At 40.9% G+C, this 284,564-nt stretch overlaps 29 protein-coding genes across 46 annotated transcripts in view; 19 read left to right on the forward strand and 10 right to left on the reverse strand.

The window, feature by feature from the left end:
• The window catches only part of LOC108600995, an 11,217-nt gene extending 4,772 nt beyond the window's left edge, over positions 1-6,445 (forward strand). The window contains exons 2-6 of the mRNA XM_033293721.1: positions 2,943-3,174; positions 3,242-3,386; positions 3,465-3,590; positions 5,182-5,532; positions 5,590-6,445. Coding sequence (XP_033149612.1) covers positions 2,943-3,174; positions 3,242-3,386; positions 3,465-3,590; positions 5,182-5,532; positions 5,590-6,110 — 1,375 coding nt within the window. The 3' untranslated portion in view covers positions 6,111-6,445. The remainder of the gene's footprint in view (positions 1-2,942; positions 3,175-3,241; positions 3,387-3,464; positions 3,591-5,181; positions 5,533-5,589) is intronic.
• A 4,694-nt stretch (positions 6,446-11,139) lies between these two features.
• LOC108598547 (heat shock protein 27) lies at positions 11,140-12,205 on the reverse strand. Its single transcript, XM_017985231.2, has one exon. The coding sequence runs from the start codon at positions 12,083-12,085 to the stop codon at positions 11,432-11,434; it is 654 nt and encodes a 217-aa protein (XP_017840720.1). The 5' UTR covers positions 12,086-12,205; the 3' UTR covers positions 11,140-11,431.
• Positions 12,206-13,133: 928 nt separating this feature from the next.
• Positions 13,134-13,935, reverse strand: LOC108598795 (heat shock protein 23). The gene has a single exon (XM_017985539.2). The coding sequence runs from the start codon at positions 13,806-13,808 to the stop codon at positions 13,257-13,259; it is 552 nt and encodes a 183-aa protein (XP_017841028.2). The 5' UTR covers positions 13,809-13,935; the 3' UTR covers positions 13,134-13,256.
• Positions 13,936-17,351: 3,416 nt separating this feature from the next.
• Positions 17,352-19,313, forward strand: LOC108598567 (heat shock protein 67B1). The gene has a single exon (XM_017985251.2). The coding sequence runs from the start codon at positions 17,454-17,456 to the stop codon at positions 18,954-18,956; it is 1,503 nt and encodes a 500-aa protein (XP_017840740.2). The 5' UTR covers positions 17,352-17,453; the 3' UTR covers positions 18,957-19,313.
• A 532-nt stretch (positions 19,314-19,845) lies between these two features.
• LOC108598429 (CCR4-NOT transcription complex subunit 7) lies at positions 19,846-23,957 on the forward strand. Of its 3 annotated transcripts, XM_017985059.2 has the most exons (5): positions 19,846-20,162; positions 20,527-20,717; positions 21,045-21,391; positions 21,447-21,864; positions 23,370-23,956. In XM_017985059.2, exons 3-5 carry the CDS (start codon positions 21,048-21,050, stop codon positions 23,493-23,495), a joined length of 888 nt encoding a protein of 295 aa, XP_017840548.1. In that variant the 5' UTR covers positions 19,846-20,162; positions 20,527-20,717; positions 21,045-21,047; the 3' UTR covers positions 23,496-23,956. The 3 variants fall into 3 exon arrangements, with proteins under 3 accessions (XP_017840548.1, XP_017840546.1, XP_017840547.1); XM_017985057.2 differs by lacking the exon at positions 20,527-20,717; XM_017985058.2 differs by lacking the exons at positions 19,846-20,162; positions 20,527-20,717 and adding an exon at positions 20,953-20,970 and having other exon boundaries at positions 23,370-23,957.
• A 356-nt stretch (positions 23,958-24,313) lies between these two features.
• Positions 24,314-32,284, forward strand: LOC108598355 (PAX-interacting protein 1). Its single transcript, XM_033293569.1, is given in 11 exon segments — positions 24,314-24,636; positions 25,004-26,961; positions 26,999-27,329; positions 27,395-28,024; positions 28,092-28,508; positions 28,593-29,416; positions 29,418-29,580; positions 29,582-30,107; positions 30,110-30,991; positions 31,061-31,283; positions 31,350-32,284. Coding segments are annotated over 11 exon segments (6,633 nt in total). The 5' UTR covers positions 24,314-24,561; the 3' UTR covers positions 31,954-32,284.
• A 986-nt stretch (positions 32,285-33,270) lies between these two features.
• On the reverse strand, positions 33,271-35,387 carry LOC108598359 (GATOR complex protein NPRL3). Its single transcript, XM_017984979.2, has one exon. It carries the CDS (start codon positions 35,184-35,186, stop codon positions 33,342-33,344), a length of 1,845 nt encoding a protein of 614 aa, XP_017840468.2. The 5' UTR covers positions 35,187-35,387; the 3' UTR covers positions 33,271-33,341.
• A 171-nt stretch (positions 35,388-35,558) lies between these two features.
• On the forward strand, positions 35,559-51,514 carry LOC108598378. 5 transcript variants are annotated; one of them, XM_033293568.1, is made up of 9 exons: positions 35,559-35,766; positions 36,442-36,681; positions 40,188-42,843; positions 43,301-43,776; positions 43,842-44,034; positions 44,099-49,159; positions 49,194-50,716; positions 50,775-50,988; positions 51,046-51,514. In XM_033293568.1, the coding sequence occupies exons 3-8, from the start codon at positions 40,886-40,888 to the stop codon at positions 50,954-50,956; spliced, it is 9,393 nt and encodes a 3,130-aa protein (XP_033149459.1). In that variant the 5' UTR covers positions 35,559-35,766; positions 36,442-36,681; positions 40,188-40,885; the 3' UTR covers positions 50,957-50,988; positions 51,046-51,514. The 5 variants fall into 5 exon arrangements, with proteins under 5 accessions (XP_033149459.1, XP_033149456.1, XP_033149455.1 ...); XM_033293565.1 differs by lacking the exons at positions 50,775-50,988; positions 51,046-51,514 and having other exon boundaries at positions 35,559-35,812; positions 36,445-36,681; positions 44,099-49,414; XM_033293564.1 differs by lacking the exons at positions 50,775-50,988; positions 51,046-51,514 and having other exon boundaries at positions 36,427-36,681; positions 44,099-49,414.
• Positions 51,515-53,556: 2,042 nt separating this feature from the next.
• Positions 53,557-55,596, reverse strand: LOC108598361 (digestive cysteine proteinase 1). Its single transcript, XM_017984982.2, has 3 exons — positions 55,486-55,596; positions 54,299-55,291; positions 53,557-54,236 (listed from the first exon to the last, which is right to left on the reverse strand). Exons 1-3 carry the CDS (start codon positions 55,532-55,534, stop codon positions 53,626-53,628), a joined length of 1,653 nt encoding a protein of 550 aa, XP_017840471.2. The 5' UTR covers positions 55,535-55,596; the 3' UTR covers positions 53,557-53,625.
• A 909-nt stretch (positions 55,597-56,505) lies between these two features.
• On the forward strand, positions 56,506-65,217 carry LOC108598358 (sulfate anion transporter 1). Of its 3 annotated transcripts, none has more exons than XM_017984976.2 (5): positions 56,506-56,927; positions 61,994-62,295; positions 62,359-63,040; positions 63,110-63,853; positions 63,919-65,217. In XM_017984976.2, the coding sequence occupies exons 2-5, from the start codon at positions 62,270-62,272 to the stop codon at positions 64,645-64,647; spliced, it is 2,181 nt and encodes a 726-aa protein (XP_017840465.1). In that variant the 5' UTR covers positions 56,506-56,927; positions 61,994-62,269; the 3' UTR covers positions 64,648-65,217. The 3 variants fall into 3 exon arrangements, with proteins under 3 accessions (XP_017840465.1, XP_017840466.1, XP_017840467.1); XM_017984977.2 differs by having other exon boundaries at positions 56,506-56,764; XM_017984978.2 differs by lacking the exon at positions 56,506-56,927 and adding an exon at positions 61,654-61,737.
• A 3,600-nt stretch (positions 65,218-68,817) lies between these two features.
• LOC108598372 (CD151 antigen) lies at positions 68,818-72,226 on the forward strand. Its single transcript, XM_017984994.1, has 7 exons — positions 68,818-68,956; positions 69,457-69,679; positions 70,798-70,884; positions 70,949-71,140; positions 71,204-71,299; positions 71,365-71,661; positions 71,732-72,226. Exons 3-7 carry the CDS (start codon positions 70,807-70,809, stop codon positions 71,777-71,779), a joined length of 711 nt encoding a protein of 236 aa, XP_017840483.1. The 5' UTR covers positions 68,818-68,956; positions 69,457-69,679; positions 70,798-70,806; the 3' UTR covers positions 71,780-72,226.
• On the reverse strand, positions 72,220-76,140 carry LOC108598360 (arylsulfatase B). 2 transcript variants are annotated; one of them, XM_017984980.2, is made up of 6 exons: positions 76,069-76,140; positions 75,239-75,465; positions 73,880-74,039; positions 73,342-73,827; positions 73,113-73,270; positions 72,220-73,055 (listed from the first exon to the last, which is right to left on the reverse strand). In XM_017984980.2, exons 2-6 carry the CDS (start codon positions 75,353-75,355, stop codon positions 72,234-72,236), a joined length of 1,743 nt encoding a protein of 580 aa, XP_017840469.2. In that variant the 5' UTR covers positions 75,356-75,465; positions 76,069-76,140; the 3' UTR covers positions 72,220-72,233. The 2 variants fall into 2 exon arrangements, with proteins under 2 accessions (XP_017840469.2, XP_017840470.2); XM_017984981.2 differs by having other exon boundaries at positions 76,065-76,113.
• Positions 76,141-77,262: 1,122 nt separating this feature from the next.
• Positions 77,263-77,834, forward strand: LOC108598019. The gene is given in 2 exon segments (XM_017984633.2): positions 77,263-77,310; positions 77,312-77,834. Coding segments are annotated over 2 exon segments (546 nt in total). The 3' UTR covers positions 77,810-77,834.
• Positions 77,835-79,831: 1,997 nt separating this feature from the next.
• On the forward strand, positions 79,832-80,541 carry LOC108598376. Its single transcript, XM_033293740.1, is given in 3 exon segments — positions 79,832-79,901; positions 79,961-80,011; positions 80,014-80,541. Coding segments are annotated over 3 exon segments (543 nt in total). The 3' UTR covers positions 80,436-80,541.
• Positions 80,542-80,860: 319 nt separating this feature from the next.
• LOC108598020 (gustatory receptor for sugar taste 64a) lies at positions 80,861-88,063 on the reverse strand. The gene is made up of 7 exons (XM_033293722.1): positions 87,901-88,063; positions 87,645-87,839; positions 87,412-87,587; positions 86,703-86,983; positions 86,478-86,640; positions 81,139-81,228; positions 80,861-81,079 (listed from the first exon to the last, which is right to left on the reverse strand). Exons 1-7 carry the CDS (start codon positions 88,061-88,063, stop codon positions 80,996-80,998), a joined length of 1,152 nt encoding a protein of 383 aa, XP_033149613.1. The 3' UTR covers positions 80,861-80,995.
• Positions 82,942-84,417, reverse strand: LOC108598366 (gustatory receptor for sugar taste 64c). The gene is made up of 5 exons (XM_017984987.1): positions 84,369-84,417; positions 84,121-84,315; positions 83,429-84,065; positions 83,115-83,367; positions 82,942-83,058 (listed from the first exon to the last, which is right to left on the reverse strand). Exons 1-5 carry the CDS (start codon positions 84,415-84,417, stop codon positions 82,942-82,944), a joined length of 1,251 nt encoding a protein of 416 aa, XP_017840476.1.
• LOC108598367 (gustatory receptor for sugar taste 64b) lies at positions 84,435-86,114 on the reverse strand. The gene is made up of 7 exons (XM_017984988.1): positions 86,075-86,114; positions 85,624-86,013; positions 85,403-85,563; positions 85,071-85,348; positions 84,844-85,009; positions 84,700-84,789; positions 84,435-84,643 (listed from the first exon to the last, which is right to left on the reverse strand). The coding sequence occupies exons 1-7, from the start codon at positions 86,112-86,114 to the stop codon at positions 84,557-84,559; spliced, it is 1,212 nt and encodes a 403-aa protein (XP_017840477.1). The 3' UTR covers positions 84,435-84,556.
• Positions 88,064-88,460: 397 nt separating the features above from the next.
• On the forward strand, positions 88,461-91,338 carry LOC108598021 (gustatory receptor for sugar taste 61a). Its single transcript, XM_017984636.2, is given in 9 exon segments — positions 88,461-88,629; positions 88,690-88,881; positions 90,076-90,270; positions 90,329-90,495; positions 90,548-90,670; positions 90,732-90,886; positions 90,944-91,073; positions 91,075-91,197; positions 91,249-91,338. Coding segments are annotated over 9 exon segments (1,344 nt in total).
• A 1,764-nt stretch (positions 91,339-93,102) lies between these two features.
• On the forward strand, positions 93,103-101,285 carry LOC108598356 (centrosomal protein cep290). Its single transcript, XM_017984973.2, has 11 exons — positions 93,103-93,529; positions 93,593-94,171; positions 94,230-94,816; positions 95,797-96,047; positions 96,661-97,852; positions 97,909-98,556; positions 98,631-99,203; positions 99,264-99,405; positions 99,532-100,532; positions 100,589-100,862; positions 100,927-101,285. Exons 1-11 carry the CDS (start codon positions 93,260-93,262, stop codon positions 101,107-101,109), a joined length of 5,700 nt encoding a protein of 1,899 aa, XP_017840462.2. The 5' UTR covers positions 93,103-93,259; the 3' UTR covers positions 101,110-101,285.
• A 69-nt stretch (positions 101,286-101,354) lies between these two features.
• On the forward strand, positions 101,355-102,342 carry LOC108598370 (enoyl-CoA delta isomerase 2, mitochondrial). Its single transcript, XM_017984992.2, has 2 exons — positions 101,355-101,825; positions 101,891-102,342. The coding sequence occupies exons 1-2, from the start codon at positions 101,433-101,435 to the stop codon at positions 102,278-102,280; spliced, it is 783 nt and encodes a 260-aa protein (XP_017840481.1). The 5' UTR covers positions 101,355-101,432; the 3' UTR covers positions 102,281-102,342.
• A 288-nt stretch (positions 102,343-102,630) lies between these two features.
• Positions 102,631-123,376, forward strand: LOC108598022 (putative uncharacterized protein DDB_G0271606). Its single transcript, XM_033293819.1, has 10 exons — positions 102,631-102,997; positions 103,688-104,323; positions 104,444-105,298; positions 105,355-105,601; positions 118,907-120,908; positions 121,232-121,487; positions 121,554-121,637; positions 121,703-121,870; positions 121,935-122,160; positions 122,229-123,376. The coding sequence occupies exons 2-10, from the start codon at positions 103,829-103,831 to the stop codon at positions 122,609-122,611; spliced, it is 4,716 nt and encodes a 1,571-aa protein (XP_033149710.1). The 5' UTR covers positions 102,631-102,997; positions 103,688-103,828; the 3' UTR covers positions 122,612-123,376.
• On the reverse strand, positions 108,230-112,791 carry LOC108598357 (monocarboxylate transporter 12). Its single transcript, XM_017984975.2, has one exon. It carries the CDS (start codon positions 111,298-111,300, stop codon positions 108,853-108,855), a length of 2,448 nt encoding a protein of 815 aa, XP_017840464.1. The 5' UTR covers positions 111,301-112,791; the 3' UTR covers positions 108,230-108,852.
• A 2,537-nt stretch (positions 123,377-125,913) lies between the features above and the next one.
• Positions 125,914-127,255, forward strand: LOC108598368 (glycoprotein-N-acetylgalactosamine 3-beta-galactosyltransferase 1). The gene is made up of 3 exons (XM_017984989.2): positions 125,914-126,373; positions 126,434-126,803; positions 126,868-127,255. Exons 1-3 carry the CDS (start codon positions 125,961-125,963, stop codon positions 127,081-127,083), a joined length of 999 nt encoding a protein of 332 aa, XP_017840478.1. The 5' UTR covers positions 125,914-125,960; the 3' UTR covers positions 127,084-127,255.
• Positions 127,256-132,512: 5,257 nt separating this feature from the next.
• Positions 132,513-133,338, forward strand: LOC108598371. Its single transcript, XM_017984993.2, is given in 2 exon segments — positions 132,513-133,144; positions 133,146-133,338. Coding segments are annotated over 2 exon segments (717 nt in total). The 5' UTR covers positions 132,513-132,529; the 3' UTR covers positions 133,248-133,338.
• Positions 133,339-140,107: 6,769 nt separating this feature from the next.
• Positions 140,108-142,001, forward strand: LOC108598363 (insulinoma-associated protein 1). Its single transcript, XM_017984983.2, has one exon. The coding sequence runs from the start codon at positions 140,414-140,416 to the stop codon at positions 141,911-141,913; it is 1,500 nt and encodes a 499-aa protein (XP_017840472.2). The 5' UTR covers positions 140,108-140,413; the 3' UTR covers positions 141,914-142,001.
• Positions 142,002-148,086: 6,085 nt separating this feature from the next.
• Positions 148,087-222,993, forward strand: LOC108598023 (glucose transporter type 1). Of its 9 annotated transcripts, XM_033293561.1 has the most exons (17): positions 189,098-189,363; positions 197,047-197,700; positions 202,320-202,481; positions 203,790-203,909; positions 203,979-204,141; positions 209,318-209,483; positions 209,566-209,703; positions 210,674-210,930; positions 210,997-211,121; positions 211,179-211,457; positions 211,537-211,814; positions 211,873-211,995; positions 214,056-214,280; positions 214,345-214,484; positions 216,585-216,688; positions 217,819-218,076; positions 222,524-222,993. In XM_033293561.1, the coding sequence occupies exons 2-17, from the start codon at positions 197,691-197,693 to the stop codon at positions 222,619-222,621; spliced, it is 2,646 nt and encodes an 881-aa protein (XP_033149452.1). In that variant the 5' UTR covers positions 189,098-189,363; positions 197,047-197,690; the 3' UTR covers positions 222,622-222,993. The 9 variants fall into 9 exon arrangements, with proteins under 9 accessions (XP_033149445.1, XP_033149452.1, XP_033149444.1 ...); XM_033293554.1 differs by lacking the exons at positions 189,098-189,363; positions 202,320-202,481; positions 203,790-203,909; ... (1 more) ...; positions 209,318-209,483; positions 209,566-209,703 and adding exons at positions 148,087-148,180; positions 179,420-179,535 and having other exon boundaries at positions 222,524-222,988; XM_033293553.1 differs by lacking the exons at positions 202,320-202,481; positions 203,790-203,909; positions 203,979-204,141; positions 209,318-209,483; positions 209,566-209,703 and having other exon boundaries at positions 222,524-222,988.
• A 2,855-nt stretch (positions 222,994-225,848) lies between these two features.
• Positions 225,849-227,539, forward strand: LOC108598365 (divergent protein kinase domain 1C). Its single transcript, XM_017984985.2, has 5 exons — positions 225,849-226,089; positions 226,158-226,310; positions 226,365-226,502; positions 226,563-226,771; positions 226,838-227,539. Exons 1-5 carry the CDS (start codon positions 225,940-225,942, stop codon positions 227,433-227,435), a joined length of 1,248 nt encoding a protein of 415 aa, XP_017840474.1. The 5' UTR covers positions 225,849-225,939; the 3' UTR covers positions 227,436-227,539.
• A 701-nt stretch (positions 227,540-228,240) lies between these two features.
• On the reverse strand, positions 228,241-230,838 carry LOC108598377 (diphosphoinositol polyphosphate phosphohydrolase 1). Its single transcript, XM_017984998.2, has 5 exons — positions 230,379-230,838; positions 229,841-230,220; positions 229,397-229,495; positions 229,184-229,339; positions 228,241-229,126 (listed from the first exon to the last, which is right to left on the reverse strand). Exons 3-5 carry the CDS (start codon positions 229,493-229,495, stop codon positions 228,839-228,841), a joined length of 543 nt encoding a protein of 180 aa, XP_017840487.1. The 5' UTR covers positions 229,841-230,220; positions 230,379-230,838; the 3' UTR covers positions 228,241-228,838.
• Positions 230,839-260,117: 29,279 nt separating this feature from the next.
• On the forward strand, positions 260,118-261,133 carry LOC108599282 (polyserase-2-like). Its single transcript, XM_017986080.2, has 2 exons — positions 260,118-260,382; positions 260,459-261,133. Exons 1-2 carry the CDS (start codon positions 260,144-260,146, stop codon positions 261,024-261,026), a joined length of 807 nt encoding a protein of 268 aa, XP_017841569.1. The 5' UTR covers positions 260,118-260,143; the 3' UTR covers positions 261,027-261,133.
• Positions 261,134-284,564: the final 23,431 nt, after the last annotated feature.

A 284,564-nucleotide genomic window follows, 5' to 3' on the forward strand; every position in this document is an offset into this window, starting at 1 on the left:
TACCATTGAAGAAGAACATAAAATATCATAAATTTAAAAGCACGCTTTGAAGTTAGTCGCAGAAAAGACTGAATCCATTTACTTTGTCTTACTGAGGAAGAATATGTATCTATACCTTTTAGGGTCTACCACCCCTCTTTCTCCCTGTTAACTCAATTTGTATAGACCTGACTTTTTTTAGGTGGATTATAGGCGGGTTAAAAATTTCAGTGAATTCGTTAGAATTCATTTGCTTAGAGCCGGTAAGTTTTTTATATCATTGCAACTTATTTGTAGTGTAAGGCTTTATATTTTATGCGTTCATTATAGAGATTGAGGGAAATTCTGGTTTGCCTTAAGGGAACTGTCGCCAAAGCCAGACAAAGTGCGTCGACCGGCGTCTGCTAGCGTACTCTATTATCTAATGAAGTCATTAAATTGACAGCTAAGCTACACTTAGGGTTAGGTTAAGGGTACATATGTGTCTAGATAGATTAGTGCTCGTATAAAAATATATACAAAGTATAGACAAGCCAAATGTGGCAACAGTAATGTATATTATGGCTATATGTATATGCATGGGCTTGTATATAATTTTTCAAATGCGTTTTATTGATCCGCACAACAACAGCTTTGTGGCCCTGAGACCTACGTGCCCCACACCGTTGACAAGTATTGCTACAAATGTTAAACGGGCAAACATTTGGGTTGTCCTGCAATGTCCTTCGGCACAATCACGCACTAGCTGTCGCTGAACTCTAAAAACACAAACATTCCAAAGCGCTAACTGAAACTGTGGGCGTGCCTGAAAGTAAAAGTGCTTCAACAACTTTACTTATTTCTATTTCTTTTTTCGTGTAGTGCTTATGTGGCCGCTTATATATAGTACTATATACATATGTATGCCCCATATGTGCTTGTGGCTTAATTATAGCATGCTGCAGATAATTTGCACTCGCCCTGAACTTGGCCAAGCCGATTGTACTATATATCGCTAATATATACACACATATTACAGCTTGCTGAGTTGTTTAATTGGTTTGAAAGCTGGCATTGCATATTTAATGCAGCTGGGACACTTGCTATGGGCGTACAAAGTGTCCACTCCATTTTAGACACATGACATTTATGGCCAACTATGCAAGTAAAACTAATCACCATACTTTCAAAATATATCTCAGTCTGATTTAAATGAATAAATCTAATTGAAGACAAATTTTGATTCAAACGATAAATCTGAAAAATGTTCTAAGCCCCTTATACACTGTAACATTTTCATAAAAAAATGCAAGAAGATATGAAGTTTCACACATTTATGTAACATGAAGAAGGAGGAAAGTACATACTATACATATTTTTGATGAGCAAGGCAATCTGAGTCTTTTGAGCACAGTCCGTCTGTATGAGCAACAAAAATCGACAGTCTAAAAGAAATACTGACACCAAATTTGGTTAGTAGATATATTTATCTGCACTATTCAAAGTGTATCAAAAATATGTCTACGGCCAACTTCAATGCCTTCTTATTTGTCAATCGCATTGTTGTTTTATATAGAAATAAATATGTACATACATACTACATACTCATACAATATGAAGGTACTTCACAATTTCAAGTTCTAAGAAAAGTATAAAAATGTATTGTATTAGATTATGTTCGTGGAAATTTAATTTGAGCTTAGCATAAGCAAATACATAACAATAATTGTTCATACATTTATGTATTTGTTACTGCGATGAGGAATTTGATTTTGAAAACTATTTAAATTTTTATATATAAAAGAGTTTTTTCTGACTGATGGGTGATAATGACGGGTGATCAATGTACAGCAGACCTTATAAATCATATAAAGCTGAAATTTTCACCAAAATTCTATTAACAATATTAGAGGTGCTTCACGATGTAATATTTACGAGTTTCTGCCTTGAAAAAACCAATTTTTCTTAATAAAAATCATGACAGATATAATTTACGTAGCAAGCCAATATAAATTTATAAGATTTTAAGAATTCTGAATTAAATAAAATTGAATATTTTCAATACAAAAACATATTTAAGTTTCCAGTTAATAAATAAAAATTATGTCCTCACACTTATCATTGCTGTAAGGCAATAATAATAATTATGCTAAATATCATTGCAAATAATTCAATTGCTTGTAAATAGTATATATTATTGAATAAATCAATTATCTAAAGCCCATTTTGCAAACACACAAATTATATGCATTAAATAAACTCAGCACAGGTGCTAAGCGATTTGAGCGCTGCGAGTAGACAGTAAATAACAGTGTAAATAATATATCTACATATATACTTTCAGCATATAAAACGTGATTCTATTTCTATAGATTTCAGATTCTATAGATTACAGCGGGTTAGTCTAACTTTGGCAACAGTTTTTTGTCGCATAAATTTTAAATTAAGTGGACGCATTTAAGTTGGGCGCAACCAATTTTATCTACACTTTGACTAGGGCATCACAGCAAACACACGCACGCACTCACAAACACATACGCACAAAACAGCTAACGCGTCCCAGCTCGCTTTCGCTGTAGCGTCAGCAGAGGCGTTTGTATGGCGCACTTATACAGACGGACGGATAGACGGACATGGCTATATCGACTCAGTTTGTCTTGCTGATCTAGAATATATATACTTTATGGGCTCTGACACGCCTCCTTCTCTCTGTTACATACATATCCACAACTTCATGATATCCTTTTTCCATTTTTTACAAAAATGTCAAATTGTATAAAAACTTGCTAAAAATATTTAGTTATTAAAGCAACTGTGCAATTGATAAAACAAAGCTAATTAGAAAGGAAACACAATATTGTTAGTATGATTGCCATCTAGTCATAATGCATGAGTAACTAAAATTAATTGAATAAATCATCACATACATATATGTATATATACATTGATGGGTATTAATGAGGTAATTTTAATTCGCTTTACAGATTCGGGTCGGGCAGCAGTCAGGCGTCACAGAATAGCGGCGACATCTGTCGCATTTGCCACTGTGAAAGCGATCCACAGAATCCATTGCTCACACCCTGCTATTGCTCAGGCAGTTTGAAGTATGTTCATCAGGCCTGTTTGCAACAATGGCTGACTGCCTCGGCTACCAACTCCTGCGAGCTATGCAAATTTCCATTTATCATGCATACCAAAATCAAGCCCTTCAATGAGGTGAGTCTTTTATTCTTATTCATGTTTTATGGCAATAACTTAAATTTGTTTTTATTTTCACTTGCAGTGGCGCAGCCTTGGCATCTCTAGCATTGAGCGTCGGCGTCTGTGCTGCACTGTGCTTTTCCATTGTGCGGCTGCTGTGTGCGTCATTTGGTCGCTCTGTGTGCTTATCGAACGTGCTGCGGATGATGTCAAGCGTGGTTTGATTGGTTTGTTATAGCCCCACAACGCTCAACTCAGTGCGCTTGATAAATTGCAATAATTGAATTGTATTTGCTTTTAAGCAGATTGGCCATTCTGGACAAAGCTGGCGGTGGTTACTGTGGGCCTTACTGGTGGTATTGTGTTCATGTATATACAATGCAAGCCTACTTTCATTATCAACGCGAAAGCACGCAACAGTTGTGTGGGGTGTGTGTGTGTGGTCGGGCGTCTACTAACAACTTGAATCTTACTATCTCGTATATATATCACATCCAACACATATATATATCATAAATGAAGTTTATATATATGTAAAAAGATAGCTGTAAGTTGTCTTAAACACATTATATATTTTGTTTCCTTTCTAAATTAACTTACTCATAAACAGCGACGTTTGTATGGCGCGTCAGCACGTGCACCCCGCGTCTACATTAAAAATGAAATGCATAATATCCGATCGTTCTGGAAATTCACAATCGGTCAACAAACAGACTAGTGCAATTTGTGTTATTTCAGATGTTAAAAGAGTTGACTGCCTGAATATATCGTTTTCTCGATTGCGGGGAGGGCAGAAATAAAAAAAAATAAAATAAAAGCGAGTGTCCTGGATAGGACACCTTACATACCAAATTGTTGCTGCAGCTCTTATAGTGCGAGAACAACGCACCATACAGACGGACGGAGGACGGACGGACTGACGGACAAGACGGACAGACGGACCTGGCTCTATCGACTCCAGCTCGTCGAAGCTGATCAAGAATAATATACTTTATAGGGTCTTGCCACCCTCTTCCCCTGTACATAACATTGACACCTCATAATACCTTCCCATTTTACAAAAAGGTCAAAGTGTACAAAACCAAATACCTTAAATTTTGCAGTCAGAACAAAAACAAAAATTGCATATCGAATTCAAAAAAAGCAAACAGATCGAAATATTGTTACATCTAAGACAGCTACAAAAGCAAATGTCAATGTCTGAACGCTGTTTGTTAATATATACGTCAAGGTATATAATGCTATTTATGGCACGTCTTCATGCAGTCTGCAAAGCTGCAATAACGATTTTCATTGCCACCACAGCCAAAATACATCATCATGTTGCAAGTAGCTCTTTCCACATCATAGTACCACATATTCAAATTTACACGATTCTGGCACCAAGGCAAGCGATCATGACCCATGCTTTAGGCGCTCGCTGCAACTTGTTTCAACTAACAATACACACACATATGTTATGTCTGTTGACATTTGTTTAGATATTGTGCAACTTACAAGGCCTGTCCCTTACACGATTTAGTTCTAGCCTGTGTATAGGCCACATAGATCGCCTAGCAACACTAATAAATAGACTAGTTTCATTTTAAGTCTGAAACAAACGTAAGCTACCCAAGGTGCGTACAGGTTATATAGAAGCAAATCAATTAGCCACTAATTCATCATACGAAGCAAACGAGTTTGAATTTAGAGAGCACTGTGGATCGAATTTAATAGCTAACAAAAAAAAAATCAAAAACAAAAGACTTGCTAAAACTATTGTCAACGAAGTGCAGAGTTCATTAAACTAAATTTTATTTATTTCCCAGAATTGCCTACAGAATGCCCAAGAGAAAAACATCCACTAGCCCGTCTTCACCTGTGACTCAACATCACAGCATCATAAGTGAAAGTGCACAATTCCTAGCACATGCAAGCGCTAACGAGAAGAGTCAAAATGCTCTGTTTCTCCACTGAGGCAACTGTGGCACTGCAGATCAATGTAACCCCCATCATTGCATCAACAACACTTGCCAGTTGCAGTGCAGCAACGATGTGAAATCCCCACCGCAACATGCGCTCAACAAGTTGGACATCAAGTGGGTCAAGTGGCAGTGGCGGCGAATATAGAATGCTCACAATCGCAACATAATTACGAACGTGATTGGGCATTAGATGATGTGGTATCACAGATCTCATCGTTCCGTCCATGTCCACAGGGCTCGGGCAGCATGACACCCTTTCATGACTCCATACACAATGTGCTGGAGCATTCGGAGAGCTCCAGTCGCGGCTCAGCGAATGATTTATGCGCGGGTTCGCGTCAAGATCTCAGCGCCAGCGGCATAAGCACAGATACGGGCAGAGATAATGCGATGCAGGGGAGCTATAGCGGTGAGTATGAGTCCTTAGTTCTGGTATACAGCTTCTACTATGTTTTTTCACTTACAGGCAGCGGTGAGCACAAGGCGCCCTCCATAAGCTCTGGTGTCTCGCATGCAGTGGCAAATGGTCTTGGGGGTTTTGTATACAAGCCACATCAGTCCAAGCGATACTCCAATTCGTCCATCTTTATGGAGAACCGTGATATACTCAACGACTCACCGTTATGCGTGGGACTGGCCACGCCTTCAACCTATGACTACAGCACACCACCAAAGATTGATTATCGGCTGGAGCAGCTAGACTGTTGTGCCCCCTTCACTAGGGATACGGAACTGCGTCGCTATTCCTCAGATAGCAAACAGCATAAAGTAGATACTGTGTTGGATATGGAGCTGCCTGCTTCACCACTGGCACCGCCTACAGCATATGCCAGTCAACAACAGCAGCAACATCAACACTTGCTACGTCGCTCCTTTGAGCAGAGCGTTGGTGATGGAACAGCTGAGTTGCAAATGCAGCGCAGGCATCTTTGTTTTAAATCTTTGCCAAATTTAAGCAGCAGCTGCGAAAGTCTCCTACAAAAGTGATTGCAAGCAATCGAAATACTTGCTCTCCCTTCTCTCTATTTTCTGATATACAAACACTTCTCTCTCGCTCTCTCTGTCTCTCTTTTATTTTAAAGTAGTATTTCTTTTATTATTGAGCTGCTCTTTGCAAATAATTTAAAACACAGCCGATGAAAACAATTTTGAGACTGCAAAAAATGAAAATAAACTTTAAAGAGAGTTTACTGGCGCTGAACAAAACTTTGCATACTATGATTATATACATATTTATAAACAATTATTTCACAAACACACACTCCACTAAGCTGCCTAAGCCAAATTCATTTATGTTAAAAAAAAAATACATATATATAAACAATAACTGATCGAAGTAAACTTAATTTTTGTTTGTTTTTTTGTGTATTTTGTTTTCTTAACTTCTAAGTCAATGAAATTTTCTAAAAAATTGATCTGTGATTAAGCGTCATTGAATATATACATAACATACTTACAACTATAAAAATTAATAATAAATTCAGCAGCAGCAGCATTAACAACTGACAAACAACATCAATGCAAAATGTAATAATTAAATGAGCATATATAATATTTTTTAAAGCATTTCGATACGAAAACATTTGTAATCAAGTACTTGCACTGCGTAGCTTTGACAGCTCTCTTTCTCCCTGTATAAGATATACATATATTAAAAATGGTCCTCAGCTTGTGGTAAATTACAGCCGACTTAGTTGTATACATTATAAAATTAGAAATTAGCCTAATACTATAACGGTATATACTTATGAACGCAACAAAACATTCATAAAAAGGACAATTTCAACAACAAATGAAGAAACATTTTTTACTATATATACATTAAAAGCAAAATTATTGAAATCAAATGCATGTGTGAAAAATAAATTATTAAACTAAATTCAAGTGTTTGTAACTTAAAGACAAAGTTGTTCACCCATTTTTTTAGACCCGTTTGATAACCATTTCTTAGATGTAAATTATGAAATTTGTAGTTATTACGTATTAACATAGTTAGTTGTTTAACATCTTCCTTCGGCACGGTACGTCCCGTGTTCCACTGCCAATCGTGCGGCAGTGGCACACTCTGTCGCAAGGGTGGCTCAAGTACCCGATCAAAAATGGAGTTTCAAAACTCAGTAAGCTAGCGGGAAACAAGCAAGCCAATCGCTCAGCAAACGAACCGCCAGCCAGTTCACGGATATTACCTGTGTTTGACGGGTGTTTTGCAGCCTCCACTGTCAAAGATGACTGTCGTGCATCTCGTAGCCCAAGCTACCAAGATACTTTTGTTGTGTGGGAGACTAAGGGATTTCGCTTGCTTTTTAACAGGCCTTGTTCGGGTGCTTAAAATTACCACATTAGGCGGTCTCGGATATGTACTTTCGCTCTCCAAAGAACTGTTCACTTTTAAGACTGATATGTCATATTATGCTCTCTTATCTGTTTTTATTTTTATATTAAATCATATTTATTCTATTTTATTTAGAAAACAAAATATCTGCAGTGTAGCTCCCATGGGTTCTGCTATAAAGTTACCACCCATTGTTATATTTATTTATATTAAATATAATTCGAAGCTTAAGTCCTCTTAACTACAAACAGATATCGAAAAACACTTCAAAATTATTTATGATATGATTTTTTATTTTACACGAATTAATACAATATATAAAGTGTTAAATAATTCAAATCATAGCTAGTACCTGTTGAAATGATATCTTCAATATTAAACAAATTTTTGGAATATTACTTTGTAAAGTTTTTGTAAAGGGTGAACAGCCACACTAAATAATTCGTTTGTTTCAAATAGATTATTTATTTATGGGATGATTGACAAGTGTGCAATTTTAATTTCAGTTTTATACACTTTGAGATTTTTATAAAAAATTGATAAGGGTATTATGAAGTTAAGCAAATGTATGTAACAGGAAAAAGGAGGCAGTGTCGGCAGCTTCGCAACGGCAACTGCACCACTCATCGCCGCAGGACATCCCAAAGCTCTGTAAGATGGAGAGCACTAGCGAGGCGCAGGTCAAACTGCATCATGCGAGGGTAGCCTTGGCTGTCATCGCCAGGTTGACGACCAGGAGCCACTGCTTGTCCAGGAGCCATAGACCGTTGTTGTTTCATATTTTAATGGAATGCTTCCTCTTTGCATTCCCATCAAAATGTTGCGATTTTATATATGTTAAACTATTAAATAAATATTAATTAGAGTGCAGCAAAAACTACAACAACAGCTCCTTTGTTTACGCTTGCTCTGTTTCTCTATCTCAGTCAAAACCAAAGAGTAACCGACAAGTCTCTTAGGTTGCTTATTTTGCTCTGGCAACGCTGCGAGCGACTGAAAATGAAAACTTTTTTTTCAAAAAAGAGAATTTTTCCGTCTCGTTTAGTAGTCAAATTTCATGTATGACTAATTTTTCCTTCTTTTCACACAAAACTTTTCTGAAGTTATTCTATTAAAAAAACGGAAAAATTTATTAGTAAAATGATTATTGAACATTTTTTGTTCAATTACTATTACCTTTCCATTGATACCAATATGTCAATAACAAATGTTCAATTGGTGAGTACCTTCAACTTTACTTGCTACTTGTGTATATGATAAAAATATCTTAAGCTTTTTTTGTTAGTGGCTTAATTATGTATGTATATCTATTTATTCATAGTTTTGAAATTGGAAATAACTAGTCAACTATTGTGTAAGTATAATTTTAAATAATTCATTTATTATTATTTTTATTATTGTTACCCTCATAATTTATTAGTTGTGGATCCAGCGGAAAAGCTGTCGGAGGCGAAAGTAGATGAGAAGATTGCATTCGAGGCATATAGGTAAGTACAATAATAATAATAAATAAGGCTACCGATCTACATTTTTTGTGTGCGCCGTTCTCTGATAACAGCTGACTTGACAATTGAATATTTTATAAACTGCTTTACATAACATTGATTTTGTGGATTATTTTTACGATTTTTGTCAAACATAAAAAATTGCCGCTTAGATTTTTTTAATTTGCATCCTTTGAAATTGTTAACACTCTCCACAACCGCCCACATGCAAATATTTAAATGGATGTGTCCGATATGACATTCCAAGTGTTGCTAGTCAATTGGCTTACGTATACATATATACATATATTTACCAAACAATATTTATGCAACATTTTATATAAATTTTGTTTAATTTAATTAAAAGTTTTTAGATTTAGTATAGCATAATCCCAACAATTTCAATAAGTGTATAAAATTATCCATGATAATTGGCTTACAAACGAAGCAGTTCGAGTGACGAGTTGGTAAACTGAGCGCTTAAAATTTGCCACCTTATCTATAATTGCCGGCGGGGGCGGCAAAACCACCTGATCTATAATTTGCGTTGGCGGGCCGCAAAACCACATCCTGTAGTATGATTGTCGCCGGCGGGGGCGCAAAAACCACATTCTCTGCGTACTGCGCTTCCTTTATTTCCGATATGTCTATTTGTTTCGCCAGCTCTCCTTTTAGTTGTGTATTCTCGTCTCGCAGCTGCTCATTTTCGATAATCAATTCTCTTAAATTTTATAAGTATTTGTTTTTATCATTATTACTTAATTTTATATTAATCTAATATAAAACCAACTTGCTTCAAATCCATTTGTCACTTCTAAACAAACCGGATAATAAGAAAAAAAAAAAGGGTTGGAAAATGTTTGGAATCCAATTGGAAATTCGGTGTCGACTGTTCACATGGCTTTTAATAAGTTTTAGTTGGATATGGCTAATAAGACCAGCGTCTAACTTGCATTTAATGTTGGCGATGATTTACATATTCATTTTGCTCCATTATATAATGTTCATAAATAAATGAACGACGAATGGTAAACTTGTGGATTAATATTCATTCCCTGACTAAATTTGGTAAAAACTATAACGATTGCAAAGTTCCAATATTCATACACTCTCATGAACCCTATAAATATGAGCAATCACATTCTAACGACTATATTCAAAAGGATGTATCCAAATTTCAATCTGGCATAGAAGAACCCAATGGTAACGAAAATCGTCTTAAGTGGATCACAAATAAACTTGTCCGTCAACTGCAGTTTGCCTGCATCTTTGCTTGCTAACGTCTCGAAAGCTCCCATACGAAGCCGGAGCGACTGTCTGCGACTGCGCTGTCAAGAATATCAAGTTTGTTTCCAATAAGAAGATATTTTAGGTAAATATACATATATAACAATAGCTTATGCACATATATCAAATAATGCAATTTTAACATGGTTAACATCCTCTGATTTCTTATGCACCCTAGCGTCAGTAGCGCGCTTAAGTAAGTAATTAAACTTAACTATCATTAGCCACATGCGTCCTTGGCTAATGCGGCTATTTCTCTTTCACTTTTCAGTAAGCCCGGGATGATAACGGGTGATGTAATATCACTTGCTCCACTTTGGCAATGTAGTATCTACCTAAGGTTTTGGGAATGGAGCCGGAGCCACTTGGACACTAGTGCCCTTGGGACTGTGCGCCCTAAATCATGTCTAGAGGTATGCTTGGCGGGGAACAATAAAACGCTATGTGGTGGTTCCTCATATAAATATAAGCAACCAAACCCAAGCCAGAGTGTCGTACAACCCGTGCTCATTGGCTAGTTTGCAGTAGAGGTTTACGCCGGTTGAGATGACTTCGGCGGCGGCGCCATATGGAGTTATTAAATCAAATTTTCTCCATTAAACTAAAAAAAAATACTATTTCATTTCATCATTCTTCATAGACTAATCAAAGTGTACTTAAAAGTTGGTTGGGCCCAATTTTAATGCGTCCACTTGTTTATTTTTGTCGTACCTCGCAAATACAATCGACGTAAACCTCCAATGTATGCAGCTGCTAACTATTTGTAAGCTCAGTTGCCAAAAGTCTTCATTCATCATATGTCAAAACTCTTTTACTTAATTTATTTCTACAAACATAGTTTTATTTATTAGCTTACTCACATATTGAATACAAATTAAAGTTCGAGTGTTACAAACGTCCATTACAAATTAAAGGGTTTTATATCAAGAGATTTTCTTTTTAAAATACTTTTTTTTTTATTAACGCTCAATGTGGGCATACATAGCATTCGTAGTACTATGTAAAACAAATTGAACAATATTACATTAAATGTGGGCTCTTAAAATGTCTCTTATTTGCTAAATGTTGATGAATGTGTAGTTGTGTGATGTTTTCGTGTTTAAATGCATATATGTATATGTATGTCTGCTTAGTCTTGCACTCTCCGAGCAACGCTGAAACACTCATCTCTGCGGCAGTGAATTCTCTTTTGATTTTGTTTTTTTTTACTTGCCGGTCTCCATCTTTTCGCCGGCACCGTTTTCGCTTTTGTTCTTGGCATCAGCAATGGTGCTGCCGTCTGGAGCTTTGACACTCAAATGGGCAGGACCAGTATGCTGTATCTGAACGATGCGTTCCTTCTGTGGTTGTTCTTTGTTTGGTGGCGGTGGCGCTTTAAGAGTGAGCACGCCGTCCGACGAGACAGTGGACACAACATCATTGCCATCGTAGTCCTTAGGGAGCGTGTACTTGCGAACAAAGTGACGCTGCACCAGGCCATGCCCATCCTCGCGCTCCTCGTGCTTGCCCTCCACGACGATAGTATTATCCACCACTTTGACTGTTAGTTCACTGGGCTTAAATTGGGCCACATCCATGCACACCTGGAAGCCATCTTTACCTACGGCTGGCAGCAGTGAACTTTGACCCAAAGTGCCGCGACGACGCGCCGGCACCAACTGATGATGGTGATGATTACGCTCATAAGGCGCAAATGAATGACGACGACGATGCATTAGCTGCGGCATCATTATGCGTGGCCGATGAAACAGTTCCTGAGCATGTACACCAAAGCCAAAGTCGTCATCCAATAAATGATCCCAATCATTATAGGCGTAATCAAGCTCGCGAGCCAAGTTTAATAATGGTACAATCGACATTTTTGCTGATTTTCTCGTTAGATACTGTTTTTTCTTGAAAAAATAACACCTTTTAATTTTCTTTGTCTGACGTTTTTACGTTTTCTTCTTGCTCAACAACTACTTTACGTTCGACGCTTCAATTTATACTGTCGCGCTACTGCCGATTCAGCTGCCTTTTATACCAACGCCGAGGCTCTCTCGATAAATTCAGCTCTTTCTCGCTCTTTCTAGAAGTTACACAGTGGCGCACATCTGAATGTGAACCGGTGAAAAAATGCATGACATCTGCGGAAATGTAATGGTTTACCTTTGCTATTGCTCAAATTGTAATCAGATTTTACAAGTCAGTTGCATCCATTTTTACTTTTTGCGTTACGAGTAATCCAGATATTTAGCACGATGGTATTGAGACTTCTGAGTATTTATGGGTTTTTGTTGTTCGCTGCATTTAAAAATTTAAAGATTCTGAACTTCCTTATCGGAAAATTGTTGCTTCTTTATACGATTGTTTTTTATAAATGTTTAAATTCAGCGAAGCAAACAATCTTAAAAAAAAGCGAGGTGGAGTACTAAGTCATTGAACTGTTGCTATCTCTGTTTGTCAGAGAGAATGTTTGGTTCTCTTATATAGCGCGCGCGCGGACTCACACACACACGGGCTGATATGTACATACTTATGTATGTAGATAAGCCGCAGTAAATACGTTAGCCGCTCTTCACGCTGCAATTCTCATATGAAAAGTACTTTAGTTAACAAGGTCAATAAAAAAAAGTTAAACTAAGCTTGTTTTAGAGAATTTTAAAAGTTTTGGTAAATATGTATTTTGGATACACAAATCTTACAATTTCATAAGCGTCAACTGTTGTTGTGTACCACACAGCTATGATGTACATAGGCATGGGTGTACATAAATACATCTGTATATCAAAATGTAATGGCAACATTTGGATGAGAATACAAGGGGGAAGAAATTAATAAGGAGGAAGGAATTAATTAAGCCCACCCATATTTAAGAATTTCCAATAAAGTTACTTTATATGGTTAAGTTCATTTATTATTGAAAGTCTATATGTGTATAGTATGGTTATTAATATCAAGTGCTTTCGATTATTATATGCATATATATAAAACAGTTGATTTTGAGAGTTAAAACTAAAGACTAAAAGTTGAGATGAAGCGATGCGACAGTTACTTTGAGTTTTCCTGCTCCAATTGCTCTTTGGCGTTCTCCTTGACATTAAGGTGAGCTGGTCCCACCTGTTGTATTTGAACGATACGCTCATTGCCCTTATCCTCAATAGCTGCCGGTTTGGGCACGCTTACAGTCAATACTCCATCCGAGGAGAGTGTGGAGGCAACCTTCTCTGCCTCATACCCCGGGGGCATAGCATAGCGACGCACAAAGTGACGTGTGATGTAGCCATGATCATCCTCGCGCTCCTCATGCTTGCCCTCAACCACAATTGAGTTATCCACGACCTTGACATTGAGTTCACTGGGCTTGAACTGGGCCACATCCATGCAGACTTGAAAACCATCTTTACCCATCTTGGAATCTGGTCCATTAGATGCGACTTGCTTCTCTAGCTGGCGTAGTTGTTTCGCTAGCGGCGCACAGCATAGCGCCATACAAGGATTGCGATGCTGTCTCTGCCAGTAGTAAGGAGTCTCCCAGTAGGGCGCCACAGACATGCGGTCTAAGTCGTCCGCTAGACTGAGTAACATTGGTAGGCTGGCCATATTGTCACAAGTAATTTCTTATTCTTATATTTAAATATATGTGTTTGTCCTTTTTAGATTTAAATTTTTGCTTTTTGCACGAGTTGATTTTGGGAGACTCTAGCTTGTTGCTTGTCCGTTTGCACAATTTATACTGATGCCGCAGACGTACTGCGTCGCACTTTTTATAGCTGTCGCCGGCTTGCCATCGGCTTTGTGTGTATGCGTGCATGAATTTGTGTGTGTATGGGGATGTTCTGCCGTCGTTTAAAGAATGTCGGCAAAGTTTTCTCTCCTCTCTATAAAAAAATTACTTTCGCAAATGTTCTGGAAAACTCTGGAAATTGTTTTTATATATGCACATATACATATGTATGTATGTATGTACCTTTATTTATCATAAATCGAGCAATGAAAGTAAGAGTGATACGATTATGTTCTATGTGATAACAGCAGCAAATAAAACTTGGCACTAAGCATAAAAATCAAAAGTGGGGAAAATTGTAGAAAGTTCTGGAAAGTTCCCTTTAGTACGGCAGGTAACAATTGGTGATTGGATGATTGCTACAATGATAGGTGAACTATGAAGAAAAGATTAAATTAAGTACGTCTACTTTTTTATTATTATAAAATAATAATCTGGATTTCGAATGTTTCAAGTAGTACTTACTTATAAGTAGCATATTCAAAATGCCAATGGCATTTTCATTGGCACTTCCCTGCCCAGAACCAGGCAGCGAAGTGTGTAAGGGGCCGAATCCGCTTTCAGGACTGGCCGAACTTCTGAATATCATCATGGAAAAGACAAAATGAAACGAAACATTTGAAGAAGTTGCAATTTTGAGATTATTACGTTTGGTTAAGCATTGTCCAATATGAATATAATGTTGTTTTTGAGTGTTATATAATGTTTTTAAAAATAGGCGTTTTTAACACACTTTGCACTTTCATGCGCTCAAGAACCGTTTCAAAAAGACCAACGAGAAAAGAAGCTGTTTTGCCGCGACAATGGTCGATTTATTAGTGCAAGACAACAGCTTGATAATCACATTTCAAGCCCCTGGATGATCAATATTCGATTGCTTTACATTTTTTTTATTGTAATTTTAGTAATCATATTTAGAGAAGATTTATCAGTCATTTTGGAGTCATTTTTCAATCTTTTTTAAATCATTTCAACGACTCCAAAAAAGACTCATTAAGGTGATTTTTGTAAAATTAAACTTCCAAATGATGGCAGGGTAGTTAGTGCATACGTATGTATGTATACATAAATGTATCTAACACAAAATTGTTATTTTGAATATCCCGCTGTTTCGAAAAATGTCACTTTTAAGGCTTTAATTTGTACATATTTGGAAATGGCGCGAAAATTAATTAAATTAATTAAAACTCACTTTAAAAATGGTAAAAATTTTGGCAAAGAGAAGCTGGCCGGCAAGCGCTAGCGCTTCATAGAATCTGACAGGTTGGGTGCGCCATCAAGCAAACGCCGAAAACTGCCAGCTCTCAAGAAAAGACCCAGGAAGGTGACTGCCAGTAGGGTGGCCAACCGTGGCCCCGATTGGCAGGAGTGACCCAAAGGAAAATATGTAGATTCTGGACGCTAAGGCGGGATGCCTTAGAGGAGTTAAAATAGCTCAGCTGTAAGGATGCCAGCCCATAGGAAGGTGGCAAGCTGGAGGTAGTGGACAGAACATAGCAAAGACGTCCGTAGCAAAGGCGGAGGTACTCTTCCCTAGAGCCATGCCGACGGAACAGGCGATGAAGTTCCTGAAATGACAGAGTATTAACGTGCCCACTGCAATTCTGCATGGATTATTCAGATAAGTAAGGAACCCAAGGACATGCTATACAATTAGTTCGGAAAAATGGCGAAAAATCGAAAATCTCGATATGCACGACACGACATCCTCTGTTGCCGAGTCGGACCATGAAGATGAGGAAGAAGATTATGCTGACCAAACCATAATAGAGGTCGCACCGGAGCTGGAGTTTCCTGACGGTGTTGGAGCTAATTCAGCTCAACCTACATAAGAGTTAGCTGGCGTCGGCGGATCTCCCTTTTACCTTAAAGGAAGTACCCGCCGATGGAGTCCTAGTTCAGGAGTTTTGGATAGCGGCGGGCAACAAGGAGTGGACTAAAATTCACTAACAATAACTCATACTACCCGATACTGGAAATCAAATGCCACCGTTGCACGCTACAAATTACAAGGAATGTTACGTAGCACATGAGGCGGCTCGCCCCGACTTATGCATTGGATCTACATTTCAGTAGTGACACGAATACTGCACCACGGAATACTAGTCTAGAAAAGCCTACCAGAAGATAACATTCCTAAGGCAAATGGAAAAGGTACAGCGGCAGCCACTGAAGCGACCCATCAGCAGTTACTGTCGAGACGGTGAACAAAAAACTTATTTGTGGACAGTCAAGCAGCCATCAAGTTACTCCAATCATCACACATCTGCTATCGAAATGTTTTGGAATGTAAGGATGCTATAGATAGACTACACACCTCAAAGAATGTATATATCTATTGGATAACAAGCCAAAACGGCAACTCGTGGACCGACAGACTATTCAAATTTCTAATACAACTCCAAAGAAAGGAGTCTAGGCTTTTGATGGGGCTACTAACGGTACACTGCCAATCAGCGTCCCACTCTAACCTAAATGTCTGCCTCTTGGCTGGGTCATTGCCAAGTGGGCTTTGCGAGCTTCGTCGACCACCAGTTTGTTCGCATTAAAAAGTCGGCCCGCTGGTCTTCTCTCTTTTTTCCATCTTATATCAGTTTAAGTTATTGTATTAAATCATTTTAGTTAAAAAATAATTTCAATTTACCGATTTTACGAAATGTGTACATGTACATCAACCTCATACACATACAAATAATTTCCGAGCAAGAGATATATTTTGCACACACGCCCACACTTGCGCTCCTCTACTCTTTGGTTTTGACTGAAGCTCATGCTCTTTTTTACTGTTGTCGACTGAGAAAGAGAGTGAGAGCGGTCGTACACAAAGCAGCTGTTGTTGTAGTTTTTGTTGCACTCCAATTGTGCCGGTTCAACAAGACAACTTTTTCCAAGTGCCCTCTCAGCTGTTTGCCGGCTGTGTGGCTGGAAATTCAGCTGCAACATGACCCTTTAATGTATTCCTATATAGAATGCCTACAAACAGTCTAAAGATACATTTGTAAAAAAAAAATTACGAGTGCAAAAGGGGGAAGAGCAGGTTTTTTTGTTTTACTTTCTGGTTTTGCTGGCTGCCTGGAAATTTTTTTGTTCTCGTAAAAAGAAATGGGCAAACTAAAATATAATTTTGATACTTTTATATGTTTATTATGTATTTGAGTTCTTCTACTGTATTGCTATTGATTTTTCGCCAAAAAATGCATTGCCAATAACCAAAGCTTGCATATAGGAAAGCTTTGAGCCCAGCCTCAGTTAGAGAGCCCAACAGTGCATTCCAGTCCAGACATGCGTTTTCCATTCAGCGCTGCAAAGTCATTTAAAAGGTTGCGCATTCAGCCATAAGGCATCAAACGCCAGACAGCCAGAAGCCGGAACGGTTCTGTATCAGACGGTTGTTGCCCAGTCGATCTCATAGAGAAAATCGCCACGAGTCTCATAAAAAATTGAAATTATTAAAAAAAAATATGTCGCTAATACCATTCATTATTGATTTGGCCGAGGAGCTGCATGATTTTAACCGCAGCATAAGCATTGGTATGAGCATGGATATGAATGATGGATATGGATATCCATTAGAGCAACTGGCCACCACACAGTCGTCGCCTCAAGCGCAGCAACACCGGGGTTCACGTCTAAGCCACGCCCACTCGCCGCCAAGCACATCTTCGTTGCTGTGGGTGCCTATTAAGGGAGCGGGTGGGTCTGCACAGGTGCAGCATCGTATTCATCCGTATAATCGTGTGGCCGGTGCTAAGACGGTCTGCTGCAATAAGCCGTTGCTTGAGCTTGAAAAGGAATTGGGAGACAAGGGTAACAGCGTTACGGCTAACTCCACTTCACCCACAAGCTCCAATGCTAGTGCCAAATCTGCCTGTGCCTATTCAGTGGTCAATCGTAATGGTTTCCAGGTGAGCATGAACGTTAAGCAGTTTGCTCCAAATGAGCTGAGCGTTAAAACTATTGACAATTGCATTGTGGTCGAGGGACAACATGATGAGAAGGAGGATGGACATGGTGTCATTTCGCGTCATTTTATACGCAAATATATGCTCCCTAAGGGCTATGATGCGGCCGAAGTGCATTCGACGCTCTCATCGGATGGCATACTCACTGTTAAGGCGCCATCCCCACCGCCGCCCGTTTTAAAAGTTGGCCAAGAGCGGCCAATCGAGCGAATTGTCGATATACAGCAGCACTCGCAGCCGCTGCAGCCGACTCAGCAAGCAACGTTAGTCAAGGATGCGCAGCCGTTGACAAAAACTGCAGTCGTTAACGAAGTTGCTGCAGCAAACTCACCCGTCCTTGCACAGCGAGAGAGCGAACGCGAGCGCAATAGCAATGGAGAGACTTTGACTGACAAGAACGCCAGCGCCAGCTCCAACGCTGACGCCAGCGTCTCTGCAGAGAAAGCTGCAAATGCAAAATCAAAAGAGCAAGAGACTGAGCCAATTGTGCAAACTTCCAATTCCAGTTCCAGTACCAACAATGGCGAGGAAAAGTCCATGGATATGGAGGATGTTGTCGTCGTCGTTGCCGCTGCTGCTGAAGCTATTACAATCGCAGTCGCTGAGAGCGGAAGCGTTAGTGAGGAACGCAGTAAAGATACCACGGATTCCAATGCTGTTAGCAGCAGCGATAATGTCTCTGATGCTATAGAAACTGCTGCCGAAGCAAAAGCTGAGGCACTGCCCAATGCCAATCCTAATGGCAATTCGTCGGAAATTGTTGAAAAGTGCGTCGTGGATGACGAGGCAGAAGCAGTAGAAATGCCGAAGGCCAAAAAGGCCAAAATTGAGAATACCGAGCCACCGTTGCTGTTGGTGAAAGTGGACAAGCACACAAAGGGCGCAGAGGAGCTAGCCGCTGCAGATGCGGCCATACTTTTGGCCAAGAATCAGGCCAGCGAGAATGGCGGTACTGTCGCCGCCGTCAAGTCTGAGGAACCAACACTGGCAGTGGCCAAGTGAGCAACTGAAGAGACTGACTATGACAGCTGAAGCTTTTGCGCCAACAATAACAGCAAGAGAACTAAGATTAAAATCCGTTAGACGGATGCATTTTATTCCAATAAATGTATTTTGTGTTTTCCTTTAAAACACACCAGGAACACCCAACACTTAATGTAAGAGCATGAGGGAGACAGCGTACGCTGATTAGCAGCAGCAGCAAAGAGCCAACAATTAACTATGATATGAGAATGATATGATTTCCTAAAACAGTGTGAAAAAATTACGACTACAAGTATTCAGTAAAATTAAGCACATTAATGTACTAAACCATAAATATAAATAAAGAATTCCATTCTATGTGTCTGCATATGGCTTTGTGCACTTTGTTTTTAGCTTTTCTCCTTAATATTGCTTTCGTTTCTTAAGCAACCAAAAATTAGCTTAAGTGTGTTGCTAAAAACTCATCCATTTCTCAATTTAGACAGGTTCTTTTGCCTGACTTAACGTAGTAAGCATCGGTAAAAACTATTTCCTAACATTAATTGACTTATTTTTCAAGTAAACATTTCTGAATTTCAACATATGGCTTAAGTAACGGCATCTACATACATTTAACATCATTTTGGATCGATAAATGTACATACATTTGTTGCTATACAAAAGCATTTATGTTTTAAAGATTTTTTTATAATAATCACACCGAAAATTAATTTAATCTTTTCAAAAAAAAAATTTTATGAATATTTATAATAATGATTAGTAATCTTTATTCAACAGGTAAAGCTAAACACACAGTTGCACATAAAAACGTAGCATGTCGACTGATGAAAATACATTTGTAATATTTACATATTTTAATACACATTGATACCAAAACACAAAAACTAGCAAAATTCAAAAAAAAATTAATAAAAATAAAAAAACAATTATATTGCGCAGCCCTCGTTTTGCCTATAATTTTCACGTTGTACAACACTATATCACAGTGAAATTGTTAGCACTGATGCAGATTCACGTATTTCGTTATGGCATTTTAATATAAACAAAATAGTTGCCAATTATTTATAAAAAAAAAACTCAGCACGCAGAGTTAAACCAAACGGTGACATAACCCACTGTCGTTTTTGGGCCAAACACAATAAGCTTAAAAGTGCAACACAAAGTTAAGGAGCAGAACATTTTGACAGCAGGCGGAAAATTTTCACAAAAGTTAATATGAAATGGGTAAGTGGGCCTATGCAACTCCGTAAGAATCAAAGTGAACCAATATGCATGGACTGCTAATGGTATACGCTCTCAAGTCTTACCAAAATACAGTTAAATAAAGAATAAAATTCGCACTGAAAAAGTTTGTATACGCGAATGTGCGTGCGTTTGTGTGTGTGGAGTCTCAAATACGCATACATGCGCACATGATGCATTGCAGATTTTAGAAGTACATATTTTATGCCGCCAAATAAACTTGGTTGTCAATAATGGTTAGTTGTATTTTGAAACAAGTGCACGTTTATATTTATAATGTTCAGCCATTCTATTTAAGATATATTCTCCCATGACTTCACTACGTTTCCATTTTATTATTATATAGTCATAAAGTCAACGTTACGCCAACGTTCTCTTGCAGACAGTTCTATAAGCTTGCGCAGCACAGAGCATTAATTTACACAAAAGAAAAGTTTAAGATTTACAAATTTAGCTTAAGCCCTAAGTTAGTCCAAAATTGCGAAGGTGGCTGAAGCGGCTCTGCAACGGCAGCAACAGGCAGCGGCTGGCGACGATGTAAGTAGCGTCTGCAACACCCATAAAAATCATAAAAATGCTCTGTTATTATATTTTTTTTTATTAAATGTATTTGATTATTCTTTATGCAGTGCGGCGGCAAGCAAAATTGTTAGCACATTCTTAACCACCAAATTGGCAAATTTTTGCTTTCTCAATATATATGTATGGCATTTCCTTATTGTTAGTAAATTAATTAAACCAATTGGCCTGGCTACTTTGTATTTCCTTTAATTTGCTAACACATCTAATGGCAAGTTAATGTACCTCTAAAACTTATGTATATAGAATTTTATTTCGATTCTTAATGCCTTGCATATTCAACAGACAATGCCCTCGGCCATTAGTGGCGGTGCGCATGGCCAGGTGCACATACCAAGCAATGAAGAATGCGGTATACGGGATGTGTGGAAGCATAATCTTGAGGAGGAATTTCGCACGATACGCAAGGTTGTGCAAAAGTATCATTATGTTGCCATGGATACAGAATTTCCCGGCGTTGTGGCGCGACCTGTGGGTGAATTTCGTTCAACTGCGGATTATCATTATCAATTACTACGCTGCAATGTGGATCTGCTCAGAATCATACAACTGGGATTAACGTTCATGGACGATGATGGCAAAACACCTCCCGGTTACTCAACGTGGCAGTTCAATTTTAAGTTCAATTTAAGGTATGTCGTATACATCTTGTTTACAAATTGTGTTAATTTATAATCTAACTTTCAGTGAGGATATGTATGCGCAGGACTCCATTGATTTGCTGCAGAATTCGGGTATACAGTTCAAGAAGCATGAGGAGGATGGCATTGATCCCATTGAGTTTGCTGAGCTACTTATGAGTTCCGGCATTGTTCTGATGGATAACATCAAATGGCTTTGCTTTCACTCTGGCTATGACTTTGGCTATCTGTTGAAACTGCTCACGGATCAGAATCTACCCGCAGACGAAGGCGATTTCTTTGAGCTGCTGCACATCTATTTTCCAAATATCTTTGACATCAAATATCTAATGAAGTCCTGCAAGAACCTCAAGGGCGGCCTGCAGGAGGTGGCCGATCAGCTGGAGCTGAGACGGGTGGGTCCACAGCATCAGGCCGGCTCGGATGCGCTGCTCACTGGCATGGCCTTCTTCAAAATGCGTGAGGTACAACACACACTTGATATTAACTTTGACATTGAAGAGCCAGCTGTATTTTTTCCCTATGTTCTTGAGCACAACATGTTTCTTAAATCAATTGTACTCACCTCGCTGCTTTCCGAAAGAAATACCCACAACACTAATGCCAGAGCGTATACGCTTGCTATTGCTAAAACCAAAGTGAATGCCAATGCTAGTGCAAGAACTAACATAAAACGCAATGGCAACATTCATGACAACGACAACAGCAAAAGCAATGACAGTGCAGCAACAACTGATAGCGACAGCAATGAAACACCAAATGTCATGACTCGTCCCCTTGATCCAAACAAAGCACTGGGCTTTACCATCACCGTATTTACCCGCACTGTTTCGCCCACATCCACATCAACCACATCACGCACCATTCTAAATACTGGTGATGCCAGTATCAGCACAGAGCATGATTAATCTTAGCTTGTCGACATTGTTGAGTTTCTTGCTGCTGTGCAAATCAAATTTCAATTGGCTCGCTTCATTCACCATAATCCAATACACACACAATATCTATTATTCATCTTTATCATTCAGCTTTAAGGTTTAATGTGACACTGACTCTCACAGCTCATCTTATAACTACATCATCACATTGTGTATATAGTTTCACTTTTTTAATGTAAATTTGTTTAAATTATTACCTTTTATACACCGCTGTATACATACGAAATGTATATTCAGCCTATTTTCATCAACTAATCAAACAACCAAGCATATTTTGTTAAAATGAAAAGAACTATTGGTTTTTCAAGTTGCCTTAAATCATGTTACACATGTTTATTATTTTAAAACGTAAAAAAAAATTTAAAACAACAAAATCAAAAAAAAAAACAATTCTGAACAAAAACAGTGAATATGGTTGGAGTTCCTGAATTTGAATTAAATGTATTGAAATTATCTTTTTATATTTTTCATTTCTCTTGCACATTTTTTGTTTGCTGGGCTTTTTGCAAATATAATTTCATTATATATATTTTAAGTATTTAATCATGTTTAATTTTAACTTTCATACATTACTTTTAACCTGCACTAACTTTGAATGAGTTGACAAACTATTGATTAAAACTGATTAGTTTTAATCAGCGTTGCTTTTGGTAGTGAAAGAATTTCTGTTTGTAAATGCAGATTTCACTTGAGTGTTTAAAAATTAAAAATATTATAGTGAGATGCCATATTAATTATTATACAAACCCATACAAAATTGGTAAACGGTATGTAACTCACGGTCTATTTTTAAACTAATGTATAATTTGAACTGAGTACTAATATTTATAATTGTTTTTAGTTATTCTTGTATGTTACATTATCCCTATCGCTTTGCCTGCTTTTTGTACTCATTAATATAGTTCCAACTTCGTAGATGCTGAGCTTCTTTGCGAAATGTCTATAAGAAATGTGTTTGTCCTCCCCAAACAATTTTCATTGCTATTTTAATATTGCAAACTAAATTATTTATTTTTTTTCTTTTCTTACAGATGTTTTTTGAGGATAACATTGATCATGCGAAGTACTCTGGTCATTTATATGGATTGGGCACGTCTTTTATCGTGAATGGCACCAACTTTCACGAAAGCAATGGTGAGGCGAATAGCGCTTCCTGATTTACATTGATGAAAAATACAGTCGTTCAAAATAAGAAATTCGAACAAGTGACAGATGCAATTTAATGTGTTTCTGCCTCAACTTCAGTCAATAAAGGAAGAATTCACATTCAGCATCAACTAGAAACTTCAACACAATTACGCAATACATTATGATAATTGAGCAGAAGAAACTCTCTATACTTTTTAATTGAGATTTCTATCAGCCCTTTATCGGTAATCCATAAATGTCTACAATAAATTAAAATCCAAAAAATAAATTAGAATGTACTCTAAATATTATATACACAAAATATTGCAAATTTAGAAACATAGCAAAAACAAACTGTAGCAGAAACGTATGTATTTCAAAATATGAATGTCTAATTGTGTTACAAGTATGCTAAAAGTAGTAAGCAACTATATATATACATATAAGTTAATCTGTAATTGTACTATACCAATCCAATACACCTAAAGCATTTTTAACTAAGTTAAAAGTTGTTAATTTTATTAAAAGAAAATTAGATCGTACTTTGATTAAAAACATCTAAAATATTTGCGCCCTGTTATCTGATTATTCGATAGCTCTATACAAAATACTAAAAATACATGCACTACATAAATAAAGAAACATAAAATACAGAATAATATTGTGTTAATTGCGATGAATGAATATTTCCGATATAAATAAGCAAAAATGCTAAATACTAAAAAAAAAAAAACTAAAAATCCCGCAAGCCATAGCTTCTCTAACAGAGCAGATCTGACGGGAAAAAAACGAATTTGGCAGCACTGAGATCACAGCGCTGGTAAATAGAGAGAGCTAACGTTTATAAAAACAAGGAATACGCGAATAAAAGCATTAATTCAATGAATTTATGTAATTCAAGTGTTTTTTGTGTTTCTTGTTGCATTAGTTATAGGTACGCGGCATGCGCGCAAAATGAAAATACTGTGAAAGTGGCGTTAGATGTACTTCCGACACTTCCATGTCCGTGGCGGTCACAACAACAACAAAAGCAAAGCAGAAGAAAAGTGAAATTTCAGAAAAGAACTTGCCGCTCGACAGTCACATGCCAAAACAATGGAAAATTTAAAGATTAGCGAAAAGCTTTTTGAAGATGTAATTTATTTTGTACTTGGCGGCTTGGATGATGAGGTAAATAAATGTTGAGACTACTGAAACGCGTTAGCTGCATAATATTGTGTGTGTGTGTGTTAGTGTTTGTGGACGCATACGTGCGGCGTGTACATGTGTGTATGTATTGTTTCTAGATCGACTGTACAGCGCAATGCAATGTAGATTTAATGTTTTAGATTCTAGTGAGAGCATAGCTTTTGTAAAAAATTTGTTTCATATCTACAACAATGCTATATTGTTAACACAGGGTGCTTCAGGTGTAGCGAAGATTGCGCGCCCAAAACATGGTACCGGTAATTTCGCATCTTTCCATTTGCATGTGTGTGTGTGTGTGTATGCTTATAGCTATGTCTTACTGATTAATATTTTGTTTTGTATATGTCAGAGCGAGAGATTTCTAAAGAATGGTGGTGCACAATCAAAGTTATTCCTGTCCGATCAGATAACGCATCTAATATGTGCCACCAACTATTCCGACGAGGAGCTTTCAATGAACTTGGATCTATACAACGTAATACCCGTTACTGAGCAATGGATTCAGCACAGCGCCAAATTGGGTCGCATGGCCGCCACACGAGCCTTTGATCCCAGCCAGCCACGCTTCCTACGTGGCATACGCGCTGCCATTACCAATGTGGTGGCCAGCGATCGTAGACGTCTCTATGCCATGCTGACTTTTCACGGGGCCGTTGTTACTCACAGCTTTGGTGCCACCAATACGCATCTGGTAAGTGGCGCTGCCACCGGCAGCATTTACAACAAAGCGCTGGCGCTCCCGAAAAACGCTATAAACATTGTCACGCCAGATTGGGTGACCGACTGCCTGAAATGTAAAAACTGCCTACCATGTGAGCCTTATCATCCACGTTTGCTGAAACCCATTGAAAAACAACGCACACAGAAGCAGCAGCAACAAAATCTGCAACAGCAGCAGATGCAACAGCAGTTAGTACAGCAGCAACAATTAGTGCAACAGCAATTGGCACAGCATCAGCAACCGCAACAAACATCGCCTTCACAACTTCCAGATATGTTGAGCTATGGGGATGACAACGCTGCCAAGAGCATTGCTAACATCAAGTCGCAGCTACAAGCGTCTGCAGAACGTGCTGCTGCTGAGCAGCAACAACAGCAGCAGCAAATGCAAATACAACAACAACTCCCACAACCTGCGCAACAACAAGTTGTGTTTGTTCGTCCCCGAAACATGCAGCAACAACAGCAGCCGCAATTGCAGCAAGGTGCTCCGCTGCAAGTCCCACCACCGCCCCCTCCACAACAGCAGCAACAGCAAATTATAATACAGCAGCAGAAAATCATACCAGCCAACATGCAGCAGCAACAACAGCAACAAATTAAAAATATTTTGCAGCATCAGCGACAAATGAAAAACTCACAGCAGCAACAACAACAGCAGCAGCAGCAAATACAATTTATGCAACAAACAGAGCAGCAGCAGCTACAACAGCAGCAAATGTTGCTTCAACAACAGCAACAACAGTCACCGCGTCTGCCCACCACGCCTACCATGACACAGCCGCCTACGCCACCTGGTCGACAAACTCCGCGTACGCCACTACCTGCAACAACAGCACAACCCATACAATCACCCCAACAACAAATACCGCAACAGTCGCAGCCCGTACCTGTGTCGCCGCAAATGTTGCATCAGCAGATTATGCGCCAGCAGCAAATATTGCAACAACAACTGATGCAGTTGCAGCACATTCAAAATGGTCAGAGCCTGACACCGCAACAACAGGCGCAGCAGCGACAAATCCAACAGCAACAGCAACAATTGCTTCATCAACAGCAGCAATTACAAATGCAAATGCAACAGCAACAGCAGCAACCGCTACAGCAGCAACAACAGTCACCACGTCTTGTACAAAATCGTTCACCAGTTATGCCTCCCAGTACGCCATCTCCTTCATTGCAGCAGCAACAACATATTGGCGGAGTAATCAGCAACATGCTACCACCGCAATCGCCACGACAGCTTCAATCACCAGCTCCGCAGATGACGCCGCCTCCACCGCCATCACCCCAAAGTGCACAGCAACATATGCGACAACAGCAGCAGCAGCAACAACAACAACAATTGCAACAGAGTCGTCAGCAACAGCATATGCTGGGCTCACCGCAACAACAGCCAACGTCAACGAATATGATGTCACCACAACAACAGCCTTTTCAACAGCCTGTGCATCAGCAACAACGTATGCAACTGCAGCAGCAACAGCAATTGGCACAGCAGCAACAACAACAGCAGAGCCCGCAACATGTTTCCGCACCACAATCGCCGCAGATATCTCAGACGCCGCCAATGCCAACTAAACCACAACAAACAACAACATCAGCAGCAGCAGCAGCAACAGATTCCACCACAGCAAACTCCGCAACAGGCGCAGCAGCAACAGCAATCGTTTGCTCAGCCTATCGATCCTACGGATCCAGTGCAAGTGGCACAAGTGCTTAGCCGTTCCACCCTGAGTAGTAATCAAGACTCACTTATAATGCGTCAACAGCAGCTGAAGCAGCAGCAGATGCAACAACAACAATTGCAGCAGCAGCAACAACAGCAACATATACAACAACAACAGCAGCAGCAATCAATGACACCACAGCAACACACACCGTCACCGCGCCAATCACCATTGCATCCACAGCAACAACAGGCTACACCACCAACACAGCAACCAGCCGAGCGTGTAAATATAAATTGTTTATTACAGTATTAATTATACTCTATTATATATTGAATTTTTTATTGAAGCCCATGCAACAACAGCATCTGCAATCTCCACAGCAGCAAGCACAGGTTCAACAGCAATTGCCAGGTGGACAAACACAGCTGCAGCAGCAACTACCAGGTGGAGCGCCACAACTGCAGCAGCAATTACCAGGTGGAGCGCCACAGCTGCAGCAGCAATTGCCTGGTGGTCAACAACAGCAACAGGTCATCACACAGCGACATGTGATCAACACGTCAACGGCACAGGGGCAGCAAATAATACAAAGTCACATGATGAGTATACAGCAACAAAAGCAACAGCAAATGCTGCAGCTACAACAGCAGCAACAACAACAACAGCAGCAGCAGTTGCCACAACACCAGCAGCAGCAGCAATTGATGCCACAGCAGCAGCAGCAACAATTGCCACAACAACAGCAATTACCACAACAACAAATACAGCAACAGCAGATGCCGCCGCAACAATTACCTCAACAACAGCAGCAAGTACAGTTTACACAGCAACAGAATATTGCACTTGGTACTGGTGGACAAGTACGCATTATACAGCAAACTATACAACTGCCACAGCAACAACAGCAGCTGCTAGGCCAACAGTTTGCACAACAACAGCCACAACAGCAACAAATTTTAAATCAGCAGACACAACACGTATGTATAGAATTCATGTCTTTTTTCCATATATGTATATGCCCATTAAAACATTTGTTTTTTTTAGGCACTCCCTCAACAGCCGCAAGCAATGCAAACCAAAAAATTTATCATAAGTCAGCAGCAATTCAGTCAACTAAGTGTACAACAGCAGCAGCAAATTCTTGCACAAAATCAACAAAACCAAAATGTGTTTATTGTCAATCAGACAAATTTATCGCAGCAGCAACAGCAGCAGCAGAAGCAACTAGCACAGCAAAGGCAAATGCTGCAACAGCAACAACAGCAGCAGCAACAACAACAGCAACCGCAGCAAATTCCACAAAATCAAATTATCATGCAACAGCAACAATCACCCCAACAACAGGGATCACAAATGCAACAACAGCTGTTGACACAGCAGCAGCAACAACAACGTTTACAAATTCAGCAACAACAGCAACAGGCGCCACCACAACAGCAGCAAATTGTTATAAACCAACAAGTGATAAGCGATCCGCAACGCTTGCAATACTTACAGCAACAACAAATTATGCAACAGAAACAGCAACTTGTTGGACCGCCACAGCAGCAACAAATACTTATTCAACAACAACAACAGCAGCAGGCAGTACCACAGCAGCAGCAGCAACAACAACAGCCCACGCAGCAAATAATGCAACAAGTACTCATCAAACAACAGCACTTGCAACAACGCACACCACCGCCTCAATCGCCACAACAACAGTTGATGTTGCAACAGCAATCACCACAGCATCACACTCAGCTGCAACAGCAACAACATTGGTCTCCCCAGAGTCCTGGACCAAATCAGCTACCGCCAACTACCCCAGGCACACCAACAACCACAATGGGCATGCAGTCACCGTTGCCAGGCACACCAACAACACCACAGCAGCAACAGGCGACACAGCCACAATTTGCATCACGCGGATTGCGGCCACAAACACCTTGGCCAGCACAGCAGCAACAGCCACAATCACAACAGCCGCAACAGCAGCAGCAGCTTGTGTTGCCGCCGCCACAGCAACAACAACGCCAGCTTATACAATTGGACGAGCAGACGCATGCACAATATATATCCTTAGAGCCGAGCAAGCGTGCGGAGTATATCACTAAGCTACAGCAGAGCAAGCCACGTATGATGCTGCGCCAACAGGTAGCCTATCAACCACGTCCGGGCGCGCCCGGCAGCGTGGTAGCAACACGCGGACCAGGACCAACGGGGACGCCGGTGCCCATAATTGTGCAAAGCCAAATGCCAGCTGGACTGACACAGCAGGAGCAACTGATTTGGCAGCAGCAGAGCACACGTCAGTTGGTGGTGCGTGCAGGTGGGGCGCCTGGCTTGAGCCCAATTACTCAACAACAGCAGCAGCAACAACAACAAACAACAGCAGCAGCCATTTAATCCCAATGATGCCAATCAACAAATGTTGATGCAACGACAACAGCTACGCGTGCAACAAATTCCCATACAACAGGCAGCAGCCAAACAGACAGTTCAGCTAATCAGCGGTCCCAATGGCCAGCTTATTGAACAGCAGACCATTCTCCCAGCAGCCACAGCAACAACAACAGGCACCGCAAACGCCTGGCACTCCCACGACGCCAGGTGCCACACCAATGGCAGGTGCAGCACCAGGTGCTGGCGGAATTATGACACAAACCTTAGTTATGTCCACAACGCCTGACGGTCAGCAACAGCAGACGCCCCAGCAGATGAATCTAAAAACTAAAACTGCTTTGGCCAACATGCTGAGCAATCGTTTGGGCAACAATACTGCACAGTCGCCGCAACAGCAGCTGTTAGCCATGGGCGATCCACAGCAACAGCAGATTGTGCAACAAGTTGTTGTAAGCGGCGCAACTCCACAGCAGCAGCAGCAACAGTTGCTTTTACAACAACAACAACAACAGCAGCAACAGTTGGTGGTTGCACAGCAACAACAGCAGCTGGTCCCACAACAACATGTGGAGCCACCTTCAGCTGCTGGCGCCTTACGTATGATGGGACAACAGCACAATCAGGCTGTGGGCGTGGCTGGTGCACCTCGTACGCAACAGGAGCTGATATTTGTGCATTGCAGCAGCAGCAGCAACAGCAGCAAATACGACGTGTTGTTGGCGTGTCACAACAGCAACAACAACTGCCACAAGGACATTTAGTGCAGCAGCAAATTGTAGTGGCTCCACCTCAACAACAACTGCCAGTTGGTGCCGTGCAAATAGCTGGACCACCGCCACATGCCTACATGCAGACACGGCCGGGTCAGCCGCCAATACCGTTGCCAGCCCGTCCACAGTTCTACGGTCATAATCCAAATCTGAAATTGCCACAGGATCTGTTTCTAGTCGGATGTACCTTTTTCATTGTGGAATACGACGAAACCGATGGCGATGAGCTCCCCATTTGGCTGGACACCATACGTCAATTTGGCGGCGACATTGAACGTGTATATTGTCCGCGTGTGACGCATGTGATCTGCCGCACGCAGCGGCATGGCATGGTGATGCAGGCATTGCGCGATGCTAAACGCTGCGTGACTGCTTATTGGCTAAGCGATATTTGTTTGAAGCGTCAACTAATGCCGCCTTGGCAGCCACTACACTTGCCCTTCCCCAGTCAGTTTGGCTATCGGAAACCGTTGGAGCGTTACATCATAACATCGGAAGGTTTTGAGGGTGAGGAGGTGATACGCTTGCAACAAATGGCGGAGGAATGCGGCGCCATTTACACATCATATCTGTCCAAAGTGAATACGTTGGTCATTTGCAAGCAGCTGGAGGGCAACAAGTTCAATGCGGCCAAAGAATGGAATATACCTATGGTGAATGCGCATTGGCTTAGCGATGTCTGTATTGGCAATCTAAGCGGTCTGACGCAGTACGAGAATCCCAAATATCAACATTATAATGTGGTAGTGCCATTCCGCATTGAATGCAATCTCGTGCCACATTTGTTGGGTAAGTAAAAAACACAGCTCATGTAGTCGATTTTATTAATTTATATAAATGTTCTTTTTTTTTGTTAAGCTGCCTGGAAAGCGCCGATTAATCTAACACAGGAGGCGCACGAGCGCGTTAAGCGTCATCTATCCGACCCCAGCGAACAAAAACTCAAGCGTCAAAAGCTAAGCATCTATCAGGAGCAGCTGCCCGAGCAAATTGTCTGCATTGAATATCCACAGGCGACCAAACCACCCAAGGTTATATTCTCGCAAGTGGCAGATGCAGAGGCACTTAAAAAGGCTGTCCTGTAAGTTGTCGCAATTAACAGCTAAAACATGCCAAAAATTATTCATTTGCATATTGTTTCTTGTAGCATCTTGGGTGGCATTGTTGTGGACAGTCCCGTGGATGCCACGCATTTGGTTATGACGCGAGAGAGTCGCACGTGCAAGCTGATACAAGCCTGCTGTCATGTGGACTATGTGCTCAAGTCCAGCTGGCTGGTCGACAGCGCCAAGGCGGGCAAATTTGTCCCACCCGATGAGTATCGCATACAGCATATACCGGTCGATGAGAATCTGCAGTTTGATCTAGCCGCTGTGCTGTGTGCACCAACGCGTAGCACATTGTTTGCTGAAAAATATTTCTATGTAACTCCGGATGTGTTTCCGGCCCGTGATGAAATTTTGCGCATGATTGAATCGTCTGGTGGCAAAGTGGAAGCCAAGCGACGCAGCGGTGCCGATGTGGCCGAGGCGCATGTGCGGGCGCCTGACTCATACTTTATTGTCACCTGTCCAACGGACATGCATATCTGTGCAGATTTAACGCGTCATGGCAATCCCAAATGCCATATTGTGTCCACAGAGTTTGTGATGAGTTCAATACTCAGACAGCAACTTGAAATTGAGCCGAATCTAATACCCTACCTGTACAACAATAACATTTCCAATAGCAACAACAACAACAAATCCTAGCGAACGGCGTTGTTGTTGTTGGTTAACACCCAAGTCTGTACAAAAGAATTTATTATATAGTTGTTAAAACTTGATGCTTGATTAATCAGCTTAAGCTCGAAAGTCGAAAATTGTTATGACAACTGCACGCAAATTGTGAGCTGTGAGTGCAAGTCTAGTCTAAGCATACAAAATGATCATGTTTAGGAAAACCATAACGCTTATATGTAGGCTAACAGTTGGATCATTATCAAGCTTTTTGATAAAGCCAGATTTATTGTACTATAAAACTAATATTTCATATGCAAGGGTTTCCACAAAAAACAACTATAATGGCCCAAAACAAAGTCATATTGATCAATCAAATTACTATATATATATATATAATATTATTATATATATATATATATATATATATATATATACATGTATGTATACATACACTAGTTAGCTATTAAGTGCAAAGAACTTATATATTTATACAAAATTCATAAATTTTATATATATGTAGGTATATTTTTGTAAGCTAATTAGATTCAAACAATCGATTAGAGTATACGAAATGTTTCACAGAAATTTTATGTGCTGGTGATTAGCAATTTTAAGTTGAGTTTGCACCCAGCCCCCAATAAAAATTAATGTTAATTCCATATATATTTCTCATAAGCTCACATAATAAAGTTTATGTTAATGCATATTTCTATAAAAAAAAAAAAAAACGGAAAACTCAAATTAATTTTAATTAATTGCGCCAACCTCCTCCATTTCCTAGGTCAGCTCAAAAATAAACATATTTTATGAAATATGTATACGTATTTTTCATAAAAGAAGTAGCAGGGAACAGGGAAAAAATAAATATCATTTTTAAAATAAAATAACTTCTTTTTATAGATCTATAAAAAAAATTAATTACACTAAAACCATTTTATCTATGCACTCCCGCCATGATTTGTAACTTTCTGATTTTGTACCTTCTTTTTCAATGATAATTAATTTTATAAATCTGAATTCCTGATTAAAATCTATCTATATATAAGAGATTTTTCCTGACTGACAGGAGGGGATGAAATGGAATTCGAGCTAGAGAGCTACATTTTTCACTATCATAAATATATAAGGTGCTTCAAATTATTGAATTTCCACCGGGATATCCGTGAACCTCTATTTTCTCCCCTCTGTTCTTGCAAAATACAGTTTTGGAGCGAAAAATACAATTTTTTCGAATTTCTCATCGATATTTTTCAAATATACTTTTGTAAATCACATCTAATATTTTTGATATATTTTTTGTGAAAATGATTGTTATCGCCAATTTTTTTTTCTCAATCAGTCAGGACAAACTCTTTTATATGTATATATTTTATATGTGTACAGATAGAAGACAACAATACGTACTAAATAAATTTTAACTATTTTGTTTTATACATGGAAGCTACAGCGGGATCTTCGGTTTCGTAAATAATTAAGACATTTCGAAATTTATCCAGCAGCTGCAGTAGTTGTGAGCGACGCAAGTTTTCAAAATACATAATCTCCTCTAAATGATGCTCGCTTTTAAAGTAGCCCATCTGATAAAGTTTACAGAGCAGCGACAAGTCGTCCACATTGGAGGATGCGGGTATGCGGCGTATGGCAGCACGATCTCCATCGTTAAACACTAGCAGCAACTCCTTTAGCTTCTGCTCATCTTCTATTGAATTGAGGCTGCCGCAGTTGTCTGTGCTCAGAGAGGCAGTCATGCTAAAGTTTGACTTGTGACTGGATGAGGGCTGTACGGCAATGTTATCCGAGGTCAGTGAATAGTGATCTTCAGAAATAGTGCGTCGTAGCGCATTAGCAGGCATGGGCAGCGGTTGACTGGACATGCTTAGCAATGAGCCTCCATGTAGTCTATCGTGCTCATCCTCTGTTAAGTTGCCACAGCTTCCAGGCAATTCTGCCTGCGCGCAGGAGGCAGAGTCAGCGAACTCATCATCAGCATCGCTAGGCATAAACTGCACATAGGTGTGAAGCTGCATGAGCAGATGATGCTGCAGCATCCAGAGCACCATCTGGGCGAGAATGCCTTGACGTGCAGGCTGTTGCAGAGGGGTTGTAAGATGCCCAATGGAGGTAGGCAGTGAAAAGTCGGATATAACCTCAAACAGCGACATGCCCGCAAATCGCGTAGAAAACTTCCCCACCAGATGCGACTTGGTATACAGTGGCGCATCTGGTGCTATGACATAAACATTTGTCTCGCAAAGCGGATAAATTATGGTTGCTTTAGCCCAGTAGACTAGATGTGATACCAACTTGTATACATGCTCAATGCTCAAATCCGCATTGGAAGCCATGCTCTGCAGGCTGATCAACGGATTGTAGGCATCAACGAGCTGCCAGAGCATGCGGGCACCCGTCGGCGGCACACAGTCCAATAGCTCGGCAAAGTCCACCAGCAGCAACATGCCATGATATGGCTTAAGTGCACGCAGGCAACGGTCAATGGTCTCCGGATCCACCATACTGCCTTTCTTGTGCAACTGATGCGCTTTGGCAGGCAGACAAAAGGTCAACGTCAAATTCTGATTGAGTGTGGTGCTGAGCAGTCCCGTTGTGCACAGATCATTGAATATCGACTTTAGCGCCTGCGCCAAGCTGCAGCGTTCCTCAATAAGCTCGAATGTACGCTCTAGCGGCGTCTGCAATTGCTGCTGTTCATCATGTGTGCGTGCCATGCAGGCAGTTTGCTCGGTTATGTATCCACGCTGCTCTTCAAACTTTAGCGCCAGGCCCAGGCGTTTGCTGAGCTCATGGTAACACTTTACAATGGAATAACTGGCTTGCGCGTTGAGCGCAAAAACAATGTTAATAAGCATTTGCTGTTTTTTGGGAGCACCCGCCCCCACAGTAGAGGCCGCACCCATACCGGTGGACGAGGTGCTGGTAGCGCTGGCGGCGGGTACCAGTGTAGGATGGCTAACAAAACGCACATCGTTGAGCTTCAGTTCGAACTTTTGGTTGCACAGCTGTGGCTTAACAGCAAACAACGCCGAGAACACATCATCCGTAAATCCTTGTAAATGTCCATGAGCATGACTTTGGTGCGTGGTCGCCTGCAACAAGTCGTCTGTGTTTGAAATTGCGAAGGGATTGCGTTTTTTGTTGGTGCATTCCTCGGGCTCTTCCTCACCCAATGTCTGATATGGATAGCGATACAGTAGACGATCACCCTTGCTGTCCAGATACACCAATATAACAGCCAGTGGCAGCATTATATTAACTTAAATCATGAATCGTGATTTTTTTCTTTGAATAATCCAAAACAAATGTTCGACTTAGAGATGAGCATAAGTCGGTCGGGCCATAAAAACATCCCCTATTTCTTTTTTTTTTTGGTAATTTGGTCTCACTTTGGCCACAGTTGCCAACTAAAAAAATTTTTAAGTTAACCCAATCATGATTTCGTTAAAGTTGACTTTTTCAGAATGTTATGTTATTTTATACAAAGTTATATTTGACAAAAGTTTATTGAGCGTAAATTGAATTCTTGAATTAAAATATTTTAGCTGCTTATCGAACATGGGCAACTCTAGTCTATCGATGTTGTATCAACATCTGTACCACCTTTAGTAAGAAGAAGAGTCGATTGTAACGCGGAGCGTGTAACGCGTTTAGAGGTGTAAAATCAACAAATAAAATATAAAAAATATTTCCGCGCACTGTGCTTAAGTGCAGTTAACGCAACATTATAAAATGTAATAGTAAAACGTGTTAGTTTTCCCGTTTAAGATAGCTGAAAAGTATATCTTATTAGCGTGTTGGGAAAAGTGGAAAAAACACAGGACACGAAAGGTAAAATACGTGCAAAGCGTAAGTGGGAGCGAGATGCCATAATAGTGTGCGTGTGTAGAAAACGAAGCTAGGCACAAAATGTAATCAAAAATTGTTCAAATGTCCGAAGTTATATTTTTATCGTACATCACACATAACTGTCTTGTTTTTTTTTATCAGGTCTGAGATATAATACTAACATTTGCAAAGTAATGATTCTAAGAATAGCATGCTAGTATACTTTCATGAATTATAGCTAGTTATATTGTTATTAACTTGAGTCTTAACCTGCTTAAAGTGTGATGAAAAATCAAATGTAAATTTTTTGTGTATATGAGCGGCATATCCGTGTATAGGATTTACATTTTTGGATACATAGGTACATATTTCGGTGGCGCCGTATACATATCTATATGTATCGGAGAGACGGAAAGACAAAACGGAACGTACAGCACTAAAAAGTACACACACTACGGAAGAGGTTTAAAAGAAAAATAGATGTGTAAGAAGAAGAGTAACGAACAAAAAATAACAGAACGGCTAAGCTATATTTTACTACAGACGGTGCAGTCAGTTGTCTCGCTCCTGCATATGCCAAGTATGTGTTTTTCTTCCTCTTCCACTTTCCGTTGTGTTTCTTATGCCATACGTATTAATAATAAAATTGATTAATCAAAGTAGAAACGTTTATTTTAGCAGGTAGCAAACGTAAAGACAACAACGCTGTTCACATTAAATACAAACCTATAAACCATTTTCAAGTGAGTGTGCCTTAAAATGGCTAAATTGTGAGAAAAAAAACATAAACAAGTGCATACCGATAATATTATTGTTTGAAATAAAGTCAAATCAAGCATTGAAACCCAAATTTTGAATTTGCCATTTATAAACATGTGTTGTGCATTATCAAGTGAGATTATAACATAAACATAAACGGTGAGTAAATAAAGCTAAGTCCTGTAGGGGGGGAAAAAACAACGCGCGCGTAATTCCTATAACTCCAATTGACAATACCCTAATGCTGAGGCGTTCTTGGTCTTTTAGCACATAATCTACATAAATCTATTTAGTGTTAATTAATGATAAAATTATATGCCAAATGTTTATAACTTTTGTGCTATATCGTTTTTGGTCAATTTTTTCACGTTGAGTGGGCGCCATATTTAATTTCGTACTTTTCCCAAAGCTTACACTATACCTTGCTCGCTCAAACTTACGCCTTCGTGGTATACCTTGCGCGTTCATTTGTTTTGCTCGCTATTCTCTTTTGTGCAACGTGAAGTTAGATGTGCGTAATTGGGTTCTGCTAGAGTTGCCAGATAGGCAAAGTGTTTCAGAAATACATACATATTTATATTATAAACTTATTGGCAAATAAAAAACGACAAGCGGTTTATTTTCCATTTGTATTTATGTACAAAACGAAAAAGTTTCATTAACAAATCCATATGTATAAATGTACATATACCATGTAATACATTCAAAAGCATGTATCTATGTACACTTGAGTTTCTAGTTGGACATGCGCAAAAGCTAAAGATTATTTAAAAAAAATAAAACGTATTTGATAAATAATTACATACGAATGTATGTATTTATTTCATATATTGTGCACGTTTTGACATAAAGCATAATGCGACATTCCCGCCATGTTGGAATCTCGTATCATATAGATTTTTAGAATGTTAAAACAGCACCGCCGTCAATTAGATTTTTTTTCCTATTTTCTTCTTTACTTTACTATTTCTGCTGTACACTCCAAGCGTGTGTTATGTTTTCGTCAAACGCTTTATTCACATTTCTACGTTATCCTACTTATACGCCTTGAAGTTGGCCGCTGTATCATATAGTTGTCTCGCTTGTGTGTACACTGCAACCCATTTACCGCCAATTGCTTTGCTTATGCATACGTGATTTTCTTTTTCCATTGCCTGCTTCTTATGATATGATAGTTGCTTGTCAATTTTTGTGCAAAAATGAAAGCAAAAGTTGATGGACAAGTTATAAGTTACTTCAGATTTTCTGTATATATGTATATTGCATTCGGACAATACATAAACACTGAAAAGTTCTCGAAAATTCTTCGTTGCCATCACCCCCGCCAAAAATTTGTGCATACACATTTATGTATACTAAATTCATACATATGTATGCATTAATAACTACATATGTACATATATACATAATGTATGTATAATCAAACACATGCATTGATTTATGTGTAATTCTAATGGGAAGTGGAGGATGTGTATGAAGTTTCTTAACACTGAGCTTTTACTTCGGCAACAAATGCATGCATACATATGTATGTATGAATGTACATACATATGTCTATATGCACACAAAAACATTTGAAATTGTTAGGCTGTACAAAAATTGTTTGACTGCGAAAACTTACATGTATGTATGTACATATGTATGTATGTACATATTACCCGCTATGTACAAACATTTGATATTTGCGCAACAACAATAGAAAAATACGACGCAATTAGTTGACACTAGTAGCATTAACAATCTACATTTATATTTTCGTATCTAAATACCATTGTATGTATGTGTGTATATATGTACATATATGTATCTAAATGTGGATGTAAAATATACTGTAGATTGATGGCTAGGTTGTGAGAGCTGTCCAAGTGTGTGTGTATGCATTTTTTGACGTAAAGCTCAAACAATAGGGGCCACTGACATTCCGAGCAAGAAAGAGAGAAGACACAAAGAAGCAAATGTAAATGGATCTCGGGCAAGGACTGACTGTGCTCTTATTGTGAATGAATTGTGAATATCTTTCTCTCTTACGTACACAAGCTTTGTGTTACATTTTTGATTGTATTTGTTTATGGCGCGCTTTTCAAATAATAATTGGGGTAGGGCTTCAGTATATTTATTTATTTGTTGCATGTTATTTGTTTCGACTCAAGTATTTATGTTAGTTGCATGTTTGTGTGCTTGTGTTAAAAAATAAGTGACACGAGGTTACTGCAAACACACACGAATAAAATCAATCTACAGCAGCCCATCCCAAATTGTTTGTGGCTTCTGTTATCTATGCTAGGGGCTCGTGCTATCAAGGGGCTGTTAGTTTTTGTCACTCAAATTGTGAAATTAAATCAAAAGCAAACAAATGGATTACACAATTCAATTACAATACATATATCTATATCTATCTATCTGCATATATAAACTATATATAAGTGGGTGTAAAAAATAAATCTTGTATAACTAAAACGAATGCATGAATATTTATAACACACCGTGAGGGTTGGGGTCTCAGGTTACATAAGCTCATTGACTGTTACAATTAGCAATTCCCTGCAATGCAAATTGATTGTACGTATGAGTAAGAGGAGAGAATGAGACGTACAATTTAATTGCAACTAGAAATAGTATGAGTATAATCTTAAATGAATTTACAATAGGCGCAAAATGCTTGTCAAATGAAATGGACGAAAAAGAGAGATATACTGACAACAAAAAGCAGTATATACAACAGAAAGATATATATATATACATATACATATATATATATGTATATATGTATGTACATAGCATAGATAGTTAATGCGGCAAATGCTACGATGTCGTCGACTCACCGCTGCTTTGGCTATGAATGCCGAGCCGCTGCTACTGGCGGATGCCAAGGCAAAATTAGTGCATTCACTTTTTCTACTTTGGCTTTGGTAAGCAGCACACTCACATATGCATATGTACGTGCATAGGTATCACCGTAGACATTTGTAGCTTTGTAAACACGAATGTCGAGCTAAAAAGCAAAATTGCAGTGAATTGTATTAAAATTAATATAACTTGTAGGTGGCAAAAGAAACTCAAAATAACCAAATAGCTTAGCTCAAAGATCAAAAAAATAACTGTCAAAGCTACTGTCTTAAAGCTTTTAAGATACATAGAAAAATATATATGTATGTATGTACACATCTGATGCATAATGGAATTGCTCGAGAACGCACTTTACACTGCACCTTAGTTGTGATTAGCTATATTGGCATAGAGAATGATGAGCTACAACAAATAACAGAACAGGTTTTATTTTTGCTATTGTAAAACAAAAGTGCTACATATACTAGTTCATATGCATGGGCTGGGTAAAGAGTGGCAAACGGGAGAGCTAATAAGCTTCACTATACTCACAAACTTATATACAAACGTAAACAAGCCAAGTTCATGATACATATATCACTTGGCTCTCACTTTAGGTTTAGTTTGCTATTTGTTTGATGCTATTCGCTCGCCTCATATTCGTTACAGCCGCGAAGAGCAATGCAAAAAGCACGGCGCAAAACAATCTGTGATGCGCATGCGTTACGTTTTCATTACATAAACTTGCACCTGTAAACCAACACTGAACGATAGCGTATAATCGATAACAATTTATTTACGATTTACTTATTTAAAATCCTATTTTTGTTTAATTTCAGTAAATGGACAATACAACGAAAGGACGTTTGTTAAAGTATAAAAGAAAATAAAAATTGAAATTCAGTTTCGTTGTATTGGCTACATATAAGAAGAACAATAACAACGAGTTATAATTTAAGAATAACAACATCGAGAATATTTGAACACAACTATAAGCCTTCAAAAGCCAAAGCGATCGACAAAGAAATTAATAGAGCGAGAGAGTGAGGAACGCTAAAAAAATACTACTATCTGGATACCGTTATGTTTGTAATGGCTGACAATGTAATGTGGCACAGTGTTGAAAATCGTATTTGCAATTTGAATGTGCGCCGCCTACAATTAGCAGCAGCCGCCACCAGCAGCAGCGGTCAGGCAACCGCCAACAAAGAAAGCATTTCTGGTTATGTCTTAGGCCCCCATACATTTGTTGGGGGCATTAGCAGAAGCAACAGCAACGATACAAGTAGTAACACCTCCAGCAGTTTAGCGCGGCAAAAATTATTACGGCGACAGCATAGGCAAAAGCAACATCTAGATCGGAGCATGCTCACTATGACTGTTGTGAGAAATGACTAGTAAAACAGCTAAAGGATACGCGGCAAATTTAGCACCAGTTTAAACAAGCGAAAGCCTTTCAAAGCTCCCCTCAAAACTTTTCTAATAAAGCAAAGCATATTTTAGTTTATAAGCGTGTGTCCAATTAATTTTCGTCAAGATGCCCTTGTCTACACATGATACTGTGTTCGTGGAACCCGTAGGTAACAGTAACAGCAGCGGCACTAACAACACCAGCAGCAGCCGCATTACTGTTGCTACTTCACAACAACAGCAACAGCAGCAGCAGCCGCCACACATTGTCATCGATGGCAGCAGCATCTCAACGCAAGCGCAACTTAAACGCATCATGCAGCGTCGAATGTCCATACAGCCGCAGTCGACGCAAAAGTACGCCGTGCGTACAACAACAGCAGCAGCAGCGCAACAGCAACACGAGTTGCTGAATCCACAAATCTATAAAATTGTCACTACCGATGGCAGCACCAGCAATGTTATTATCGATACCTCTGCAACAGCGCCACCGCACAGTTCTAAGTTACTGCTCAGCAATCTCACGGTGCTCTCCAAGCAGGCACCAACAAATCAACCAAACCAACAGCAGGTCAATTATCTAGGCGCTAAGAGCTTGCCATATGTTACAGCCACACCTGCTGTCAAACACCAGCAGCAACAGCAGCAGCAACAGAAGTTCACCAGCATTAGCGCCTACAAGGCAACAGGCGCAAAGCAGTTGCAAGGCTATCAAGCACAGCCGCCATCAACGACTGCGAACACAACGCCACTTATGCAAAAAGTAACTCTGGGCTCACGTGTTGTTACACGGTTGCAATCGTATGTGCCGCCACAGCATCAGCACACGCCACAGATACTTGTGCAACCGGCAGCAATGCAGCAAAAGTATGTAAATGCTGGTGTCAATAGGCCGGCCATAACAACAACAGCGGGTAGCGCGGCTACGGCATTGCTTAAGCGAGGTAATCAGAAGATCACAGTCAAAAGTGTTGGCAACATGTTGCAGCAGCAACAACAACAACAGCAGCAGCAACAACAGCAACAGTTGCAACAGCAGCAACTTAAAGCTTTCATATCTGCACAGCAGCCAACGCACAAAACGACCGTCAAAGCAAAGTTAGTCAAGCAAGGCACCAACACTGTGGCGAACACCTTGTCACAGGGGCAACAGCTACAACAACAACAGACCAACACTTATGCCAAGCAGCAATTGACTGTTAACAAGAATGGCGCCAAGTTAACAGCATCGAGCAACAATAACAACAATAAGTATATGCTGCAACAGCAACCGCTGCAGCAATACACCGCCAATTTGCCACAAGGCACGCAGTTGCAACAAAAGACAACAAGTGCTGGCAGTTACACGTTGCAGCAAACAGGCGGCACCATCAAGTTTGTCAATTCGCACGGCACCATCATTCAGCAACAGCAGCAGCAAAAGCAACCTCAGCTGTCCAAACGCATACATTACAACAGCAACAGCAGCTGTGATAGCAACAACGAGCAGCAGCAACAACAGCAGCAGCAGCAGCAATCAAGGTCTTCAGCAGCATCATCACTTATCACCGACGATGTGATGATTGTTAATGGCACCCAGATGACCGACGAGCTTTCAGCGCGCATTTTGCAGAGCATGGCGCAAAAATCCTTTAGCCAGCAGCAGCAGCGTTTTCAGCAGCAAACGAGTAGTACAACAACAACCGCAACAAGCACGGCAACAATTTCAAGTATGCCACCGCCGCAGCCCACACAAATAGTTTACGGAAGCAATGGTACAGCTGTCCCAACATCCACAAATCTGTTGCTTACACACTATCAGGCTATGTCGCCCAGTTCCACAGCGACGCCCTCAACAACATCCACTTATCTTACAATCAATGCCAGTGGCAGTACTCCTTCGGTGAGCATACTGCCGCATGGTTTTGCCAGCGGCAGTGCCGCCATATCCTCCTATATGTCAGCCACAGCTGCACGGCGGCAATCGGTGAGCGCGCCCAGCAGTCGGGCGGGCTCGCTGGAGCGCAAGCAACTGCAGCATGAAGCGCTAAACGCACCTGTGATACGCAAGACAACGCCAAGTGTTGTAGAATATTACAAGCAAAGGTAAATAAGCTTAATATTTTATTTATTTAATTTAAATTGGTTAATTAGAAATTATAATATTTTATAAATTTATAAATATCATAAAATCTGAGACCAAACTTATTGCTTATAATTTTTAAAAAGATTGCTACATCCGAGGAAACAATTAAAATTATGTCAAACTTTTTGACTTTGAACTAGTGACTTTGAGTCAATTGTCAAACTCTAGATTTTACCGACAAATATTGGTTGTGTTTTGAATTTGTGTGACTTTTGTAAAGTAAATTTTGTTTCGAATTCTTTGTTGGGGACAATGCAGCCTCATACAGTTTGTAATTTTATCTATGGCTATCCACATCGAGCGGTGCTACATAGTATACAACGAAATATTTTATAATTCAATAATATTCGTCGGAGCAAGCAAACAAAATATTTAATTACACGCCTGGTGTGCGCTACCTTTCTTATTTCGCTGCAGCTTGAACAGCAATCCCAACAACCACAATAATAGCAACAGTACCGGGGGCAACGTCAGCGTTGTGACCGCTGGCTTAAGCAGCTTGCGTAGCAGTGGCAATAGTCTTAGTCTGCCACAATTGGCGCCAGTCCATATTGCAGATATGCCGTTGATGATGAAACAACAGCAGTTGCAGCAGCAGCAACAGCAACAACAACAGCAGCAGCTATCTGCCAATGAAGAGGAATTGTACATTGAAGAAGTGCGTCCAGTGCCAGTCCAAACGCAGGATCTGCGTTTACAGCAGTTGCATGCCATGATGCAAGATCATACCTATGCCTCACAGCAGCAAAATCAACAGTCCAATGTACACCAACAACCGCAGCTGCAGCAGCAGCAGCAGCAGGCCCAACAATGGTCACTTGGTGGCGTTGGTGTTACTGTACCTGTCGCTGTTACGCCCACCACACCAGTTGGCAGTTACTATGGACAGCAATGTGAGTAAAATAATGGTTTTCAATTTAACAATTACTTATTATATTGTTTTGAACTGTTATTGCAGTTGCACGGCATGTGAATGATGACGATGCACACTCGGCCATCAGCGGCAGCTCCCGTTTAGCTGGCGTCGATATTGATCCCGGCGAGGAGACGGAAACTGCACCTGAAGCCGAAGCCGAGGATGATTCAGTAACTCGTTGTATTTGTGAGCTGACCCATGATGATGGTTACATGATTTGCTGCGACAAGTGCTCGTAAGTAGCTGCATTTATAGCGGACTTTAACCCCTAACCAACATAATTCGAATTCTCGTAACAGCGCCTGGCAGCACGTCGACTGCATGGGTATTGACCGTCTAAACATACCGGAGGAGTATCAATGTGAGTTGTGTCAACCCAGAGCCGTGGATAAGGCACGCGCACGCGCGTTGCAACGTCAGAAGCGCAAGGAACACATGTTGCTGGTGGCTACACAGGCGGCTAATGGTGTTGCAACCGCTGCGGCGAATGCTGCTGCTGCTGCTGCTAACGCTGCCGCCGCCGCTGCAGCAGCGGCTAATGGTGGTGCAGTAGGTAGTAGCATGCCCATTGGGCAAACAGGCGGAGCCACTTACAATCAAGAACTGCAGCATCTGTGCGGCGGTTCTGCTAGCTTAAATGGCAGCTTTGCCAAGAAAACAAAGAAAACCAAAGATGCTGCTGCGGCAGCTACGCTTAAGAAAAGTAAGAAAGCTGGCGATAAGCTATCTAACAGCGGCGTCGGCACGGCAAGCGGCGCAGCTAGCAATAAGACCACCAAGAAAAACAGTAAGCGCAAGACTAAATCCAGCGGCGATGGCAGTGGTGGCGGAAGTGGCAACAGCACTGCGCTAACCGCCGCCGAGAAACATGCCGCGAATTTACGCCTATGGATTGAGCACTATGAGTACGCTGTGACCAATCATTACTCACCCGAACTGCGTGCGCGTCTGCATGCCATACAAAAGCAGCCCAGTCTGCTGCAGAGCATACAGAATACGGAGAATAAAGCATTGCGTTTGATTGCTAGCGGGAGCGGTGGCGGCGAACTGGAGAAACGTGCTCAGCTTATACCTTATGCTGGCGCTAAGGTGCTCATCAGTAGCGTCGATCTGGCACCCAATGCGCCTATTCATGAGCTGCGGGGCAAGTATATGCTCACCACACAGTTTCGCACACAGAACCCCACGGTCAACATGAATACGCCGCCGCCAAGCAATTATCTTAATAGCTTCAAAGTGCATAAGACGCCAGGACAGTTTGTCTTCTTCTATCAGTTGCCGGGCGTGGAGACGCCGATGCAAACGCTGGCGCAGCAGGGCAACCAACAGCCCACACCACCATTGCCCGCTTATTTGAAAGGGCCAGAAGTCTGCGTGGATACCCGCACCTATGGCAACAATGCGCGCTTTGTGCGTCGCTCGTGTCGACCCAATGCGGAGTTGCAGCATTACTTTGAAAAGGGCACATTGCATCTGTATATTGTGGCACTGACGCACATACGCGCCCAGACCGAGATTACCGTGCGACACGAACCTCATGATTTGGCTGCAGTCGAGCACAAGAAATCCCACTCTGCTGTCATACAGCCAACAAGCACACGCTGCGCTTGTGATCTGGGTGGCGATTGTCTCTTCGCTTTGCCGTTGGCTGTACAGCAGCAACTGCAGGCGCCACCCACGCAACCGCGTAGCAGTCATCGCAACAAGACTTCAGCAGCAGCAGCAGCCGCAGCGGCAGCCAATAGCGCTGCTGCTATACAGCTTACTATGGGCGGCTTGGCTAACAGCAACAATGCGGCGGTAGCAGCAGCAGCTGCAGCAGCGGCAGCCACAGCACGCAATCGATCAACATCCTCGAGTGGTGAGAGTAGCAGCCAAATGGGCATTAATAGTCCGCAGCTGAGTCAACTGAATTTGGGTTTTAAGTCTCATGGAGGTCCAGTTGCTGCTGGTGCGACAACAGCTGCAGCAGCCGCTGCTCTGCTTTGCAACAACAACAGCAACAACTCATGCTCTGTATCAATGTCCAGTGTGTTGCATGACTCGGGCATATGCACATCCTCGTCATCGCCATCAGTATCGATACCTTCGCCTACGCCCACCCAACTGCAATCGCCAACATTACAACAACAACATCAACAGCAGACTTTGTTACTACAGCGCAGTCCAACGCAACAGCAACAACAGATATTGGCGGCATTGCCTACGCCTATGCTGCTGTCACCGTTACCTAAGCCCACTGTTATAACGCAAATACAACCATCGTTGTTACAGCAGCAGCAACAAAAGCAACAACAACAGCAGCAGCAGCAACAGTCGCAGGAGCCGCTGGCGGTCATTGCAGCTGTAGCAGCCGCGCAGTCCCCAATAACGTACTATGTGCAGCCACAACAAAAACTGCTTCAGCAACCACAACAACAACTGCTTCAGCAACCACAACAACAACCGCAGGAGCAGCCTCAACAACAACAGCAGCAGCAGCAACAGCAGCAGCAGCAACAGCAGCAGCAGCAGCAACAACAGCAGCAACAGCAGCAGCAGCAACAACAGCAGCAGCAACAAAAGTTCGTACAGCAACAGTTGCAGCAACAGCAACAATTGCCGGAAGATGCACGTCTAGCAGTTAGTGCATTACAATCTTTGCATGTAGCGCCTACTACTCATGTTATTACGCCTATCAAGCCACAGCCACAATTGCAACAACAACCACAACAACAGCAACCATTGCAACAACAGCAGCACCAGCAGCCGCCACCAATGCAACAGCAGCAACAAGCAAAGAAAATTGTTTATCAGCAGGTAGTGGTTACGCCCACTAAAACTCCTACCAAACTGACACTTACAGCAAATAACAACAACAATGCGACACCAACAGCGCGAAAAACGCCAGCCAAGAATTCAGCAACAACAGCAGCAATAACAACCGCACTTGTCGCCAAGCAGGATGATGCAAAAATAACAACCACAACTGCGACGACGCCAACGGCAGGCAGTGTCAACAATACTTCAACACCAGTTGCTACCAAGAAGGATAAACCGAAGTCACGCGAGGAACGCAAGCTGGAGGCCATACTGCGTGCCATTGACAAAATGGAAAAGCAAGAGGCGCGTGGCAAGAAAGCAGCGGACAGCAGCCGGCAGGGTGGCAATAATAGTGTCAGCGGTGGCAAGCAGCGGTCAAGCAATTCGCCAGCCTCACCGCGCAAACGTAATACAAGCAGCAATTCCATAAGCGAATCGACAGATGGCTCCAGTGTGACTCCAGGCACACCTACAACCAGTAACAACAACAGCAACAATAGTTTAACAGCGCGTCGCAATAAAAAGAAGCGCAAAGTAAGTCGCAGCAACAATAACAATAATAATAATAATAACAACAATAAGCGACGCAAGAGCTATAACGAATCCGATGCTGAGTCGCACAACGAAGCCGAACTTATCTCAACTGGGCAGCATCAATTACAACAACTGGATAGCAACACAGCCCAGCAACAGCAATCAGCTGATCAAGCAGCTGGTTTATTGCTGGCGCTGGCGCACAACAATTGCGACTTGAGCAATGTCGGCTTCAAATCGCCAGCAAGAGCGGCACCACAGTCTTCGGTGAGCAGCGCTTGTCTGTTGATTGAGGCTGCCATGGGGCCGTTAGAGCAGCAACCACAGCAAACTGAGTTTAAGTATCCACCAGGTGGCACCAAAACCAAAAAGGCGCTCATGTCCAGCTGGTTTTTGCAGTCGGAGCAATGTGAGCAACAGCAGCCGTCGGGCCTAGATAGTCTGGTACAAGCAGCAATGAGCGAGATTAATGGCTCACGTGAGCAGCTTGTTGAGCCCGCTTCGGAATCAGCTGTTTTTAAGGTTGAGCATTTTATACACCAGGCTGAAGGCACGGAACGCTCGCAATTGCAGTTGCCGTTAAACAACTCGTCGGTGAAGAAGCGCTGGCTGCGCCAGGCCATCAGCGAAGAGACCACGGACGAGGGGCAATCGCAGACGCTCACGCCCGTAACGACGCCCACCACAAGCGTATCGCCCTTGCAGCAGCAGCAGCAGCAGCAGCAACAACAACAAACACCACCGTTGCTGTCGAACGGCTTTAGCACGCCGCTAAAGAAGCGACGGCTTGTGGTCATCAGCAATGGCGAGATGGAGTTGGAGTCGACTGCCGATGAGCCACATATCGATGTCATTGGCAGCGCTGGCGAGGAGGAGCACAAATTGGAGAAGCAGCAGTTGAAGATTGAGACACAGTCAGAGCAGCAGTTGCAGCACTTGGAGCAAGATGATGATGTGGATATATTGCGCTCGCCTAGTCCAGGAGCACAGCAAATTATGGCCGAGGATAATTTGGTGAAAATTGAGCCTGAGGATACAAGCGCTGCTGCGGAGGATGTCAAAATCGATGTAGAGCGCGAGGAAAGTCAGGCATGCGATAAGTTTGAGGAAATGCTCAAGGTGAAGCGCGAGACAGAGGAACAGCAGCAACAGGAGCAGCAACAACAACAGCAACTTAAGCCAGAGCAAGCGCCCGATCAAAATGTGCAAGTGGAGCATAAAGAGGAGCCAAAGCCGCTGGTTAAACCAGAAATACTACCAGCCAAGATGGAGCCGTTGCCAGAGCCGAAGCCAGGTGAATCGCTGCTGCGTTCAACAGCAACTGTTAATATAACAAGTGCAGCAGCAACTGTAACAAGTGCAGTAGCCGCAGCAACAACAATGGCCACAATGACGCTAGGGGATTCAGTTAAAGCAGCTATAAAGGCACGTGCACCAGTGCTTAAAGAGGAGGAGATGCCAGCCAAGAAGAAAGCAAAACTCGAAGCAGCGACAACTATTGCTGTGAGCACGACAGCAATTGGCGTTGCAGCAAGCACAGCGTCAGTAACTACAACTGCTGCAATTTCGCCAACAGCAACTACGACAATAGCAGCACCTGCAGCAGCAACAATGACAACAATAACAGCCAGCAGCAACAATCTAACTGAGCTCGATATACGAGAACGTTTATTGTCCTTCCACGCAGCCAATATTTCGTACCTGCAATCCCGCAATAAAAAGCCCACCAGTGCCAACTCTAGCAAAACCAATAGCAATAGCAACAATAATGACAGTATGAATGTTGCTAAAAAGCCTAGCAAGGCGAAGGATGAAAAGCGCGAGCGTGAGAAGCAACTGAAGAAGTCGAAAAAGGATAAAAAGAAATCCAAGGATAAGGATAAGCAAAAGGCAGCAACAATTGCGGCACTGGTATTGCCAGAGCTGAAAAAGAAAGCATCCAAGGAGAGCAAACAACCATTAGCAGCAATACCAACAGTTGCCACACCCACCGCCAATGGCAAGGCCAAGCACATGAGCAATCTGCACGAGCAAATGCATCAGCAGCAGCAGCAGCAGCAAACAGCAACAACAATCTACGCTGCGTCGTCGCACAATGTCAATGTGTGTTACGCCTGCCGCACCAACTGTGGCAACAACAATTCCAACAACGCCCATAGCAGCAGCAAAGAAGCGGCAAACCAACTTTGAGCAAGAGCTAACCAAGCCCAACAATCAGATACTTAGCAGCAGTTTGTTGTTAAATAGCACCAAGGCAACACAACAGCAGCAGCAACTGCCGGCTGTATCAGCTACTGCAGCGGCGACTGCTATGCCACAGCAACAGCATCGCAAAGAGAATCATCATCATCACCATCATCAGCAGGAGACAGCGGTGGGGACAGGTACAGCAGCAACCATGACCTTGGCTCAGGCCATTGCCAGCGGCAAGTTGACGGCTATTAGCCGACGGCGCGAGTCCATGTGCGGCAGTCGCCAGCAAGCAGCGTTGATAGCTGCTGCGCTCAAGAAGGAAAAGAAGGAGAAAAAGAAGAGCAAGAAAAAGGAGCGCGAAAAGAAGGATAAGCAAAAGAGCAAAGAGAAAACAAAGGACAAAGATGCCAAAACAAAGAATAGCTGTCAGCCCAAGCAGCAGCTGACGACAGCAACACCAACACCAGCCACAGCAATAGCGGTAGCAACTATTGCTAAGCCTGTTTTGCCAGCAAAACCGATTTCAACACCTGCATCGATAGTTGCGGAACCCATTCCCGTGCTTATCACACAACCCACAACAATTCTGACGGCTGCCACGCCCAACGTGCCCATGGGGAACAGCGTTATTAAGCCCTTGCCATACTATAATACCATCTATGGAAAGCTGCAGGAGCCACCTAGCGCTGCGGTGGTCACAACACCGCCGACCAAAATGAATGCCACTAACAATATGCCCAGTTTAGCGGAATATCTAGAGGCAACCAAAACAAAAACAGCTGTAACTGCAACTGCAGCGTCGCCAGTGCCAGTTGCTGCCATTGCCGCTGCCGCTGCTGCTGCTGCTGCAGCAGCTGTGGAAATTATGCCCCCGCCAGCAACAACGCCGCTGAAGCTTTACACGCGTACTGCCAGCCATGATCCACGCTTGAATCCCATGCTGACAGTGCCTGAGCCGGCGCCCATGCCCAAGCGTAAGCTGTCCATTAGTGAATATCGCATGCGACATCGTCCATCAGTCGATACCGCGCCCACAACTCCAACCACGCCGCCTACGGAGCGCGGCTTTGCCAAGCCACAGACGATTAACAAGTGTTCGCTGCAATCGCCGGAGCGCTACCAAGCGGCTATGCGCGAACGACGTAACTCTATAAGCGTGCACCAACTCAACAACAATAACAACAATAACAATAACAATAATAACAACAAGAAGAACAATCATCATCAGCAGCAGCAGCAGCAACCCTTGAAACATGCACATCCGCCTGTAACAGAGTCCACAACGCTGAAGAAAACTGCGCTAAGCTCACCAGCGGACACATTAAGCACTGTGAACAATCTTCTAAGCACTGCACACAGGCTGCATATGTTCGATGACAAGCCCAAAAGTAAGTCAAATGCAATTTAGCAAATTTGAAATAATAATAAATTACTGTAAAAAAATAGCTGGACACTTCAATGCCGCGCCCACATTGCTGGAACAGCAGCAGGAGAAGATGAGCGAGCGTTCCCGTTGTCTCCAGCGCACCATATCATGTGATTCTCGTGTCATTGAGCGTCTTGGCACTGTCGCCACACCTGCTGTGGACAAGTCAGCGGCTTCAGTAGCACGGCGAGATGCTGTGTAAAGAACTAAACTCAATACATGTTGATTGTGGCTGTAAGTGTTGCAATTAGCTGCAGTTGACTAGAAACCCTAATTTTGCTTTTCTTGCAGACTACGCATTTAATCTGATCCCAAGAAAGCTCTATCCCAGTACATTACACTCGAAACACACGGCAGAAACAAACAGTCATAACAATAGCAGCATCTTAACTAAAAATAACAATCGAATGTGCTAGCGTGTCTTATTTATGACATAAACTACACGATTTCCTTATTTACATAACAAAAAATGTTAGAGCAAGCCGTCAGTGAGAAAACAAATCGAAAAACAGAAAGAAAGAAGTAAACCTTATTTGTGTTGTAAGCGCTATTATTATTAACCCTATAAGAGAAAATTATTGCATACAGCTATACTAAATAATTAAACGTTTGCGAAGGATGAAGCCAAGAGAAAGAAAACCAACAGAAGCGAACAATGTAATTTTTCATAAATACACTTAAGAAAACCTTCTGCTAAACTATTTAGTTATTTAATAGTCGCGTTTTTTTCTTAACGAATCGAGTAACTCATACTTACCAAGAAATCTACTATATATACATTAATTTATATATACCTACGATAGATATATTACTATAAAATATAATATATATTATATATACAGAGAACCGTAAAAACAAAAACAAAAAATAAACAAGCGTTGAAATTTAGCAAGCTCTGTTAGTCAAACATTTTTATTTATTTTGTGTTTCGAATTACAGGCATAAGGTATTTCTTTTCTTGCTAATTTTAAGTGTCGTTTAAACTTTCCAATCTGCAAATTACTAAACAAAGAAAACTGTAAATCCTTTATTTGTATTGTAACGTAATACAGAGCTGGAACCTTAAGAGCAGAACTACATATGAATATAGTAATAAACACAAATCACAAATAACGAATGCAATACTATAAGCCAAAATGCAAATATCTTCGGCTACATCAGCAGCAACAACAGGAACCCAAAACCTTGTTTTAAATGCAATCGATTAACTGTATACATTTAAGAAAATCTAAACAATACACAACTGTAAATGGCATAGAATAGAAAAAATAATGTTAAATAACTTGTACATAGCTCTAAATATTTAGTTAGCTTTAAGTGAGAATACGCAACTAAAATGTAGGTTCAACATTGAAAAAGAGTACAAAACGCGAGTTAATTGAACGTAATCGAGAATTAAGCAGACATTAACAAAAACTAAAATATATTTACAAAAGTAAAAAGAAATGTACATACATATTAATTAGGCTATTAACGAGGCCGTCACGTATTTAGTATTAAGTTTATTAAAAGAAACCCTAAAATACATTTTTCCCTTTTTGCTTTTTACAAGATTAAATGTAATTAGCAACTAACTATCAACTATGCTTCCTTTTTACACTTGCTTTTGTTCAAGTAATCGAAATTCTTTTTTTTTTATTAAAAATTTTGTAAAAAGCAGTAAGACATGAAAAAAAAAACAACAATTTTGTGACCCTGTGAATATATATTTGTATATGTATTTAAATATTTAAAAGGAAAAACTAAAACAGTTTATAATGTTAGTTTTATTTTTTAAATATTAATTTACAAACATATATATAAATTCCTTACACCTTAAATAATTTACATAACATCATGTGTACATAACATAAACAACATTTATTAAAAAAAAATTTAAAAATTACAAAAACAACATTTTTTCCCGGGAGAGCGTGAATTTTTTAGTGTATTACTTCAAACTTTTGAGTTAATTATTATCTTTTCTACAAATGTATGTACATACTATTAAACGAGTTTTTAAATCATATAAGTGTAAAATACAAAAAGGCGATTTTATAAGAATATATATTGTTAATTTATTTAAGAACTGTATGATACTAATATTAACTAAAGTGATAAGAAACTTAAACTGACTTCTAATGAAAGAAAAAACATTGAAATGAGAAAAATATCCCAGAAATAAAAGAGTAAAACGTAAAATTGCATAAGCGATAATAATAGTGAATCCAGAAAACAAAGAATATCTTTATTGATTTGAAGTAAATTTATATGTAATCATTTTTATCGTGTAAGTAATTACATAATTTTTAAATGAAAATTTTTCATAGTAAGAGTAGAGTTTTTAGCCTTAACTTTGGTTTAACTAATGTACATTAAATATGTTAATTATTTACTAACAACAACCAACATACACACGCAGAAGTTTATAACAGATGCGTTTGTAACATAAATTAAAATGGTATGATTCTTTAACAACAAAACCACAAACAAAATTAACAAATAAAACTGAAAAAAAATTACAAAATAAAATGACAAATTATAAACAATTTAATGAAAGTCTTTACATTCATTGCTCTCGAAAATGTATATAGTTCTATATATAAACTCCAAGTCCATTTCTAGCATTTCCTCATCTGCAATAACCAGGCAGATAAAGCACAATGGAGCAAAGTGCAATCGATTGCTGCTGGTCGTTGCCATTCAAACTTATCTCTTTGTGCGTGTCTGCGCATTAGTTCAGCTTCAGATACATGCATAGCTATCTATAAAGAATACAACTTTTCCGTAAGAAATTTATTGATTACAAAGAAAAATTGCATATTGTCTTTATTGCATATATATATGTAGAGACCTTAGGGCTTGAGTATATACAAATTAAAATATTTGAAATTACATTTCCACATAAGTAGGCATGGTCATGACGCCGCAATTGTTCTTACGTGCAGACATTAAAATATAACCATCATTGCCCCAGTAGGTAGACCAGGAGTTTTTCACCAGCCAGTAATCTTCGCCATTAATAGTGCCATAACCAACTGCCAGCACCGCATGATCCAGACCATCCACATCGTTCTTGCACTCTGGCTCATAGTATACACCATGCGAGTAGAAGCTAAATGTCTTAGGTGAGGCATCAATGGCCACAGAAATTGGGCCATGCTTAAGCAGAGCCAGCTTAAAGGCATTTGGATCGTTGGAAGTGACATTTACAAAGCCTTTGATGGGCGCCACAAGCGTTACATTATTGACATGACACATGCCATCTTGACCTAGGTATGGACCATATTCCTCTTCGGTGGGCACGCCGCCTACTTGCATCATCCATTGATAGACACGGAAGTCTTCTCCGCCATCGCAGCCATTGTTGCCGTAACCCCAGGAGCAATCAATTAGTGCCTGCTGGGAAAGACGCACTAAATTGCCGCCGTTCTTAAGGAAGAAGGCACCCTCCAGATGACCAATTGTGCCAAACGACCAGCAAGAGCCGCAAACCGATTGATCTGTCGTCGAGCATTTGAATTGTTTATAAAATGGTCATATTATATGAAATGGAAGAGTTTACCCTTAACTGGCGTCACAGCGCCGTACAAGCGCCAGTCGTACTGCGATGGAATTTCGTCCTTGTGTTTGTTCACATCATAAGGAAAAGCTTTGCCGCCATTATATTTTGTAAGTGAGGGCTTGTAGCCGCGTCGTGCCTTGAGTTCATCCTCAGTTTTATCGGCCAAATGATTAACGGTTAGAGTATAGGTCAGTTTGGCACGATTTTTGGAGTGTATATACCGCAGATTTTGACGGAATATGTTCTTGCGGTATTCATGCTCGTTGTCGCTGGGATAATCCTTGCCGTGCTTGCGCTTAAAGTGATGGAATTCCTTGTCTACATGTTCATCGCTTCCCGAAATGAACTCCTTCATGGGATTAAAAGTGGCAAAATGTCCGCTACCAGGGCCAGGGAAGCCCATGCAGGTTAGATTTTCATCAATTTCAAATACTTCATTGGGTATATCGTCGTGCTCATAACTATCATAATCCAAATAATAATGATCGTAATGTGAACCCAACAGCGTATTGTAACCGCGCATCTCATAGCGCACAGGAATAGGCATACGACTTGCAGGATAGTGCGGAGACTTCTTATAACGCACCCACATTGTATAAACGTTTTTCTTTTGGCCATTGGTCTGCTCCAAACGGAATTTATCGCAGGTAAACCCCAAAAAGCTTTCGGTGCCAATTAGCTCAAAATCTTTAACATTGGGCAAGATGCTCTGTATCTCTACAGAATCTTGTTCGGTGCCGTTCACCTGCAGGCAGGTTAGCTTGTTCAGCTCATCCTTGCTTGTGACTGGCGCCAATTTAAGCGAAGTACCGTATTGACCTTCGCCCGCCAACTGATAGGTCTTCACCATGCCGCCATAGTAATCAATACGCGATCGCTTGGTACCTTTGTCGTACCAAGCATAGAAAGGCTCCGCAATCTCAGCATATGGTATGTATAGCGTACCCTTTACTATATAGTTGGGATCCCAGCGAGGTGGCTTTGTTGCATGAGCTGCAAATAAAATAATAAGATCCGTTCTTTCAGTAGCTGTAACCGGTAGCCATTGTGATTGTTATCACGCCATCTTTTCAATATATGTATGTATGTATGCATATATTCGCATATTTTTTAAAATACCGCTTGGTCTAATGTCCAGTGATTTTAGCTGTCCACAAACAGTTTTTACAATTATCTTTGCAACTTACCGCTCAGCGCTATGCCTGCTAATAGTGCCAAACACAAAAATATTCTCATTGCTATTGTGCTCAGTCTTTGTTCATAGGTAAATGCGTCTATACTTATCGAAAGTTTAAAACCAATTGAAAAGCTTTATTGAAAAACTAAGCCACGAAAGCTCGCTTCAGAACATAAAAATACTGAGTGTGGCCAGTGGGAGTAAATCTTTAATCATGTTAACCATATGCAAAGCATACAAATTACCTTTCCGTTTGCTATTGCAAATTGCAATTTGTTATTGCAAATATTGCAAATTTAGCTGCTATGTATTAAACAATGTTTAAATTACAAGTTTTTGTCCACTGTTCTCAGCTGTTTGTAAATGGAGCTGCCAGCGTGGGAAGCTTTAGCGTAGTGGCAACGCCAGACTGCTTAGAATCCAGCTGAGAAATTCTATTTGACAAATATTAAATTAAATGCATAAAAATATGCAAATAACTCAGTGTAAACAAAATAAGATAGCCGTGATAAACAGTTTACTAAGGTATTACAATAAAAAATATGCTGGAATTATCAATTAACTGTGCTACTTTGAAAGCAATAACAAAACAGCCGAGTGATGTACAGTGGCTCACAGCTTTATTCGTCCATTCGTAAAAAATGTACTTTAGTGCTGCATTAAGTAAACGTTTGATTTTACTTATTATTATAAGAAACAGTAGGTAAACATATCACTAATATCTCTATAATGATCTACAGTTCAGAAACAAAAAGAATTAAACATTTCTTTAGATCTATATATACATAGATCGCATTTTCAAACGGTCAAATCTAAAATTTAAATAAATCTCCAATTATTTCAATAAAGTCTCGCGATGCAACAGAAGACAATGGAAGAGGTCCGCGGCCTGTATATTTGTTGGCTTTTGTTTCGTCAATTTGGCAGTATAAAACATTTTTCAGCGGCTGAGCGCCACTGTAGCTGGGGGACTTTGTGCTGGGCGCTGCTAAGTTGGCGTTAAAGCTGCAAGTGTTAAAAGCTTTCAGTTTCAGTGGGTCATTGGTTGTCGCTGGCTGTGTTTGATTCGCCCGCTCGTTCGCGTGTCTGTTTGCTTTTGGCGCGAGCGTTTTTATTTTGGCAACAAACAACAACAATAATTTCAACTACAAACACGGGGTAGCGTGACAGTGTCGCAAGCATCGAAAGAAGCAGTGGCTGGCGATTGAATAACAAACAAAGAACCAAATAAACGAAACACAACGGAATGCCTAAAAAGACTTAAAGTTATTATTTGTTAGCATTCAATTGTAAGCTATAAAAGTAAATCCACAAATATTTAGTTAAAGTTCAATTTGTTCAATGCACGCGTACAGAAAGTGTTAATCAGTATTTTTATTGGCAACAAGTGCGACGATAACAGCAGTCAAAGCAAGAAATAAATAACTAAGTTGGCGCTATCAAAAGTTGAAGGTGACAATTGTCTACAAATTACAAACAACAATAATAACAAAAACAACTGTAGTTGCCAACAACAAATGACATTAGGTGGCTAAAGCTTAATTATTTATAGTAATTTTATATTTTATGCTTGTCGATCACGGGTTATACATACACATGCAAACATTCATATGTATACATATATGAATAAAAAAAGATATTGCTTTAATATTGATTCTATTGCGACGCTTTTCATTGTCAATTTGGGCCAATCAAATTAATTGTCAATTATTTTTTCTTGCACTTTTGCTTTGTTTTGCTTTCTATGTAGCCACACAAATTCTGAGCTCTCAGTCGCTCTTTCCGCCTTGACCCTGTCCCCCAAAGCAACTGAGTGCAAATGCACTTACAAATATTTATAGACTACAAGTGTATGTGTGTGTGTGTGTGAGAGTTTGCATTTCTTTGCTGTTTTTTTTTTTTGTTTTTAACCTGTCGCATCACAAATACCCTGTTGACATCTATCTCACATTGTATTATGAGCCTAAACGAATGCTCTTGTGTTTAAAGCTTAATTAATTGATAAAGAAATACTTGTGTTAATATAATCAAAGGTGTATATGCATACATATAGAGTTAAGTTCAGGTGGTATATTGGTAGTCGAGCTGTGGGGCCAGTACTCAGTAGACTGATTTTATTGTGCGTTTTACTCATTTAGTCTGGTCAATTACCTTGCGTGTTGAGACACATTTGGCTGGGGGCTTTCCGGTGTATATAGGATACGTAATTATATACATACTTATTACCCGTGTACACAAGTACGCTTGAGATTGATTATCAGTCAGTTATTAACTTTAACAGCAAAGCGTTTTTAAAATATGTTAGTAAACCCCCAGCTGGCAATACAATATCGCAAATTTCACTTAAGCAAACAGTAGCGGCAGCTGCGGAATTCCAACAAAGGAAACTTAAGCCTGGTTTTATGTGCTAAAATGGGCGCGATATCTTCGTTGAGTAATGTTTTTCGTTAGAAAATCAATTTCTTAGCAATAATTAAGTAAACTCATATAATTTTGAATAGAGCAGACACATAGTATTTGCTTAAACCTAATCCACAGTATAAAAAGCTTGTACTTGAAATAGAAATGTCGTAAACATTACTTTATACCAGATATTTACATATACTGTTTACAATTGGCTTGCGCCATTTGCTCAGTATAAAAATGGCAATAAACTCGAAAAGCAAAGTGCTTTGTAACAAGTTTTAAAACGAAGAGCGTACATCACGTACAGAGTGAGAGAGAGAGAGAAAGGGACCCTGGGTCGTTGGATGTTTGTTGGGTGGAGTTGCTCTCGAATCCGTTGCCCTAATTGACTTATTTACTTCGTTTCTATGACGTTTGTCATAACTTTACTACGTAAGCAACCGAGAACGAGTTTCTCTGTACATTCGAAACAAATATAAAAAAAACTGCACAATCGACAATTCTTCTGATAGCTCAGCAAAGCAAACACACAATGTAAATCTCGCCTATTCACACACATTGTGTATGTATGCTATACTAGATAAAATGGCATAGTTTTCTATAATACTAGCATGCCGCATTTACCTGATACCGTTGCACAGCTAACACATGCAACTGTTGCATGCGCACGAGAATACAATACCTCACTGATAAGCCCTTCATAGTCCCCAAACCCATTAATCTCATTTGTAATACATATAATACAAAAGCTACTGTAAATTTGCTTCTGCTCTTCATTTAAATGGGTTTCGACATTATCAAGTTCAATTATTGTTGCCCCGTTGATTAGTCATTTTTTTGTTTGAATGACCTTAAGCCTTTATGAGTGAGCGCTTTAATTATTGATAGTGGAATATTTTTAGGCATTGGGCTCTGTTATTTTGCTGATCGTTAAATGTTTGAGGCCGTTATTAGTGTGCAAATATTAGTTTTTTAGTTCTTGATTTTATTTTGTTCACACAAGCTTAAATTATATAGCTTTATCTCTAATAAACTTAAATAAATATTAACTTGATGTATATGTATGTTTATAAGATTATCAGCTGAACGTTCATCAACTTCATTATTAGCTTTAGTTTTCTTTATCACTTTAATATATAGCTCAATGCAGTCAAATTATTTAAGATGCTGCTGTGACTAAATTATTTTCAACTTTAGTTTTATTTAATAGTGCAACAAAGTTGGTGCAGTTTCGTGAAATGTTACAAGTACGCTCTAAGTAAAAAACATGCGATGGAAAATTCTTAAAAATAAGAATGAACTTCGCTAAATTTTTGACTTATTAATTTTATTTCCATGGGGCTTTTGATAAGCAAGAGCTGAATTTGTTTTTGATAAAGCAGCTAACGCTAATTGTCACATGAAGCTCTTAGGTGCCCCTTCAGTTCCTAACGGCAGCATCCAAAATTCAATTCGACTTTTTTACTATACTTGTATTAATTTGTCATGTCACATTTATACCCAAATAAAATAGACTATGTAACGTTTGTATATGAATGTCAAGTACATTTATTTATACACTTTGACATTTTTGTAAAAAATGGAAAAAGGGTATTATGAAGTTCTCAAATGTATGTAACAGGGAGAAGAAGGCGTCGCAGACCCCTTAAAGTATATATATTCTTGATCAGCTCGACGAGCTGAGGCGATATAGCCATGTCCGCCTGTCCGTTCGTCCGTCTGTATGATTGCGTGTTTCTCAGCAACTATAAGAGCTAGAGCAACAAATTTGGTATACAGGCGCCTCTATCCAGGACACTACGCTTTATTTTATTTTTTTATTTCCTCCCCCCCCCCCCCCCCCCCTTCGCCCCCCCCCCAAACGATATTAGGCAGTACAAAAATCTTTAAATCTGAATAAATCACAAATTGCCTAATCATTTTCGAACCGATAGTGAACGAATCGACAAATAACTTGAGAGAATTATTTACTTTTCAATTTTCAATATAGACAGCGGGGTGCACGTGTTGACGCGCCATACAAACGTCGCTGCCGACGCTACCGATGAACAGCTGTGACGCGTCCGCTGTTTTGTGTGTATGTGTTTGTGATAGCATGCGTGTGTTTGCTGCGATGCTCTAGTTAAAGTGTATTTAAAAGTTGGTGGCGTCCAACTTTAATTTGTCCACTTGTTATATATAGAAAAGAGTTGTTGAATATGTAACAGACAGACCGCATAAGGTATATATGTTTTTGATGAGCAAAGCAAACTGAGTCGATTGAGCCATGCCCAGCTTTCCTGTCTGTATGAGCAACAATAATTCAGAGACTATAAGAGCTAGAGAAATTTGTTACAAGGATACTCAATTTTATTTCCCTTATTTTTGTTATTCTCCAGTATTTCGATACCCTAGTTAAAGAGTATAAAAAAATTGGCTTCCTAATTTTAATCCGTTCTTGTTTAATTTAAAATACATTTTTTTTATGTAAAGCTTTTAATCTTTAAGAAGATTATACATTTGGAATAAATCGCTTTCTGCTTAAAATGTTAAAAATATAAAGCTAAAAAAAAAACAGTTTAAATTGTAACTAAAAAATTCTGTTGAAAAATTAACAAATTAATTCTAATTTAAAAAAAAAAATTGTTTTTACAATAGTTATATACATACAAACGTCAAATATAATGTAACTGTTATTATCCTAAATTAAGAATTGCTAGTGGAACTAATAAGCTTACGGTTTTTGGCTTAGTAGAAACTAAACCTGTTTAGGTTGTATCTAAAATTTATTTATACATATTATTTAATTTGTTTGCTGTATTGATGTCAAGGTAAATTATTGTTTTTGCTAGTTCAATTTCTCTTTTTGAAGTACTTGCTGTGCTCTCTCTCATTTTAATTTAAAATAATAATAATTTAATTTTTATTAAATTTCGTTGAATTTACATTTCGAATCTTGTCAATTGAACCACTTGATCTCAGGTTGAGCTTGCATTGAAGGCAATGTTCCCATGGATCTTTATATCATAAAGATGTGTATGCCGGCAATACTTAACCTAGTGATCCGTAGCGTAGCGTTGAACTTGACCTTGCACTTCTCGGACATTAAGCAATGCATGTGGCTGCAAGTCAATGTTTTATATATCAATTTTGTAAGCGTTTAGTGAAGTGGCTTAACCGGTTAAACGTCTTTTAGTTATTTTACATTTGTAAATTCGAATTTTAGCGTTAACTGTGTCTAACAGTCGTGAGGGTAAAATACATTTTGGGAATTGACTCACCCATTCGTGTTAATGTGCCAAACAAATTATGTGGTCTTTAAAACTATTTGGTGCTGCAATTAGCATGTCTTTCACCGGAAAATATGAAATATCAAAATATGAATTTACTACTAATACAGGTTTGCTCAGGGTCTAGCGCCATATGTTCAAGTGCGTGATAACAAAAGCAAGCAAAGTACAAATGATATTTAACACGACTAGACGTCAATAGACAATTTGTAGGCAACGCTGCGTATGCGTAATCAGGCTGACAGATAAGCGTTTAGCAAGTGCTTGCTACTCGAAAGATATTTTCTACTCTGTTTTTTTTTGTCTAAGTTCGATTACTCTGGGCATGTGAATACCATGATATGTACAATTAGCTGTTGGTGTTAATTTGACCAAAATTAACCGATTGCCACCACAATCTGTAAATACGAATATAAATATATACATATGTATATAGTTGCTGTGTTTGTATTTGTAATTATACTCGCGCTAACTGAGAAATTGCCAAGTGATGTTTTAGTCGTGTTTTGTGTGTCAACGAAGTTGTGTGCAAAATTATAGAATCAAAAAGGAAAAATGTGTTGATAATTTGCATTATAATCTAACAGGTGATAGCAAACTGATAATTATAGTTAAGTTAGCAACGTGCCCGGCTAGCATTACATATTTAATTGACTTTGTCAATGAAATATTGAATTGTTATTGATGGAAAAATTTTTATATATTTTAAACAGCGTTCGGTAATCGGTAGTTAAAGATACTGTAGCTGAAGTGTTTTGCAAAGATTTCATCTAGCAAGTCACATTGTGACTGTTTCTCTATATCTTATCATTATAATATGCTGTTCCTTTCTGTTTTTTGTAGCAAAATCACAAATATTTTAAATGTGCGTGGCAGCATATAAAAGACTTACAACAGCGACGGTCAGCAGATACTGAAGCTGGTACTTTATTAATACCCCTACGGTGTGAGGCTAACAGGGAACAGTTGAGTAATAATCAGGAGCAATTGCTACCAATAACTGAACTGAGGGACGCGCTATATCAAAGAGATCTACAAAGACATTGCTACACCGACGCAGATGTGGCAAGGAGCGAGAAGCAGAACTTAACAGAAGAGCGAGTAGCTGCAGCAGACAACATGCCCAACGAAAAAGAGAGTCCAGAGTAAGTGAAGTTCAACCCCATATTGAAAATATTAAAATAAATACGTTTTTTTCTCTTTTTTAGAAGTAAGCCCCTGAATGGCAACAACAACAATAACAATTGCAAAATCGTAGCCCAAAGTAAACCCAAATTTCAGCCAAAGTACAGTATACATCGGGATGTGCTCACACATGAGGTGGTCATAAAGGATACAGGCTATGGGGCGCGCGACAAGAGCATACCCTCCTCATTGCGTCGCTGCTGGCAGGGATGGAGTTTCTTCTCGCTCTTCACGGGCATTATACCCATCCTGCAATGGTTACCACAATACTCGCTGCGTCGTGACTTGGTCGGTGATATTATAGCGGGTTTTACGGTGGCCATTATGAATATACCTCATGGCATGGCCTATGGCTTGCTTGCTGGCGTTTCGGCTGGCAATGGCCTTTATATGGCTGTGTTTCCAGTGCTAGTTTATATGTTCCTTGGCACCTCCAAACATATATCCATTGGGACATTTGCCGTAGCCAGCATGATGACGCGCAAAGTGGTCTACACCTATGCAAATGTGGAGGATCATCCTGTAGATACAACACTCACTACGCTGGCACCAGCGTCAGCAGATTTGCTGGGAGCAACAACAGCAACGACAATGTTGCTGCTGCAGAATGCAACAACAACAACGGCATTGCCCCTGCTGCCTGACAATCCCATAACGCATGTGGAAGTGGTCACAGCCCTAGCGCTAACAGTGGGCATTGTTAATGTGAGTCTTAGTTGATGGCTAATTCCATTCCGTCCGTTCTAAGTATTAACAAATTCTCTTTATTTGCAGCTACTTATGTCCTTTTTCCGACTGGGCACGTTAGCCTCGCTGCTGAGTGAACCACTGGTGAATGGTTTCACCACCGCCGCCGCCTGTCATGTGGTTAGCGCTCAGCTAAAGGATGTGCTGGGCATTGAAGTTAGTCGCCATAAGGGCGCCTTCAAGATCATTTACACACTGATCGATGTGGTGAAGAATGTGCCACAGACAAATCTGGTCAGCTTTGGCATTTGCATGGGTGTCATCACATTCATGATCATTTGCAATGAATGTCTGAAGCCTTGTCTAAGCAAACGGTGCCGCTTTCCGTTTCCGGGCGAGCTATTCGCTGTCATTGGTGGCACTTTAATCTCCAAGTACTGTCAGCTAAAGCCAAACTTTGATGTAAATTTGGTGGGCACGATACCAAATGGCTTGCCTGCGCTTGCGTTGCCGCGCTTGGATCTGGTGCCTATGGTGGCCATGGACTCAATAGCCATAGCAATAGTTACTTACTCGATTATTATGTCCATGGGTCTAACATTTGCCAAGAAACATGGCTATGAGGTGCGCGCCAATCAGGAGCTATTTGCAATGGGCGTGGGCAATATTGTGGGTGGTTGCTTCTCCTGCTTGCCCATGGCCTGTTCGCTCTCACGTTCTGTCATACAGGAGCAGACTGGTGGTGTTTCCCAAATTGCTTCCTTGGTCTCGGCTTCGCTGGTGGTGGCAACACTCGTGTGGATTGGACCCTTCTTCAACTCACTGCCCAGAGTAGGGATTAATCTGAAATTCAATATATTTTTGTTTAATCTATTATTTTACTTCCGCTCTTGCAGTGCGTTTTGGCCGGCGTTATCATAGTCGCACTGAAGCCAATGTTTATGCAGGTTAAGCAACTGAAGAAATTCTCCAAGCAGGGCAAGCTGGAAATGTTCACCTGGATATCCACATTTTTGTGCGTGGTGCTCATCGACATTGATATTGGTCTGCTGATTGGTGTCTGCATATCGCTGCTGGCTTTATATATTAAAGGTCTCAAGCCCTACTCCTGTCTGCTGGGCTATATGCCTGAGGCGCCTGGCATCTATATGGATATGAATCAGCATCGGAATGTCATGCAGCTGCCAGAGACACATATTTTTCGTTATTGCGGCTCGCTCAACTTTGCCACCAGTATGTTCTTCCGTCGCGCGCTCTACGATGCAATTGGCCTCGATGGGAGCAACAAGAAAAGGATCAGCGTGGCCAAAGACAAGGATACTTATATGCCTGTGTCTCAGAATGGCAAGAACGTTAACGGGCAGCTGGTGGAGTCAACGAATGGGTTCCGATTTCTCATACTTGATTTTTCCATGCTGGGTCACATTGATGTTGCCGGTTGCAGCACTTTGACCGACATTAGCAAGGAGCTTAAGGCACGTGGTGGACGCCTACTTCTGGCTAGTCCTGTAGATCGCGTATACGATACGTTGGTGCATAGCATGGCGCTGAGCGAGGGCCCTTTTGAGATCTTTCCTACGCTGCACGATACCGTAGAATATGCAAATGCCTGCCGCACTGCGTGAGTTACTCCCAATGCGATTTGTGATGTCACAGTGATAGCTACATATACTACATAAATGTGAATTGTAGCAGCAACTTTAGACCGTTATGAGCTAAGTTTCCTTTTAAAGGTTGTTGCCGTCTTAACAATCGTAGAGATTTAGGCTAAGTATTGCTTAAGTATCCTACCAAAATGTCAGAAACAATAACTATTTTGTACTTAAAGTAACAAATTGCCAACGCCCCAACATTATTGGGGCATTGGGTATCTACAACTGTGCACCGCCGAGCAACTGTAATTGTAAATATATATATACCATAATACATAAATATATGTAGAATGTACACAGATATTTTGTGCAACTTGAACTGAAATGATGACAACCAAAATAGACGAAGACGGAGATGAGAAAGAAATATATTCAACTAGACGGCTTTGCCCCCGAATGGAGATAAGAAAGTATTATTTTTAACTAGAGGGCTTTGCCCATACTCCGCCCGCCTCGCGAGCTCCGTCAACGACCAGTTTTTACATATTAAAAAGTCGGTTCGCTGTTAAAGTCTTCTCTAAAATAAAATCTGTTTCCGTCTTATATCAGTTTAAGTGTTTGCATTAAATCCTTCTAGTTAAAAAAAATAATAAGTGCTAAATGTCATTTAAATTGTTTAGGAAATGTGTACATATGTATTTTATAGATAATGTAAGAAAGCGATACAAAGTGCATACAAACACAAACAGTTTTACAAAATTCGATCTTTTCTTTTCGGTAATTTTTGAAACATAATCTGACATTTTTCGATAGCTTCTCATATTTCGATTTTAGGGAAATATTTACTATATAGGAAATTTTCCAGAATGGTCAATCGCAGCCAGAAAATTGAAAGTCTAAAATAATTTTTTTTCATAGTTTTATATCTATTATATTTAACTTATATATGCATATTTTACATTTATTTATAACACATATTGATATATTTCAATGCAAAGTCAGAAACGTGTTAAAGAAAGACATTTTGCGTTGATATTCGCTCTTTTAAATCGCAGTTGATATTCCAAGAATATAAAACAAATGTAAACGAAACGATGCGATAGTTAATAACGGCAAGGTTTTTATCAGCTCATCAGTTTCTATCACTGTCGTGTGCGACATTGAAAAAGATCATTTGTAATCGGTGCATTCAAAGTTTTGGTCTAATGACCATCCAATATTGTGTCCAAACATATTTAATACATATATGCCCTTCTAATTTACTTAAAAAGTACAAAAACAACTTAAGAACTGTAATGGAAAAAAATGTTAAACATTATTAAGAGCTATTACTACATAACACTTTAAATTTAATTGCCTTAAAATCTTTCATCACGCTTCGCTGAAATCAGTGCTTGAACTGGTTTTCAAAAAAGCGACTTTGGTTTTTGTCGTGTGCAAATGTCTAACATTTTTGAGATTGTCTTGAAAACAAAGAATTTTCCAAAATCGGTCGTAGCACCAATTATAGAGCTAACCAAGATCTATAAGTTTCTTATTTTGTAAAAATAAAATAATGTCTTGGCACATGGCTTTTTATCGGTTTGAGTGCGTACAAATGTCGCATTCGACATCAGAGAATTTCCCATATTATCTTTAACACTTTTCGATAATTGTTTAAAACTTTTATATTTATCAATAACTTTTGAATTTATCAATATTTATTGACCTGCCTCTACATGGGTGATTTTTAGAAAAATTTGAGATTTGAACTCTTGCCGTTCGTGACATTTCTTCTATTAAGAAAAATTTAAGTTAATTTGAACGTGGCTGAACGTACTCAATATACTCAAAAGCAATATTTATTTAGAGAAAATTGAAAATTTCAATTGTCAATAGACAATTTGAAGGCAACGCTGCGTATGCGTAATCATGCTGACAGATAAGCGTTTAGTAAGTGGTTGCTACTCGAAAGTTATTTTGTACAGTATTTTTTGGTCTAAGTTCGATTACCGGTGAAATTTACAAAAATTGCTCAGCTCAGAAAGTTTAACTCCTGTAAATTCGACTGTACAGCGACCACCCGTTTCCTGTCACCCATCAGTACAAATTCCTTACGACATATGGTGTTTTTAATGTATGCATTTAATATCAAAGTAGATTTTTGCATTGCTTTTCAGGAATTCAAATAATTTTGATTTTGGATTACTACTTTGTACATGTAAAATATTTAGGTTTCGCCTAAAAGAATGCCTTAAAATATTGACTTTAATCAGTCTGTCTTCAGGGCCCATCACTACTGAACGGAAATGACGACTCAGCCTCAACGTCAGTGCGAGCGGCTCTCTCATTCCAGCTGCGTTCCCTTTGTGTGCAATTCAACTGCGAGTCGGTAAAACTTCGTCTTGGCTCATCGTCACGTATAATCAACAAAGCTGACACCGAGCAATTAGCAAGCACATGACTAAGACTTAGTATTTTCGGCTGTTAGCGCGCTTAATTTGTTTGCCTGAAACGCTCTTCAAATATGTGGGAGGAAGCCACTGCTGGTAAACAATTACTTTAAACAATTGTAACATTTTTGTAGGGCTAATTTGTTATCGAATAGTAAATATCCAGTGTAATAAAAGTAAGGTCAAGCATTGCACTTGGGAAATACTGAACATTGGTCATAAGTGTTGACTATTGAGAATCAGATAAGCAGGACTGGCTTGCGTACTTGTGGTTTAGTTTTAAGCTTAGGTTTCAAAATTCCTTTACTTTTAGTTTACAAGGTGACAAATGATTGAGGGCAGGCATATAAGATAGCGCTGGTAAAAAATTAATAATAAAGGCAAATTTATATTTATAATTGACTGAAATTATATCAATCAAAACACACAGCCCTAACATATCTATTGTATCTTGCATCCATATACATGTTTTAAGCTTTAAATTCTTACAACTTCCCTTTCATTGTTCAATTGGTTTTAACATTGAGCTGCGTACTCTTGGCACTGCAATTGTTGTAGAACCTTGAACAATTAGCGGTTTCATTAAGTTGGACAAACAAATTGGTTACCCAAATACTCACTTACTTGAGTGAAGCAATTTCGGTTTCAACAACTATTTACATGCTAAGGTCAAAGTTGGCAAAGGCCGCTAGTGGAAGTTTACTCCACCCCCAAGCCAGCCAGACGAAATGCCTAATTTGCTGAGTGTTGTCTCTATGAAATTGCTGACTTGGTTAGCACTTTTATGGCTGTGTTAACACCAACTGCTACTCTCCTCCTCCCTCTCAGCTCTCAGTGTGGTATAAATAGAAAAACAATTACTGTGCCTGTTAATAATGTTGTTGCTGTTGTCAACCATTTTGCATCAAGCACACGCTGTGGGAACTTTTTGCGTTTTATAGACACTATAAAAGTTTATAGCTGTAAAAATGCACATATATTTTTGAGTCAGCTCACAAAATATTTCATGAAGCTGCCAAGCAATCGAAGCCATGAAGAGCATTTGCATTTTTAATAAAGTTTTTAATTTATTGTTTGACTGAATGATATAGAATTTCGTGTATTTATGTGATTAATCATTAATGTGAGTGCAAATCTATTTAAGTATTTTGAAGGTGACAAGCGTTAAATTGTTGCACTTAAATAAATTAAGATGTTAAGAATTTGTAGAATTGGGCAGGAAATTACGCATACGGAGTTTCTTAATAACTCACACGACAATTCTTATCTTATATGTACATATTCGTTTTTTGGAAAAAGGTTTTGAAATCGATGAGCAAGTAAAACACATTTCTAATTTTTCAAGTGCGTACCCGTACTTAGAAAAAATTGCATAAACTTAAACAAAGGTTGTCGCTATGGAAAAAAAGCTTCGCGCTCAAAACATGTTTTGTTTACTCAATATATTTTCACATGCTGAGCCACAGACACACAACTACAAAAATAACAACAAAAGCAAAAGTAAAAACTGAGACACTCAGAAGTATTTGCGCTTTGTAAGCATAAAGCCGACTCTCAAACTCACGAGCGAGCGAGCGCGTGCTCTCTTTCTTCACGAGAGTGAACTCTGCCTCTCTCATCGCCCGTCTCTTACGCGCGCATTTGGCGTAAGCTGAGCTTTGGCGACTGTCGAAGACAACATTATTGTAATTTAGCTGAGAGCCAGCAAACAACAAAGCTCTTTGTAAGCGAAACTTATAAAAAACCGCACACTTGTTCCCACAACCAGTTCCAGGCGATCGCTCGTGCGGTGGATACGGTGAAAATAAATACGACTAGTACGATTATTATTTTGGACAGACTGCTGCCGTCGCCAAAAAGTGTTAGAAAAACTTTGTAAAAACAGCAAATAATAATATATTTGAGTTAAAGTGAGTTGAATTTTAACATAGAATGGAGATTGGGTCTGTGTGCAGCAGCAAAAAGACTATGACAAAAGGATAAGTGCTAAAGGCTGACATAACGGGCAGCGTGCATAAAAGCAATTTGATAAAGTTGCTTGCCGTGGAATAAAACAACAACCTGCACATTACGCATATGAATAAAAACTCATTAACAATTAAGCGCTGACAAAGGCCAATGAAATTGAGTGTAAAATATTATAAAGCCAAAGAATTAATATTATTCGCAGCCTACGGAACTCGCAAAAATTTGTTTATAAACAAACCATTATGTAAATTAGCAAAGCAAAATCGTCGAGTGTGTGAAATAAAACTGTAAAATAAGCATAACAGACATGTGATAAGCAAATGAGACAATACTAATTAACATTTAATATGAAAGCCCAAAACAGGGACAAATAATTATGGAAACTCAATAAAGTTCAATAGCAAATATAATTTAAAAGCGTTTTCCATACTTTTCTTTGTAGCCACCGTCGCACCGCCGCAACTCTTGCCAGTTTGCCGTCCCGCCTTAAAACTTATACCATTTGCAGCGCTTTGGGTAACCAAGTGTAACCAAACAAAATAAAACACCAACAACAACAGCAACAACAACAACAAAAAAATTGTTTATTATTGAATTTGCAACGAAAAGCCGTCAAAATTGGTTACCTAACGAAAACTTCGTTTGTACTACGGGAAGGCAATAGAGTAAGTCATTATAATAAATTCAATACAGTACACTTAGAAAAATCATTAATTGACATCAAAAAGAATAGAACAAAATTGATAATTAGCATGCTGAGACTAAATAAATATTCATTTTCTTCGAGTAATGGTTTCGTAAATTATAATAAGAATAGCTATACTCAGCAGTTTCGAAAGGGTCATCGATCCAGGTAAAACTTTTAAGAAATTTAAAACATTATCGAAATATGAACATTAAATTAAGTAATAATACGAATTTGCATTTGTCAGTTAGTCATACACTTTGTACTCTCAGCAACCCCCATTTTAATGCGACTCAGATACTACTGTCATCTACACGAGTGTTCCACACCGTCGTAGTAGTTAATAAGTACACGAAATTGAAACAACAACAAATTAAATCATCTCGACAGTGTGAGAATATTGTTATGTTTTTGTTTTATTTTTTTTAATAACCGCAATTAACTGACGAACTTCTAGGGGCTCATTTAAATTTCAAAAGTACAGCTTATAGCTGAGATGTCATTTAGATAGGTTACGAATAGTAAGAAGTATATTAAGCTTACTCATCAGCGTGTGTGGGGCGTGCTATGTAATTACATTTAATTTATATGCACACAGCATAAGAGCTGTTTAAAAAATGATTGAATGTGTATGCACATAATTAATCAACCCAATTACTTAGAAACAACAAGTATTTAAATGAGCACTGTCACTATTTTGACTTATAAGTAGCTCAAATGCATTAGGCTCGCACAGTGGTTTCAACTAGCTAAATTCCCAAGCAGCTGAGCACATACATACATATGTACATATATGTATGTATATATGTAGATAAATAACAACAGCAGCAACTACAATGTGAGCTTCGCCTCAGTTACGTGTAAAGTTTGACGTCGACGTCGACGTCGACGCTGGCGTTGGCGCTGACGTCTCAAAGTGGGTCATGGTTAAGTGTACTTTAGTCTCAGCTGCTACGCTGCGCATGCGCCGTTCCATTCGCTAGCGTTACGCATTGCTCGCATAGCTGTCGTTTGAACAACGTCTCTAACAGCTGTGAAGCTTACGTTCAACCGTTAATCCATCTCGTTGCTCTCTCTCTCTCTCCATCTCGCCTACAGGACGACGACATGGGCTTCAGTTCGCGCATGGACTGCTGCGGGCAGTTCGTCAAATACAGTTTGTTTATAGCAAACTTTGTGATGTTTGTGAGTAGTTCTTGCTGCTGCGTGAAGCTTCCGTTATACCATAATTGCGTTTTGTGTTCCATAGGTGGGCGGCGCAATTGTATTCTGTTTGACTTTGTGGACGCTAGTGGATCGCAGTTTCGTTAATGAGCTGTTGGGCACGAACCTTTTCTCTGGAGCTGTCTATGTGCTGCTGGTCACGTCAGTTATTATTTGCTTGGTTTCCTTCTTAGGCTGTGTGGGTGCTGGCAAGGAAGTCAAGTGCTTGTTATTAACGGTATGTAAACTTAACTTTTAGCTTCTAAATATTTAACACTAACTCACACATTTGTTTTCGCAGTATTTCATAATTGTGGCTTTGGTTTTCGTCACCATGCTAATCGGCGGCGTTTTGGGCTATGTTTTTCGTGAGCGAGTGCAGCAAACTATGCGACAGGTAGGTTGAGCTAAATCTGAGCTCAAAGTGTAAGAGACATGAACATTTCGAATGTTGACTTTTAGGAAATGCGCTCCACCATGGCCTTGTACGGCAGCCGTAGAGAGATTACACAAGCTTGGGATTTGACGCAGGAGCGTTTGCAGTGCTGTGGCGTGGACACCTGGCACGACTGGAATCGTTATGGTCCTGTGCCAGAGTCCTGCTGTCAGGAGCTGTTTGGTGGCCAGCGCAAGGAGTGCACACTCTTTCCCACCATAACAAATCTGTACAATCAGGGCTGTCTATATACGGCGACCAATTTCATTCGTGATCATGCGGCAGTTATAGGCGGCACATCCATAGCGGTAGCCATACTCATGGTTAGTATCTACAACTAAGCCTGCGCGGCCTTAACTAAGACATACAAAAATATTGTTTTTTTTTCAATAGATCTTTGGCATGATATTCTCCTGTTTGCTATTCAATATGATTGAATAGCGCCACATTGGAGTAGCTGCCGCTACTGCTGCTGCTGCCTCAATAAACACAAAGGAGACCCATTTATAAATAAATCCCAAGGTATTGTCTTAGTGTGAGCACAGAGCTGCGTCTGTCTGTGCTCTGTATTATGTTTATAGAATTATGTACCTTAATTGTATACTAATAGTATATACCTACATATATATATGTATTTACAACGTTATAAATGATTGATAATTGTTAGCAACGGTTGAACTAATTTTGTATTATCCTTTTATATGTTTTGCTGTAATCTAAGTACCAAAAAAGAAATGAAATTTAAATGTTTGTTATATAATAAGTATTTTTGCTACTACTTACTGTTTATAAAGAATCTAAGAGCCAAAAAAATAATTTGCATCAAGCAAACAAGATCTAAATTATGACAATAAACCACTGTCGTTAAAATTTAGACTCCCACACTAATTTATATTTAAAAATAAGTTTGTACAAGAGTTTTTACACATTGCCAAGACCAGCTAAAGATATTTGATTTCGAGGGTTGAGCGCCACTTGAAGTGGGCGCTGTTTCATTCCACCATTCCCAGTGGCCGCCATGCAATGCGGGATTGGCACGATCATCGGCTCGGGGGACACGTGCGCTTGATTTAGCGCCACGCCGATACTCATCCACCTCCTGTGCCAGCAGTTGCAGCTGCAATGGATATACTTCGGCTAGATTGTAATGCTCACAGGGATCTTTGGCCAGATTGAAGTAACAGGCTGCCAGGAGTGGATTGCACTGATAAGCCGTTTGCGTCTTGTTCTCTGCATTGTTGGGACAACGTTGAGTAGCTGCAGCACGTAGCAGCTGTATGTGCTTCTCATTGAGTGCTTTGGAGCCTAGTTGCTGGTTCACTTCAGAGGCAAGCACGAGCTGCGCATAAAACTCACTTTGCGGATCAGTTTCATGCTCAGGCAGCTCACCCAGCCAGTTATCAAAGCGACCCTCAAAGCGACTGCCATTTACATACTTGAGATTATCGCGCATATAGGAAGCATAGCCAAAAACATCATCTAAAACATGTAGCAGCCGCCTAGATTGCGGCTCCAAGTTGCCACTTAGCACATCCCAAACATTAACGCCATCCAGTTGCAGCTCAGCGGGCAGCGAGATTCCCGCCGCTGCACTCAGCGTGGGTAGCCAGTCAATGGCATGTATAGGCTGATTGGACACATAGCGCTGCTGCTGCAGCAAAGGACTCCAGATGGCGCCTGCTGAGCGTATGCCGCCCTCCCAGGGTGATTCCTTTTGCTATAAAATAACATAACTGTAGCTGTTGCCTATAAGGTGTATTTGCTGTATGCTTACGCCACGATACGGATAGTTGGATCCCGAATTGGAGTGTATGCCCAGCGTAGGAGCACCATTGTCCGAATATAGCAGCACTATGCTATGCTCTAGCATGCCCTTGTCCGCCAATGCGCTGATGGTCTGACCCACGCTCTTGTCCAGACTAGACACCATGCCTACAACCAGGGGCCGTATAAGAAACAAGCAAAAACTCTTTAGCCTATCCTGGATAACTGAGCATACTCACCCGCATAGATGCGTCGCTTTGGATCGCTTATGTGCGCAAACTTGGCCACTTCCTCTGGCGGCGCCTGCATGGGCTTATCCTCATTGCCTGTGTGCACTGCTAGATGACTGAGCACCATAAACAAAGGACGACTTTGATCATGTTGCTCTATGATATGACGTGCCTGCGATGTAAAAGCTTCCGTGGCATAAGTCCCATTGTCCTTGGGCCAGCGCTGCAAATCCTGTCGAAAATCTACGCCCACTGTGTAGTTTTTATATAGCATATTATGAGTGTGATCGTAATAGTCTATATAGCCATTATAGTAGCCATAGTGATGATCAAAGCCGCGCATGGTGGGCGTTTGATCCTTGCGCCAAAAGCCCAAGTGCCATTTGCCTATCAAATGTGTGGCATAGCCTGCTTCACGAAAGAATTGTGGCATGAGGCGTTCAGTTAGAGGCAGGCCCCAGGGCTCATCAGGCACAGCCACAAAGTGCTGCATGCCTGTGAAAAAATTGGTGTTAATTGGAGTAGCATACTGAATTAATGGACTAACCTGTGTGTATGGGATATTTGCCAGTGAGTAGTGTTGCTCTGGACGGCGTGCATAGATTGGGCACATAGTATTTGTTGAGAATAATGCCGTTATAGGCCAAAGCGTCTATGTTTGGTGTTACGATTTGATTGGAGCCATGAAAACTAACGTCATTGATGCCCTATAAACATTCAAATATAGATGCTGAGACTATTTAAACAAAATTCAAGTTGGGCGCAACCAACTTTTATATACACTTTGACTAGAGCATCGCAACAAACACACGCATAAACACATACAACACAAACAGCCAACGCGTCAGCAGCAACGCCGCCGCCTGCGTCGGCAGCGACGTTTGTATGACGCGTCAGCAAGCACACCCCGCTGTCTATATTGAAAATTAGAATGTGAATAGCTTCTAAGTTATTAGCCCGCACTTTCTAAAATTCGGTATCGGTCGAAAACATGACCAGGCGATTTTGTGGTTTATTTCAGAATTTTAAATACTTTTTAATGGCTTAAAATCGTTTTTTCCGTTTTGCGGAGGTTTGGATATAGGAGCACCTATACACAAATTTGGTTGCTCTAGCTCTTATAGTTGCTGAGAAACAGTTGCTCAAACATTCAGACGGACAGACGGACATGGCTATATCGACTCAGTTTGTCTTGCTGATCAAGAATATATATACTTTGTGGGGTCTGCCACGCCTCCTCCCTGTTACATACATTTCCACAACTTCATGATACCTTTTTTCCATTTTTTACAAAAATGTCAAAGTGTATAAAAAAAATGCTGATTACGGTCTCATTATTTAACCTTAATGTTAAGAATTTTAAGTCATTTTATTTAATATAAAATTTCTAGGTCTTTATTTTATTTTATTTTATTAAAATATGTTTTAAAATTTTTACACATATTATTGAAAGTTATAGTATTTAATATGAAAAATTACTACACTTTATGGATACTAATATTGTTTAATAAACAAGAATGTATTAAAGTTTTAAGCATTTGATCTAGGGGATCGTAGCAACACACACCCAAATACTCACATAAATTTTATGAGTTTATGTGTATGTATACATATATACATAAACACAGTAGCTTACATCTATATATCAAATTTAATATCTAGATCTTATTGCTCATGCAGGCATATAGGGCTTGATCGCTCTAGTTTGTCTTGATACCCTTATTCAACTTTTTCCGAGACTTTTACCGATCAGGTATATAAATAAAATTATTAAGCTTATGAAAACAATTTTGAATCTTTAGGGTACATACATTTTAATATTTGACAAATAAAAATGAATGTGTCTGAATTTCTTTGACCGCTATTGTATAATTTACGAAGCTATATAAACATTGCTTGCACTTACCATATCATCTATTAATATTATAATTATATTTGGCTTTTTTGTGTTAGCTGTGGCTTTATTCAAATAGAGCAGCAGCATAAGCCCCAGTATATTAAGAAATTGCCTTGATTTAGCCATGTTGCTTGTTTTTGTTTATTGTGCCAGGTAATTATGCGAACACTTTAAAGTCTTATTTTATTGCACTTTCGTAATTTCTTTGCATTAACTTTTTGCAGCTGTTGTATGACCTGAATTTTCATATAACAAATATTAACCAACATGTGTCGAAGTTATTTATAAAATTATTATTTTTATATGCAACAACTAAACAAGGAAAGCGTTTTAGATAAATCATACACTAAACTAAGTGAATAGTACAATAACAGAATCGTAAAGTGTGGTTCTAGATTATTGCTTCAACGTCTAAGGCAGTTAACAACTAAACGATTTTAATTAAAATTTCTTGAATTGCTGCAATTTGGTTGTGAAATAGATAAAAGTATCATAAAACTGTTGTAGCGGTTAAGTACATCGACTGGACTGATAACGTAAACTGGTCTGAGAGGTAGCCTTGGTAAACAGATGTCAGACCACATAGTTCTCAAGCTGTGCAAACTCTGCTCTAATTCACTTTCAATGTAAATTAAGACTGGTTTAGCTATGCAAGTCGCAATTTAATACGCAATTGTCAATGGCAATTTACAATTTTTGCTTAAATTGACATATGTGGTAATATCATGTCGTAAGTCTTTGTCAATTGTAAGGTTTTTCCGTTGATTAGACATTGCATCACTTGAATTAACACTTGGCAAATATTTGCATCTCACTTGCCACAAGTTTCACCCACATACACTTTCCACACCACACAATATTTTTATTGTGGTTGCTTTTACAGCACAGCTGATCCTTACAGTTGTGTCGGCTAACCGCGACTAAGCCCGCTAGTCGCTGTCAGATCTTGTTTTAAGACACCGCACTTGTGACTTTGACTGTGACGTCACGACACGAATGCAAAATGTTAAGCAGTACGAGTTGTGATTCGTGCTCTACGAAAATAAAAATAAAACAATAACAATAAAATACACTGTCGAAAATTTTCATTTATCCACGCTTTTAAGTTGGCATTGGTCAGGGTCTAAACGAAAAGCGTTTGCTGCCATTGATAAGCTGCTCAGTTTGATTAGCAGACGACATCTTAATGTTGATAACAATTAAACTGGTTGTGTGACATGTGCGCGTGTGAATCATAAATTTGAATTGGCCATGCTTCGGCTTAGACAGTAGTCAAACAAAAAGATTGACAAATAAATGTGCGCTTGTCAAATTATATTAATAAGATATTAGATGACACTTTTATGTTTGGCTTTATGTATTAAATGAGATTTATAATATGGTAAAGTGCTTACAATATTATGAGCAAATGTTATATTAAAGTAATTCGAATTTAAATTTAACAGCAATTTAATTGAAAGAGTTTGACTTTCATTATAAACGTTAGAGCTTCAGCTATTGAAATATGAACATAAATATAACTTAAGCTAGCTATTAATAAAAGTGTCGAAGTAAGTTCCATTATATCAAAGCGAATATCTAATCAGTTCAATGAAGAGCAAGAACGCCTTAAATTTAGGTGAAACCAACTTTTTCATACTCTTTGACAAAGCAATCACATACACATACACATACATATACACATAAAAATTTCAGCTTACGTGTCAGAGCAGGATTTCCCCGCTGTCCACATGGAAAATTGAAACTTGAATGGCGAATATGAAAATGAAAAGCGTACTGCTTTGGAGATGAGAGTATGTAACTAAATTTTGTATATCAATACTCTTTAGATCTGCCTGGCCTTTTTCGCCTTATTAAATAAATTTGCACAACTTCATGATACCTAGGGTATATGTAAAACATATATATACAAATGTCAAAAAAGATAAAGAACCCCTCCATAATAACGAAAGCCGAGTCAACAGAGCTATAAAGGCCGTTGGGAAAACAAAAAAATATATTATTCTGAAATTAACTATTGAATAATAATCAACATGAATTCCGTAAGGCATCTGAAAGTTGTTGCGCTCATTTTGGCACAAAATTTTGGTTGCCACAGAATGTGGTGTGTACGACGATACGGATAAGTGGATTATCTCTGGAAAGGCATTGGAATTTCCCAACGATGCTGTGCTGGGTGGCTTTGATGCTGACGGCTTTGACAACTATGTGGGGCGCGTTTACTACAGTAGCAGTAGCGCGGTTTTGCCAGCTCGAGTTGTGCCCGAGAAAGGATACGCCAATTACAACACTGAGTCCGTCGCTAACAAGATTGCATCCTATGAAGTTTTGGTGGCCAACCAAACTGTCAGTTATCACTGGGTGCGCAGCTACGATGGCTACAGGGAGAGGAACGCTGTTTGCGTGGGCACCAATGGCTACAACGATCGTGTCTACGTTTGCCGAGCTCTAACCGATAATGGCCTCTTCATTGGCACACTGTTCTTGGCGGACAGACGCTGCTATATTCGTCTTGAGAACATGCCTCTGAGAACGTTTGACAAATACGAGATGCTAGTCAGAAAGATAAAGTTGGCTTAACGGCAACCTTATGTGATTGAATGTAGCTCGGCTTATAAAATTACAAAGTTATTGCAAAAAATAAAATATTATTGTTTAAAACCAAGCTTAAGAATTTGTTATCTAACATACAATCGATTTCCCCTAAGCTTTCGGATAGAGAAGTATTGGGAGATTTATTTTTCCTGATGAGTCTTGGCAGCGGATAATTTAGTTGTTCCTACTAGATGTCATAAACTTGTAAAAAAATAATTTTTTTTTCCTGTTAAATTTTAGAAAGTTTTTTATTAGAAAAAAATGTCAAAGTGTATTAAAAGGAATTGGTTTTATAATACGATCATTTTAACCAAATCACCAAATGAATTTGTCAAATTTCTATTTCAGCTATAACAGTCGAAATATCCATTTGATTTACAATGCAAAAGCACCGTCGAGTCGAATTATATTATTATCTTAACAGGAGATCTCAGGTGAAATACAAATATGTGTCCAAATCATATCCAAATATATCCTATTAATAATATATAAGTATTTACATGTATGTTCGGGAAAATTTAAGAAACAACTTTAATTTTAACTTTAAGTCCATGGATAAATAATAATATATTATTCTTCAGTTAGGAGTATCATCTGTATGTTAAGAATTAAAAGCAAACAAATTACCTCTAGGATAAACAATTTTTATTGGCTAATATGTTAATTACCGACAACAACTAGGAAGAAACATTGTTCTTTAACTGATACTTTGGGATCTAAACAAAGTTTCAATCAAGTAACCATCGATGGGTTTATACAAGACGTTTATTTATTTATCTTATGTTTAAAATATTATTATTATATTGAAAAACAATCTGGTGTAATCCTAGCAAGCTAGCGTGTATCCTTATTGTGTAGAATCTGGTGTAATCCTGGCAATTGATTATTTAAATCGAAGCAGCGTGTATGACCTACAAGCGTACAAGCCTTATTTATATGGCGTAATCCTTGTTGGTCAGCAATTCTGCGTTATCCTGTGGAGAATTTATCTCACACAAAACTAGTTAAGTCACTTTGCAAGGCCCTTCCGGCCATAAACTAGAGCAACTAATCAAATTGTATTAAACAAGTACAATCAAGAGCCTTGAAGCAATAATACACAGATTAATAAAATCTATAAAACCAAGCGTTATCTTTAGTTATTGCAGGCATCAACAATTTTGTTGAACCGAGCCCACAGCATCCGACTGAGCTGCCCTATAGAACAGTCGAGCCAAAACGGTGCGTTGCAAAATTATAGTATTATTATATATATTTTAGGCACGCTAAGCTAATATAGGAATTAAAATATAATTTTTATAATTAATAATATTCCAAATTCATATCAAGTCGGTTTTGAATTGTTCTCTTGTAACTGCTAACACTTAAAGCTTGTAAATATTTAATAAGAGAATAATAGAAAATCTGCAGATCAACTCTACTGTCAAAATTTTTGTAGTTCCCAAGGCACAATCATAAGAACCATATTTTTAATAATATTCGATGCGTAATACCTACAAATAGATTACATTCTGGTGAATTTGATGTTTGATGCCTTGCAAGCGTCATTTTTAGTTACTTATCTTCGTGCTTCCCAAATAAAACGGCTGTAAATTAATATTTTCTTATACACTTTGACATTTTTATAAGAAATGCAAAGGCCATGATGAAGATTGGAGGACTGGAGTGGACTGAAGACAAGAATTTTTTCACATGCTCTAGCATGTTCTCGAACCTAAATTCATAATTCAATATAGGCAATATAGACAGTATATAGACACCAGAGCGAAAACGTGCTGTGACACGTGCGCTTTTATGGGTGGAGGTATATGTGAGTGCGTGCGTGTCCGTAGTTAAAGTGTATAACAAAGTTGGTTGCGCTCAACTTTAATGCGTGTTTATTTTACTTAAATCTACTTGTGCCTTATCAATTTAATCAGTCCTGATAATTATTGATAATTTTTACTATAAAAGTAGTTAACATTTGTAAGGTAACTTCATTAAGTAGCTAATACCAAGAAGTATAACATGTGCAAAGCTGCCTGTCTAGTGATCCTTGGATTGTTTGCAGTGGGTACGGCCGTGCCTTCGGCTTATGGTAAGAGTTACAGTTTAATGCTAACGAACTCAAACTAACACCTGTTAATCTTATTTTAGATACTAGGCATGTTTGGGTGAATGGCAATCTTTCTTATCCTTTTCCAAGCAACTCGTTGGCGGCTTCGATCCCTATGGCTATAAAATCTACATAGGCCGTGTAATTTACGCAGCCAGTGTGCTGCCTGCACGCATTGTGGCTGAGACTGGTACCGCTCACTTCAACACCGAGAGAATTAGCAATAAAGCAGTGATCGGCTATCAATTGCTTAGCACCCAGCCTGATATGGATTACTATTGGGTGCGTAGTTTCGATGGCTTCCTGGAGGATAGTGCCATTTCGGTTGGCACTACACAGTACAATGAGCCCGTTTACATCTGCCGTGCCAAGGCTGATGGTGGTCTGATCTTTGGTACCCTGCTGCTAAATAGAAAGATGTGCATAATCAAGAACGATGACTTGCCTTTGCGCCAGTATGACAAGTACGAAGTGCTGGTTGCCAAGACAAAGATTAGCAGAGCTATCTTTAATTAGCTTACAATTCAATTAACTTTAATTTATATGAACTGAGAGAGAATACAAAAGCTGATATCGACGCATTTCCGCAAAAGTATGTTATGTCTGAAAACCAAATTTTACAGCACAACGTTTTTTCAGGTTTTGTCCTCCATAATATCTTTGTAAATATAGGCAATATTATTATAATATTTAAAAAGAAGTGAGAGAACAACTTAGGATCGATTTCCAATGAGCGTACGGTACTTTCGCGGAAATGCGTCGATGTGCTATTACTAGCTTTACTTACGTAAAGAATTAGCGATTTAAAACTGATTAGATTTTATAAGTTTTATTAACTTTATTATTAGGGTGTTGAAATGACAATTACAAATTTTAATAGGAATTTTAAAATTATCATAAATCTCTAAACATATTTCAAAAAAGGGGTGAGCTAAGTTGTAAATTGACAAATGATATGCCAAAATATATTTAAGAAAAATAATTGTCAACTAAGTAAGTTAGACGCCTGTATATCCTGTCTTCAATTAAAGCAACTCACAAGGCAAGAAAGTAATACAAATGCTTTTGACGTGTTCTTAGTGTTCATAACAGTCATTTACTTTGTCCGCCTTATTAAATTGCAACAAAATCAGCTCATAGGTAACAATGGTGCCAGCAACCTAAAAATGCAAAAAGAAAAATTAATTTAATTTTTTAAAAATGTTGATATAATTCATACAGATATAACAACGCTACGAGTGAGACGAAAGAACTTCATGCCAGTTAAGGCGACTTGATCCATGTGAACTTCCTCGGAGAAACGTTTGAGCTATAGTAATTTTTTTATTTTAAAAATGTATCAAAATCATTATTTAGCACATCACACCTCTGCAGACCAATAGCGTCTAGGCACAAGTTGAAATATAACCAGGGGACGCTTGGATTCATCATTCACACTTGCGCTAAAGAGTGAGAGTATCAAAGTACGTGCCAGTAAATAGGCCAGAGAGAACCAAAAGTAGGCGGTGTGAGAGGCAGAAGGTTTTTTTCTAAATAAATAAAATTAATTTAACATTTCTGTTTGTTATATTAAAACCAATACCCACTGCAAGCTCTTTAAAATTTTTCCGCAAATAAAATACAAATTATTGCTAAAGCAAAGTAGCGTAATCAAGGATATAGCATCATCAACCACAGTACAGAGTTTGCAGAGATTGCGAAAATTAATGCGACTTTGTATCCAGTAATCAACGCTAGTGGGCTGCATAGAATAGTTCAATTTAAATCTTATTGTATAATCAATAGTTTAGTTTAGCTTAGTTTACCAATCTGGCCTCACGTAGCATGGAATCATTTAACTGTCTAAAGCGTGATGCTAGTGACACGCTTACAGCCATCACAAATATATCATTGAAACTCCAGGCAAAGGTAGCCAGGACATTAATTATTTTGCCTATAATGCCGTAGAATGCGGTGTAGTCGACGAAATAGAAAAACATGGAAAAGTTTAAAAATAAATAGCTATCAATTGGCTGATTTGGCATCACAGGACACGCGTTCACATAGTAAATGCTAGACAGCATGCTCAGCAGGTGTTCCGCTGTAAGCAGCAAATAGTCAATAGGAGCCAACAAAGATTATATATCAACTTACCTGCGGAACAACCTATGGCTATCATGATAATCATGCGTATCTGATATGCCAACTTAGCACGTTCGGCTTCACTACGCAGCTTTGGAAGCTTGGACTCCACTGCCTGCCATTCTAGCAATACTGCTGGCCACTTTCTTGCCAATTGAAAGAATGCTGCCGAGATGAAGAATATCGAACAATAAAACACAAAAGTTTCAACAGAATCAAAGTCGAAAGTCACGCGCATTATGAATGCGGCCATAAAGCAGGAGTTCACGCCAAAAAGTATGCTAACAACAAGCGCATAGCAGGTGCGTAAGCTAAACCAGCGAAAATTCAAGTCCTCCGCATACTTGGAACTAATGCCACGCACGGGCATTAAAGCAAAGATTTGTGCAATGATTAAAACTGCAAAAATAGGCAAATGAAAATAATTTTAATATTTTTCAAAAAGGTGCAGTTTACCTGGCCTTATAGCTTCCTGAAAGGAGCCGTTGTGTGCATAGTCTGCGCCATCAGCTCGCTGCAGCAAAGCTTTAACTTAATAAGTATTTATTATTATCTAATAACTGCCGCTGACTATTCAAGTTTTTAGACTTACGTTTGGGCCAACGCACGCGCAACTTTGACTTTAAATTACGCTTGGCGCTAACACTAAAAAGGTTTCCAACGAATTATTTACAACATTTTTGAAAATTTTATTTGCAACTCACTCGCTGTCTATTCGCGGTGCACGCCAAAAATTTATGCGCGCCGCCTGCTTGCGTCGCCTGGTCGACTCGCTTATAGTTCTAGCCATGTTCTGTGCACAAAACTTTAACCAAATTACACTGCTGCCATAGCTATGGCTGCCTATCAGTGTTTACAAATCTGTGTGCAAATTGCTAACTTATTAAAAATGCAGGCAGCACTAATAGAAAATGCTCTTGGACGAGCCAATTCCGCGACTACAAATGCTTTTCTGCAGCTCGTTGCCGTCCATTTGATTGATTAGCACCAGCTCATAGACCAGCAAGGTGGCAGCCATCTAAACATAATGTACATATGTATAATTCAATAAAAAGTTGATGTATATTATGTTACCGCAAACATAAGCCGTCTGGTTAGGAAGAAATAACCCTTGCCACTTAAGGCAAAGTTATTGCTCAACATAACCTCATTTATGCGCTTAAGCTCCAAACACCAAAAAGCTGTGGGCACCTCAAACACCGAGTAGCTTATTTCCTTGGCCACTTGTGGTATGGAGGCAGCGGCAAACATCATGCTGGAGAGACGCATGATGACATAAAATAAACAAAACCAAAAGTAAAGTTCGTCCATAAAGCTGCCGCGTGCTCTGAAAAAGACAAACCGTGATGAAAAATTAGCGTTTCAATAAATATTTTAGGGCTGCATACTTGAAGCTGTGATAGATTTGCACACAAACAAAATACATATTATGCGCACAGGCCAATATTAACAGGCCCGATAGCTCCTTGTCGTAGAGCTTTAGCAAATCTATAAGCTCTAATAGATCATAGCGTAGCTGTTCCCAAAACTCATTTGGCATTTGCTGGAGCGCATGTCTTCGGATGCGCCAGTGCATTTGCTGAAAACGCAGCTGCAAGCTGCGACAAACTAATATAAGAAATATATCTACAAAATTCCAGACAAAAGTCATGGCCAAAGTGGTCCATTCTATAAAGAGCGCCTGGACCACATTGAAGTGGAATACTGAGAACAACTCGGGACGCTCGCGTTGAAAATAGTTTAACCAAAAGTCTACATCCAGATTGCATTCGTGTATTTGCTGATAATTACTGTAGATGGCACTGCCCACATAGGTAGAGTGCTCCGCCAACGCAGCGAGCAGTAGCAGAACGCCCCAGCGACGTAAGTTGCGGCTAAAATTACGGCCCAGGTGGCAATTGTAGGCTGGTTGCAGGAACAATCGTTCACAGCGTGCAGTTTGCCGCATCAGATGCGGCCAGCGGTGTGAGAGAGATAGAAATACGGTGAAGCAAGTTATGCAGATGACGCTAAAGCTAAGCGAGCCTGTTAATGAACACGAAATTTATTTTAAATAGCCTTAAACTTTAGTAGAACTTGCCTATTGTATAAATTTTAAGTCCTTGCTCTAGGACTATATTGAACGATAGCCCCAGATCGAGTAAGGCAAACAGCAAGATGACCAAGCAGACAAGGAAAGCTGGGGATATCCAACGGAAGCGCAACTGCTCTACCGGAGTGCTCGGCCAAATGCCTGATACAGGCAACACGCCCATAAATTGCGCCAGCACCAAAACTTAAAGACCATAAAATATTGTATATAATTACTTAATATATTTTAATGCTTACAAGGCCCTATGGCGTGCTGTAGTGTGTTTTCGTTAACAGTTTGCTTCATTTAGAGTTGGCGGTCTGTGGGCAAATGTGCATGCTGCTTTCAATTTGTTTAGCTCAAAAGCGATGGCAATCAGTGTGTGTACAACAGGGCGTATGATAGTAAATTTATTCTGTGTGTACTTTTGACAAGTGGACATACTTTAGCAGTAGACAGTTCTTTGCCTGATAGTGGCCTGGTTAATGACATCAGATATCATCAGCTCATATGTGATTATGGTGGTGCCCATCTGCAAAGCGTGAGCGAGTTAGAGCCACTTGAGATACTTTCGTCGGAGCTACTTACAGCGAGCACAAGTTGACGCGTAATAAAAAAGAAACCGCTGCCTGACAGTGCAGTTATATCATTTCCCAGCTGTTCACTAAAGCGCTGCACCTGAAAATCAAAATACAAAGCATCTAGATACAGCTCTGAAAGCCACTTACATACTTCTGTAGTCCAAGCCTTGGCCGGCACATCTCGCAATAAACTTATAATCTTGAGCTCATAATCATTCATAGAAGAGGTCACAAAAATGGTTAAAGAAGTGCGCAGCACAGCAAATATAAGCGAATACCAAAAGGCTAGCATAACTATGAGGTCCACGCCTATGTTTCTACATTGAAAAGAAAACGTATTAAAATAATAAAGTTTTAGGTACGGCACTTAGTACTTACTTGAAACTATTAAACAGTTGAAAGCAAATGAACGACATATTGTTGCCAAAAGCCAAAAGTATAAGCGGTGCTATGGCATTATCTAGCACACGCACCAAACGCTTTAAGGCCAAATAATGTTCACGCACCTCGGTCCAAAATACAGCAGGCATAAGCTTATGATGCACTGCAGCAATGCGTCCATGCAGTTGATGAAAGCGAGCGGCCAAGCCAATGCCAATGCACATAATGAAGCAGTCGGTAAAGGCGCGTGGATAGGCAATGGTTTCATTAATCCACTGAAAAATAAATATTGTACACTCATTGCTATACAAAAGTTGGTTCACATCCACCTCCAGCAGCGGCATAAACCAAATACTGTAGGGAAGTATATAATGCAGATGTGGTCGCTCCCATTTGTAAACACTTTCTAGATAGCTCACATTGATATGGCACTGCGTGCGCTCCAAGTTGCTCAGGTGAAGGGAGTTGGAGAGCAGTAAAAAGTGTTCCACTTTAAGATATGGCAAACTGAATAAATTATATAATTTTTACCTCATTTTACAAAACTCACCCAAGGCCGACAACATAACTGTGGCCACCACAATGTTAATGCGTCTTTTCATCCTATACTCATCGCAGAATCGATAGGGCACGCTTAGAAACAGCTGCTCCACATGATACCAATGGCTCATTATACTCTGCCAATTGTAGGCCAATCTCCAGAAGAAGACATGCTCGAGCAGACAAACTATATAAAGCGCTATAGTGCTAGAGTTGTGAAAATTAATGCCCGTGTGTGATATATAATACAAGACGGCAATAAATTCGCCAAAATTAAGCAACATTATAAGCGCAGAGTAAAAAACACGCACACTTAACCATTTAAATTTGATTTGATTTATATCTGCGGAGCGCACATTGCAAACAGGCAGTAGCGCATACAACTGTGATATAAAAAGCACTGCAAATAGGTAACTAAAATTAGTTCAAGATTTATTGCATTTTTATAGCTCTGTGTTTACCTAGCGAGCAAGCGCGATAGAATGTTTCGCCCTGCGGCATGTTCCACAATAAACTGCAGCCAAGTAGCCAAAGCGCTAAGCAAATGTGGGCGTGTTGTTAATTAGTTGTTTACCAACTAGTTGTTGGCATATGAAAGCTAATTGCCTTGGCTAGACAAACTGCAAATTCAGTCGCATAGTGGCAGCAAGCCTTTGCGCCGATTTGGTTCATCAAATTGCAGCAATACTAGCTCGTAGGTAACAATAGTGCCAGCCATCTATAGAAAGGACTTGACAATTAGTTGAAGGACATATAAACTTAATGCCAACTCACGCCAAATAGTAAACGACGAGTTAGATAGTAAAACTTCTTGCCAGACAATGCTATAGTTTGTGTGGACATTTGAAATATTAGGCGCTCCACTTCCACGCACCAATTTTTGCTGGAAACACGACGCAGCACACCCAGCGCGCTCTTGGATTGGTCGTTAATGGTGGCAGCAGTGAGAAAAACACAAGCAGTGCGTCCCACCAAATACAGCATGGAATACCAAAAGTAGATATAGTTGATGGGCCAGCGCAGTTTGCTTCAAGTGAAAGATACACATTTCTTAAGCTTGAAGTAGTTTAAGCTCAAGCTGCAGCTTACTTGAATATGTTGAGCAGCTGACAGCAGACAAAGTATAAATTATTTATGCACGATAATAGGATAATGCTGGATAGGGCGTTATCTACTTTTTCCAGCAGCTCACACATGCGCACAAAATGCTCACGTATCTCTATAAAGGTCGACTCCTTCACCTGCTCTTCATGCTCCAGTTTGCGTATGCGAGCGGATATTTGTTCAAAGCGATAGGCTAAGCCCTTGCTTATCATCATGATAAAGAGATCCATGTAGTTCCAAACAAAAGTACAAGCACCATTTGCTATCTGCAAGAAAAAGAATCGTAGGGTTAAAATTTTATGCAGCTGACATCGAAATAGACTTTGACATCCGTCGCGCTGAGTCAACCCACACAGCTTGATATCCTAAACTAAAATATTTAAGATTACCTTGCAGTTCTTATACCCCTTAACATGTTTATAAAAAATGGAAAAGGGTATTATGAAGTTGTGCAAATGTATATATTCTTATTCAGAAATACAAGCTGAGTCGATATAGCCACATTCGTCTGTCTGTCCATATTCCTCTTTTCCGAACTACTTTCGGTTTGAAAATGGAACAGACAAATTTCAAATTGCGTGTGCAAGCTTTATCATATTTTTGTAAATAAGTTTGGAAATATTGAATGCTTGAATGCGTGCGTCTGTTTTTTGCGATGTAAAGTGCATTTAAAAGTTGGCTGCGCCTTGCTTACCAGTATAAATATAGCTATCGTTTTGGTATAAGGCAGTATTTGAAACACATAGTCATAGTTTTGCATAATATAATTATCAAAAGACACTGCAGATGTAGAATTGTGTGTTTCAATGCAGTAATAAGCTCGTCTTCTGTAGCTCAACACAGCCGAGGCTACATACAAGCCATGTTCAACTGAAAGTAGAGGCATATAAGGCATGTAGAAAACGTTTCCTTCAGATCAAAACTTACTTAATGACAAGCCCACTATGATAATAGCAGGTCTACGCACACGCTGTGTCAGATTACGCTTGAGCATCTCATAGGGTGGTCTGTTGAATATCAACTCCACACGTGTCCAGTAGCGTATGAGCGCTGGCCAATGCCGTGCTAGATCTATAAACAATATGCAAGCGCATTGCACGCAGGCAAAAAAGACCTGACCCACTGTGCAAGCAAAGCGATAAGTTGCATGTGTAATTAACATTAGGCCGTGACTTGAACTCACCCAGATTCTTAGCAGTTAGACTAATTTTGATCAAGTGCTTCAACATGCAAAGGAACAGCACTGAGCTGGATAGCATAAAAACTAATGTAACAACAGCAGGCAGAGACTTAAAGCTGAACTGTATGCGTCGCACATTTAGCTGCCAAATGCCTGTGAGCGGCATTAAGCCAAAGCATTGACCTAACAATATAACTGCAAGCAGTGAATAAATGTTACTGCGTTTATTATACATTTATGCATAGTCTACTTACTGGGATAAACCGCACGATAAAATAACTCCAGCTGAGCGTAGTCTATGGGTTTGTAATTTTTGCTTAAATTCAACTCCAATTGTTCATTGGTGGTCTGTTTGACTGGAGAAACTTGCGGCGATTTGAGTTTTCTATGAAATATACGTGCTGCCATGTCGCTGTACAATTTCGCACTAAACGCAGCTGAGAGGCCGATTGCGGGTCTAGAGCGAAATTATAGCTAAAATTGTAGGCTATCATGCGCTGCTTGTAAACAATAATTAGCTTTGAGCTTTGGGCAGCAAACGAACAAAATGCTGCACATTCAAAATGCCAGAGTCAACGCATAAACGTTTTTTAAAACGTGTGCCCAGTATTTTGAGAAAATTGCGAAAGAAACGCAGACAACAACGCGCTTTGCTGCTGCGTAAAGTGCGTGTGGCAGAGGATTTTAAGCAGCTGGAGCTGCTCGATACATTTCATCGTGCTATACGTCCTTGTGGGTTAAGTGCCAAGTGAAAAAAGTAAGCAATGCCTAAGTTTTCTTCTTTTTTTTAAGATTTATGTTTGGCGCAAATCTTTGGCATGATGCCGCTAACAAATGTTTGGAGCAAGAATCCACAAGCAGTTCACTTTCAGCTGCGCTCCTTTAGCATGTGCTTTGCAGTTATATTTCTTATGCTGGGCGGCATTAAAACGACGCGCATTGGCATTAAAGTCTTTCAAGGCGGTCTTAATGCTAAAAATATGGGTAAGCATAGTCATTGGTATTAAATTAGAATTAGGATTGCTAATCAATTGGAAAATAATATAATATAAAATAATTGAAATTGATTACGATTACAAATCGTCAACAATAATCAGATGTTAATTAATAATAATAAAAAAAATATTCTTCTAAATTAGTCGAACCCTCTATTTTGGATTATTTTCGTTGACTGTAGGTTATTTTTTTATAACCATTATTATATTATTTAAAGCCAATCGAACTGACAGCGCAATATTTTTGTAGCTACACACGAACTTATATGAAAAGCTTTCTCTGTCCCATAAAGTTTTATTAATAATTGGAAATAATCTAAATAAAAATCTTTGTTTTATTTAAAAAATATTGCAAGTCTTGAAATCTTTTTTTCATATTTTTAAATATATTAAAATTTATATAGTGAACAAATGCACTTTATTCATGTTTTACTTCAAATTCTGCAAGCAGTTCTCTTGACTTGTGAAGAATATTTCTTGACGGCAGTCAGCTCAAATGTTATTTTTATCCCAATTTAGCGACTTCGTTCAGTTACTGCTGATATGTCGGTATTTTTACCTACCTTCTTATACACTGTGACATTTTTTTATAAAAAAAATTAAAAAGCGTATTTTGAAGTTGTGAAAATATATGTAACAGGGAGCGTTAGGCGTGGCACGACAAACTAAGTCGATATAACCGTGCCCCTCTTCCTTCCGTCTGTCTGTCTGTCAACAAGATCTCTGAGACTATAAGAGCTAGATCTACAAAACTTAGCTATGAGGTGCTCGTCTACTTCTCCCGCAAGTCGAAATAGGCGACTTACCCCCACAACATTTAACGGAAACATTTTGACAATACTGTAAGAATTTTACCAAAATATTAAGTAAAATCCTGAGGCCGGGAAGTTAGAAAAGTAACGATATATTTATAAATTTTTCATATTTATTGAAAAAGTAAAAAGAAAAGTGATAATCATTTAAAAAAGGATTTGTGTATTTATATCGGCCGGGCTATTAAATATTTAATAGGGTAGGGTAGAAAAAGGGCCGTGCAGATCTCTAGTCGGCAGAAACTGAAAATAATCATTATTTAATCTTTCATGGAAAAATATTCGATTTGCCTATGATTATGATTACAAAGTATTACTTATAATGTGGATAATTAATTTGACTATTAGATTCATTTTACTATTTTGTGCAGTTAGCTTGGTTTTCTTTAGCAGCGGTATTTGTATCTGCATTGGTTTTATCCTCTTTGCTCGCAATTGGTCGCGTTTGATAGTGCCTTGGAGCAGCATAGATATTATCATGCTATATCCGCCATATGCACCTACCAAACGCAGTCTACATCGTCAGCTGCTTATGGCAGGTGGCATGCTGGGTGCAGTTGCTTTGGGTAAGCTCATTAGAATTCATTCGAACCTTTTTTTGATTATATTCTTCTTATTTTTTAGTGGAACATTTTCTATATTATGCTTCAAGTTATTATAGTTATCAAATGCACGTGGTCCAGTGTGATAAGAATCTAACAAACACAGTATTTGTCAGCTATATGGAGCATGAATTTTCGGATATATTTGATTTCCTGCCTTATAACGAACTCGTTATATTCTATGCATTTGTACGTCAAAGTCTAACTAGGCATTGCATTGATACTGATATTTTATTTTTAGTTTCTCAACAGCACCTTTACTTTTATATGGAACTTTATGGACACATTTATTATATTAATCAGCATTGGCTTGGCTCAGCGTTTTCAACAGTTTGCCACGCGTGTCCTGACTTTGGAACATTGCGTAACATTGTCTTGCAAATATTTTGAGCTTACTTTTAAACTTCTCTTTGCTCTTTGTACAGTTTGTGCCTGAAACCTTGTGGTTCAATTTGCGACAACATCATATACTTTTATGTGAACTGGTGGAGCTAGTCGATGCTCATTTATCACACATTATTTTGTTCTCTTGCTTGAACAACATTTATTTTATTTGCAACAAAATATTAGCAATATTCACGTAAGTTTCTTATAAAATTAACCTTTGGACACTATGGTATTCTAGTCATACTTGTAGAAAACTTCGTTATGGCATCAATCATGCTTACTTTTGGTATAGCCTGATTTTTCTGCTCGGTCGCACTTGTGCGGTCTTTCTGTGCGCCTCCAAAATACATGACGCCTCTTTGCTGCCGCTCCAAGTAGTCTTATGCGGTGCCCAGCAACAGTTGGTCGGAGGAGGTGCAACGTTTTACGCATCAGTTGCACAATCAGCAAGTAGGATTGTCCGGATGTCGTCTTTATTATTTAACACGCATGAGTCTCTTTGGAGTAAGTTAACAAATGAATATTAAGTTAATATTATATATTTTTCTTTGCTAGATGGTGGCTACTTTGGTTTATTATGAGTTTATGCTGTTGCAACTGGATGCTAAAGGGCATAAGCAGGAATTGCCAAATTTGTGTGATTAATATTTACAAAATGGGGTAAATTATTAAGCAAGCAGTTAAATTTCAGAGATTTAAATATCAGCGACCAATAAACATGCCTAAGGTCAATATGAAATCTGTTACATAATGTTTGGTAATCATAAATGAAGGTAATTCTATCATTTTTTGTTTGTTTTAAAGATTAATTAATGGTCAATTTACGTTTATTTTTGATTCTACATAATGATTTGGTCATTTTTAAAAATACGAAAGTTAAATCAAAAATAATATAAAATAAAAAATGTATCTTGATTATTAAAAAATAAAAAATATTTTAAGAGAAAGTGCGTATTTTAGTCTTCGTATTTTTATGCGATCGATTACTATCAAAAATTTTCTAATTTGTCATATATGAACCTTTTTTTGTCCCCTAAAAAGACAAATGACCGAAATATTCGCTCGCTCACGCTTTTGTCCCGTTACTTTGCTTAAACATTGTTGTGTCGCATATCGGCAATGAAGGACCCTAACGTATTTTTATTTGATTTTTAGTTTTATAGACTTTTAGAGCAGTATCAATATCTGGAACACTTTAAGTCAACTTTTTATGTGGTAAGTAAGTAAATAGGTAATTAAGAAAACAGACCGTACAATACCGCACATACTCGTATACCTTTACCCAAGCGAAACTGTGTTAAGAACGAATTGGCCGAAACTATGGGTGTACCACAGGTTAGGTTATGCAAGAAACGACTGTAACAAAATTCACCACTGTAAGCGGTGTACGCCTCAGCCTTAGATCGGTCCAGACTCCTTGCCACTTGCTTCGCTCAAGCAACCTCGCATATTTACCTCGCCGTTTCTCGTCGGTGTTAACCTCTTTCACTCAAACATATTCATTCATTCATTAACTAAAAAAATGCGTTCCAAAATGCGCATAGTGGACTCTCCTTTGGCTTATGCTTCTTTATAATTATATCAATTATTTTTAAATTATTATATAAGGGTGCTGGGAAGGGATGGTAGGTAATATGCATACTATATTATGAGAGTTGCGTCGTGTAATAATTGAATTGATTCAGGATAATCGTCGCAGAACTTTTAGCGATTGCCAAAACAGTAACTAAATTGGTTTGTTTCAAACCTAATTGGCCACGTGAACTGCATAATATATCAATTTTCAACAAATTTTCGGCGAGCAATATGCAATGGTTCCCAAAAAGGGGCACAACGAATAAATCCACAAATTGGGGGGTAACCAAAGTCGTTTGCCATTAGTTTCAATTATTTGGACATAGGTAAAGCTGACAACTGTACAACGATTGTTACGGCAACTCAACGAGCTGTCAAAGAAGTCGGAGAAGTTAGGCAGCAAAAGGATGCGCGTTTTTATTTCGACTCATACACATGCATGGAATTCGCAAGAAATTTCGTGCAACGACACTGACATTGACACTTTGCCAATTAACACTTTCCTGGTTACCTGGTGTTGTTTATTTATAGTGCAACTTACTACAGGGCATTGGCTTCGTATATACATATGTACATATGTATGTGTTGTTGTGTGTATGTGTTGTGTTGGGGTGCAGTGGTGGGTGCAATTATCCTGTCAAAAGGATTACACACGAAGTTGGTAGCAAAACAAAATGCCAACAAAAACAAAGGCATTTTCATTACAAGCCGCCGGCAGCAACATTTCCGTTGCAGCACGTGAGTCACCCCAATCATAAAATGAAAAATAAAATTACAACTGAGAGACGGACTTTGTTTTGACCCAGCTGTCATGACAACAAACCGTAAAACGAATACAAAAGCGCAGACGAAAAAGTGTTTTGTGTAAAAATCGAGTGCAAGCACTAAATTTTCGACGCTCAGAACGCAACGAACGCTCGTTAGGTAAGCAAAGCCGCTGGCAAAGAGATCTCCGGAGAGACAGGATAGGAGAGGACATGCGACAGACAGCATGGATATACCAGAGACTGTATCTGTGCGCAAGTTTCGCGAGTTTAGTGCGCGACAAAAGCACGAATTGTACGAAACGCTGCTGGAGTTGGCCGAAACGCTAGAGGAGCTGCCCAAAAAGTCCTTGCGAAAGACGCTGGAATTAACACTAGCTGTGCTGCAGTACAATGGCGAGCAGGCGCAACGACTGCAGGATGAGAGTGAAAAGTTGAAGCGTATGATACAAAAGCTGGAAGATGACCGTGATGGGGTAAAACTTAAAAATAAAGAGGTATATCCTAGTTTGTGTACCATAAAATAATAATTTTAATATAGCTCTAAAACTGCACAACAGCTAAGCGAGGAGTTGAAGCAGCAGCAGCTGCAGCTGAGATTGGCCACACAGGAAGCGGAGGGCAGCGATAAGGACTCTTCCGACCCACTCTCCGAGTTGGACAAGCAGGAGCAATTGCTTCATAATATAGACGCTAAAAATAAGCACATCAAGCGTTTGCTGCGCGAGATTGAGTCCCTGCAAAACCAAAACATAACGCAATCCAAGACTATAGTGCTGCATGAACAGGAGCTGCAACAGATAAAAGCCAATCTTCTGCAGCTAAGTCAGGATATAACGAAAGTGGAAAAAGAGCGCCAGTTGCTGCAGCAACGTGAGCAGCAACAAAGTCTTGAAATTGCGCGTCTTGAGGGTAATATTACCTTCCTTGAGGATGAGCGCGATAAACAAGAACAGGAAATGCGTGAGTTTTTGCAAAAATATGAAAGCCAAGCCTTGAGCTGGAAGCTCCAGCTGGAACAGAAAGATAAAGAGCTGTCGCGACTGTCAAAGCAGCCTGAGCACAAGCAATCGACGGTCTTAAGCTCTTCAAGCAGCGGTCGCAATCTGCAGGATGAAGAGCATACAAAGCTCAGACATGTAAGTAATAGCGACTAACAGATATTTCGAAAGAGAAGTAAAACATTTGTTTCGCCAGCTCCTCGAGCTGCGGGAAAAGCGCATTGAAGCTTTGGAAGCTCGCCTTAAGACCATGGCTGATGAAATGATAAACTCCACCAAGGTTATGAATCGACTGCGTACCCAGCGCGAGCACACACAAGATCCACAAAAGCCCAGCGCTTGCTGTCAGCTTATTGAAGAGAGACTACGTGTGGCGCAAGAGCGTGCTCAACAGCTTGCCGATCTCTTGGATAGCACAGAGCAAGATAATGTGATTAAGTCGAAGCAAGCGCTGCACGCGTTAAATGCACTCGAATCTTATAAGAGAGGCGAAGATGGCTTGGTGCCTGCGTTGCGTCGCTGTTCAACTTTAGAGCAGAAGCTGGCAGAGCGTGATAAGCAGCTGCGCTGTTACGTGCAAGAGCTGAATGCTATGCATGAGTTGGGACAAGAGAATGAGGTGCTGCGTCGTCGACTCAACATACCTGATGATGCGGTAGTACTCTCAAAGCAGGTGAGAGCCAAGCAACGCAATAAGGAAAAGCAAATTGAGAGACTGACATTGAAACTGAGGACTTCCGAAGAGCTAAGACTGCAGTTGAAATTGGATAAAAGCGAGTTGAGGTGAGCGCCTACTGTATTTATTTATAATTTGTTAAGATATATCTGCCTAATAAAGAAAGTAAACATACCAAATTAATATGAAGTGGCCAAGAAAAAATCAAATCTATAGAATAACTTTTATATATGCCATAGGTTACAAGTTGTCCAAGGTGCATTTCCAATACCTTATGATTAGTCTACAAAAGCAATTTAATTTTGACATATTAAGGCTAGAAAATATCCAATAAAACGTAATTCAGTGTCATATGAAAATACGACGTTAAATAATGCACAGGTATTTGCTTAGTTTTTTAAAACCAACTCATTTAGTTAATTGCGATTCTCCCATTACATCCTGCCCCTATAAAGTAAAATGTCTAAATTTGCTTAGGAGCCTAAGATTGCCGACAACAATCCTGTTTTCTCTACAGGACCCGATGAAGTCCCGGGTTGCGTCTTGCGCTGGTTTCGTGTATTTACTTTCTATCTGTAACGAATCATTTATTATTATATTACAGAGGAATGGCCTTGAAAGTTACGTAAATAGGTTTTTCAAAATTGTCTCCACATAAACTTTTAAAAAACATGATAAATGAATTTTTATTTTCTATTTACCAACACTGATACTTAAGTTTGCTTCAATGGTAAAAGAATTTCAAATTAAAATGCTGATTGAGATTGAGAAATAATTTCCTGTAATTTTCATACATATATCATAAACTGTCCTACTGTTTGTCGCTTAATAAAAAAAAGCTTTCTAGTAAATAATTAGCATTGTCAGGCTTAACATTATCTCCGGCATTCTTGTATATGGATGACCATCAAGTCAATAGTCATAGAGTGTTCAGAAAACCAAATGATACGTAATTTGTAAGATTTCTTCTAGATATGCAGAAAATATAGGTTGAAACTTCACCCCGAAAAGACATACATATTTTACCAAATGATAATAAGTTCGAAGTAATTAAAATTTAACTATCGGATTTTAATAATATTTGTAGGCGTAATCTACTGGAATTGCAAGGTGCACAGGCTAGTTTGGCCCACAATCAGCTAGAGACATCACTGCAGCAGCCAAGCGAAGTGGGTGAAGTGCCAGCAAGCGCCCCGATAGAGGATTCACCGCGTCGAGGTCAAGGCGATGGTGCAGCCACCTCGGAGCTACAAACCAAGTACGAGGATTTGCTGGCAGAAAATGAAACGCTTCGAATAGGAATGTATGAGATACTGGAGAAGCTCAGAGAATACGATGGTGAGTCTCAAGAGCAACAAAAATATTTAATATTATTTACATTTTACATAAACAAGTTATATACACATTCTATTGTATAAGCATCTTTTGATTCAGAAATCATTTTACAATCTAGAGATGGGTATGGTTCTGTTTGGGCTTATGTCCCGCGTGAAAATCCTCATTTGGAAATTAGAAGAAAATACAGTTGTAAAACGGTTTAATTAGTTAATTATAAACTAATAAAACGCATTTGGAAGATAATTTTAATCTGCATCTCAAAACTGATTTATTTTACAACTATGGATGGAAAAGGGTTTCATGATGTTGTGTTAGTGTATGTAATAGGTAGAAGGAGGTGTGGCAGTCCGCATAACTTTATGCTTATACTTATATATATTCTTGATCAGCAAGACAAGCTGAGTTCATATAGCCATGTCCGTCTGCCTGTCTGAATGTATGAGTAACAAGCCGCTTGTGTTTGGTACGATGCCATAGTAAAAGTCTATCAAATAATTGGCTACGCCCTTTAATGTTGGGCGCTTTTGTTTATATTATAGAAAAATTTGAGATTAGTGGCTTAAAAAGAATAACTACTGCATATTTATTAAAGTTTACTTTTTCTTTATCAAAGCGACTTCGGAGCTTATAAACATAGATTCGGAACTGCTGCGTCGTCTGCTGGAAGTTCTGCCAAATCAACAGGCCACACCACAGCGACTGCATGGTGAGCTTTTGGAGCTGAAGGCACGCGAGCAGGCTCTGCGGCAGCTGTTGCAACAAAACGGCAGCGAGTCGGAAACCGGCGAGCTCTCCTCAGTGCATAGCATGCGTGATGTGTCCGATCTGCAAGAGGAAGTCATTGCTGTAGACACGGCTACGCGTCCTACAACACCCACCGTAGAGCAGCCACTGCCCGTTATAGAGGAGACCTCTAGACCAGGCAGTGCCGAGCTGTTGGAACTACAAAGTCTGCGCAAACACTATGAGGAACTGCGTGTGCATATGTCGGCGGATGGCAATGAGTTAATACGTTACAATCAGCAGCTGCACGAGCAGGTTCTTAGCTTGGAGCGTGAGCTGAAAGCGGAGCGCAGTAGCTATGCGCATATGCGCCAGGATTATGATGTGGCCTTGACGCAACTCAAACAACAGGAGCTGCGTTTTATAGAGCAAACAGCCAGTTGGGGTAGAGAGCAGGCGCAGCAGAAGGCGGCGCTGGCCGCACAGTCCACGCAGCTGGAGCAACTGCAAGCAGCACAAGTATTTACCACAGAACAAACCGAGGAGCTGCAGCAGCGGAATGCGTTGTTAAGTCAGCATTTAGCATCAGCGTTGGCACAGCTGCTGGGCGAGTTGAAGCTGCCAGACCTAAGCGCAGACTATGGCATTATAGATGAGAACTATCAGCTGGATTATGTGCCAGCAGCTGAGTTTGCGCAACAGCGTCTGGAGCTGGCCAACTGGCGCAGTCAACAGGCGGAGCTACAGCGTGAGAACAAACAGTTGGCGCAACTGCTCCAGGTCGCCAATCAGCAAATAAGCTCGCAGCAGCAACTGCTCAATGAGCTAACCGACAATCATATTAACTTGCGTCATATGGTGGCTGATCTGCAAAGCGATGGTGATGATAAACTGCTGCTGGCCAAGATGCAGCGTGATTTAGATCAGGCCAAGTCGGAGTGCCTCCAACTGGAGCAGCGACGCAAGCAGTCGCAACTACAGGTGGATAGCTTGGAGACCCAGTTGCACAAGGCGATCTTAGAGGCAGAGCAGCATACACAGCGGCATCAACAGCAGTGCAGCAATTATGAAACGAAACTTAAGTAAGTGTTCCAGTTTAACAACAGACAATTTTTATATTAATGATGGTTACTTACAGCTTTTTGCAGCGCGCCCTGCTGCAGCTGAAGGAGAAATACGCCAAGTTTACGCCGTTAATCTTTCTAAGCAACTTTGCCTACAGCTATCAACGCAACCAGCAGCCCAGTTTAGAATTCGGGAATCGTTCAGAGCTCATAGCGGAGCTTCTGCAATCCGTGCAGCAACAGCTTAATACGCTTGAGCCGCCAGCTGAGCAGTTGGTTAAGCTTATAAAGGCGGAGACGCAGTCAAAATTGCTGGAACACTACTGTGAGCAGCTGGATGGCAAACAGGCGGCATTGTTAAAGGAGCTGCATGAGCTACGCCTGCAACAGGCTACAGATGCCACTCACTGGCAGACCATAGAAGCACTTTTTGGCGAACCTAAGAAACAGCCCAAGACTGTAGCTACGCAACATGTGGAAACCAATACTGAGGCAATAGCAGCGCCAGTGGCTGCTAAGAGGCGCAGCACACAACTTGTTGACAAACAATGCTCACCCATAGGCTCACCCAGCAAACGCAGCGCCAAGTTACAAAGCAGCGCCACACAAACTGAGAAAATCTCGTTGCAGCTTTTGGAGACGGGAGTGCAGACTAATGGGATGAAGCACCATCAGGAAGTACAAACGGAACAGGATGCAAAGTTGGAGCAGCTGAAAGCAACGTAAGTTTAAATAAAAAAAATTAATAACATAATTTATATATAAATAATACACGACCTAAATGTTATTTAAACAGTTTGCAGGCAGCCAATCTACGCATTGAGCAGTTGCAGTCAACTGCCAGTCAGTCCAGCAGCGAGTCCGACAGTCAGCATAGCGGTGTTGTTGAAAAAACCATTTTATCCTTTCATTCCTTGCTGCTTGAGAAGGATCAGTCCATACAGAAATATCAGGATTTGCTGCAATCAGAGCGGGAACAAAGTCAACAATTGATTAGCAAACAGTTATCGGAGAACGAAAGTCTAAAAGCGACAGTAAACAATCTTAACTTTAATATTAAGACCAAAGATTCGGAGTTGCTGCACCTGAAGAGGAAGTTGGAGCAACAAACCTTGGCGCCTGCAGTTGTCACAGGCTTGCCAGAGATAACAGATGAACACATTGAAGAGCTGTTTGAGTGCACATCCCAAGAAGAGCCCACGCCCGCGCATTCATTGGAGGATACAGGCGAGCAGGAGAAGCAAGACACGGAAGAACTAAAGGAGCTGCCTACGCTGCACAAACAAATCAAGGAGCTTAAGGACAAGCTGAGCTTCCATGAGCAAAACTTATTAACCAGAGAGGAGGAAATTGAGCTTTTAAAAGAGAAGTGTGCAGCTTTAATATGTAGTTTAGAAATCAGTTTTATTTGTTTTTTTTTTTTTAACAGATTAAAGTTGTGTCAAGAGCGTGAGGAGCGGGAGAAAAGCATGGAGCAAGCCAATCAGCCAGAGGTAGAGCAGCTACGGGTCTTCCTAGAGGAAAAGGATAAACACATACGGGACTTAATGGACACTTTGAAGAACTTCCATGTGAGCTTAGCATTCAAGGAGGATTGTATTCCATTCCTCCCTTTTTATTACCTTTTTCATTTTATATTTTGGTTAATTATTGTCATTTCTAATCACCAAAATAATACTAATTTTTGTTTTGTGCAGGACGACCAGCAGCGTTATATTAACGATACTTCCAATTACTCAGCGGATCAGATAGCTAAGCTGGCTGCTGATCTCAATCGCAGTGAGGCCACCACTAAAATTTATCACACACAAATGGAGGCACTGCGTCGTCAGCTAACAAACCTTACACAGCGTGAGAAGCAGGCACGCGAGCTTAGTCAATCACTCAGACAGCAGTTGCTAAAGCGTCCTGTGGTGTCCATCAAAACCGAACTGAACGCACGTGTCAAGCATGAGCAGCAACAAAAGCGCATACAACAGCTAGAACTGGAACTGGACGAGTCACGAGCCCAACTGCAACGTCAGCAGACGCTATTGGATGCCAAGCGCACGCGCAGCGCTAACGAGGTGGGTCTCTGGGAGAAGCAAAAGCGCTGGCAACAGCAGGCGGATAAGTTCAAAGCCAAGCTGGATGAGACAGAGCTTGCGCTGGAGAAGACACGCACTTTATTGCAAGCGGCACGCACTACTATTGTCAGGTTAGAGAAGGATAAGCAACTGCTGGAGTCGAAGGTGGGACGTGGCGTTGGTGTGGCCAGCAATAGTGTCAGTCAAGGAAGCTTGAAATGTTGCCGCGCGCCTTCATGTCCCAACTTGCAACATGTGGGCGGCAGTAAGTTTACACCCTCACCTTCTGAAAGCCCAGAGACGTATACGGGTGCCAGCAGTGAGTGCAGCTCGCCGGCACATCGTCAGTCACAGCCATCAAACTACTATGAGCAAGGTCAAACTGAGCTGCTTGAAGCGCTGAAGGCACGCATTGAACTACAGCAGCGCAAGATTATGGCTATGGAACTTGAGGGACGTGGAAGCAATGCGTTAACCACCGAGCTAGAAAAGCTGCAGGAGCGTTTGCAGTCGTTAGAGGCACAGAATATCCGATTGGAGGCACGTAATTTGCAACTGCAGTTGGATACAGATTTGCTGCGTCAAGGCGACAGCAGTGAACGTCTGCAAAAACGTATTAAGCATCTTGAGGAGTGAGTTACACAGTTAGCCACAATTTGCATAAGACTTATCTGTGTTTTATTCATAGCTACATACTAGCACTTAAAGAGGAAATGGCGCGCAACGACTCTAGACGGGAGCTGTGCAAGTGCAGCGGATTAAAGCTCAACACACAGCAGGGCCAATCGGCGGAGCATACCATACTATCGCTGCGTAATCTCGTCGAAAAGTTGCGCACGGAGAACAAGTTTCTTAAAGATGGCAGGCGTTCAACGGATTCACGCAGCTCCACAGATTCGGCGCCGCCGATAACAGAGCTTTCGCGTTTGCAACTATCAAAGCAGCGCAGCTCAGGCAGCAAGGTAATTAACATTGCTATTCGTAAAATAGTCTGTAATGCTTACCCTTAACACACTTGATTTGCAGGACGATGAGCTTAAATACATAAAAGATCAGCTTGTGAAGAAAACGCAATTATTACAAAAGGCCAAGGTTTTGTTGACGCGCGCAGCAGCCAAAGAGAAAGTTTTGCGAGAGCAGATCGCGGTCTGGAAACGCAAGTGCTCGGAGCTGCAAAATGTGCCCGTGATTGATGAAATTAGCGAGTAGCCTTAGTTTTAAGTTTAATGTTGTGCAGTATTAGTAAAAAAAAATCAAAAATATAAAGGCGCTAAATGCTACCATTCAAAATCTTAGTTTGCACAGCGTTGCCAATTGTCAAAAAAAAACATGTGCTACTGACGTCACAAGTGCTCATATGTGCTCTTTGCGTTACTTCCGCATGGTTTCTATGTATTGTTTGTGCTTGTTATTGTCCACCGGTTAGTTAGATTAGGCTTTATTCAGTCAATTTAATTGGACTTCGCTCATAGTTCATTCAAGAAGTGCATAAAATATATTCTAAATTTCGTTAGGAAAAGACCCAAAAAAATATGTTATATTCAGGTTACGAGCAGCTGTTAGTTGAGAAACAGCAAAAGGTGCTTATTATAAAGTTTAATAATGCCAGAAAGAAGAATTGTTTAAATCAACCAGCTTACAAAGAAATAACTCGAGCTTTAGAGTCAGTCAACGAGGATGCAGAAGTAACAGTGGTTGTGTTTATCGGCGAAGGTGAATATTTCAGCGCTGGTAATGATTTGTCCCAACGTGATAATGTAACTGACATTGATGCCTACCTCATCGAGGCCAACAGAGTACTCAAGGCTTTGATATATAGTTTTATTAACTGCCAAAAGCTTATAATTGCATTGGTTAATGGACCGGCTATCGGCATTGGTTGCACTTTGGTCGCACTCAGCGATGTTGCCTGGTGCTCGGAGCAGGTGAATGCGTCAGGTTTTGTTTCTCATTTTTAAGAATAACAAATAAAATACTCTTATCTTTGTAGGCTTATTTCCTAACGCCCTTCAGCTCCTTGGGTTTGGTACCTGAGGCTTGTTCCAGCTACTTGTTTCCAATCATTTTGGGCAAGTCAAAGGCCAACGAAATGCTTGTACTAAATGAAAAACTTACTGCTCAGGAGGCTTATCAGTTCAGTTTTGTATCGCGCATCTTTAAGTCAAGCGAACTCCATTCTGTTGTCTGGGCTAAGATACATCAGTATTCTGAGCTGCCACCAAATTCACTGAAGGAGTGCAAACGCCTTATCCAATTGCCTCTAAAAGAGCAACTTAATCGTGCCTGCGAGGTGGAGTGCGAAACGCTGCTGAAGCGATTTTACGATGAGGAATTCATGCAAGCGATTGTTAACTTTGCAATGCGCAAATCAAAGTTATAACCTTATCATAATTTGTTGTTTGTCAATTTTAAAATAAATGTATATTCTTTTAGTCCATGATGGTACATATAACAACTAACGCAAGTATGTAGTTTTATTGCTGCGCTCTTAGTTTAACTGGGCGATTAATCACAAGTCAGCGATATATCGATATAAAAGTAAAGATAACAGATTCTTCTAAAATATTTATTTAAACGTTTTTATTAAAAAATTTCACAATAATTAAAACATGGCTTTCATATTGAAGTATTTGTTTGTTATGGCTTATTTCAATAATCGAAATATCGGCATAGTATCGAGTACTTTACCTATCGATACTTGAGACTCATCTCTATATCACACTGTCACCACGAGTAGGAGATTTTTCGGCTGAAACAAGGAACAATCCGACTTTTTTTTTGTTGCACATGCAAATATAGTTAAGCGCTAACAATTAATTCATTTTATTTTCATAATTGTGCGTGTGCGGGTGGCGCAAGCAGACAGCAACAGTGATAAATAGAGCAGACGACAACATAGTTGCTGGCAAACTGCGAATACGTCGTGTCATTCCGAAAAAAAGAAGAGCACAGCGGCGAGTGAAATACAAATAAATATTTATTGGGGCAGCAGCCGCCCCACAACGCACTGTTCAGAGGCCGCCCGCACCCAAAAAAAAAACATGTTAAATTTGCTGAAAACAAACTGAAATTGGTCTTTGGCATATCCCATTTATAGGTAAGTTTTTACTGCGGTGCATTCCCCGTCCTTTTCTAGCAGCGCTGACAAACGGCCGACTCACATTCCGCCGCGCGTTCTCTTTGGCCGTCAACGTGGTGTTGATGAGTCTCTCTTTGGTCGGGTCGGTCGCCTCTGCCGCCGCCATTGAACATTGGAATGCGTACATTTAACATGCTTAAGTAACGCAGTCTTTGCGAATTAGCTTGAATTTCAATTTCAACACCTATTGAGAGCGTTGAGCACAGGCTGAAACTTTACTGTTTTCTGCCTACATTATTTCCAGTTGAGTGACGTAGTGCTGGGCGATTTTTGTACAGGTGTGTGCATATATTATTTCTTTCTTGTCGTCTACAATTGTAGGCTTGCGTTAATTGTATTGTTTAGAAACACACAAATATGTTTGTTACTTGAACGCAACTTGTGGGTGCTTTGAAGTGTTGGGAGGAGTGGGACAGGGACCGCAAAGTTGTTACTCCACCCGGTTTAGCATAGCCGCTCTCTCGCTCTCACTTGTAGTGCCCAGCGACGCACTCTCTCTGTTTGTTTGCCTTTTTGTATGACACAAGTAATAAGTTTTTTTTGCGGTCGGCCCCACAGCTGTGAAGCGTTGCCAGATCGTGAGGCAAGTGCCTCGGCTTAACCTCAAATTTGGTTTTTAACTTACGTTTATACTTTTTTGTTTTGCAGCAAAAATTCAATGAGTGAAGCTTATTGTGCTCATGTGCTGTGCATATCCTGAGATACGTTCAGAAACGCTAAGGAACCAAGTGCAGCGACAGTCGTCAGCATTGCCAACTGCGTTGCAAGTGTAGCGCAGTCGTTACAATTATGGCGCAGCAAACACAGCCGGTTGCTCAGCAGCAGCAGCAACAGCAACAGCAACAACAACAACTGCAGCAGCAGCCGCCGCAGCAACAGACAGCGCCGCCGCCAGCACCAGGAACACCAGTGTCGGCACCATCAACGCCGCAACCGCCGCTGCTTAACAATAACAATAACAACAGCAACATTGTTTCTCCCAACCATAACAACAACAACAATAATAATAATAATAATAATAACAACAACAATAATGCGCCGCCGCCTGTTGCCTTCTATAATCAGACGCAACAGCCAATCTATATACCACATGCTGCACAACATGCGCATATGCAACAAGCAGCGCATAGCTCCATGTACCATCCTCAAGTCATACAAACGCCAGTGCCCAGCAATGTGTATGTAAACAATGTGACAGCTAATGTGAATGTTGCCTGGCCGCATTATGTGGGTGGTGCTGCACCGCCGCACTATGCTACACACCCTGAAATACAGCCGGATCAGGTGAGCAGCCCATTAAATTAAAAACAATAAATATGACAGGGCCAAAACAGCTGTAGCCAAAGAAAGCAACATTTGCTATATTTCTATGTACTTAAATACTAATCCTTTATTGTCTTGCAGGGTAATCCAGTGATGCAACAACTGCCTCCCATGCAGATACATCAAGGCAATCCCAATGGCCACATGACAACACCTTCTATGGGCGGACGCGGACGTGGTCGTGCACGTGGACGAGGGGGTGGCTTGCGTCGCAATGATTTTCATGCTGCACGCCATATGCAGCAACAACAGCAGCAGCATATGCAGCAGCTGCAGGCGCCACCAGAAAGCGCTAGTCAAGCGCCCAATGCTATGCAACTGCAGCAGGAGCAATTGGCTCCACAGCCGCTACCGCATGAAGCGCAACTACAGCCACAGCTGCAATACTATCCACCTCAGTACGCCTTTGGCGCCTATCCGGCTGCTTACTTTACCTCGCATCACGGCCCCATTCAGGCGGCGCCAAACGCAGCAGCAGCTGCTGCCGCACAGCAGGCCACTGGGGCGCCGATCTACATTTCCACCGTGCCCCTCTATGCAAATAGCCCTTATAGTTATATGGGTAACTACTTTTATTCTATGCCTATGCCTCAAGAGTATCCGTTTATGCCCGAGGATGGCGCCCAGTTGGTGGGCCAAGGTGGCGCGGTCGATGAACGGCAGGCGCAAGAGTTGCCGCTGTGGCAGCCAGCGCCTAACTATGCTGCTGAGGAATATCAGGAAGGTGTGCATGTCAATGGCGATGAGCTAAACCACAATAGCTCCTCGCTGGCCTCCTCCGAAACATCCAGCATGATTAGCCCAAATTACCACATATATTATGATTCGCTGCAGCTGCACGAGATGCAGCAACAAATGGGCGTCATGCAGATATACGACGATGGTCAGCTGGCCTCGCTGCAAGAGATGCATCCAGTTGCTGGCAATGTGCCACAGGTAAGTGACAAAAGTGTTCAATGAAGTGTTGCATTATAACTTGATTGTCTTTGTAGTACGAGGAGGAGCTGTCAGAGTGCGGTGCTGCACCGGTTGCCGCCATACCTGTAAATTGGACAATACCTGGTAAGGCGCAGGAAGCCCTGACACCGCCGGCACCAGCTATGTTGCATGTTCCCACTACGCATATCATACAAGCGCAGCCCCCGATCTGCATTGAACCACAGCAGCACCAACAGTTGTCGCCGCCACCACATGCCGCTCCATCGCAGGCACAGGCACCCACGCCACAAGATACGTTGGGTAAGTGAGAAATTTATGTATAAAATAATATTTTTTTATTGCTGTTATGCTTCCTTAAAGATAAAAGCATTTTTATACCATATTATTTGCCTAGGTTTCGAGCACAGTCGGTTAAGTTGTCTATGATGTTTGAGATTTTTCAGTTTTAGTCTCTAGAAATGAATGGTAACAAATTTGCACCTGTTAAAAGAACATTTATTTTTATCTTCAACTGTTGTGCTTAGCACAATATTGACGTTAACTATATATTTCTTAAATACTTAAAATAATTAAGTACTCACTCTCTTCTCTCTGTCTCGAAGTATTTTCATGTGCAATATTATTGCTGACTTTTTAAAACGCTCCATTTACAGTTTGTCGTGTTATTCTGCTTCGATGTTCGTGTGTGTGTGTGTGTGTGTGTGTGTGTGTGTGCGTGTGTGTTAGGTGTAGGTACATTGAACAACAAACGTCACATGATACGCGCATGGATAGCGTATTCAATACATACACATCTCACACACATACATACTCGCGTATGTGCATATCTATACTTTGCTATAGGTTTTAATTTTTGTTGCTTAATTGTTGCCTCTCTCTGGTTCTGTTGCTAAGGCGTTTTCGTCTCAGTTCGAATGAGTGAGTGAGTGCAGTCAGGCACTTTAACTTTAGATGCAGTATGTGGAGTGTTGTCTGCAGTTTGTGCTGGCAATTGCATCTTTTAACAGGTGTTTGATTTGTTGTTTAACGTCTAATTGTTGGCTGTTGTTTGGTCAGTTGTCTTTGATCGCTAATCAGCTGTGCGCTTCTGACGAATGGCTGCCTTTGTTTTTATTATGCTTTGTGTATTTTCCGCTTATCACTAGACGGACATACCAAAGACGTCAAACGTCTTGCCCCACTTCAAGCGACCGGATTTGTGACCAACTACTTCTATATATACATATATGCATTATATGGAGCACTATATGGAACAACAGCTCATTGCAGTTTATGGTTCAGTTTTTGTTGAACTGCCTTGGCATTTAGGCATTTTCTAATCAATTTGCGTAATATTTCATGCGCTTGTTATTACAATGGGAGAAGCTGCTATAAACGGATTGCTTTTATATAGAAATCAATAGTTTTTTGATTTAAATGTGTTAATAATTTTGTTATATTGAAAATGTAACAAGACAAGCTAATTTGAAATTCGGTGTTGTCTTAACCAATAGACTTTGTAAACAATTTTTGTAATGCGTTAGGGTTGCCTGTGCCTTAGTCTTGTCGGAGAACGTTCAGTCATTGACATTTTCGTTGGCCACTGAGGAAAGTAGAAAAAGTTAAGGAAAACAGAGCAAAAGCAAAAGCGTTTTCTCGATCGTAGCCATAAGCATACGCAGTCCGAGCGAAATTGATAGCTTGGCCAATTGTGTGCGTGTGTGTGTGTGTGTGTTTCTGTTTGTATGTTTGTGTGTTTACCCTATTGAATGTCTGAAATGTCTCGTTGTAGATATTCATTGGTGTTTTCGCAGCACTTGGCGCTGGTCTACACGCTGTCAATACTTCAATACATAAATGTTGTAGATTGTTATATGCGCTACACTTATCTTAACATTCTTTTATTTCATTTTTTTTTGCTAATGCTTATTTAAACGTTGGCCATTGATTAGGCTAATCTTGTTGGCTCCATTGCGACAGTATGGGTTTTATAATCAGATTTTTGTTCCTGTACTGATTCAAGTGGCGCACGACCACATTCTAAGTTTCCATATCTTTTGCCTGCACAAGGTAATACTACGGGGGCTACGATAAGGCACCCAGTGTGCGCTATCCCAGCGTTATTTTGTATTATCTGCACTTTGATCGATCAGTTTTAGAGCTGTTGAGATATAGTTAGCTGTTATACAATAAAATATACTTACGCTGCATGTTTTAATGAATTAAAACTCGAGCAAAATTATGGCAAAAATTATTTGGTTTTGTTTATTCGCTGGCTAACATTTATTGTTCTGCTTTGCTTTATATATTTGTGTGTATTGGCTTCTTGAATATAGATTTCAATTTAGTTTTGGAGCATTGCGTGAGCGTGTAAATATGTAAAACTGCAATTTATTGCTCTTAATCTAGTTTAGTTTTTCTGCTTTTTTTCCTATTAAAAAAGTATAATCTGTGTATATTTTAATTTGTAGTTATATTTGCACACAAGCCTTTAATTGTTAAGTGGACTTGGTGAAGTATTCGTACAAAATCTGACAATGAGCCATAAAATGTAACTATTTGTTTGTTTTTAAATTAGTATGAAAATTGAAAACAATTTCAGCGTAAATTTGTTTGTTTTTTTCTTTTTCTTATTAAACTTTAAATTTAAAATATAAAATTTACTATGTTTAGTATTGTTTGAATTCTTGTCGTAACAATTCGCTTAAAAATATATACGAAGAAAGTTTAACTAATTGGCAAAAATGATATTAAAAAATAATGAAGTTTACACACTACTACATGCTATATATTGGGTATGACACATTAATAACACTTTTATGCCGTATAACAACAATTTGTATGCACAACAACAGTTAGAGTAATTATATAGTTACGAGCTCTAACCATAATACAAATATGCAATAATTAATAGTATAATAATGATAAACGTTAAATTTTTTTGCTTTTCTGTTTTTTTGACAAACAAGCCAAATCATAAAATGAAATTATTTTACAATCTTTAAGTTGTTTGTTGCTGTTGTAACAATTGGAAACTATAATCAATCAGTAATTGTTATTTTATGAGCGTGTAATTTATCTTTACATAATATTATTTGTGTTTTTTAATCTTATCAAAGCTAAGCCAAGCTTACTTAGTTTTCTTTCGACGCAAAATCTTTAATATATATATATGTAAATTTATTTCTTTTTGTGTATATTTAGTTATAGCTTAGGCATAGTTTCGGCATTGGTATTATTTTATATAATAATATATGTATGCGCTTTGTATATAGTTTTCATTTTTGTGGTTTAGTGCTCTTCAACTGCTGCTGTTGCTGCCGCCTGGAAAAGCTTGGGCCCTGCCCCCTCGCCTCGCTCTTAGCTCTTACAATTTTCGTACATAATTTTGGTTTTTGTTTTTGCTTTGTATAAGTTGCTAGAAAAATAATGCGCTCTTTATACCCTAAATTAGCTGTGATCAGCTTCAGCTCCAACTCCTCAGGCCCCTGACATGACTCTCTGCTCTCTGTCTCTACTTAAGTTTCTTTTTGTTTTTTATTCAATTTGTTGTTTGTGTAAATTCTTGTTGATTAGAGCTTTGATTCCGAGGTTTGTGATTTTTCGTTTGCGGCTGGAAACTGATGCATTGCCTGCTCATTTTGTGGACTGGGCAGCGTTTTAATAATCTTCGGCACAATGGTGATGGGTTGATCCTCCTCCTCCTCCTCTTCGGCATCCTCGCCCTGCTCCTCGTCGATGGGCGTTAGCGTCTCGGCGTGCACAGGAGTATCATTGTTGCTGCCGAAGCGCTTCATGTAGGGCGCCATAAAGCTGGTTACAGTGGCCACTGCAAACATGCCACCTGCCATATAGAAGGGCAAATCAAATGTATGCGTTATATCATAGATGGCGCCCGCCAGCGGTGTGCCCAGCAATGCGGCAAAGCCTCTGAACAGGATGAGCAGACCAAATGCATTGGTTAGCTTGTCCAGGCCAAGCAGGTCGACGAGTATAATTGACGTTAGCGAAATGTAACCGGAGATGGCAATACCAAAGGCAATCGACATTGCTATATAGGCGCTATAGCTATAGCACAGTGGCGTCAATGTTACCGCCACCGTCGAGATCAGCAAGCAGATGTTGTTGAGCAGCAGTGAATTGACTTGTGGCAAATCAGCCACCCACCCGCAGACCACACGACCCACGGTGTTGGTGATGCCAATGACCGACAGCAGCATGGCCGCATCATTCTTGGCAATGCCATGCTCCTTGGCCGCATCCACCAGATAGACGAAGGGTACATAGAGTCCAGCCATGCCGAAGATGTTGGACACGCCCATGAGCATAAAGACGGGATCCCTGAGCAGGCTTACATCCAGCATGGTGTTGACCACAGACTTGACGGAGTCGGGTATGCACAGGCACGGACATAAATCATATTCCTCACGATGCTTCTCCGCCTCAGCCAGCGGATCCAGACGCATGCTTTGCATGCTCTTCTCATACTTGGTGAGCGACAACACCGAGTTGCGATAGTTTGTTAGCGATTTCTGGGACTGATACTGCGGCAAATTGGTAACCGAACCGGAGTAGAATATATCCTTGCGTGACATGGGACGCACCATACGTCCACCGCTGCCGCTGGAGCTTCCTTGACGCTGTGACAGCGACAGCTTGGAGCCAGTACCGGCACCGCCTGCTTCGAGGTCACCTCGCGAAGATGCCCGTATAGCTGCCAATGAAGGTTGATACCGCTCACTGGCGCTGGTCTTTCGCACGCGACTGAAGGACGGCACGGAACCGTTTTTGGGAAGACTCTGATGATCGGCGGCCAGGAAGGCGGGCTGCGAAGCATTTCGTATCATGGCATCCTGCGACTGATAAGGACTATGCTCCGTCTCCGAGTTGCGCTGCGAGCGGCGTCCTGAGCGTGTGGACAGCTGACCATTGCTATCGTTATTACCATTGGGCGGCTGTGCTTTCGTTTGAGCATTGAGCTCGACCACCTTGGACTCGGTAATGGTGGGGAGCGTGGAGACTGGATGTAGACCACCGGACTGTTGAGCCAGCAGCTCCAGGTTGAGACTCGAGTGCACGCCTGGATCTGCATTGAGCGGCATTTTGAGCTTGCGCTCCATAGTGCCATCGGGCAGCTGTACCATAAAATGGGAGCCCGCAAACGAGCCGCGCTCCAGCTGCATCTGTTTCTCCTCATACATGCGCTGCATCAGCGGCTTGACCTTCTTCTTCTTGGGGTACGTCAATGGACGCATCATAGCGCCAAATATAGCGCAGTTGAGTATAAGACCTGCGAAGATTAGCAGTGCATTTTTCCAGCCATACTCCTCCAGCAGATACGTGGCCAGCGGCGCGAAGGCAAACGTGCCAAATCCGGAACCGCAGACGGCGATGCCCGTGGCCAGCGAACGTTTGGTCTCAAAGTAATAGCCCACAGCTACCACGGCCGGCAAATAGATCATGCCAAAGCCAAAGCCGCCCATGAAGCCATATGTGGCCATAAGCATGCTAACCGTGCCGCTGAATGTGCTCAGCACAAAGGCAATGCAGGCGATAATGCTGCCAGCAATGCAGACAGCGCGACAGCCATATCTATTGGCCAGGGCGGAGACAATGGGTCCGGCGCTGAGATAGACGCCGGACAGAAGACTGCCCACCCAAGCGACAGTGCCTTTGCCTTCGTGAAAGTAGTCCACAAATGCCTCGAGAAATATGCCAAAGGTGTAGGCGATGCCGTCCACAATCATGTTGCACATGAAGCTAGCGAAGCAGATGACCCAGCCGTAGCCACCGTCCGGCGGTGGCGGTAATTCGCCATATACGCTAACCTCATCATCATCATCCTCGCCCTCCTCATCGTCCTGCTCATCTTCGTTGTCATCTTCATTTTGTTCGGCCGTAAGACGCGCTGCCTCCTCACAGGCCAATTCGCTGTCGGTGCGCTCAAATTTGCGCAGGCGTGCCGCCGAATTGCCAGCAGCTGCTGCTGCTGTCGTTCCATTACTATTAGTGTCCACCATTATTGTGTGTTGACTGTAGTATGCAGAGATTTGCCGTTAATTTGCTTGCTTTGCTAGTGCACTTTATACTTTTAATTTCGTTTTATTTCACTTGCACATCCCGCGCACTGCACACGCATACACACATGCAGGCACACGCACACGCACTCACACCGTCAACCACGCTTCTTTTGGATAATGTGAGTTATATAGAGAGTCAGACAGACAGACGCACGTCGTCGTTTAGTCTGCGATTCGCGTGGCCCAAGTGTCGCGCTCTACGTTATTTTCAGTTATGGCGAGCCTTAGCACGACCGCTGTTGACGTTGACTGCGCTGCTGCCGCGCCTGCCGCTGCCACTGCTGTTCTTGTTGCTACTGTGTTTTTTATCTTTGCCTTTGCGCGCGCTCAGCAAATTTAATACTCTTTCTCTCTCTCTCTTAACACACTCCCACTAAGCAAAGTTCTTATTGTAGCTTTGTCACACTCTTAAAGTTTTTATATTTTGTTACGCGCGCACTCTCTGGTACTGACAGCCGCCGTTATATAGAATATACATACGTATGTATGTATAATACGTTATGCGCTTTGTATGTGCGTGTGTTGCTTGTTGTTGTTAAATATTTTGTTGCTGCTTAAAGTTCTTATGCATTATCGACAACTAGCGTGCGAGAAAAAGAGAGTGCAAATGCGCGAGCGTTATATTGCACTGCAATCCAAGCATGTTTATTATAATTTTTATTTAGCTTTTTCGTGCGGTTATAAGAATTTGTAAAATGTTTAACTATTTGTCACGTTTTGTTGTTGCGCATTTATTACTTGCATACACTTGCCACAGCTGACTGACCAAAACAAAACAATAAGTATGGATGTATGTGTGTGGTGTTGTTGCTGCTGCTGCTGCTGCTGTTGAACTTTGTATTTGCCTTTGACTTTCCACAATTGCTTTTCTTTATATTTTATTTTTGACTTTGCTTTACTTTGCGGCTAATACATGCTGAGTTTTTGCTCTGCTGTTGGCGCTGCTGTTGCCGCTGCCGCTGCCTCTGCTATTTGGGGGTGCTGTACGTACTCGCTTGTTGGCAATGCAATTGTATAATTTGTATAAAGTAATGAAATTTGATTATAAATTTATTTTGCATCAGCAGCAAATATAACAGCAACAGTAAGCTTCTGCTTCTCGCTGTGTGTGTGTGTGTGTATGTGAGTGATCGATAAAATGTGGAACAAACACCACTGAGCCAGCAATAACAATAACAGCAACAACTACTAAGCGCACACCGAACTGGGCTTACGTGTGTGTGTGTGTGTGTGTATATTTCTTTTAGCCTCTTTAACTGTTCATATAGTTGTTGCATTTATTTCAATTTTGTTTTATAACTATTTATTTGTTTGACTGCTTTTTTATGCTTTGTGCGCCGCGAGAGATACTAACAAAAAGCACCAAGCACACACACACGGACACGGACGTTAAAATTCGTCTCGTCGTCACTGCTGCTCTGTTCGATATAAAATGAAAATTCTTCTCAACCAGCAAACGACTGAAACCGACAACGACGACGACAACAGCGACTACTACTGTATAGAACTGTTATACACGACACTGCCATACACACATACACATGCACACACAAACACTCAGCGACAAAGACACCAAAATTGTTTAAAAGCAAAAGCTGCAACAACAAGTTCAGTTACAATAACACAAAAATAAAAGTTCTCACCATGTGGCGACTGCTCTGACATTGCCAATTGCCTCGCTGTCTATTTTGTTGTTGTTGTTGTTGTTGTTGCTGCTGTACTCATATGCAATGCATTTGAAGTTCAAGCGCGCAAAGCTCTCGATAAATATGCAAAGCTTCCACTCTCGCTCTCATTTGACGTGACCGCGTGTTTGTGAGCTCTTTCTCTCTCTCTCTCTTTGACTTTGCGTTCTCCCTCGCTGCTGGCATTAAACGTTTGCTGCTGTTGAGGCGAAGGCATGCGACGCCAAGGGTTGCGTTTTTGGCAAAAACAGCTGATTTGCACATAGCTGAAGGTAACATAATTTTTCACACGCACACACACACACATGAAATCAAAACTTAGCGCCTAGCAACCCCATTGTGTACACCAACCCTGTATTTATGACGCACTTTCTCAGGGGTTGTGTCTCCTTTTGTTAAAATGCGTCTTTGATTGTATTACTTGGTCAAAAAAACCGGCACGACGCGTATAACACTTTGTATCTAGTATAACAGTTTCGGAAACAAAAGAGCGTAAACTGTTGCTTTCTCTTTAGTTGTGATTTAGGTTAAAGGTTAAGCTTTGCAGCTAACTTTTACTTTTCCTTACTTTATACGCACACACTCACACACACACAAGTACGAGTGAATGTGTGTTGAAATTTTTTGGTGTGCCGCCTTTTAGGCGCCGTCGCCACGAGTCAAAGCAATTTGACCTGCAATTTTAGATTATTTCTAGCTTTATCTTAAAGCCCATGAGCCCCCACAATACTGATAAGCTCGCAAGCATGTGCTAAATATAACAAAAATTAATTCTTTTAAAGCCATTTTAATAAAGATAAAGCAAATGCTTTACAAACGTCGAAAATTAAGAGAACACGCTGAGTTAGTGTTTTGCTCTTTGCAGGATGTGGCATTTAGCCAAAGTGTTTTTCTTTTATGTTTGCCACTGTGTGGGGGCTCAATGTCATTCATAAAATTCTAACACGCACACACACACAGTGACTTAACGCCTCCACATATAGACAGATTATGGGTTGCAAGTGTCCAGCAGTGGGTCAACGACAGAGGGCGCTTGCTCTTGACGGTTTGCTTTGTGCGCTTGTTAGTTGATCTGCTATATGATTAGCGCATTAGCCTGCATTTTATTCGTAGCCATTATGGCCGGGAAACCGCCAGTTAGTTTGAGCATACTATTATTTCATAAGAGTGAAATTTAATATACGACGAGTACGCACATGCTACGGACTAAACTGTTATACCGCAAAGGCGGCAGCATGCACGTGTGTATGTGAGTTCATTACGAATGCACAAAGCTCTTGACTGGAAATGCAAAACCGACCGACCGACCGATCGACCGACCGACCAGGTTGACACGTGGCAGTAATGCAAGAAGGGGATTTGAAAAGAGCACGTTGTTATGTCCAACATACGCCCACACAAACATACACACATACACACATACAATTATACAAAGCGCACTTGTGCCAGTGCCATGCAGCAGGTGTTTGAATTAGCTGCAAGCAAACAAGCGGAAGTAGCTAACAAAAGACTTTAAGCAAGAGCACGAGCCAAAGCAAGAGCATAGAAATTTTTTGGGCGACGGGCCAGCAAAGTCTTTATTTTTATTATTTATTGTATTTTGTTTTGGGCTTCGGTTTTTGGGATGTCAGGCAGCGAGGTACGAGCGTAAAATTGTAAAATAAATAATTAAAATTTAATGCAGCAAATAATTTACAGTCTTTTTATTTTTGCCACAAAGAAAATTGAGCGCAATTGTCCGCTGCTGCATATTGCAAGTATCTTTGCTTTATCTGTGCGAAAGAGTTGAATGCGCTTTTATAGATACAACGTATCGCAATGCCAACGGTTCAATAATATCTTGACAACCTTCGGAGTGAACATGCGTTTGTCTGCTCACTTTCTTTGTTTCCTGTTTTACTTTTTCGTAGGAAAAGATGAAATGAAAATTGAAATTGCGCATACGCCGTGTGCTCAGTCTTTTGTTTATGGTCGCTTTGTCTTTTTTTTACACACGGTACTCAGTTTTTCACGTCTATGTACTATATAGATTCGTAGCTGTAGCTATATGCCAATAGATATTTACAAAATGACGCAGTTCTGTCGCTGCCTATGCAAGTTGTTGCTTTTGTGTTTTACTTGTTGCTTTGGTATGCACTGTTCGTAGCCTGTTGTCCCCCAGCTAGAATATTTTTTTTTGTTTTTTTATTGTTTTTGTTGTTGGCGGCCTCTGTTCTACCTGCTAGATACATTTGTATCTATTAGTTGTTGGCATTGGCTGCTGCCTGATTGCCTGCCCACGCGCGCTTGCTATCTACGCATTTATATGTTAATGCGCACAGGATAGACACATGTCCTTGTAGTCCTTGTGCCATTGATACTTTACCATTGGATTGTCATCAGACTGTCGTTTTCGCTTCACCAATCAACCAATTTGCTCTGGGGGCATATGTACAATAAATATAATCAACGCCCACACTCTTCAGTTCAGTTTGAACGTTTTGCAGTCGTAAATTATTTTGTTGGCTAGTGCCGCTGCCGCTGCCGCCAGCTCATTGATAAGAAAACGGTTTACGGTAACTTAGCCACTTGTTTGTTTTTGTTTTTGTTTTCTACTCTTGCTCACTCACAGGTGGAAGAGAGAGAGAGATTGAGAGGTGAGGCGTAGAAAGATTGCAGATTTGTATAGACGAAGGTCGCGTGCCGCCGTTTGTCGTCTTTGGCTAACTGGGGGAAAGAATTATGCAATTTTCTTTGGCTCTGCGTTGTCATTGTATTTGGCGATTATTTATTGTAAATTGACACAAATGAATTCAATTGAATTGCAGCAACAACAAAATCATAATCAGTAGCATATCATTGTTTTCAATTTACATTGCGTCGGTTGTTTCTGTTGCCAAGTAGGAAAGGAAAGCAGCGTTTGGGCATTATTACTTATTACTGTATATAACGTAACACTGCCGCCCATAATATCGACACTAAACTAGATTAGTTATCAATTTATATACTTAACAATAACAAAAACAACAACAAAACGTACCACGTGTATCAATGCGGATTTATTTGTTTATTGCAGCTGCTGATAAATAGCAAATAGCTATGAATTGACTAAATACACACTAAAATCACATTTTTAGACTTGTTGTGTAATTTAATATTTATCATGTTTTCATTTTCATTATGCGCATCGAAACTTTGCATTTAATTACATTTTGATTTGTTTACCCTAATTGTTGTGCATTGAATTAGTTGGCATTGGATATGCATAAGCTTCAGTTCAAATGTATCTGTATCTGTATCTGTATGTAGCGCGCATATTATCTAAAAGTATTTGCTTGTTAACCCAGTTGAGTAAGCTACGCGTGATAAGCTTTAATCATGAATCATTTTGGAAGCTAAGCTCCATATCATGCGCTCTCGCTCTCTCACTGTCCCGCTCATTGCAGTTGAATCGCTTTTTCCGAGTTATTTGTCATAAATTATAAGCAACGAATTACTCAATGCTGCAATTGCAATTGTTATTGTGTTTTGTTTTATTTTGTATTTGTTCGGCGGCTGTTAATAAAAAATTGAATAAGATCGCGCGTTCAATAACAAAACAGTGCTAGACAAGTCAAGATGCGTTGCTGAGGAGGAGTGTGGTGCGGGGAGGGGGCTGTCTATTCATTATTTTGGGGGCTGCGCTTTAATGATGATGACCCCGTTTAGTCAATTTGTTGCATAGACAAAATCAATTGAAGTTCTGCATACTCGCTGAACAATTCAATCGTAATATCGAGTGCTATGGACAGCTTAGAAAAACTGTCATACACACCGTTATTAAAGTGAAATGGAAAGCGTTTTTCTGACCCCCTTGGTTGTGGTGTAAAGTACAGTCGCGTTCCTTGTTTGGTTTGCAGTTGCATTTAAATATTCTCGCCATATCAACTGTCTGCTATTATTAGCCTAACATGTTTGGTTGCTATTGCAATCGACTTTTGTTGTCGTTGTATTCATTGCAATTTACCTGCGCGCTCATGTCTGTAATTATCCAGCCAACCTTGTCGCTCTCTCTCTGTCTGTCTCTCTCTCTCTCTCTCTGTCTCTCTCTCTCTCTCTCTGTCTCTATTTTAGCGACAGCCTAGTAATAGTAAGAGTAAGAGCAATTATTTAAATAATTTTCCATTTCATCTATACGAGTTCTATGCTCCACTGCTGGGTATGGCTATTGTTGCTGCTTGTTATATGCTAATTGAAATTAATTAACACATTGAATGCTCAATTCTTCTGCGTGGCGATCGAATTCCAACTGGTTTTTTGCCTTTAATTGTCATATGACGCTATGAAGTAGATAAAATTTAGCACAAAAAATTTAATTGCAACACTGAGAGGTTTAATTATGATGTACGTGCTAATTAAACTTTAAATAGCTGCGCTCAAAGAAATTGTTAATAGCATATTTAATATACTTTTAGCCTACATATTGTTTACACGTGTGTGTGTGTGCAACAAGCGGCAGGTCACAAGCCGCCGCAGCAAGTGTGAAATTATCTAAAGCATATTTTTAGTATAAATGCAATTAATATTATTTATTTTATAATAATTAGGTAACGCTTTAGGCAATACAAATATCATTTACATTCAATTTGCTTTTTTACTCTTTTTTTATTAATATAAATAACCTGCAATCAATTATGCAAACTTATGCCCTCATTACCCATTTCACACACTCAGCAACCAGAACAACAACAACAACAATAACAATAACAATAATAATAATAAGCTAACAACAGCAGCCACAGTCCAGTCCCAGCCTTGTCTATCTGTTGGCAGCTGCTCCTCTGTGTTTTTTATTCCCTTATCAACTGCTAATATTTACACCGCGTAATTGTTAATACTTATGGGACGAGACCCATGACAAGTTCCCACATTGCCTATCAGCTGATATTATTAATTGGGCATTTGTTAATGACAAATATGAGAGCAGCCCTCATCCACATTGTTTTGCGCTAAACAAGCGTCTTATTTAGTAAGTTGGCAGGCATTTCTTATCTAAAACTTGTGGTTTGCTGTGCTTTATCTTGTAGTTAATATCAGCTTTTGGCGCGAAGTTCAGCGCAGCTTTGGTGCCCGAATAAATGCTGATTAAATGGTATTAATAATGTTGTTTGTCCAACTGAAATTTATGGGACTTTGGCGGCGCGCTCTATATTTGATTTCAAATTGACATGGATTCCGTCGAGTGATTTTCTATTTGCAGCAATGTCAGACAAATTGATTGAACAACTCTAGTATACGATATATAGACTAGTCTTATCGCCAGCTGTAAATACAACAGCAACATAGAGCGACAGCTATCGCAACTGTTGAGCTGTCGCCTTGTCGGTTAAAGTGCAGTCAAATGGGCGAGAGTTGCAGCCCTGGGGTGCCATAGCCCATACATGGGCACTATTGTTGATCAGCTTGATCACACTATTGTCTCTGCTGATTAGAGTCGTGTGAACTAATTCATATTGATTTTTCCAACTGCTACACTGTACATATTTAATTTTGAGATTATTTTTATCAGAACGTGCCCTGAGCTGCGCTGCGCACAAAAACAAAACAATTAAAAAAAAAATGGAGAGTGCCCCAAAATTCGAGCGAACAAAAACAAAAATAAAAATATTCGACTCAATTCGACATCCGATCTACATAAGCTCGTAAAAGAAAGAGCTTATTTAGCATCAATTGATGCCAATTATGGACATATTTTTAAATTATTTTGTATAGGCTGCAAAGCAATTGATGCTTTATATATAGATAGCTTTGCATCTACAACAGCAATAGAAAATGTTTTTATGATAAACTCAACTTAATATACATATATAGTAATTAATATATGCCCTGGTTCTTTCTTACAGTTGATAAAACGCAGCTGATGAACAATAACAACGATGCGGCTTTGGATGATGCTCTGATGGTTAGCACCGAGAAACAGCAACAACTGGAGCTGGAATATCAACAGCAGCAGCAACTGCAACAACAACAGCCACAACTTGAAAAGTCGCAAGCTGGCAGTTTGATGGTTTCAGTTGCTACTATTGCACCACAGCAACATCAGCAGCCAGCAACAGCTCAGCAACATCAGCAACAACAAACTTCGCCTGTGGTGCCGCCGCAACAGCAACAGCAACCACAACAACAACAGTTAGAGTCTGCACACACCGTCAACTACCATGAGCAACATGTGCATCACCAGCAGCAGCAATCTTCTCAACAACAGCCAGCTCAACAGCAACAGCAACATCAGCAGCAACAACCGCCACAGCAGCAGCAGCATCATCAACAGCAGCAGCAGCAGCAGCCGCCTCAGCAGCGTAAACCTGTGCAACAGCAATACAACAGCAATGCACAGCAACAACAGCAGCAGCAGCAGCAGCAAATACGTCGCAAATACTCCTCGGAGTACAATCAGCAACAGCAGCCGCATCATCATCACAATCATCACCATCAAGGCAGCAACGATACTGCCATACAAACAACCAAGACTATGTCTTGGACTAACTCTGCACAGCACAAGAAGTCGACACAATCTGTAGCAGTTACTGCCTCACCAAATACTGTTAATAATATTGCTGCCGCAGCAACAACAGCGACCACTGCAGCAGCATCAACGGCAGGCAGTGGATTTAATAAGCAGTCAACTGGCACTGCTGGTGGTAGCTTTAGCCATCCTACCAAGACTTTTACAAATCAGCAACACTACCACCAACAGCAGCAGCAGCAGCATCAAAACTACCAAACAGGCTATAATAGCAACAACGGCAACAATGCCAACAGCAGCAACAACAACAACAACAATCAGCCACAAGTGCGCACATATGGAACTATGAAGGTGCCCTCATCGCCAGTGGCTAGTTCAGCGCCGCAGCTGGAACGCAAGAACAGCAATCAGCAGCAACAACAATGCAACAATACAGCTACAACAACTACCTCAACAGCGAGCATTACAGCAACGCCGCAACAATTTAAACAACAGACGTCCATTGATAGCCAGTCCAATAGCATAAGCAATGCGCCAGTGCAGCCGCAACAGCAGCAACCAGCAGCATCTGGAAAATCTTATGTAAATCCCTCTGGCAAAAGCAAGCCGGAGGCATCATTTAGTGCTGCCGCAGCCACATCAACTGCGCAGCCAGCACTTAATTTAGCACCACCAGCACCGCCCGCCTCGCAGAGCAGCAACAACACGGAGAGCGGACAGCCCTCCTGGGCCAGTCTCTTTGTCAGCAAGAAGCCAGTGGCCAAGGTGGCGCCCTACGAGGGCAACAAGTCACAGCAGCAGCCGCAGCAGCACCAAATGCAGCCACAAGCGCAATTGCAATTAGTGCCGCCGCCACAACAGCAGCAACAGCTACAAATCCAACCACAGCAGCAGCAACATCAACAGCAACCACAACAGCAGCAGCAGCAGTTGCCCTGCACTAACGTGCATCAGCAATTGCAATCACCGACACCAGTGCCAGCGCCCACAACACCGCTGATTACTCCCGGCGCACTTTCTTATTCAGCCGCATCGGCACAGGCTCTGCCCGCTGCCAGCAACGCTGCTGCGGCTGTGGCTGTGGCTGTGGCTGCCTCTCCCGCCTCTGCAGCTGTCAAACCGCTAAAGTCTGAGACAGCGCGTGCCGCACAGCTCGATGAGTGGACCAACAAATATGCCGAGTTTCTGACACGGCACAAGACCAGCTTGACTGCCGTTAGCCTGCGGCCGCGTGGGCTAACCAATCGTTCCAATTATTGCTATATTAACTCCATACTGCAAGCGCTGCTCGGCTGCGCGCCATTCTATAATCTGCTGCGCTCCATACCCAAACAGGCGGCACAGCAGAGTGAGGTCAAGACACCCACCGTGAATGCCATGTAAGTGACCCATATATTGGCACATGCTTACTTTGCTACAACTAAACCAATGCCACAGACAAGTCAACAGACGTCTCGGCGCCATAACCAGCTGGCGTCTGTGTTACGTTTGTGGCACAGCAATTGGCGTTGGACTCAATGGCGTGCGTTGATTGCACCCGTTTTGGGTGCAGTCGTTGTTACGTCGAGACTTACGCAGGTGTTTTTTTATTCAGAGAAAGCGATGCTCACAGCTTCCTCTGCAGTGGAAGGCACAAACAAAATTCTCCTCCATCTATTCACACTATTTGCTAAACAATTCTCTCTGCCATCTCTGTCAACAGGATGTCCTTCATGAGCAACTTTTCCGCACTGCCCAGTGGCTCACGTCAGCGTCTGAGCAACAACAGCAAGGCTGGCCAAATTAAGGGCAAAGATGAGTTTGCTGGCATGGATCTGCATTGTGATTTGGCCTTTGAGCCCACTGAGATATATAAGCTCTGGAATGACAGCCGCGAGGAGCATGTGGAGGGCAGACAAGAGGATGCTGAGGAGTTTTTGGGCTATGTGCTTAATAAGCTCAACGATGAGATGCTTGAGGTAAGATGTTGATGAATGCGTTAAGAAAATACATTTACTAATACTTATTCCGTTATTCCTCTATAGGTTGTCAAGTTGATTGCCAAACCAGTTGCTCAACAAAATGGTGAGCAGGAGCAGGACCAGGAAGATGGCGGCGATGTCTGGCAGGTAAGCTTAGAGTTTTGAATTGCCTTTGAAAATTCCATGTTATCGCTGTTCCACTTCTCAACCAGATGATCTGCAACAATCGCAACAAGGGCAGCGTGACACGGCAAACAGATTTCGGACGCACTCCAATCAGCGATATATTCCGCGGTGAGCTGCGCTCTCGTCTGCAACGCGAAGGCGAACACTCTACAGATGTGATACAGCCATTCTTTACCTTGCAACTCAATATTGAGGTAAGTACACTATTGAGGTAAATCAAACACACATTTGTATTAATCACTCTGCTGTTTACTGCAGAAAGCTGCTTCGGTAAAGGAGGCGCTGGAGATTCTGGTTGGTCGTGATCAGCTTGAGGGCGTCACTGGCAGCAAGACCAAGCAGGAGGTCGTTGCCTGGCAGCAAAGTGCTTTTGATTTTATGGTCGAGCACTTTTTGCATTTAAAATACTTTGACTATCGATCTGATGGCTGCACAAAGATATTGAAGAAGGTTGAGTTTCCGGTGGAGCTCAAAATCGATGCCAGTATGTGATAACTAAGTGACGATTGTCGATTGTTGTTTGTTTAAACTAATGCCTTGTTACTTTTGCAGAGATACTCGGCTCCAAAAAGACTTCACAAAAGCAACGCGCCTATCGCTTGTTCGCAATTGTCTATCACGACGGCAAGGAGGCATCCAAGGGTCATTATATCACGGACGTCTTTCACACCGGCTACAATAGTTGGTTGCGCTATGATGACAGCTCGGTGAAGCCAATTGCTGAGAAGCTAGTGCTACAGCCGCACACACCGCGTGTGCCTTACTTATTATACTATCGCCGCTGCGATACGCTGCCTCCGATGCAGACCAGCAATGGTGGCGGTCCTGGCCAGCCTTCGATGGGTGCCACCCATGCCAATGCCAACGCCAATGCCAATGCTGCTAGTGCCACATCATCAAACACAACAGCAGTCAACTCGGCGAATAATAAGTGATGAGTGAAATGAGTTGTCATATGTAAAGAGCAAAATGAAAGGAAGCCAGATATTGGTTATCAATATAACAAATCTTATTTTTAAAAGCCTATTTTTAAGCCCAAAGTCCAAAGCGCATGTTAGTGTGAGTGGTGGATGTTGTGTATGAATGTGCGTGTGTTTTTAAAGTTTAAATACTATGTAGTACCTAGCGTTAAGAACAAGCCGTAGCTCTAAGTGGATAAACGTTTAGTTGTGCAACAGCAAAAACACAAAAACACAAAAACAGCAAACAATTCGTTGAAACGAAATCTTTGTACAAATGAAACTAACTAAACAGCGAGCAAATCATCATTTATATTTACATATACCTATAATGTTAAAAACCTAGCTCGTAAGCCAGCTAATTTCAGCATGCCCAATTTCCTAATCCGCACCTAATTTTCTTGATGGCTCAAAGCGCAGCCGTGTGCATTATATATACATATATAGTCTTAGGAATCCTACGATATGACAAACCTTTAGAGCTGTACATAGTTGTAAAACTTCATATGATTGTAACTGTAGAAAAGATCTATACACTTTTTGTTTTGTTTATCGCATGCAACATGCATTTTTAGCGACAGAGCAAGTTAACGGCCGTTTAATAATTGAAAACAATCAATACATACATATATTTTGAAAATGCTTTGAATATGCTTTAATACAAACAAATTTGATATGGTTAGGCTTTGTATTTAATACAAGACATGTATACAACATATATATTATAAGTATGCAGTTAAACAAAAACATACATAAAGATACATATACATATATTTAAAAATCAAATGCAGTTCATTTCATAATTTATTAAGTTGGTTATTTAATTCAAACCGATTAACAAGTATATTCATTAGCATACGGAACTAAAACTATTTTGTATTCATATTTTAATTGGTTATCATTTGAATTAATTTTCATCAAACGTATCATTAAAAGTATCTTTTTTTAACTTTGATTTTAGTTAAGTCAACGAATGCACTTGTCATTTTTCATGTTTTGTGAGTAAACTACACTTAGTCTATGCATTACTATGAATACACATACAGCAACATACATTATATATATATATTTCTAAATATTAAATTATTAGGTAAAAATACGTGCCAATGTTATATTTTGAGAGAAAAGAAAAATCACAAAAAAAAAACATAAAAAATGGTGTCGAAAAATATTATTAACATCTGTAGTCAGTGACTAAACAAAGTAATATTGTTAACAAAAAAATAGTTATGAAATTTTGTTAAATTAAGTTTTATATTTAATTAAAGCTAAACACTTAAAAATCAAAGAAAATGCGCTGTTGATAAAATATGTTAAAATTTTGTTAAAACATATTTGTTGCTGTTCCTTTGAACGTAAATATTTGTAAACAACGAATTCTTTGGAAGTTTTTAAAGAGCCAAGTTTAAGACAGCGCATTGACTGTAAAAAATACAAAAAAATGTAGACTAGCTATAATTGATAATAAGATATATATGTGTGTATTAGAAATCTTATATGCATATGTATTTATTTTGATGTTATACATATACCATTTACATATATATGAATTAATTGTAAGCCCAAATTATAGCAAAAACATTTTTTCTATAGAAATTTTACATTGTCTGCGCTTGCTAGTTACAAATAGGTTCCTACGGAAAATACGAGGAAAAACACACAAACGAAAATAAACGTAAAAACAGCAAAAATATGACTTCTAATAATAATGCTAAACAAAGAAAAATAATGTAAAAACAAAACTAAAATGTATGGTGACGAAACTGCAAAACAAAACCATAGTCTTAGTACATGTAGTTTAAAGCCAAGCTAACAACATCTAAAACGTAAGCAAAATAATATAACTTATATAATTATGACAGAATTTATACTGAGAAAGAAATATCAAAGCAAAAAGTAATTTTCATTGCATATAAAAAAAAAAAAATATATTTTTTCAAGCGAAATTCAAATGTTTAACATAAACTGAAACTAAAGACGTAATTGTATTTAAAAAATATTTTTTCAACATAATTAAAAACTATTAATAGCAATGGAATACTCGTAAAATTATTTATTATGCCAAAAAGTTTTTGATGGTGTATTTTTTTTTTTTAATTTTGTCGCATTTTGTTTCTTAACTTTTTCCTTTGACCAAGCGTTTTTTCATAAACCTTTGTTTTTTTTTTAGTTAATAAGTAGTTTCTAAGGCTGTGTAATTAACTTTATATGCATATATCAAAATATGTATATATCAAACAATTAAACTATATTTAAGCCCCGAGAAATTTATACGGAAAACGCGTTAATATTGTGTTAACCTTGCTTGACAATTTTTGTTTATTTCACAAAGTTTTTGTACCTTTTTTGTTTGTGGAGTTAAATGTTGTGAGTCCTAGAGAGGAATGAAAGTAAAAATAAACAAGAATTGGCAAGTGCACTTACTACTCGTATAAATGAAGATACGAGAAACAAATAATAATAATAATTATAGTAAAATACAAACTATAAGTACATATTCAATTAAACAGCAAACTAAAAAAACAAATTAAACATACAGAGTTGAATGTTTTGTAAAAATTTTCTATTATTAAAAAAAAGAACTTAAAAACAAGAAGCAATTTGGATAATATAATATTAAAACTGACAAATATAAAGGACAAGACAGTTAAAGACGTTTAACAAAATCGAAATAAATTAGTCTTAACAGTAACAAACGAATTGAAAACCAAACAAATTGTGTACTAATTGAAAAATAAATATGAAATATTTAATTTGTAACATGATGCATACATACACATATAAAAAAGCAAAATGCAAAATGAAAATTAACTAGCAATAAAATAAATAATACCATTTACCAAGACATCTGTTTGTTTATGAAATTTATTTTGCGCTGCTAACATTTTGTGTAGGTCAAAACATTCACGACAATATAAAGACGCTCAAAACCGGTTCATAAAAATATCAAAAGCGTATACGAACTTTGAATACACTGCGGAGCAGTTGAAATTGAAATTAACACAATGCCAATTGGAAAATGTGAGCTGACTTTACAGTGCTGCTCAAACTGTAAGCAGCTCACACTGCTGGCTGGGCTGAGTGAACTTTTGCTTTCTTTCTCAATGAGTTTGTTAAATTCGGCCTCAGGCGACGTCTTCACTGAGCATTAGACTCAACTGCTGCTGATTCATTTGTTATGCGAATCACAAACAAAACTCGTTTGAGCTGAGACCACATACACATGAAAGAGCGTCTTCCATTGCTGCGGTGTGGCAGTTCCACATCAACAACTACAGCTGCAGAGAGTCAACATGCTGCACTTAAATGTTTCGTAAGCGTCGCAATGTATCGGAATTTATTGTGTTTGGTGCTTGGCCTAATCGTGGGCATACAGCTGACAGAGTTCTGGAACTATGTGACCTACACGACAGTGGAATATGAGAGCACAGCCGTAGTGGCGAATGCGGAGACGTCGCTGTCCGAATGGCTTCATCGCGAGACACGCGTATTGTGCCTGGTGCTCACCATGCCAGCAATGCACAAGCTGAAAGCTGCGCATGTTAAGGCCAGCTGGGGAGCGCGCTGCAATAAGCTCATCTTTCTGAGCAGTGAAGATGACCCAGAGCTGGGTGCAGTCAATCTCAATGTAACAGAGAGTCGTGAGCATTTATATGCCAAAGTGCGTGCAGGTCTTGCGTATGCCTATGAGCATTATATAGAGGATTACGACTGGTTTCTGAAAGCGGATGATGATACGTAAGCGTTGGCAAATACTTGCAACAACAACAACCTGATTATGTCTCTTATTATTTTCAGCTATGTTATCATGGAGAATCTGCGCATGTTTCTGTATCCCTACGATCCGGAGGCACCAGTCTACTTTGGTTATCGCTTACGCACTACATATCCACAGGGCTACATGTCCGGGGGAGCCGGGTACGTGCTTAGCCGTGATGCGTTGCGTCGTCTGAATCTGATCGGTCTGAACAACACCAAGTATTGCCCGCTGAACACTTTAGCCGAGGACAGACAGCTGGGCTACTGTTTGCTAAACCTGGGTGTGGTAGCTGGCGACTCAAGAGATGAGCTGGGACGCGAACGCTTCTTGCCACTGAATCCCAGACACCTAATGCCGCGCATACAGTCTGGCACCTGGCTGGATAAATACTATTACTTTAAGCCAAATGCAAGTATTCACATACAACAAAAACATTTTTAACTATGTATTAACCAAACAATTTGTTTTACAGATTAGCGATTGCTGTTCCGATACCAGCATTAGTTTTCACTATACCAAAGCTCATGACTTTGCCATGTTCGAGTATTTTCTTTATCAAATGAGAGTCCTGGGACAGGCAGTTAGTCCTAGCATATTGCCAGCGCGTTTAGATTTCAATCAGATGGAACATCAATTGGCATATTGGAGCCAACAAAACTCGGATAATAATGTTTCATTATTGGATTGAAATACATATGTATATGAAGTGAAAGCTTTATGTGGATCTTACATTTAAATTAAACATGCAAAGAAGCGTCGTTAGAGTTGCTAATCTACTGTTGTTTTTAAGCCTCATACCACTAAGCTAGTACACAATGCCTTGCCAAACTGTTCCGATGGGTTTCTTGTTTCTTGTATAAATAATAAATACAGCAAAACAAATATTTGTACATTACAACATGCACTAACCTGAGCATACTCATAGACAGTGATAAATCGCATAGGCATCTCAATAGACTTAATGTAATTGGGAGACTTTGTAAATAATACAAGCGACTCATAGACGAAGTAAGAGGGGCGGGGGCGGAGAGAGAGAGCTGGAGTCGCTGCAAGATTTATTTGACAATGAAACAAACAATTGCATGTTGTCATGAGAGCCAAGAGACGACTGCAGGTCGCAACTTTTCCTGTCCATTGGCAGAGCTCTGGCCATTTGTCAAAGGAGTTGTTGGGTGGCAGAAAAATTGTTGAGAATACCTCCCCGCTTTGCTTTAAAGCTCAATTTATCACAAAAGACGTTGGCCGCGTGGCGCGTGCGATGTACGCCTCTGAGGATTAGAGCATAGAGCCATGGTAACAAATACTCGTACGTGTGCAAGAATGAGTAGAGAGTCGAGTCGAGAACCGGAAAATCGAGCGAAACGTGCCAAACACGTTAAAAATACCTGGGGATCAAAGTTGGGCGCTTTGTTCTTGTTGCTGCATTCGCATAGCGCAGCGCCGCTATTGTTGTTATTTATGAGCAACAAAATGAGCTGAAACTGCAATTGGAAAAAGGGGCTGGCTGCTGGCACGCGAGCCGCACCTCTAAGGGCTGGACCGCTCCCTTTTTTGGATAAAGGATAAACTCGTTTTTGGCAAAAGCCAAAAGCAACAACAGCAGCAGCAGCAGCTGTGCTCTCAAGCATTAAAAACCTAAAACCCAGTCGAGCTGTAAATGTTATATAAAATGTATATGTGCCGTTATCTGGCGAGGGGTTGGCTGATAGCTGGAACGTGTCCTGGATCGTGGCGCCCCTAGCAGCCTCTCGAGCACCCTATCTAGCTTGTGCGCTTGCGCGGCAGCGTTGCCGCCAGCTCTATTTACATAAATTTGCTTAAATAAATACGATATAACATAAACAAGCTCTACTGCAAGTTGTTCTGTTGATTGGAACAGTTGGTTGGTTGCCTCAGTTTGCCGAGCTTTATCTACGCGCATGTAAATGAGCAGGAACAGCACGTGTGCTGGCCAACAAGCCGTGAACATGCAAATGAAACCAAATTGAAAACTCGTTGTGGCCATGTCAGCGTGACAGATTTTCATGATGGAGTGCTGTTATCAGCCGCATGCCACAAGGCATTAGGCATGAGGCACGGGGCACGAGGCAGCTAGAAATTTCAACAGCTGCTAAGCTTGTTTTGCATAAACTGAAGTAGCTGTAATAGAGATATGCTAGTCGAGATAGTTGAAATTGGTTTATCGAAAGGCTTCAAAGCACAACTTACATATTTGATGAATATATAAGCTGCGTTAGAGTTTCCTGTTTGCTTAGCAGCCATAAAAGTGGTTTAATATACAGCGAAATGTTGTACTTTAGTAGTAAAATATTATCCTTAGATCTTCCTGATCTCGAACACGATCGCCAAACTCGAAAAATTAACTAATGGTAGCAGGCAAATTAACTTCAATAAGCATATCAAAGCTTTAAAAATAATTTCGCAAAATTCCAAAAAACAAAAACAATCATTCGTATTAGTATTAGTTGCTACTTCGAATTTGAAAAACAAATCAATTCTATTAGTTAAATTCAAAATAAAAATGTAAATACAATTTTACGGAAGGAATAAACGTCGCATCCAAATAATGCGTAAATCAACTTCAAGATGAATTCATGAATGATATACATTCTTTATATCTCTGTTATCTACAAGTTCCCAGTTTGACATCCTCAGCTCGTCAAGCTTGAAGCGAATCGAAGCCACTTACCCAAATGTCCGCTTGCAATTGTCTTCAGTTGCCACGCCCATAGCTTCAGCATTAACAACAGCCATTGTTGCCATGATTCGCCACGTTTAATGATGCTTCAAGCCATAAATTGCGGTGCAGAGCAGCGTTCGAGCAAGACAGCTTTGCAAACTGCTTAAAATCCAAGTCACAAAACAGTCTTAACAACCCCGCTAAGTGCAACGCCCCTGTAATTAGTAGCTAACAATCGGATTGCGGCATCTCAGGACATTCCCTATGGCTCAATTGCGCTGAACTCAACTCAACTCAACTCAACTGCGCTGAGCTGAGCTGAGCTATGCCGTTGACGCCTCCTGGCGTCAGGCTGTCTGCCAGTCTGTTTACACATTTTCAACAAGGTTTTATAATCAATTTAATGGCTTCGCTTGTGAATGCCTAAAAAAGAAAAAAAAAAAAGGCAGGCAACTTAAGGAGTAAGCTGAAGACAATGCTCAAAAGTCACATGAATAAAAAGTCAGCGTAACTGCGAGGGGCATTTCAATTTGTGAAACCTACAATTGGCACTTTATTATTTCTTTCTTTTGACTGCCTGCCTGCCCTTGCAGGAGGCGCAACTCAATTAAACGACGAGCGCTGCAGGGAAAACCCAAAAGGGCACCGCAAAAGCAAGCACCTAGCAAGGCTGCGATCGGCTAAGGGTAAAACTTAAGGATAGGGGAGTGAATGACACAGAAGGGGAGAGGCAGGCACTGCGGTGACTCAACAATGTCTTGAACGTGTTGCTTCGCCGGCAAAGGAATGTTTCTTATAAGAACAACCCCTAAATACATCGTCTGCCACTTGGACTGTATGGCGCGTGCCACTTTGAGCAAGGGAAACAAGGATACCTGTAGCTAACTGTCTTGAGTTTTGACTTGACTTGAGCTGTTGTTGTTGTTGCTGTTCTTGCATTACGTTGTCGCCGGTCTGTCGACAACGTCGACGCCTCGTAGTTCCGTTGCGTGGTAGAAATTTCGTTACAATAACAAGTCTGAGTCCGTTCTGTCTGTACGTTCTGCGAGTCCTGTGACTCATTCATTTTGTCATAAAGCGGAAGTGTCAGCCAAGTAACTAAGGGCTGCATTTTAATACAAAAAAAAAACAAAAATATGGATAATATAGTAAACTGGCAATTACAGCACACGTGCAATATGCAAAAAGGACTGCAGCTGTATGTGTGTGTATGTGTCTGTGTGTGTTGGTGAAGGAAGTGGCAGCGAAGCGTTAAATTGAAGCATGCCAAATCAATTAAAAAATTTGTATATTTGTTGGCATAGCTTCAAACGACTATTTGGCATGGCAACACATATCAAAGTATTCGTTTTGCTTTTAAATAAATATATATATATTTTTTTTTAGGCCCGCATGGTCAATAGGCAGCTGCCTTTGGCTTATCAGCGCATGTGTACAGGGAAATAAAAATCAAAATACCTTTACACATGATTTATCAAGCACTGCACACATATGTGTACGTGTGCGTGTGTGTGTGTGCAACTGGGTATGTCTGTATTTATATTGCAGCTGCCGCTGCTTGTAGCTGCGCCCTTTTGCAGCAGCATGTTGGCATTTTTGTTGCCGCTGCTCCTAACCCCGTGGACCAAAAAATGCTTATGCAATGCCCGAAAAAATCAACCCTCTGTTTAGTCAGCCCAAAATACAAGCTTCGGGGGGTGGCTTTCTAGCCATCTATCTCTCTACACAACTATGTACATATATGGTATGTGTACCTTAGCTATGCAATTTATTAACGCGTTTCGCGCTTAGTTTTCGTTGTGCTCTGCTCTCTGTTCGTATTTTTGTGCGCCTAAGCAGCATAAAATTCTAAATTTTCTACTCCAAACGCAATTCACTTAATTGCATTTTGTATAAAAATCCTGCTCTACAACAGTTGCTGCCGCTACCATGCCTAATTAGCTTAGCACACGTGTGTAAGCTTGGTCCGCAAAGGGTTGTGGTGGAGTGTGTGCTCACTCATATGTTGGATTTTCAGTCCTTAGGAAAGGCAGAACAATGCACTCTTCTCTTTTCAAACAAACGCTTAGAGTGGAAATAATGATCGACAAAACTATGAGTAAAACATATGCACATATTTAAAGCAACTGAGGCATAGCAACAAAAGCATCACTAATAAAAACGTGAAATGCGAATAACACCTAAGTTATTTATCCTTTATGAAACAGCTTTTAGTTTTTATTTACTTAGATTTTTCCGTCAAATATTGCGGGCGTAAATCGTTTTCTTTTTCGATTTGTAAGGAAGGAGGGAGAAAATACAAAGAAAACGGTTTGGCTTGGTACCTATAAAAATTGGTAGCTCTTGTTGAAAATCAGTTGCTCAGGCGGACGGACAGACAGATGGACTTGGCTATATCCCCTCTGTTTGTCTTGAAGATGAAGAATTTATATACTTTATGGGGTCTGTCATGCTTCCTTTTCCCTGTTATACACATTTGTACAACTTCAGAATATAATTTTCCATTTTTTATAAAAATGTCAAAGTGTATAAAAATTCCCAAGTCTGGTAAAAAATTCTACAAATTACAGTATAATCCATATACGCATCAGTGTTAACCCCACGCGGAGATATGTCGTTCTTAGTTCGGCGGAGATACACCTATCTATACCGGAACTGAATCATTAAAGGAAAACTACATAAAATATATTATATACCTAAGAGTTTAGATCAAAAACACTATTTTCGGATTGTAGATCGATTTAGGCTGTAATTCCCAAATGAGTTCTTCAACTAACAGAATAACGAACAATACTTTTGCTATTTAAAGTTGTCTGTTGAAAATAATTAAAAACTAAACCTCGGATTATCTTTAATTATTTTAATAATCAAAATTAAACGTGCGTTATTCTTCAATTAAATATTATTTGTAATGACTAGTAATTCATTTTACCTAAACGTTGTAAAATGATTTTTAGTAGGACGCTTAGATTGTAGCGATCTGCGAATTTCTCTATGTCCACAGAAGCTTTCTGGTTGTTAAACTATGAGCAAAGACGAAGAAGATGCCCAGAGTGGACACTTTCCACTACAATATGTAGTTGAAAATATAATTATTTTAATAATTGAATTGAATTGAATAATACCTTTTAACCAAGTTGCTCAAGTATTTTTTCCCACCAACCCAAAAAACAGATGTTAGTCAGCATTGCAAACAGAAACAAATTATCTTGGCATTTGATGATTTATCAAGCCACAGAGAGCGTCTAGCTATTTTCACGTAGTAAGTATCAGAGCTTAGTCAGAGCAAACTTATAAGGCTGACAAGTGTCTGATAAGTTAGCCATGTAAATTTGAGTACGCACAGCAAATTTGCACAAGACGCCAAAATCATAACAAAAGATAAGGCGTACTATAAAAACACACGTTGCTGGCCAATAGTGAGTAGTCGTAGCAGAGGCAGCACACACATAGGATGCACTGCAGTACATTGGTTTTGTTGGCCCTTTGCTGTCTGGGCGTGGGACTTGCAACAGCAGCAGCCACACCAGGCAGCGCCGCACCCGCAGCGCCTGCGAACAATTTGTATCTGGAGCTGAAGACCTTCTTGCGTCAGGTGCCCAAGAAGCAGATACAACATTTAGCACGCGCTTATCTGCTGAACGATGTGCCCTTCCAAGCCGTCATACGTGAGCTGAACTCCTTGGCGTCCTACCGTCTGCGCCAGCAACTGCTCAATCAGCCGGAGCTTCGTTCGTTTTTGCAGTGGCTGTCACAGCAATTGATTTTGTCCGGCGGTTCGCTTAAGGTCTTCGACACACTGGAGCTGGAAATCAAGCTGTTCAATAAATATCCACACTGGGCAGTGTCCACAGAGGGTGTTGCTGGTTTTGAGAATGAGTTCAACTTTTTATATCCTGCCGCGGCGCTGCGAGAGCTACTTGAGACAAATGCTCAGCAATCTGCTATATTTGGTGAGTTCTGGCGTCGTGTGGTGGCTCTGAAGCCAGCCTATGAACGCTTCATAGCCACACCACAGGCCGTGGCCTTTGCCGGCCGGCTGCGCAAGTTGGGCGTCAATGTGGATGGCTGCGGATCAGTTGGTGCGTTATCAGTTGGGCTGGAGCAATGCCAGCATACCCAGCTATGATTATAATGATTATCTGGGCTTGAATAATGCTGAGAATTATTAAAAAGTCATTGTTAGTTTAAGTATTTGGGGTAGTCCTTTGTGTAATTTGTGTTTCTGTTTTTAATAAATCTTTAATCTACATGCAAACTATCAAATGGATGTGTGTGAAACATCAAATTACAAAAAAAATAAGATAATAATCTGTAACAATCTAAAATTACTAAAGAAATTTTTGTAATCTTTTGTATTATTTTGCTTAGTTGTAGTTTATTTTGATTGAGAAAGAAACTAATTTAAATAGCTGTTTAATAGAATATTGCAATTTTTTTTTTAATAATTTTACTAAATGTTTATTCACTATGGGAAAATATTAATTTATGCCACCTGGGTCTATTTTTGTACGACTTGCTTTTCAAATAAATTTAATCACTATTAAAAGATATTTGTTTATTTCGCTTTTAAACTGTTTATTGTTCAATGTTTTTCTTTATAAATGTTTTTTTTTTTATAAATGTTTTTGTAGAAGAGCGTGGCGAACTGCTTGCGACGAAAGCAATATGAAGAGTAAGGAGAAATAGTAGAAGAAATACCGGGGCAGCTTAGATGCTTAAAGAAGAAGAGTATCTGGCGCAGATAATCAGATTAACAAAACAAAGCGATAAAGGTAAATACCAATGACAATTGGCGGGCAAAGTTACGTTAGATTTGAATTTGAATATTAAGCATTAGTATATTAAATAAATATAAATGTTTTGAATGTTGTAGTATTGAGAAAAGTTTAAAATATTACAATTTATTGATATTTTTGATCGGTAAGCTTAAAAAGAGTTTAGAAATTTTTAAAAACAATTTTTGAGCACTGAAATTTGGTATAGCCTTTTTCCTCTTTGCGTCCGACAATCCGTCCATCAAGTGCACCCTTTGTTAAATTAATAAATTACAATTTTTGAGGCAGCTGCTTTAAATCTTATTATTGTCACAGCTACAGAGTATGGTGTATGGTATGGTGTCTATGTATTTGTGCACCCTCAATGAGTAGGCGAGGTGTCCATGGCAATGCCATGATTAAGTAACAGATGAGCCATGGTAGCCACTCTGCTATGTCCTGTACCGTTTGCTGTTACTGGGCCGCAGTCGCAGCCGAGTATGCGATTTAATTGAAACAAAACCAAACAGGAAGCGGCACAGCGACAGTGACGTAGACCCAAGCTGAGGTTCAGACCTAAAGTAAATGGGGTGCTTTTGTAATGAAGTTCCCAGTTGGCACTTCCCAGTTGGCCGCAGTTGCCAGTTCCCAGTCGCTCATATATGGCACAATCCACATACAGTTGCTCATTAAGAGGGACGAGCCACTGAAATTGAAATTGCAACGGAAACTAGTTAATGTGAGGCTATTGTCAAAAGCAGAAGCGCAACTTGTGCAATTTTCACATACACACACACACACACACACACACAGTGACGCTCGCTGTGACAGCAGCAGTCGCGGTCGACGTCAGCGCTGGCAGCAAATCTTGCACAGGATCTTTTACTCAGCTAGCGAAACAATAATGTGTCCACATATACATGCATACATTTTGTATGTATGTATATAAAAAAAGGACTTGCTCCCTCTTTTTTTAATGCCTTGGCTGCGGTAAACGCGTCCAATTGGAATTTTATAGATGACAGACGCGACGCGGGGTATTAAATAAAAAGAAATATTTTATATGAGTTTGAATTTGAGCCATGCTAGGCTAGATGCTAAGCAGAAGCAGAAGATACTCTTACTTTTCAAATTAATTAGTTTCTATTGCTGTAGAGTTGGAGTGCAGGATTTTATCCTTTAATTATCTAACAAATTTATTGAAAATAATTTATATGAATTTAGAAATTGTAATAAAATGTATAATTTATTGACGAAAACTTGAGCTATATAAAATGTATATGACTCTTTTGGTAAGGGTAGACAATATGCAAAGCATTTCGTCCCTTGGTGCCGCACAGTGCACTGTGACTGACATTGCGGATATACGGAGCTTGAGTTTTGGTTGGAGGTTTGAGTTTCAATATGCGGCTGCAGTTTTTGCGAGCCACCCCTAAGCAACGTCGCTGCGCCCCTAAAAACATTTTAAAGCCCTATTGAAATCAGCAGCAGCAGCAGCACTAGCAACAGCAACAGCCTGTAAATCGGGCATTGGGCATCGAATTCGGCAACGCGCTACGCTTGAGCTCTGGTTTATATTCAGTGTTACCATTGCCGATGCCCAGACCATTTCTCCCCCTTTCTGGATTGTTGGATTGTGTGGCTGTGGCTCGTGTTTGTGCCCTACGACAGTTTGCTTGCTTGCTGGCAAATGCACCTGGCTGAATTTTTGTGTATGTTGGGCACTGTTTGGTGGTTGGTTTGCAACTTCGATTGCATTGTGATTTCCATGGCGCACATGCCAATGTGTGCGTCTATGCGCGTTTATGGATATGCGGCAAATGTGCCCCTTTTTTTCTGTTTTTTGTTGTGTTCGGCATTGCCGCTATGCATCGGCAACTACATATACATATACAACGGGGCAAGGACATTAGCAGCAAAAGCATTACGGGTATATGAACGTTGGTTGTTGGTCGCGTGCCTGAAGCACTTCGACACCCAACTGAATTGTGAATATGTATTCAATTCGCAGCGTTTTACCTTGACGGAGCGCTGCGATGTCTCTGTACGTGTTGTGTGAGTGCCTTCATGTCTGCGGCGCTTAAGCACATTAATGCATGTGCTCATATATCTAGCTATATAATTTTCCCTTGACTTAAGGTACAAAGCAACTAGAGAAGGACATAATTATTGCTTCTGCACTTTTTCTCTGCTCTTTTCCTTTTGTTGTCAATTTGCAGCAAGGGCAGGAAAACTTTGGGTGGTTAGTCAGTTATTTTTATTTACATTTGTTTTGGATTATAGTGCAAATTCCTTAATCCTGCAAGGACTTGACATGCCCATGTGTCGTCAAGCTCGTGAGGGGGAGTGTAAAGTTTATTTATAATTGCATTGGCACATGGGAATTGAATTCTTATTGAATTTATTGGTTCAGATTTGATGAGGCCTCAAATTTTTTGTTTACACTTAAAGAAGCGGACAAATCTAATATATAATATTTCTATATACATTTGCATTATTTCAGCTAAATTTTTAAAAAGAAATTTCTTTTCAGAAATGGAGATATTTGGAATTGGTACAATTAGCTTTGTACATCAAATTCATATTCATATTCATTTCAAATTTGCTCTAGAAATTTTTCTTTCGGTTTAAGACAAATCGGTTGAAAAAAAGTCTAATCCATATAAAAAAAGTGGGACAACCGAGTAGGCGAAGTAATATTTGTGTAGGTAATTCAGCTAGTTGGTATGACGTTAATATAAATATCAATATGAATGGCTCACATTAAAAATTCAACATCCAACCCTGGCTGTGAATCTTAAACGGGTGCTACAGAGTGATATAGAAGTCCGCTGAAATGATCTATATTATTATTCACCAATTTGTTTTTGTAAATTTCCATTTTCCATTATTTTAATTGCTGAAAAACTGATATAACAATGAGATCAGAAACGTTTTGGTCAACTGCCACAGTGTCTAGATTCTTAGATTCATTTAACGGCTTTTATAAATAATATATTATAATATAAAAAGCAATTGCTGTTAATTGCTCTGCTCGCTCTGAGTGTTGATTCGAGATGTAATTGTCAACATGTTTCACTTAAGCTAGAAAGAAAAAAACATTATTAAATCCAATTTCATATACTCCGCGTAGAAAATAAAATGAAAATTTGAGGCAGTTTCCGTTTTATTTTGACGAGCTGTAAATTTGAAATTGCATAAAATTATTAAGGCGCAGATTTAATTACAGCTGAACCATCAAAAAGGCAGCCCCCAGACACAGTTGTTGAAGGTTAAAGGATGCTGCATGCTGCCTGCTGATGAGGCAGCATGGATTGCCTTTGGGAAGCGACAATCGCCAATTATTTGCTACAACACGTGTCAACATGTCTTGAGAACAGTCAGCCTTTACACAGACGCTATGCGGAAGGCACCATCGTGAAACCTTTCTGAACCTGGAGCGACTACACTCCAGACAAGTAACACTACTATAATCATAGCAACGACAAAAGATCGAGGACTCGATTTTGACTGCGATATGCATTATGCCACATAAACGATGCATTTTCGAACATTAATTATGGGCAAGCAGCAGGTTGCAGGTTGCAGGCTGCATGCTGCAGTTTGGCAGACAGCAGACGAGCAACTGCACTTGATAATAAATAAAATAGATGCAATTAAGGTTAGCATGAGCAAGCAACAAACACAAACGCGAGAAAATGCAGATAGGCAACGCTGACGGTGTGGGAAGTGTGTGGGGAGTGGGTGGTGTGGGAAGTACTTGCAGTGGGTGTTGTTGAGTGCAAATTTAAGCTAAGCGCGCCTTGGAGCGCTGAAATTCGAGCAATCAAAGGCATAAGGTTCTGTTTTGAAAATAACGCAGCATTTGTGGCTGACAGTCTTGAGCTTGGAGCGAGTAAGGGTGCATCATATGGGGTTGGAATTTTACTCTTGCACGGCCAGTGGGTTGTGATTGTTTTGTTTCTTGTTGCTTTTGCTCGCGTGGCAGACGTACGTCTTCTGCTGAAGCTGAAGCCGAAGCTGCTGCTGCTGCTTCTTCTTGTTCAGTGCGTGTGCTATTAATTCTAAGCTGCATGGCAAACACAGATTCGCAGTGCCAAGGGGTCACCAATTCCAACCCGCAATGATCGAGCAGCTAAATGTAAAAGGAAAAAGAAATAGAAATCTAAAGCTGCAGCTCTGGGAATACATTTTCCTACCCAATTGGGGTGGCGACAACGACAACGACAGCGACGACGCCGTTGCCATTGCCACGCACGTGCCTACCGTAATACAACAACAACAACAACAACAAATACAGCAACAAAATACATACAACAACAATGGCGTCATATTGAACATAATATGCCATATTTGTGTTTGCAGCCAGCGCAGGCCAAAAGCCCTTTACTGGGAATCGAAAGTGCATTCCCTTTCATAGTAAACGACGTTGGCTTCAGCTTCAGCGTCGACGTCGACGTCGACGTCGACGTTGACGGCCGCTTCGCATTTCGATTATATTAATGCAAAGCATTCAGACACAAAACACAGACACACACAATTTTCGGCTGCGCAGACAACACACAAAGCACGCGCCTGTCTGTGTGTGCATGTGTGTGTGTGTGATTGCCTTAGTGTGTGTGCCAAGAGTGTACCTACCCCACCAAAAGCAAACTTGACAAGCTTATGTACATTACGCGTAGCGCACACGGGTCTGTCCGTCTGTCTCTTCGTGGAGAGCATGAAGCCAAAGTTGGTAGCGTAGACAGAGCCAAATGGAAACCTGAAAATGCAACACCAAAATATATTACACACAGAGAAATTTTGTAGTGAAGAAAGAATATTAAATTAAATATTTTTGTAAAATAGAAATAATTTCTGGCGGTATGCGAGATACAGAATTCCCCGCATTTTCCGATCTATTGTAACTTACTTAATTTTTTAGATGCTTACTTTTGTTCTTGAGGTATCCCAGTCCTCTTTTACTTTGGGCAATATGAATAAATTGAATATTGTATGCTTACATTTAATAATGCGTTTAATGCATGTAATTTAAAAATGATTTCAAACGGAATTGAAATTGTTCCAATTGATCTCTGCTTTCAACTTTATTGTTTCATATAAGCACCTATATACGTGTATTTACAACTTTGGCTGATTTTATGTACGAAAAGCACATAGTGAATTTATCAATAGTAGGTATTTCAGGATTAAAGCTTAATTAATGCAACTTAATTTCGTTCATACATTAGAATTCCAGGTTCATTTCTTAAGATAAAGAAACAAAGCAGGAGCCTGTTGGTGGATTTGTTGGGGATTGGTAATCGTTTACTCCATCATTACAGACATCCCCAAGTTAAGTGGTGATCAGTAAGTTTTTAGTGTGTTTACCAGTGAGTCGAAGGTAAGAAGTAAAGAAAACTTAGAAATAGTAAATTGACTTTGTTATGTCTTTGCTTTCAGTACACTGTCTACTGTTCTTGCAGTCTTGGCAATTGCTACAGCTGTTGCTGCTTCAATCACAATGTAGCCATAGCATCTTCTTATGCTGTTGCTGCCTCAGGTATTTGCTTTTCTGCCCCATTGAATTACATTTTGTAAGCGTTTACCTTTTGGTTATACGCTCAATTAACGGCTTCATCGGTCATCAGCTGTTGTTGCTTAGGTGCTTAGGTCAAGACAACGCATCGAAGTAGAGAGGAGCGTTGCTTTTGTTTGTATGTGTGCGAAATTCTATGAACTGATGAATATATTTTGCTTGCCTAGACACAAGACATGTGTTTCAGTTCCTGTCGCGAGTCCTTTCTGTATTCTAGGGAGTCTTATAGGTACGTGGCAAAGGCAACCTGAGCTACAGCTGCAAAATAGTGGCAACAATTTGTTTGCTGCACAATGATTTCTCCAAGTGCAGGGCGAACAAACCGAGCGCAGTGCAAAGGACTTTCACTACTGCTGCTCCCCTCAGTCGGTGTGTCTGTGTGTGTGTTGTGTGTGTGTGTGTGTGTGTGTGTGTGTATGGAAAAAAGGGTGACTAATGTGTGTGATTGCTAACAAAAGATTCCGGCTTTGCGGCCGCGTTGCTGCTTGCGTTGACGCTGGCAGCGGCGTCAGTTCAGTTGAGTTCAGTTCAGCGGAGGGCTAAAAGGACAACGACTTGAACTGGGGGATGAAATGAATTTCCAAGAGCGACAGCGGCAGCAACAAACACACACACAAACAATGATTTTAATTTCGCTTTCCTTTGGCACACATAAATAGCGGCGGCAGGATATGCTGTTAGTCATTCGCAGCAGAAACGTCGAGCCGATAGGAAGCAGCCACAGCGGAGCGCTCAACGGTGTTGCCAACGTTTTGAATTTGTTGTTAAGTTTATTTACTCAGTTCTTCAAAACTCTTCGTTGCATACCTCACAACCCAACCCAACCCAGTCCAATCCAATTTAGTTCAACACACCGTTTATCATTCATCATTCATCGTTCATCGTTTAACATTCGTTCATCATCGTTTACCGTTTGTTGCATTTATTTACACGTTTTTGTATTCTGCAAGCGCGTTCAAGTTTCAAAGTTAGCCAACATTACGTTAAAACGCGTTCAAGTGCAATGGCCAGCGTTGCCACCAACCACAGTCAAGCGCCAACGCCAACGACGCAGACGACGCACACACACAGCATCCAGCTGCTGCACAATGGAAGCATGCCACATGGTTTGGGGCTGCTGACCACGGTGGCCTCGCTGCCGCCCAAATATCGCAGCCGCTATCTGAACATCAAAACCAAGTGTGAAATTCCATTGGATCTGTCCGTAAAGCCGCCATCGCCAGTGCCCAGCTGTGAAGTGCCCATGCCTAGCACATTTACAGAGGTGCAAAGCGAGCCACCAGCAGAGTTGGAGCTGCCACAGGAGGTGCAGGTGGAGGTGGTGGAGAAGGCGGCTATATTGCCGCCACAGAGTCCCACAGTTGGCGCTGCAGTCAAGCGCAAATTGAGCGCACAAAGCGTGGAGCAGCAGCAGCAGCAGCCCGCTGCCAAATTGGTTAAATCAGTTGCCAATGTTGCCAGCACGCCCAGCAAGCCCATCAAAGTCGCAGACACTGCGCCACGCACGGGCAAAGCCAGCACCAGCACCACCAGCAGCAGCAGCAGCAGCAGCAATGCCAAAGCCACACGCAATAAGGCAACGCGCAAATTAAAGTTTGACGAGGAGACCAGCTCACCGGTCTCGGGCACGATTATCAGACCGTTGGAGGACATTACCGATGGCAACATGCAGTATAGCAATGGAGACATTGATCCCAAGTACAACATTGTCGAGATTACGGAGGAGACCAAGGCCGAGCTGGCCGCCATCAAGAACGTAATTGGCGATTATGTTTGTCGGCTGTGTCGCATCAAGTTTGACGATGCCTTTGGCCTGGCCCGTCATCGTTGCGCTTGCATTGTGCTGCTCGAGTATCGTTGTCCTGAGTGTGGCAAGCAGTTCAATTGTCCTGCCAACCTGGCCTCGCATCGCCGCTGGCACAAGCCAAAACAGCAGGCGCAAGCAGCAGCAGCATCCAAGAAGGAGAACAGACAGCAGCCGCAATCGCAGTCGCAGTCTCAGTCTAGCAGTAGCAAAAAGTCAGCTGAGGAGCTGCCATTTAGTTGCAACGACTGTGGCAAGCAGTTCAAGCGCGCTGCCTATTTGCGGAAGCATCAGCAAACGCATGCAAAGCAAACCAAGACAGCCGCTGAATGTGAGCCAGAGCCAGAGGCGGAGGCGAAGACGGAGTCCCTGCAGCCCAGCAGCACCACCATTACAGGCAGCTTCCAGACCACAGTCTACAAGTCAAACTCCAGCAGCAGCTCGGCCAGCAGCTCGCATTCTTATGCCGGCACGCATGAGGATGAGGGCGTTTATGTCGTGGGCGCCGCCAGCAGCAGTCACTGCGACTATGAGGCTGACTATCTGTCCGACTGCAACAGCTCCACGTCTTCAGCGGGCTATGGGCGGTTGCAAATTGTCGAGCACGGACTGACGGAGGAGGAGAGCATCGCCGCCGCTGCTTTGACCAATCTGCGCAACTGCGCTTCTGTTATTCAGCATACGACAATGGCACATTAAGTAAGTCCGGGGCAACTGTGTAATTTGTTTATCAATTAAGTTTAGTTTTTATATACTTTGTTTCTTTTTGTTGGGGAAAACAACTGCAGCTGAAACACACCAAAGAATTTAGTTATTAACAGCATTAGGAATTCAAATTTATTTTGAGAATTTTGCTTAGCATTAGCATTCAGTTAATTTAATTTTGCTAGTCACTTAGTTCTATACTTCAGATAACATTCCACACTTGTACATAAGCGACTTGCACCAAAGACGACAACACAGTCTAGTCAACATTAGGTCTAGTCTCTATTTTTAGTATTTTTAGTCATGTGGCACAAGTCAGCTTCAAAATGATCTCCATTTGAAATGCGGATGCCATTAAGGACACCAGTACCAGGTCCAGCATTTTGTACTAGTCATAGCGTTTACCAAATATTTACACCTACAACAAAGTTACCCAACCTCAACCGCAATCAAAATTCTAAACTATTTGCATCAACCATTCATCTAGTCAACGAATGTAGCAATACCAAAGATCATCCTTCAACATTTATGTTTTTATATATCATCTAACTCATCTAGTCAACGAATGTAGCTACACCAAAGATCATATTTCATCTTCTATGCTCTCATTTCTTTCATATTCATCCAGTCATCACCACAGATCATTCTCAATCCCTCTTGGTTCCCCATTTTCCGGCTCATTTTTAAGCCCATCTATGTATATTCATTCCCACCATTAGTCTAGTCATTTACACTTTTAATCATACACTACATACATATATAATTTTTCAAATTAACTTTTAGGCATTCGAAATTTGTTTTGAAATTTTTTACAAATTTTTTGGTTCAATTTTCTAAAATGAAATTCAGGCGAAATTGTGCAGTAATAGTTTCTAAGTGCTAAAAACCAAACCAAATCCTAAACTAAGCAATAAAATCCAGTGCTTAACTAGTGCTGGTAACCAAAGTCGAGTGTGAACTCTAGTCATTTGTTAGCAAACTAAGTTTTTTGAGGCATTTAGCTCAGCAGCATTTAAATTTAATTCAGTTTAGTTTAGTTTAGTTAAGCTTAGTTAGGCCTTTTATTTTTAATAACGGACACTGAACCAGCGTTTCACTACCAGTTGAAGAGTACAACTTACAAATAGACATCTCTACAGACATATGTATTATATGCTTAGTTATAGGGCCAACTGTGTTGGCCAGAGGCAAACAAGAGTATCTGCGGTTGTGTGTACTTAAGAACCAACTTTTAATATAGCCTGTAAGCCAACTCTGAACAATATCACGACGTGATTGTTCCTTAGTCTATATATTTTAGTATTGTATTGGTTGTAACCGTCAGAGTACAACGAAAAATGGGAAAACTTCGCTCAATCTTTAATATAAGCACATACATTTGTATATACTATATATATATATTTACAGCTAACTAGTTAAGTATACTATATCATTTATAAGCATATCTAATGGTTAAGTGAGATTTTGTGATATTAAACTGTTAAGCCTAAAGTTTACAACAAATTACAAGTGCGCCATGTTATTTTAACAGCGCACTGTGCATCTACAATAAGCATATATATTTTTATACGTAATATCTATATTTTTATACCATATATTTAACAACGACACTAACAAAAACAAAAAAAAAATTGTAAAATGTTTACAACACTTTTTCGAAATAAAAACAAACACAAAACCAATTTTGCTCAAGACTCGCTGCTTTATGGGTTGCTAGGCAAACAGTGTGCCCCCCTAAGTATAAACCGCCGGGTAATCACTTTATAATTGTAGCGCTAGTAAACACTTGCTGTATGAAGTGGCCATAAAGCGAAAGGACTTCCAGAACGCGGGGGGTTGCTTGCTAAGAACTACATGCATATGCACGCATTGCTTTTCTGTCGATTCATTGTGACTGTGCGTGTGTGTGTGTGTGTGTGTGTGAAGCATTTATGCTTTATGTCTTGGCAATTTTCTCATCATGTTCAATGAGCGTTTTGATGGCTCGTAAAGTAAACTGCAACTGATGGGTTAGCACACACTCAGACACAGGCGAAACGCAGCCATACAAATTACGGTGCAGTTGTAATGAAATGCCATTAAAGGACATTGACATGGGCATGGGCATGGGCATGGGCTATCGATCTGCACTTAAAAGCGGCTAAAAACAAATATAACCGAAAAAGACAGAGAACCCGATACACGAAACTTTTCAACAGCAAACAGAGAACAACAAAAACAAAAGCGGAAGTAGACAGATGCAACTTGCGCCTAAGCATACAAATGGTACAAATGCCAGCGCAACGGGGTGCGTGCGTGCATATGCGTTTGCTTTGGTGGGTGGGGGTGGATTGCGGGTGGTGGTGGTGGTGGTGGTGGTGGTGGCGGCTAGATGACAGTGGTAGCTGCTGCTGGACCAAAAATAAAACGTGAGTCCAATGAACACGCCAACTAATGATGCCAACGGAAGTGCGTAAAAAATGTTTAATCAAATACAAATGCATGACAGCACGAAAAAATTAGGGAACAATTTTGGATCAGTATGGGATATACATAGAGTTTTAGATGCGCTGTAATTATTTGATTGAAATTTTATTTGGTAGAATTTTCACGCTATATATTCTTAATTAACATTTATTTTAAGCAATCTACATTTTTAATATTTATTATAAATACTTTAATGCAATACTTCCTTATTCACATCGACTATGGGACATTAAATAAATAAATAAAAGCAAACCTTTCTCTTCTGGCTTCTAGCACATGCTGTCCCTTTTATTCAGTTTTCACGCAGTATATCAACTAGCTAGCCTTTCGAGTCCAAAAACAGGATGCTCAGGGATGTGTGTGTGTGCTGGCCTTGGGCTCACAACAGTGTGTGCGTGAGCGATGTGAATCAATTTGAAAGCGTCAAAAGAGGCGCCGCATACAGTATTTACCCAATGTGCTGCCAACAATGAAAGTTCAATGCACACACCCACCCAGCGGGGAAGGGTGTGAGAATTGAAATTATGTAAAATCATGCCGCAACAAAAAATATAATATAGTATGTTCATTGAAAACTACCCTTACCATGTAGCAAGGGGCAGGCAGCATCAACGCAATAAAAAAGTCAGCCTGGCCCTGCCCAGGCAACATCTGTGGTGATTGGGTTACAGCACTAATATCAAATGCTCGCCGTGTAAATTGATATCTCAGTGCAGTTTGCACCTTGGCACGGGACACGGCCAGGACATACCTATGCCCGCATATGCGTGAAATGCGCACGCATTCTGTATAGCATCGCACTCGCTGGACAAGTTCTGGCTGCGTATGCGGGCCAGCTGCTCCAGCCAGCTTGCTGTCGATGATTCTATCTGGTATATCAATTATGAAATGTTGGACGACCTGCGGCGGTAATTTGCGCACCTTGAGTGGACTCTTGAAGGTATTCAATGCTGATATGCAGGCGCTTTGTTTGACATTTAAGTGGCCTGCTCTGTTTGCCTGATTGGGACTGATTGGCTTGCAGCCACTTCAGACTGCGTACTTCAGTCATTTTTCTTGCTTATTACACACAACAGGCGCCTTATGCCGGCTTTTCAAAAAACCGCTGGCGTTAGGAGCAAAAAAAAAAGCTTCAGCGCGGCTTTTGGCGCAGTAGCGCTGCCTGCGATTGCAACTCTGCTTTGCTTCTGGCAGCTGGCAGCTGTCAATATTCGGCGCAAGTTGGCAGCACTGCAAAATAATGGTTTTTGCTATTGCGCGCTCTTTCTCTCTCGCGCGCGCTCTCTGGCGTGGCAAACGCCTACGCTCAGGCAAGCTGTCTGCCTTGCTCTGGCTATGGCTTTCGCTTTGGCTTTGGGAGCAGACAAAATGGAGCCGGAATTCACGCACACCTGACATTCGTGTTGTGGCGACGCTGAAAGTCAGATGGTTGAGAGTTTGGAGCTACCAAAGCTAAAAATCAAAACTGAGTGTAAAGCTGAGAACAGTTCCAATAAGTGTTTGCCCGCTGGCAATATAACGCGCTTAACGGTAAACTATATAAATTGTGTGCTATAATAATCAAACGCAGTGTGGCAGGCAGGCAGCCAACGGGTTCGAATTTTTATTGACGCTACTACGACTGCCCTGCAACTTGTTAATTGCCCATCAAAGAGCGCACACATAAAAAGCAGCAAATTTCTTAAAAACTTGACGTGCTGGTAGCATGTGCTGCTGCCTGTGGCGATGACGCTGGGGCTGCGAGTGGCTGCTGGGTGGCTTGGGGATGTGGCTGGCTGTGCGCGCTCTCCCGCTCTCAGACGCTCGCAGAGCAGCTTTTACTCGCAAGCTTTGTACAACGACTGCAAAAGTTATTGATTGCGTTACGCTCTCGCGTCTCCTCTCTCTTCTTTCTCACTCTCTCTGCACTTGTTGTTGCCTTTGCTAGTTGAGCGAAAGGAAAATAACGGTATTATGATTGCAGAGTGTTTGGCTTCGAAAGCTTCTTCGCTGGCTTTGCGCTGCTTTGCCTTTAGACTTTTCTGGCCTGGCATGCGTTTTGGCGTGCTTTGGGTAAATTTTTCACGACATTTTCATTTACAGTTATTCTCCCAACTGTTTTAGGGCGGTTCCGCAAGGCAGAGGCCAGCAACGAGTATTTAAGTCAGCAACATAGAACATACTACTTGGACGCGTCTAAACGTGCAAAGCTCACTCGCTCTCTCCAAGTGCTTGCCAGTGTGTGTGTGTTTGTGTGCCTCAGTGTGAGTGTGTTTACGTGTGTATGAAAATTTGTTGCAAATCAAAAACAAATTCACCAAATACTTAATAACAACAAAACGCCAAGCTAAATTTCGTGACTGTTTACACAAAAAGAAAACCCAAAGCCCGTACACTCAAGCAAATGCAAGCAAGCGAGCGAGCAAAATGAGTAAATGCAGGAGAACTCACTGTATTGTGTCCCAAAGGCACAAATATATAAATTTTTGTGTGCCACTGAGCGCGTTCAAAGCGGAGAGACCAAGCACATGAAAATATTATGACAAAAAGCATTTGTTCATTGTTGTGTGGGGCAATGTTGTGTACGTGTGCTTTATGTGTGTGTGTAGTGGTTTGGCAGTGTACATTTGTGTGTGTATGAGTGTGTGTATACTATATATTAAAAACAATATTCAACAAAATCATATACATTCAATCCATATATACGACCAACGCAGAAGAGAGCGCGCGGCAGCCACACACACATGCTGTCAGAACTTGCTGGACACACATACACACACTCACGCCACCACTGAAATTTAGGGCAGGACACAAGACATAGAAGTAAGAGGCAGCGCCTTTTTGTGTGGCGCGTAGCTTTTGTTTTTTCTTTGTGTGTGTGTGTGTGTGTGTGTGTGTGGCGTTGTGGCTTTCTTTGCCCACTGATTTTCGCAGCGAGCGCTTTTGAACTGTGAATGTGTGTGTGTGTGTGTTACGGCTTCTTTTGTGTATGTGTGTCTTCGCTAGCTTACGTCGCAGACTGTGATCGATGCGGCTGGCCCATAAATGCTGCTGGCTGCTGTCAGGTCCTTTATAATTCGTTTTTCTTCTTTTTTTCGACGTTTTGCACAATTTTGTGCCTTTGTGTGTCCCATGCGCCCATGAAATGAATGCGTATTCAATGAGCAATGAAATCCGTGACACATTCGCGCTTCAATTTCTGTTCCTGTCTATGTGTCGCACTGTCCGTCTTGCTCGCCGTGTCTGTCCGTGTCAGACAGTTGGCTTTTCCTTTTGCATTTTCCATTTAATTTATTTTTTATTACACGTCTCTCTCGCCTTTTGTTCTCGGCTGCGGCTGATATCCGTTTTATATAAAAGCGACATTAACACCATAACCTTTGACATTTATCTCGAAACTGTTTGGCTGGTCGTCGCTGCCTTAAATGCTTTTCAAGTGCAAAGCCACACACAAAACCACACATACACACACACACATATTTAAATATATTCACTCATAAAATCAGCTTCGGTTTTGATTGTTGTGCGTAGCCCGTTGGTTTTAATTTGCAATTCATCTTCGTTTCTTTGGCAGACCCTGAGTGCTAACTAAGTTGTGCAAAGTGTTTGCGTGCGCGTGCTAGACAACGAATATTGCAAAATAACATAAATAAAACAAATAACAAAAATAAACATCAAAGCATCTAAAATTAAATTTAATAAATTGTGCAATTGTGCCTTTCTCAAGTTGAAGACATACCAAACGCAAAAGGGAGCAAACAGAAAACTTGTTGACTTGCTGTGCAGATTCCCAAAGAAAACTGCTTGTGGACAAAGGTAAGTTCCAGCTTTAGCCTATAACTAATTCATTTTTGGGACCTGCTTGCTGAAAATATGAATTTTCATTGCATAGCATAGCATTTAAAATTCAGTCGCTTTCCTTTGCTGCTCAAGTCCTGACATGTTTTTTTAATATCTTCACATTTATTTAGGACGCTCTGCATTTCAATAAAACAATCAATATGCGTTCAATATGCACTAAATAAAATAATTGTGCAACCCTTAACTTGTCTCTAACCCATTCAAAAGTAAAAACATAGCTCAAGTCCTGAGCTGGCTGCTCCTCTTATTGTGTTTTGGGCGTCATAACAACATATCCATTTACGGATAAAACATACACGAACATTTCATAGCGTCTTATCCTTTATAAACAGCCGCTGGACACAGAGGCACAGACACAGGCACAGGCACAGACACACTCGAGTGTAGTAAGAACCCTTTTGATTGAAAAGCGTAGCATAATTCAGGGCGGCTCGTCGCGGCATTGAACTAAATTTTGTTTGGCAGCCAAAAAAGGAAAAAAGTCTATTAATAAAAATAAGCAAAAATCAGTACCCAGCTCAGCGTTCAAAAATAAAAAGGCATGGGAGGCCCCCCATACCCCCGAGCAGCGCCCAGAAAGCCAAAAACAAGAGTGAAAATATCTAAAGCATAAAAATAAAGAATATAAAGCTAAAAATGTTGGGGCAAGCAGCCTCGTCGCGGCTTGCCTGGAGTGCGTTTACTTAAGCAATCAACCCGACCTCAAATAGACACACATACATAGGACACAGACACACAGGCAGACAACTACATAGATATTGAAGGGATTCTCGTTATTTGTATTATAAAGACAACAACTAAAAGAGGCCGCAAAGCAAAAATAAAGAGCAAAGCCTTTTTTCTTATCCAAGTCTTATTTTTTTTGCTTGTTTGGCTGCCGTCAAAACGAATTTGGCACAGCAAACGTAGTGCATTGAGCGTGCCCTAGTGTATGTATATATGAATGTGTGTGTGTGTGGTGTGTGTGTGTGTTGGACAAATAAAACATTTGCTTTTGGTTTGTTTGCTGTTGTTGTTTTCATAGCTTGTTTTTTCATTTCTTGCAGCAGTTTAAAAAAAAGAAAACGCAACGAAATCAAATCCACGAAACATTTACACGCATGCACAACAAAAGACGTGCAAATTTTCACGTCAACAGGCGAACAGCGTGTATACACACACACACATACAAACACAGGGAGATAGACAGGGATATACGCACTTGGGGGCAACTGGCAAAAAATGTGTAGCATATATTTTGGGGCGCTTTCAGCATTATTTGCACCTTGCTATTCGCTTTTGTGGACCTTTTGTTGTTTAGCATGCTTAGCTTTCTTGCTGTCTGTGTCGATGTGTGCCTGTGTGTGTGTATTTCGGCTGTTCTTTTGCTTGTTTTTCTGTTTTTTTTTTGTGCGTTGCTTTTTGCGCTGTAGCTTCGTCGTAGCCATGCTGCAACTTCAAAGCTTTGTGCTCGCTTGACTCCTTGTTGTTATTTAGTGCCTTGCCGTTGCTTTTTATGCGTCGTTCTCGCTACACAGACATACATACACACACACGCACACAGACATACATTCTGCTGCTGTTTTATTTGCTTGAATTGTTGTTGTTTCTTCTTTTTTGGTATCACACGGCTGGCGATTGTATCTGCTGCTATCTCTTGTCAGCTTTGCTGTGTATCTTTCTTTTTTTTCGGGCACAAATAAGATTGTTTTGTTAGTGTATGTGTGTGTGTGTGTGTGTATGTGTATTATGCTGCAGTCTCGAGGCTCTTTTATGATGTGCGCATAAAATATTTGTCATACTCCAAAATCTGCTGGCAGCAGTGCGCCTAACCGCTACTCTACCCGCTATTGAATTTTCTACGCCGACTTGACTGGCTGACTGATAGACAGACAGACAGACAGACGACAAACAGACACACTGTGGCCTCCATTAATGTTCGGCTGCGCAATCCTTTATATGTAAGTCCCTTTTTTTTGTTGCTTTTTTTGTTAATGGCCACGCCCCAGCTTGCATAACAAACGTATCTATGGGCTAGATTTCAATATTTGTATATATGTTGCAAGTGCTGCGGCGCCTAACGAACTGTGTCATTTACACTTTTGACTTTATTGTCAAGTCGCGTCGGCTTTCAATCTCAACTCAATATCAGCGTCAGCGTCAGCGTCTCTCTCGCTCTGTTTGGCGCTGATCCTTTGGCCGTGTCAATGTGAAAATATTTGCCTCAATTCGCTTGACTGCATGCACGTTTTGACGTTGACTGCAGGGCCGCAGCAGCGGCAGCGGCAGTGGCGGCCCCTTAACCCAACAGCCCCAATCTAGATTTAGCCTGCCTGTGTTGACTTTTAGCCCGGGACGCTTTGACGTCGATTACGCAAAGCCAATAATGAAATGACTTTGGGGTTTTGATTGGCACAACATTGCGGGCTACAAACACACACACACACTGGCACAGATATGTACGCCCCACAAGCGTAACCACGCCCACCAACTTGCCTTTGTCAAGACAAAATCCACATTGTGTTTGCGCTAAAATTCACGCTCTATTAATGACGCCGCTGTGGGATTGCTTGCATATATATTTGTATTTGTATTTGTATTTGTGAGTCGCTTTGATTTTGCCATTTTAATTAGCAATCAAACAAACTAAAAATTGCGCTTTTGTCGTTGGCCTTAGCTTTAGGTTTGCTCAACAACAGCATGGGGCTGAGTGCGCCATAAATAAACAATTGAGCGAGCGAGCGAGCGAACGAGCGAATGTCGCTCAGTTATTTTTTGTTTTCGGTTTGGATTTTATTTATGGGCGCGTTTATTTTGTCAAAGGTATTGCTTGTATGTTTTTATTTGCTTACATATGCCACACACACAATGGCACACACACTCACACACACACACTCACATATATGCAGGGAGCGAGTTCATATTGAACAGCGTATTTGGTATTGTCTTGCCTGCGGGTATTAAGCGAGGCACTCATAGCTTTGCCAACAACAACAATACCAGTCTCAATCTGATGTATATATTTTCATTCTTAATGGCAACAGCAAGTTGACAAAGAGCGTCAATGTGGCACAATTTTTCATAGATATTTACAGCATTTATTAAACTTTTGTAGACCTAAAGGTAACTCAGCAAGAGGTTCCAGTGCAATAAATTAATTAGTTTAAATAATATTGAAAAACAAAACTCAAAATGGGATTCAACAAATTGTATAAAATAAACAATTTCTTGCATTAACTTAATATGTTAATCATTTAATCACAATCATTTGACATCCACATAGGAATTTAAAGTGTCATATGTAATATAAACAGCGTTTTATGTTTTTCGTCTTGCTTTTCATATTTATCGAGTGGCTGAATAGTCGCAATTTGACTTTTAGTTCCCTTCTAATTCGAAAGAGTTTCTTAGAATCACAAAGAAGCTTACACTTAAATATTTAGTTATGGCTAGAACAAGCAAAATGCAAATCATAATATTTAAGTAAGATCTCTGGGTTTTCGAAAAACCTATGGACTCGAGGCTGAAATGGCAGTACTGCATATAAAGCTTAAGTTTGTAGCTTTATTTGCTTGTTAAGGAATTTATAAAAATATTCACTCAATGTCAGACATATTAAGTCAGCGCCTGCACCAATTGGGAATTACAATTCTGCAGCCTTGTTTGAGTATCATATTATATGCGCACAAACAAAATAAATACTGTCAGTAAATAACTTTTAGCGAGGCCATCTAAGTTGAAAAGCGCGTTGAAATTTTTGTTTTTAAACTTTTTTTTCGCTTTCTGTCTTCTGTTCTTCTCTTGTTGTTGTTGTTGTTGTTGTTGTTGTTGTTAGTGGCTGTCTGACGCTTAATAAATATCTCAATCGTTTATACGCTACAACGGCGCCTGTCTACCGTCTCCTGCTACGTTTTTTTTTTTAGCTGGTGCTGCCTTGGCTGCGATTTCGTTGTCGAATGTTTACATAACGCCCTGGCACAAAAGCCAATTGCTCAATGGTTTTCTCTCTTAGTGTGTCTGTCGGTCCCTTTGTCTGGGCATTGAGTCTGTGTGTGGCATATTTAGTTACCTATATGATTTCATATCGCATGAATTTTATATAAATAAATCGCAATTGGCTTGCCACACAAGTTGAAAAAAATAAATATAGAGCGCGCAACTTGCAATTTTTGCCGTCTGCTTTCCCATATATTTTTATATAAATAACATTTATTTGGCTCATTTGGCGGTTTATGGCCAACAAGGAGTCAGTTGTTGTTGCCAGTGCACTGGCAAGGCACAGGGGTCCACCACACAAACGATACGTATGCAATGTTTATTTTTAAAGGCTTTTGGCGTTTGCCCGTTTATCGTAATTACAATCTCATGTAAGCGATTTCGCGATGCTGTTGCACAACTTTTTGAGGCCATAAACATAAAAGGTGGCCCCGGCTCTATAGATATGCAAAAATTTCACAATACCACTCACACAGACATATGCAACTATGCAGGCAACTAAATTAGACAACTTTTGAATGCGGCACACTCTAGAGTAGAGCGTAGCAAAATTTGAAGTTTTTTTCTGGTTTTATTTTGGGGTTAGCTGTTGGTCAAACGCTTGGGGAATAATAAATAAGTGTGTCCAAGTCATTTGTATATAACTCGCTCTCTCTCCCCTTGTGTGTGCGTGTGTTTGTGTGCCATTGTTCGCTTGTATGGGGTCTGACCATGCTAGGTTTATGGATGGATATTCCGACCAAGCCAAGCGCGTTACAGTTACAGTTGCTCTATGGCTGCAGCTCTTTCTTTTCTTTTTTGGTGTCCAGCTTGTTAGGCACCAGTGCCTTTGTCGATGAAGTGTGACGTTTATTAAACTCAATTTAAAAGAATGGCGGCTCATTTATTTTATTACTGCCTGTCAGTTTTGCGTTCGGACCCGGCTAAAGTTACCAACCAAAAAAACAAGAAAAGAAAGGAAAGCAAGCGAAAGCAGCACACAAAGAGAAAAGAAAATACAAATGTTGATAGTGGAACACATTTACATGCGCTGTATATGTATGTGTGTGTGTGTGTGTGTGAAGCATAACAACAACCAATTTGTTATTGATATTGACAGTTGCAAATAAATGAGCAATTTGCTGAGGCCCTGTTCGTTTGCTGGCGTTGCGGGGTCTGTGTGTGTGTGTGATATATTTAGTAACTAAAACTTGATACAAGCGCCATTAGTTAGTGCCACTAAATTGTGTTGCACTTGCAGGTTTTAAAAAAAAAATTGTATTTTTTTTTTTTTTTAATAAAAAATGCATTGCTTAGAGCTACGGCAACTGCTCGGCAATGCGCTTGCATTCACTTTTTGCGCTGCTTAAGGACTCAAATTGACAAATGCGCATAAGTAGGCAACACTTTTTTGCACGTTGTTTTGTCTCTCAGTTGGCGCTGCTTCAACGCCATTAGAGATCTGTTCTTGCTGTTGTTGCTGCGCATTTTGATAGATGAGCCATAGCGGCCATTATGCAAGCAGCTCACACTCACACATGCATGGCTTGTGTATATTTTGTGTGTTTGTTTGTTGCTTGACATAACTCACATTGCAGCTGACCCACAGTCAACTAAAAATGTGCACAGCAGCAGAGAAGCTGCAGCAGCGAAGCAGCGCACGATCAGCGCTCTGGTGCGTGGTCTGCATGATCCGAACAGTGACAGCCTCAGTGTGCATGTGTGTGTGTGTGCGAGTGTGAGTGTGAGTGTGAGTTTTTGTAACAATTTTTCAACAGTGCTACACATAAGACTGTCTACCAGCTGCTATAATGTGTTTCCTGTTTGTGCTCAACGCTCAAAAAGCGGATATGAGCCACCAAACTCTCCCACACAGAGCCAGCCAGCCAGCCAGCCTGCAGCCTTAGCCCTTGAAACGGAAATGTGTTTCAATGCGCGTTTGCGTAAAGCTTCAATGCTAGCTTTACCTTCAGTTTATTTTAGCTTCTCTTCCTCCGCACCTATTTGAAGAGGTTGCACCGCTGGCCACACTCACTCACACACACACACACACACACCAACATATGACATATGCTGGCTGTGCCCTGTGGCCCCGTTATCTTTGCGGGTGGCCAAGAAATATATGACCAAGTGTTGAGCACACCACATGAGCGAGCATTTAGCAAACAAAAAAGGACACAATAAGGCGACAATGGTTGTTTTTTAATTTTTGCTGCCAAGCATATTGCGCTCGTCGTGTCATTGCCAGCCCGCCCCCGCTCCCTACCAATGCAGCCACGCCTCTTGGAGAAATTGAAAAATACGCGCGATAAAACGCTTGACATGCCACGTAATGCGTTGCAAATATATTGCCAAAGTTTTTGCTGCGCTTTTGCTGCTGCTGCTGCTGCTTCTGTTGTTGTGGCACGCTGCGCTGTCACAACAGCAACTGTGGTGGTGGGGGAGGGGGCTGCAGCCAGAAAGAGACAGCAAAGTTTTTAACTCGGCCCCGTTATTATTCATTATTGGAACTGCCAGCTGAGGCGAACGACAGGCAGTTGCATTGATTTTCGTTCTGGCTCACTAACGTGGCTATTAAATTTTTAAAACGCAAGGCTAAAACTAATTTCATATCATTTGGCAATGAATGTCGGCCATTGAGTGCTCGGAGTGAAACTTTGCAAAGCAAAAGTTGTGGCTCAGACAAATGTGCGGGTGCCTAATGAAATGGCGGCTTGTAGGGTTGCCAGCGATTAGTTAGCAATCGATAAGCATATTTGGTATACATAGTTGCAAACTAATGCGCCACAATTCGTTACCCAATGGCAAGGGGAAGTTTTGCATGCGAGTTGAAGACATTTTTATCAAGCATACGCAGCATAGTTTGCGAAAGTTATTTATGGCCATCAACTATGGAAATATAATAAAGCAAATATTTTACATATTTGAAGCTCTCGGCTTAAAGTCAATTGTTGGCATTGTAGCTGGCCATATTGTTATGCCTGGCATTGCCTTCAATATTGTTTGTCGCCTCATTTCGCTTGCATGCTTTGCACTTTTGCACTTTACACACACACACACACACACACACACACACACACACACAGTCATATATATGCACACAGACATGCTCACAGTTGGCCATAAATATGCGAGTCTGGCATTTGAAAATTTTTGCTGCTTTTGGCTTTTGCCATTGCTCCAAATAATTTTTTTTATTTCTCGTTGTTGTTTATGTGTGTGTGTGTGTGTGTGTGTGTATTTTGGTGGTACGACGTTTTATCGCTTTTATCGCTGCTGGTGCTGCTGCTGCTGGATGCTGCTTTTGACGTCACCTTAATTAATGGGTTAATGCGACGCCAGCAGCGACGTTGGCAGCGTTGGTAATTAAGCGACTTTTGCCGTTGGCCTTCTGTGCCAAATGAATTATGCGTCTACTGGGTGCCGACTTGTATAACTAACAACTAATTTGGTTGCAGCGCGGCATTGATTTAATATTTCGGTTTTTAATTAAAATTTTTGCCATGAGCAACGTCAACTTGCTTGCAAATGTCATAAATTAATTGTATTGCGATATTTCTGTGTGTGTGTGTGTGCGAGAGCGTGAAATGTTCGCTCAATTAGACACAATAAACTTGAAGCGCCACGCGACAAACCGTTGCGTATACGCAATGTGGCAGCGCCTTGATGACGGCGCACGATACAAAACAGTAAAAGCAACAGCAACAGCAACCAAATGACAACGCGACAAGGACAAGTTGAAAGCGCTTGGAGTGTGAGCGCCAGCCTGAGCGATGACAATGCACAAGACTTGTAGAAATGTAGAGTAGGGAGAGTTGCCTGTGCCTCGGTGTCTCTTCATTTACGTAATGTAAGCAATTTGTGAAAATTGCTGGCCTGGCCGGCAATTTCACAGATTAAACTGCAACAAAGTGCAATTGGGCGCAAATTTGTGTGTGGTCGCCTCCACTGCCAGCGCCAGCGTCAGCGTCAGCGCAAGCGATGCCTGCAAAACTGTGCACTTAAAAACGAGTAGATTAAGATAATGAAGCTGCAGTTTAGAGTCGCTTGAATGCCTGCATTGCCTGGCTGAGCTTGAGAAGCTGGAGCTGGCTGGCTGGGTGGCTGGCTGACTGGCTGGTTGACTTGCTCGCTGCTTGGCAGCCACTCCATCACTTGCAAATTAAAATTAAGATGAATTATGAAATGTCTCAAGACGCTGTCAGAGGCCAGGAGACAGGCTATCAGAGGCGCTCTATAGTTCATGCGAATGCCGATGGCTTAGCGAAAGGCGCAAAATTCAGAATTGAAGCGAATTCCATAAATCAGGAGCAGGCAACAACAATAACCCGCAGAGCTGCTATGATCAATGACTCGCTTGCGCATCCCTCTCTGTCCCCCCCCGCCTGTATTGCAGGCACGTATCGACTGCTATGCTCAACGCCTTGTGACGTCAACGTGCAAGAGTCACAAGCGCAAAGTGTTAACCCAAGAACAACAATAGCAACAACAACAACAACTGGGAAACAGCTTCATCATTGTGCCAATGGCAGCGCAATAAAGCCATTGGCTGTTCCATGCCATTTTTGCGGCTTGCCAAGTCTGTATTGTAAATACAAGTGAGCATGAAAATAATAATGCCCACCCCACCCCACGTCCACGTCCCCGTCCACGTCTCACCATCTCACAGTCTGTCTCCAAAGCGGGTCATCAATGCGCCTCGCGTAGTCACTTAAAGCTTTAAGCATTGATTTATCGCATTGAGTGCACAACGACAAGCCGTAATCCCTACTTGGCAAGCGCACGCTTGCACAACTTGGCACACACACACACACACAAACACACATTGGCTGTTTAAAAAAAAAAGAAAGGAAAAAGGGGGACAGTCTAAATGGGGCCGTCCATTTGCCCATTGCCCAACATTGCACACTATTAGTTGCAGCTGCCAAAAGTGATGAATGTGTGAAATGTAAACTTTGTTACGTAGATATAACAGCGCCAAAAGCCGTACGTCAATTGCAAAGAAAAGCTACAGCAAAAACCGCTAAAAAAAAAGAGATGGCTAAAATGCGCGAAGACCAGCAAAGTAACGCAAAATGAAAACCAAGCGACAGACGCCTGTCGAAAATTGCAATGTTGTAGTTTTTTTTTTTTCAAAGGGGGTGTTGCTGTTGTTATTGTGTCGACCACAATAGCGAAAAATCCAATTAAAGCTGCTGTCGCTGTTGTTGTTGTTGTTGTGGGGGGTGGGCGTGGCAGCGGCAGTCAGCTGGCGCTGATTGAATGTCAGAGCAGCTAGACAACAAGACGACGCGTGTGTGTGTGTGAGTGTGAGTGTGTTTGTGTGTCATAAGGCGTAAAAAATGAATTTTGCTTACGCAACATTTGGACATAAATATTTTGGTTGTTTTCGTTGCCTACTTTGAGGCGCCAAAGTTTGTTCGCTTCAGTTGAATTGAACTTCTACTCTTTTGAGTGAAATTAACTTTGATTTGTTTTGTGCTGTCTCAGTCGACAGCTGCGCTGGCAGCTAGTTGCTTTAATATGCTTTGTTGCGGCTCATTAACTTTTTCATTAAAAATTAATTAAAGTCGCTAGTTAATTAGGTCTAAGCGTATTTATCATTTGCCGCGCAAGTTTCACATTCCACGATCTGACAGCCAACCCGAAAAACCAGCAGCCAAGCAACCTAAGGCGTCCTACCAAACTACCAGCAAGCCAAAAACTTTTGCTTACTAAACACGAGCGCCAGCGCCAGCACCACTCACCAACCTCCCACCACCCACCACCCACTCACTACACAAGCCATTGCAACATTTTAGCTTTAGAGAGTGCGCCTGCTCCCGGCACGTCCCTTGCGCTGCAAAGTGTCATTAGTCTGGCAAAGCATTTTGGTATAAATTAGTTGAGCGGCAGCTTGCGCGCGGCAGACGGTGGTGGTGCTCAAAAATTTTTGTGGCATAGCCTTTAGGCTTTCAACATGTAATTATTGATGAATGATCTGCCTGCTGTTAAATGCTGAGACGCGTGCCTTTAGCTGCAATGAGTTCAACTTGTGCCTTTGATGTCCGTCCGTCCGTCCGTCTGCCTGACTACCCCACCACCCCACCGCACACAAGTGCAAACAATGGCGTAGCAAGCCAAAGCAAAGCCAGCAAGTCAAGTTGATAGAGCTGCTCGCGCGTTTGGCAAGCCTACTGTGGCCTCGGCAACAGCAAGAAGAAAACAAAAGCCTTGGCTAATATTGTAATAATAAACAATGGGCTCCAAGTGCTTTAATCGCTTTTGCTGATTATATTGGCAGGCTAAGTGCCTTCAAGAGCTTTCCTCAAAGAGCAGGCCGAATGATAGCTGATTGGCAGTAAGTGTAGGTGGGGGGTGGGGGTGGGAGAGATTATTGATGGGCTAAGCATGTTAAAGGATTGTAGCTGATAGGCTTACGCCATGACTAAGCACAAATGTGCAGTGTTGCAACATGAAAAATGATCTAAAAATATTTCATTAAGTGCGATAAGCATTTTCGACTTGCAATTTGCTAGCAGAAATGTGAAAATAATTTATTTGATTCCAATTGAAATTTATGGCGTTTTGTATTTTGCTAAAAGACAAGATAAAGTAATGTTCAAAGAATACAAAATACACTTTGGCGATAAAGAAAAATGTATTTAAGAGTAAATAAAATGAAATCTTCTTATTTATATTTATTTATTTATAACAAAGAACATAAATTCAAAAGCTTCTAACAATTTATTTAGTGTGTCCTTGCTCAACTTAAGAATAAATGTAGTAGTATTAATAAATTTAGTATTTGGGAGAGCTTGGAGCTTAAATACTAATGCTTAATGCCATAAAGACTCTTTGCTGTTTAACCTAAGTGTTGTATTTGCCTTAGGCTTAGAGTTGGGTCTCTTAATAGTTGACATAGGTAGCTGACATGTTGCCAACTTATGCGTTTAGCTAATAAGCTTTAAACGCACTTACAAAGTATATTAAAAAAAAAGAGAATATTACATAGTTGTGGCATAAAATAGTTGAGCTTGCAACTGCTGTCGTTTGCCACAAGCGACGACGTTGCCATTGAAAAGCTTAAATGCTCATTACACTGGCAGGCATTAAATTAATTGGAAGCTGTAAGAAGAGCAGGGGAAGGAGAGGGGCCAAGAGAACAAGCTCTAAATGCAAACTATGCCAGGCAACGAGCTGCACAGTTGAGTTGAACCCGCCCGCCCCACTCTATCCAAACAAACCATAACAAGCTTTATGCGAAGGTAGTTGGGGTGGGGTTTGGGTTTGAGCTTGGGCTTGGGGTTGGGGTAGCAGCTAAAGTAAAAACTTTACAAAAGGCCAAAAGTTTGATGGCAACTTTTGTAGCTGAGGCCAAAAGCAAAAGCACTCGAGCTGCATTCATTGCTAATTTGGCTTTAATTGCATAAATGTTGCGCTTTTTGTACACGAATTTTGTGCTATGAAAAGACTGAGGGTGCGCATGCAACAACAACAACAACTACAACAACAATAAACATAAATTCATTTTGCCAGAGAATACAAATAGAACTGTGTACGTTTGTGTATCTATAAACCTACAAATTTTGTGAAATTTATTTGTGTAGTGCACTTCAAAATTGAAATTTCGTTATAAAGTAGAGGCCACAGTGATAAGAGCTACGGGAGTGCAGGCAAACAAGACGGCTGTGGCTGTAAATTTTGTTGGCCAACAAACAAGCTCGTTTAGTTCTTATCATTGCCCTGCCAGTGCCACTGGTCACCTGAATGGAATGACTGATGGATGCGCATGCTAAACTGATAGACTGTGGAGCCACTTGGACTTATGGCTGAAGTCTTGCACAAATATTTGAAAATGCACACAAAAATGTTTGCCAGTAAATAAGTGAAAAATATATGAAAAAGTGCAAAAACGTTGAGTGCCATTCAAAATGAAAGCAGCTGGCAAACTAAATTTAATGAATGTTGGATACAAAATTTGCATATTCTACTGAAGCAAATAACAAAAAAAATTCCGAAAATGGCCACCCATGAATTCATGAATTGCATAGGGTTGCCAAATGGGAAAGTTTACCTAAAAATAAGGAAGCAGCATAAATCCCCAGCCCAGCTTTTAATATAAAGTATACGCAGGCATACAGAGAAATTAAATTGTTTTTATTTAAATTTGTTGTAGTTGTGCTTAAATCAGAAAAGTTTGCATATGCTGTGCCGAGTTGAAAGCGGCTTTTGGTCACTTAGTGCATTAGCTTTGTGCTGGAGCTGCAAGCCAAGCTATATACTATATGCTATATGCTATATGCTGAGCATTTTTATTGCTACACTTCTCATGCGCCACACCGCATTATAAAGTTTTGCCGGCTTTGGCCTTGCTGCTGCAATTGTTGTTGTTGCGTAATTTCATATTTCTTTTAACTGCTTAAAGTGCGTTGGAAAACTTATTGACATAACTGTCATTACCTGTCCAACAACGAACAGCAACAACTTTTGCCAAAGGTAAAATCCCTACTTAAACTTGCAGCTGTCGAGTGCGAGTGCGACGGGGTGCACGGCAAGCGAGTGAAGATTTAAGTTAAGCGGCCAACGAAAAGTGTATTCAAATATGCAGAGCAACGACAGCAACAGCAACGGCAACAACAATAAAAACAACTTGAAACAGGTGTACATGAAACGACATCATTGTCTCTGTGTGGCCTCGCTCGTGCCTCAGCCCAATCTTTTGGCCCAATCTCTAGTGCTTGCCTGGCTGAGTTTTTGGCACGCTTTTTGTTGCTGTTGCACCGAAAATGTTTGCAAGTGGCAAAGAAATTTTTAATGCGATAAAACTTTAATAAAGGCTCACCCTGATGTGGTGTTGTTGTTGGCATGTGGGTGATCTCTCTCTCTCTTTTCTATTGTTTGCTGTGTGTATGACTGTGTGCTAAAGTTAGTATGATACCAAACAGCTCTGGACAGGCAAGGCTACGGAACCACTTAAAAATGTATGTAATTGTGCAAAAGTGTTGCAGAGGCAAGGATTGGGCGTGAAACACACACAGTGTGTGTGTGTGTCTGTGTGTGGTGTTTTGCTGTGCCGCAGCTAGTAATGGAAGCAAAAGTTGCGTATACGCCATGTGTGGAAATTTTATAAGAGAGAGAAAGCGAGCGAGAGATAGACAGCTGCTGTTGTCTGCTGCGCAGTTAACTAGTAAGTAACAAAAGTAGTTATAGAAATGACAGACAGCAGCGTAGAGCTTGCACACACACACACACACAAACAGAGAGACAGCAATGGATAGACTCAGCTGAAGACACAGACATAAAGGTGTCTCAGCGTTGACAAGTTGGGAATGAAGCTGCTTGGCCCAAGACAAAGTAAAAGGAGTGAGTGTGCTGACGAGCAGCCAACGCTACTTGACTGACAGCAGCAGCAGCAAAACGAGGGAGCGAGTATGAGCAAGAGAGAGATGGACATACAGCTAGAATCTTGAGTCAACGCAAGTAGCCAAGCTACCTAAATTGTTTTTGGCCAACTGTGCTTTACAGTTGGACTTGAGTTTTGAGTTATTCAGCAGCTGATTGCGTTGCGTGGAACACATAAATAAGAAAAAATAACGTTGCAGCTTAATTTGTGTTGACAAGCGTGTAGCTAAGCTAAAAAAATACATGTACAAATATACAATATGTACCATATATAGTCGAGCATTGGTGCTCTGGCAGTCGCTCTTATCTTCAACTTCAGTCCAGTCCAGTTCAGTCCGGTCGCAGTCCGAGGGCCTTGACTGTCATGCTTAATTAATTTCGCCACATTAACATTTACAGAACTTTAGCTGGCAATTTACGTCCGCCAGCTAATTATGCCAAAGGCAGCCATGTATGTGTGTGTGTGTGTGCCTTTAGCATTTCCGTTTCATTTAAATTAAAAGCCTATTTAAATGTTAAATGCACAAGCAGCGAAAAAATAAAATAATAATAAAAAGTGGCTTTTAATTTGGCATAAAATTGTATAAGCAATTATCCAACGCAAATGCAATAAACATGCTGAATTTATTTTAATTTTCACACATAGCCAGCAGCAGTCGAGGCGCCAGCCTATCCTGGCCAACAACTGTCAACACGAGCGAATGTTCAAAAGCCTTTTTACAAAATTAAAGGCTATCAAAATGGCTGTTGGCAGCGCCGGCCAAGTGCAATTGCAACTGCTGCAATTGGCAATGTTGCACTGCAAGTGTTTGCTATCAAATTAATTGGCATTAAAATTAGCACGACACTCAGTATGCGCTTCGATGTTGCCTGTTGGCTGTCGGCATTGGCAACGCACTGTTGGCTGCTGGCTGTTGGCTGTTGGCTGCTGGCTGCTTCGCTGATTTAGTCGCCAGCTTTAGCCACTTTTATCCACTTGGCCAAGTGCTCGGACGCCTGCTGCGTTTTTCCATTTGTGCTAAGTACACGGATTAAAGAATAGCAACGGCACGAATAAGCAATGGTAATGGCAATAGGCACGGCACCAGAAACACCGACGGCGGACGCAACGCAACAGCAACAGCGTTTGGCTAAAGGTCAGTTCTGCACTTCACATGAACTCAATTCATTGATTTTTCACAATGATTGCCAAGTTGTATGTGAAGCGGTGAGGTGAAAGTGCACGTTGCAGCCAACGGTAGTTGCCGCACGGCAGTTGCACCTCATGTAGGATGTTTAATTAAAGTGCTAATGCAAATAATAAGCCATGGCAGCCCAGCCGATGGGAACAGACGGAGGCCGGTGGTGTGCTTCAGTTAGCGTGACAGGAAAAATCCAATTTGTTGCGCTAATTAGGTGCAAAAGGTTAGAATGGGAAAAAAAGATGTCTGGCATTTATTAATTAGTTAAGGAATTAGCTTGTGTAGGTGAAAATAAAACTGATGAAGATATTACATAAAAAATCAATCAGAGTAATAAGTGCAATTCGGCTGTATCGTAACAGAGAACGCAATTTTCTGCACTCGCACTTATTGAGAGCAACAACAAAAACCAAAAACAAAATTTTTTACTTAGTTATATTTCTGATTGATGAGCATGTTTCTTAACTGTTGTTAGCAGGTCAAGTTCTGACGTGAGATCTCATTGATCTGCAATCTCACCATCAGCAAATTAGTACTTAATCTGTATCAGAAATGCTAGAACATTTTTAGAAATTGAAGTAGTTAGTCGTTCTATTGATTTGCTCATATTTGTAGAGTTAAATTATTTTATGAGTCCAGTAGTAGATAATTTCTTTGTCTTTCAATCGTTTCACTCCTTACTATTCATTCCGAGTGCTCTCTGCGGACTACAACCGAGTTTATCTGGTCTTCAACACTGAGGGCTCGGGTTTGGAACTTAAGCAGCATATTTTAATTCATTCATTTAAGCACTAACCCAAATCTGAATGGGTTTGTGATTCATCCCAATCTATGCAGCAGTTGGATTATATAATTTGTTTCGCTTTAAATGACATTTAAGCTTTAATTATTTACCTGAATTTATTTTAAAAACTCGTTTTTGCATTCATTGTCTTCTTAATTGTCGACATTAAATAAAAAAACAGCTTACTCGCTACTTACTCGCTACTTACTCGCGCAACTCTCGTTGCTTTTAAACTTCGTTTAGTCTCTTCCGTTGTAACTAGTTGACAAGAGTAGTTTGAGTAGCGCTATTATTCGTAGGGGCTCCTTTATTTTTATAAATTTCCACTATGCGTAAATTTTATAGAGTTCAATTTGTTAGCTCTCGCTACATAACTTTGTTAATATCAGTTGGCACCTTTTCCATATAACTCGTTGTTATCTCTCGTTGCCAAGGCAATAGCTGCTCCAATATATTTTTCAAGCGAAAAACAACTGCACAGAAATTAACATACGAGTGGCTTACAAGTGTCTACGAATTTATAGCCAAAATTGCATTGCTCTCACGGAAATTCAATCTACACCTCTGCCAAATGCATGAAGCTAACTTTGTCTATAAATTCACATACATGCAATGCTGGCCCCGGCCAAAAGTGCTTCAAAGCATTCGAGTGGCTCAAAAACCTTGCATATTTGGCCAGCAGTAGCTGTGCAGCTGTAAGAGGGAGCGAGAAGGACAGTAAAAGAAAGAAAGAAAGAGAGAGAGAGAGAGAGAGAGAGAGGGGAGCCGAGAGAAACGAATGCAATTGAACCCAATGAGTTTACCTTCCAATTGGTTGTGCCATTGCTTCATTGGTATTTCCTTTTCACACAGAGCTCTAACACCTTTTGCAAAATCGTAACCACTCAATACATTGCATACAATAATATTGTATAATTTTCATAATTTTGCTGAACAAAAAACACATATGTATGTATGTGTGTGTGTGTGTGTGTGTGTGTTTGTCTGTGTGTATTTGGCTGTGTGTAATGCGCTTTAATAGCATTAGCTGTGTTGCAAAAAGGGTTTAAGCTATCGCCCTGAATGTTTCCTTAAGCAGCTTTTGCTTGTTTTTTCAATGTCTTCGGTGCGCTTTCATGCCACTTTGATTTCGCTTTGTGCATTTACCACGAACGTTTAATAGTTGAAAGGTAAATTGCATACTATTTTCCGATTTGCCATAGCAACAGCTACAGCAACATCAACAACAATAACATCATCATCATCATCATCATCATCATCGTCATCATCATCATCATCAGCATGGTATATTGCTATAGGGAAAGCAGCAACACTTCCGCTGCCATATCGTTGCATTTGCTGCCTTTACAACTGTTGTTGTTGCTGTTGTTCTTAGCTCGCACGGAAATCATTTGATTTGCCATGTTCGTGCGCTGTAAGGCGATCAAAGTGTTTTCCCTTTACAGCTTACAACGACGCTTTGGCCCTTAAAAGGCGCAGCAGACAAAAGGGTAAAACTAAAATATCAGAAAATAACAATTTAGTTCGATTTGCCGAGAAACGGTTAAATTTTCAATTTGAAAACAATTTAGATAACTTAAAGTAAGACAGAAATCTCTCAACATAAATTTTCACTCAAAACTTAAGCAGCTATCGCTCGGCAATTGAAATAATATTCATAGCAAGCATAAAGCGAAGGCTATGCGGCTTGTTCTGCGTTTTAAGCTTAAAAACACATTTCATTGCCATTTAAGCTTTGGCTGTGGCTTTTAAAATAATTTGAACTTTTATACAAATAGATTCTAACGATCAGCAGCTATGTGCATGAGCGAGGACTTAAAGCTTATGGCTCCCATCCCATTCATCAGCATTATTAGTTTGCCAATGTATATAGTGACTCTTGGCGAATTTGCTTTTTGCATAAAATTTTTGTGGTGTGGCGTATATAAATTAAAATGTCATTGACAGTTGAATGGCAAAGCCAAAATGATTGGCTTGGCTATAATTCAAATTAATGGCAGATAATGCCACTCAAACTGGTTTAAATGGCCAAAAAGAGTCAACGCAGCAGCTGAAGTAGCAGCAGCAGTTGCGGCCGCATTGACTGTGCCAAAAGTGCCAGCTGCACAAAGGCCATGCGCATGGCTACACCCCACTTAAGCCACAAGCTGTGTGGCAAAGCGTATAAAAAGGACGAAATATGGCAAATGCAGCTGATATGCTGTATATATATATATACATACATACATATATATATATTGAAGGCCACAAGTGTGCCAACAAAACTCATGTCACTTTTTGATTTTATAAATTGTAAGCCACTGTGAATGTGTGTGTGAGCTTTAATTGCTGACTGCTGCTGCTGCTGGTGCTGCTGCTGCCATGCCACGCGTCGTATGCGTAATCTGCGCTTAGCATGCAAAAAGTCAGTCATAAAAAAGCCATCAGCTTAAACTGTTGCTGCCATAAAGGTTAACACTGGCCAACAAAGCATAGCGGGAGCGCCAACTACAAACAATGCGCTCACACCAACACCAACACCAACACACACACACACACACACACACGCGCCGAGCAACATAAAAATGGCTAAACTGCTTAAAATTAAACGAAACAATGAGCTGCAACTGTTTGTGCAGCTACACAATGACTGACTGAGTGGCATAGATCAAGCGCCAGCGGCTGAGCGAGGCAGAGAGAGGGAGTGACTGAGTGAGAGAGAGGGGATGGGTGTGTGTTGCAATGTTGCTGCTATTGCACGCAAGTGACGGCCATGAAAGCGTAAAAATGTAAAATTAACACGCAGCTTCTGGTTTTAGTTTTGCGGCTGCTGCAATTGCAACAACAACAATAGTAACGACTATAACAAGCACTGCTGTTCTTTTTTTATTTTATTTTTCATTTTTTTTGTTTGTTGCTACTATTTGTTTTTTTGTTAGCTGCAGCTGGCAAACCGCAGCCATAAAAGCCACACAAAAGCAAAAATGAAGTTGTTGCACGCCGCTCGGCAGTTGGCCGCAAAAGCGCTTGAAAAATTTGTTAACCACAGTTAAAACAGCGCCAGGTCAAGCGTACAACATACACACGCACACACATCCAATTTCACACTGCTTATGCTATATGTTTTCTGTGTGTGGTGGTGGTGTGTGTGTGGGTGTGAAAGACAACGTGCGCTGGCTTAAACGCTTGCATGTTACCAAAATGCGCATCAACGGTCCAATGAGCAGCCTGGCGTTTGACCCGACGCCAGCAGCACGCGACCGACAGTTTAGTGTCGCTAAAAGCCAATGCTACACTTTTTAATGCTGCTATTTTAGTGCATGAGGATATAGCAATGCCAACGAAGCACACCAACGACCAACGACGACGACCGACGAGTTACGCCTAACGTCGAGCGTCTGACTTTTGTTTTAATGCAAACGTCATCGTCTGGCAGCTTTTGGTTTGCCTCACGTTGCGCTTTGAGGTTACTTTTTGTGCGAGCTCTTTATGACATTATCAAAATGAAGGCGTGCTGCATGAAGCTGATAAGCTGTCAACATCAAGTCAAAAGTCAGAATGCACCATGTAAAATTAACTGCTATTGGACTACGGCACTTAAAATTTGAGCGGAAACTTGATGCCTTTTCAATTAGAGCAAGTGCTGCGCTTGATTATTTTTTATGCTCTCGCTTGTATAATTCGCTTAAGATCTTTTGATGCCTGGCAACTCATTAGATAATGCAGTGCAACACATATAAGTTGCACGTTGCACGTTTGCCACGTCGTACTCATTTGGCATGCAATGAGCGTTTGCATTCAACTTCAATTTTCGCTTTGCTGTCGATTTTTTCTTATTGATGTTTTTAATCAGCAGCAGCAGCACCTGCAGTTCGCACATAACCAGCCAGCCAAGCGATTTCACTTTACTTGAGATCACTCAAGTTTTATTGCATTGCCAGCACACACACACACACACACACACACTCACACCTGTTTCATTAACAAAGCTCCATATGTGTTGATAGCTGCCTTTGAGTTGCGTTTGCGCGCAATTTTTGCCTGCCGTGCGTAGCACTTGCCACTCCACGCCACGCCCACCTACGTACAGGCATCCCCTTTGTGCATGTGTATGTGCGTGTGTGCTTGGTTATAAAGCGAAGCCTTACCATTTGGTTGGCTGAGCGTCTGTGTGAATTCAATTTGATTGACGTTACGAGTTTCTGCTACTGATTCCAATTGCAATCAATTTACTTTTGTGCTCTTCGCATCCGAGTTGAAAACTTCATTAGAAATTTTCCTTTTTCTCTTATTTTTTTTTTTTTTTGCAAGCCTCGACTGCCATTTTATTTTGCCTTTTCTTGTTGTGCGTCTCTACTTTGCAACGAATTCTCTTTTTTGTTCCATTGCACAATTTCTTTCATTTGGCATTTGCTGTACTCGTCACGTTTGTTTGTTTGTTTGTTGCGCTTCCAGCTGTTGTTGCTTTTTTGGCAGTTTGTTGCTGCTGCTGCTGCTGCTGCTGGTGCAGTTAAGTAGCCTAAAAATAAAAACCAACGGTTGGTAAAGTGAGTAGCAAACTTGGCGTCATATGGGAAAAGTTTGTCTGCGGCTGCGGCTGTATGTGGCACTAGCTGCAAATTCGTGGCTTCATTTTGATATGGCCAATGATTATGGGGCGAAAGTTGCTTGTGATGCAGCGGCAGAATCTTTGCTTGATTGCAATGAATTATCGCAGCTGTCTTCCTTTTTGAGAATTAGCGACTTTCGCAATGAGCTCTCAATTACAGCAGCCTTGGGATAGCATGTTGCTGAATTCATTTAGTAGGGCAAGCAAGTGTAGACAGTATTAAGTTTGGTATACCAGGTCTCCCGACCAGGGTTGTGACCAACCAATTAATAACTGTGATAATAGAGAAGTTGGAGTTGGTGGGATAAGTGGACAAAAGGCATCAATAGTTTATCTAATGGTGGGAGATTTGAGTGCATCGAATTTGTTATGATTTGATTTGATGAAGTTAAATCGTTTTTATTCTGTACGACATTTTCAATTTAATTTTAGCAAAGATACATAATCTAATAATCTATCTAATGTGCTTCTTTAAATTGTTAAAGTATAACTGTTAATAAGCTGAAAATATTAATGGCTAAGTTTTACAAAAATAAAATTTTAATTAATAGTCAATATAATTAAACGCGCTAAGCACACTTGACCAAAAAAAAAATCTCAGACAGAAAACATAATAGAGACTATATATCTAGAAAATGTTTTAATATAGATGTTTTCATTATCGCTGCATGCAATATGATGATTATTTGATGGATCTTATAAACATGAATATTTAATCTCATTATGTTTGTATATTGGGACTCTAATGCTTATTAATTGTACCAATGAAGAAGTTTAAGAAATTAAAAAAGGCAAAAGCGGGAACACAATTTGTATTATTAGTACATCAAACCCAAAGTAAATACATACATACCATGTCCAATCGACTTCCGGTTTAACAATGTAACTCATTTCAGTCGCATGCTCGTTATCCGCTAAGACAAATGTAAAATTAAACAAGTGGACAAATTAAAGTTGGGCGCCACCAACTTTTAGATACACTTTGGCCAGTGTATCGCAGCAAACACACGCATGCACGCATGAACACATACATACAAAACAGCGGACGCGTCACAGCTCGTTTTCGGTGTAGCGTCAGCAGCGACGACGCCGCCTGCGTCGGCAGCGACGTTTGTATGGCGCGTCAGCACGCGCACCCGCATATATTGAAAATTGAAATGTAGATAACTCCTAAGTTATTTATCCGATCGTTCTGAAATTATCACAATTGGTCGAAAACATGACTAGGCATTGTGTGATTTGTGATATATTTCAGGTTTTTAAAGATTTTTTACTGCCTTTTATCGTTTTTTTCGATTAACGGGGAAGAGGGGGAGGAAATTAAAAAAAAATAAAAGCGTAGTGTTCTGGATATAGAAGCACCTACATACAAAATTTGGTTGATCTAGCTCTTATAGTTGCTGAGAAAACGCACTCATCAGACGGACGGAACAAACGGAATGGCTAATCGACTCAGCCGTCGAGCTGATCAAGAATATATATGCTTTGTGGGGTCTGCCACGACTCCTTCTACCTGTTACATACATTTGCCCAACTTCATAATACCCTTTTCCATTTAAATAATGCAATATTAACTTAAAAGTAAATATATAGCACATCAGATTGAATAAATATTAAATGAAAAAAACGTAATATTTTTTTAAACAAATATTTAATATTATAAGCAAGACCCTTATTCGAGTTGATTGTTGTTAGTGTCTCAGTATTTTCATTTAATTAATTTGTTTCGCTTTGAGCCTAAAATTTCCTTTCCTTAAATACTTTTAGCTGGCTCGGCTTACATTAGTTTGCCACTAATAATTATTTCGAATTCTGAGCTTGAACCTTTTAAAGCGTTTACGTTATTGAAGCCCTTGAATTGTCAGTCATTTGACTAAAGCTGTTGGGAAAAACCTTTTAATTGAATTGCCGGCAGCTTGATTATGGCTCTGGCTATAGTCACATGCATCAAAATGAAAACAGATTTTTTTGATGCGTTATTGGCATAGCACAAATATTTTGCAATCTGTCAACGCATGATATTTTACGCTCGTTAATTTAAAAAAGCAACGCGTACGCCGCGGCGTGCACTGCTGACGATCCTAGGATGTACATATACTTTTTAATTAAACAACATGTGTTGGATTTTAATTTGCAAGCCAAATAAAACAGTGTGTGTGTGTGTGTGTCTCTCTCTGTGTATGTGTGTGTGTGTATACAACGTGTAAAAACGTTGCCAGTTACACTTATTTTTAACGCTGTAGTTATTGTTGCTGCTACTTTGGCCAGGTGTTGCCAGCAAATTGAACAACGTGCACAACATGTGGCAATAAACGCGCCCGGCGATACACGTATATATACTATATATATATTTTTTTTGTGTAGCTTGACTGCGAAATGCCAACAGTAAAGTGGCTCTAATCTGTTTAAACTGCAACAGGAACAGCAGCAGCAGCGGCAGCAACAAGAACAACAAACGGTCAAGCAATTGACATGCCCATGAACCATCAATCACTTCAAACTGAGCTCAGTGTCCTTGCAGTTGTCACTGCAATCAGCGTGCACATGCACAAAGTGGGCGGCCCTGGACACGCCTACCTTAACTTTATATACATAGTACTGAGAGTTTGTGCGCTATGCCAAGCGCTTCGCATCGAAACATATTTCAAGTCAAGCTTTTTAATATTTTTAGCTACCCCGCAGCGTTGTTGCAAATTACAACAGTATTTCTGCTGCTTCTTCTTCTCTTTTTGTAATTCTCTGGCACTCTGGCAGGCGCTGTTATGCTTTATGCCACTGTGACATTTCAAGGCACTGTCCTTTTTTCTTCTTTTTTTGTGTAAACTGTGTAGCCTTTAGTTTTTATTATTTTTTGGGGTCAGCGGCAATCATGCCATTGTGCTGTCAATAAAAAATCAACCGCGCACCACCCCCACCGCCACTCCCCAGCTGCCCGTTACCATAACTGTCAACATTTTGCAGTTATTTTAGCTTGGCTATCGCTCTTCCTGTTTCTCTTTCTCTGGCTTTTGTGCTGTGACAATTTCATAAAAGTGCAGATCAGGTGCAGCGCGCCAGCACTTTATATATAGATTTACCATATAGCATTGCACACATTCGTAGTGTTGCGTTTTAATTAAGGCCAATAGATTTTGCGCTAAAAACACACAAAAACTAATTAAACCAAAGTAAGAATTGCAGCATCAACTGCAGTCAGCATCAGGATTGCCAAATAAAATGCAATTAGAGCTACGTACTGAGCCCACTAAATTAATAGCAAGCCAAAGCCAGCAACCAGCAACCTGCAACCAGTGACCAGTGGCTCATGTGGCGTATGCGTAATGCGTAATACTATCGCTGCTGCTGCTGCTGCTGTTGCCACTGCGCTGTGCTTCACTGTTGACCGCAACAAAGCGGACAATTTGCAGCGTTAATGTTCAGCCTCCTGGCTGTGCAAATGAAAGCTGTCACATGCTCTCACCAGCCCCAGCCTAAGTGCAGCCACACACTCGAACATACAGACCCAGACACACAGCTGGCAGTACTTGCAAGTAATTACAATTGACGATGCCAGTCAGCAGCAGCAGCAGCAGCAGCAGCAGCAGCAGCGTTGCAGGCCCGTTCACCATTCATAAATGCATTTAACGTGTCGCTGCGGTGGCAACGCCACAGCGCACATCAGGTGAACGTGGTACAAATGCAACTAACAAGGAAACAATTACGCGTTGCAGCTGTCGCTGTCCCAGTCCCAGTCCAAATCCCTGTCCCTGTCCCTGTCTCTGTCGATGTAGACGCTTGCAACGGAAAATCGCATTAGAAATGTTGTAATGCAGCCACGCCACAAGGACACAGCACTGAACTAAAACAAAACGAAACGAAGCGACACGCAGCCCTATCAACCTAATGAGCAAATGAAGTCGATTAAAGGTGTGTGTGTGTCTGTGTGTGTGTGTGTGGCAGTTGGCAACGCATTTGCAGTTTTCGACATGAGATATGAACATGTTGATTGCTATGGCAGGAGTAGCAAAACTGCTCTGGACATACAGCGCGTATGCGTAATGTGTGTGCCCCAGGGCTTACTAAACAAACTCAGTTTACTGTTGTATAAGCGTTCGTGTCACGCCAACTATTTATGCCTGCATTTAATAAAACTGAATACAGGCTAAAAGCAATTACGTGTATCTATATATTAATTTCAGAAAAGTTAGAAGATATTTCGCCTCTTTGGATATGACAAGATAATGCGTTGACAGATTGCAGGGGGATTAAAGCTCTTGAGCCTATTGAGTATCAAATAGGTTTGCTGGAAAACAATTTTTATATTATAAAAAAAAATTGTAAGCTTAAAAATCTACACATAGATCTCATTTAAAGGAAATGTCTATTTAGTGAGTTAGTTGAGCACATTCTGTGAAGCATTCTGGAACTAAAATCGCAATTAGCCAGAAAACAATCTTGAAAAACTTGTTTGTAATTTGTGCCTTACAGTTGTCGCTTGCATATTCCAGCCTAGCATATCAACAAATTGTGTCCATAATTTTTCTTAGACTTGGGTAATTGAAGCGCTTAATCTAACGTTTTGGCTTAACACCATAGAGCGCTCTTTATTTGTTCAAGTGCAGCAGTTGCTGTAATTTGCGAAGAGACATAAACTAATTAGGCTGATTTTGTTGTCCATAAAATTGCTCATGTCTATGCTGGCTGGCGCTTAAATTTTGCATTACCCATCGTTGCGTAATCCTGCTCATTTTGATTAAATGCGCCCGAATCTAGATACAGATACAGGCCACAACTCATTTAAGTGTCATGCACTAAATAACTGAGCACACACACACACACACGCATACATATATGTAGTTGTGCTTATGCATGTGCAGAGCTTAGTGCTTGTATTTACATATATGCAAGCGAGTTGCTGGCCAACGCATAATGAGTTGACATGACATATGTATAATGAGCTACACCGTTAACATAGTTGCTTATTACAGTTGTCTATCTGTGTGTGTGTGGTTGTGGGTGCGGTGTCCTGTGTCTGTGTCAGCGTGGTTGGCAAACTAATTTAGGCCAAGTAGCTGCCAACAATTCAAATTCAATTATTTAAAGCATTTCATTAATTTCAAATTAGTTGAACGCGCCAATGGTCGCACTCAAGCCTGAAGTACCAACATACACACACACACACACACGCAGGCAGGCAGGCAGGTGCCACGCCCACTGGTGAGCCGCGTTAAGGCGTTGAGTAATGCCACAGCTCGTGGCTAGCGCCAAAAAGCGTACAACACTTTTCATAAATATTAAAAGCAAGCGTCATGCTATAAAATATAACGCATACCACATGTTGGCCGCAAGTGCAGCCAGGTGTAGCAGCAACGGCAGCCGCGCCAGCACTGACACCACACCAGCAAGCAGCCAAAGCAACAACAACAACAACAATAACACTTATTGGGTTTGTTGCTGTGGCCAGGCAATCTGCCAGCCATGCATGCGCATAAAATGTGTTTTTTTATATGCTTGCTGTTGTTGTCGTTGCAGCCCTTGTGCCTTGTATTGTTTTAATAGTGCAGCGTACAACACTCAAGGGCAAGTGCAGCCTACGGAATTCGTGGCAAACACAAGGTGGCTAACCGCCAAAATGACCACAGCTGGCAGCAGCTTCAACTTTACAGTTGCAATTGGAGTTCGAGTTCGAGTTGGAGTTGGAGTTGGAGTAACAGCTGCAAATTGCAAATTGCAATGTGTGTAAATTCTCACACACACAGACATGAACATATTGGCCGGATATAAAGTCAGAGCTGACAGCAGACAGACGGCGGCCATGCTGGTCATATTTAATGTTGGCCTGGTCAACGCCTGGTCAGCTGCCGCTGCTGCGCTCTGGGCCCAGTTTGCATTTTTTATGCGCCCACAGCTGACAGCCTGCCCCATTTTCATGCTGCCGTGCAAATATATATAAACGCGTTTGTCTGTGTGTGTGTGTGTGTGTGTGTGCAGGTGTCGAGGCATGCACAGTTTTTTGTGGCTTTGATTGCCTTTTAGCCTAGAGTTATGAATGGAGCTTAGCTGCGGTCAGCTCATTAATATGTCAAAACCCTGCACGGACAATCGAAAATCTCAAGCAGATATCGCATGCTAGACCATAAGCCGCAATATATATATATATATATATATATATATATATATATGTGTGTCTTTGTGTGTGTGTTATTTGTGCTCAAACTGCGGCAATGCAATGAAAACATATGAAAAATGTAAATAAATCGCTTGCTGCTTTTTCTGTTATTGTTGCTCTTGTTGTAGCAGCCACAAAGATACAAACACATAGCAGTAAAATCCAAACAGTGCCAACAACAAATAAAAGGGAACAACTATAAAACTACAGTAAGCAAAGGCAGATGCGATATTTACTAAATGTTTGCATGTTAAGTAAAACAACAAAAGAACGTTAAATAAAAAGCACATACAGGGCCAACAATAACAGAATTTGTATAGAATAAAATTCAGACCACTGCCGACATTTTGAGACCCGGTACATGGGGTGAGTGTTGTAAATTGAACCATCGGCTTCAATCAGGAAATGCGGCAGTTCAGTCCTAAGATATTAACTTTTTATGTAATCTGTTGTCGGGTTAAGTTTTGCCTAAGCAACATATTAAATTAAATTAATATATTAAAAAAAAACTTCTAATGAACTAAACAAGAAAAACTAAGTAAATTAAATACAAACAATTATAAAAGTTCCCTTGCCGCTCACATAACTCCTTGACTAGTTGAAGATTTTATGATTACTGCAATTGAATATGCGGAATAGTCGGTGAACATCTCTGGGGTTGACCCGAGTCGGTGACCAACGGCATTAATTATAACTTGGCCAGTTTTGAGATAAGCCAACGCTCGTTGGGCTATATATTTATACTATGTTGTTGTTGTTCCCGTGTATTTTCCCATCCAAAACGCCTTTCAATTTGTGGGGTGAAGAAGAGAAATTATTAAAATACTAAGATAAATTCGATTTGCTTATATGCGGACCGAAGTACCAAGTTTGCTGTTTTTAGTTGAAATCAAGGCGACAGGCTGCGAGTTCATCAGCCTGATCAAAAAAAAATATATATAAAATCTAATGAAGCCGATTTTGAAATCTACCTTGAAAATCGAATCCTTCTCGCTGCGCAACTTTAAGACAACGAAAAGGGAAATCAACTAACATATAAATTGAAAGAGTTTACGGCGAACAATGAATGTGCTAAATAAAATTGAGATTTTATTGGACGGCAATTGAGGCTATAAATTCAAAAATGGTTTCTCTTCCAGGCACCGGTTAACGTGAGCAGCGTAAGTGTTGGGAATTTTCAGTGTGCACTACAGAGCGTATGAGGAATATTAAGTGTAACAACTGAAGCAGCTTAAAGCTAAAGTAATAAAAAGGACTGTTCAAGTGTTCTTGACTTGCGTCAATGCTAAAATAGTTGGCAGCAGCTATTAAATGTGTTTTGTTTGAGTCCAGCAGTAATTTGGCTATTTGGTTTGTCATCAATGTAAGTTAAATACAAACACAACGAGCATTCGAAGCATTTGTTGTATGCAGTTAACCACTGAGCACACGAAAGTTGCTTTGACCGCATTATTTGCGAAAACTCTTAACTCTCTTGCAACATGCAGCACAATTAGTGACAATGTCTGGTTGTTTTGAACATAAAGAACTTTAAACGCTGCAAGAATGCAACGCATGCAGTTGATTGGCATAAAGTGAAAGTTGAGCTGCGCTGCTTCATTGGCTTGTACGGCAATCAGAGTCACTGACTTACTGCAGTTTACTTTGTATAATTTTGTGCACAGGTTAGTTAAGGGCAACGCTGCAGTTGGCGTGGAAAATAAATCCAACTAACTGCGGCCACAGGAGCACAAAGGACGCAAAGAGCTGTGCGGCAGTTTTGCCAGGAGCAGTAAAAATTTACAACGAGCAGCGCAACGAGTTTGGGAGTTTTCCTAACCAAAGCCAGAAAACCACACGAAGCGGCAAATGAGCAGCAGTGTGTGGTGGCAGCAGCAGCAGCAGCAGCAGCAGCAGCAGCGGTAAAGCGAGTGCAAAGGAACTCAATAAATTGTCATGCAGTAAAATGTAGTCGGTTGTCTCTTCTGCTGTTGCAGCAAAAAGGCCAAAAACAAGGCAACAGGGAACGCGACTTTGTTTCAGCGTAACAACGCGACAACAACAAGCAACTGCAGCAACAGCAACAATAGCAACATGATGCATAAAAGGGTTGCACGTTGCACGTAAAATGTCAAGACAGCTGCAAAGCGCAAGTGCTGCTGCTGTCACACACACACACACACACACACACATACAAGTATATAGCATGTTATGCATATGTGTACTATATATGTTTGTGCATTGTCTGACCGAAAATCACATGTTTAGTTGTACGGGAAGGATGTGATTCGACTTGCAACAACAACATTTGACATTTTGGCAACTCCCAAGCTGCACGCCCGCCCGCATTGTTTTGGCTTTTGTCAATGTTGTCAGCATGTCTGTTGAATTTTTCATGCCCATTGCGCGACATAAACTTGCCTGCTGCCTGCTAAATTAAGGCGGCAGGCAGCTTTATTGGCCAGTTTGCCCCCCTGCCCCCTGCCTGCCTGGCTGGCTGCTTACCTTGGCGTTGACTTCATTTGGCTTGCACGTAAATGTGTGGCCCTGTAATTGACAGCGCTCTGGCCCTTCTGGCTGCTTTGCTTTTAAGTGTATTAATCCTTTTTTATATGCCCCCGACAAAAGACAAGCAAATTAAGTATACGCCGTGTTGGCCGGCCGGCCGGCTGGCTGGCTGGCTGGTTATTTCTTTTATCTGATCGCCAGGCAATGGCGCAAAAACACAATTTCAGTTTTGTTTCGCTTTCCTTTTGCTCCAAATTGCATTAAAGTTGCATAAGTGCACATGGTATTTAATATTTAATTTGGCAAAGAGCTTTTCGAACCGCTCACTGTTAGTCCTATTTGTGCCCTGCTGCCAACAGCAGCAGCAGCAGCAGCAGCAGCAGCAGCAACAACAACAATAATAACTGAAACAGCAAGAGTTCAGTTCAGTGCAAATTGTCTGACTGTCCCACTGTGCACTTAGCGCTGCGCTTTTGTTCAACACTGGCGGCGATAACGCCTGACATCCACGCTTAATAATATCCTTTTGCCACTTCCTAACGCCCCGAAAACAAAACAAAAACCCAAAAGCACTGCCAGCCAGCTACAGCTCGTGCTGTTTTGTCCTGCTCGTGATTTTTTGCAGTTAAGCTGCGAATAAAAAGCGCAACGCGCAAATGGAGATAAAAATTTGCCATGCCAAGCTAAAGGAAGCAACAAAAAATTTAAAAAAAAAAAGAAAAAAATAGAAATATATGTATACAAAAAAAGGAAAACTAAATAGAAAATAAAAATTCAGCCAGCAGCAGCCAAAGTGCAGGCAAAAGTATTTACAAAGCGCTTATCATGATGCGACCCCAACGCTAACCCCCATTCCCAGCCCCAGCCCCAGCCCCAGCCCTATATATAAACTGTGAACTCATCTAAGCTGGCCCCAAAACTGCTTGCAACACATTCGCATGTTTATTTTTGCTTCTCTAATTTCTCTAGCGCTGCACTTTATAAAAGAATTAAAGCATACACGCGACGATGCACTTAAGCTTGGGGGAGGTGGTGGCCCAGGTAGCTGATAATACTTCACGTGTAAGTGTGTGAGTCCATGCGTGCGTGTGTGTGTGTGAAGAGCGAGACTAAGTTTATCGCTTAGCAGGTCATTAAGTCAGCGTTTTCTTAATTGAATGTAAGCAGTATAACAATATGCTAAAGCTTTTAAAAAAAATACATAAGAACATACATTTTGACAAGCACAGGAAATTTACATTGCATGGGCAAGAATAGTTTACAGCTTCAATAGATGTGTGCTTAACTCTTTACTTTACTTCAGATTGTGTACAATTTAAATAACGCAGGTTAAAAGTTAATTCGGTTTCATTAATTCATATTCATTTTTTTAGTTTTGATAAACATAACTATGATAATAGAGCTGTCTAGCATTAAGAATTTCTCTTGAATGAATACAAAGTTACTTGAAACCCTTGAAGCACTTAAAGTGCTTGGGTTTTCTTCGCTTATCTATTAGAATTACAAATATAAACATAAATACCCGCTTGATTTTCTTTTAAGCTTGGTAACATTTTTGTAGATTTATCATTAGCGTTCCATTCAGCGCCAGTTGGCAGTTGCCAGTTGCCTTTTCATTTTGTTTGCTGCTTGTTCTTTTATTTTTCTTTAGCACTTTGCGCCTCATCTACTATTCCATTTAGTTATTTACGAGGCGACAGCTCTTAAGTTTAAAGCTCATCAAGCGTTTGAGGCATTAAAATGTTTGCTGTTCGCAAAATAGTTGCAGCATTTTTATAACTCAATTAAGACTTGCAGCCTCGAGCCAATTAAAATGAGAGAGAGAGAACACGAACGAACGAGACTGGCAGCTGATTAACCTTGTTACAAGCCAACGCAATGCAATACTTATGCGCAATATATAAGTATGTAATTGTTTGTCTGTGTGTGTGTGTGTGTGTGTAGTAGACGCATCTATTTGTTGAAGACTTGCAGCAAAGTCGCCAGGTCAGGGCGTCATCGTCGTTGTCGTTATCGTCGCCAGGGCGTAATGGTAATTTGTGCGAAATGTTAGTGCGAGTTGCAGCAGCAGCAATGACGTCATTCGCACAATGCCACGCCCACACCATTCGCTATCGCCCACCAAACGTTGGCACGGTAATTGTGTGCACTGCGCCACGCTTCGGTTGGCAATATTGTTATGACCAAAAACCAGGTCACAAAGGAATTTTCACTACACCCTATGCAACAACCTTACCCGACCACACGTCACTCCCCCTCCCCCTCCGCACCCAGGCCCCGCACTTGCTTCCTGTCCCAGCTAGCAGTCGCTTTATTTATTCTTTTACTTTTTGTTGCTGTTGCTGTTGCAGCTTTTGCTTTCTGTAATTTGTAGCCGACTGTTGTTATCGCTTTGCTTGGCCTCAGCTTTCAGCGCGAGCGCGCGCGCATATTTTATTTGATTTATTTAAAAAAATAAAAGTATAATCTTAGTAAATTTAACAGCTTGCAGCATCACTGTTTTGCTTGCAGCAACAGCTGCCGAAGCTGAAGCCGAAGCCTGCCGCAGATTTCTTTAGCACTTCAGCTGCTTTGCATTTAATATTTATACAGCTCGCTCTCTCTTTCTGTCTCTATCTCTCGAACTCTCCATCATCGTCTTATAAACTATTCTCTGGTCTTATTGCAGGCATGCATCAAACTAGCAGCGCTCAACTGCTCAACTCGTTGCGACTTGGCGACTTGACTCAATCCCTGACCAGGCCCGGCTCGGCCATGGGCTGCTGAATAATTGATGCAGTTTTGGTAAGTGCATTTTGAAAAGCGTGTTGCTTCGTTGCTTCAGTTCCTTAGTCAACGCCAGCTAGAGCGACAGCGACAGGACTAGCAAATCGCTTGGCATTTCATTTAAATGCATGCCAGCAGCTCAGACGTTGAGCCACAAGCTCTGAAGCGGGTTTGACAAATGAAGTGTGCGTTTGTGTTGGGGCCAAGGGCGCGAGCGGCTAGTGGGTGTGGGTGTGGGTGTGGGTGTGGCAAAGGCGCCTCATGCATAAACCAATACGTGAGCTTAAAGCAATGGCAGCATTTACGCGCCGGATGCGGAAATTGTGCAACAACAATGTAACAGCAAAAATGGCCAACGAGGCCAACGGAAAAAATGGCGTTAACAGCACCTTACACACACACACAGAGGAGTACATGCAGGCAAACAAATGGCAGACAAGCACTCACATTGCCACCATATATTGTCAACTATTTTCACACATTTGTATGGCCATTTTCAGCAGATAAAGCTTGGTCGGCGAAGGGGAGTGCTGGGGTGTTGCTGATTGTAGTTGTAATGCCAAAGATTGTTGGCCATTATTTTGGGTCACTCACTGTCTAAAGCTGAGCCACAGCGATGCCCATATATGTACACCTAACAGCACTTTGAGGGGGCAAGGACCTCGCTATTAACTTTTTGCTAGCCCAAAAATGTGCATTATGATGTTGATGTTGATGTTGCGTTGTGAGTTTGACTATACAAAAGCGCAACAACAATAAGCTTGGCAACGCATTAAAGACAGGCGTAGACAGATACAAAATGATATATCAAAGGAATGTACATTTAAAGTTATTTAATATCAATATTAAACCCAACTTATAAGTGTTTAATTCACAATGAAACTTTTTGAAAATAATAATTTAAATAAATATTTAAGCAATTATTTTCAATAAATCTATTATACTTAAGCAATGTTTGGAATATATTTAATAATACATAAATTTAATAATATATTGATAAATTTAAACTTTCAATAATTATTTCAATTATGTTAAGTAAATAAATATTTCGCATTATTTTTGTAATCGAATTGAATAAGTGGGGAGAGTTTACAATAATTGTAATTAAACTATATAATTAGTAATGTTGGCAATCATTATTCAATAGCTATGATATATGCTGACTACTAAATACAATATATTGTATAATTTCTATAATACGTTGGTCACTTTATGAGATTTTAATCTATTTTTTGTTCTTTACTTTGGACGCTGTGTATGTCCTGTCGTAGCTTGGGTTATAAAGAGCTTTATAACTAATTATACAAAACCACAAAATCAATCAAAGTGTTATTATTTAACATCTCAGTATTCCCACAACTGAAGTAAGCTCAGTTAACAATAATTTTAGTAGCTTAGCTAGAGTTAAGTTTGCTTTCGCCCAAAATAATAACTTTTTTGTTAGCTATCTATCTCTCTGCCTCTTTCTCTCTCTCTCTCTCTCTCTCTCTCTCTATCTCTCACCATCTCTCTATCTCTCTCACCTCTGTCTGGGCTCTTTCTTTCGCAAGTGTGTTGTTAAATTCATAATGTGATTGCTCACGAAATCAGTGGCAAAGTCACTTGACAACATTACGTATACGCAACGTCTGCGCATTGTCGCTACAATTTCAAATGGCTTAACAATGCCATAAAGCTTCCTCTTCATTAAGTGCTTGTAAGTGTATCGCTAGTTCGTGAACTAACTTGACTGAGCGTTGTTTATGCATGCATTTACTTGCTTTATCTTAATGCTGTCTAGATACAACATTTTCGGTAGTCCGTCGTCGACGTTCTCGTCACTGTTGCTGTTGTTGTTGTTGTTGATGTTGTTGCTTTTCGTGCCAAAGCCAAACCACTTGGCCAAACAGAGTGTGCTGCTGAGCTTGTTGTTGTACAAGCTTATTGCTATTGTTGTCTCACTGCTTATCCTTATCCACAACATTGTCGTTGTCATCTTTTGCTGTGTTGCTGCTGTTGCCGCCTTTGCCGTTGCCGTTGCCTTTTGGCTTTGCCATTGCGCCTTTCCGCTCGTCGTTTGTTTTGTCATTCAATTCAATGAGGCTAATGTCCGTTGAGTTTTGCACCGCACCTACAGCTGTATATGGCCAGCTTTAGTTGTTGTTGTTATTCTCGTTGCTGTAGCTGCTTCTGCTGCTGCTGCTGCTGTCTGGTTGGTCGTACGCCTGGGCCTCTTGTGCGTCCATTGCTTTCCCATGCTGCTGTTGAAGTGCCATTAAGTTTAGTTGTCACTTAGCCTCTTTTGCTTTTATATGCTCGCCACCCTGTCCCGCTGTCTCGCTGTCCCGCTGCTGTCAGCTGTCCTTGTCGTGCCTTGCGCGTTGTTGTTATCCTTTTGGCTTGAACGTCTTAAGCGCCTAATACCAGAGCCATAAAAATGTCCAACTAATGCTTTAAAGTGTGCCAGCTAAAAAAAGAACGAACGAGCGTAACCCAAGTCAACTCAAATCGAGTCCAAGACGCTAGAGAGACAACATAGCCTCTGAGTAGCCCAATAGCCTTGTCTGTAGCTGTTATCGCAGCGCTTCAGCTTTTTCCTCTTTTTTTATCGATCGTTTTGCGTGTTGTCTGTTGTCTTTTGTCTGTTTGATTTTCAGCTTTAAATGTTTGTCATTGACTTTACTCCTTTTTTATTTGGATTTTTATGCTCGCCTTTTTGGCCAGTCTGAAATTGCGTGTTAATTTTCACACTGACACATAGCCATAGCTACAAAAATATACATATATATATATATATCTGTACATTTAGACAGACAGTCGCATTTGTAGCGTACGTTGTTTGTGCTTTGCGGTTACTCCCTCTCTCTCTTCTCTTCTGTGTGTCTTTCTCTTTTGGCTTGTTTGTGCGGCACTCGTTTAAATATTTGCATTTTTATTTGCGGCACAGCGCACACGTTGCGCCTTTTGGTTCATTAGCAGTTAGCCGCATAGCTGGGGCCACTGGTTGACCAAAAATCTGCCTTCAGGGGTTTTATAACTAGGAAATTGTGTTGCCTTTGGCTTTGGCTTTATCCTTGCATGCATGCAAACTTTCATACACCAAATGAAGTGCAAGCCATTCAATTAACTTTGTTATGTGTATTGTGTGCAAAATGCGAACAAGTTTTGTATTTTTTTATTTTGATAAACTTTCTGATCAACTTTTCATTTAGTAGCTGCGCTGTCGATGAATTTTCATTAAGCTGCATATATTTGGGCAATCGTGTAAACAAGCAGCGCCAATTTGTGTATGTTGCACACAAACATATACACCCACTAATATACGTACATATATGTATGTGTAGGTCGTAACAGTCTGTCTGCTTAAAAAACATGTACAAAATTTGCAAGCGCCCGAAACACTTTACACTTTAATGGACAGCACGTGGCTTTTATGGGAAGAAGAGAGCGGTAGGGGTGGGGCAGACGATAGTGCATTAAAAATGCAGAAACAGCCGCGAGCTAAGCGCCACAGTCATGTGCAAATTTCAACTTGTCAATTTATGATTATGGCACCTTATGAACCGAAGTAAAATGTAAATTATACGCCGCCAACGAAATGAAACTCAAGCGAATAACAAGCTTAAATTGCAGGTGTAAATGTGTGTGTGTGTGTGTTCGGTTGTAGTCTGGGTATGTGTGTGTGTGCTGCCAATTTAAAATTTAGCTTTTGATTGTTGTTGCTTGTAGTAGTTGTGTGGCAAAATGACTTCTGCTTGGTTGGTTGCTTGGCTGCTTGGCTGACTTGTCTGGCTTGTAACATTTAACGCTTTTTAACGCCGAATTGACTACACACACACACACACATATACATGCATACAGTTATTTGGCTGTTATGTAAATGAATACGAGTGTTCGTTCGCCTGCAAAATGTTGCTCAATCGGCAGGTAGAAATAGTTAGCATTTATATTACGTATACGACACGGCAATACGCGTGAGTGTAGCTTTAAAAACTTTAAGAAACAGTTAAATTCACACAAATTTCATGCTACTACTACTACTACTACTACTGCTAGTATTGATTGAATTAGTTTCATGATTGAGCTTTTGTTTGGCAGTTCAATAGCATGTGCTAGCGTTACACAATTTGAAGCACGATTTTATGCATTGTTGCTGTTTACAATTTTATGGCATACTCGTATTGCGAGTAGTTATCTAAAATTCCATTTTAGTGTGCGCAAACACAAATAGCGAAAACCTCCAAAAAGAAAGGACTCTATAGAGTTGTTGCTAGTTATACATGTCTCGGTTGCCATTGTTGTTGTTGATGGGGCGGCGGAAATGTAAATGAATCTGATTGTGAGCTTCTATGTATGGGCAAATCGCATAGAGTGCACACACACATACACATACACATTGTGCACGTGTGTATGAGGCATAAAATTTGATTGTGATTGAAAAGTGTAGCCTACTTTCGGGCGAGCGCATATAAAATGCATGTAATCAAGCGAAATGGCAACGTGCCGCCAACGAGCTGTGGCAAGGACACAGCGGGACGGAAGCGTTACATTGGCAACAGTAACATTGCATTTTCACGCTAACCTACGCTCCAGCTAGCTAGCTAGCCACGCCCCTAGCATACAATAATTGAAATTTGATTTGATTCTGTGCGGGCGCTGAGCGCGCTTCATGCTTCATGCTGTTCCATGCTCCTGCCTGTGTTGTGTGATTGCGTGCTTAATTATGATGCCTTGGCCAAATCCCTTTATAATTAAGTCGCATATGCAATGCGCTGCAAATATATCGAATATCAAATTAATAAAGTCAAATAAAACGACATTTCGCAATTATTGAAAAGAGCCTGCGCGGCTGTCTGTGAGCCTTGGCGATTTATATAATTATTTATATTGTGCTATTCCATAATTGAACATTTTCACGCAGACAATTCAATAATAATTACCTCGAGACAAAGCGTGACACAACGAGTCGGCGATAGATAGCAGGATGCTGTGCGTGCTCTGCGCGGCATGTGAAAAATTTAATTAAGTAACTTATTGTTATTATTTGCATTCCGCTTTGTTGGACAACACCGGCTGCATATTTTTGCTGCCTTTTGTTTTGTTCGCCTTTGTCAACTCTATAATTAAATAAATATCTGCTGCGCACTAACGAAAAAATAAAAGCGAACTCCGCTATAAGTAAAACATATTAAATTGTCAATGGCACGGCCAACGGTATTTTATATTTGCACACACAAAAAGAGAAAATAAAATAATAAACTGGGAATGAAAAGTTTGCGCAACTTTAAGAAATCGCATTGAGGGAATTGCTGATGGTCAGCATATTGATAAACAGTAAATGGAAGATTGGCAAAATGATGATGAAAAATGCGCTGCACCTTCTGGCGATGTGGCCAAGTGGAAAACTGAACAAAATGAAATGAAAGAAGCCAACGCACAAATATTGCCGAAGAAATCTGCATATATAAGTAAATGTGTATATATATATTTATTTTCTTGTATGAATTATGACTGCAGCTCGAGTGGCGCGCAAAGCAGCGCCATGCTAATAGGATTTAACTTAAGTTATAAATTAAGTTATTAAGCACCTGGCCTAAGCTCTGCCTGTATTGCAACTCAAAGTTAAGCAGCATAAAAATAGTACAGGATAAATAAATATAAATGTTATGTGCTGACCACTTGCAAGTTATGCATTTATTTTGAAAAGTTTCAAATGAGTTTTCATATTCGTTGCTGCTTTAGCAATTTCAGTTGCTTTGTTTTCTTCTTGTAACATTTCTCACTTTCTCTGTTGGCATTTATTTTTATGCTAGATATGCAAATTCTCAAGCAACCCACATACAGACACATACATTTATATATCTATATAAATATATATCTGTTTGCTGTGCGCGGCCTGCAAAGGAACTCAAGTGGTAGCGGGTTGCCAATTCTTTTTGTTTGGCTTGCATCTGGTTTTGGCAGCATTTTGAACGTTGAATTCTCTGGCTGCTTTGGCATTGCTTTTTGCTTTGGCAGCAGGCGTAATAAATTTATCAACTTTACGATTATCATAATTTAAGCGACTGGAATTTTCGGCATTAAATTTTACAACAATTCAAGCATTTTTAGTTACAGACATTAAAATAGTAAGCAAAATGTTAGATTCGACTGCTGTTTTTTCATAATAATAAGTTCCTTTATAACGCTCCTTCTCTCTCTCTCTCTCTCTCTCTCTGTCTTTTTGGCATTTTATTGTTGGTGGCGCTGTTATTGTGGCCAACACTTTGAAAGGGCAACCTGCAGCTGCCGCTTGTTGTTGCATGCCGCCTCTGCTGCGGTATTGAGCGCAAAAGTTTACTGAACGCAGGAAAAAATGATGGGAAAGATTACGACCACTGCAATGGCAATAAGAAGCACCAGGAGCAGCTGTAAGAGTGTGTGTGACTTGTACTATTTACTCCTCCTTGACTCCTTTGGCGCTTTATGGCGGCAGACGCAGCGGCAGCGGCAGTAGCAGCGTGTCCTTACACACACTTTAAATTATTTATTTTTACACTTTGCTGTAACACATTTTAAGATGTGTGCGTGCGCATGTGTGTGTGTGTGTGTGTGTGTGTGTCACTGTTGTTTAATACACTTGGCAGGCAACACTGGCTGGGCCAGGGCTCAGCCTCAGCCTCAGACTGCAACAACTAGAGGCGTGGAAGACGCGCCGACCGCTCTTTATATTTGCACGCTGATTGCTGCTCGTTCGCTCGTTCGCTCGCACGCTCGCTTGGCATCTCTTTCGCTGGGCTGGCTTTTTCTTTTCAGAACTTGTAAATTATTTGCCTTTTGCCTTATTCCTTACACATACGCGCACAAATTGTCTTGAGTTTATATGTTAAACTTTACATCTCATGTTTGGCCGTGCAAGGACTTCGCCAACGGCGCAGAGTGTGGATTGTTTACGGCGGTATGTGTGCGGGGGCGCTGCTGAGTATAAATACACATATATATGTATATGTATGTATATGTGAGCTGGGCTACTGTGCCGCCTTGTGTCCTGTTTTTGGGGCCCATTGTCATTGTGTAGTGTATGTGCGACCATGTGGGCGTCATTGTGGCTGCGGCCTGAGCGCGAGCGCCTGAATGGCATGTAAATGATATCGTTCCTTCTGACCACGTTCACACACACACACACACACACAACTATACTCTCTACATTCAGATGGCATGTGCTTGTCGTCCTTGCTCACGTCAGCAGCGGCGACGTTGCTTTTATTGCTCGCTTTTGTTCAAGCTGCCAGCCAGCCGCCGTTAAACAAATGAACAACATAAATAATTGCAAAATCACACATACACTCACACACTAGCACATATACACGCACACACACATGCATATAATCACACACGTACACACATCTGTATGCAAAGTGGGGTAAATCGCAGCAATTGCTGCATACTTTAAGGCGCTGCACGCGCCATCAAATCTGTTGAGCTTGGAAGCCTGAGCTTTGTGCCAGCCAGACGTTGTTTCGAAGCAAGATTAATGAGCATTCAAGTGAAAGCAATTCAATGTCGGTTGGCAAAATGCAAATGCAAATTCCCTACTCCAGCAACAACTATACCATATCAACTATAACGTTAGCCACACCTAATTACTTATACGCAACAATCCACAAGCGCCGCAGCGCCACAGCACCTTGCCACTCAATTGCAGCGGCACTCGCCACTCAACTAATTGCCGCAACACGCTCAACAGGCACTGAGCTGCCTCAAAACATTCACTTGCTGCTTTGCGAAGTGCCATTGTTCTTGTTTCTGTTGTTGTTGCTGCTGCTGTTGCTGTTGCTGTTGCTGTTGCAGCTGATGTGACTGATAACAGCCAAGCCCATTTACGTTGCGGCTGCCTAATTGCTGAAGCACGCATACAACCACATGTACGCTTTTGATTACGCATACGCAAATAAATGCGATTAATTTAAGAAGCTTGTCTACGCCCGACTAACTCCAATTTTAAACTAACAATCAAACTAAGTAAGTGAGCAAAGCGACTGAGCCACTGAGACTCTCAGCGGCCACTTCAAAAAGCACTCAACGCCGCATTCGACATTCAAATTTTATTCGCTCAGCTCAGCACCCCGTACCCCCCCTCAAGCTCGCACTGCCAGTGCCACTGCCAATGCTAACCAAAGTTGTTGAAAGCTGAAAGTTGTCGCCACCCATTGCTTTCAGCTTAATGCCACGCATACCGACCAACAACATAGAATTTGTTTCAAATTGAAAGCTCTACATACATATATACATATATATACATATATACATATGTATGTATGTCAGGCAGTTTAAGGTTGGCCTGATAAGCTCTGAGCAGGTCTGTAAACAAATTTATTTTTAAATGCCAAGCATAAAAAATGAACTCTCTTTTGTTTTTTCATTTTGATCGACGTGACGTGTGATAATGATAATATATTAAGATAATGTCTATGCCAGCTTTCGCCATGTCTGCATTAACGATTATATATTGTTTTATTACAATATTAAAGTGACAAAACAGTTTTGCTTTTATCAGTGGCAATTAACAACTAACACATGCGTGACTAAACAACATTTTACTTAATGGGTTGACATAGCCGATTAACTGCTGAATTTGTTGGTTAGAGTATTTAAGCTTCGTTCCATAATTATAAAATCTTAAATGCGGTTTTTATTCTGTTTTGCTTCCGATGTTTCGTAGTAATGTCAATATCAATAACTAACACGCAGGTCAAACAGGTTTTTATTTAAATACCCTACATAGGTTGGGGTAGGGCTCTAGCTGCATATAATAGTTTTGTAATTTTGCATGCATTTAAATTTAATTATCAGGTTGATTGCAAGCAAAAGAGAGCAGCAAAATAATTAACTCAGTAGCGCATTCAACTATTCGTGCTTGCTTATCTGCATACCCTCAACCTGTTCTGCTGCTTTCGTCGCCAGCTCTTTCTTTATCTCGCCTACAAATCGTTGCGCGATTGTCCCAGTGGCAAGTTGCTGAATATCAGCATTACGGTAATGCCCAAAAGTAAGCACGAGCCGGATTAAAAGTTGGTATAACTTGTTTGAAAATATAAGTTAATGTGGTTAAAGTAAAACATAACATTTCCGAAGGTGCATTGCATCTTTTCGCCACTGGGTGACAGCAGAAAACTCTCTCGTTCCACATTGTTGCTTTGTTCGATGCTGTAAATAAAATATTTTTTAGTTCCCATACATTGCATACATTGCAATAAGCGTCGCTTTTGTATAGCATTTCATTACTTATGTTTTAAGAACATTTCTGAGTCACTTTCAAGTTATTTTCGAATCTTTTCGACTCTACAAGGTGAATACTGTAAAAACAAACTTCCAACTAGTTGCCCTTACTCACTCGCATACAGCTTGGTTAACGGCTTGCGCTCTCTTTTCACAGTGCCGATCTGTTCGTTCTCTGACAGCGCTTCTACTGCGCTCTCACTATCTCTCCCGTCTCCCGCTCAGTGCATTGCGGTAATCGTTGTACTTCTACTTAAGCCGCTCATTTAACTCTCACGTTTCCATCGTTCTGTTCTGCTCTCGGCTGCTGCTTGGTTAGTTCACTCGTCGACAGTTTGATCGCGTGCTCCAACTCGTCAGGTCGGTCTGCTGCTATCAATCGGCGTGTGAAGCGAAATTTCGTGTATTAAATTCCGCGTTTTCTATGCCTAGCACCCCCATAACAGTTAATTGCCTGTTGTTTGTTGTTGTTAACTTTTGTCAAAACAGACGTTTGTTTTTAATCAGTGCGCGTTTTTATGTCTGGTGCTAGTAAAAGTGCCGCAAAAAGTTTTAATAACAAGAGTTTTTGGCTCGCAGTGTTTTATAAACTGTAATTAAATAATGCGCGTAAGTTGCTTTTGTGTGTGTGTGTGTTTTTTGTTGTTGTAACTGCTTTACGCGTAAATTTAAATCAATATTGCGATTGCCGCAATGCCGACTTTATTGCTTTTTGTTAAGGGCATAAATTAATGCAAGGTTCTTCTTTTATAATGCGCTGGCATTAATCTCTTTTCATTACGCTTCACTCGCTGTTTGCTTGCTTGCTCTCTTTGCCATGTTGCGCTGTCAAGGCGCTCATGTGTGTGTGTGCGTGTGTGATGACAAGATGGGCAGGAGAAAAATGTACATGACATGATAAAGCAATAAGTGAAAATTGCAACAAGTTTGCGCTGCGAGAGTTGAACAACAATTGGAGTTGAAATTAATTTTAAACAAAATAAAATCAACATGAGTCGAACAACCTCAACTCAATTAAAACGCCAGCGCACAGCAAAAAATTGTTTTTAAACATTTACAGTAACATCAATAACAACAACAACAACAAATATGCTGGAAACCTTTACATTTACATTGGTTGGTTTTTGCTCGCGCGCTCAGTTCACTTTTTAAATATAAACATACACATGATGATTACATACTAGTTATTTTTATTAACTTTTGTTGTTTTTGGTTTACATTTTCGATGTTAGATATTTGCTGCTGTTGTTGGGGCCAATTTGCTGTTTATGATTTTTATGGCACTTCCACGCGACTAACCAAATGCCATAAAATTTATGCGCAAATCTGTAACGAAGCAATAGAGTGAGCATATTTCGAATATATCACTTGGCTTTAATACTACAGCATTTAAGTGTTCGTGTGAAAGGAATCGAAAATGCATTTTCATGTTTTTATGCTGCAGCGTGCAGCGCATGAAATCAATAAAAAAATTATATTGGCACAAAATTGAAAAAATTCGATAAGCTCATAACGGTAAAAACTATGCAATTAATAGCTAAAAACACGCCGTGTTTTTTTCAGAATTTTGTGCAGTAAATTGCAAGTGATTTATATACATACCATTTAACTGATGATTAATTAAACATGCGGTTTAAACAAAAACACACACACACGCGTTCTAATGAAATATTTTTCCACTTGTCACGCAATTTGAGACGCATCAACAACTTTTTGCCTTTGCTTTTGCCTTTCCCTCTGCCTTCGCCTTCGCCTTTGTCAATTAACTCACACCCACACACAAGCACACACACACACACACACACCTGGATAGAGAGCAACTTGAACTAAAACCAACACCACATTAACCAAGTCTCTAATTTACGGCACACCATCATATTGCTATTCCACGTTTAGCTTGAAAAACTTTAAGCCACAGCAGCAGCAGCAGCGTAACTGAGACGCAGCAGCGTAACTGAGAAGCTGCGAGCTGAGCGAAAAGCGAGAGTAAGCGGCAGCGTTTGTTGTGGCAAATTCCCTGCTACAGTCGCTAAAAGTCAAATTAAATTCTATTTTTGTTCAAGCCCCCCCTCTGCTCCCTTGGGTATACTCGTTTCGTTGATGTTGTAAATGTCGTGAATGTTGCTTTTGTTAATTATCCCTCATGAATTTGATAGTTTTCATCAAAAGGTACGCCGTGGCATGCCGCATGCCTGCACCACCCCACACCACCCCACCCCACTCAGAGCTGAAACTGAAAATTCGAAAATGAAAACTAATATGCAAATGTGTGTGTGTGTGTGTGTGTGTAAGGCTGGAAATGTGAAAATATGCGCAATATGCGTAGTTGTTGTTTCTATTTCCGTCGAAATGCCACAAATTAGTCATGTAGCCCATAGAATGTATCAGCCTGCCGAGCGGCGCTCATAGCCTATTAATTTGTGATGCTGATGCTGATGCTCCAGGTTTACAGTTTATAGACACCAATTATCGTATGTGTGCGTGTGTGTGTGTGTGTGTGTGTGCCATGCCCCTGCGTTTGCGTCTATCGGAAATTCGAAGTGGAAATCAAATGTGCAAAATACTAACAAATAACTGAGCGCACATGCCCCGCACCCCGCACCCAGCAGGAGAAAAACATGAACTTCGGTAAATTCAATCTGTGGCAAGTGAAAATCATTGCAAATGCAGTGCCTGCCACATAGTGGGACACTCGCAGCTCCCAGTTCCCAGCGGGGCTAGCAAAACCAAACATTAATGTCAGAGCTGACTTGACTGCCTCTGACTGACGTATGGCACCCCTCTTGGGAGGCATATTGGCTTGCCTGCAATATGAAGCCTAGAACTTGGCTCTGACGCAGGCTAATGATGCGCATGATGTGCGCCATTGTCGTCATCATCATCTCGTTGGCTGCTGCTGCTGCTGCTGCTTGTGGCAGCATCGTCAACTTCATCTTCATCAGTCGCTGCTGCTGCTGCTGCTGTGATGGTGGTGGTGGTGGTGCTGCTGGTAGTGGCAGCCACAGCAGTTGCCTTGTCGACTTTGTTGCACATGCAACGCCGCAGACTTGGATGGCCTCCAACTGTGCTCTGCACTGCATGAAATTAATATTAATCGCAGCAAATGCATTTAAGCCGCATTTAGACGATTTGCCAGCGTTATCCGCGCAGCTTTTTCATTATGATACTAATACTGATACTGATGCTTTGTATGCTGCGCTGCCTTTTTGTTTATTGTGCGTGATTTTTATTTATTGTTTTTGCGGTCGCGGTCGGTTATTAAAAAGCCCCGGGCAATTTGTAATCATTAGAGCGGATGCCAGCGTCAGCTTTAGCCTTTGCTGAAACGTTTGCGTCTGCATTTGCGTTAGCGTTAGCGTTAGCTAAGTAAAGTTGTTCTAATAGCGCCGTGGTGCAATTTCTGCTTGGCTTTGCATACTTTCAGGCGCGCAACTGGGGACTGGCAGTCAAGTCAGGCTGACAAAAGTCAGTGACATTTTAGCCAACTAATATCTATGCATTTATGCAAATCACACAAACATAAAGTGGGCAATGGAAGTAAAGAGCAAAGCGAGGAAGAGAGGAGAGAGCAAAAGAGACAATGCCAAGCGACTGCCATTTGCACATTCAACTCCATGCTGCTGCTTCCTCTTCCTCCTCCTCCTCCTCTTCTTATGCTTAACATTCACGTCATCCTGATTGTTGCTGTAGTTGTCGTGGCAAAATTTAAGTGGCCACTTGACTAAATTAATATGACACTGCAGCAAGTGGCCCTGCACTTGCCACACGAACAAACACACACCTTTCCTTCTCTCACACTCTCTCCCTCTCTCTCTCCCTTTCTCTGTGTCTCTCGCTTTCACATTGTCATTGTAACTGTCGCTGTCCCACTCTGTCCCCATTGTCTTTTGGCCCCCAAACAATATGAATAATTATGACGTCAAACTGTGGCACTTAATTTGCATTTTGAACTCAACTTGCACTTGCCAAAAGACTTTCAAATACCGTCAATAGACTAAAAAAAAATTGCAACAATTTTTGTATAAAATTTAAAATCAACTAAATTGCTACAAAATTGTCAATTAATATGCATAAGCTGAGAATTGGAGAGCAATTTTCTATAGATTTACTTTAGTTCAATTATTTCAATCCAATAATCTCAAAGGTGCTCTAAATGCAAATTAAATAGGCTGCTTAAATTCTAAAATTCACGATTACGATTAATAAATTGAATTACATTTCAAAAAAGGATTTAATCAATTAGAAATTGAATACAAAAAACGGAATTCAATTAAGCTTAGAATTCGAAATACAAAGCAAAAAATCCAAACACGAATGGAATTTGAGCTTCAGTACTGCATTATTATGAATAATTAAAAATGTCTTAAAATAAAAATATTTAAAGTTTTGCAGGAGCACTTCGGGTATTTAAAACTTAATTATACTGAATATTTAATACTTAATTTAAACCCGCTTTCCATTTCCAACTTTAACTAAGGCAATAAAAGGTACAAGGAGTAGAAAATTGAGTTAAATGAAACTCATCGTCGTATTAGTAAATAAATAGGACGACACGTTCGAAAATTCAATATATGACAGCAGAGTTTGTCAACTACGAATTTGCGAGTGTCCACTGTATTAATTAATTAAATAAAGTCATGATTTGTTGCTCAGTTATGCACAGGCTGCATTGAATTTTATTCAATTAAGCTGCAATATTCTCATAAGCTGCAATTAAGCAGTTTGACTTTAAGGCTTTGGCTCAAATCCAAGCGCAATTGTTGACTTGGACTGTAATTTACGTTTCCAGGATTGCGAGCCCCAATGAGCTATTACTTAACCAACTGTTAAATACACAAATAAATGGCATTAAAAGACAGCAACAAAATAGAAAATCTTGTGCTGGCAACAACAGTTAACGAGCCACAACCTACTGCAGTGTGTGTCGGCTAGTTAACGCCCATGCTGTCAAGGCTCTGATGGCAGCCCGGCCCATAAGCGAGCATGTCACAACGTACTAAAATCCCAACTGTTTGCAGCTTGTCTTGCCTTTCATTTTATATAAAATACTGTGCTGTATCTGTATAGAGACACACACACACTCATAGATAGTCTGTGTCTGTGTGTATTATTATTTTTTTTCTGCTCGCTTTTGCTGCAGCACATGTCACACTTGGCTCGCAGTTTGCGGCCAGGCCAGGGCTATGAAAATAACCATAAGGCAATTGCCCAGGCGGTTTGCAGCCTCCCTGCTCTCCGCTCTCCGCTCCCTGCTCCACGCGCTCTGTCTGCAGCTCCCTAGTGCTTGTGGCACTCATAAGCCTTGAATGCTAAATGTCAAAGTTACTCCTTGGCGTAACATTCGACACATTGGGGCGTTGAGGTGTACCTACGTGTACATTACTGTATATACGTGTGTGTGTGTGTGTGTGTGTTGGTAATGGCGGCCTTAGTGCTTGCCGCCTGCCTGACCGACCGACCGACCGACCGTCCGCCCGCCCGACCGACTGCTAAACCCATTTTGTCTACGGCCACATGACTGCTGCCTGGTTGCCTATGGATTACATTACACTAAGTTCTGTGCAAACAGAGTTGGCGCAGTTCATTAACATGTTACATGGACATGGTTAGACCCCAAAGCCGAAAGCTGCTCTGTTCCTGGAAAACAGAAAACAGAGTCACAGTTGAGAACGCTGCAGTTGGAGTTGGAGTTGCAGTGGAGTTGAGTTTAGTTCAGTTCGTCGTGGTAGACTTTGCTCTACTTTAGACAAGACTCTTTAGGTTTGTTTTCTATGCGCCCAAGTGTGTGTGCGTAGGCATGCTTGTATGTGTGTGTGCTTTATGTCTATTTTCTACATGACGCCCAACAAGCCGAAAACGCTCGACGCTGATACGGAAGTGTTCACCCCCCACTTCAAGCAACTAGAGCGGCTCAAAGCTCAGAGCTTTAGCTATGAATGCGAAAATGAATACGCATATAAATATGAATATACTTAGCGTGTGTGTGTGTGTGTGTTTCTGTGTGTGTGTGTGTGTGTGGCCTAAGCTGCGCATTAAATGTAAAATATAAATAATTAACAGCTAACTTAGAGCAAGCGAGACAGCAAGTCTCCATGTGTACGCGTGTGTGTGTGTGTGTGTGTGTGTGTAACGAGGCCAACAAACAAAAAGCCACATGCGGTTGCGAGTGTTCATTACAATTGCTGCTCGAACCGTGTAGCACAGTGTTGTTGCTCTAATTAGGCGCGCTTTTAGTGCAGTCGTGTGGCTAATCAAAGTAGTCTGAGTGCCTGAATTGGGTTTTGGTTTGGTTTGGCGTTGGCTTCGGCTTTGGCTTTGGCTTCAACGGAGCCTACCCGATCTAAACACAATACTCTCTAGTTAATTTAGAGTTTTAATGCGCTTGCGACTTGTGGCCGTTGCACACACATACAGAGACACGCAGCACATGGCAAACAGAGCGACAGGGCGACAGTTAGAGACATTGGGAGAGGCAACAAGCGGAGGCAAATTCATTTGTTGGCTTCCGTGTACAAAAACCAGCAGCCGTTGCATACTTTGCGGCGCAAACAAAACCAAGGCAGCCCGCTCGTCCCTCCGTCCGTCCGTCCGTCCGCTCGCTCTGTCTATTGCGGTGACTCGTATGCGGCGCTGCACGTCAATGAGTCCCAGAACAGTAAACCGAAAAAAGAGAAAATAACAACAAAAACAAAAACAAAACTCATATAGACAGAGAGTCGTAGTTCGTGCTTACGTGCTCGTTTATACTTGCAGCAGTAGCAGTCGTAGGCCATTCCCTGGTGGGCTCTACTCGGACTATTTGGTCTGGTTGGTTGGTTGGCTGGCCGTAAAACTCAGAGCAATTCGTTTTAATGAATCCATCCACATGCAGAGCAACTGCACATTGAGCAAGCGAGTTGGCGGGGGAGGGGGAGGGGGATGGTGAGATCCCAGGCCACGGTGCATTGCAGCTCGTCAGAGCCAACTGATTGTATCAACTTCCTAAGTGGATTTTGCAGTCCAACTGGCATTACGCCTCTTGGCCTCAGGTAATTTCGTATGAATGAAAAGCAAAATGCAGCAATGCTATAGCTATCTCGCTCACACACACACACACATGCATACACATGCATACAGACATGCATAGCTGCTTTATGTGAGAGATGAGGCCACATTTATGCCACTGCGCAGTTTTGATTCTCTGACATTTCATTCATTTGCTTTTTGTTTGTTGTTGTTGCAGCAGCAGCAGCAGCAGCAGCAGTTGCAAAACTGAAGTTGTCTTTCAATAAACATTCATTCACACTGTCAGCTCCAGCAGGCAGGCAGGCAGGCAGGTGAAGTGAACCCACCCACCCAATCGCCCACTCGCTGGCTGGGAGGCTGTTATGATTTTTGTTTGGCTGCCGAAAGTTTGTGGGCAACTTTAGCGTATTTCTCTGGAGCTGTCTGCTTGGCATTGGCTTTTGGCATTACGCTTCTGCTGCTGCTGCTCCTGCTTTTGCGCTCGTTGCGGCTTTTCACACTCATGAATTTTTAAGCGGCATTTTTGCAGTTTTGCAGTTACTAACACCAAGTTCCGGGCCGCCAAGACAGCTCAGCTCAGATCAGCAGAGCACCAGGTTGCCTTGCTGGCCGTTTTCAGCAAGCTTTGAAATAGTTTTTATGCAATTTTTATGATTGGATTTGGGACTTGCGGCAAGGTGGAAAGCATGCGCCAAGTAGCATAAGAAGCACATTCAAATTGCATTCGAAATGAGAGCAGCTCCAACAGCAGTTTGACAGCCACAAGCAGCAACCTGTCGATGCTTGATGGACAGATTGACTTTAAATTGAGCAACGATATAGATTTAGATGCAGCAACATATTCAATACAATATGAGCCACAAAGCATTAGAAAATACGATGCATATTAATTAGTTGTTACTTTATTTTAATGCATATGAGATTAGTTATAATGAATACAAGTTGCATTAGCCTCAGCAGCAGCTGCTTGCAACCTGAGATAATGGAAGCTGGCTATTAATTTATAAATTACGCAAACCTCTTGCTGCGGCGCTGTAAAATTTAAAAACTCATTTGGCGTCAACTAAAGAGGGAGACAAAACTACTTATGCAAGAACAAAAGCACACACACACTCACACACACACACACACATAAAAAACGCACACATTTCACTTAGTTTTTATGCAAAACGTTAAACAGCTTTAGACACTCAACTAGGGGCTTCTGTTTTTATGAGCACATGCCAACTTACTCCAACTATATCTCTCTCTCTCTCTCTCTCTCTCTTTTACACTTTCTCGTTGCAGCTTCGACTGGTGCAAAGCAAAGGCAAACGGCAAAACTAATTTATGGCATTAAAAATGCATATTTTCTAGCAGTTGCCAGTTTTTATCATTTGCCAACTGCTAAAGGAGCTCGCTCGCAGTCGCCGTAATAGCAGCAGCCGCTTTTCAGTTGCGGCGCCCCAAAAGTGTGCAGCACATTCACTGCCTGCCACACTGCCACATTTGCCTCAGTGCAACTGCAACTCAGCGAGCGCCATCGCCAGCGCCAGTGCGTGTGTGTTTCTGAGTTTCTTTAGTTTTTTTTTCTACTTTTCGCGTTCGCGTTCGGCTCTAGTTTTTATTTTTTCTTGCGCGAGCTATGTGAGCAGCTCATGCAGCTTAAATTGGATTTGGCTGGCACAAAGCAACGTTAAAGCAACTCAGCCTGAAATTTTTTACTTAAGCCAGGCCCGCCCCGCCCCGCCACCCACGTACAGTCGCTTTCTTTTGGAAGCACGCGTATCCTGCCACACACTTGTGCGCCCACTGCTCATCATCAAACGTCCAGGACTGGGAGACTGGGAAGCAAGCAGCACAACAGGACTCAAGCAGCAGCCAGACTCAGCAGCAATAACGCATGATAATTTACTGCTCTGGCCCTGGACTGGCAACGAAATGGCTTTCCTATGTATAAATGTGAGTACAGATTAAATGCTTAACATGAGCAGAAACTTGTTTGAAGATTTCTATTTGAATTCACCAAATGGTCTCTCAAGAACTGCGAAGAGTTGACACGCTTTAGTTAGTCAGCATATTACTCATACGTCGCGTGTGCGCGAGACCTTAATTAAACTGCTGCGACTAGATGTATCAATTAAATAATCTATAATTATGAATTTAACTGATACTTGCCTCTTACCCCTTTAACATCCTTTAACTCTTTCCTCTAAGCTGAACCTAAGCTAGATACTTAAGATTGTATAAAACTAATCTAGACTAATCTAAACTCACTCGATCATGGCGCGATTAATCATATGATACACAACAATCGATAATTCTGTTTCAAATTAAATCGAATTATGGGTTTCGATTAATTGAATCATCACTTTACATTTACGCGCAACAATTGAAACAATTACAATGTCACCAAAATGCAGTAAAGTGTGGAAATATTTCAGTGAAATGAATGAAAAATATGTGCAGTGCCAATTATGTGTAAGGAAGCTAAAGTATTGCAAAAATACTACAAATATGGACTCCTGACTGAGTTAAGTAATATCTGTCCAAAGTCCAACAAACGAACTCGGTTGTTTAAAGTTAAGGTAAAGTGAATGACAAATAAGCAGCAAATAAATACATAATCATAATGGTAAGAAGAGGAAAAAGCAATACACTCTCTGCGTGTGTGTGTGTGTGTGTGTGTGTGTGTCTGTGTGTTTGTGCAAGTGTCTGTGTATTAACAGCTGTCTGCACTGTCAATACGTGGCCAACGAGCAACAAGCAATGGCCAGTTAGAGCTGAAGCAAGAATGACAATGGCCGCGCAACGATGTCGAAAACCAATTCACTTTTCCCAACACCAACACGAAGCTTTCATTTGCTCTCAGAGTTGGGCCATGCCCTGCTCTGCTCTGCTCCGCTCCAGTCCGCTCCAGTCCGCTCCAGTCCGCTTGGAGTGCGACAGTGTGTGCGTCCATCTGTTTTGAGTGCTGATTGTCAAGTGTCGCCCACAGACACGTGCTTACATTGCTCGATCTCTTGTGCGCAACGGGCTCTTTGGCCCCCCCCACTACTTGCAATCAATGTTTGTTCAAGCTCGATGCCGTATTGAACTGCCAAGTGTATTAAATTTGTACAGCATCTGAGCAGATATTCATTGAATGTGTGTGTGTGTGTCTCTGGCTTAAGCCAACGCAATAATAAAGGATTTTGCGGTTTTTGAGCCACACACCCACACACACAGACAACAATAGCACATTGAAGTGCATTTGAGCAGCAATCATTTTTGTGGTTAACAAATACAAAAGCCTATTAATGAACATGCACACACACTATTACGCACTTGCACACGCAACAATACACAATATTTAATAGAGTTGTGGTTGCATTCTCACTCTCTCTATGTGTGTGTGTGTGAGTGCGGCTTTTGTTTCATTTAATCAACGGCATTTAAGTTGACAAACGCTCAAGACAAAAGCCTCAAAAGTTGAACAAATTCTCCTACAACTTGTGAATGCAAATGCATCCACTCCCAGTCATAGTCCCAGCTCCAGTCTCAGTCCCAGGACAGTCCTTATAACAAAACTCGAACCAAAAAAGCTGATCCAGCGTAAACTTTCATTGTTCCAAACTGTTGACGTGTGAGTGCGTTGTGGGGCGCGTTAGTTAATTGAATTTTAAATTATTCTTATCTCAAAAATTGTTAGCTGCGCTCATGAATAAATCAGTTTTCAATTTCACTTGCTAATTTGATGCGAGAGCAAGAGCGAGCGAGCGGGCGAAAGAGTTTATAATTTAGTGTGTTGTTAGCGAGTGCAAAAGTGCAGTGCTTAAGCATTTAAACAAATCTAAAATTAAGCTAATAGAATCAGCTGTCAGTCTGAAACTGAAGTTTTCAAAACTTATTCATAGAAATTTGTATTTGCGCGCATAGCTTAGAGCTGCGCATTATTTATGCTGTGGCTTACAAAAGTATTTCATGAACTTGCAAACGAACTGAGTTAAAATGGCGCCAGAGCAGGGACAGGGAGAGGGAGAGGGACGCGCATTAGAAATACTTTCGCAACTAACTTTTGTAGCAAATCAACGAGTCATAAATATGAAAGCAGGCTCCAGATAAAACGCGCATATGCTAATGCATAAGCTGCTGCTACTGCACTAAGCTCTAAGATATAACAATAGAGCGAGTGACAGGCGGCATTGTTTTAGAAATTTATTGCATAATCTAATATAAATAATAAAGCTGAGCACATAACAATGCCTAAAAGTATGCAATGAAATATTCGCCCCCAGTCAACACAGGCACTTGGACCGACCGACTGACTGACCGACTGACTGACTGACTACTGACAAGCGCACACATACATTGATTGCATAATATTCAATTATTAAAAACTAACAGACTGCTGGAGAGGTGGGTGGGTGCGAGAGTGGGTGGAAATTGCCTCAGAGGTCAGTTTTCATAACTGCCAGAGGCAGAGTGCACAACTGCGAAGAACTTTTGTCAATGGGCCAAGCCTCAAAGTCACTGAAGCCTTGCACACAACCAACCAACCACACACACACAGAGAGAGAGAGACACATATTTATGCAGGCAAATGACTTACTGCACACACACAGAGACACCCACTTGGACAAGAGCTAAGCTTATATGTTGCTTGCGTCATCAGCAACGTTGCTGCAGCAACTGAAGGCCTTGGCATGCAGTCAAAACGCAGCGCTGCCATTTTCCACAACTATTTTCCCAAGTCGGCTATGAGCTAGTCAAAGCGGGGGCAGGCATGGATCAGTGCCAGTGCCAGTGACCAGTCAAGGCATGCAGTTGCCCAGACTGGAGCTGGAGCTGAAGCTGACGCTGATGCCTGTAAGGCCTCACGCTGGCCATTGAAAGTTGTCTGTCATCAAGTTGCATGGACAAAACAAACAAAAAACTTAACCTCAGCACAAATTTAAGCAAATATTTGCATGCCACATGTGGAGATTGAGACGGCAGCAGCAGCAACTCTTCCATCATAAGCTACGTTGACAGTGAGGCTGCTGCTGCTGCTGCTGCTGCTGCTGAGGGACTTGACTTTTATTTGGCCTAGATGATGATGCAGCCCCTGACGTGGGTGGGGGAGGCATTGATGCAATTGAAGCCGGAAGCAGTTGCAGTGTCAGCCAAAGAACTTAACCAGGTGACTAGCAGGCATGAGCAACTTGGCCAGACGACATGTTGGAGCTTGCATGATTTTAATCTATTAAATACGAAAGAAAATTCTCAATGCGTACACGAGCTTGAAATGTCATTGGAAACTTTTCAAGCGTTGACTGCAGCTAATGACGCGCAAAATGTTTACAAATCATTTTGTCAATAACGACAACTGCTAAGGGATATATGCGTGTGTGTGTGTGTGTGTGTATATGCGCCTGATCCGACCATAATTTGCCCCACATTTCTTACATTCAGTGGCAGCCACGACAGCAGCAGCAAAAACGTCAGAGCGGCCATGAAAAGGTCATTAGTGTGTTCCTGTGTGCGTGTGCCGCAAATGGCCATTCAATATGCCATAGAAAAAGACAGACACACACACGCACACACACACACAACACACCCACACACACACACACACACACAAATGGTCTTAGAGCTAAAGCCAGCAGCCATAACAGCCACATGCTTTTTTCCACAACATTAACGCAAATTGCAAATAATAAAAATTCAAAATACCGAACCGCACAGCAAGCTGCACGTGTTGTTGCCATTCTAGTATGTGTGTATGTGTGTGTGTGTGTGTGTGTTTGAGTAAGGGCTCAAGGAAACCACAACAAGAACCTGACTATGGGCACGTTTATCGTAGCTTTTGGCATTTTTAAAGCCCACCCAAAAAATAAATAGAAAGCAAACTGAAGGCAAACTTGAGGTAATGCAAATGATGCTCTATAAAAAAAGGGGTATATGGCCTTAGCTGTGCCGCAATTTGGGCTTCAACTAAATGTTAATTTGGCTTAGTGAAATCAAGTGTAAATCAATTACACTTGTGTTAACGACCCCAACAAGCCAAATAATATGCTGGCCATAGAGCGAGCTGTTTATTAAAGGCCCCCACACATAGCACATTTATCATTGAGAGAGCTGCGTCTATTGCTTTTGCTGCTGCTGCTGCTGCTGCTGCTCAAGCGAATCAAAATGGAAATCTATTTTATGCAAAGGCACGGACTCTGCCGCTGAAACGTTTTCTGGAGCTAAGCCAAACATAAGGAAGCCAGCCACACGGCTAACTGCTTCAATGCGTCCTTTGCTCGCATGTGTGCGAGTGTGTGTGTGAGTGTGTGTGTGTGTTTGCTTGGCGAGGCATTTGTGGTCTAAAAGCTTTACCTATGCACTCATGCATGCGTTCTATGCAACGCTTTGCCTGCCTTGCCACCTGCCACACACACACACACACACACACTCAAATTGATGTATGTGCGAAATATGGCGACCACTACGCATTTTTAGCTCTTGGCGTCCTTCGTCCTTCTTTAGTGTGCTGCCTGCCATTGTTGGTTTTGAATTTGCGATTTTATGCTAGCGCGTGTGCGATGCTTTTAACTTATGGAGACATTTACTTGCAGCTTGCCACACGCACAATGAAATGGCGACCAATGGTGATATGTCGATGATCTCGCCGCCAACTTCTTCCATTTCAAACGATCAAGATCCGTTTGGACAGCTGCCACCGCTACCACCGCCGTTGCGTTCCACCCAAGTGCTTCAGCCATTGAGCGTATTTCCAGGTGCCACAACCGACAATCACCACAATTGTTTGCCTTAACTCTTAACCGTTTGTTGCTTAGTTTCTTGTTTGCCTGGATTTTCATTTGCTATAATGTGTTTTGTATAGCTCTTGCACTATACCATTTACTATATACATATATGATTTGATTTGATTTTGTTATTAAGTAATTTATCGACACTTGAAACTGTTTGTGTAGCATTGAATTTTTGATTTGTGTTGCCAACATAACTGTCATTGCATAGCTTGCACACACACACACACACGCACACAAATGTACACTAGACTACAGCGTTTTGATTTGAAACCTTCTACACTTCAGCACAGATACAGATAGAAATGCAGACACATGTCAAACATTCCACTGTGCGAACTTTTGTTACCTTTGTTTAGCATTTTTCTAGCTGCGCCACAGCCGCACTCATTCAATCTATCAATCAATCCAAGCCATCCTCCAAAAAATAAAAACACCAAAAATATACCAATCAGTCAAACAGTCGTCCATTAATTAAATGTCACTTTCTGTCTACTCTAAAACTCTCTGCCTGCCTCCGCCAAACTTGTGTTTTCAACTTTTCCAAAAAAAACCAAAAAAATTCGTAACGTAAACCAATTTTTATTTGTTAAAAACCAACAATAGCAACTTTTTTCCAAGTAGCATTGTAGCTTTTGCTGCTGCTGTGTACATGTATTTGTTTGTGTATGCCTATGTGTGTGTGTGTTTTCCTTTTTTTTGAAAATTGTTTATTAGAAAAACAAGAGAAATGCATTCGCAAATCACAGCCGCTTTTGTAAAGATCTTTTTGAATGTTTGCCAGCCACCACCTCATTTCAAACTCTCTCTCTCTGTCTCTCTCTTAGCTTTTGTGCTGTTCAAAAGATTTTCACAACTTACAGAAATGCTAACGAATTTACAACTACAATTTTGTGCTCTCTTCTACAATTTTTTCTTCCTAAAAAACAAAAACAAAAACCGAAATATTCTTATTTCACATAAAATGCATTTTACTGTAGAGTGAGTATAACAACAACAAATATAACCACAAAATAGGACTGCCAAAAGCTTTACAAATATATTACTTAATTTTCGGTTTTTTATTTTGTATATTTTTGCATATTTATTTAATTAAATTGTGCAAAATTGTTGCGCACTGCTTCAAGTTTCAACTTCAACTTCAACATCAAGTTTAAGTTTAATTTTGATTTTATTGCTTTTAAGTGGAATTTTGTGTTCTGACCAAGCCATAAAATATATGTAATTTGCTTATGAGCGCCTGCTCGTTATTCTTCTTGCTCGCCGTGTGCTCAGTGTCCAATTTGAGTGAAGATTCGTACGATTATGTTTTTGGTGGTCGACACAAGACTCCGCCCACATCAACGTCAACACAACTCAAGCTGACCTCGCCGCCCGTGAGACTGCGACCCGAAGGTAACTGCCAACTGTCCAACTGCATTTGTTAATAAAGCTTAAAGCGTTTGTTCTTTATTCGATTCACAGACGCCTATCGAGGTGAGAACACAAACAACGGCCGTTTCTATCGTCATTCCTTTAGCTATGCCCCGAAGCGTCAGCGCCATGCGAGTCGTGACGATCGTGATCGCGAGTCAAGATTAAGATGTCATGGAGAGGATGAGGCAACGTTGCGCCAACTGCTGCTCGAGTACGTACATGCCACAATGCCACAATGCCACATTGCCCCATTGCTTGCAACCATTTGAAGTGCTCGCAAATGAGATGCACGCAAAATGAAATGCACGGCAAAAATTGCAGCCCAAATAAATAAATTCTGCTCTGCTGTGCTGTGCTGCATTGTAAATCATTATGCGTCATTTAATTTGCATGCCGCAAAATGTTCGCCATAAAGTACACGTATTAGCATTTAGTTGAACAAATAAACAGCAATTTACTATTGCCGAGCATAGCTTTAGTAGTACCTATGTTTCTATCATTTTGTATCACAGCAGGAGGCAACAAACCAACCCAACCCAAACCAAACCAAACCAGACAAAACAAAACAAAGTATAGTAGTTTTTAATTAGCACAGCAAATAATTTCATTTTAATTTATGTACGAGTATTTGACAATTTGGTGCCACTGTTTATATTATTTATTTACAAATCAGCAGCCATGCGCCAAAATTAATGTGAATTTGTTTTGGTCTTTAATTAAATGCACAAACACATTCGATTCCATAGATTTCCCTTTATTCATAGCTATAAAAATCTCTATATATATATATAACTATATATGAATTTGCGTATTAAATTGTTTTCCCCCCACTCCACACAGATTTGCGCAAATTATGTGTCCTTAAAATGTCAATTATTCATTGAGGGCATTTGTGTTGTGTTGTTTTAGTTGCGCAACTTAAACCCGAACAAACAAACAAGAAATAAAAATAACAATAATAATAATAATTATAATAATAGCAACTGCAAGCACATGCGACATTCACCAACTAAAAAGTAACCAGCTTGCAATTTAAGCAAAGCAAACAAATGAAAGAATATGTATATTTTAATTAAACAAAGCATTTTTTGATGCATAACTGAAAAGAGAGCGAAACAAGCGCACAAACAGAAACAAAAAGAGAAAGAGAGAGAGAGAGAGAGTGCAAATTTATTATAACAATTAAACGACGTCGCACAAAGAAAAAAGGGCCAACAAAATGATGGGCACAATGCCACCCAGGTACATATAACAAAAGCATTCCAAAAACTATTAAAATTAATTTTAATAATCATAATAATAACAACAATGCAGCCATAGCAAATGATTAACAAGCTCATACATTACGCATACGCCATGTAATCATTTAATTTTCGATAACATAAAATAAGTTCTCATTTTGAATGCAGTGCAAACAAATTTTATATTGATAAATATGTTTTTTTTTTTATTGTTTCTTATCTGTGTGTGCGTGCGTGCGTGCGTTTGTGTTTAATCATTAAGTAAATTGTTAGGTTTTATATTATATTTAGTTTGTTAAAAATGTTTAATTAAAACAGTTTAATTAGCGGCTTTTTATAATGGATTTTTGTGAAACGAACGCGCATTGTACATAAATGTTTTAAGCCTAAATTCATTTCATTGCAACAAAGCTCATGTACACATATTTTCAATATTCAATGTTCTTGTCATTTACCTTTACCTTTGCCTAACCAATAACAATCATAACTGCCAACATCAACAACAACAACTGAATAACAACTACAACCACTTAAAGAAGCCACACCCAGAGTGGTCTCGTATTCACGCCACTCAATGAGTATGCAATTTCTCTAAGCTACTTTACTTACAAACTTACTGCCAAACTACTCCACATGCAACTAATTGTTTCATTTATAACCGTATTTAGTTTGTAATTCCATCATCCGCACTTCTGCATCCGCATTCAGCACTTTCGAATTTATTTTGTTAATTATTGAAAAGCCAAAAGTGTAGCATGAAACGAGAGACAATTAAAATTCAATTAATATGCTCTCTAACATTTAATTTAGTTGTTAGAATCGTAATAATTATGGCAACACTCGCATCAGTTGCAATACTGCAATAGCGTACAAAATGTCATGTTATGTGGGCATCACCCACCACCCACCACCCACCAGCACCCATCACCACCCATATTCACACCCACTTCATGCGCACTGTAGAGTCACTTGAGCGCCAGCCACAACAATTTGTGCACTGAAGCCTCGACTGCTCTTATTCTGCATGTGTGTGTGTGTGCCTGTGTGTGTGTGTGTGTTATGTTCTTTATGACATGCCGAAAAGTGTTTGAGTGCCATTAAGTCGCTGTACGCACTTCAAAGCACAATCACACCCCCACTCAAGCACACACACACACACACGCATAAAGTCTTCTCTCGTCCAGCAGTTGACCCTCACTTTGCATGCCATCAAAAATCATAATTAGCTCCCAACCCATCGCCCTCATCTGTAGCTGTCCACCCACAACATGCGTGACTTATCTTTATCTAAAAAAAATATATATATACATACGTATAGTATATAATATTTAAACAAGCATTCATTAGACAATTCAGTTAGCCCAGCCAAACTAATAAACTCACACAATATTTTCAGGTTCAACCTAATTTTGGTTTCAGTTCAAAACACCGTTAACAACTTTTATTATTTACAAAACTATTTTAACTAATTGGCGTTTGGTCTGGTTCACCAAAAGAGCAACAACAACAACAAAAATGCAAAACAATTTTAATACCCAAAAAAAAAAAGACTTTAACTCAAACAACGAACAATTCTGTTGCGCTCTGTTGTTTTAGTTTAAAAACACACAAAAAATGAATTTCTGGCCTCATTATACAATTTTACGACTCATGCGTTGTTTCATTTCATGGTTCAAGCATTTAAATAAAATTCAAACTGCAAAAATAAACGTCAAATCATGCAAATTATGCAGCAACAAAAGTATAAATAACTAAGCTAAAAAACTAACACACACACACACACACACAGTGTGTGCCGTAAAATACGAAATTGAATTTAAAAACCATTTAATATAAAATGTACAACAACAACAACAACGAGTAAAAATATGCTACAATATAAATTGAAATAAATTGCAAATATTTGGTGAATGTCCCATATGCCAATTGGTCTTTTTTTTTTCTTTGATTACAACAGCAGCAAGAGCAAAGAAATGCAAATATTTGAATTGCATTCGCTTTAAAACTTGAAAATATTGTGTATCTAATTGTTGACGCTAGAGTTCGTAATTTAGGCATTTCATTAAGAGTGCTTGCAGTTGTCAAAGTGCACAAACTGCTCGAAATGTGTAATAATATTTATATTTTATATATTTTGATATGTGCATGTTCGGGCGTCAGTTGCACGTTTGCGAAGCGAGAGCATTAAGTGAATACAAAACACAAAAGACCGTGAGCTGAGCTGAACTGAACTGAGCTGAGCTGAGGGCTGAAATTGGCAGAAATTTTATTAAATGCTCACGTATACAAATCCGTTACACAAAACCGAAAATTCCTGCAGCTGGCAGACGCACACACACACACACACACACACGCACACACATACAATTACTTGAACAAACAATCGCATATTACTATGTGTGGCATATATAGTTGCAAATCAGTTATAGCTGAAAGAGCAAGAGAGATGCAGCTACTATTGCTAGATGCGCAGGCAGAGGCGGAGGCGGAGACACAGATACGGCGTAGAGATATTGCATGCCAATACATATGCAGCAACAGCAACAGCAACAACAACAACAACAACAGCAACACGAATTGTTTTCATGCGAGAACAATAACTTACACAGGATGCGCTCGTTCTGGGCGCTGGTTCTGGGCTCTACAGCTCGTTGCTGATGTATGCATAAAATAATCCTTTTATGCTCGGCACAACAATGTCCGTGAAATGCAAAACAATAACAATAATAACAGCAGCAACAGCAACAGCAACAGCAGCAGCAGCAATAACAATGACAACATGTTGCGAATATTTCGCTGCCTGCCTGCATAGGCGTATTAACATAATGCGCAGCCAACTCAAGTGCAAGGCGTGGCAGCAGCAGCAGCAGCAGCAGCAGCGCGGCCTACGTGTCGTATGCGCATTGTGTATGCGTCAGTTATCGCCCGTACTCTTTTATAGAGCATGTGCAAGTGTCGCCTATAATTCTTGCTCTCTATGCTATGTTTGTGCTTTGTTTATTTGTTGTTGTTGCTGTTGCTGCTGCTGTTTGATTTTGGGCGCCACTCGCGCGTTTTGTTTGCTCAGCCAACAAAAAGCACTTCTCACTTACAGGCATAGTAGATACAAACTCTATACACATGTGTGTGCGTGTGTGTGTGTGTGTGCGTGTCTGTGTATTGCTGCTGCTAAGGGATATCCAAACAAACTGAAAACGTGGGCGTTTATTTGCCTAGATGTCGTTGCATGTTAATGAAAATGTAAATTTTCCATGCATCCAACAAAGGCTTAAAAGTCGCAGCTTAGCTAGGTTAACTATTTGTAAGCAAACAGGGACGGACGCCTATGGCCAAAATGCACTGCGGCAATCCCCTGGGTTAACCTTAATGAAAAATGCCAACCAAATATACTTTAAGTTACTTTTTATGTACTCAGTGTCTTGCTGCAAAGTCTCTCTGCAACTGCCGCAACGCAACAAACGCTTGCCTGCCCCAGCCCCAGCCCAGTCTCTGTTTTATTTTTGAGCTTAACTTGCTGCCAGTTGCTTTGGCTTTGGCTGTTGCTGTTGCAAGTTTTTAGGGAGCAAGACCATAAAATTTATGTTGTTCCATTCCTCAATAATTGCATAGCTCAGTAAATTTTAATGCAAGCGGTCGGTCATAAATAATTTCGTTTTGTGCCTTCGTTTCGTTTGTGCCACAAAAATAAATTACGCTGATACGCTAAATAACTACGTAGTCTTTATATATAATATATGTATATGTATGTGTATGTGTTCGTATGTATAGAATGTTATTTTTAGTATTTTGTTGTTGTTGCAATCCATAGAAGCCACTAAGGCATTTTCTTCGTATCGCTTATAAGTGTACGGACAACTAAAGTGCATTTTTGCTTGATATTTTCTTTAACTGCAACTGAAACTGCACAACAACAATAACAACGACAACAAACAATAACAAATATGTGCTAACGCCAACAACAATTGTCCTGGGGCGCACTTTGCGTGACTTGGCTCTGGCTCCGGCTCTGGCTTTGGCGGCACGTGACGTCACGCAACGACTTCAATTGAATTGTATGCACCACTGATGCACGCATGCAACTCTTGCCACGCCCACTCGGCCCCTACTACTACTACCGTTACCAAACGTAATTGGACTCTTGTGCAGTTTGCAAAAGCAAGTTAGCGTGATGAGCATGAATCTATCAGCGAAACTCGATGAACTGCAGCGAGGCGATCGACACCTGGAGACGACAGTCGCCTTGTGCGAAATCCGCACACAGCTGCAGGAGCTGACCAAGTCCGTGGAGAGTTGTCAGAGCGAAGTATCGGAGGTAAGCGAGTAGAACGTAAAACGTTTAGCATTTTCGCAGCTCCTTGGCTAACAAATTGCTTTGGCTTTGGCTCAACTCGCAGGTCAAACGTGACATGGTGGCCATTAAGCATGAGCTGGACACAGTGCAGCAGGTGAAGGAGGAAATTGAGGAGCTGCGCGAATATGTCGACAGACTGGAGGAGCACACACACAGACGGAAGCTAAGACTTTTAGAACAAGTTTGTAGCTTAAATTATTTGCCATGTTGTGTAATTAAATACTTGAATTTCATTTCTATTCATGTACAAACCAAAACACCCGAAAAAATCAAACACACACACGCGCACAGACACACACAAACACACACGTATACACGCACCCACATAGATGTACCAAAAAAGAAAAAGTTGTGCTCATGTGGGCATATTAAACTTCAAGTTTTTACCCACAGGTAGGTCCTGCCCCACACACAACACACAGCACACACACATCACCGCGACACGACAACGCAAAGGCGCAACAGAGAGACACACTCACACACACACACAGACAGCTTTGACATACACCCACACGTCTACATTTGTTTTGAAAATAATTTTTCTGATTTTGTAAAATTGATTAGCAGCAGCAGCGTTGGGAAACTGCAGTTTGGCAACAATCTCTTGGCTTGGCTTGGCCTGGCCTGGCCTGGGCCATGTGGCATGTGGCATACTTTTGTGGGGCATGCCACAAATGCTGACGATTGCTTTTGAAATTGTTTGCCTGCTCGCATAATTTCGCCATGTGCTGGGACTTTTCATTTAATTTAATTTAAGTGTTTTATAACTTTATAAATTTGATTAAAGTTTTTGTTGAAGAAAATCCAAAAGTTATAATTTTTATTATGTGTATTATTGTTCTCACAGCTCAAGCTGCTCACTCTTGAGTTCAGACACGCCTATTTATTATCATCTAAGATTACATTTAGTTTTATATGTGCGTGAGTTATCTTATTGTTAGACTACAACCGAAAGTAGCAAAACATTGGCTTCATTATAATCGTTGGTATGCTATATTAATATTAGATTTCGTTTTTGGAGCACACTCGTTTGCAAAGCGTTTAAACTACCCGCACAAACCCCAATAAGCCCCAAATTGTCCCGATTGCTCCTATCCCCTCGACCGCTATCGTGCATTACTAATCGAAAAACTGAACCCCCCCCTTTGCAGGGCTTGACCTTCTTTCTGACCTACTCCATATTCTCGGCGGTGCTGGGCATGCTGCAATTTGGCTACAACACCGGAGTCATCAACGCGCCCGAGAAGAACATTGAGAACTTTATGAAGGATGTGTACAAGGATCGCTATGGCGAGGACATTAGCGAAGAGTTCATCCAGCAGCTCTACTCGGTGGCAGTCTCCATATTTGCCATTGGCGGCATGCTCGGCGGTTTCAGCGGTGGCTGGATGGCCAATCGCTTTGGCAGGTAAGTGGCCGAGCCAACTGAAACTGAGTTTCATATTTTCTTGAATCCTTCGTTCCTTCCTTGCAGAAAGGGCGGTCTGCTGTTGAACAATGTGCTTGGCATTTCAGGCGCTTGCTTAATGGGTTTTACCAAAGTTAGTCATTCCTATGAAATGTTATTCCTTGGCCGATTTATAATTGGTGTTAATTGCGGTAAGTCGAGGGTGCAAATGAAAGGACCTCAACCTCTCATAATGCTGCTGCTTGCAGGTCTCAATACATCATTGGTGCCAATGTATATCTCTGAGATAGCGCCACTGAATCTACGCGGTGGCTTAGGTACTGTTAATCAATTGGCTGTGACTGTAGGCTTACTCTTATCCCAAGTGCTGGGTATCGAACAAATCTTAGGCACCAACGATGGCTGGCCCATCCTGCTGGGTCTGGCCATTTGTCCAGCAATACTGCAATTAATTTTACTGCCAGTATGCCCCGAATCGCCCAGATATTTGCTTATTACCAAACAATGGGAGGAGGAGGCGCGCAGAGGTAAATCCAATGTCCTATCCATTATACGATATATTATTATAGACTAATTATTATTTACTAACTATTGTTTGGCCTGCAGCTCTGCGTCGCTTGCGCGCCTCCGGTTCGGTGGACGAGGATATTGAGGAAATGCGCGCCGAGGAGCGTGCCCAACAGGCTGAGAGCCATATATCGACTATGGAGCTCATATGTTCATCCACGCTGCGTCCACCGCTGATCATTGGCATTGTGATGCAGCTGAGTCAACAATTTAGCGGCATCAACGCCGTCTTCTACTACTCCACATCGCTTTTCATGAGCTCCGGACTGACTGAGGAGAGCGCCAAGTTTGCCACGATAGGCATTGGGGCCATAATGGTAAGTGGCCACCATTTGGCGCAAAATTCCCCTCAAGCCACCACTTTTTACTCCCCAGGTTGTTATGACTTTGGTATCGATACCTTTGATGGATCGCACTGGTCGCCGCACGCTGCATTTGTACGGACTGGGCGGCATGTTTATCTTCTCCATATTCATAACAATTTCATTCTTGATCAAGGCAAGTACAGTGGTTACCAACATTACACGTATACGCATACATATGTGTATGTATTGGAGGCAACTATTTGCCTGCTGCGCATTTTGTTTTTGGCGGCCTCGCATTTGCATTTGCATACGATTTTGATAATGCTGCCGACCAAGTATTATTTACCAAGTAGCCTAATGTATGCGTTTGTTTATAAATATTTGAATATTGAAATCTATATATATTTTATGCATGAAGTTGTGTAGCTCCTCCCCTTAGCCTTAGCCAACAAATCAGCCTAAAAGCAACAACAAGCAAAAAAAAAACAAAAAAAAAAAGGCTGAAATAAAATATGAAAAGCGAAACGTAGCATGACAGTTGTCCCACGCGTATTTCTATAAATTATTGATGTGAGATATATACTACATTTATTTATATGTATGCATTTGGCATTTGAATTTATTTAAAATGTTGCATTTGTAGTTAAAGCCTTAAATTTGTGTCATACCCCCGCCCGTCTCTCTTTTTTTCATTCGTATTTATATTTATATTTATAGTATTTTATTTATTCCGTTTCTGTTTAAAGTGTGTGAAATGCGTATTATGTTATTTATAGGCCAACACTAAGCTGTTGCATTTATTAATTGATTGTAAAATATTTTTAATTATGTTTTTGTATGCCCCACATACATCAGGCTATGTATTATATATCTATCAATGCATGGACAGGCAGCACTTAGCAGCTGCTTTACGCAAAACGCTTTAAATTTAACACTCAACTTTAATATTAATAATGCGCTTGCAGTTGATTAAGTGCATGACATTAAGCCAAAGCAGATTATAGACTTAATGACTCCTTCTACTTTGCCTAAGACCTAATTAAAGTTTGAGTTTCTACTAAGCTTAGTGTGTAGCGCGGTTAGTTAATTATTAAATCACAGCTTACTGCACGTTTAACGCACTTAAACTTCAATATTTTATACATTTTCATTTGATTTTCTGTTGTGCCTAGGTTAAGTTGTTGCCCAAATCGGCTGACCGACCAGCTCAGTTAATTGCTGAGCTTGCCTCGTTCTGTGGCACTTGGAACACTTTTGGCTCGTAGCTCCGCCTCAAGCCTCAACTGTTTTTTTTTGAAGGCCAGTGTCAGCTCATTTGGGCAATTGTCTCGCCCCTAATTCAAAAGCTATTCTCGACTTGGCAGGCTTTTTTCCCTAAACTTCACCACCCACGAACACAAACACAAATCACTTAACGAATGTGAAAAAAGGAAATTATTTACTTTTAAATCTCATTTACTTTTATTTATCAACTTAATTGGGCTACTCAACATGAAAAATAACAAGAACACAATTTCAAATGCAAATAAAATACTCACGAATTTGCAAAAAAAAAAAGTTTTGCGGGCACCCACACACACACACACACACACACAGCAAGTGTTAAAAATTGTACAAAGCTGTTGCTAATTTGGTTAATAGAGACAAGAACACGCAGCTGATAAAACGCTTTAGAAGGTCACTGTCCAACACACACACACACACACAAAAACACACACACACACACACTCAAAGACACACACACACACTGAGTCGAGTGTGCAACACCGCCGCTTCAATTTAGTCTATAGACTCTCAAGTTAGATTTTAATTTGTAAATTTAAGTTTTTCTAGCATTAACTACTCTACGTTTTCTTTATTATGCTAAGCATTCTCAAAAAAGGTTAAAAAAGACTCAAGTGACAGTTTGATTTGTATAAAAGGCAGCGAATGCTAACCTTTCAACTCTTTGAGAACCAAGAACTCAATTTAAAGTATTTTCTTTAGCTAACTCAATAAGCAACTAAGCTAAACTCGAACTTCAACTCAACTCATGCATAAAAGTGAACAGGATTATATCTTAGAGTGGGTTTAACTTGAACAACTTTTAGTTTATTATACTTACGATAATTATGAACTCCTTGATTTGTTTTGGTTAAAAGCATAAACAGTTCGTTAAGTCTTTGCGTGCGATTTGCGAAACGTGCAAACGAATCGAGTAAAACAAAAAGCCTACAAATCATCGAGAATGCGATTACTATGCATTTTGTATAGGAGTTTTTTGGTTATGTACAGGAAATGATCGACTGGATGTCATATCTATCGGTGGTCGCCACCCTTGGCTTTGTGGTGTTCTTCGCCGTCGGACCGGGCTCTATACCCTGGATGATAACCGCGGAGTTGTTCTCCCAGGGACCGCGACCCAGTGCCATGGCCATTGCAGTGCTGGTCAATTGGATGGCCAATTTTGTGGTTGGCATTGGTTTCCCCAGCATGAAGGTGAGCTATATCGTGAAGGATCTCAAGGATTTCTTTAAAGCCGTCTGTTCACTTTCGCTTGCAGACTGCTTTGGACAATTACACGTTCTTGCCATTTAGCGTGTTCTTAGCTATATTTTGGATATTCACATATAAGAAGGTTCCTGAGACCAAAAACAAAACCTTTGAGGAAATCTTGGCGCTCTTCCGTCACAACAACGGCAGGTACGTGTGTTGTTAGCCGCCTAAACCCTTAGCCAATGCACTTACTAGCTCTCATCATTACAATTTGTATTCTCATAAGTCTACCCCGACCCGACTCCACCGACTACTCGATTAAAACTAAACTCGAACTCGAACTCGAATCAAGCCCCTGAAAGTCAAGCTAAAACCATATAAATCTCTCTTTTGAATTACGATACTTGGAAGTTTATTATGCGCAGTGCATAAATCTGTTTTAGTTTTTACCAAAAGAATTATACAACTTTTGATTTTGTTACACATTTTAATTGAATTGAGATTAATTTTCAATACATGTATGTACATTCTCTATATGCACTGAACTAAAGGACATTTCGAGATAGTAGACTGTACGGGTAAGTTGCATGAAGTCACAGAAAGCGAATAACAATAAAAACCGAAACAAAACCAAAAAAAAATAACAACAAGAACAACAACAAAATAACAGTAAACAGCTCAATATAACTCAAGACGTTAAACTCAGAAAAGAGAAATTCAAACTAAAGCATTTGCTACTTCTTTTAACTCGTAGCTCGTTTGCTGTACTTCTTTATTTTCACTTTTTTATTTGGTTTCACTCTAAAGCAACTTTAATGTACGTTTTTATCAAAGTTACAAAAATAAAGGAAAATTATCGAAAAGTTAACTGAAATTTGTAAAGACTTTCGCTCAAAGTTATCTACTCTTATCTTCGGCATGTCTGCTTAACTTTGCCTGTACTAATCGTTACTTTGTTACAATAATAATAAATAAATTTTATAAAAAAAAAAAACAATTATAGCTGAGTAAAGCTGTTAAAAAAAGTTCATAAATAGCAAATATACAAATATAAATATTCCAATTATTTAATATGAATTTTAAACATTGTATTCTGCCACATTTTGTATTTTATAATTAAAAACGTTTTGTAATTCTATTTCGTCTCTCTCATGTCACCCGAATCAAAAAAAAAAAAAAAAAAAAACAAAAATCCAATTTCAATTTCTAATTCATGCAGCGCCCTTACATCAAAAACCTGTCCAAGTCTTTGTCCTCACTCTAGCTATCTCTCTCTCTCTGTCTCTCTCTTTCACTCTTACTCTATGTTGCTCTTTATATAGTTATATTCTTATATATTTATATATATATATACATTGCTCATTTTTCATACCAAATAAATTGGTTAGTTTAAAGCACCAAAATTTGCAGTTTATCACAAACACAAAAACAAATTGAAACACATTCTCATAAATACCCACACACTCACACTAACACACACACACACATGCAGAAAAACTGATTATGTTGCTTGTCCATTTAGTGAGGACATTGGAAACGACAACAGCAACAGTTGCACCACAACGGACATTGAGATATCGCAATATAACTCCAACAACACCGAAACAAGACCCAAAGTGCACTAGAGAGTGCCCACCTGCAACCAATACTCACCCCCCTCTCCATTTGGTTGCTGCCAATTTATTAGCTATTCGGCCCAATGTGTGCACAAGCAAATACAGTCGCATATACAGTCTCCCCCACACAGTGGCAAAAATCTGTATCCTCACGTACATATGAAGTTGGGAACGGGTTTTTGTGCTGCACTTGCGTTTGTTTAATTTATTTAAATTGATTTATAAGTGTGTATATGTTTAAGTTAAAGTTGCTTTTTATACCATACATATTTGCTTTTTACTTATTGTTTGTGTAAATAAATTTACTTGTTTTACTTGAACTTTCCTTGTTTGTTTGTTTGCATATTTATGTTGTTTGCTTTTGAAGCCGCGCTTAATAACTTCCAAGCCAGTTTAACTTTAGCTTTAAGCTCTTTGAGCTCAGGTAAACTCAGCACACACACACACACAGACCCAGTCTCCCCAGTCGTTTGTCCTCTCTGCCAACCTGCAACAAGAGAACCCAGTTACCTGTTACCAGTTACCAGTTACCCGTCCCGGGCCGACTTTCGTGTGCGTTCTGCGTGCGCCTCGCGCGCTCGTATTTGTGTTTGTGGAAAGTCTCGAAATTGCTCTCTCATTAGTTTTGCAACAAATTAAATTTAAAATACGTTTACACTTAAAACATAACCGTAGAGTGTGCGAATTTCAGGAGTATGCTAAACTGCACAAATAGCTTGGAGCCACAAAGTATGAATTCTGGCATCGAGCATGCCGCATTGATGGTATCTGAGGAGAAGACCCAACATGACTCACGTAAGAATCCAAAACTCGTCAATTATAAATTCAAAAAACAAAATGTACTAAAATTTTAAACAAAACTCAAGCAATCGCAACTTTAACACCGAAATTCCCAAAAACGTTCGTTTTATTTTAACAAACATTTTTTATTTGTTTTGCAAATTGCTCGTTCAGTTCAAAGTAAAACCACATTAAACAGTTCAACAATAACAAATACAAATAAACTCAAATACAATATTTACATATCAATAACAGATACACTCACACACACACACACACATAACACGTAAAATGCTCTCGAGGTAAACAATACTTTGTATACAGCAACATAACACAAGTACAAAACTAACATAACACTCTATATATATGCTATATCAACAGACAATTACATATGAACACTTCTACACATGTTCAACATGTTGCATTATTAATATCTCGCTCCATTGTGTATACGCAGCGTATACATGTTGAACACTCACACACACACACACACACACATCCAGACATGAAGAAATTATCCAAAATAATACACAAAATTATGCAAAATCATGTATTTTTTATAGACAATTCGAGAAATTACTAGTGCTGTAAAGCAATGAAATGCGACAAATTACTTTGTTTTTAATTTGCAATAAATGCATTTAAGTTAACTAACATCAAACCTAGGAAATTCCATTTCAGCATGTCGGCATGCACTCTAAAGTAGTTTCTGATTCATTTGCCAGCTTGTCTAGTGTACATTTTATGGTTTAGCACTTGTTCTGTTTGCTTATTGAAACAATTGGCAAAACAAGCCAACATTGACTTATAATTTCAGCTGTTTAAGCAAAGCCAAATTAACGACAATGGCTGCCTTAGCTTCATTAATTCGTAGCTTGGTTAAGTGTCGAATATAAGAATGCCCCTTATACATACTAATCTACCAAATTGAACTAATTTCATATTATTTATTTACGTTTGAATTCGACATACATTGGTCGCTATAAATATTGGAATATATGTACATGAAATCAACAACTGGATAACACAAACTCTTATCTGAAACTAATCGCTGATTGATTGGCCCATTGTAAACTGCATGCAAACATAAAACAACAACAACAACCACAACAACTTTGTCACTTAAACAACATTTGATACTAAAGTATTTGGTACGACTTCGTTCTCGTTAACGGTTGAAGGTATGGGTCCATATCCGTTAAGCGATAGCACCAATCTCTTGGGTCCAACGTCAGCAACCTATTCAAGAGTGGGAGCCGGCGTGGCCGGCTCCTCGTCTTGCTATACTAACTACGGTACAAATATGCAAACGCCAGTTCCTAACCGTAAATGCTACTACGATGAGTCTGACTATGGCCGTGATGACAACTTTCGCAGGCACTCGGCGCACGGCAGAATGTCATGTAGGTGAAACCAATGCTAAGTTTGAAACCAAGCGCACACGCATACACAATACTATACTCTAGTATATGTTTGTATGTATGTATGTAAATCACAGTCCGCAAGAGCAAAGCGTTTGTTATAGCAAAGCCGGACAATTTGCACACACAGCAGCTCAAGCTCAACTGAAAGTAAATTTTAGCAATTGTACGTAATTAAGTCAGCACTCAGCCTAGGCTAAGCCGCAACGAACTGCAGACGGTTCGCTTAAATGTTGGAAACTCATAGCTTAACTGCTTTAAATATAAACCTACATACATATATCAATCTATAATTTTTATTCGTTTCATTTATAGTACGCAAGTGAAAGCGAGTTTTGGGACCAAGTTTAAGTAACAAACAATGAATTGGCTAAGTAAACAAATATAAATCAAAACACACACACACACACACACACACGCACACACAGACATACGCGAAGCGTGCCAACAATGCGCCCGAAAGTATACTATGCCAATCTAAACACAAATCATGCGAATTGTATGGCAGCCTCCAAAGATAAAAATAAATCAATCAGCTTCTTCAACTTATGTTACATTCATCATTCATTCATCATCGAAATCATCATAATAGCCGTAAAGCCTAAGTTTACTAAAAGCTGCATGAGTTTAGACATAGATATTGAATGGCATGTTGTGTACATACTTATTGCATGCACTGTTTAACTTTAACTAACTAATTAACACATTTACTAAATCCAGCCAGCGAACTAACTAACCCCAAATCAAACTCAAACTCAAACTAACTCAAAAGCAAAACAAATTTATCCGTTACACTGGGCTCTATTAATTTGGTTACACTATCCCACAATAAATTCTTGAATCTCTCGCAGTACTGTTCTAGGCCCGCTCACACTTATTTACATCTTTCGTTGCTTAGCCGCTTTCTCATTGTGCATTAAGAGCACATGTTAGAACGTAAAGCTATGTGATATTGCAGATAATGTGTTTAAAGAAATGTGTATCGAAGTGAATTATTTGGCTCAGATGGCGGCTAGGCTCACATCGGAAAGTAAGCACACAGGAAGGCCTTGATCCGGGGAAGTGTGGTTTACGATCTGTGCTCGTAACGTCATCCATTATACTAGTGTTAATGCTCAATACAGGGTGATATCGTTGACACTTGCTAATCATGCGACTCTCTAATGATGTGATGTAAGTCGACGTCGTACCTGCTGAAATTTGTCACCAACTGTTGTGCACACTACCATTTTACCCAGACGTTGCGCGCAGAGTGAGATCGGAGAAATTACAGCATAAAGCCAATCACCACAGCACCTAATGGAAACCGATGTCATATACGAGCATGAGTCATTCAGTGACTTGTTATATTACAATTCCGAGACTTTATTGTAGAGCATCATCTGATGATAAACAGCCTATCGAAATGATGCCATATTCTTTGATGAATTATACATGACGAGAATATTGCATTGTGAAGTACATATTTACCGTCCTAGAGCTCGCAGTGAGACGCTTATCAAGTCTCAAGAGTGAGGAGTATGAGTAATTCAGCACAAGCACGCAGCAAAACAACATTAAAGCACGAACCATCAACAAGAGCCCAATCAGCAGGACTAAACGCTTTCCACACTAGATCCGTCGAATAGCGCTCGTCACTGCGATAAAATTGATATAGAAAAGAAGTAGCGAGCTACACTGCAAGGCTCCATATACCTAATGGGATAGTAAGAGTGTGAGAGAGTACAGTCTCTACCAATCGTCGTCTCCAGGCACTCGAATTACCGCGATTAAAGATGTCAGTGTGCCGCACACAGGCGTTCTACTACACTTCTCCTATATAGAAACATAGCGAGAGGAGAGAGGGCACAATGGCTGTGCACATCACTGAGTCAGGTTCATGAAGCTATGATTCTCTGAAGAGCAAGCGTCAGTACGTGAGAATGTGGAGAAGAGAGAAGGAGTCCTAGCTGTCGGACACATAGAGAGTAGGACAAGTATTCATAGATCAATTGAAACATCAAGTAGCATCTAGTGAAGTTCGTGGAGCCGATTAGCAAGCAACAGTGCGTCAGCCGACACACTGCTGTTTGTCGTTGCATGATGCAGGCAGTCTAGAGAGACTCACAAGGCTCCTACAAACGACATGACACTGATTCTGTGTATAAACCTCACTGATAATCGAAGTTATATATATTCGTGAGAGGCAGATGTAGCATAGCTGCGCTCATAATGCGTAGTAGCTCAGCGTAGTATTGCAGTGCCAGACATGTATAAGACACTACCTGACAATGAAAATCGTATCGTACGCTAAATTTCGAGACTCATCCCTTTCATTGGGACTTCGCTATAGATCCGAACTTGCTAGAAGTGCACGAGCAGTCACTGTCAAGAGCATCAGAGAGCGACAAGTGTATATGTGACATGGCAACTCAGACTCTCGTGAGAGTGAAGAGGTAACTAGCACGCTAAGTTGCTCGGGACGGCGGAGTTTGGCGGATACCGTGCACTGCACCGAGGATCATCTATGGGGCCGTCCTCGTATCGCGATCGCCCGCAAAGCTCCTGCTGCACCAGCTCCGACTACTGCTACCAAACGGACTCCACCAGTCTGTATGGCTCACGCTCCTCGCTTAGCCGCAACAATTCCATCAAGTCCGCATCGGCGGCCATGCGCAAGCAGCAGCGCCTGCAGCAACGTCAGCCCAGCTACACCTCCATATCCTTGCGCGGCCTCAACGCCAGTCGTCCCAACAGCCAGCTCGGCTCGCTCACCTCCATATTCGATCGCGCCAAACAGTTGGCGGCCGCCAACGAGCAGCAGCCGTCGCAGGCGGCGGCAGCGACGGCAACGCCCTCGCGTGTCTCTACGCTGGAGCGGCACAGCTCCAAAGGCGCGCTGAGCAACGATTTGCCGGAGTACGCCTGCTCGCCCTCGCCCATACGCTGGAGTTTTCTGGCCGATGGCAAGTCGCCTACGGAATTTGAGCAGGAGGGCGCCGTGGGTGGCAGCAGTGAGTCGGCACCAGCTTCGGCGTCAGCGTCAGCATCAGCGCCAGGGCCAGCAACGTCAGCAGCTGACGATAAAATGGATGCCTGGCAAGTGCCGGAGCCAGAGATGAAGCCCTGCCGCAAACTCACCAGCAATATGACGGAAAACAGCAGCTGGAAGAGCGCTCTATATGATGAAGGACCCAGCACCTCAGCAGCAGCAGCCGCGCGTAAGCGACGGGGCAGCAACTATCACTGCGAGTTCGAGGAGTCCACCACGGTGCTGTTTCATCAGGATCAGGAGGGTGAGCCGTTCAACAACTGCTGCAACAACTACATACAGTGCAACACGTATCTGGATCAGGATCTGCAAATCACCAGCGAGGACATCCATCAGTATCTATCCAAGGGCAATCCAACTGTCGGCAGTGTGTTGAACAATTCCAAGAACTATCCATTCCAGCCCAGCAATGCGCTCGAGTTTCAATACAAAAACAACTTCCAGCAGGGCAACAACAATGCCAACAACAATGCCAACAACAACACCAACACCACTAACACGGCCTCCAGCGATGCGGGCGAGTGCTTCCAGCGCTACGAACGCAACTGCAGCAAGGAAACGAATCTGAATCAGAATGCAGCTGCATCTACGACAACAGCGGCGTCATCGTCGCAGTCGCAGTCACACTCACAGTTGTCTGCTGAGCCCAGCAACATAAATCTCTCGAGCAGCAGCAACAACATCAACATTGTGTTCAACAGTAGCCTGGAGCGGAATGCCAACGAGGTGAAGTTCATCAATAATCGCGCGGGAGAGCGCGAGCCAGACCCTATGGTCAGCTCGGAGGCGCATCATGCGGGCTATCTGCCGTACACGTATCCCAGCTATGACTACACCAACATGGCGGCCAATGCGCAGTTCGAGAAGCCGCTGGAGAAGGATTTCGCTGGACTGCAGCTCGACGGAGCCGGCTCGACAACCAGTGAGCATTCGTCTTCTCTGCATTTCGATTCGTTCGATGCCGCCTCGGAGCATAATTTGCTGTCGCAGCCCATGTCGCCTGGTTCGCCTGCCTCCGCAACGGCCTCCGTGAATCCTGCGGGCGATGGTTACATGCATCTACATCACTCGCACTATGAGCATCAGTTGCACTATCATGGCCAGCACCATCACCAGCAACAGCAACAGCAACAGCACCAGCACACGTACGCACAACACATGCACCCGCACCCACACAGCCACGCCCACTACACAAGTAGGCACAGCAGCAGCAACTGCAACGGCAACAGCAACAGCAACAGCATGCACCACTTTGGCACACACGACCTGGGCGAGGAGCAGTTCCGCCTGGGCAATGCCTTCAAGAAGGTGCGCAGGCGAGCACGCAAATACACCGACTTCCTTCGCAAGAAATGAGATCCGTATTGTCTAAACCCCAACCCACTATACAAACTCTAGATTCGCCATACTTTGGGCGCAAGTATGTGGTGGTCTCCAAGCAGCAGCAGCAGCCGCAGCAGCAGCCGCAACGCTCGCAGAGCCTGGACCAGGATTAGCTCTCTATGGCGACGGCAGGACACAAACAATCGTTTGCATTTTAGCGCACGTGTTTCGACAAGCAATAACTTTAAAATAACATTGTTCATTCATTAAATCAGCCAGTCGCATATAGTACATACATAAATATGATTAATGCAAAATTACTTAATAACTTAAATTTGTACACTGCCAAAAAACGAAAAATACAATATAATATTTGAAATTGAAATATTTATTTGTAATTGGTAAGCCAAATTGTTAGGGACACAACACACACACACTAAAGCGTTTCACATGCGACATGCCATGCTACAAAATGAAGCAACAGCAGCAGCAGCAGCAGCATAAGCTGCAGCACAACAAGAACTACCACAACAACGACTATTTTAATAATAAATAAATTAAAATAAAATAAAATAAAATAGTGAACCCTAAGCTATCAGTGCGTATACATAATAAGCATAACAATTTGTATATTCAACTTAAGTATTAAGTACAGGTTTTGAATTTGAATATTTAAATTACGAATAAAATAATTAGATAAACACTAGGCAAATGCAAATAATAATGCACAGCTAGCACAGCGTAGTAATTAAATAAACAATAACAACAAGAAGAACAACAAATTACCAATTATAATATTTATAAGCGGCAACCAAGTCTCAAGCAGCGCTACAAGATTTAGAGTTTCAGCAAACTGCAGCAAACACTCAACATAATTAATAATAATTACTTGAATTCAAAATAAATGAATAATTAACAACTGTAGCTGACACATAAAATGCAAAAATTATTATTGAGCATTCCACTTAAGCAGTAAGATTAAACTAACAAAATATACATATATATGAATATATATATTTATATATATATATATATAACTATATAGTATATAAATATACATATATAGAGAAAGGTGATTTTTTTATTTAAGTATTTACTATTTGATATGCGCGTTTTTTATGGTTGAAGTTGAACAAGTTTCTTCAGGGACTGCTTGCAATTTTTGTATAAGCAATAAGCCGTTTTTGCTCAATATAAATATCGAATTTTAGTTACTAAATTTCCCGAAAGAAAAAATTCCAATACAAAGGAACAAATTATTTATAATTTAAAAAATTTTGGCGTTCGCCTCTGGCAGCATATTTCGAAATATTTCAATCAAACTCAAAAACTGCTCTAATTTTAAGATTTATTTCGACGAGGCAGCTTTAGTTAAACAAATTTAGCTAATTAATTTGTGTACGCATTGATCGCAACAACTGTCTTCCAATTATATTCTATAGTAAATTCAATTGATTTCGATATGAAATTAACACACATAGTACATATAATTTCAGTGAATTTGATGCATTACAAATTAAATCAAACGTACCTTGCGTGACATACCAAAATTAAATTAAATTAAGATTATGCACTATAAATTAAATAATAAAATAGGGCAACAAGATTCAAATTGAACAACTGTAAATAAATGCTGTTAATTAATCATTAAATTAATTTATAAATACAACTTAACTCTTAATTTAATTTGTAGCTAATAGCGCAAATCACTACAAAATGGTAAGCAAAACAACAGTAATAATAAATATATACATAAATGCACTGCCAAAAAAAGGTTTTATGTACAAGAATAACAACAAGAAAAACAGCAAACACCAACAACAAAATAGTTTGAGCAAACCGACAACAATGTTGAAGTATAAACAAACAAAATAGTTATATACTTAAATTATGAACATAAAACCTTATACTGCTGTAAATATAAGAATGAATACATATAGAAAAAACAAGTCGTGAACATTTTTTAAAGGCACATTAATTAAACAAGGAGCATTGCAATTTGCAGATTTTTTACATTATTTTAAAGAAGTAAGTTAATGGATAAAAATATTACAAAACCAAATACAATAAGTTATATATTGAACAATTAAAATAAACAGAAAAAAAGAAATAAAGCCAACCGTTGGTGGCGACGATTTTGTAACAAAATCAAAAGAAAAATGTTAACATTGCATAAAGCTTAAAAATAATTAACGAATAGAAGAGCAAAACGACTACAAACAAATAGCAATATTAACTAATTGTGAGCCGCAATTGTTAGACACTTGCTGCCTAACAATTAAGCCGCAATAATTTAATATTGTGTGCATCATTCTAAATGTAAATAAAATTTAAAGCCCCCTATAAAGAACAACAAATAATATACATACATATACACAAAGCGAAAAACAAAAACAAAAACCCAATCTTATAAGCTATGCAAATTTAACGAAATTAGTACATAAAACTATAAAAAAAAGCAAAATTAAATGAAGCATACAATTTTAATATTCACAAATAAAAATACCAAATACACATAATACGCATAATAAAGCAAAAAAAAAATGACAAAATTTTTAAAATTAAAAGATTATTTATGATAATTATACACAGAGTTGAATTCCGCAAATATAAGAACATAAACTAACAGCAACAATAAAGCAACAGAGCGAGAGCGTGTGAAACAAATGTGGGATAAACACATCACTTTCATTACATACACCAAATTTAATACTACAATTCACATTGAACAATAGACAGGCATTAGTGATCAGCATCAGCGTCTGTGTTTGTGTTTGCGTTATAATATTTGTTGGTCATAACAATACATAGTTATGTACATAACTAGTTAAATATTATGCATAATTGAAAGAATGTAACTTAAGCAAACATACATTACATATAAAGGTGAATAATTAGACACACACACACACACACACACCCACACACTAATGGACACAGAGAACACAGTTAGTGCGATTATGAGATGGCGTTAGTTACAAGGTCAAAAGGCAATGAAAATAATAATTAACATAATGATATAAAACAATAAACTTGATCTTAGGTATATGATTATGAATTTAAATTATTTTTAGCAAAAAGCAAAACAAATAAAAATAAAAATAAATACAAATTAATGAAATCACTTGAAAACTTAAAAGAACATCTGAAGCGAGAAGCAAAACTCCTCATGGTATATTAACATGATGAGTTAAGTAAAGTAATTGCTCAATTTAGCAAAGAGTATAAATAAAGAATTATACGTTAAGTAATAATTTCAAATCAAACGTGTTTTACTCAACTTTGTGTGCAAAACTATCGATAACTATCTGCCCAATCATCGCCACTCCCTTTATGCGAAAGAGGACGCGTGCGCAATGCGCATGTCCTAGAGCCGTCGAAACTTACAACTTTTGCTCAGCTTCAAGTGTACAGAACGTAACTGGGCACATGCACAAGCGGCTCGCTGCACAAGCATGAAAATTTGATTTGAAAAATCATCGAAGAAAGAAATGTTGAATGCATTGCGGCGCAAATTTCGCTTGGGAATGCAGCGTACGGTTTTGATTGCAGTGCTGCTGGCGGTGGGCCTCTTCAGCTATGCCTTCCTAAATCTATCCTTTTGCTTTAAGCTAATGTCGCACAGAAGTCTCACGCACATGGTAAGCTTATTCGCGTATTCGAACTCAGCCAAGTATAAAACGTTGTGTGTGTGAAAACTTTGTTGCAGTGCCAGAAGTATGAGCAGCATGAGTACAGCGGCTCATTGTGCGAGGAGCTGTGCAGCAGTCAATCGAACTTTGACAATTTTCAGTGTCCGCTGAACGATATGAAGACTATATTGTTTACGGCGGAGAAGAACGGCGACATGTATGCCGTCAAGGTAGGTCAGTTTGCGTTGTCATGACTACCGCACACTATAATTAATGTTTTCCAGATGGCCAAGCATAACGATGACGATCTGAGCTGGACAAACAACAAGGGCGAGAGTATTTATCCCAAAATTGAGGAATTTCACGAGATTGTCAAACTGCATATCATACTGGCCTACAATGTTACCTTGGATGACAATATGGCAAGTCAATTTAGTCTATAAATAATTGCGGCGTTGTCTGATAACTTACTTGCCTTCCAGGTGCGCGCCTTGGTCAATCAGGAGATCGCCGATAATAATTCGCAGCAGATGGTAAGCTTTTGGCGTTTGTTCAAGGACAACAACTACATGATGGGCAAGCTCTTCGATGAGGAATCTGTTTTCCCAGCCGTGTTGGGCTCTTGTGGTCCCTACTACGCCACCGAGGGTCTACAGATAGTGCAATCCACGCCCGGAATTTTGCAGTATATGTAAGTTGAACTTGAGACTATACTATATGGAAAAATCCATCATTTATACTTTGGCTTACCTGACAGCGCTTCGAATCGGCAGCAGCGCTTGAAGCACGCTCTCAACATCATGGAGTACATATTCAGACTGGAGGAAATGAAGCCGGAGCCGCTGCGCATGTGTAAAATGCAAGTGAATCGCTTTGGCCTTACCCCCGATAGACGCCTCAAGTATCAAAGCGCCGAGCATGTCTATGTGGAGAGTCAGCTGGACAAACGCATATCCAATGGTGCCAAGTGCAAGAGTGACCAGGACTGCAACTATTATGCCTGTCGTGGTCTTTGTGCTGCCGATCGTCAGGCCTGCACGCATGTGCAACAAAACAACAATTTCCAAGTGTTCTGCGAGCAAATACTAGTGGGCAGCGGGACTTTCCAGCCTGGACTGCTCAGTGGCATACGCCTGCCCAAGTCGCTGCAGAAGCTGGTGAAGATGTGTGTGCAGCCGCCGAAGGAGCATCAGCTGCCCGGACGCAGTCAGGCGCCCAGTCTGCAGCTGGCTTTGAGGCTCTATAATGAGTTGAAGCAGCTGCTGCAGGCTGTTATAGTTGCCTCGGGAGACTCTGACTCCGAGGATGAAGTTGAAGGTGAAAGTCCACGCTTTAGTGGGCGTGGCGGCGCTTAGATGTCTGGGCACAGTAATTGTAGTTGAATTGATAACTTGCTCAATAATTGGTAGCATTTTTTACAGAAATTAGTTTTAACGAATTGAAAATTATATGAACACAAATAAAATGGAATTTTTTAATACTAGGCTTTGTAGTTTCTTTTGATTTTCATTTGATGTAGTTTTATTTGTTGTTTGAAATTATTGTAAATCATTGTTAAATTGCAACAATTTATAGTTCTATTGCTTTTTATTAGCTAGCCGATGAAAAAAGGTTTCTTCGCTGCAACTTATTTAGAATCTGCTGTCTTGTTATTGATCGAAAATCAATAGCCTGCTTCGGTTAAAATTTTGTGTTTGATAGTGCCCAAAGTAAGTGTATGTATTCCAAAAGAGTTACAAGAGTGTTCATTAGCTTTTATCACATTGACATTTTAAGTTTTGTTTTTAGTTTGCTTTGTATTTTTAAAAAGTACATCGTGCACATATCTTATTGTTAGTATATCATTTAATTAGTAAATGGTTTGTTAATATTCACTTTTTTACTAACTTTATTTTTTTGTATATCATTTTATGCATTATTTTTACAATAAGTTAACGGTTTGTTATGGGCGCTGCTAGACTTTAGAGTTTACATCCGGCATAACTTTTAATAATCATACTTTTCGCATAGGCAACTTTTGTTAATTAGATTAGTTTCTAAGGATTTCTCTGCAAACAAAGTTTTAAGTTTGTAAAAATTGTTTTTAGCTGTGGCAGATTTAAAACGAAATGTTTTCGTTGGTTTTTTGTTTTGTGTGGTGTTCTCTTTTAAATACATAGGTTTTGTTTAAATTTTATTGTTGACGCTGCTTAGCATATTTTATAAAATTTTAGCGCTTCTTTAAAGCCATGCTCCAATTGGGGTTTTCTTTACAATAATCAATTTGCTTTCGAGTAAATTATAAAAAAGAGTAGAAAAATCTAATAGATATCATATAATTCCTTGTTAGTAATTGTATTTTCATTTCGTTTTGCAAAAAGTGCTCTATGCGCTCAAAAATTATTACATATGTTTGTGTTGTTGCAATCAATTTCGTTTGTTAATTTAGATATATAATATATATGTTGTATCCTCGTTTAATATGCATTCTATAATTTAAAGTACATTGATTTTTTAATGCAATTTCTAAAACATAAATGAAGCGCTCGACTTAAACTTAACTCGAAAGAGATGCTGACTAATCAGGCTTTGCTTAGGGTGGCGAGTGGGTTTTACGTAAATGAATTAAAAATACCGAAATTATGGATTAACTGCCTGCCTAATTATAAACTTTCAAAATGTCGTATATGTATGGATGTATGTGTGTGTGTGTGTGTGTGTGTGGTGTGTAGCTGTGTGTTTATGTCTGTGTGAGTTATTATTCCTTCTCTATTTGTCTTTATGCCGTTGTAGGCGATGCAGCCGCTGAGGATGTGTTGGTCAATATGGGGGGATGCGTGGCATTCACCACTCGACCAGGCGTATTGGCATTTTCCAGTGTCTTCGAGTGCTGCATTTGCATTAGATAATGCTGCTGGGTGGGCTTGTGCAGCGCTAGCTGAGACAACGCCTCATCAACGGTGAACCATTGCCGCTTGCGCCCGATGCTTCGTGAGTCCTCCCACTCCTCTAGTTCCTTGGTGACGTTCATAACAAACACCTCGGTGCGATGCATATGATCATTATTCTAAATTAAATATAAAGCCGTCAGTTAAGAATCTTATCGATGTGGCTATAAACGCACCTCGAAGACGCCCAGACAACGACCAAGATTGCCGACAACGCCAGCTTCTTCCAACACCTCACGCATGGCGGTTACCGAGGGCTCCTCATCAGGCTCGACGCCACCGCCAGGCACAATCCACAATTCCGGACGTCGCGAAGAGGTAACCAATAGCACCTACGCGATAAAGAGCTTTTAACAATTTTTAACCCTGGGTATAAATCTAGTTCTCACCTCAGATTCGTTTTCAGCACGGACGCAAAGGCAGGCAGCACGACGTCTGAAGCCATCCTTGTCGTAGATGCGCGTCGAGTTCGGCTTTTCCTTAACCATCTGAAAAAAAAGTAGAACGGTGAGTAGGGTAAATAATTGACGTCGAGGCCAGGAACAATCATCCACGTTGGCATTATCAATGGGTTTTATTTCTTTTCAGTTTTTATCACTTTATAGCTGTCAAATTTGAATGTAGCGCCGTACATGAAAATCGTGATTCCATCTTATCAGCCTTTGTTATTGCATGGACAGCAGGCGAGTGCAGCGTAGTCCCGCCTTATCAACATATCGACTTATTTTTATACATTCAGACATGTGTATGTGTGTATATATGCGCACTTTTTGTGAATAAGCTATGTCATGAATGATGATTGAAATTGTTTTGCAAACATCTGTTTGGATTACCTTTAAGTTTTTTAAGTACGGCGGCAAATGAACGTTAATAGCTGACTGCTTAGGCACTTTTAACAGAGACAATCGTCCGTCTCTCTCTCTCTCTCTCTCTTCCTCGCTCACTCTCCCTCAATTATGCTCTCCTAGTCGCACTCTTCCCTAAGCCGTACACTTGCAACAAGTGTGCAAGCTTTGTTGTTGTGCTTGTTGTTGTTTTTGCGCTTGTGACAGCTGCACTGGGAGCCGGTCGCCAGGTCTCGTGCCGCTTTGCAGGTGCTTTTTGATAGCTGCTGCGTCACAACAAGATACTGCCGGTGTCTATGTAGTTGTAGTCGCTGTGGGTGTATGTGTGAGTGTCTACGTGCATGTATTTGTTTGTGTTGTGTATGTTGCTGTTAAAGTAAGTAGTAACAAAAAAAATTTAACTGCGCGTCGGATGGTCTTAAAAAGAGATGTGGGGAAAGCGAGAACAGAAAACTTGTTAAAATTAAAACGAGTACAAGAATGAGGAGGAAATAAAAGCGCAGACAGGGCAGAATTATTCAACTACTTTGCAGTGGGTGCATGTTGTTGTTGTTGGTTTTGGTGTTGGTGATGGGTTGTTGTTGCTGTTACGGTATGTTCGTGTCGTCTCACTGTTGATGCTTTTGTCCCGGTTTCGTTTACAGTTTGCTGGCTAGGCTACTCCGTCGGCGTCTTGTTTATTTGAGTCTAAGGCACCCAGGCCGGATACTTTTCACAAATTTGTTGCAATTTGAGCGAGAGACCGACGCACAGCTGGTCCGTCTTATCTGAGCACGTAAATTTCCAGCGAGTTGGCAGCAACAGAACATGCGTTTTCCATTTTCTCGCTCTTAATAGCTCCGAAATGCTGATGAATCCGCCGCCTTTGGCAGACAAACACACGCGTTTCGTTCTAAACAATGTTAGTTAAATCCGCGATTGTTTTTTTCCGCCAGCAAAACTCACGTCCAAGTAGTACTTTAAACGAATTTGCAAATTATTGCATCGGCGAATGGCTCTCTCTCGCACAACACAGAGTTGCATGATTTCGCTGTGCCGCCACAATTTCGGCAGTCGATTATTGTGCTGGTATATTTTTAAGATGATTGGCAACACTTTGGATACATTTGAGATACTCACCAACAGATGGCGCCTTAAAGCATGTGATAACAATAAGCTTTAGGAGATCTGTCATAATTTTTACAAATTAATTTTTCATGTTTAGGAAGGCCATATCATAAAATCTAGTAATCTATTGGTGAATAAATTTGCAACCTTCTGACAAACTGAAAAAATTTTCGAAATGTTAATTAAAATTTTCGTATTATTTTTAGGAAACATTTTCACTTCGATTTTATGCAGATGTTATGAATTAAATGTTACTCAATTGGTTTTGTTTGACTTGTAGTTTGTTAAATTTTTGGCTTTCTTTTATACGAATTTTAATCAACTTTAAGGTACTACAATTGTCGCTAAAAGTTTATGTATATAGAAATGATTTACTGTTACAACGCGGCACGTTACTTGAACGGTTGCCAGAAATCCCGAAGCCAGTTCAGGAATGGGAGCCCGAGTTTTATAGCCAACGGCGCCCACAGTGTGGAAATTTGCTTTGCATTTGTAACTGAGTTCGAGCTGAGTTGACTGCCTCTGTGATTCTCTTTTTGTTGGTCTTGTAAGCTTTTAATGCAACTACTTAGCAGAGGGATGTGCGCTTGTGTAGGGATGAGCACGCTGCGTGTCCTTGGCTCAGCTTAACCATATACTGGCAGTCGCGACACATTGGCTGCCCCGTGTCCTGGGTATACTGCGTCTGATCTTCTGTGGCGTTTTTCTGCTGTCGCAGCAAGGCAAATTGCTTATTTCTTAATGCATTGCCATTTCCTTTTGGCTTTCTAAGACATTTACTAACTAACTGTGTGCGTGTGTGTGTTGCTGGCCTAAATGAATTATGTGCCATGAGATTTTTGTTGCCTTGGCTTTTTGGGTGTCGTTGGACGTGGCCAAGCAGAAGTGTTAAATTGTTTAACACGCAGTTTTTGCGCTCTATGAATTTTGAAAGCATTTGAAATTCAAGCTTAAAGTTTTAAGAGTTACCAAAAGTTGGTAAGGCCATAAATAAATGCTGCTGTACAGCGATTGATTTTTGACTATAATGACATCTTCTTTTTTTTTTGCTTTTTGAGTCTGTCTGCTACTGGCTATTGAGCCTGCCTCGCTTTGTTGCACATACACATACATAAATACAATGTCATAAATTTGCAACAGGCGTCCTTTTGGCTAGCAAAGTATTGTATAAAAGATGCATTGGGCAGACCACAATGAAATCAAGTGCGAAAAAATTAACTACCAGCCGCAAATAGAGCTGACTAACGAAAATGTGGAAAAATAAATTCTGTGTGATGAGCACTTTTGATTAATACGAGAATATCCATCAAGATCTGTGTATTATAATGAAACTACATTGAAGTGTGCCTATCAATATTGAATTTCACTCAACGCATAGTTAATAAAAAAACAGAAAGCTCTATGCCACTCCACCAGGTGTTGCAAGTAAGCTGCTGCAGTCTTAAGTTTCTACTTTGCGCTACTTACTGCCAAACTGAAATTCAATCGGTTGCAGTCAATTCGAAAGCAATTCTCAGCTACAAAAAGCTGCTGACTGCAGTTGTTTTGTCGCAGGTGTTGATGCTGTCATTAATTAACTATTGCTGTCATCAGCAGCAGTCGCGCACGTGTCCAAAATGCTCAATAAGGACACACAGGGCTGCAGAAGAGAGGAAGCACATCCATGCATCCTGCGGGCAACATATTGTTTCATTTTAACTTTGTCTCTACTCCCATAACAAAGGAGAAGCACCTACAAACGCAATTTGGCAACAAATTCACGAAACAGACAACACAACAAGCTACAACAGCAACAACAACAACAACAGCAGCAACAACAATGGAGAGTATAAGCCAGGCAGAATTATACAATTTATGCGATTTACGAGCTGAGGCAGCTCTGGCCAAAGAGTTGGAGTAGGAGCTGTAGTTGGAGTCCAGTGGCATCTCTTGTTGGCTTGCCCTTTTTGCCACGGTAGCTGCAAAACTATTTCTATTGCTGCGGCGCCATTGCCACTGAGCAAGGATATGCCGTATTTCCGTTTACATAATAAATTTGCTAACCACGTTCTGTTGCCATCGCCGCCGCCGCCGTCGTCGTCGCTTCTAGCGTTGCTTGACATCAAGTGCCTGCGGTTGTATTTTTTGTGCAGCCTTTTTTCCTATTGCTTTTCTCATTTTCATTTTCGTTGTCGTTGCATGGGGCACCTTGGCGAGTTTGTCCGTTGATAAAAGGCGGCACAAAAAAATTGGACAGCAGCCGCAGCAGGCGTTTGCATTTGCCACAATTTTTTTTTTTATTTTTTATAAACTTAAAGCTGGCAAGTGTCTCCAACTACAGTTGCCTCACACTCCACACTCTTTTCTAGCTTGTGGCACGTTGCACGTTGATTGACGGAAGTCAGCGACGGTAACAACTTTTGCTTAATCATTGGGCGGCTTTGGCGTTGCTCTCTAATTAATCTATTAAATGCAAACCAGTGCAAGCGCCTACAAATGAAAAAAACCAAAGCAAAATTAGTTAGAAAAAAAAATACATGCGTTGTGGCTTAAGGAAGTTGTCTGGCCAAGTCAAACTGGCCGCTTCCGTTTTCCGCTGGAAGTGAAAACTGTCAGCGGATATCATAAGAAAATGTTCATTGCTGCCAAAAGCTTGCACCCAATGCTGATCCTCAAGCTTCGGCTCCTGCAAATTCAGCCCTATCGATGGTGCGACCACTTGTTGCTGCTGCGGTTCAATAACCCGCGGCTAGCCGCATGCCGCATTTGCTAATGGCTTGCCACACTTTACATTAGCGTCACAATTTATTGGCCAGGCACTGGCACTGGACTCAGACTCGGACTCTGCCCACTTTACGCATGCTTGGTAGCTAAAATGGTCATAATAATAATAAAAATTTTGCAGACCGCAGGCAGCGGCAGTGGCGGCGGCGCTGCTAGATACGCGAGGCGTTTGAGCGCATGTTTGACGCAGCTGGCGAAGCTGATCTTGTTGCAAGTGCGTAAGCAGCAGGCAATCCGGTTTATGGTTTATGTCAAGGCATTGACAGGTGCTGCTGCTGCTCCATTTATGCCACAGCTTCAACTCCAGTTGCAACAAAACTGGCTTCGGTGCATGCATTTGAATTGATTTTGGCAAGCAGCTAACAATGTCAGTCGCAGTCGCAGCCGTAGTCCTCAGTTCTATAAACCTGAACTTGCCACATTCCTTACCCTAACTGCTAACACCCACAAGCAGCAGCAGCAGCTGCTGCTGCTGGTCTAAGCCTGGCCTTCCAACGTTGTCCGTTGGCATTGTGGCGGCTTCTTTTGTGCCTTTGGGGGCAGCGCTTTTGCAGTTTTTAGATTATTTGTTGCTGACAGCTTCATGAAATATTTATTATTATTGTATGCCGCATGCGCAACCCAGCCCTCGGCAGGTGTGGGGGTGCAACTAAGCCTAGAAACATAGGCAAAGCAGTTGCCGTTGCGCTACCAAAATGGTTGGTATTAAGGTGTTTGCTTGCAACAACAGCAACTTAAAAGCCCAATGCCGCTTGGGGCGAACGCTGAGGATCAAAGCGCTGCTAGCTGCTCTCAACTGAAAACAATGCTGCGTTAAAGGTAATTGTTTGTCAATTACTTGACTCCCGAAGCCAACACGTGGTTACAGATCTCACTGTACCTATACTATGTATATACCCACATACATATTTGTTAACTGGTGAATGTCTGTTGAATAATCATGCATACAAATGGGAGTCTTAACAAAAGTTTAGCATATTGTATATACAACTTTTTCGATAGCATGTATGGATGCATATAAAACTAGTGCAATCTCTACTTTGATTAGGTATATGTATGGCTAAGCCAAAGGCGGCGGAAAAGAAAGGAAATGCGAAAATGTTACTTAAGATGCCGCAGACATCAGCAACAAATACAGTTGACAATCATCGCTTGAATAGGAAATATGCGTATGTAAATAACTGTTACCGCCAAAAAGTACAAATCACTTCAGCTGATATGAATTATATTAAGATTTAAGATCGATAAATGTAAAGAGGAAAAAAGAATCGATACAATCAGCAAGAAAAGGCCTGCGCTATACAAAGTTTTCAAACGCTTCCCAAAAGCATTTTTCAGTTTTATAATTAATAAATTATCAATTATCAAAAGTCTAGGGTTTTAGTTGCTCTAAGAAATCGTTGAAGCCGTTCTACGAGCCGCCGAAGTCAACAATAAATATTAATATGAAACTTAAGCGTTGATAATATTTAATATATACACATCGATAGGTACAGATAAAAAATTTTTTTGAGTGACAGCAACAAGTGAACTTTCGCATAGAGTTACCTGAGCTTTACCAATATCAATAAGTTTCATTGCTTGAAGCTTGTTGTACTTATATGTAGGATTTTGCGTCAATATATAATATTTATCAAAGTGCAATACTCCTCTGAATATTAATATGGGCTGTCCATTATTGTTAGTTATTTGAAATATATCCTGAGAGTCTTCATTCCCGCTATTACACAGATTCATCATAAAATTAGTCAATTAAACACAAGCAACGTTTATTTAATAGATTGGACAACTTTGAAACACAAACAGTACCTCCAGTACTAATTAGTCATTAGACCAATAATTATATATGGTTGCCCAATCTGGTTCTTAATCTCACCGTCATACATGGAGAGATTAAGACTATTGGAAAGAAGGATTCTAAGAAATTTAAAATTCTATACCAACAATAAAATTTACAATACAGCAAATATCATAAGGATAGATAACCACATCATAAACCTAATCAGAAGGCATATTTACCGATGCCTAGATAATCAAAATAACCTAATTAAAGCCCCATTTTATACAAACGATCTCTACTTCGAACGAGCAATTAGTAACGGATTTGTGCCCCCCGAATCATTTCTCGATTTGGATCAAATACATTGACTGCATACCTCGATCTCATACAGAGATCAAAAAGCTCAAATAGCAACAAGATAGAATTTCTGGCGGCTTGATAATATTAATAACCCTGTCCTTCTTTCCTTTCCCAACCCTTTTTTCCTTTTATTATTTACTTTCCTCTTTTTCTAATTTTTATCTTAAAATTATAATTACTACTGGTGCAAATTTTTTGTAAACTTTTTTCTTGCGATTTAATTTTCCCCCACTATACTTAGTTATTAGTACATAATTAAACCTTTCTTTTGAAAAGAAAGATTTCACATAAGATTAATTAATGCCCGAGAGCTCGACCAGAGACTAGCATAAGATTAAAAATAAATTGAACTTATATTTATTAAGTCAAACATCAAAATTATTATAAAAAATAAAAAAAAAAGAGTACCTCACATCGCGACTCTAATTGACCCTCGCTTTAAAAAAAATTGGGAAGTAAGACTTTTAAATTATTATGAGAAAAATGTTTAATACAATATTTTTAATAGATAAGTACAGATGACAATTCCTTGAAATTGGTAGCAACTAAATACTTGTGTATATAAGCCTCTTCATGCGAAGCAGATTGAGTGCTCAGCAAAATTGGACAAACTGTTTGTGGCCGCAGGACGAGGCTCAGTTCAGAAGCTGTTGGTAAGCTTTTATTCCTCAATAAGAATACGAATTTCAAAGTACTACTTGTAATACTACTGATCTCGAATATAATCTTTTAATTTATTATTATTTTTATATTATTGCAGTTTAAACATTGGTTTTTTTAGAAACATCGATTTTTTTCTGCATCCTAATTGCACGTGCATTACCGTAGCAATTGCCATTCTTAAAATATTTGCTGTGTTGCGTGCGGATATGCTAGCCTTACCACTGGGGTCCAGTGATGATTTCACGAGTGTTTTTTTTTTTTGCTTGCAAAGGTTTGAATTGTTTTTCTGACATTTTTAGACTTAAAGTTTTTTCTATTAAAATTCCTTTTGACGATTCTACTTTGACAATTTTATTTAACAGAAGTGATATTATTGGGATTACCATGCTCACGGTGACGAAATTTTCTTTGCTTTTTTTTAACGGCTTTCATTAGATATAAGCATTTCTGGCAATCCTTTCACAGATGTTGATCGATTGATTAAAACTATTTCGACTTCACACTTCGATTTCACACAAATCAAACTCACTTCCTGGAGCCTTTGTCGCCCCTTACCAGTTTTTAAAGCTATTTTTAATACAGGTAAGTTCATAGTTCTTGGCTGAATGCCAAATCGTTTTTATATTAGGCATATTCTGCTTATCTGAAATGTTTAAGAACTTTGTCTTATTCGCTACTCAAATTGTTGGGGTTAGGGTGGGTCAATTTAGACGTATATTTTTAAACCGAGCCACGCCGCCGATTTGTTCTTTTTCTGACGTGCCGCCGCCAAAAAACGAAGAAAACGAGGCGGCGGCGTTCAGCGTCATAACTTTATGAACAGCCTTACAAAAATGAAGCTTTTTGAACAGCTTTAGAAAAAATGTATTGAAAAAAAAAACGATAAAGTGACATTTTTCAAATAATCGATTGTTCATTGGGATTGATATCAAAAGTCTATTCAATCAGGAAAATCTATTCAATAATGAATCTATACGCCGCCGTCGCCGTTAGATTCGACGGCGGACCCACTTGCCGCCGCTGCCGGAACAATCTCAATCGGCGTAAACTTCTAGGCCAATTATAGTAGGTGACCAGCTCGTTAGCATACACAAAGTGAATTCGTATGGCAAACGCAATCGCTGCCGATAATCGCCTGGTGTGTACAATTATTTAATTCTCGCTTATCGCACAGCTGCTGCTGAAGTCGACGCCAACTCCAACGTCGCTGCTTGCAGTGTGTGAAAATGTTCAAGTGCAAGACAATGATAAGCATGAGTTGCTGCTGAAGAAGGGTATGCAGCTTAGGAAGAAGCGTTCAATTTGCTTCATTTTAACAAATTTTGAGAATATTACAATCGACACGTGTTATCGATGCTGCGAAAATTAGGCTTGAACTGAGATCATATCGAGTCACGCTTAAATGCAAATTCCATGCATAAGATTAATTGGATTGAATAAAAATATAAGCTTTAAAATAAGTTTGCAAGCCTTACAAATATTTTTTGCTTACTGCTAAGTTTCAAGTGTATATTAAATTCGTACAAGTGCAGTTGTGTCCAAGATCCATTGTCTGTGTTGGTTGTGCGTGTGTGATTGTGTGTGTGTGTGCCACAGTTTACACAGAAAAGTAATTTCGAGCATGTTGCTGCAATCAGAGAATTCCGCCGCCTTTGCCACTGCTGACTGGTAGATGCTTTGATATGCTGGCCAGCTTCTCCAGCCGCCGCTGCTCGCTGCTTGCTGCATACGCCATACACCAGCTGAAGTTGAAGCTGCAATGTGAGCTGAAGTTGAAGGTGTTGCTGTTGCTGTTTCGCGTTCGGTGGCTGTTGCTGCTGGTGCTCTTAATTGCTTGCTATTTTCAAATGCTGGGCGCTCGCTCAATTTATCACACATGTCTGTGACATCAGGCAGTGACATTTTATTAGGCGATAACGATAAATTTACAAAGATTTATTAAGTGCGCTGTGCACACATATTAGTAAATAATTTACTTGGCCTGACGCTAATTTAAACAAATTAAATGAAAAGCAGTACAATTATTGAAAGCAAGCGAATGCAGCAAGTTTAATGAACGCGCTAATGAGCCAACGACTGTGCATCAATTTGTTGTGATTGTTGTTGCAACGCAAAGGGGTTAAGTTAGCAGTCAGATTGCTCTATTGCCAGCATGTGGGCAGCAACAGCAACAGCGACAGCAACAACATGCGGGTGTTGGTAATTGACTTGGTTGCAATCATAACTGACTTTGACTCTGTCTGCAGTTGCTAGTCAACAGCTTTTGTGGCAGGCGTGGGTGGCTTGACTTCAGACGTGCCTCAGACAACAATGCTTAACAGCAAATTATGTAAATTTCATGACTCCTATAAGATCAGGCGCTGTCTGCTTTTGCTTTTGGTTTTGGTCTCTGCCTTGGCCTGTCGTCTGCTCTTGTGGGTGGACAATGTGACACGCGTCGTCGTGAAAAACAACAGTTTACTTGCCACAAATGCTGCATGCTGCATGCTGCATGCTACATGCAGCATGCGGCCCCCGGGGCCAGACAGTTTAACTGTCTTGACTTGAAAATTTATATTATTTCAAGCAATTTGTCATCGTTTTGCCAAGCGAAAGAAAGATGACTTTTGGTTGCAGTTGTTTTTGTTAGTGTTGTTTTATTTACTGAGCGTTGCTCACGCTTTCAACTGCCTCACGGAGAAAAAACAAAACAATTAAAAGTATATCAGGACTTGGAGAAGCATTAGCTTAGACAGTTTGTTTAACTAGCCAATAAAAATAAAAACCATTGCAAGTGCATGATGTGCAAGAGTGTGGCTCGTCTAGGGCTTTCATTTATTTTTTCTTTTTTTTTTTACTATTTTCCAGTTAATTTTTTATGTGCTTTGGGAGGCTGTGTTGACATTCAAAATATGTGGCACATTATTGTCTCTGCATTTGCATACACATTTATGAGTTATTAAATTGCTAAATTTATGTGCATGGGTGGGCGTCGACACGCGCTGTTTGGCGTGGGTGTGGCACACGTTGCATGTTTGTTGACTCTCTCACTGACAGGCCTAAGTGCAATGTATAAATTAAATTTAATGCTGCATGCGGCAAAATTAGTTGCGCCTGCGCCTGCGCTAAAGCCAAATTGATATTGCACTAATTAAAATGCAATAAAATAGCAGAGAAATTGCCATTCATAAATCATTACGACTTGCCTGCCGACTTGCAGTTGGCCCACAATTGTTGTATGCGATTGCAAAGGTGTGAGCCGACAAAGCAAATAACGCTGCTGCGATTTGCTTGCGAAAAACAACGCTCATCATCATTAGAGCTCAGGCTGGACCTCAGGCCGCCATTCGCTTTATGGAATTGTTAATTCTGTCTATTGGCCAAAGCCTTTTGGGCTGTGGGAACGCTTTGGGGCAAGCCAAGCGCTTATTAAAATTTCCCAGTATCAGCTAAAAGCTAAGAGCTGAAAGCCAGCAACAAATATTTAACCAAATTATGCGCAATTTGTGCACAATGTCATAGAAGTCCCCGTCTGGGCTACGGCTACGGCTACCTGGTACACTCTGTAAGCGGCTACGTTAATCGCCAATCAATATGCCGATATAAACCGATAGCCTTCAGGAATTGCAGCGTCGCAGCTGCCACAGGCGCACCCATTAAACATAAACAAAATTAAGTGACCATTAAAATGCCATAAACTGGCGATGGCGGCCGCGGCCGCGGCCGGCAGCATCGTTCATGGCCAAGTTGCCTGGATTAACTGGCTGCCACCCGCCACCACTGCTACAGCCTGCTGATGTGGCAGTTGCGTTAATGCGGCTGCAACTCGTCGGCCCACATAAATCGTGTACTTGTGTAGCTTTCAATTTGTGACATGCCGTAGAGCGAATGCAGCTGAGTGCAGCAAAACGCTGCGTGGGCGCCCAACTGAAGTGCTGGAGTGGGAGTGAATGGGAGAGAGGGGAAAGAACGCTGTCCTCCCACCCTGTGTGTGTGCGCTTACGCAAAAATGTTTCAATTAAGGCCAACAGCATGCCGCAAACTGCCTCAGCGCCGGAAGTTGTCTGCTTTCGAGTCCTTGGCCTGAGAAATGGCAACGCGGCACGCAAATCATCATCTAAGAGCATCAAAAGACACAGCCAGGTGCCGAGCTGCGGGTTACCAAATGTCCCAGAGCTTAGCTCTGCTCTCTCTCTCTCTCTCTCTCTTTCTCTCTTGCACTTTGATTATGCGCGCTGCTTGCGTGATTGATTTATCTGCAGTCGTTGCTTAGCCTAATTGAGTTATATTAAGCCAGCAGTTGCTCTCATTCGAGGCTCTCACACTGTCAGCTGGCGCGACTTTGAGCCGTTGATGACGACCTGCAACGACTTATATGGCTAAAACGCGCCATTAATTGCTGCCTAGCGTCGCTTTAATATTTATTGTCAATTATTGTTAGTTTAATTGTCAATTATTAAATATTATATCAGTTAGTTATGCTGCGTTGTTGTTGTTGTTGCTGCTGCTGTTGTTGTTGTTGTTGATGCGGCGTATGCGCAATGTTCATACAGCTGTCAAGGCTGCAGTTTCACACGCCGCTTTCGGTCTGGGAAAGCGATCTGCATGCAAGGTAAAACCCTTGGCACCAGCAACTTGTAGCGTAATCAATTAACCCCTTGACAGCGAAGCTTACGCTCAGCAATATACAGGGTATATTGACTATGAGAGACAGTTGAGCACTTGAGTATTTAGAGTAGCTGTTAGCGCATCGCTGCTTCGATGTGGATTGGGTTGCTTGTCTTACGCATCTTAACAACTTTATAAAATCCAATCTCTGCCTCGCTCAATGGCAGGTGCTAAGTGCTGCATGCAGAAGACGCTCCAACCTGGCACTGTTTTGATAGTGTTGTATATCAACTGCAATCAACAGCTACCGATTGCAATCTGGACTGCGACAAAAGCTCTGCGGCATGATCAAGGCCATAGCTGCAACTATGGCTGCTGCTGCTGCTACTGCTGCTGCTGCGGCGGCGGCTGCTGCTACTGCTGCTGCTGCGGCGGCGGCTGCTGCGTCTGTTGATGAGCGCTGATGTACGGGCGTCGTCTGCTTTGGCATTTGTTACGTGCCGCTGCCTCGCTTCATTATTTATTGTTTAGTCTGCGGCTCTCCGCCTATCGCCACCGCCTGTTGCAATCGATTTGGTCTTGAGCTGCTTGCGTAATTGCTCATGTGGCAAGCAAATTGCAATTTGCTGCAAGTTGCGCCTGCGTTGCCAATTGTTGATTTAGTATGCGCTGGCAGCGTCTAATGCTTGGATTAATCGCACAATTAGCGAGCCAAACATTTTGACAAACGAAAAATATGCTCAACAATTTGTCAAGTTGCATCCACATGGCGTCTGTGGCGTCTGCTTGCCACACAGCCACCCAGTCGGTTGCTGTGCTGATGTCTTGTGGGTGTTTTTTAGGGCGTGCCACAAGCGGCAGAATGCAATAAGCACGCACGTAAATCAACAGTAAATGCCACACGGCCAAGGAAAAACGGGCCAACTTGCAACCTGGTTGTAGCTTCTAATCAACTCAGACGGATTACGACAATGGCGTCGTTGTCCTGGCTGCTTGCCTCGTAAAAACCAAATGAATGCCAGCCAGCCTGCTGTTCCTGCAAGAGAAAAAACTTTACGACAAGCCGCACAAATTGAATGCTCTGCAAATTTGGCAGCAAGCACGCGGTCATATGCACTTAAGCGTTAAGAGTAGATCTGAAGAATTGCAATTTCTCAATCAATGCATAATAATATCGGTATAACAGTTGATCAAATAGTTTGAATAGATGATCCTCATCGAAAAATATTATTCTGTATATCTGAAGTATAAGACTTGGTGAAACAGTTTGCATAATAGATCGCTTGTACACCAGTTTGTGTAACAATTTGTACAACATATTTTAATATACAAATTTTTTGTTCGCTAGTGTATGCAAGTGGCGACTTTGCTAATTTGCGTCTCTGCGCTTGTTTTATGGGCCGTACGACAAGAGCTCGCACTTGCTGCCAGGTTGATGTTGATGCTGATGACAAAAGGCGAAGTTGGGGGTGAGGGCGGCAGCGGGAGAGTGCAAACAGCTTGAGGCGCTCGGACTGACCATTTGCATGTCGAGAGCTAACTATATAAATTTTTTCGGTGCGCAATTGCAAATGCAATTTTAGCCAAGAATTGTCCGCTTATCATTTGTGTATCATCAGAAGCAGCAGCAGCGACGAAATTAAATAAAATTTGCTTGTCAGCAAGCCAAGCATAAAGGGACTTGTAGGAGGCAGCCACCAACGCCGCCGCCAGCATCGATTCCAATCGTCTAACGTCTGTTACGCTCCGTTTGCTGCAGTCCGATTGGAATCGCTTAAACACACAATTCCCACACTCACGCACCCAACTGCGACATTTTCTAAATCGAATGCATGCCAAAACAAAAAGTAAGAAAAAAACCCAAAAAAGAAACAAACTAAAAGGCAAATTGCAAACTCAAACACAAACCGCAAAAGACTATAAAGATTTTTAATATGCAATCGTCAGATAAACGAGCTAAAAGCCAAGCGGCAGCAAGGAACGGGGGCGAGAGTCTGTGGCAAGAGCAAAGCGCAGCTGCTGTCGCATTAATTACACCACAATGCGCCTTTGGGGCAGTGGCAGTCCAACTCACGGGACGTAACGGCCGAAACCTGCTTGGCCAGCTCGCTTGGGGATTGCCTGAGGAAAAAGGCAGCACCAGCAGCAGCAGCAGCAGCAGCAGCAGCAGCAGCAGCAGCAGCAGCACCCGCATAAGGCCGCTCCATTCATGCTGAGCGGGACTGAACATAAAATTCATAGTTTTTTGAATGTCATTTGTCGTTAACGGGCCGCAAGTTTGTTTAAAATTGACTTCAGAATGGCAACCACTGAAATAAAACGAACCTCATTATGGGCTCGTAAATTTTTCAATCATAATTTGCTCAGCAAAAATAAATAGATTTTGTTTGAAAACGCTTTAACTTTAACTTTGAAGTTAAAACTCTACAAGTGGTTAAAAAACTTAACTGATTGGAAACTGAATTGAAGTCTAGAAATTTAGTTGCGAACTTCTTCTAACGCTTAGTTCTTAACTTGACCAACAGATGGTGCTGCAAGTAATGCTATGCCCTAATTAGATTATTAAGCTAGATTGCAAATTTCCAGTTTTGTTGTGTTACATAACCCTCTCGAATCAAATGCCAAATGTCGGCTGGTAACTACTACGTGTCTGCTAATATTAAGCGTAACAAATCATAGCCCTTTAAATACCCCAAGATTTGCCAGTGCTAGGCACAGTCTAACCAGATCTCAGTTTCAACATGTTGTCTAATCTGTTAAAAGCGGTAAGAACTAAGCTAACTTAATTAACTTATAAGTGCTACAAGTGTATTTTGTAATACAGATCTTTCTTGTGACCATTGCGATGGCGGCGGTGTTGGCTTTTCCCCAACCCCCTTTTTATGAGCCCCTAGTTTATCCCGGAAGACTTCCTTTTTACCCTATACCTGCATATCAGCCTCTTCCTGGCTATCCTTTCGTTTATGATGATCTATCAGCCAAGGCACCTTCAAAGCTCGGCTGGTTAAGGTGTCGAGGACCATTGCCACATTGGCTATCAAGCCGAAATGCAATTAAATGAATTAAAATCAAATTAGAAAATTGTTTTATTTTTAGGCCACCTCTAATATATATCTCAATCAACATTCGCAAACGTTTGCCAGCTGCCTTATAGTTGGTAATTTTTTCCATGGAAAACAGTCACATTTATGAGCAGGAAAACAGTCACATTTATGAGCAGCGCGCTCAACTTATGAGGTACAGAGCGATTGCCTCATCATAGAACAAGCCCAGCGCTTTGGTATGCCAGCGCAGTCCATTTTCATTGTCCTGCGTGCGCGCAATCGACGATGCTCTGGCCATGATAAGCATATTGGCCTGTCGCACCAAAGTGGCAACAGCAATTTGTAGCTGACCGAACGTGCACAGACCGAAAACGGCAGCAAATGTAGTTTTATTTTATTTCTGTTCATTCCTTTTTTCTGCTGTTTGCTGTTGCTTAATTAATAGACAGTCGCTGCACAGTTGCATATGATCAATATGTGTTGATTAGCAGTTGCAGTTGCTATCGAGCTTGTATCGCTTGGAACGCTTTTGCTTTTATGGGCCTGCAGCAGCCGAGCCGAGCCGAGCCAAGCCAAGAGCGCTGTGTTGACAATTCTTGTGCCAATCTGAGCCACGGCCTTCATTGCTGCTCGTATCGCATAAATCAAGCCTGGCTGACTGACTTGAACTGCCTGCCTGCCTGCCTGCCTGACTGGCTGGCTGTCTTTACCGCAGCTGCAAGTCAAACACACCGTCCGCCTGCATTCGCTGTGCTGTTGTTGTTGCTGTTGTTCTTATTATTGTTGTTGTTGTGCTCCCGCGGCCTTAACAAATATGCGACTGTGTGACATAAATTTATAGCGCACAATGCAATCAAAAGCTATGGAAATCAATGAGCAGCTAAGGTCGTGTGTGGGTGTCGCTAACATTAGACATTTGCTAAAGCCATGCAAGACAACAAGCAGTCTTGCTGCAGCTGTGGCAGCCACCTGTTGCAAGCATCTCCAACCTCAGCTCCAACTGCAAACTCTGTCTGGCGGCCATGGCGCATGCAAATTTGTGATTAAGGTCAGCTTGCAGCCTCATCAACTATGGACGCGGACGCGGGTTCATCTTGAGAATGTCTATTGATTGTGGGTGCTTTGTGGCATTCGCATTCGAGACCCAGACGCACAGCTCGCGGCTATGCACACGCCCCGACGCAGTTACCGCTGCAGTATGTTTGTCAGTTAGCTACGCTTGGGGATTTATGGCTTGCGCAAAAGCTGCTTAAGACAGATGATGATGGTGATGTGCTGCAGAGACCTATGGAACCAAAGCCCAAACCAATTTAGCAAGACTCTAATAAGCTTAGCAAATAAATAATAATTATAATTTTTTTAATTTATATATTTTAATGTAATCACACAGTATTTTTTAACTTCAAATTCAGACTCTTGTTCAGCTATAGCGAATAAATTTTACGCTTCGAAATGGTTTTAACTTTGCGGCTTTGAGTGAAATCGCTGCACGTACCACAGGTCATGAGTATTGTGTTAATGTCCCAGACATTTAACAATCAATTAACTAGCTTATGACGAATCAATGCTTCCATTCGCCTCACATGTCCATTAAGCAAGAGGCAAAAGTTTCCTTCAATTAACACCTTCATAGTGGGGAGCCATTAAAGGACTTTGGCTGCACTGAGTTTTTGAACTTAATTGCCAAGCCAAGAGCTGTTAATGATCGCCTGCGGGTAGTCACCAGTTGCAAGTTGCATGCGGCCAGTTGCACATTTCAACTTGTGGTCGAGGCCATAGCCACAGCCACAGCCAAGCAAAGCAAAAGTCAGCTTCCGTTCCCAGACCCATTGCTGCAGTCAGACAGTCCACCCTGTTAGGAGTCCATCGAGCGCCACGGGGCACACTTCCGGTATAAAAATGTGTGTGATAAAAGTGTGTGGCTTAAGTCCCACAGCTGCAGTGCTTAGGCATATAAAGTTGGGCTTGGAAAAACCTTTAGAAAATGAAACAGCTTGGATTGCTTTGATTTGTTCATTCGGTATTTAATTTAAGAGCAGCTGTATCTTTTTATCAACTCATTTAAGTTTTCTTTTAAGCCTTTACCACTTGATAGTCATTTATCTGATAATTAGCATTTGTTAACTTGTTTTTATCTCAATATTTGAAGGCTTGCAGTTTAAACTGTTACCAGGTCTGTTGGTTTGTGTGAAGCTTATGGGATTTGTTACACTCTTCGATACGTAGCAGCGTTAAGTCGAATATTAATTTACTATATCAATATTAATTTACTATATCAAAGCAAATTGAAAATAAACGGCTTATACCCACAATATAAATTAAATCAATTAATACATTTATAAAAATCTGAAATAAACCACAAATACGCTTTGTCTAGTTTTTGACCGATGTCGAAAATTGCAGAACGATCGGATAAATAACTTAGCAATTATTTACATTTAAATTTTCAATATGACGCGCCATACAAGCGACGCTGCCAACGTTGTCAGCAACGTCGCTGCTGACGCTACAGCGAAACCCAAATGGGCGTTTGGTGGCCTAGTCAAAGTGTAAATAAAAGTTGGTTGCGTCCATCTTTAATCCGTCCACTTGTTTTTATCTAAATATTTGAAGACTTGCAATTTGAACTATTAACAGGTTTGCTGTTTTGTATGGAACTTATGGGATTTATTTCACACTGCGAGACGCAGCAGCGTTAGGTTGAATATTTGTTTACTATATCAAAGCTTACTGGTTTTTATCTTCAAGATATTATGAGCCAGATGATTTTGCTGTTGATGACACAAACATGTTTTGTTTTTTGGCCTTAGTCTCAATTTGTGTCTTCTCAAGATGACAACACATTTGTTTAAAGCGGTGCGGTAAAATTACAGCAAAGCCATTTAATGAAATTAAACGGAAGTTATTTCTCATTTAATAGTGTCTGTTGGTAATCATGGCCGATTTGGCTTTGTCCGGCTTGGTGGCACGCATAGACGAACCCTTTCAATTGGAGCCTCAAGGCGATACAAAATATGTGCTGCGGTTAGTGCTCAGTTAAGTTTTTTGTAATTTCTTGAATGATATAAGATTATTATCAATAGCTTATCTGATGAATTTCAACGCTATCAACGCAAGGAGACAGTGAACGAGACTCCAGTGGAGTCCGGCGTGCTGCAGGTCTCAGGCGAGCTTGAGCAGCAGTATATTGCTCCCCCAGGAAAGCTGTTCGTTACCTATGAGGCGGGCCCTTCGGGTTATATTGCAAAGTACAGCTGGTCCCAAACCAATATAGTGCCACCTGTAGTTTCTCTTCCCGCCGGAACCCTGAAGAGCCTTGCTGGCTAAAACTTGGAGTAAAATTCGAGTAGAAACTTTATGTATTATATTATAAATTTTGATTATTGCGCTCAAAATTTTTTCATATTTAACCCTAAATACCTTTGTAAACTTTATAAAAAGTATAACCTGTAAGAGACAATTCCGTAAAAAGTTTTCAACCATTTCGGTAAAAACAGTACGATTAAAGTGAATTTTATAAATTGATTCAATATTGTCGTGCTGAATAAATTCACTTTATGGCTCTGCCATATTTTTTTCTTTTTACTAAATTTATTTTCTTAAGTTCATTTTAAGTTTGTTTTTTAATATTCATATGTGTAATTTTTTGTATGAATGTAATGTAATATGTAATTAATTTTGAATTAAATTTGCTATAAAGTACCAGTTAAGTCAAGTAACAGTTACATATGTAAGTAGTTCGTGTACTTGTGGTTAAATTGACAATTTCGTAATGGCGCACGCGAGAATTTTGATTAGGTTTATTTTGATTAAACTCTCAAAGTATGTAACAATTTAACGACGTAAATTAAATATATATCGCTCTTGTTAGAAAAATAGCTCTCTCTCTCTCTCTCTCTCTCTCTTTCTCTCTTTCTCTCTCAATTCAGTTCAAGGTTCAATGTAAATTTATTATTACCTAATTACTTTTTTACTGAGATCAAAATAGAAGTTAAAGGTAATAGATTTTTTTATTGATTTTTATTTTAAAAGGTACCAAACTTTACAGATATTTTTATACTCTGTTATTTGTACATACTGTAACGAAATCAGCTGGACCCACAGATCAGCTGGGTCGATAAGCTGAGCTTTCGGTGGGATCAGTCTACCACCACCGAAAGCTCTGTATCGATCGGGCACTTAGAGGACCTAGCCCTGGTTCTACTTCGTCCCTGGGCGCTTTAAGCATCTAGCTTAAAGATCTTGTGGGCCCAGAAAATTGCTAATTTGCGTTACATTACATTTTAATAATATATTAATTTATACATATAATTTTCATATATTTCACCAGATTGGCATAGCTAATTTCGTTTTCGTTTTCACAAATAGCCATGACAAACCTGATACCAGAGGCAGAATCGTTTTGATACGGAAATCACTGAGAAAGTAACTCCCAGCAGCTCTGGTTTTCACGTTGTCGTAAACATTTACGAACATTTAATTATTTTATTCACAGTTTCTAGTTGCATTCAATGCGCTGTTGGCGGTGGCAGATGCAGTTTGCCCTCAGAGTTTGTGTGGCAAACAAAATTCTCTGCGCCTACTATAATAATAATAATATCCCCGGAATGCTTAAAGTATGGTAGGGATCTCAATTCGGGTTAACTTTAAGCTTATCGCTGTTAAACATTTTGGGATTGAAAGCCATTTGGCAGCTGTTTAACTTTTATTTGAGAATCATTGTTAGTTGATAATCATGTGAGCATCAGTTTGTTGTGTGCTGGGGTTCCTGCACTTTGTCGATAATCGCGTTGATGGCGTTGCCAATGGTCGCCATCCGCTTAAGCTGCGCTTGCCCCTGTTGCTGTTGCTGCAACCTGTGCACGCAATCATGCGGCAAATCAACAATTTTCCATAGCAATGAAGCCAACGGCGTACGGAGGTTTGCAAATTGTGCGGGTGATTGACGTTTGTTGCATGCAACTTCAACCAGTCGATTTTTTATTTAAGTGCTCGTAACCGCAACGTGAAAATACACGCTTGCCGCGATGGCCCTTCGAGCGCAACTTTCAACAGCCTGTGGCAGCAAAGCAAAGCAGCGCCGAACAGGTGAAATGTTTGCTGCACATCAACAGCTTTGTTGCGCCTTTCTAACGTAACCGCCACGCCCTGTTTTGGCCTGGCCTGACGCCCGCACCTGGGTTGCAGTGCTGTGCGTGTGTCAACATGCGTGCAACAAGTTTGCCTGGGTGCAATTTTATTTTTGGTTTTTTTTGTTTTGTGTAAATTTTTGTGGGTGCCCCACACTTAAAATTTATTACAACTCGATTACTTGTATTTACCACATATTTTTAGCCAGTTGCCCGATATCGATCAGCGGCTTATGCTGCTGGTTTCTGGCTATGGGCTATGGCTACAGGCTACAGGCTGGAGGCCTGCAAGGCTCTGCTTGCCAGCAGCGGTATGTGGCATGGCCATCGATCGCCCACAAGTGAAACGAAGACAGAGACTGGAGCTGGAGCTGGGGCTGGGGCTGGGGCTTTGGGTCCGCATGTAAATTAGCATATCGTGCGCGTAATCTGGCCAACAGGAGGCTCCATTTTGCATCCTGCTGTTGCGGCATGCGAAGGCGTCATCGGCATGGCAATCGGCATTGCAATCGAGTTGCAAGTTGAGTTGCAGTTGCAGTCACGCAATGCTGACCACTGCTGCCACAGCTGTGTGGGCAACAGTTGCCACTCTCTCTCTGTCTCTGTCTCTCTCTCTCTCTCTCTCTCTCTCTTTCTCTCTCTGCCTCGAGATTGCTGTTTGTATGCGTGCTGCACTTTAACTTAATGACATTTTATCTTTGGCAAGCGACTGCCAAAATTGCGCATACGCAGCGTTCGCCGTACAAAGTGTTTTGTTATGCGAAAGCATAAAACTGCCAGAGATTTTTAGTTCGCCATGCAATTGGCAGCGTATATTCTGCACATTGCTTTTTATGCCAGTTTAATATGCAAAAGTTCTCGTTGCACACCGATAGAACCGAAACCATTCGTACCGCTTAGTTGTCTATGCACGCCGCTTGCCAAGTTTGTCTTTTCCAAGTTGGTGTGGCGTGGTCAAGGAACCCAATAACCATATTAAGTCACACCATCAAAATAGATTTAATTCAGTTTTTATTGAGTTGATAAAATCCAATTAGCTGCAAGTTTTTCACATTTTAAAGCCACTTCAAGAACACACAAAGGGACTTGCAGCGGCGCCAGCTTCAGCTTCAGCTTTTAGCACTTGCCGCAATTATGCCATTAAGCGGCATACGAACTTTGCCGACGGCGGCAAAGGCAAAGGCTATGGCAACTTCTGTCGTCTGCCGTCTGTCGCCTGCCTGTGGGCTGCGGGCTGTGGCTAGTGCAACTGCTTGTGGTTACATCCGCATCCGCACGGGCGACACGTTGAAGCCGCATTGTTAACTGTTGACTTTTCTTAAACTTTTCCCAGTGTGTCTCTCCGGCTCTAATACTATCGCTCTGTCTTGCTCCTTCCTCCTTTTCGCTTCATGGCAGGCGGGCGGTCAGAGCATAAAAAATGTATAACAAATCCCTGCACTGCAGCTGCAGCATTACGTGGTTAGCGAATTTATTATGCAGTGACTGTGACTCTCTGTCTACGGCCAGCCAGCCAAACTCCAACGCCGCATTTGTGTCTCTATGTGTGTGTGTGTGGCAATTGTTGAGCTGCTACTTGGCTACTTTATCAACTAATTGCCTTTTAACAAACAAATCGTGCAAGAAATCATATTGAACCAGGCACTATTCATTAGCTGTGAAGCTGTGAGCTGCTCAACTGCACTTGAATATGTTCTACAAATAGCAAAGTAAGTGCAACTGCTTTGAGCTTTGAGTGTTCAGAGCGCCTGCTGAATGCTCTACAATGAATACACTTGAATAAAATCCATTTCAATTAAAGCATGGCAACATATTTAAAGCTTCAGCGTAATGTGTTTACTTTCAATTTATTACAGCGTATAGAACTTGCCACATGGCACTTGCAGTTTACACTTACATGAGCTGCTTGTTCTCGACTGACTCTGAACGCACTTGCTTAAAAATTCTATTTCTTAAACGTGCTCGCCGGCAACATCATTGGCAATCGCATCCTTGTGCTCTTGCTTGGCTCCTCGTTGGCTACATATATGCCACATGTGTGTATGTGTGTGTGTGTCTGTGCTGTTGGCCTAGGATTGTGTCTTGGCTGCTGCTTGGCTGTGCAAATTTAAGTGTTTTGTACGTGCGCCAACAGCAATTGGCAAATTCAAAGGCGTGTTGAGCAGCCAACCCATCAGCAGTCGAGTCGAGTCGAGTCGAGTTGAGTTGTGTTGAAGCTGAGGCGCGTTGGGTCTGCGGCTTGGGGCTGCACCCAGGAGGGTGTTTGCGGGCGAATTATCCTTTCAATTTGACTTGGCATATGTGTGCTGCACATGTGTGTGAGTTTCTCTGTGTGTGTGTGTGTGTGCTGTGTGTGTGCTTGTGTTGCTCTTTGTGGCCAAATCGCATTTTAAATTTGAAAATGTCTTGGATATTTTTTGTGTGTTGCCAATTCGCATGTCGTTTGCCATATTGACGTATGCTCTGCGCCCAGTTCCGTTAGCCTGCTTTGGTATGCACTGGTGTATATGGATCGCAATTGATTTATATTGAAAAGTCAGTCTGTGGCAGCCACTGCCACAACAGCGGAAGCTGGAGCAATTGGCCTGCCCCTGCTGCACAGCAACAGCAACAGCAACAGCAACTGGGTCGTGATGTGATGTGTAGGAGCTTGGGCTGAATGCTGACTGCTGACTGTTGGCATCTGCTAATGCCACAAATTGCGGCAAACGAGTTGTGCAACGCTCAGCGGCGCGACAGTGGCTGCAACATTTAATGATGATTTCATGTAGGTGCCGCCAATAAACTCAATGCTTAAATATTCCATTATGAATCCAGCTGAGAGCGAGAGCGAGAAAGAGATAATTAGTTGGCCAACAACAGGTTGCCAGTTGACACATTGGCTAAACGTTTTATGGCCACAAAGTACCGTTGACAATGCCGCATCCAGTCGGATGCATGCGACTGACGTTGCCAGCATTTGCAAACTTGCCAACTTTATGCTTAATGCAAATGGATTTTGGCTACGCAGTTGATGGATGCTGTCTGCTGACTGCTGGCGCGGGGCGGGGGCGTGGGAAATACGCAAAGTCACTGAACTTGCCACAGTGAGTCACATAAGCTTATCGCATAGTTTCCAGCTCCTCTGATCACTGTGATTGGACCAAGTAAATGCGCACGGACATGTTCGATGCTGTAAATTGATACGCCAAAAAGGCAAATTCAGGCAACACGCAATGGCAAGCCAAGGCCGTGGCAAGCAGCGTGTGGCAAGGCGAACGCTAAAAATTGGTGTTCATAATTCATTGTAGTTGCTGTTGCTGCTTGTTGCTCGCTGCTTGCTGCTTGGTGGTCGCTAGTTGTTCAGCAAGTGCTTGGCCATAGCCAGCACACACCCCTTTGTCTGCTACTTGCCACACTGTCCGTAAAAGGCGCGCAATGCAATTGCAATTTATATATTCTGTTATCTTAGTTTAATTGAAACATTTTTAGCTGCTGCTGCAAGGCGACAATCGATTGAAGTGCTGCGCTGTCATTGCCATCGATTTGCATGCCCCAAGCCCCAAACCACAGACTCAGCCCCAGCCCCAGCCCCAGCCCAGGCATTGCTGTTGCTTGCTGTTGTTGTGGCCGTGGATAAGATTGCTGATCGTAACTGCATCTCCATTTGCGACTCCATGTTGCGCTGCTTGTCGCCTGTCACATTGACAGACGCAGTTGCATACTCCACTGCGCCACCCATCCCCCGCCATGCTGACTGACAAACTACAAGGCAGACGCGTCTGCAGCTTTTGGCGCGTTTTTTTGTTGTTTAATTTTTTACTTAATTAAATTTGAATTTGTAATTTGCACAGCGCCCAACTATTTTCCGCTGACTCTTGCCGTCGATGCCAGATAAATAAATCTGCAAGCCATATGAGCTATGTTGTCGTTGTCGCTGCTAGTTGTGGTTGCTCTTGTTGCTGTTGTCGTTTTTGTTGTTGTCGTTGCAGGCCATTGCCATGCTCTTGCCATGTTGCTTAGCATTGAAAATGATGTACAAGTTGTTGCTGTAGCTCTTGCTGTTGCTGTTGCTGGTTGCGTTGGTGGTGGCAAGCAGACCAAACGCCTGATCGCACCCACCTCTGCACCCTTGCCGCGCCACAATCGCTGCCTTGACGTGCCCGTGCCCGCAGCTGTCTCTTTGACTGTCTGGTCTAGCTATGTTGCACTTGCAGCAAAACACTCCCACCCTAAGGGGGCATGCTGCAGTTGCTGCAGTCGGCGCAACATAAGATTTATCACATTGTTCCACAGATTGTCTGCAGATTTTTATATATGCACATACTATACACTACTTTGGCACTTGTAGATGCGGATGTAAATGCTCGGCACCCGCGCCTACCACAACATTCACACAGACACACACACACACACACGACCGAACACACTCAATATGCAGCTTCTTCTAAAAGTGCGACGAGGGTGGTAAGATGACTTTCATTAAATAAATCTAATAAAACTACAATAATTTTTTGTCTTGCTAAAACATTAAATATTATTCCGAACGTGAGATGTAAATAGTTATGTATAGCAGTTTAGTGTATTGGCGAAGCTTATCATTCAATAAGTAGCAGCTTAAGAAGAGAGAGAGAGAGAGAAATATCCTTTTCGTTTTTAGTATTGCATATATTATAAATATCTTTAATTTGTATTAAGTTTGTCCGAACATTATTTATTATAAAACTTTGTAGAAAGCAAACCATAAAGCTATATCTGTATCTTCATTATATAATTATAATATTTTATCAAACGATGAGTGAATAATTATAAAAAGTTTCATTCGGTACTTTTGTGGAAATGCGTCGATGTTGCGAGATTTTAATGCTATAATTAGAACATTTTCAGTTTGATTTCTGTATGTTTGATCGAATAAAAAAAAGTTGATAGTCGCTCGAAATTCATTTCAACAGGGACAGTGGGGGAGGTAGCAGCAGCATAAATAAAATGCAGTAAGCTACTTGCAACCCCTTGACAGCGACACTAAGTACAGATCAGCTCTGTGTAAGTCTGTTGAACTTCAGCACAAATCTTCTGTGCAGTGACTACGACAACTATTTGCTGTTGCAAGATGTCAGAATGCAGCAGGCGCGTCTGCAATTGGCAAATGTAATGAGCTTGATATGCATTTTCCGAAATCATACTAAACAGATGTCGCATAAGAAGAAGAGCTGTTGTCGCTGTGTCGCAGCATTGGTCCAATCCCAATGTGGGGGAGTTTTTGCAGTGACTGTGAAGAGAATTTCCAAGTAAAAAGATTTGCCCTGAGCATAACTGAATACTATATTTAGCTATGAAAACTGATTTGGGGAAAAGTATAAAATTTAGCTAAGCTAGCTTAGACTGTAACAAATCTTTCAATGTTTCAATCAGACAAAATGTGGTTGAGCGTAGTACGTTGCAGGTAGTAGTAGTAGTAGTAGCTGTGGCACGCTTGGTGGTCTGCAGCCACATCGAATCGAATTGATTTTGGGGGCCACACGCATTAGGAATTACAATAATCAATGTAATAAAAATCATTTAGTTTCAATAATTCGAAAGTTGCTTTCGTATCTTAATGAAAAAGTCCGAAAGCGTAAGTCGACTGACTGGCTTAACTTCAGAGCTGGCTAACTGTCGCTGCGGCACCCACTGTGTGGCGTCGAGGCCCACCAATTCAAGTTAATTACTTTTCACTGCACTTGACTTTGGTCACACGCTCAATCTGCCACGGCCATAACGCTGGGCCCAATGCTGTCCCGTGGCTTTTCTCACCAGGGAAATCTGCCAACCAGGAAACTCACACAATCACACACACACACACACACACACAGACAGACAGACAAAGCGAGCGACAGACAGCTAGACAGTGCGAGATATACGCTGAGATCAGAGAGCTCGCTGAGTGGCAGTCAGCAGCAGCAGAAGCAGCAGAAGCAGCAGCAGCCGCATGTTAATTTTCCGCACGCTAAACTTTTAGCACAGTAGCCAACGAACGTTGAAGCGGGTGTTGCTGGTGAAGCTTTGCTGGTTGAGCTATGGCTTTGGTGGTTTGGTGGCTTGGCCTCAGTCTGCCAGAACGTGCCTAAATCGCTGCTAAATTGTTATCTATGAGTGCGGCGTGTGCGCTGGCATTTTGGCATTGCCTCGCCGGTAATTAAAAACACATTCAATGTGCACAAAATCACAGTTGCAGGAGAAGCGTTTGCCTTGCGCTTGCCAGCAAACAGCAACATCAAATGCCAGCCATTTCCATTCGAGGGCACTGTAGCTGTAGCTGTATCTTTAGGCTTCGGCCTTCGCATTCAGACTCTGTGGCTGAGCCATTAACTCGCGTTGTTTGACACATAATTCCATAACTCGCTGGCCTGGGCTGGCCTGTGCTGCGGGCAGACACTGGCCGACCAGCTGCCCACCTCGTGCAATTATTCGCTTTTTGGCAGTGCAAACAATTTCGATTTATCGACGGAGCTCACGCGGCGCATGCGTAGAGGCCCAAGTGCAACAAGATCTGGCTACGATGGTGGCCTTAGCTAAGCCATATATACAAGCTAGCTGTGTGTTTTTTTATTTTTTTGTGTGGGTCGTGCGCTTTTGATTGTAATTGCATTGCATTACATACAGTTTGAGCTTGAGTTGTATTTCTTTCTACTTTGTATGTTGCCTCAAGGTCGTGTCACTGCAGTCAGTCCATATACCGCATATTGGACAATTTTTAATGCAAAAATAATCAATTGTAGATTTCATTCGTATTGCATTTATTGGGCGGCCCAGGGCGGCAGTTAAGTTGCAAGCAAATTCCGTACATGCAATGTAATTACCCCAGCCTTTTGCCCAGCACTGTCACTCAACTGACAGTTTTTCCGCTTAGCAAACAGCGCTGACGCTGTGGCGACGTCGTTCCTCAACAAAAAAATATATATATGTATGCTATGTATAATAAAACCTACAAAATAAAGTGTTTTATGACATATTAAACTACCATTATGCACATTATCCACTTAGTGCAAATTGCCGCCCTCTGAGACCAGCGCCAAATTTATATTAACAATGCAAAAAAAAAAAAATGCTAAGGGCAAAGGCACAAAAAAAATTAGTCTAGTTAAGCACAAAGAACGAGGAGCGAACGGCGGCGGCGGCGGCCCGGGCGCGGCATAAAAAATGTGGCAGCACATAAATAAAAATTTAATTTAGCGCCTCAAATTTTTTTTTATTGCTTCAGTTTGTCTTGCAGCACGCGATGACGCGGCACCAACGCTAAACGCTTCAACTCATTTCGTTTGCTGCTTGCAATTATGTAGAGTAGACGTAGCTACAAAATAAATTGCAATAAAATAAAACAAAAGCAAATTTGCCAAAAAATATATTTTCAAGCAGCTCAGCGCATTTTATTTTATTTTTATATGACTTGTCTGGCAAATGTTTATTTGTCTGCCAAGCGTCAACAATGCAGCACATTGTGCTTGATAACTCAAAGCAGCGGGACCACACGACGTATGTGTAATCTTCGCTGCCGATTTGACAGCAGCACTGCGCTGGCCAACTTCATTAAGCACACAAATTAAGCGATAAAACTGTAAGAAATTCATTAAGCAAATTCTCACACCAACAACTAACAGCCAAACCGCCCCACAAGCAAACCTAACAAGAATAAGCCGAAAAAATTGGCGAAAGGTGTTTACAAAAAATGCTGAAGGTTTGCCAAAGACGCAGCTCAAATGCACTTTCGTAAATTTTTTTGTAAGATAAGTTGATAAAATGCGTATTTAAATTTTTCATAAGCATGAGCATTCTTATTAAGCTTTTCCTATAAAAAAAATCAAGTTTTATGTAACTAAAATATTAAAATGTAACTTTATTTAATCCAAATTTCTATTTTGTATTATATTAATGTATTTATGCGTTGCAATTTATGATATGAAGTTGGTGTAACATGAAAAATTTTTATGAAGATTTTTCTATAATAAATAAATAGAAATAAATATATACCCTAACCTTCAAAACTCAATTCAATTTACCTTAAAATTTTGAAACATATATTTTGGAATTTATAATGAAATGAATATTAAAATAGTGAAAATAAATGTGAAATATCAAATATATTTAATTTCTTGTAATCTATTTTTTTTTTCAATTGACTTGCCAAAATAAATAAAAAATAAATATATAACAAAACAATACCTTTTTTTTAACTTTATAGAATAAAATAAATTAATATCAAACTCTTATAATTGTGAAAACTTTTTATTGACTAAAAAATGTCGAAATGCATAAACTAGAAATAAGAAACCAACAGAAAGAAATGTTTACTACGAAAGTATCGTGAATATCAGACCGGATAAGATTTCTGGATTTTCATTAGAAAAATATCTGAATTTTTTCCACATCATTCAATAAGTAAATTAAATAGTTAATCATTTTTTTGAGATTCAGCTTCAAGAGTCAAAGTACCTTAGCTGGCTTAGAGTATTGGCAGCCAATAAATGGAAAGGCCAGGCCAGGGTAAGCAATCAGTTGCCAAAATGTTGCACATGCGCAGGCGAGATTTCGATTCGATTGGAATTGGGGATTGTTTGAATGCTCAACTGCCGCTGCCGCTGCCGCTGCCTGTGGCTAGTTGCCTGTTGCTGGTTGCCTATGGCTGGTCGGCCGTGTGAACGCTCGCTTTGTATGTTAACTACACGCATGTACACATTGTATGGACGTACTTTCGATAGCAATCTCCCAGGTGTAAGTCTTAGTCACAGTCTCTCAGTTTGAGTTCGCGTCTGCGCTTTAGTTAGCGGCAAATAGCCAAAGTAGTTTCGGGCTCTTTCATGGCTGCCATTAATTAATTGAGCGCGCGCACTCACCCCAGCTCGCCAGTTTGCCAGTTGCCAGTTTCCTGCCCCGCGCGCTGCTTTGCGTAAAGTCTATCGCGATCGATGTGTGGCTTGCGTTAGGCTTTTGTTTGCTTTTCGCTAATCTCTGCTGTTGATCTCTGGAGGCGTTGCAGCCTGGCTGTGGCAGGCAGCTACTGAGCTGGCGTGGCGGCAGCAACTAATGCAACTTCGATTGGCCGCTAATCCATTTAATTATTATTTATATCTAGATTGGGCTGAGTCTGGCTGCAGTAAACTTCTAGTTTTAGTTTTGGTCTTAGTTGCAGCTACAAAAGTCGCCGCTCTGTCTGCTCTAGCTGACTGCGACGCCAACTGCGACAAAGTGAAGGCAAAAAACTGCGTCGAGAAATGCAATTAAAGTCATTTGCTGTTGTCGCTGGCGACATAAAATGCCGCCACAGCCCAGCCCCTTGCCACAGATGCTGCTACTGCTACTGCTGCGGCGTCGGCGTCGGCTGCGTTGGCATCGCCACTTTTTGCATGCCACAAAGTTTTGTGCGCTTTTTATATGCGCAATGCCGCCAAGAGAATGAAATGAAACGGCGGCAACAGGATGCCAAACAAAAAGCAAACCAACCTCGACTCCAAGTTGAGTGTTGACTGGTCGGTGGTCGGCGGTCGCTCATTCGGTGGCTGTTAAAAACCTCCTACTTTTCCTGCATTTCCGTTCATAATGATCATGATGATTGCATGCGTGGCTGATGGGATTTGAATGTTGCCATCACAGTAACAGAGTGAGAGACTATCACACACATGTGTGTAATTTGCAGCGCCGCATCGTGGGAGCGCGCCTTTCCTTTCCTTTATGACTTGAACTTGAGCAACACTACAACAATAACAAAAAAAAAAATAACAAAAAAAAAACAACAACAAGTTGCTTTGACCGCAGGCTTCGGCTACCAAGTGCATGATTCCAACTTGAACCCGAGCGCTGCTGCACCTGTTGGCCAACTATGGCCATAAGTTAGCCGGCTGATGGGCGCTTGATAAGCGTTTTGGGGCAAGACCATAACTGCAACAGCTACAGCTCATAAACAGTGTAGTTTTGTCTAATAAATTCAAGGCTTGCACTTAGTAAATTTTCGTGGCTCGCATTATTTTGAGCACTTCATCATCAAATGCAGCGCAAAGTTTGTGTTTTTTATGCGCAATTTACTTTGGCCAAAACTCGCATAAATCGTGGCAAGCTCCACACACACACACACACACACACAGACACTCGTTGAAGTGGTGGCTGGGGCAGGGAACGACAGGCGGTGGCAGCCAGAGCATCTGCCAAGGTAAAATGCTACCCACAATCCGCACACAAAGCACTTAAGTGCCATAAAAGAGATTTTTATTATGTCTTGTGCGCTGAGCGGGCAAAACCAAGCCAAAAGCCAAAAAGGTAATTCTTTTTTATTTATTTTATACACTGCAGTTGCTCCTTAGCTTGATGGGTTGGTGCAGTTGAAAGTTCATTTTGCCATTTGGCATATACCAAAGCAGAAGCGAAACTTTGCGTTGAATGCCAAATCAAATGTCTGAGAACCTAGTGCACCAAACTTTGTCTCTGTGCTCAATTACCTGTAATTTATATAAATTATAGTGTATTGCCAGTGCGACTTAGCAGCAACTTTGGGGCAAACTGTTGACTGCTGAAGCTGTTAGCTGCCGCAGACGCACACACACCCGCACGGTCTGCTGCTTACTTGTTGCACGTCTTGCTCACTCCGAGCAGCTTATGCAAATTGTGTGCTTATTGCCCAGCCATGTGGGTGTCAGCCAGTCAGCTAGTCAGTCTGCCAAGCAGTCGAGGAGCCACGATAGACTTGTTGCTTTTGTTGACATTTCGTCAGGCGGCAAGCCAGACAAACGCTTACCTCGTTTGTCAGCGTCGAATCAAGCAGGCTTGCCAGCACTCATCAAAAAATAAAGAAAAATAAAGTAACAGCAGACAGTAAAGTTGCAAAAAATAATAATATTAAAATTGCAGCAACATGCAACTGCAACTGCTGCTCAGCTTCGCGCTGCTTGCCGCTGGTGTGTCTGCCTTTTATGTGGCTCAGCAGGAGCCGGAGTCCGGTGACAGTCAGAATCCCTATGCGCGCTTTGTGGTCTCCATACAAACCAAGTTGCCCAGCTCGTACTACTTTGGCGGCAACCATCGCTGTGTGGGGACCATTGTGGCGCCCATCTTTGTGCTCACCTCCACGCTCTGCCTGCTCGCCAACAAGAAGTAAGCATATGTATAACGTAAGACTCGATAAATATAACTAGACCCTAGGTTTTTTTTATATATATTGTACACCTAGTCACACTCGCAGTCGCCAGCTCTTGCTGCCGCATGAGCTGCTGATCATTGCCGGCGCACCCAATCGCCAGCGGCCCACGCAGGACACACGCATCCTGCACGTGCAGTCCATACACACCTACTCTAGACATGACATGGCGCTGCTGCGTCTGCAGGATCTGCACATGGTAGAACCAAATGTTACCCAAGCGCTGGCCATAGCGCCGCTGCCCACGCATCCTGCCTATGTGCACTCGGCTCATTGCTTTCTGTTGGCTTGGGGAAAGCCGCGAGAGCAGTGGCAAAAGCAACAGTTGACGCCGCTGCCGTTTCGCTTGCTGTCGGCGAGGGCCTGCGAGGATTTGAATCCGCAAGGGTTTCGGCGTGGAGTGTTCTGCGCGCAGGTGGTGCCTGAGGAGCCGCTGGATGTGTCTGGGGACAGTTTGGCCGCACCTCTCTTCTGCGGCAACAAGCTAGCCGGCATTGTTCACCGTACTGTACTCTGCGATCATCGTTATACTTCGCTTTTTTACTCAATCTACGCGCACCGCTTCTGGATAAGAGCAACCTTTAACAGCTGCTGCCGCTAGTAACTACGATGTGTCTGTTGGCCATTTAAATATAAATATATCATTTTCTGCAATATGCTCATTAACTTAACCATGCTCAGGGAAAATTTGGGGTTCTTTAGTCACCTAGTAAGCTAGGCTTAAGTATATTAATTTTCGGTTTATCAATGATTAATTGTAAATTATGTTATGATTGTAATTTGTAATTTTCGCAGTGCAATACACAATGCGCAATTATTACTTTGAACATTTTATTTTAAAACAGCTGGGCCATATTTACAAATCGGAACTTTCTTATAGTCGACAGGCCTGAGGACAGCGCTGCAGATTTGTCAATTTGTTAAGATCTTTATGTGGAAAAAGTTGCAAACAGCGTCTATCCAGAGATTTGTAGTTTTTTATGCAATTTGAAATTTTTGTGAAATGAAATTTAGATGTTTTTTTTTTTTTTTGGTAGTTCTTACGGTTTTTTTTTGGTCGATTTCGGTAGATGTATGACCTTTTTTTTTGATCGAAATCTTAATTTTGAACATCATAATGAGTTTGTCGTTTTTTTAACTCTTCTGCGTGATTTGTGTCACAGTTGGCAGCACTGCCTGAAGACGCATATTAGTGTATGAAGTATAGTGTTGGAAAGAATAAAATAACTTAGAATTTAAGAAAGAATAAAATAAGTAAAAAAAAAAGTAAGCAAAAATTGAAAAGAAAATTCGAATATTTGCGTTGCACTATCAATTAATAAACTCCTACGACAGGAAGTGATAATTCCCGCTATTAATAGTAAGTTGTACTTAAATTTATTTAGAAATTTTTAAAAGCATTATTTTTTTTAGTAAAGTTCAGATTTGTGTTAAGTGAAACTCGGATTCATTAATCATTATATAGCTTCACCCAACGATTCATTTTGACAAGCTTCGCTTTCTGCTGCATCCAGAGCTGGGCTAAACACCGATTTAGATTCGATTAATCGATAAGCATGAATGGTTTCTTTTTGTAGAGCCCAATTGATTATGCAAAAAATCGATATTAGGACAATCGATTGTCCAAAAATGGATGCCCAGCTTTATATGCTTCTTCTTCCGATTTATTGTCAGCACCTTTTTAGAACTGCCTGCCATTGCGTGTGATCCTAACACGATCAGCTGAATATAGATATACATATATATATAACACATATACTAGATTGTTTTCAATACATTTTAATCAAAATATTTCAATTTATGCATTAGTGCTTATTAGTTGCTATCAAAACCCAAATGGACAAGAAACAATTATAACGGCTACGCCTGTTAAAAGCGGCAAGTGAAATGCACGCCCGCTCAATTGTTGCACGACTGCTGGAAAGACAGACAGAGGGTGCCAGGCAGAGAGTGAGGCAGGCAGCGCAATAGACAACAGGCCAGCAATCTGTTGACCTTCGACGGCACTTGCGACGCCCGCCCATAGACAACAAGCCAAAGTCACAGACTGCACAACTGCAGTCAGGCCCGAGCTTGTTCAAGTCTACAAAGTAAGTGAGCCAGCCAGCCAGCCAGCCAGCAATAAGCTGAGTTGGCCCACTCGGTCGGTCCAGTCCAGTCGCTGTCTACTAGCTGCAGTACATCGCAATCTTAGACTCAGGTCTTGGTTTGATCTCAGCTGTGCCTGGCTCGCTTTCAATGGCGTTATTTATGTTTATTACCTCTAAGGTCGTTCGTTAGCTCGTTGCAAGCCAACAAGCTGTTCTGGTTGTTGTTATTGTTGTTGTTGTTGTTCCTGTAAGTGTTGCTGTTGTATCAGTTGTTGTTGCTGTCGCCGCTGTTGATACTATTTTGTACGCAGATATCAGTAAATTTAGATTTAAAGTGAATGCGCGCGTTGAGTGTCAAATGCGCCAAGTGTCAAAAGACAAGTATTTGTTGTTGTTGCTGTTGTATGTACTTGTTGCTGTTGCTGGTGGTGTTGTTGTAGTTGTTATTGTAGGACCTACAAGTATTACACAGCTTGACTGACTGCACCTGTTGCTGAGCTTATGACTATGACTGGGACTTGGCCGTGTTGCTGTTGCTGTTGCTGTTGCTGTTGCTCTTGCTGTTGAGCCAGTTACAGTTACAGTTATAAAGCGTTTGCTCACCGTCTTTAACCTGTTGCCCATATAAGTCGAAGGCATAAATTTTCAATTGTTAAACGCCCGCTTATGAAGACATTCAATACATACACACACACACACACACACATACATTATTTACGAGTCTGCGTTGCATAAGCCCAAAACTGAAAGAAACGCACAGATTTTTGTGCTAATTTTATCACTTTGTGTGTCGCTCTGCCGTCACGACTTCTGACAGCACATAAATACTCATAATTTATTAATACGGTAAATGTTGCATGCAATAATTTCATAGCAACAAAACCCAGGCACACTGCAGCAAGTGTCCACAACTTTCAATTGCTCGCTCGCTCCGGCAGCAACATTAAAGCGAAAACTTTATACCCTTTGCCAGCTGCCTTTAAATTTAAAGCTCCACACGCTCTTGTGGCTTAACACTTGAATAAGCGATGTAGTGCGTGTTTTTAGAGAAAATTTCACAAAAATTATTTATTTCAAGTAATTGCTGTCGAGTGTATGAAACTTTAACTGGAGCGAACGCAGTTGGCTCTGCGCACTCTGCATAAATAATAATTTCATCATTGTGCGGCTCTGATGATTTATTTAGCTGGCCATAAAAGGATTGAGCAGCTTGACCAGCTACTGCTGCCAGTTGGCAATTTCTGTATTCTTTCCAATCTTTTTTGCCGGCTTGTCATAAGTGTGAGCGATTTATTGTCATTGCTGCAAGTGCAACACTATGAACTTGACGCTTCAGTCAATTGCTAATTCAATTTTGGGCAACTGTCTGCTGTCACTTAGAAGCCGAAAATAAAAAAAAAACAAAATAGCTGTTGTGTCTGCTGTTGCTTTGTATTGTTTTGTTTTGCCGGCAACACCTTCCAACTTTAGCTAAGTACGCAAGCAGAAGACAAAAAGCCCTTGCTGAAATATTTATAGCAATAATTTATTGTAGTTTGGAATTTATTGTCTACGACACGTTTCAATTGCTCGTCTGTTAGAGAACTGAGCATTGAGCATTGTTTGGCTGGCACTTAGCGAGCATGTTGCTGGCGGCGACGGCAGCATTCAGCAGCAGTAGCAGAAGCAGCAGCAGCAGCAACTGTTGCAGCGTTTGACACTTGCGAGATTTATTGGCGCGGCTCTCGGTTGCATTTCTAAGATGCCACAGCCCTGGCAAAACTAATGGAATCTTAATTTAGCAGTGCCCAAAATAATGCCAGCCGCAAGAGCAATACCAGCAATAACAGCATCAGCATCAAGAACAATACATGCGCAAATTCCATGTCAGTTTGGCACCCTCAAAGCAATTGCTTTGTAGCTGGCCAAACATTTCGCTCGAGTTGTAAATTGAATTAAAATGATTCGGCAACTGACGAAAGGGCGGCCAGTTTGCCAATTGCCGCGCAGCGCTGAGTGGCAGCAACATGTGGCTCGGGTGCATTAACTTTTGGTAGCTACTGTTTTCGCAGGTGCATTCTCTGTGCACAAATTAACGCCGACTTGCGGCATAATTACAATATAAATGCGCTGCCTTTTGCTACCTTATATGGTAGCTCCAGTAGCCTCAATGTCAAGTTGCTTGCCAACGCGTAATTGGCAACGTTGCATCAGCAATTTGCAACACACACACAGGCCAGTGCTCCTGTCTGTGTGCTGGTATTTGCAACTGCTGGAGCCACCCTCGTGACTAACAGTATCTCTCAACTGCATTATGCATGCTGATTGAGCAACATATTTGTGCAACCCACTGAGAAAATAATAACAACATCAGCAGCAGCAGCGCCTATCGACAGACAATCAACAAAGACAGCAATTGCAACTGCAACTGCAACCACATCCTTTTCCACCTCCGCGTGCTGTTATGCAGCTACTTCCTGTCCAATCCAGCAGCAGCAGCCGCACAATCTTTCATTCATGAAATTTGTTGCCGTTGTCATTGTTTGTGTTGCAAATCAAATGCCCGCCAGCAGCAGCAGCAGCGGCGGCAGCAACAGTTGCTGTTGCTGTTGTTTTTGTTGTTGTGGTCGCATAAATTGCTGTTTTGCTGCAAGGCTGCCTGGATTGTTGCCCCCGTTCACTGTGCCATTTTGCCAGCAGCAAATCTGTGACTTTTGTTGCTGTTGTTGTTGTTGCTGTTGATGGTGTTGTTGCATTTTTGGCTCAGTTATTTTAACGAATTTATTTGCAGCGCTTTCATGGTCAGCGCAACAATTTAATGTAATTTAAATGACGTGCCCAGGACGCAAAACTCAAAGGACAGGTGCAGACTAAAGCGACTCTTCACTGCAAACAGGCGTGCCGCAGTCTTCAAGTCTTCGCTGCTGCCTGCTGCCTACAGTGGGAGTATGCAGGCCCGTTCGCATTTTTGTGCTCGCCATTGGCGACGGCGGCTCCTTTGTGGCGACATTGACGGCAACAACGCGACATAGACAGCGAAGACGACGAACTGGCAATGCTCGCTATCAAGTTTTTGGGCGAGCGGACACATTTTAATGATGAGTCGAAAGACGCTGGAATTGGGCTTGTTCGGAGCAACTGTTGCTGCCGCTCTTACTGTTGCTGTTGCAACTACAAGGGAAATGCTAATTTGTGTGTGTCACTCTTTGAGCGTGCCCGCTGAATTGAGCTCAGCTCAGGGTATTACAGCTAAGTAATGCAGCAGAGGTTTTACTTGAAATGCAATTTAATAAAATATGCAATAAATTAAGGTTTGAGCCTGAGTCGGAGTCAAGAGCATACAGGGTTCGTTATTTTGTTTTATTTTATGTTTCAATTCTTAATCAGTCATGCAGTTTGGCTTGGAATTGAGTTGCCGTCTTGATTGTTGACTTGTCTCTTGGCCTTTTTGCCTCTTGCCTTTGCCCATTCGTCTGCTGAATGTCGCTGTTGTTTTTGTATCAATTTAAAGCTGCTGTGTTGCTGTCGTTGTTTCATTTGCGTGGGTCGATTGCCGCTTGTCGCATGCTTATTAATATAGCATATTAGTCAGCTGCCTAAGCAGGTGCAAAGCCGGTTAATTACCTACTGATTTAAGTGACATACCAGCCGTGTGAAAGTTGAGCCATAGCCTAAAGTATTTTTCCCACATTTCGAGTTTCAATTTCAGTTTGGGTATAATTGTTGTTGTGGCAGCGATTGTCACAAATTATGCACAATCAATGCATCAATTAAAGCAAAAGGGGTAGCAATAATAACAATTGATTTCAATTTGCAATCAAATTGAAATGAAATCAATGACAAAACAACAAAAAAATTGAACGAACCATTTAAGCGACAGCTTACACCCGCATATACACAGCAGCAACTTTTGTTGTTGTTGGTGTGCGTTTAATTGATGTTGCTGTTGTCGCTGTCGTCGGCGGCTTGAGGGCGTTGCGGCAGGCGGGCAAATTGTCAGCTTTTGCCTATCGCGTGACAATTGCTGTTAGAATTGTTGCTGCCAGTTGGCGATTTATTTCACTTTCGAATGGCTGCTGCTGCTGCTGCTGCTGCTGTCGTTGCTGCCTGTTGTCGCATTGCCTTTGGGGAAACAATAAAATAAAGTGGCAACAGTAACAGCGGCAACGTCATCATCATCAGCGTGGTGTGAAATGATTCTCTCCTCTTTTTTCTTATTCAATTGACTCATGCGGCAATTGTGTCAATTTGTCAGGCATTGATTTCGATATCGAGCTGGGATTTGTGTCTGTGTATGATTCGCATTGGGCAATGTGTGGGCAGCAATCATTAGAGTTTATTATGATGCGGGCGCTTACCCCTCTCGCGCACTGTATCTCATGGGTTGCGCAACAGCAACAATAGCACAACAGTAACAACAACAACAACAGACAGACCGGCAAAGCAACAACATTAACAACCCCTTGTCATGTCTTGACCACGCTCAATTTCCATTTTATGCGCTCGCTGTGCAATTAAGTGATTTATCATTTGGAGTTGGTGCTGTTGTTGCTGTAGTTGCAACTGCGGCCAATAGCCAACTTAATTTTAGCGGCAATCAAGCAATAACAAGCTGCAACATGCCGTGTTGCACGATTGCCTTTGACTCAGTGTGGCTATAGCTCTGTCTCGTTGCAACAACAACAACAACAACAACAACTGCAACATCAACTGATATCGATAGCTTTTGCCTTTTGCCACAGCTGCTGATTGCATCTGTTGCAGCAACAAAATTACAAGCAACTACAACAAGAACAACAAAACCAGCTAAATTGAATTTGAGAAAAGTCTCAATAACAACAGCTATAGCTACAGCTGCCTCTTCACTGTAGTTTCAGGTGCGAACATTGTTGCTGTTGCGGCGGTGGCGGCTCTGCCTGTTGCTGTTGCTGTTATTGGTGGTGGAGCTGGTACTGGAGCTACGTGCTGCAATCAGCAACACCTACAAAAATGCCAAATGATATCGCTGCGTGCGCATCAATTGCCAGCGCAGTGAGCAGCAACAGCCTCAACAGCCTCGTTGCCCGCCAAACACAAGCTTAAGCACATGCATTAAATAATTTTACACTTTGTTTGGCATCACCGCGAATGCAAATGCGATAATCACACAAGCGTTTGGCAGCTAACGAGACGGCTTCGTGAATTTCATTCTGGACAGTGTCTGAAAGCGCCTTTTAGGGCATAGAGCAGCTTCAGTTGCTTTCGGCCTTTGTCACTTGGCCCCCAAAAAAACCGCCTCTAAATCTGCAATCTTAGATTGCTGCTGCTGTTGTAGCGCGGCACGAGCAACAAATTGCCCATTTTGCTGTTGTCGTACGTGCCGCAATTTCAAATGACATTTTCATTAGCAATTCGTTTTGAAAATTGCATCAAGTCCACAAGTCATGGCGCTGCGTGGAGTTAAACGCTTTTCGAGTTGAAAAAATATTATTTCTTTTTTTTTTTCGTAATTTATGTGTGCATTTTGTTAAAAGAACTGGGCTACAAATTAATGTTGGTTATCGTAGAGTAATATTGCCAATTGTATGCGCTAATTTATTAGATAGTAAAATTCTTTATTATTTGTATTTCTTGTTGAAATCGCTCATAAATTGCATCTTTTATTTTGCCAAATGCAAAGAGTAAAAGTTTTCAAACACTTTGCTCTCATTAAATGCGCTTTGGTGCCCACGATAACAAATTGTCAGTCTGAGGCACTTGCAAGAACTGATGCCACGCCACCGACGCCGCCTGTTGCTGCCACGTTGCAACAACAAGCGGCGAATGCGAACAGAGATTAATATGTCCAATTACTGTGACAAAATCGCAAAATGCCGTCGCGCATGCAGCTTGCCAAAAAATATCAGACACACATACAAAAATGATATAATAAGTGGTGCAAAATGCAACGGGTGGTGCATTTGCTGTCTCAGCTGGTGGTGGCGGCGATGGTGGCGCGTGCTAATTAGCGTCAGTTTAGTCGGCACCAAAAACTCGACGCACTTGTGGAAAAGTCAACCCCATCAGCTAAATGTGCTGCCTACCCCCAAAAAGAAAAAAAGGAAAAGCAAATTAGAATTTATTTAAACAATCTCCATGTCACGTCGAATTTTTGAAAATGTTTTTGTTGTTGCTGCTAACAAGTACGAGTATGTGCATAAAATTAATTTCGTGTCGTCTTTTGTTGCGCATGTGGGGCAAATGGAAAACACGGCGACAACAACAGTAGCAGCAGAAGCAGCAACAACAGCGAAATGGCAATAGAAAATGGCTGCTTCGGGTGGCAAAGATTTTGTAACAGCTGCGCGGTCAAAAAGCCAAAAAAAGCCAAAAAGCCTGCTCTCATTTATATTTCTTGTCATCTGAATGTTTGTTGCTGTTGCCGTTGCCGTTGCTGTTGCTGGCAAGCAGGCACAATGTTTTGTTTGTCTTAACATGTTGGACTTTTTATTAGCTGTTGTTGTTGCTGATTTGAGCAGCTTTGCAGGACTAGGCGTATTTGGCGAAAGTAAACAGTAGACAAGAGGCACATGCTCAACTAAATGTATCTTGTGTGTGAGTGTTCTTTTTTTCTCTTGTCTAAATATTTTTAATTAAAAATGTAGCTAAATTCAAGCAGAAAGCAAGGGTTCCATATCAAAATATTGAGCACTGTTTATCGCACTGCATTTGTGTTACACATATGTGTGCATATAGCAATTTTATATAAACGTGTCTTACTTCCTGTTGCACTCGCCATTTGCTGTACATTTTCCCACGCTTCAAGCGGGCGCTGAGTTCTGGGGTCCCCAGTACTAGTAATTAGCGAATGCAGACAGCGCCAGCCTAACGATGTCACTTTATCAGCGGGTTTGTTTTTTATGCAAGTTGTACCGCTAATATGGTCTACGCCTACTCCCAAAGCAAACAGAGACCAAGAGACTCAGGGACTAAGAGACAGCAACTCAGAGACTCTGACTCCGAGTCAGACTCCGACTTCGACTTCGACTCCGACTCAGACTCAGACTCAGAAAGAGTCGCAAGACGACAACACACACACACACACACACACACACACACAGCAAATGCCAACCAATAAGCGAGATAAAAGCCAAACGCACTGCGTCTGTCTGTATCTGCCTTTGCCACTACCACCACAGACAGACAGAGTCGCAGCCTGCCTCAACTTGGCATAGCCTGCATAAAGCGGAGCACTTTGCATTAGCGACATAATTTATCTCGCCAACGAGCCAGGCGCTGGCGGCGCATGCGAGTGCGAGTGCGAGTGCGAGAAGGAGCGGGAGTTTGGGTTTGTGGCATGACCACGCAGACGCAGCGGCTGCTTGGGCACAGGCTGCTAGACTCGTACGTTGCACCTGCAGCCTTGCCGCGTCATCTTCAGTGCTGCGATGTTGTCGTTGTCGTCTTCATCGTCGCCTCGACTTCAGCAGAAACTGGGACGGGGCAAGCTGGCAAAAGCTGCCTCACACTGTATTTTTTTCTTTTTTCGGCGCAACAAGTGCAATTATTAAAAATTCCGGAATTCGCCAAAGCAGCAGCCACAGCAACAGCAACAGCAACAGTCGTAGCCAGTTGCGTGGGGAGTTGTTTCCAGTTGCTGCTCCCGAGCTGCTGCCGCTTTTGCTGCTGTTCCTAGTTGTTTGGCCTTACGCATGCATCGATGCCGAATGCCGACTGCCGACTGCCGCTGAAGTGCGTTGGTTTTCGCATTAATTATGCGTTGCGAGAAGATCGCAGGCGATCGCAGGCGGCAAACCCTGAGCCACAGCAATTGATGTGGCTGCTACTTTTGCGTGGCGTTGTCTTCTTGTGCAAAAGCATTTAATAACAGCGCACAAATCGATATATCATTCGGCCGCTGGGTTACTTTCTTCCATTCTGGTTTGGTTCGACTTGGCTCGACTTGGCTTGGCTTGGCTTGGCTTGAGGCCGTGCTGCTGTCTTCCCACACTTTTGCTGAAAAATCAATTAAAATAACTTATTCGTCTTTTTTGCGAGCTGCGTGCGGTGCAAATAAATTATGCATCAAAATTCCACTAAATCATTGCCAAATGGACAGAAGCAATGCGAGTGTCGCCTGCAAATTAACATAGCTAAAGAAAAATTCTAATTTTGAGTGCCGTTTGTTGTATATTAAGTAGATTTGTACAAGTAATTTGAGCAATATTTAATTAATTGATTAATCAGTCAAATGTGATAAATGGCAGCCACATAAATTAATGGCCAACAACAACAGCAACAGCAACAGCAATAGCAAGTTGGCTAGACATACGCCTAGCTGCTGCTGCTGTTGCTGTTGCTGACTATCGGCAACGCCCCAGACAGCGCAGACAAGCGTAACAACAACTGCCCACAGCAAGTCGCGTCAAGTTCAAGTGCAGTACGCTCGAGCTCGCGGGCGCGCGCGGTGCAGCCAATAATGCAACTTGATAAGCTGGCAAAGAGCACAGAAATCATAATAAAAACGCCGAGCAGCAGTAGGAGAAGCTGTAAAGCGCAACATGGCGTAGGCAATGGCTTCTACTGTCCAGTTTGCTGTCTCCGTCTGACATGCTGTTGACACAAGCAGCCAAGTGCCTTGGGCTGCCAACTGCCAAGAACTGGCTAACATGCCAGTCAGGCAGCCAGCCAGCCAGCTAGCCAGCCAGCATCCTGCTGCCCACATCTTTTGGGCTGGCCTTCAGACTATCTGCATATGTTGTCTGCAACACACACACACACACATACACACACACTCGCAGACAATCAAAATGCAATCACCCACAACATTAAAGCAAATTTAAAGCGCATCATTTCAGGTCGGCTACATTCGGCTTGAGATTCGCATAAATGAAATGAAATCCTTGCCGCACACATTAACAGCTCATTGGCACTACTGTAGGGGGTCGCTGCACACAATCAGAATCGCCAGCATTGCCAGTTCCATACCGAAAAGTGGCGCCGCCAACGCTCAACGGATCTGCCGGATCTGCCAGGCAGCGCAGCCAGCATTGCAATGCCTTGCGTCTGAGCCACGAAATAAGTTATAAATTCTGCAACCGTTGATGGCGCATATTATGATATCATTTTACAACTTGCGCAGAGTTAAAGCCACGCAGCAGCACGACCTGCACTAAAATGCTAGAGATGCAACTGATACTGGAGAGCAGCAATGCAACAATCAGAGAAAAGCTTGGCACAATTTGAATGTGAGGTAAACTAGGAGCAATTAAGTCGAAGCCGATGTTTTCCAAAGACTCACGCTGCCATCGCTAAGCACTTATGCAAATTCTGTTGCTGCTGCTGCGGCCGTGGCTGCAAATTAATGTTGCTGTTGAGTTTAAGCGCTCGATTCTCTGCCTCTGTCTGTCGCTTTCTCAGGCATTGCCGCAGCCTCCCGGGAGTCTCAGCTGCTGCTGCTGCTGCTGCTGTTCTTGTGTTCTTTTGCATGTTGTCATTGTGTGTGCTGACCTTCCCCCACTTTAAGAATTATTGTTATTATATGCGCTGCTGCGATAAAAATCGCAGATGCCACACAATCGTAGTCGTCGTCGTCGTCGTCGTCGACATCGTTGGAGGACAGGCCATGAAATACGATGCACGCACCCAAAGAGAGACGGTAGGATCAGCAGCAGGTCATGTGGCATATGCAGCGCAGTGTGTGTATTAAAAATAATTATAATTGCTCCCACGATTTTCTGTTCCAAGAATGCTGCCCTACCTCTACCCATTGCTGTTGAGCTTGCAGCTCCTGTGGTCAGCAAGTGCTGCTGTTGGCCATGCTGCTCATGTTGCTGTTGTTCTTGTTGATGCCATTTCATTTTAACGCATATTAATTTCAGGATTTTATACTCTGTTATTTTTATTGTGACATTTGATTAATTGACGACATTTAATTACAACGCACAGGCAGTGACTGCAACGCTTCATTCCTTGCCTCCAACACATATTCTGCTGCTGCTGTTGCTGCTGCTGTTGCTGCTGCTGCTGCTGCTGCTGGTGCTTATCGCAACTCATTTATCGCTGGAAAAATTATGACGCTGCTGATTGCCGACGCTTTTATCTGATCAGACTTCAGATTTTTCCTTTTCCCGTTCGATTCCCACTCTCTCATACTGTTCGTCTGTCTGTCTGCCTGCCAGCCTCACTTGTGGGTGTCGTTTAAGTATCAGCTTTATGCGAGTGTGTGCCAAGAATTGCTGAGTCACTTGCGGCAACAAGTGTAGGAATTGCTTTCGCATCGATGATTAAATATTACAAGACAATAAACGTTTAATCTTCATTGCGGGTGCTAAGCAAATTGCCAGCTGCCAAATGGCAGATTATGGCACGACAACAACAACAGCAGCAGCAGCAGCAACCACACAACTTCATTGACATACTGACTAATTTACATTGGTGCAACGCACATGTCGTATGCGCAATATACGCTTGAGTGTGTGTGTGTGTGTGAATTAGGTTTATGTGCTTTAAACGGCAACAAGGCACATTCATTTGCAGTCACATTAAGATAATGTGCCGCATGTAAGCTCGTTTTGAGAGTCGTCATCAAATGCAGCGCTAACGCGATCAGCGACAGTTGATAAACGACAACAACGAAAGTTGTTGGCAGTCAAAGTAGCAACAGCAGCAGTTACAAGCTGCTGCTTGACAGCCAAAATATTGTGCCTGCAACTTGGCAGCGTTGTCCACAACGCTTTCTAGAACATATCACATGATAATCTTCATGCATCACTTCAAAGTCAGCAACAGGCTGATGTTGCTGCTGCTGCTGTTGCTGCTGCACCGGAAGCATTTTATTGCCTCAGTTGTTGGCCTGTCTGCGATTCGCTTGCGCTGATTATTTCAGGCATCGTAAATCCCACTTTTGTGGGGGGCACGCGCGAGCTGTAGGCCTGATAGCAGCTGCAACAGCAGCAACACTAACAGCAGCAGCAGCAGCAGCAGCAGCAACAACAACAACAGGTGCTTGGTCGAAAGAGGTGCGAAATGGCAAAGCGCCCGCTGGCATTGAATTTCAGACAAAGTGTTTTCGCCTGGCATTAGATGATGTTGCCAACGCGTGGGTCAAAACAGCAGCAGCAAGCCTGAACGTGTTTCTGATCCAATTTGCTTGATAGGTGCACATTTTACGCTTCAGCGGATTGTTGCTATCTTCGCGAAATCTAATACATTTTGTTAGCGCGCATACATTGACCAAATTTTCTTTTTATAGAGCAGTTGCTGCTGCTGCAATAGAGACAATGGAACCAACATATGACACCAGCCAGCCAAAGCGCCGCATTGCAGCTCGCAGCTCGCAGCTCTCGTACGTGGTTAGCAAATTTATGCTGCCAAAAACTACAGCAATACAAATATAAAATAAATGTTAGCAAAAGCAGTGAGCAACATAAGAATGAAGCCGACACAACTGGCGCCAAGTGTGTTTTTTGGTTAACCCAGTGTGTGCCAAGGATGCCTTCACCCTCAGTCGCAGTCTGAGTCGCAATGCTGCCACGTAAATCGCATAAATTGCATAATTTTTGACTGACTTTTGTTGCCCCAACAATGCTGGCACTGCACATTGTTGGCAGCTGCAGCAGCCAACACTCCAACACTCCAGCAATCCTTGTAGGTGCCGTTCGTTGGCTTTGCTTAAAGCTTTAGCATAAAGTGCAGAAAGAGACTTGAGCTCGACCTTAATTTTGATGTAAAGTGTCAACACTCTGCATGTTTAACTATGCAAACGATTGATTCCGAACGGTTGTAAAACTATTCAGACTTTTCTTTCAGATGGTTTATGGGCTCGTTAAAAATCAATGTTCGTTTGAAAGAAAACCCTCAGCCTCTGCCTCTGCCTCTGCGTCTGCCTCTGCCTCTGCCATTGCGCGCTACATTTCCGCTCGTCTGTCAATTGGCCTTTTTCCCAAGCAACTAACTGCTTGGGACTGCATGGATGGACCCGCTGTCACTTCCTGCATAGAAAATTCTAAGCACGAGCAAACTGCCTTTGACAGTTTTATGGGCTTTCAAACTGTTTTATGACACGCCAAGCCAAGCGCACCACAGCAACCAGCAAGCCGACAAGTAACTTGTACACCAGCAACAGCAACAGCAACAGCAATAGCAACAGCAATAAGTGAGCGAGTTGAGGCGCGAAACATGCCTATAATGAGACCGAGATGCTGTCTGCAGAGTAGAGGGTGTTGCCGCAGGGAGGGGTGACTGTGACAAGACTGCGTCGCGCGTTGCTCATACGCCATGTGGCACCGCGCCAATCAGACAGTTGTCCGCCCACGCCTACTCAGTTTGCTCTGGCTGCGAGTACGCTAGTGCGCCAAAATTGAAATGAAAATGATAAATATGCTACAGATACAAAACACAACAACAATAACACGCGTGTCCAGCACGCATATGCGTCTGTCTCATTCTAACAGCTAATGTTGTCTCAGTCAGCTCGGCTTGCGTCGTGGCGCCGTCGCGCAGGCGTTTTTGACAGTTTTTTAATAATATCAGTGCAGCTCCAGACGGGTAGGCAGATCAGCCTACCTTAACACAGACACTGCTGGGCTGGGCTGCTTTGGTTTATTTTTGGTTTCATTTCATTTTTTAGCATATCTTTTTACCATTTTGGCATAAATGCTGCAGACACGATTGAAGTAGCCATCTCGCTCTCTCATTCTCTCTCTCTCTCTCTCTCCCGTCTCTCTCTATCTCTTGGTCATTTGCGAACTACCACCCCAGACTCTTCAGCTGCCGCTGCATTGCATGCCGCACGACATTTTTCCGCTTTACATATACACACACATGTGTACCTGTGTGTGTGTGTGTGTGTGTGTGCGATAATGAAAAATTCTGACACTTTAACCAACAGTTTTTGGCTCGCCAGCAGCCGCTGCTGCTTTTGCTAACAGCAACAGCAACAGCAACATCAGTTGATAAGTCACAAAGTTGTTGCCTCATTATGTTTGATAAACGTACGTTGCAACGCCCTTAAAATTGATTCATAGTTTATGCGCTAAATGTGACACGAAGCTGGCGCTGAATGAATGCAGTCGTATGCCCAATTCCATGCCGTAGCCATAGCCGTATCCGTTGCGGTTGCATGGCGTGCTTTATTACTTATGAGCTTGTTGCTGCTGCTGCTGCTGCTGTTGTTGTTGTTGTTGTTGTCGTTGTCGTTGCAATTGTTCTGTGTGTGTTTGTGTAATGACATGTAATTAAGCGCATATTTACGGACAGTTGCTTGCTAGGGGCGTGGCATGTAAGCAGGCGTTTAACAGACGCAAAGTGGTCCGAAATTGACAGCTTAACAGTGCGGCCGAATTAAGAGCAACAACAATGAGCAGAAAAAAATACAATTGCAACAAAATGTTGCAACGCATTACAACAACAGCCGGTAAATTATTCCACTCAGGCTGCCAATTGTGTTCTGCTTTAATTTCAGCCGAGCAGACTTTGCTTAAATTTAAATTTCACAATTATTAGAATCTACAGTATTTAATTTAAATTGAAATATTTCAACTCTTTGGCGTTGTCTTGGTGCTACTAAGCCCCGTAATCGAATCCCCAGCACATAACAAGACCTGTTTGTAGTCAAATTTCGTTATGAGGCTTTAATTTATTTTTGTAGCATGTTGTCTATGAATTATTTGTAGCGGCATTGGGCGGACAGCCAAGTGCGACCTATGGGGCGCCCCGCCGCACAGGTAGATATGGCATAGAACTCCAGCTGTAACTGAGACTGCGACTGCGACGCAATCCCAAAGTCAATAAGCCTAGGATCCACGCGCCAGCAGCCGCCACCGCCGTCGCTGCAGCCTCCACTAGAGTCTGGTGTCGAGTATCGGCTGGCGCTCGCTCGCTCTCTTAGCTTTACTTTTGGCGCGGTCTGGTAGTAGACAGCTGGCAGTCAGACGACAGGCGGCAATAAATCAAACGGCAAACGGCTTCAAGTGTAAACTAATTTCCATGTCGATTTATAATAACAACTTGTTAGCATTTTGTAACATTTCGAGCAACTCTGCGTTAGCTGCACTTCATTAGCGAGCGCCAACGCAACAGTCAACAGACTATAAATGCAACATTTTGATAATGAGTTGTGGTTGTTGTTTTTGCTCTGAGTGTTTCTTTTTTTTGTTTTTGGTGCGCTAAAGATTTGGCGTGCAGCGTTTGCCTGAGATAAATACCCTTCAATCTAAATGTAAATGGCTCCGCATGTAATTGCCACAAATTGCCACTGCAGTGACCAGTTTTTATGCAACAGCCATTGGCCATAGTCATGTCTATGCCAACGCTCAACGCGCTGTTCAGCTAGCCTGACTCGATGTTGCTGTTGCTGCTGCTGCTGCTGCTGTTGTTGGTGCTGTTCTTGCGCCTTTTTTAATTACCCGCAGGATGCGCGACAACAGCAAACAAATTGCCTCAATTTCAATGTTGTTGCCTGCCAGGCGAGTCCATGCGTCGTGATTCATGTGATGGAGCACAGCGACAACATGCAACTGCAACAGCAGCAACGCAGTAGACATCTAACGGCAGCAACACTCCCGCGCTCACCCGATCAACTGTAAATAACGCGTAAAGTGGCCAACATGCGTGGTGGCGGTGGCAAAGCTAACGGTTCACTGTCTGACAAAGTGGGCGGCAGGCAGTCGTGGCAGCAGCAGCAGCAGCATCATCATGAGCCGCGTCAGCAACAGCGCCTGGCAACAACATTTCGTGCTGGCGCGATAAACAAACGCTAAGTGTTGCCTTCAAACACCAACAGCAACAGCAACAGCAGCAACCGACTGGTGTTACTGCTGTTGTTGTTGATGTTACTGTTGCTGTTGATGATGCTGTTTGCAATTGGGTTACAAGTTGCGCTCAATGAAATGCGTAACTTTAGCAGAATTCATTGATTTCGAATTCATTTTCGAAAACCATATGATAGAGTTGCAAATCAAATTGAACTACTTGCAACAACAGCACCAATTGCTGACAGGCAACATTGTTGCCGGTACCTTTGAGCTGCAATTGCCATTGCTGGCGTGCAGTGAAACTAACTGCTGCCGCTGCTGCTTAGTCAATTTTATTTATAGCGCGAATAGATTAAGTTAGCATATCTGGGGGCATGGGGCCTTAATTAATTTGTATCTTTTGAAAGCTTCGATATATATACATATATGTATAATAGTGCCAGCCCACCGCTCCACACCATTTGACTCTTTCCGTTTCGTTACAGTCGTTTAACATGTCAGCATGGCTTGGACGCGCTCTCGGCTGCTCTGCTGCAGCTTTAGCTACAAATTTGGCTTAGTTGCTGGCTAGCTTGGTCACATCTCTTCCGCTGTGCGATTTTTTTGTCCTTGTGTTCCCATAAATTTTGCGCCCCGCCTGTCAGTCGCTACACATTTTGCGTATTTATTTATTTATGTGTGCGGCGGCAAATCCAACAAAAATAAAAATGCACACACAGACAGACGAGTAAACTGTCAAGCGAATTTGCTGAGTCTGCGCCATTGACCGGAAGTTGTTGCATTTAGCTCTGCAAATCTGTTCAGCAATGATTAGACCCCAAACATATGGCAGAACCTTTTTTTCATACATATTGGTTTTTATCAATGGATAGCAAAAAGATAAAAAAAGAAACACCATGCAAAGCTTTTGTTAGACACAACACGCAATGCACAGAAATTCAATTGGCAATCAATCAAACAGCTGCGCAGCGGTAACAGCAACAGCAAAAACAATAACTACAGAAGTAAAAACAAAAAAAAACACAAAACAAAACTTTGACATGCTGCAACTTCCAGGCGGCAGCAGACACAGTTGCTTGCCACTGGGAGCTGTGGCGTCTACAACTGACAACAACACAATGCCGCTATTGTTGTTGTTGTCGTCGTTGTTGTTGTTGTTATGCTTTTTCGGTTTGTTTTTTGTGCATTGCTGTTGCATTTTTCATTGCCAGGCGGGAGACTTCGACTGTGCTTAGCAAGGTGTTTTAAGCGGCGTGCTCAATCAATCAAGCCGCCTATAATTAATCAAATATTTCGAGCATAATTAGATATGGAAAATCTAATGAGTGTACCTTAACCCTTTGTGGCCCCCACGTTGCGGGGGCAGCGTGTAAAATCATGAAAAATGAATGCGTAGAACACGCTTTTAATTGTGCTAATGTTGCGCGATCCATAGGCACCGAAGTGAATCTTAAGGGTCTGTAACTCCCATGGAGTAGCTACCTCGGGTGTCCCGCTAATCTCAATTTGTAAGCTAATCGAAGATGCTTCACGAAACAGACGGTGCAATCAACAGCAGGGGTATGCATGACTGTCTTATGTCTTATGCATCATTTTAAAGTCTAACATACTCTTTAGAGCAGAAGAATTTCGATAGTGCGTAAGTTGCTTGATTGGAGTTCACTTAACCTCTATCTCTCTTACACTCTCTTTTTCTCTTTCTCTGCTCAACGTTGTAGTGGGCGCAACTTGTAATTAACCTGGCTGGCACATAAAACAGACAACCCGGCCACCTTCCATACATAATTTTTCATAATTAATGTGGCAGGCCGCAATATTGGCCCGTCCAATAAACTGTGTGAAATTCGCTGCGAAAGTTTTTTTTTCTTTTTTGGAAAGTCTGGCCTAACAGTTGCCCAGGCTTGTTGACAGAGCCAACAGACAGACACACACACACACACACAGCGGTTGGACCGTAGTTACATGAATTGATATGTAAGCTGAGCAGGCATATTATTTTAATTAGGCGTCGATATCAAGGCCATCAGATTGTCACATTACGATTAAGAGATCGTCACACACACACATAGACAGGGAGACACACACACACACACACACACACACACACCCGTTTCGGGCATTTGCATGCCAAAGCGACGACATCAATGAGATCAATCGCATTGTTGGTGACACCTGACAACGTTGTGGCGTGGCCAAGGCGGCAGCTATAAAACTGCGTGGCAAGTGCGATGCCGATTGCAACTGTTGCAACATCCAACAGAGCAACTGCGATTCTTGTCTTTGTCTTTCGGTTTGTCAATCGCTCCAGTGACAGTGGATTTCCGCCGGCATTGGCTTTAGCTTATGCTTAGGCTTAAGCTGTCTCCAGTCTCTGGAGTGAGCTGGCGCGTGATTCCCCCGCTTTAGAGGTTGCCAAAATGTCTGGCAAACTTGGGTTTTCTCTTTAAATTCTGGGTATTGAGTTTCAAGCTTAGCTGCGACAGCTTATATAAATTTTAAGTATTTTATTGTGTCGCGTTTTATTAAAAGCTCATAAACATTTATTTTATTTTATAAATTACAATTTCAAAAGGCCTGCCACACAGACATGAAGTTGAGCTTGGCCAAATTAGCATAAAAGCATATAAATTGTTCATCACAATTTGATTGGGTTTTGGCCAAATCAATACTGCGGCAGTCAGTCAGATTGCCTGTGTTAGTGATGTGTCTGAAAATTCATTAAGCTCTAACGGTAGTCGGCCCGTCTGCTAGTGCACAACAACAAAACTAACAACATATTTTAATTTAATTTAAGATTATTAACAAAAGCGCCCACTCCACGCAAAACCAAACAAGCCTGGGAACAACGCTATAAACTAGCGGCTTACGGCTGCCGTATCTAAAAAAAATATAAAAAAAGAAAAAGAAATATACTTAAAAACGTGTAAATACTTGTGGATAGCTAGATGTGCCTTGCATATGTTTATTTTTTGGGCGCCTATCTCAGATGAGGCCATATTTGAGGCTCATTATGCGGGAGGAGTGTCAGCCACATTTGGTTCATTAATTAATTTCGATTTGTTGCAAAGACTTGCATATTTTGATCGTTAAACATAAGCAGCTCTATATATTTATTTTTATGAGTGTGTGTGTATTGGGGAAGCTAACGGATTGAAATGAATGAAATTTGATATGCACAACGAGATAGGCAACAAAAAGAGCGTAAAGACGCACATGGGCGTAGCCAGGATGTAATTTGGTGTGGGGGTCAGCTTTTCATTCGTACATTAGATTGAAATAATATACTGATTTATATTTAATTGTACATAAGCATTGACGTAAATTGGTTTTTGTTATAATTATAATCTTAAAGTGAGCTTACTGCAGTTCTTATCATCTAGGGGGTCACCCCTTCCTTGCTTAACCTGGCTACGCATATGCAACAATATTTAAATTGTGGCAGAGGCGTGCTCTAGAGGGCGCCACTTGTAGATACCAGCCGAAGCTACAAACCTTGACCCCCCCCCCCCCCCACTTTGAGACCTCCTGGTGGTGGTTATAAACTTTTTAATTTATTTATTGACAGCCATACCATCTGCCAATGGTTATGGTTTTTTGAGCAACATTTATACATTTTTCTACCCTGCTTGTTGGTTTTTGTGTGTGATTTTATGATATTGACTGAAAAGTTGTGTGTTTTGGGAGTTTTGAAAACTTTTTTGTCACTTGCTTATCGTTGAGCTCGTTGACCGCCGGCCGCCTAATTGATTTTCAAATGTTTTTGCGCTATAAATCTGTGAAATACTCACAACAAAACCAAAACAAAAGACAAATGCAGAGTGACAAGCGTTTTTCTGGCTTTTGAAACATAAAAAGATGCGAACTGCAGATATGGACAAGCTAAACAAAAGAACTTCAAATGGATGTCGAGCTCAAAGCGGTACTTTGCTGCCGCTGCTACCTTTACTACAAATTGTGGGTGCATCTGGCATAGAGGTATACTACATAGAGATAATTATATGGGAATATATGCATAAATTTGTAGCATCATTAGGCTGCACCCCCTGGCCAAATGCGAGAAGAGACGCCACAAAACGGAATCAGTTTTTGGCTTAAAGGCTTTTCAAATGAAACCCTCAACTCAACTCGGACTCCAACTTGGACTTGTAGTTCTTGTCTGAAGGTCCAAACTAATGACCGGTTAATCATTGTGCTGCGGCTAAGCTCACCTAACTAAGCTAGATAACGTTAGGCTTCTTTTTGTTTTTTTTTTTTTTAGACTGGCATCCGCGGTGCAGGGAAATATTTTGACAGTTTCATGCACAGCCCGCGGAGTGCTATATGATACTTTAATTATAGACTATGCGTTGATTTTTTAACAGCGCTCAACAGAAAAACAAAAAATCTTTAAAACACAAAAGCAGCTAATGTACAATAAATAAGCCAAACGAAAAATTCTTTATACAAGTCGAGGAAAAAAATGTTTATCGCGTCGGCGGCAAGCGAACACAGAAATCTTTCAATTAAAATTTGCATAATTGTAGCAGCGTATTTTGCATGAATTATGTGACTACTTGGGCATTATATAAGTATATACATACATACGCTATATATGAAAAAATATTTTATGCACAAGAAATGAAAAAAATTGTTGCTCATAAAATAAATTTCAAAAATGACAAAATTATAGTTTCGGCTCTTACAACAAGTTTTCAGAAATTCAATGGAAAACAGAACTGGTTGCTGTCTTGGTGGTATGAAAACATATTGTATGTTTTTTTTTTTTGCTCCTTATGCATAACGTATAACCAATTTAAAGCATAAATATATGACTATGTCTTTATTATTATAAACAACGCGCATAAACAGACAGACAGACGACAGACAGCGCTTGTCATGACGGGCGTGTGTCGCGTATTAAGCACAGTTATAACCAGGCTATGGAGTATCTAACAAATTAGCAGCTGAACGTATGTGGCTAAATATAATATATATATAAAATATGATATCTGTGCTTTGGAGCTTTCTAAAACTTAATTTTGTAAAATAAATGTCCACTGATGGGGGCATACTTATTTAACGACATCATGAAGCACTAAATTGAGATTTATGCTTGGCAATATTTATATTGGTGAGTGCCTTGCGAGAGCTCAAATTACCAATAGCTGGCCATAAAGCTAAAAACAATAAACAAAAGGTGAACAATAAAAGCAGCTGAGCAGCTATTAAATTATGATTTCTCCCACTAATTCACCTGCTTGTTAATAAAAACACAAATATATGTAGACTTATGCTTATTGCTTTTGATTTCTAGCACAAAGCTCGCGACAGCAACAACTTGAAAGTTAATTTGTTCGCGTTCTTGTCATTGTCGATGTCGTTGCTGTGGCTGTGGCTGTTGCTGTTGCTCTACTGTTGGTGTCCACTTTAAATGGCGCCTTCAGTTGCTAAATGGGCGTTACCAGTTGTCATTGCCTGGACTACCCGCAAACACACACACATATACACATTATGCTAATTGCGAGGGAGCAAGGGAGACAACACAGAGACACAGACGAGGGCAGCCGCACATATCAACAGCTTTTGATAAAGTAATTTGTTTGATGTTCGCACACAAACACACAGACAGCTAAAGAGACTGGCCAAATGAGCACTAAAAATATTGTTTGATATTGACCAAAAATGACAGACAAATTGGCTTTTTATCGTTAGATGTTGTTGCTGTTGTTGTTGCAAGCACTGTTATTATGCTGTTGCTGTTGTTGTGTTTATGTGTGCTATGAATAATTTAACAATTTAAAGTGGACCTAATGGTGTTAGTTGTTGTGTTCATGTGTCTATTTATTAATACCGCTTTTGTTTAAGTCAACATGTGCATGTTGTATGTGTTTTTATTATTATTAGTATATCATGGAAACGCTGGCAACATCATGACAACATTAAAGAACACACATCTCACTCTCCCTCAAATGAGTTCAATCAACAAACATTTTAGCTCACAGCGTTGATAAATTTCATATTTATGCAAATGCATGTGTACAAAATCCAGCCAAACTATAAAATTTAAATTCATACGCCACGTTTAGCAATATGATTTCATATGCTTGAACGCTCATCAAACCACTTGGGATTGTGTTATACCATAAAGTGTTTAAATTATAAATCCGTTGAGTGTCAGGTATCAACAACTGTGTTATTTGCGTGAAATTAAGGAAGTCTAATGACCCGATAACATCGTAAATGTAACTTTTCCAAGCCAAATAAACAGACAAAGGTCTTTTTTAATTTACATGCAGAGACCAGAGAAATCACTAAAGTGTCGAAATATAAAAAAAACATACATACCATATAGGAACTATGGTTTTTCTTCCACATTTTTTTTATAATATATTTAATCTTTCTTTATTTTTACATAAAAGATTGGGTGTTCATAGTTGACACCAAGAAGTTTAATATCTAGTTTGGGTTTCCCCTATTCGTCTATTCCTATTCCTATAATTGGAATAATTAATATTTTAATTTAAAAATAAAAAACTGGTACTCATTTTTTTTCTGTCTTAACAGATTAGCAGATTTGAGGTGAGTTGCGTTTTTTTGCTATGCTTGTTAATTACACCTGTGACAATTTCAATGTGTAGATAAGACCCCTTTGTAATTAATCGCTGTAGTATTTCAATTTTTAAGTTTGCCACTGCACCTCATATCTATATGGATTTATACAAAAGGACTTTGTTTTCTTAACTTAGTTTCAATTGATGGCCAAGTATCCATTGCGTTTGTCAGAGCTTCAAAGTTTGGTTTCTCTTGTTTTTTATGTGTGGTGACCATGTGAGTCTCCTATTTAAGGGTAAATAAAGGTATTTTGTAGTTTCTTTGGATGTCAATAAGGTACCGTTTAGATTAGAGGTCTTACCAATGGGCATGTTTGTGGCGAACGTGATGTGTGTTGATTTGGCCTCATAACCCACGATATTCCCTGGGTAACACTAGCGTGAATATGATAAATTTCGGTCTCGGCCTGACATAAAAGATCCGTACGATTTTAGCTTTTTGTAGTAAGGAGTATGGTGGAGGAGCCTTCGTTTATGCAGCAAACTGAGATGCCTTAATCTGTCGCAAGCCTGCTTGACGCCCAGGAAAATTAATTCCGAGCAATAGTTTCTGGTTTCTATGGCATTTAGAGTGATTTGCACTATCCTGACTGCTCAGCCTGAATTTGTGCTTTGGGACTAGTCAATCGCTTAGAATAGGCAATAGTCTGGTTAAAAATATTCTTTCGAATATTTTAGGTAGTATTGTCAGTAAGCGACCAGAGGACCAGAAAGAAATAATAAGAAAATTATATGAATATAAAATTTTTATCTTATTTTTATTTAT

Source organism: Drosophila busckii, chromosome 3L (genome assembly GCF_011750605.1).
Source record: "Drosophila busckii strain San Diego stock center, stock number 13000-0081.31 chromosome 3L, ASM1175060v1, whole genome shotgun sequence".
Classification (NCBI taxonomy): Eukaryota; Metazoa; Arthropoda; class Insecta; order Diptera; family Drosophilidae; genus Drosophila; species Drosophila busckii.

Bases quoted from the DNA above. Each gene is read 5' to 3' on its own strand.
- LOC108598547 (XM_017985231.2), bottom strand. From the start codon at position 12,085: ATGTCGATTGTACCATTATTAAACTTGGCTCGCGAGCTTGATTACGCC.
- LOC108598795 (XM_017985539.2), bottom strand. From the start codon at position 13,808: ATGGCCAGCCTACCAATGTTACTCAGTCTAGCGGACGACTTAGACCGC.
- LOC108598567 (XM_017985251.2), top strand. From the start codon at position 17,454: ATGTCGCTAATACCATTCATTATTGATTTGGCCGAGGAGCTGCATGAT.
- LOC108598429 (XM_017985057.2), top strand. The intron at 21,392-21,446 runs GTATGTCGTATA...TCTAACTTTCAG, and splicing joins AATTTTAAGTTCAATTTAAG to TGAGGATATGTATGCGCAGG. The intron at 21,865-23,369 runs GTACAACACACA...CTTTTCTTACAG, and splicing joins CCTTCTTCAAAATGCGTGAG to ATGTTTTTTGAGGATAACAT.
- LOC108598359 (XM_017984979.2), bottom strand. From the start codon at position 35,186: ATGCTGCCACTGGCTGTTATATTGGTGTATCTGGACAGCAAGGGTGAT.
- LOC108598378 (XM_033293568.1), top strand. From the start codon at position 40,886: ATGCCCTTGTCTACACATGATACTGTGTTCGTGGAACCCGTAGGTAAC. The intron at 43,777-43,841 runs GTGAGTAAAATA...CTGTTATTGCAG, and splicing joins CAGTTACTATGGACAGCAAT to TTGCACGGCATGTGAATGAT. The intron at 49,160-49,193 runs GCACGAGCAAAT...CAGCAGCAGCAG, and splicing joins GCCAAGCACATGAGCAATCT to CAAACAGCAACAACAATCTA.
- LOC108598361 (XM_017984982.2), bottom strand. From the start codon at position 55,534: ATGAGAATATTTTTGTGTTTGGCACTATTAGCAGGCATAGCGCTGAGC. The intron at 55,292-55,485 runs GTAAGTTGCAAA...TTTTATTTGCAG, and splicing joins AGCAGGCATAGCGCTGAGCG to CTCATGCAACAAAGCCACCT. The intron at 54,237-54,298 runs GTAAACTCTTCC...GCTCGACGACAG, and splicing joins CGCTGTGACGCCAGTTAAGG to ATCAATCGGTTTGCGGCTCT.
- LOC108598358 (XM_017984976.2), top strand. From the start codon at position 62,270: ATGCCCAACGAAAAAGAGAGTCCAGA. The intron at 62,296-62,358 runs GTAAGTGAAGTT...TCTCTTTTTTAG, and splicing joins AACGAAAAAGAGAGTCCAGA to AAGTAAGCCCCTGAATGGCA. The intron at 63,854-63,918 runs GTAGGGATTAAT...CCGCTCTTGCAG, and splicing joins TCTTCAACTCACTGCCCAGA to TGCGTTTTGGCCGGCGTTAT.
- LOC108598372 (XM_017984994.1), top strand. From the start codon at position 70,807: ATGGGCTTCAGTTCGCGCATGGACTGCTGCGGGCAGTTCGTCAAATAC. The intron at 71,141-71,203 runs GTATGTAAACTT...TTGTTTTCGCAG, and splicing joins TCAAGTGCTTGTTATTAACG to TATTTCATAATTGTGGCTTT. The intron at 71,662-71,731 runs GTTAGTATCTAC...TTTTTTCAATAG, and splicing joins TAGCGGTAGCCATACTCATG to ATCTTTGGCATGATATTCTC.
- LOC108598360 (XM_017984980.2), bottom strand. From the start codon at position 75,355: ATGGCTAAATCAAGGCAATTTCTTAATATACTGGGGCTTATGCTGCTG. The intron at 73,271-73,341 runs GTGAGTATGCTC...CCCTGGTTGTAG, and splicing joins AAAGCGACGCATCTATGCGG to GCATGGTGTCTAGTCTGGAC. The intron at 73,056-73,112 runs GTAAGCATACAG...GTTATTTTATAG, and splicing joins CCAACTATCCGTATCGTGGC to CAAAAGGAATCACCCTGGGA.
- LOC108598366 (XM_017984987.1), bottom strand. From the start codon at position 84,417: ATGAAGCAAACTGTTAACGAAAACACACTACAGCACGCCATAGGGCCT. The intron at 84,066-84,120 runs GCAAGTTCTACT...GTTCATTAACAG, and splicing joins ACTTAAAATTTATACAATAG to GCTCGCTTAGCTTTAGCGTC. The intron at 83,059-83,114 runs GTAACATAATAT...CATTATGTTTAG, and splicing joins CCAGACGGCTTATGTTTGCG to ATGGCTGCCACCTTGCTGGT.
- LOC108598367 (XM_017984988.1), bottom strand. From the start codon at position 86,114: ATGCCGCAGGGCGAAACATTCTATCGCGCTTGCTCGCTAG. The intron at 86,014-86,074 runs GTAAACACAGAG...ACCTATTTGCAG, and splicing joins CTATCGCGCTTGCTCGCTAG to TGCTTTTTATATCACAGTTG. The intron at 85,010-85,070 runs GTAAGTACTAAG...TTTTCAATGTAG, and splicing joins CAACTGTTTAATAGTTTCAA to AAACATAGGCGTGGACCTCA.
- LOC108598020 (XM_033293722.1), bottom strand. From the start codon at position 88,063: ATGCCGCTCACAGGCATTTGGCAGCTAAATGTGCGACGCATACAGTTC. The intron at 86,984-87,411 runs GTAAGCAAGGCG...TTTTTCTTGCAG, and splicing joins CGATAGCTATATTTATACTG to ATAGCAAATGGTGCTTGTAC. The intron at 86,641-86,702 runs GTAAGCTGCAGC...TTTCACTTGAAG, and splicing joins CAGCTGCTCAACATATTCAA to CAAACTGCGCTGGCCCATCA.
- LOC108598356 (XM_017984973.2), top strand. From the start codon at position 93,260: ATGGATATACCAGAGACTGTATCTGTGCGCAAGTTTCGCGAGTTTAGT. The intron at 94,817-95,796 runs GTGAGCGCCTAC...TAATATTTGTAG, and splicing joins TTGGATAAAAGCGAGTTGAG to GCGTAATCTACTGGAATTGC. The intron at 99,406-99,531 runs GTGAGCTTAGCA...TGTTTTGTGCAG, and splicing joins ACACTTTGAAGAACTTCCAT to GACGACCAGCAGCGTTATAT.
- LOC108598370 (XM_017984992.2), top strand. From the start codon at position 101,433: ATGTTATATTCAGGTTACGAGCAGCTGTTAGTTGAGAAACAGCAAAAG. The intron at 101,826-101,890 runs GTGAATGCGTCA...TTATCTTTGTAG, and splicing joins TTGCCTGGTGCTCGGAGCAG to GCTTATTTCCTAACGCCCTT.
- LOC108598022 (XM_033293819.1), top strand. From the start codon at position 103,829: ATGGCGCAGCAAACACAGCCGGTTGCTCAGCAGCAGCAGCAACAGCAA. The intron at 120,909-121,231 runs GTAAGTGACCCA...CTCTGTCAACAG, and splicing joins ACACCCACCGTGAATGCCAT to GATGTCCTTCATGAGCAACT. The intron at 121,488-121,553 runs GTAAGATGTTGA...ATTCCTCTATAG, and splicing joins TCAACGATGAGATGCTTGAG to GTTGTCAAGTTGATTGCCAA.
- LOC108598357 (XM_017984975.2), bottom strand. From the start codon at position 111,300: ATGGTGGACACTAATAGTAATGGAACGACAGCAGCAGCAGCTGCTGGC.
- LOC108598368 (XM_017984989.2), top strand. From the start codon at position 125,961: ATGTATCGGAATTTATTGTGTTTGGTGCTTGGCCTAATCGTGGGCATA. The intron at 126,374-126,433 runs GTAAGCGTTGGC...TATTATTTTCAG, and splicing joins CTGAAAGCGGATGATGATAC to CTATGTTATCATGGAGAATC. The intron at 126,804-126,867 runs GCAAGTATTCAC...TTTGTTTTACAG, and splicing joins ACTATTACTTTAAGCCAAAT to ATTAGCGATTGCTGTTCCGA.
- LOC108598363 (XM_017984983.2), top strand. From the start codon at position 140,414: ATGGCCAGCGTTGCCACCAACCACAGTCAAGCGCCAACGCCAACGACG.
- LOC108598023 (XM_033293561.1), top strand. The intron at 214,485-216,584 runs GTACGTGTGTTG...TGCGAATTTCAG, and splicing joins TTCCGTCACAACAACGGCAG to GAGTATGCTAAACTGCACAA. The intron at 216,689-217,818 runs GTAAGAATCCAA...TTGATACTAAAG, and splicing joins GAAGACCCAACATGACTCAC to TATTTGGTACGACTTCGTTC.
- LOC108598365 (XM_017984985.2), top strand. From the start codon at position 225,940: ATGTTGAATGCATTGCGGCGCAAATTTCGCTTGGGAATGCAGCGTACG. The intron at 226,090-226,157 runs GTAAGCTTATTC...ACTTTGTTGCAG, and splicing joins ACAGAAGTCTCACGCACATG to TGCCAGAAGTATGAGCAGCA. The intron at 226,503-226,562 runs GCAAGTCAATTT...CTTGCCTTCCAG, and splicing joins TTACCTTGGATGACAATATG to GTGCGCGCCTTGGTCAATCA.
- LOC108598377 (XM_017984998.2), bottom strand. From the start codon at position 229,495: ATGGTTAAGGAAAAGCCGAACTCGACGCGCATCTACGACAAGGATGGC. The intron at 229,340-229,396 runs GTGAGAACTAGA...TTTATCGCGTAG, and splicing joins GTGCTGAAAACGAATCTGAG to GTGCTATTGGTTACCTCTTC. The intron at 229,127-229,183 runs GTGCGTTTATAG...TATTTAATTTAG, and splicing joins GTTGTCTGGGCGTCTTCGAG to AATAATGATCATATGCATCG.
- LOC108599282 (XM_017986080.2), top strand. From the start codon at position 260,144: ATGCAACTGCAACTGCTGCTCAGCTTCGCGCTGCTTGCCGCTGGTGTG. The intron at 260,383-260,458 runs GTAAGCATATGT...TTGTACACCTAG, and splicing joins TGCCTGCTCGCCAACAAGAA to TCACACTCGCAGTCGCCAGC.